This window comes from Sus scrofa, chromosome 17 (genome assembly GCF_054392235.1).
Source record: "Sus scrofa isolate SSC_HxYL_T2T_F1_AM1 chromosome 17, Sscrofa_HxYL_maternal_Yorkshire_Landrace_v2.0, whole genome shotgun sequence".
Taxonomy (NCBI): Eukaryota; Metazoa; Chordata; class Mammalia; order Artiodactyla; family Suidae; genus Sus; species Sus scrofa.
Window position 1 is genome coordinate 59,685,117 of NC_139399.1, and position 286,229 is coordinate 59,971,345.

Below are 286,229 nucleotides of genomic sequence, written 5' to 3' on the forward strand. Positions count from 1 at the left end.
TCTTTCTCTTTTTCTTTTTAGGGCTGCACCCGTGGCATATGGAGGTTCCCAAGCTAGAGGCTGAATCAGAGCTGCAGCTTCCGGCCTACACCACAGCCACAGCAACACAGGATCTGAGCTGCATCTGGAACCTACACCACAGCTCGCAGCAATGCTGGATCCTTAACCCACTGAGTGAGGCCAGGGATCTAACCCACATCCTCAAGGATCCTAGTCAGGTTCATTAACCGCTGAGCCACGACGGGAACTCCTTTTCCCCTTTCTTTTGATTGTATATTCTAATTGTTTTAACAATGTCATATTTTATAATTGAGCGAACTGAAAAACACCAACAAAACCAAAATGAATAGAGGGGTTAGAGACTATGTGTCCTAAAAGGATTTAACCGCAGGAAAAGAAGGAAGGACAGACGTGTGAGAAACTGCTCACTGTGTTGGCTTCTAAGAAAGGGAGACAGAGGCTGCCATCAGAGAGAGTCTGGCAGTTCACTGGATACCCTTCAAACCATTTCAATATACATGCATTAAAAAAAAAACCCAATAATAATGAAATAAACAAAGATTTTTTTTTAATGAAACTTCAAGTCAGGTTTTATTTCATGAAAGATCAAAAAGCAGGCATCTCCGCCCAAAGAAGTTAACTGAGCCAAATTTCCACAAAAATCTTTGAGTGTTTCTCTCTGGGTGACCTTCTTGTTTTCTTCTGCACTTTTCTGTGTCTCTTGTATTTAAAATTAAAAGAATAGAAAAGGCAAGAAAAAAAGACTATTTTGCCTTGTAAGCATTGTTTTGCTTAAGTCCCACAACAACTCTCTAACACTTAAATGTTTATTATCCCCATTTGACAGATGAGGAAACTGAGGTTCAGCTGGTGAAACCACTGGCCAGGGGTCACACAGCTGGATTTAACCCAGTTTTATCCAACCCCAAAGTCTGTTTTAAACCTGGATTCTCAGGTGCCCTTCAAAATGTCCTTCAAGGAAATTGCATTGCTTTTGAAAATCAGAAGGGGAGAAAACCAAACAAACCAAACAAGAAATATTACATTTTTTTCACCACTTATTCAAGCTGTGATGGGGCCTGAGACCAACTGGGCTTGGGCAGGGTTTCTCAGCAGGGGCACTGTTTGTTCTTTGGGTGGGGTGTTCCTTCATCGTGCCTGGCCATCCCCCACATGGCACGTCCCTACCCTCTCAGCACCAGCTGTGGCCCCCAGTCATGTGTCACCCAGGCCAAGGCTTCCCCTGTTGAGGACTTCTGGATGGGACCCTATGATGACAGTGAGTTCTTGCTGTGGGCCAAGCACCTCTCCCACACTGCAAGCCCCCTATCAAGTTGAGTCTCTCCCTGCACACCTGAGAGATAGGTGCCTTAATGGCCCCATTTTTCACAGATGAGGCTCAGAGAGGCTGGGTGAACTGTCCAAGGTGACACAGTCAGGACTCGGACCCAGGTCTTGTCCCCACACCATACAGTCTCCTCTTGGGGACCAGGCAGGCAGGTCCAGGAATATGACCCTCGGGTTGGGGTGATGGGGAGGGAGGGCCGGTGATCTGCAGTTCCAGGTTTCCAGGCCAGGCGGCCACCAAGCGCCACTGTCCACTCTCCGTCCGGCCAGCTGGGGCCAGGCTGGGCAAACTGAAGCCCCAGGCTGTGGGGCTGGGCGACCGGGAAAGTGTGCACTCCCTCCGCCTGCCCGGCAGCGGCCGCGGGTGGCCGTCCGCCAGGCCCCGCCTGACGTCAGGGTCTGACCAGGGACATAATGTGCTGGCGTCGGGACAAGGGCTGGAGGGAGACAGGGCCTGGAGGCGGGGCAGTCAGAGGGAGCAGGCGAAGTGGGGGAGAAAAGGAAAGAGAGAGAGGCAGACAGACAGACAGACAGAGGGCCAAACCTAGAGATGCAGAGAGGTGAAGAAGAGAAATAGAGAACCAGAAAGAAAGAAAGTGAGGGAGAGGGTGAGAGACACAGAGCAAAAAGGGGAAATTGAGGTGGAAAATGAGAGACTTGGAGATACAGACAAACATCAATAGAAAGTTGTTCAGAGAGAGTGGGGGGGGAGGGGGGAGAGAACAGAGGAGGAGGTGAGAGGCGGTGGGCCGGTGGGGTTAAGTGCAAGCTGGGGAGCCTCCAGGCCTGGGCTGGGATGTGGCTTCGCACCTGCCCACCCGACCCCCCCGCCTCCCGTGTGACTCAGCGCCTCTGATTCCTTTCCTGAGCAATGGGGCTCATAGTCACAGGCCTCGCTCCTGTGGGGAGGGGACAGAGCAAGGCTAAGGACAGTGGGAGTCCATCCACAGGAAGTGCTCTGGCAGAGCTCTGCAGGCAGTAAGTGCTCACTAAACTGCAGTGACAGTAAGAGGGGGTGGGGAGGGGAGGAAAGAGAGAAAGGGCGAGGTGAGGGCTGACCCTTGAAAAACAGCCCTCATTCCACGGCACCCCCTTCTCGGCTGCCCCTGAGCACCCCCTCTTCCATCCCTTGTATGACTCGGACACAAGGCCACTGGCACAGACCTTGGCCTGGCCTTGCCTGTCTCGGGGCCCAACCCCCTGTTTATGGGCTCAAGAAGGCCATGATCCCAGGGCCATCACGTCACCAAAGCCAAACAAGGCCAGGCCCTGCTCACTGCTGGCCTTCCAGCCTTGCTACCCCTTATCCAGCTTAATTATTAAAGAGCCCAGTGGGGCTGAGGGTCTGAGCCAGCTGCCCTCCCAGGTGTGGGCAGTTGTGACTGCATGTCCCTCAGCAATGCGGGGCCACACACTCTGGAGACCCCAGGTTACTCCTGCAAAGTGCCCTTTCCCTTGCTCCCCCTTTTCCCGGGAGCCTCCATCATCCTCCTCTTCATCCTCAGAGTGCCCATTTATTGAGCACTTACTGTGGACGAGACATGCTCCTTAATCCCCCTGACAGTCCCAAGACGGTGAGCTCTATTATTCCATTCTACAGGTGAAGAAACAGAGGCTCAGAGAGCTAGAGTCACTTGCCCAAGGCCAACTGCTAACTCGTTAAGTGGCAGAGCCAGGATTCCAACCCAGCCACCCTCTTGACCAGATAGCAGCTCCCGTTTCCTGAGAAGCTGCTGAGTGCCAGGCTCCGTGCCAGGTGCTTTACCCACATCATCTCTTTCAACCCCCAAGGTGGTAACTCTGAGGCAGCAGTTCTCAGCCAGGGGCCATTTTTGCCCCCCCCCCCCACGGAGATTTAGGCTACATCCGGGGACATTCTGTGCTGTTACAACGGGGAAGATGTTCCTGGCATCTACTGGGTGGAGGCCAGTGATGCTGCTCAGTTCCCCTCGATGCATAGGACATCCCCGAGAATGCACAGCTGAGAATTATCCGGCACCCGATGTCAAGAGCACAGCAGCTGAGAATCCTGCTGAGGTGTGGTCTGTTGTGATCTCCGTTCTGCAGATGTAGAAACCGAGGCATAGAGTGTCACTGCAGCCCCTACCCGCTGACCCTGCTCTTCCCCATAAGACCCCACTGCCACTCCCCATGGCTCCTGCCCTTGGAGACCCCTGCCTCTGTTCCAGGCTCTCTCTGTAAGTCCTTGTTTGCCTAGTAAGAGCCATGCCTCACCCCTTTTTTACATATGAAGGCAGTGTTTTAATCACTGACTGAGGAAATAGTCATCCTGACCCCAGGATGGTCAGAACGCCTTTAAATGAACTTGTATTTTATTCACAGCGGCACTGAAGGACATTGGAAATTGGCCACACAGGGATTCAGGAGCAAAGATTGTCTGAGCACCTGCTAGACCTTGTCCTTGGTGCAGGAGATAACAGCAGAGAACCAGGGAGACCAGCCTCTACTGGGTCTTTAGGAGCTAATACTCTAGTGGAGGCAGTAGATAGTCAACAAGAAAGCAAATAAATAGTCAAGATAACTTCAGACGGTGTTCAGACTGTGAGGAGAAGGAAGGGCTGTTGTAAGGAGAGGGGTGTCCAAGAGGGCCTTTCTGAGGAGGTGAGGCCTGCAGGATGACGAGGACCTAGCCCTGGGAGGAAGCAGGGTGAAAGGTTCTGGGTGGGGGGAATCGCATGTGCAAAGGCCCGGAGGCAGGAGCATGCTTGGAGTGTTGAGGCACAGCAAGGAGGCCTGTGGCTGGAGAGGAGGTGAGAGAAGTAACAAGCACACAGATGTGCAGGACTGTGTGGCCACTGTAAAGGGCTTTGCATGGGCTCTGAGGGACCTGGGGAATATGGGACACTTTTAAGCAGAAGAGGTACAGGACCTGACTTAGGTTCTAATAAGATCCCTCTGGATTCTGTGATCTGCTGAATAATGCCCCCCTTCCAGCGATGTCCACATCTTAACCCCCTAAACCTTTGAATGTTACTTTATATATGGCAGAAGGAACTTTGCCGCTGTGATTTAGTTAACGATTTTGAGGTGGGAAGATGATCCTGGATTATCTGAGTGGGCTCAGTGTGATCCCAGGAGTCCTTCCTTAAAAGATGGAGGCAGAAGGAAGTTTGACTATGGAAGAGGAGAAGGCAGAGAGATCGATAGAAACAGACTGAAAGGATGCACCTTGGGGGAAGGGGCCACAAGCCAAGGGATGCAGGGAACCACCAGAAGTTGAAAAGGCAAGGAAACCGCTTCTCCCCAGGGGCCTCCAACAGAAACCACCCTGCCAACACCTTAACTTCAGCCCAGAGACTGGTTTTAGACTTCTGACCTCCAGAACTGTAAGTTAGTAAATTCATGTTGTTTTAAGCCACTAAGTTTGTGCTAATTTGCTACAGCAGCCATGGGAACCTGATGCAGATGCTGTGGGGAAGACAGATTGTAGGAGAGTGAGTGGGGAGCAGGGGGCCCAGGGAGGGGCTACTGCGATTGTCCAGGCAGGAAACGAGGGTGGGCAGAGAGAAGTGGGTGGATTCCAGAGCACTTTAGGAGCCCCAACAGGCAGCTTCGCTGACGGACTGGACGTCCTGGGGGGAGGGCGGAGGAGAGTCAGTGTCTCTGGCTCACTCAGTCATCCCTGGGCTGGTGCCCGGGACACAGAGCTGGCCACCACGCAGTTCCTGCTCGGAGGAAGAATTCAGTTGGGGGAGGCCTGGGAACGGTTACAGGGTAGCAGGAGGGACCAGGCTTCACTGCCTTAGAACCTCATGTCTCACACCATTCAGGTCTCTGCCCCGATGTCACCTCCTCAGGGAAGCCTCCCTGGCCATCCTATCTCAGAGACCCCCCCACCATCTCTTTGTCCCCCTACTTTAGTTTACTCCATGAGTCTTAATGTCACGCTATGTGCTACATGTTTGTTCCTCTGCTGTCTGGCTCCCTCCCCGACTCAGTCAACAGCCCCATGAGAAGGACTTTGCCTGACTTGTTTGCCACCAAATCTCCAGCATCTGGAAGTGGCCGGCCCGCGAGGTGCTCGGCACATGTGCGTTGAACGAACGAATGAATACCCACTTTCCAACGAGGACACTAAGGAAAGCCAGAATGAGGGAAGCGACTCACTCAGGGTCACATGGTTGCTAAGAATGGGACCAGAATCTGAACCCAGAACTGATTCCAAAGTTTGCACTAAGTAGCCTACCTCCTCTTCAGGATACCACCTGTGCTCCAGAAATTTCCACTTTGTGGGATGTAGTGCTCCATCTTTTTTGAGGAGTCAACATCTCAGGGAATCTTCAGGGCACCTGACCTCCCTGGGCAAGAGCCTTACTTATGAAAGTGAGGCTCAGAGAGGCTGGGGTCTTCCTCGAAGTGCACAGCTTGCCAGCAGCAGGGCTAGGATTCAACCCCACAAGCAATCTCCTCTCAGTTCCAGCATGTTCTGGGCCCCTAAGAAATAAGAAAGGATCTCTTGGAGTTCCCCTCATGGCGCAGTGGAAATGAATCCGACTAGGAGCCATGAGGTCGTGGGTTCGATCCCCAGCCTCGCTCAGTGGGTTAAGGATCTGTGAGCTGTGGTGTAGGTTGCAGATGCAGCTCGTATCTGGTGTCACTGTGGCTGTGGTGTAGGCCGGTAGCTACAGCTCCGATTCGACCCCTACCTCCATATGCTGTGGGTGCAGCCCTAAATAGACAAAAGACCAAAACAAAAAGACTTCTTGGCCTAATGGCCTAAAAGGCAGAGTGGGTGTCCATTGTCCTGGCCGAGCTCAAGCTGAGGCCATCTGAGAAAGACGGTTGGGGGTTGGTATCTGGGCCCTGGGGTCAAACTCTAGCTCTGGCCCTCCCCTGCTGGGTGACTTCAGAAAAGTGGTCTTCCCTCTCTGGCCCAGGGCTTTTCCAGTAACTCCAACTAAAATTCTGGACAAAGCAGACAAAACCCTATAGCACATGGTAAAATAAAAAAGACCCAGCATAAATTCTAGCTGACAGTTTTCATTAGACTATACTGCTTAGGATATACAAATATAGTCATAATAAAATATAATAAGCTTAATTTGAAAAAATCAACAATAAAAGGGGGAGCTTATTTTTCTCTTGTGTGACCAAGGTCCAGATGTAGGCAATTTAGGGCTGGTTTGGAGACTCCACAAAGCCCTCGGTGTCCCAGGCTCCCTAGTGTTCACTGCTCTGCCGTCCCTAGGGTGTAGTCCTTCTTCTCATGCTCCAGCATGGAGGCCACAGCATCAGCCTTTTCATCTGTCTTCCAGGTGGCAGGATGGAGATGAAAAGATAATGAGGAAAGGGCAAGCGACAGTTAAATCTCTAGGAAAGATTCCCGAAACTGGCACACACACTCCCAATTACAACTCCTGGGCCAAAACTTGGTCGCGTGGCCGCACCTAGCTGCAAGGAAAGCTGGGAACAGCTGTCTTTATTCTGCACAGCCATGAACTCTGCTAGAAGTGAATCAAATACTTGAAAATAAATGAAATAATTTCAGATGGTGACACATGCTGCGAAGGAACAAAACAGGGTGACCTGAGGGAGGATGTGTCGGGGGAAGGCCTCTGTGTGGTGACGTGGCTGAGATATAAATTAGGAGAAGGCCCGGGCCGAGCATTCTGGGGAACAGAACATGCACGCCCTGAGGCAGGAACAGGACTGGTGTGGTGAAGAAACACAAAGGAGGCTAGCATGGCGGGAGCTGGGATGGGGCTGGGGGCACAGAGAGACGGGGTGAGGTCAGAGAGGTCAGCTGGGCTAGATCCCTCGGGACACTTGGGAGGCCCTGGGTGGAGTTTGGGATTTTTTCCTAAGTGCAGTGGGGAGCTACAGGAGGGCCGAGGCTGAGGAACAGCTTGAACTGCTGTGATATCCCTTTGAGAGGACACTGAGCTCCCCGAGCCTGGGAAATTTACCTGGGACCCTTGGGAGAGCTTCATTTTGTTCTTTGATTCATTTCTTCACTCATCTACTCATTCGATGAATGGGCCCTAGTAGCAGAAATGACCCTCCTGGTTCCGCACCCTCAGGAAAAGGGCAGGTGGATTGAGCAAACACAGGGGTATATCAATACAGCTCACAGGTGGCTGTGAGGAGAAGGTGAACAGGGCCACCAGGGGGCCTGAGATGCCGGGCCGGGGTAGGTGGGGGGCAGCAGAGCTTCCCACAGGAGGTGATTTTGAGCTGACCTTTGAAGCGGGAGGAAGCGTTATCTTGGGGAGGGCTAGAGAAGAGGGAAACACATTCCAGGTAGAGGGGGAACAGTGTGTGCAAAGACCTGGAGGCTCAGGAAGAGAATTACATGTTCTAGAAATTATGCAGACTCTGACCTGGCAAGAGGGAGGAGGGTGAGAGGCGAGGTGAGCAGAGGTCAGATCTCAGAAAGCCGGGAGGAAGGGCTTGGGGTTTCTGTGTTCCGGGCAGGGTGATTTGTTAAGAGCCTTGACCCCAAATCCCTGGGATGGGCCTGTGGTCGGATCCAAGACAAGCAGGGGCCTCGCTCTCCTTGGAGGGTGTTTATAGGCTCCCTGATGACATGAGCTGCCGCCTTCCTGTGGCTTGCTAGTCACTGGGCACCATGTGCTGGTATGTTCTCCTGCTCCCAGCCCTGAGAGTGCCCTCTGACTCAGCCTCCTGCCCCAGCCACCCCCTCCCTTCACCACCAAGTCCACCATCCCCGCCCCCATCCCTCCTTTAGAAAGCCCCACAGAACAGCATGACGCTGGCCCCCCTGGAAATGCATTTACATGTCCAACCAGATCTGCCCACTTCACAGAAGGAGAAACTGAGGCCCTACGAGGAAGGGACTTTTCCCCCAAAGTCTCACCTCAAAGTTGGAATGGAGCCAGGGCTTTCAGGCTTTCAGGCCTCCAGATGCCTAGCCCTGAATCGTCACCCAGTTTAACTGAAAAAGAATTTTAAAAAAGGAGGAGGGGAGGAAGAGAAGAGGGAGAGAGAGAGAGGGAGGGAAGAGGAAGGAGGGAGAGAGGAAGGGCTTGAAAAAGTAATATTCAAATCAAACTTCTAAGTGTTGGCCCTTCTCAGGGAAGGGAAAGGAATTAGCATACACCCCTGCGTGCAGGGCGCCTTGCCTACGTCAGCTCCATCAGTGGAATCCTCTCAGCTACACAGTTAAGATGGATAGAATTACATCCTCTGAATAACCTTTTTTTTTTTAAATTTAATTTAGTTGGAGTACAGTTGATTTACAATGTTCCTCTGAATAGTTTTGAAAACAGACAGGTTATGCAGCCTACCAACCGTCACACAGCAGTTACCCGGAAGAGAGGGGATTTGAATCCACTTCTGGCTGTAGTTCCTAGCCCCGCAGACTCTTCTGTTGCCAAGGCTGCCTCTAGCCCAGCCTCTCTGCTCCCCTGCTTGCAAAAGTTGCAGCCTCATCTTCCAAAGCTAAATAGCCGAGGTTTTCCCCTGGCTGCCTGCAAGCCTGCAGATATGTTTCCCTTGGCCCATGTGGCATTTTAATAAAATTTGAGCCAATGTTCACAAGTCAAGATATTTTACACAAAAACTCAGATTTCTGCCTCCTTTAAATCATTGGGAGATGGGACTGCTCTAGGCCCACATTCTTCCTGGCACTAATCAACTGGGGATGGGAGTGTTAGAAGGGTCTCCCCAGAGCCCCACACTCCCCACCTCTCCCTACTGACTCCCCAGCCGGATATTAGTTGCCATTTATCACCATATATACAGCATTGTTTTTCTGAGGGCAGGGACATTTTCTCTGTACCCATATCACTCTTGAAAAGAAGAAAACAAATAATAACCCAAGAGGGATCAGGTTTCATGAAAAAAAGGGAGAATGCATATTTCTTTGTGGAATTTTCTTAGTGTTTGTTACGCAAACAAAGTGTGGCCAAGCTCCCACACCACTGCTTAGGATTCCTACCCCTGACCCTAAGTAGGATTAGCAAACTTAGCAAATAAAAACATAGGATGCCCAGTTAAATTTCAACTTCAGATCAACAACAACAACAACAACATTTTTTAGTGGAGATACAACTCCTGCACTATTTGGAACATATGTATATAAAATATTGTCTGTCTTTTTCTGAAATTCTAATTTAACTGGTCGTCCTTTATTTTCGCTGGCAACCCTACCTAGAAGGGTCAACAGAGGGTCTCTAAGGGGTTTGCATTTGAATCCAGCTTCCTTCTCTCCTGTCTGGGTGATTTAGGACAAGTCAGTTTAAGTTTTCTGGGCTTCAAATTGTTCATCATAAACAGGGATAATAACAGTACGACAGCTTCACGAGATAGAGTACATAAAGATCTGAAGGCAGAACCCAGCTCATTGTACACACTTTGTCAGCCGCTGGGACCCATGCCATTGGCTACCTACCCAACACCCACCTCCCCTTCTTTTCTGCTGGTTGAACCCCAATTTGTACCAGCCACACCCATGCCCAGCCCCAGAGGAGAAGTGTGATTGGTCTAGCTGATCATGGTACAGTCCATAACAATCTGCTAATGATTGGTCCAAGGTGAGCATGTGACCTAGTTTTGACCAATGACATACAACAGAAAGTTTGCTGGATCAGTGCTCCAAGGAGACTTTTGTTCTCCCTAAGGAGAGTTCCTAATGCTGCCCCTGCTTTCCCTGCTTGCCTTGGATACAGCCATGGGACATAGGGATGCTTGACTCCAGCTGCCATCCTCTGCCAATTAAATGGCAAAAGGCAATGTACTGAGTGGCAAAGGTCAAGTTCAGAGGACTCCACACTAAACTTCTTTTTAAGTAAATGACAGATGTTCTTGTGGCTAAAGTCGCTGTTAATTGGCTCTGAAGTGTGGCAGCTAGGAGCATGAACTCTGGAGTCTGCTACCTGTCAGTCAGAATGCGATCAATACAAGTAGGGAAGCTAGAGTTATGTCACATCCTAATTATGTCACTTACTAGCTCTGTGCCTCAGTTTCTCTGGAGAATGGACGGAAGATAGTATCTCTCCATGGGATTATAAAGAGTAAATGAGTTAGTGTAAGGGAAGTGCTTATTACAGTGCTGGGCAAGTTATAGTCAGCATGTAACTCTTAATCATTATGATTCTTCTGTTATCAGCATCCAAGCATTTCTAATTGATACAGACACTTTTGTGAAATCCAAAATTGCCCAAATGTTGTGCATTCCTAGAGATGATAATATATTTTTAAAAATCCAAGCCCCCAAATATAAGCAAATATTGTACCTTTTTGAATAAATGTCAAAAGTCTCCTAAGAGGAGTTCCCATTGTGGCTCAATAGGTTAAGAAGCTTGACATAGTGTCTTAAGGATACAGGTTCTATTCCTGGCCTTGCTCAGTGGATTAAAGATCCAGCATTGCCACAGGTTGCAGCATAGGCTGCAGATGTGGCTCGGATCTGGAATTGCTGTGACTGTGAGGTAGGTTCTGGCTACAACTCTAGTTCAGGCCCTAGCCAGGGAACTTCCATATGCTGCAGATGTGGCCCTAAAAAGACCACATCCATCCCACAAGGACCCAAGCAGATTGAATGGGCTGCTCCCCCTCTGCTTCCAAGATGACAAAAAGGGGTATCAGCCATTCGTAAAAATAAGCAATGGTCCTACTATCTGGGATTTTGGTAGACACTCCAGGGCCAAAATATGGTGGACTGTGTGTAATTATATTAGTTGGGAATGCCTTCAGCTGCAAATTTCAGAACTTTCCACTAACCATGGCCTAAATTGTACAAGCATTTAATTACTTCAGAGAACAAAAATCTGGAGGTAGATAGTTTCTGGGATTAAGGAAGCATCTCAACAATATCATCCAGTATGCAGTCACTTTCAATTTTTCCACTCAGTCTTCCTTATGTTGCCATTTTGTCATTAGCTTTGTTGCCTCATGGTCACAAGATAGTTGCCATAGCCCCTAGCATCACATCCTTAAGAAAGTTCAAGACAAGATAAAGTGTTGGTGGGAGTGGAGAATATCCTTTATCCTTGAGCTCTTTAAATCTGGAACAAAAATCTTTCTCACAGTCTCCTTGGATTTCCCTCACATTGAATTGTCCAGAACTCATCTTATGTCTGCTCCATACTACACAAGGGGCTGGGAAAGTGAATTGTACCCAAGAGGAATGTGATAATGTGACTGGTTTAGCCCAATCTTAGTCCCTCCCCAGGGCTAGACCTATTGTTTCCTACTTCTAAACAAAATCAGGGATCAGGGTTCTGCTTTTGGGTAGACAACAATGGTGTCACCAAAGTGTAAACTTCACCTTCAAAATCTCACTAACCCAGCAGTAGAGGGATTAAAATCAGGAAAGGCAACAAATGCACAGGACAGAGAACAGGCAATGAGATGGTGGAGGAGGATGGATACCTCCCAGGTTTCAGAAGTTGGAAGACAGAGTTTCACAATGGTCCTCTGGGGTCCTAGCCCTGGTTCTGTCAGGAGCCAACTGTCTGGCCTTGAGAAAGTCCCTTCCTCTCTCTGGGCCTCAGTTTCCTTGCAGTTTAGGTAAATCTTTTTGGCTGAGAACTTGCCTCAACAGATCTCCCACCTATACATGTAAGAAAGCAGGAGCCATGGGCCCTTTGTGCCACTAGAGAAATGATCCTAAAAACCCTTGGGTTGCACCTGACTTAAAAGGTGTGAGTTACAGGGGCTGAAGGAAACTCATCAGTCCTGGAGGTACAGGAAAACGTTCAGCATTCTCTTCTAAATGAGACCTTTGGAACTGATAAATTGCGGTGGATGATACTCGAAGGATGTATCAGAAGGAAGAAGACTGGCTTTGAGCACCTGTACTTTATATCCGTTTTCTTACCTTATTTCCTTATTCTCTGTGTGACCTTAGAGGGGTATTTAACCACTCTGTGCCTTCGTTTCCCCATCTATGAATTGGGACATAGTCAAGACTCCTAGTTGTCCCTCAGTCTCCTCTTCTACTTCCATAGCAACAAACTTGTAGCTGAGCATAGGGCTGTCCCTATAAAGACTACATTTCCCAGCCTTCCTTTCAGTTAGGTGTGGCCAGGTGACCAAGTTTTGACCAATGGGGTGTAGCCTTAAGCTATGGATAACTTCCGGGTTGTACTTTAAAGGGAAGAAATATGCCGTTTCCCTTTTCCACTTCCCACTGGCTATAATGTGGATGTGGGGGTCAAGGCATGCTGTACCATGAGAAAACACTGTAGGGCGGGGAAAACAAGTTAGCAGCCTGGGCACAATGATATGGAGCTGCCACATCAGCCCCAGCCTAAGTTTGTTGTGAAAACGCAATGCACTGAGACATGTAAAGCACTGAACACAGCTCTTAGAACAAAATAAGCCCTCATGTGTAAGTATTTGTGGGTCTAATGCAGTGTTTTTCAACCAGGGGTGATTTCATGCCCTGGAGGACACGTAGTCATGTCTGGAGACACTTTTGATTGTTGGATGGGCATGGGAAACTGCTTCTGGCACATTGAGAGTAGAGGCCAGAGATGCCTCTAAACATCTTACAATGCACAGGACATTGTACCCCCCGTGCTCCCCCAAATGTTAATAGTCATGGTTGAGGAACCCTGGTCTAATGGGATGATGCCCACCAATTACCAAGTGCCCGGCGCAGTTTCGGGTAATAGGCAGCATTCTTTGATTTCCTCGTCTGAAAGGCGTCTCCGCGCCAGCACATCTTTATGTCACTCCCTGTCTCTGTCCACACAAGCCCATTCACGAGCAGGAGGATTTGCATCAAGGGGAAACCATAACCTCGTCACGTTTCTGCAGCTCACCCCTGCCATCTCTCACCCCTTCCAAGGCTGCGAGGGACATGTTCAAACAGTTCTGCCTTCCTCCTCACCCGCCCCCTTGCCAGCCAGGCCCATTTCCGGGTGGTGGGTGGAGGGCACTGTGCCATCCCAGTGCAGTCCAGTTTTCCCAGGCGGGGGAAGGAGGGCGGGTTTTTTTTTTTTTTTTTGCTCCTGGAATGCACAGCCCACACCGTCAGGGCTGCCTGCCCGAGTAGACAGCTGAACGCTGATAAAGCCTTGTTCAGGACTGTTGAGGAAACTGCTTCCTAGAGAAAAATCCAGATTTCTCCTCTCCAGTTTCCCAGGATGTGGTGAGCCCCGGCCTCCTTGGATGGCAGGGCAGCCTTCCAGAAACTTCCATCCTGGCCACACAAAAACCAAGAGACTGGAGCAAAAGCTAACCCCTGAGGCACTCTGGGGATTCACTGAAAATTCAAGAGGAAGTGGTGCCCATGCTAATGTGTTCAGAGGCACTTCCTTCTGGGCTATTCTATTGGTCAGCTGTTATTTGTTTACTGAAATAGACACTGTGCCCTCCTGCTCACTGTCCAATGGCTCCTCTTTGCTGAGGGCTCCTTCTGGCCACCAGAGCCTATTAAGCCCATGCAGGACAGGCCTGAAGTGCCTGTGAGTTGACAGGCCTGAAGCAGCCCTCAACCAGCGACATGGGAGCTGGTGATTAAAAACCCATTTCCAGGAGTTCCCATCGTGGCGCAGCAGAAATGAATCCGACTAGGAACCATAAGGTTTCGGGTTGGATCCCTGGCCTCGCTCAGTGGGTTGAGGATCCGGCATTGCTGTGAGCTCTGGTGTAGGTCGCAGATGCAGCTTGGATCCTGCATTGCTGTGGCTCTGGCATAGGCCAGGAGCAACAGCTCCTATTAGACCCCTAGCCTGGGAACCTCCATATGCCACAGGTGCAGCCCTAAAAGGACAAAAGACAAAAAACAAACAAACAAACAAAACATTCCCACCCCTTGGGTGGGAATACTTTGCAGGCATGTCCTACACTGGTCCCAGTGCTCCCCAGTGGGAGCTCAAAAAGGTACCCTGCATCAGCTGCCTTCTCTTCTCTGTCTCATGTCCCCATTTTCTTACTTCCTGGGATCACCTCCCAAACAGTGAGAATTCTTGCTTCTGGGGTCCCTGGCCTGAGAACTACATGTACTATGAGTCATATCGACAGATACTTGGGGTTCAGAAGGGACATGGCTGCCCCCTCGGGGAACTCACAATCAAAAGCAAAACGCCACTCCAATAGTGGTGAAAAAGCAGAACTGCAAATAGCGATGAGAGCTGAGACTTAGTGTGGCCTCAAGGCCCTGCACAACCTGCCACCGCCTTAAGTTTCTGAGCTCACTTTTCCCCATGTGCTTCCAGCCGCAGTGGCCTCCTGGCTGTTTCTCAGTTATGCCGGGTATGTTCCTGCCCCAAGGCCTTTGCACTTGCTGCTCCCTCTCCCTCATCTTTTCCAGATCTTCCTATGGCTGGCTCCTTCTTGATGTGAATATTGATTCAGGAGTTTCCGTCGTGGCTCAGCAGTAATGAATCCGACTAGTATCCGTGAGGACATGGGTTTGATCCCTGGGCTTCCTCAGTGGGTTAAGGATCTGATGTTGCCATGAGCTGTGGTGTAGGTTGCAGACAAGGCTCGGATCCTGAGTTGCTGCCTCTGTGGTATAGGCCGGCAGCTGTGGCTCCTATTTGACCCCTAGCCTGGGAATTTCCATATGCCGTGAGTGTGGTACACCCGCCCCCAAAAAATATTGATTCAAACATCACCTCCTCAGAGAAGCCCCCACCAGGCACTCTCTTACCATGTCACCCTGTTTGTTTACTTCATACGTGTATCAATCTGAAGTTATGTTGTCTGTTTATTTGTTTATTGAATGATCCCCAAATGGTGAGCTCCATGAAAACAGGGGCTGTGTCCCCAGTGTCTGGAACAAATCCCAGAGCAGGGAAGGTGCTCTGTGGATGTTTGTTGGACAAGTATTTGAATGTTTAAGTGAAGGAAAAAAAACATGAATGAATGATGTAAGGACATTGACAGGGGGATTGAAGCTAGTCTGCAAAATCAGGGAAGACTTCCCTGAGGAGGTGACATTAAAGCTGAACTGTGAACGAGGAAGGGATATTAATTGGGCCAAAAGGGTAGAATGGCTACCTAGTCAGAGGACAAAGCACATGCAAGTACCCAGAGGCAAAACCCATAGGTCACTCCAGAGCTGTGCAGGGGAACAAACCAACTACAACTCTAGACTTTTCTTTTCCTGTTTGTTTTAATTGAGGTATAATTGATGTATAACATTATATTAATTTCAGGTATACAGTGTTTTTGATATTTATATATATTGTGAAATGATAACCAAAACAAGTTAACATCTGTCACTGCACAGTTAGACGCACTTTTTTTTTTTTTAAGATGAGCACTTTTAAGATCTGCTCTCAGAGTTCCCATCGTGGCTCAGTGGAAATGAATCTGACTACATCCATGAGGATGCAGGTTCAATCCCTGGCCTCACTCAGTGGGTTAAGGATCCGTTGTTGCCGTGAGCTGCGGTGTAGGTCACAGATGTGACTCAGATCTGATGTTGCTGTGGCTGTACCATAGGCCAGCGACTACAGCTCCGATTCAACCCCCGGCCTGGGAACCTCCATATGCCCTAGAAAGACAAAAAAAAAAAAAAAAAAAAATCTACTCTCTCAGCAACTTTCAAATATTCAGTACAGTGTTATTAACTATAGTCGTCATGCTATACATTGTATCCCTTATCTATTCTATAACTGAAAATTTGTGTCTTTTGACCTCTTTTACACATTTTGCCCCCACCTCTGGCATCTCTGGCAACCACCAATCTGTTCTATCTATGAGTTAAGTTGTTTATGGAGTTCCTGTCGTGGCTCAGTGGTTAACGAATCCGACTAGGAACCATGAGATTACGGGTTCGATCTCTGGCCTTGCTCAGTGAGTTAAGGATCCGACGTTGCCATGAGTTGTGGTGTAGGTCGCAGACGCAGCTCAGATCACATGTTGTGTGGCGTAGGCCGGTGGCTACAGCTCTGATTCGACCCCTAGCCTGGGAACCTCCATATGCTGTGGGAGCGGCCCAAGAAATGGCAAAAAGACCAAAAAAAAAAAAAGGTGTTTTTGGTTTTGTATTTTTTTTAGATTTCATATATAAGTGAGATCATATGCTATTTGTCTTTCTCTGTCTGACTTATTTCACTTAGCATAATGCCTTCGATTTCCATATATATAGTCACAAATGGCAAGATTTCATTCTATTTTTATGGCTGAATAATATTTGTGTGTGTGTGTGTGTGTGTGTATACACACACACAAATCCACACTTTCTTTATCCATTCATCTGTCAGTGGACACTTACCTTGTTTCCATGTCTTGGCTATTGTAAATAAGGCTTCAGTGAACATGGGGGTGCATGTATCCTTTTAATTTAGTATTTTTAGGTTTATTACTTTAAATTTTTTTATTGAGGTATTGTTTATTTACAATATTGTGTTTGTTTCAGATGTACACATAGTGATTTGATATTTTTATACATTACCAAATGCTCACCATCGGTCTAGTTACCATCTGTCACCGTACCCACATAGTATTGACTATGTGGGACATTACATCCCTGTGACTTATTTATTTCATAACTAGAAGTTTGTCCCTCAATCCCCCTCACTTATTTTATTCATTCCTCTGCCCTGATTAGATGCAGGGCTTGTGTCTGTTACATTCACCATGTGTCCTCTGTGCCTAGGATAGGGCTTGGCACATATTATTCTGTTCAACTGAATGAATATAGGGCAATAAGAGTTACATTTGCAGACATTCTCAACAGAGGCAAAAAAATCTTAGACATTACCATGGTTTGTGCCCCTCCAAAGGGCTTTAGTACATAAACAGACATATGGTTTATCTGTGTGTTGAAATTTCATGGGGGAGAGGGAACTTGGCCATTAGCTGGGGGGAAAAGTATCTTAAAAGGCTCCTAGAGTGAGTAAGGTTGAGAAACACTGTTTTAGAGGGAAGATGGGACTGCTGGAACACAGAGTAGAGGCCCTCAAGCCAGCCTGGAGATCACAGAATGCTTCCCGGAGGAGGAAGCATTTCAACTCATTCTTAAAAGATGTAGAAAAGTCCATTAGATCAGAGGCCAACAAACCTTTTCTGTAAAAAGGCAGAGAGTAAATATTTAGGCTTCACAGGTCTCTGCCCCAGCTACTCATTTCTGCTGTTGTAGATCAGAAGCAACCAAAGATAATACTTAAACCAATAGATGCAGCTGTGTTCCAATAAAACTTTATTTACAAAAACAGATGATGGGCCAGATTTGGCGCCTAGGCCATAGTGTACCAACCCCTGATCTAAATGATGGGAAAGGAAAGGCCACCAGCGGAAACAGCTCAAGCAAAGCCGTGTGCTGTGAAAAAGCATGGGGAATTAGAAAAGAGCCAACATTGTGGTTTTCCTTCTCCCTGGGGCACAGAAAGAGGTGTCTCTGTGTACACAAAGACTTGTGCTCTCACACAGGCTGAGCACAGGAGCTTCGCTTAATTCAATCCATGAGTATTTATTGAGCGCCTACCATGTGCCAAACATTGTATGAGGCACTGGGGATGCATCAGTGGGTAAGTTCATTCCTATGTCGTCAGGACCTAAAGCCCAGCCCGGCATATAGTTTTTGTTAAACACATGTGTTGAATAAATGAATGGATACGTGACTGGAGGGATCGGAGGGTGGGGGAGACAAACACAAAACACTCAGACAAATAAACAAATACGTAATTAAATACAGCTTCCTCACTAGCTGTGTGACCTTGAAGAACTTACTTAACCTCTCTGTCTGTGCCCCAGGAGGTTAACATAGCCAGCCCTCTCTGGGGGGGCTTCCACATTTGTGGATTCAACCAACTGCAGATGGAAAATATCTGGAAAAAAACAATTCTAGAAAGTTCCAAAAAGTAAAAGTTGAATTTACCATGTGTTGGCAACCATTAACATAAACATTTAGAGTGTTTTAGGTATTTTAGGTAATCTAGAGATGATTTAAAGCGGGTTATGTGCAACTACCCTGCTATTTTATATAAAGGGACTTGGGAACCTATAGATTTTGGTATCTGTGGGAGTTCTGGAAGCAATCCCATGTGGACACCAAAAGATGACTGTACAAGCAGACTGGAGGACCAGAACATAGTGGCTGCTCTAGAAATGTAGCTGCTGCTATTCAGTCAATACTCCATTAAATAAATAGACGATTTAAAATAACTCATCAGCGCTGCACAGGAACAGATCAGGTACGGGGGACAAAGAGAGAGAGGAGAGGACTACTTTGGATCAGGAAGTCTGGGTCAAGGCCATCCTGGCCCCATCCTGTGAGTATATCCTAGAATTAGTAGTGTTTGCAGCCCTGATGCCCCGAGGCCTCACAAGAGGGAGTTAATTACAAATACAGGAAGGTGTCTTCTCTAATTAGAGTGAGTGTACAGAGCTTTGAAATCTGAGGATTAAAGGGGGAGAAGGGGTGAGGTTCTGGTCACAGGGCTGGGAACCCATCCATGAACCCTGAGAACTAGACTCGGCTCTAGAAAACCTGCCTGGAGCTGAACCCTTCTTGGGTCCTAAACGGAGGTTAGGACCGGGGGAAATACACCCTCTTAGGGCAGGGCGAGGGGAGCGGGGAGCAGGGAGCAGAGCAAGGGTGTTGGAGCCGTTCTGAGATAATGTGCTTAAAGCAGAGGGCCCTGCATGTGACAAGGGATGCTGAGTCCAAAATAGGTGTTTCCAATTTTGTGGCATTCTTGCTTTTACTATTATTGTTGTTCTTACTAGTTGGGTGACCCTGAGAGAGTTACTGAGCCTCTCTGAGACTCTTCTCTTCTGAGCCTCAGTTGTTGCTTCTCTAAAATGAGGTGATTACAGTACAGTGTGGCTAGATCCAGGTAAGGCAGGTGGCACAGTGGCACATCTTTTGGTGGACACTCTGGAGCCATTCCCTTGTGACACGCACCCACCACTTCATGCACAATGTATATGCTAACTCATTTAACCATCATTTTTCAGACAGGAACGTCAGGGCCACCAGAGACAGCCATGCACTGCCCAGCTAAGGGCCAATCACATAGGCCATGACAAGAACATCACCCGTGAAGCTCTGATGCCCAGAAAGGTTAAGTTACTTGCTCAATGTCACACAGCAAGTACAAGGCAGGACCAGGGTTAGACTCCAGGGATCCTGGCTCCTAACTCTGGATCAACGTTAGCCCTCGTCAAGGTGCTTGTTGTAATGGAGCGTTTCTGGGACGCAGAGACATCGGCTTCCCCTTTTGCCCAGCCCAATAGGCAACAGTTCTCCTTCTGCTGAGCTCTCTCTTCTCTCTACCCCAGAGCCTGTATATTTATGGGAATTTTTGATATTTTTACTGTCTTCAAATTTTACAAGAGCAAGACACCTATGTTTTGGTTTGCTGTGCCTGCCGCAATCTGAGGGAGCTTGTGAAAATGCCAGGACATCCAACCTCAGAGACTGGCACTGGGTGGCAACCCCTCCCTGCATAATCACTTGCTCAAGGCCTTCACTTGACAGATAGGCTGAGAGCAAAGTGACTAGCCCAAGGTCGCAGAGCTAGGAAGTGGCAGGGCAAGCATAGGTCTTCTGGATTCCAGCTTTACCTTTCTTAATCCCTAGGTCTGAGGTCTCAAACTGGGGCCCGTGAACCCAACGCAGCCTGCAGCCTATTTGATTTGGCCTGCATAGTGTTTTCATAAATCGAATTTATCATCAGCATTTAAAGAAAGGGATATTTCCAGGAATAATATTCAAAATATTTAACCAGACTGGTCTAGGCATCAACCATTCAGAGTGGACATGGGTGGGCTAGCCGAAGCCATGGCTACTGCAAGAGAAAGCAATACAAAATCAAACGGTTTAGAAAAGGCAAAACTATGGAAACATTCAGAAGATCTGTTGTTGCTAGAGGGGAGGGAGGGACGGGTGGGCAGAGCACAGAGGGTTTTTAGAGCACTGAAACGATTCTGTCTGTGATTACACTGGTGATACATCCCATCATACACGTGTCCAAAGCCATTGAATGTACAACCCCAAGAGTGAACCCTCATGTAAACTACGGACTCTGGGTGGGTCCCTAAATGGTGTCCGTTAGGTTCACTGATTGTAACATATGTACAACACTGGTGGGGGATGTTGATATTTGGAGAGGCTGAGCATGGTATAAGGTGGGGGATGGAGGGAGCGTAGGGGAATTCTCTATACTTTCCACTCAGTTTTGCTGCGAACCTCTGAAAAAACAGTCTGCTAAAAATCCAGAAGGTCTGCCTACACTGCTCCCACGTTTTTCATGGGGCCACAATGGGCTGCAGCAGAGCCCTAGGGACCCCCTCAGGTTGAGCGTGTGTGTCCAAGTCTGCTAGGTCTGTCTTGCTCCAGGTACCACCTGCCCAGTCCCTGTGGGTGACTCAGGCACCAAGAGGATTCTTCAGAAGTTCTCCATGAGAAAGGGAACTGGGTGAAAGTGTGACCTGCTGGAGCCGGCCAATGAGGGGAGGGAAGAGGCCAGCGACGCCTCCGTTTATCAGACGCTGCTCACCGTCTCCCTGGGCTGGAGCCTCCTGTGCATTTTCCACGGGGCAGAGTGAGCCATTCTTGATTCACCTGCCATCTGCCCAGGCCTGCAGTGGGCGGAGGCCCCACTGCAGGACATGGCTGCATGAAGCAGCCTCGATCTACCTGCACTGAAGCAGGCAGAGTCTAGGTTTTGAAGTTGGAAATGATGCCAGCCTGGGAGAATAGAATGGAAATGGGCAGGACTTAGAAAATCAGAAGCTGCGTTACTCCTTCTAGGAAATTATCCCCAAGATCGCACCCTTCCTGATAAAGCAAATGGATTTTCTTCTTGTGGTTTACTTTGTACGATCACTGTTTCATTTAATGAACGTTTATCAAGTACCAAGCACATGCAAAGGAAGCCTTGGAATAGAGGTAGCAGGACAGTTGAGGGAGGTATTCAGTTGCCAACTGTTGTTTTTTCCTTCCCACTGTTCATCCCCTCATCTTCTGGGGAACCACTCCTTCCCCAGTGTCATTCCATGTGGCTCAGGAGGAAGTGGGCCGTCACCCCAACATGAGTAGTAGGTGGATCAGTGCAAAGCAATGAGTGTGTTCCATCCTCCAGCCCCAAGGATTGGTTCTGGGATGGGCATGTGACCCAAGTCAGGCCAACCTGAGTTAATCTCAGACTTATGCTGGGATTATGTAGAAAAGTCAGCTTCTATACACTTGGCATGCTGACCTGGCAGAATGCAAGCCTGAGATGCTGGGGACTCTTTGTCACCACATCCTGACACAGAAGAAAACAGAACTGAGAATTGGAAAGAGAGGGTTCTTAACAGATGCACATCTGGATACAGCCATTCCTGAAACTGAACCCATCTCAAGACATGTACAGAAACCAATACATTCTCACACACACACACACACACACACACACACACACACACACACACACACACTTTTTTTTCTTAAGCCATTATGAAGTGGGTTTATTTCTGTCATTTTCAACCTGGAGTATACAAGTGGGTAAATAGCTATTTCCAGACTGGAAGACAAATGGCTGTGGCAAAAGCAGACCATAAGAAATCCCTGCCTGGAGTTCTCAGCATGGCGCAGTGGTTAACGAATCTGAATAGGCACCAAGAAACCCCTGTCAAGTGCTCTGAAAGGTGAAAGGAGAGAAAAGCAGTACTAGTTTCAGGGAAGAGGTAACTTTTTGTTTTCACTCCCCAAATATTCATTATCCATTCAGAATTTTGATATTCCAATAACAATGACCACTTGCTGAAGGATTACCAAGTATTAGGCCCTATGCTGAGCCTTTTCCCAGCTTACTTGTCTTCACAACAGCACCATGAAGTAAGTACTATTGTCCTTACTTTACAGAGAAAGAAACTGAGGCTCAGAGACATGAAGTGACTTGCTTAAGGCCACACAGCAATTAGATGATGGAATGCTGACTCCAAACCCAAGGTCTTCACCCCTCTGCTGCACTGCTTCATTCCCACATCCACCAGCATCCTCAAGTTTTGCCCCCAAATGTGTTATCAAGAGGTGGTAAGCAGCTAGTTGAGGACAAGCATAAAGTGTGGACAGGGAGACCTACCACCAGAGCCCCTTCCAGGAAGGCCTTGCTGCTGGCCATGGAGAGAGTGGTCAGCAGACAGCTTCCAGCTCCTTTAGGGGTGGCCCCCTCTGCAGAGAGCCACTGCGCCTCATGCCCTTCCGAGGGGAGAGTGAGCTTGGGGCGCTTGAGAGGAGAAGGGCATCTTGTGGGAACCAAAGGGTAGCAGGGAGTGAGGCCAGAGTGGGTAGAGAGGTGGTTCACACAGGCCCTGAGAAACTGCACAGAACCTGCTAGGGGATTAGCAGGACAAAAACACAGCGTCCTTGTTCGAAATTATCAAGGATTTCAAAACGGCCACAGCAGAACTTGAAACTAAGCATGGGATCCTTTGGAGCGCAGGGTGCTGTGTGACAACACAGGGTGCTCACCCATTAAAGCCGGCCCTGGAGCCAGAGTTAGGAGTTGAATTGTATTTTCTGTCTTGTTGAGACATGAAGTCTCGGACACTTGAAGTGACTTTCCCACAGCCCCACAGGGAGACAGTGTTGGAGGCAGGATTCGAATTCAGGTCTTTCTCTCACAACTTGCACCGGAGCTGGGAGGGCCACAGGTGGACAAGAATAGCTCTGGACACCCAAGGTCTCAGGGGCCAGGATTAGGAGTTTGCAGCCCTGAGACCCTGGGGCTGGCAAACCCAATACCTATTCCCTTCTTCCTCTCACCTTTCCCATCGGTGAGCAGATCCTCACTTTCCCGGCATCCCTTGCACCTGGGTCAGGCATAGAATCTGTCTTGTGATCAGCTCTGCCAAAAGAGATATGAGAGGAGTTCTGGGGATTCGAATAAGGAAAGCTTTCACTTTGGGATAAAAGGGAAAGAAGTGGAGGTTGCTGCCCTTCTTCCCATCATTACAAGGACTAAGCATCCATCCTGAAACCATGACGGAGAGCCAAGAGAATTGCAGAGATGCTCGCAAGAGCCCTGATTTTCCTGAGCCACTAAATCAAGACCAGCAACTGCCTCCCTCTGAACTTTTTATTATGGGGGGTGGGAAATAAACCCTTCCTTGTTTGAGCCACACTCACTTGGATTTCCAGCTACTTGTAGCCAAATGCATTTCTATCTATCATCGTCACTTCCTCCAGATCATAGTTTGCTCTGGAGCCCCACTGGACATTCAGAGATACAGAGATCGGGAATGGAGAGGAAACTTCTCTGGATCACACAGTGGAGTCACGAGTTTACTGACTCACCATCCAGTGCTCCTTCTGCTCATGCTATACCTCCTGGTCTATTTCCTTTCATTCAGGCTGCTATAGACATAGCCAACAGCTGCTCTGTAAAGTTAAACATAAGGCAGTGATGACCTTGCCCCTGTATCGTTCCAGTCTCTTACGTAAATAGCCCCCAGGCCACTGCCTCCAAGCCTTTGGACTCAGGTCAGCTTCCCACATCCTTTAAAAAGATGAGATGACCAACTGTAGTGTCTATGCTCCTGGAAAGTGTGAGTCACGAACCATGAAGCAGAAAGTTCACAGCCAGGAGTCTGCCTATCACACTCGTAGTCTCGTCCCCCAGGCTTCCACTAAGTTTGTTCAAATGAAGCACTGACTCATCTGCAGCTTGTGGTCAGCTCTGACACTCAGATCTTCTCCTGCTCTTCTTGTGCCAGGCTGGTAGCCCTTAGTTAGGTGCTGTCAACCTCCTGTCTCTGTGCATTTGCTTCCACCACCCCCTGTTTTTTAAAGGATTACATGAACCCTAAAGAAATAATACTACTTTCATATTCTAAGTGCTTGAAATGAATTTTAATTTTTTTCTCAAAAATCATTGTCTGAGATAAGTAGTAAGGCTTAGAAAAGTTAAGTCACTTTCCCAGGATAGCAGAGCTAGGAGTATTTGGTGAAGCTGGAATATGGCCATGAGCCTCTTTGGTCCTGGAATCCAGCTCTAATGGACAAAGCCAATTGGATCCATTAGGATCGTTTCAGAGGCTCCACAATAGTAGTTTAGACTATAATAACATTTATTGTTTTTTAAAAGACTTCTGGAGATTGGAGACCCTAGGATGTATTTGGCATCTGAAGGTTGTTGTAAAGGACTGACACTCCTGGCCTTCAGCAGCAAGTCAGCACCTTGTCCTTAGGCTGATCACCTAATGTCACAAGACGGCTGCCACAGCTCACTCATCACCTCTTCTCACAGCTAAGTCCGCAGTCCAAAAGGAAGAAAAAAGGCAAATAGGCCTCTCTTCATATGCTTTTTTCTTATCAGAGAGGAAATCCTTTCCCAGAAGCCTCCAGCAGAGTTTCCCCCTTGGCCATAGACCACCCCTAGACCAATCACAGGACCAGGAGGATAGAATGGCCATAGTTGCTTTAACCAAATGTAGTTTATTTCCCAGAGCCAGGCACCTGGCTAGCAGAACAAAGTCAGGGTTCTGCCAGAAGGGGGGAATGGCAGTTGGCATGGCAACTGCCAGTGTCTGACGACCCAGCATTTTTAAATGGTTAGCACAGGCATCACTGTTGATTTACAAGGTTATTCTAAGTGGTACATGGATAAAGTTGGGCTTTTGTCTTTTTTTTTTGGTCTTTTCTAGGGCTGCACCCACAGCATATAGAGGTTCCCAGGATAGGGGTCTAATTGGAGCTGTAGCCTCTGGCCTACGCCTGAGCGCCAGCAACTCAGGATCTGAGCCATGTCTGCAACCTACACCACAGCTCATGACAACGCTGGATCCTTAACCCACTGAGCGAGGTCAGGGATTGAATCCGAAACCTCATGGTTCCTAGTCGGATTTGTTAACCACTGCGCCACGACGGGAACTCCTCCAATTTAGTATTCATTACGTATTGACACACATTTGAAAAAATGCATATATTGCTATCTCATCAGAACCATGGATATTACTTCTCCAGGTGAAACAACTGTATTTAAGGTTTTTAAAACAATTATATGAGTTAAAGAAAAATATTAAGTGAATAATAATTCGTTTACTTCAAGATTTGGCAATTGTAAGAGTAGGAAACACTGTTCTATGTTACCCTGCTTGGCATTTTTTTTCCCAGCTTCTAAAAGGCATTCTGCCTTCAACCTCTCTCTTGAGGAAAATAAACATCCACAAAGATTTTTGCATCCTCTGCAAATATGATTCGAATAAAGCCTCAAGCTCAAATATAATCCAGGCTTTCTCAGCCTGGAGGGAGGGACAGGCATCTTGACTCCAATCCTTTCCTGGTATTTCTCCTCTGTCTTAGTGGTTTTACTGGGTCTGCCCCTCCTGTTGTAAGCTGTGGAAAATCCTATTTCTCAAAGAACAAGATATAAGTAATAAACAGAGTGACCACTTGAGATTTCTTGTCCTTGTCAAGAATTTTCAAACTTTCCTGCAGCCTGAACTCTTTCCATTTAAACAGGAACTCGGGGGGTCCAGCCTAAGGACTGGATAAATTATGGCCCAGCGACACAATGAGAGATACTAACACCTTTGTTAAGAGGAATGAGGTAAATCAATACAAATCTTCCTCAACTTACGGTGAGGTTACATTCCAATGAACCCATCACAAGTGGAAAATATTAAGGTGAAAATGTATTTAATACACCTTAACCTATCAAACATCATGGTTTAGTCTCACCTACCTCAAATGTGCTAAATAATGCTTACATTAGCCTAGAATTGGGCAAAATCATCTAACACAAGGCTTATTTTATAGCAGAGTGTTGAGCAGCTCAAGTCATCTGTTGCTACTGTACCAAAGTGAAGAACTGAATGCCCATCTGGGTACAGGGTGGTTCGAGGCATATCGTTGTTCACCCTAGTGATGGTAGGGTGGACTGGGAGCTGCAGCTTGCTGCCCTGCCAGCATCACCAGAGAGGACTGGGCCTGGAAAAAGATCAAAACTCAAAATCGGAATCACAGTTTCTCCTGAATGCATATCACTTTCACAGTGTTGCAAAGTTGAAAACTCTCAAGTCGAACCATCGTAAGTCAGGGACCATCTATATGTGCTGATGTCAATATCTCTCCAGATCCACGGTTACGCGAAAAAATCAGAGCAAGGTGTAAAGGGTCGCACAGAGCCTGAAATCCTTTGGGCATCGTGGGCCGTACAGTCCCCGCTGCAAGTCCTAAAGTGGGCTGTCGGAGCACGAAAGCGGCCACAGAGGGCACACAAACACGAGGACAGTCCCATACAACTTCATCTATGGACACTCACCGTTTAATTTCATATCATTTTTATGTGCCATAACGTATTATCTTTCTTTGGATTTTTTTTTCAAACCACTTAACAATATAAGAAAATGTAAAAGCCATTCCTTACTGGCAGGCTGTACCAAAGCAGGTGGCAGGATGGATTTGTCCTGAGAACCGTAGTTTGCCAGATGCTGTGTATAAACCGCTGGTGCAAAAAGAAATGATAGAGAAACCCAACAACAGAGAGAGAGATTGCATTATATATATATATGGATGGATGGATGGGTGTGTGGTGTACGATATATTTGGAGAGAAGGAGAGATCTGTATATATAGCTAAAAGCACGCGCGAGAAGCTGGCAACAGTTGGTGTTCTGGAGACAGGAACTGGGAGAGATCAGATGAAGGCAGAAGGGAGACAGTTTTCCCCACAACCCCCTTAAACTGTTTGACTTTTTCTCCGTGTGCTTGTGTTGCTTTTACAAAGCAGAAAACATTTGCCAAAGCAAAAAAGATTTCTATGCCTTGGCCGATGAGAATGAGATGATCTGACTAAACACCTATAGGCAGCCATGGCACCACTCCAGGGCTATTTATAGCCTGGAGCCCCTGGAATTGGGCAGGTCCCACCCTGTGTGGAAGCCCTGTTGGCAACAAAATTAACACCACTGCTCTGTAAGCAGTGAAATTAATAAGTAAACATTGAGGGAGTCCAGTTGGGGTGGAAGTTTGTGGGAGGAACAATAAAATCTCGCCATTTCCGTTTTATGCTGTTTCTTATCTGGGTCACAGTAAAACCAATGTTCTGCCAGTATTTCCTTTTGATCTTTGCTCCAGGGTGGAGGAAAGATGCCCAGGCCCAGCATAAATGTGAGGGTGGAACTGAGAGTTATGAGACGAGAAAGAACTCACCCTGGAATAAAATCATCTCAAGAGCCTAAATAAGAAAATGCCATTCATTTCACAGAAACACTTCAAGGCCAAGTTTACTTATTCGACTCTGACTCGTGGAACTCCTGTCAAGTTTCCCAGAAGTTAGGAATTCTTCCCATTTGGAAATCCATTTGGAAGCATGTTCAACCAAGGGCAGAGGTTGCAAATGGCAGCCTCCTGTCTAGGTAGGCAGCGGATGTTGATTTTTGATCCACAGTGGTTTAATGGTTTCAAAATTAAGACATTTCACATAAATAGAGGCCTTTCTGGCTTCCTTGAAACACTTGGACTTGGCCATACTGGGGCCATAGTCCCACATGGAAACTTCAAGTTGTACGTAGCCAAGTGTTAGCTGTACCTTTCAGGTGGGACAAGGGTTACCAGTCTGCCACACTCCCCACCACTCCTTATTACCCTCTATCAGAACTGCTTCGCTCATTTCTTTTTTCATTTATACTTTATTCACTTAAGTAGTATTTATTGAGCACTCACTACGTGCCAGGCACTGGGGTTACAGCTATGAATAAAATGGGAAAAAATTCCTCGCTTCATGGAACTTATGTTACAGTTGGGAAGACAGATGATGAACAAAAAGAAGAAATACATAAAATGCCAGATAATGATAAGATCTACAGAGAAAAATAAGGCAGCAAAAGTGAAGAGGGACTGTTAGGCACAGTTGAGGAAGGCCTTTCTAACAAGGTGGTATTTGAGCAAATGCCTGAAGCAGATGAGGGAGCAAGCCTTGAGGATATCTGTGGGAAAATGCTCTAGCCAGAAAGAAGAGCAAGTGCCAAGGCCCTGAGGCAGGACTATCCCTTGTATGTCTGAGGTGCCGTGAAGAAGCCAGTACATCTAGAGAGGCGTGAGTAAGGGGGGGGCGTAAGAAAGATGAAGTCAGGGAGGTGCCATGGGTTCAGATATTGGAGGGCCTCATAGGATCTTTGGCTTTTACTCTGCATGAGGTAGGAGCCACGGAGGGTTCTGAGCAGAAGAGGGACATGTTCGGACTTAGGCTTTGATAGACTCCCTCTGGCTGCGTGAGGTGGAAGGACTGTGTGCGTATGTGTGTGTGGAGGGGAGGGTGGGGGACAGGAGTGGAAGCTGGGAGACCAGTGAGGACCCACTGCAGTTCTCCAGGCAGAAGATGAGGGTGGCCAGATCAGGGTGGTGGCCATGGAGATGGGAGGAAAGGTGGGATTCTGGTCATCCTGACTGTGTTTCCCAGCTGCCTCTTTTTGGCCCTTAGGAGAAACTTCCTTCCTTCACTCTGATCCAGCCACATTGTCCTTGCACAATTCAGCCTGAGGACTGAATCCTGTAATCCCCAGAAGATCCTATGCGTTCGTTCGATTGTTAAGTAGCTCCATTTTACAGATGAGGAAACTGAGGCATAGGAAGATGCATGCCTGTTCACCCAGTGTATTTTCAAAGAAGCTCACAAGAGTATCTCTCATCTCTCATGATATTTCTTTCTTAAAAAAAGCTTTTTAGAGATATAACTTGCGTACCACAAAAATTCACCTTTTTAAAGTGTACAGTAAGTTTTGGTATAGTCACAGAATTGTGCAACCGCCACAACTATCTAATTTAGAACATTGTCATCGCCCCCCAAGTAAACCCTGTACCCATTAGCAGTCACTCCCCATTGCCCCTTCCCAGTCTCTGGCAACCAGTAACCTCCTTTCTGTGTCTGAATTTACTTTTTCTAGACATTTAATATAAGTGGACTCATACGACATGTGGGTGAGTGGTTCCTGTGACTGGCTGCTTCTTCTCTCTCTCTCTCTCTTTTTTTTTTTTTCTTTTGCTTTTTAGGGCCGCACTTGTGGCATATGGAGGTTCCCAGGCTAGAAGTCGAATCTGAGCTGCAGCTGCCGGCCTACACCACAGCCACAGCAACGCTTGACCCATGAGTGAGGCCTTAACCCCCTCACTGAATGAGGCCAGGGATGGAATCCGCATCCTCAGGGTTACTAGTCAGGTTCATTACTGCTGAGCCATATTGGGAACTCCACGACTGGCTTCTTCCACTTAGCATGTCTTTGAGGTTTATCCATGCTGTAGCTTGTATCAGTACTGCATTCCTTTTTACAGCTAAATAAGATTCTCTTGAATGGATATGGCACACTTTGTTTATCCATTCACCTGTTGACAGACATTTATTTTTGTGTAACATATATGTTCATTTCTCTTGAACATATAGGCATAGGAATAGAATTGCTGGTTAAACTCCATGTTTAACCTTTTGAGAAACTGCTTTTCCAAACGGTTTTCCAAAGTATCTACCCCGTCCTAAATGCTCACCAGCAATATGTGAGGTTCTAGGTTCTGTACATTCTCCTCAGGTTCTTCTTATAAAGTGACCTTGACACTCTTCCCATTGAGTGGTGAGTTCTCTCCATCTTCTCCTGTCCCTTCCTCTTGAAACTTGGATGACCTTTATGACTGCATCGGCCCACAGAGTATCATGGAAATGACCCTATGTGACTTCTGAGCCCAGATGGCAGAAATGCCCCGACTTCTAGCTGCTCTGTTGGAACACTTGTTCTGGGAACCCAGCCACCATGTTGTTAGGAAGCCCAACTAGCCTAAGCGACGAGACCCCCACGGAGAAGTCACCTACAGGGTGTCCCACTGCCAGCCTAGCTGAGGAGCCAGCTGCCAGCCGTCCAAGTGAAGACTCTCCGCGTGATCCCGGTGCCCCCAGGCACCAAGTCACCCCCAGCCGTCAAGTCACCCTAGCCGATACTGCCGACGTCACGGGACAGAAACAGTACGTCTCACTCTGCCTTGTCTGAATTCCTGACCTTTGGGATCTGAGAGATATACCCAAACTGATAGAATGGCTGTTTTCTGCCACTAAGTTTTCAGGTGTTATGCGGCAATAGTAACCAAAATGCACAGCTAGCAAGGGGCAAGCTCAGAATTCAAACTCTAGTCTGTCTGGCCTCGGGGCCAAGCCTTTACAGTCCCGTGGATGCTGCCCTACACCTCAGGCCATGATGAGGGACCAATGCTCCCTTCCCTGTCCTGTTTGACTTGGTGCGTCACGTAATATCCCCTATCTCGGACTGACCTTCTAGCAGCAACACAAACCATTGACAGAAATGCCTTCCTTTTGTTTGGCAGATTATTGTATTGTGCTGCCATGGCTATTATTTAAAACACAAGCATTCATGTTCTTTCTACAAAAGTTAGAATAAACAAATTAGGAAAAATAAAATCCACTGTCATCCCCAGCGGGCAGGGGGAATCTCCATGATACACTTGACTCCAGCCAGGTCGAAGCACACGGCACAGGCATTTAACTGAGATGAATTCACCAAGCACGTGGGGCCAAAGGGGGCGGCGGTGGGGGGGAGTGGACGGTGGAGGGAGAAATGACCTAAATAGCTCAGGTGAGCCCCACTGCCACCTCCTATCTTTTGTTCAGCACATCCCAAACACAAGACACCCCCTCTATCCAGTGGCTATTGGTATTTACAAAGAGTTTGCAGTGCACTTTGGTTGAAAGAAAATTCAGCTTGTTTTCTAAGATCATTTTGACCCTACGAAAAAGGAGAACTCTTTTTTTCCCCAACAAAAATGTGATCACTTAACACTATTGTTTTGTACTTGCCTTTTTCATGTAATGACATACCTTGAACTGCTTCCTGTGTGTAAGCTACTTCCTCGTGGCCTTCTTTGTCAGAGGGAAGCTTTTGCGTGGTTCACGTGATAGCTTGGTCTGGGCTGTAACACAGTAAAAGTTTACTGAAATACCATGAATCTTCCAGTCGTAATGGTGAGTGAAAGAAACCAGACAGGAAAGAGCCCATACCGTGTGATTCCATTTATATAAAGTCCAAAAGCAATAAATTTAAGCTATGGGGTTAGAACTCAGGACAGTGGTTAGTTAACCTCGGAGAGGATTTACTGGAAGGAGATATGAAGGGGGCTTCTGGAATGTTCTATTTCATTCTGAAACATTCATCTGGATGCTGATTAGATGAGTCTTTCCACTTGATAAGAATCCACTATATGATGTGTGCACTTTTCTGTGCAAAAGTCAGTTTAAAAACTCCAGTGTTTTCAGAACATGGGCTCTCTGGGTGGAAACACGCATTTCATGTTTGCCACATGTAGACGTAGGTGAGTGTTTAGAGGAGTAGATGTGGGGTTGGGAAACCTGGATCTGAATCCTGGCTTGGCCACTGATAAATGCATCACCTTCGGCAAACAACTTAACTTTTCTGAGCCTCAGTTTCTTCATCTAAACTCCTTACCAAACCCACAAGGCCCCTGGGATTAGCCCTACCACCCTCTCCAGCTAGATCTGCCAACCCTCTTTGGCTCTCTGTCTAAGCTCCAGCCACACTGGCAGCCATTCCATCCCTCACACAAGCAAAACTTAGTATAGCCCCAGGGCCTTCGCACTGACTATTCCCGCTACCTGGAACTCTCTTCTCCCCAGTTCTCTTGTGACTGGTTTCTTTTACCATATTCATGTCTCAGTTCAAGAGTCACCTGCTAAAAGAGCCCCTCACTGACCAGTCATCATCAATTTTATTCCCTGATTTCATTTTCTTCCTAGTGCCTCTATCTGAAATTGTCATACTTATTTTTTGGGTTGCTGTTATTTACTTGTTATTTGTTCAGCACTCCCTGTGGACCCACAGGCTCCATGGCATCAGGGATCTTGATAGTTTTGTCCGTTACTCCATCCTCATCACCTAAAACAATATTTGTTGAATGAATTACTCCATCTATACAGTGATCTGACTCTACTTCATGGAATCCTCAAGAGGCTCGATGAGATGATGTTTTTAAAGCGCATTTTAAGCTTTCCAAAGAGACCTTTGAAAGCCTTGTTTGAATGTGGTTAACTACTGAGAGAAATTCTAAATAGGCTTAGGTTTCCCCCTTGAGCTAGACCTTCGATAATTTGATCTCTGCTAAAAGTCACTGTAACTTCTGCAGCTACTTCCCCCCTCGTCTTTTGTGCTCACTGCCATTTGCCTGGAACAAAATCACTAATATCCTTATTTAGTTTATTTTTTCCTATAATATTAACATGATAGGAAGTAATTCAAAAGGTATAAAGTGTATAATGAGAAGTCTGTCTGTCTCCAATCTTGACCCAAAGGCAGCTAACATTTCCAGATAGCCACTAAATGATTCCAGAAATTTTCTGCACATAAACAGGCATGGAGGGAGATATATCCCCACCTTTTCTGTTTACACAAAAAGGATCTGATGTTACGCAGATCTGCTTTATATCTTTGCTTTTTCTTTTCTCCACTGTACAATCTGTTTCCACGTCAGTGCATGCGAAGTGCTGCTGCTCCTTAGAGACCATAGGTGCATCGCGATTCATCCAGTCCCCCATTGACGGGCACAGGGTGAATCCAGTCTTTTGCTACTGAAAACTGCGGCTGTCCTCAAACACACACCTTGGGGCCCCCGAGAGTCACGGGAGCCCTTGTGCGTCGGTTAAAGGAACCCAAGCACTTAACTTTCCCCAACCTCCCCCCCCACCCCACCCCCACCAAACACCCTCCCTGGTGTTTGTGTTTTGGCCTTTTAAAGACTTTTTCAAAGTTGACTTTGGCTTCTTAGCCTGAACTCTGAAGTGTTTGAGCTGATAAGATAGTGGGCTTGGCTGAAGGGGGGCAGGAGTAAATAGTTACCTCGGAGGCCCTCAGTCTGAGCCAAAGAAGGGGCCTGGGCCCGCCCCCTGGCAGCGGGCAGTGTGGACTGAGGAGGGCGACTCGTGCTGGGGAAGGGGAGGCGATGGGAGGGCTGCTCCTCACCAGTTGTTCACAACCTTCAAGAACCATGCTAAGAGGGCCCAGCAAGGGGTGGCTTATTTACCAGGGCCTCTCTGAAACCAAACAAGACACCATGGGCAAGTTAGAGCAAAGTCCTGGCAAACTTCAAGACGCGGGCACATCTCAAGAGGCTTTGCACCCTGAGGGGCCCAAGGACCCACAGAAGGGCCCTGTCTCTATGGCTGTGGCACCTTCATAACACAGTATCACCACATGCTGTGAACTGTTATCTCATTTCAGGCATTTTACCTGCCCAGCACTGATCCAGGTCCTAAGCCACAGACGTGAACAAATTAATCCAGATTCCCATCTTCTAGAACTTTCTTCAGTCTAGAATAACAGAGGTGACAAACAGGCCAGGAGTTCCCAGGGTGCTAGGTGATACAATGGGGAACAGACCGGCTGCAGGGGGTGGCAGTGCAAGGCCACTGCCTGGCCTAGGGTAAGGAAAGGCCTCCCCCATCATGACGCATGGTCAGTAAACCCCCCCCATGGGCCTCCCTAGGGCTCCCCAAGATTCCCAAGGCCCAGAGCCCCACAGCCCCTGAGAGATCTAGCCCCAACCATCTTTCCAACCTGGGCCAGCTTCATTGTCAGCTTGTCACCGCATGCTGCTCCTACCTCAGGTCCTCATAGAACCACTCCCTCTGCCTGCAGCACCCTCACCTCCCACCTCCTCAGCTGCAATGTCACTTCCTCCTCCAGGAAGCCTTCCTTGATGCCCAGGACGGGTCTGGAGCCCCACTCGGGTCTGTCTTATGCTGCTGTACATTCCTTGTCTCAGGTCTGACTGCTCTGGTTTGGGGTCACCTGTTTGTGGATGGCCAAAGTAGCCCAGTGTGGCCAGAGGCCAGGCTCTGTGGCTGACTTGCTCAGATTCAAATGCCGGCTCCCTCTCTTAGCAGTACAAACATGGGCCGCAGTTTTCTCATCTTGCAAGCGGACATTATGATGACACCCACCTCACAGAACAGTGTGAGGAAGAAATGATTTAATTTAAGTGGCTAGAACAGTATCTGACACATAATTTGTGCTTGGTTTTCTCTACTGTCTCTTTCCCACAGATCATAGTAGGTGCTCACTTTATATCCTCTGGATAAATTAATGCAGCCCTTAAAATATGTTGGTGAAGATGAGCAGTGGGGGAAAATGTTTGTGATATAATGGAAAAGTTTTTAAAAACACAATAATAAATAGTTGAGCAGTATGATTTACAACTACGCAAATAACACATACAAATACTCTAGCTTAGGAGAAAGAGAAAAAAACAACGTTTAGTGTGGTTGCATTAGAAGGATGGGACAAAGAATAATTTTTCTTCTTTCTTCTTTGATGTGTTTTTTTCCTAATCTTCTTTAATAAGCATGGTTTCAATTTAGATGGGAAAAAAAATAACAGCAAATCAAGAGAAGGGGGAGCCCGCAAGCCCTTTCTGTTCCATACAGTTTTCCCACAAACTGGGGCAGGGTGGGGCAGGGCGGGGTGGTCAGAGAAAGAGCTGCCCTTTAGAAGTGAAGCAAGAGTGGGAAAACCAGCGCCTTCTGAGCTAGCGGAAGGTGTCAGGCGACCAGGGGGAAGTTGTGCGAAAAATGACAAAGCATGCCCTCTCCCAGCACAGGGTATGGTGGACACTGTGATGCTGCCACTCCCCAAAGCCTTCCCAGACCCCTGCCTGTCGCCACAGCCCCACGTGTCCCCATAGCATAACATGTATCACTGAGTCTGTGCCCCTCTTCACATGTTACCTGACTTAACCTGGTCCTGACAACATGTATGGAGGAAACCATAGGTCACTACATTAGCCTCATTTTACAGAGCAGGAAACTGAGGCTTAAAATGTTAAACAATTTGTTCAAGGTTGCCTAGCTGGTAAATGGCTGAGTCTAAATTTAACACCATTTGGTTTCATTCTGTCTGATTAGTCTCCTTCTTCTCATATCTACTAAACCAAATGGTGAGTTTCTGGAGAAAGGGATGGGTTCACAGGCTTTACCATATTCCCAGGGCTTGGCATAGGATCTAGCACATGAGGACCTAATAATAATGAATGACTAAATTAATTAACAAATTGGGGATGGATGGATGGATGGATGGATGGATGGATGGATGGATGGACAGATTCACTGAAAGTTAAGTGGGTGAAATGAATGGATGAAAGGGTAAATGGATGGATAGATGGAGAGATGGATGGATGAATGCATGGCTGGCTGGCTGGCTGGATGGACAGGTCAGTGGATGAATGGATAGGTGGATAGATAAGTGAAATGCATGAATGAAAGGATGGATGGATGGATGGACAGATAGATGTATGGACAGATAGATATATGAACGTATGGAAAGGTAAGTGGGTGAAATGCATGGATGAAAGGATAAATTGATGGATGGATGGATGGATGGAGAGATGGATGGATGGAGAGATGGATGGATGGATGGACAGATAGATGGATGAATGAATAGATATGTAGGAGGGTGAAATGTATGAATGAAAGGATGGATGGATGGATAGATGAATGGAGGATGGACAGGTAGATGGATGAATGGATGAGTGGATAGATAAGTGAAATGCATGAATGAAAGGATGGATGGATGGATAGATGGGTGGGTGGATGGATGATATTGATGGATGAGTGAGTGAGTGAGTAGAATGCATACATGGAATGAATGCATGACTATACATGTAAAAGAATTAACTAAATAAATGGTCATGGAAAGCAGAGGCATTAGGAGTTCAAGTGTTTGTTCCTGGACCTTGAATGCACCCTTCAGGAAGGTCTTAAACTGGCAGTTCTCAGGCCAAATCAGGCTTCAGACTTGTTTTATTTGGACATCAAGGGTTTTTAACTTTTTAATTAATTGCCATTGTGTAAAAATTAGGAAATTTCACATAAGTAATCTAGATTTCTGCCTTCTCTTGCAAAATTGGGCCAGCCCACAGGAAACAAAGTGCCAGGACTAACCAGGCTGAGCCGTCTGGGACACCACGGTCCCCACCACTCCCCAGTGCATCCCTCATGTTGAGGTTGAGTCTCAGCTGCCGTTTATCATGGCACTGGGGCTGGCGTTTTTCTCACAGTACAAATATAATGAAAACGAAAAATCTCTTGTACATGACTTTCCATCAAAAGTGGGAAAATGAAAATATATAAAAAGAAAACTGGGAGAAAAGGTATTTCTTTGTGGAACAAGAGAATATTTCTGTGGATTTGAAACCCAAGCAATGCATACTTTTCTGAGGGACAGTAGATTACATTGGTTAAGGGCACAGGTGCTGGAGCCTGACAACTTGGGTTCAAGCCCCAGCTCTGCCACCTACTGGCTGTGTGGCCTTGGGCAAGTCACTGAACTTCTCTGGGCCTCAGTTTTCTCATCTCTGTGGCAGGGATGGTGTCGGTCCCCACCCCCAGGGTATTAATACTTGTTAATACAAGTTCCTATATGTGAGGCTCTGTGTGTGTGAGCCATTCTTACCTTAAGCAGGACTAACTTCGGTCACTGCCTGGGCCCTGTAGGTCCACAGTAGGGGTTCTAAACCCAAGGCCATTTGGCAATGTCTAGATTTGGCAATGTCTAGAGACCTTGGACTGTCACAACGTCCCATTCCAGGCTGCAGCCAGTTAAACAAGGGATGTGTCCCCAGCGCCTCCTGGTGGCCTCATCCCTAAACTGCGTGAAATTCCCCAGCCTTGGGTAGTGGTGGAGAGATTGGGGACTTACCCCAGGGCCATAGTCTCCAGACTAGTTGTCAGGGTAGAGATTTAAAGTAATGAAAGATGGCAGCAAAGGCTTGGGCGTTTGGATCCCAGCTCTTGAACAGAGCAGCAGGAAGACTTGAGCCAAATTCTATGACCTTTCTGGACCTCAGTTTCCTCCCCTATAAAATGGGGATGATGTCACTTCAGTGTTGTTGAAGGACTAGATTAGGTAACAGACAAAAACAGACAGCGCACATGGGACTCTTCACAATCGTCTTCTCTGACACTGGTGTACATCCAAATCCATAACCATTTACATTTGATGAACTTCCAAACTACTCAGAGTGATTTTTTGGTTTTGTTTTGGTTTTGTTTTTTGTCTTTTTAGGGCTGCACCTGTGGCATGTGGAAGTTCCCAGGCTAGGGGTTGAATTGGAGCTGTAGCTGCCAGCCTATGCCACAGCCACAGCAACGCAGGATCCAAGCCACGTCTGCAGCCTACACTACAGCTCACAGCAATGCCAGATCCTTAACCCCACTGATCAAGGAGGGATCGAACCAGTGTCCTCATGGACACTAGTCAGGTTTGTTACACTGAGGCACACTGGGCACTCCATCAGAGTGATTTTTGTTTTATAAAGACATATTTACTTACATGGAATGGGATCCACATATATCATCAAGTAACCTCAGGCTTCAAAAACCTTGTGCCCAGAAGGATCCCATTTTTGTTTGGCTTACCTGGATGTTCAAATAGGTACACTTGTAGCATATATGAGAAAGAAAGACCTAAATTTCTTCTTATATAAAGAGCTCTTGCAGATGGAAAAAAAGAAACAATTATCCAATGGAAAGATAGGCAAAGGACTGAATGCTTTGCTACCAGAAAAGAAATAATAATACAAATGGCCTTTAGATATATTTTTAAATCCCCAACCTAATATAAAAGGAAGGACTGCAGAATACAACCACCGTGAACACCTTTTTCCCCAGTGAGCAGGGCAAAGATTGAGAAGTCAAATCATAGTAGGCGTCGGCTAGAGTGTGGGGAAACCAGCCCTCACGTAAGCTGATGGTCTGAATGCCAATTGGTAGGTATGACCTTAGAAAGCATTTGGACAATAAGTGTTAAAATTTAAAAACGCACCTGCCCTGTGACCAGGCAGTTCAGCTGCTAGGAATGTATCCCCACAGAAATAGATCCACATACACGGAAAGACTCCTGTGAAGGGAATACTAATTGCAGCATTGTTTGCTGCAGCAAAAGACTGGAATCACCTACATGACTATCACCAGGGGCTGGTTAGATAAATTATTATATTCAGACAATGGAATGTGTGAAGAATGCTCTCCTAGTGCCGATCTGGAAAGATCTCCAAGGTACATTGTTAAGTAAAAAACAAAACAAAACCAAACAAAACCAATGCAGAACAGGGTGTGTCGTATGCGTCTATTTAGAGAAACAGCTACAGGAATCCATGAACGCCTTTGCTTATCTACACTGTGGATCGCTCTGTAACGATCCCCGAGAAATGACCACCAGGACGGCTTCTGGAGAGAGAAGCTTGGAGATTTGGAGCAGGGGGGCAGGGGTTAAGGATTAGAGAGAGAATATCCACTGTAAATCTTGCGGCGCCTTTTCAATTATTTCTCACATGACTATGTTTCCTTAATAATTTTTCAAAAAGCGTTTAATGCCCTGACAGATGAGAGAGGGAGAGAAGTGCCCACAAGGGTGTGCTCCATAGTGTCAGCACCACTTATCTCTGGGTGGTATGAATTTGGAGTGACTTTTATTCTTTTTACTTAAGTGGATTTTCCAACTTTTGAAATCATTATCAAGAACTATTTGGTAGCTTAAAAAAAAAATTCTTTAAAAGTAGACCCTCTGGAGTTCCTGTCGTAGCTCAGTGGAAACAAATCTGACTAGTGTCCATGAGGACGCAGGTTCACTCCTTGGCCTCACTTGGTGGGTGAAAGATCCAGCACTGCCATGAGCTGTGGTGTAGGTCGCAGACGCAGCTCAGATCTGGCGTTGCTATGGCTGTGGTGGAGGCTGGCATTGTAGCTCTGATTTGACCCCTAGCCTGGGAACATCTATATGCCTCAGGTGTGGCCCTAAAAGACAATACATACATACATACCGACCCTCTGAGTTTTCTCGTTAGTCAGAGGAAAACTAATTTCTACGTCAAAAAGCAATAGAAAACGTGAACTCCCCTAAACAGATTATGTTCATTGCCAAGAACCTTATCGAGTCTGAGGTTGGGTGGTTGGAACTATATTCCATGAAAAAGTGAGTTTTAGGAGTCCCACTGTGGCCCAGTGGGTTAATGATCCAGCTTGTCTCTATGGAGGTTAAGGGTTCAATCCTCAGCCAGCGCAGTGGGTTAAGGATCCGGCATTGCTGCAGCAATGGCTTGATTGGATCCCTGTCCAGAAACTTCCATCTGTTGCAGAAAAATAAAAAAAGGAGAGCCAAAAAAGAAAAAACAAGGGATTATTAATACAGTTGTCCTACTGTGCACTTGCTGGGTATCAAAACTCTAAGCTTACAACTCAGATCTGGGATGGAATACAAGTTTGAATTGGATACTTTTAGTTGGGAACATCATTCCAACACCCTTAGCCTCAGCTTTCTCCTCCATAACATGGGAAGACCGTACGGCTGGAAGGTGTGTGTGAAATGATTGCCCATTGAACACTTAGCTCAGAGTGGACACAGTGCAGGACCCAATTCTTATTCCACATATCATGGGCACATAGGAAACAGGCATGAATTCTGCACACCCATGGGAAGGACAGGCTAGGGGCCCTTTGCCTTCTTCAGGATCAGCTTGCAGCTAGCTCTGCCCAGAGTCCCCAGTCCTCTGTCCAACTTCACTGGCCAGGCTTCTGACAGTTTGGAGAGAGTGACACCAAGTGGCCAAGCCTGAGACTACACCTTTGGGCCTCAGGTTTATCACCAGCCTGGGAACGGCTCTTTGTCCCCTCCACCTGTGAGTAAGGCGCTGAACCTCTCTCGATCTTGCTTCTCTCAGCTGTAAAGTGGGGATGATGCTGCCTACCTGGCAGGGCAGAGGTGAGGAATGAATGAAGTAACCTACGAACATCATCTCCAGGCCTCTTTGTTATACAGCAAACATGTGGAAACTAGTGGGTCTTGTTATCATTACCTCTTCAAACTTTCATCTTACCCCACAGCAATTCTAAAGCAGAGCCTCTTAAAGTACAGACCAAGTACCAGTGGAAGGTTTTGTTGGTTACATGACTGCACCATCAAGTAATATCCCATTTTCTTTCCATCATTCCTATCACATCTAGGCAACCGTTTGTTACTGATATTTCTTTAATGCCTTTCTAATGCATCCCATCTCCCTTCTGAACAAAAAGAGAGTGGGCCACAGACCTGGAGCCTTCAGAAGGCAAGGTTATTTGGCCACAAGTTAATAAAGTTAAGTGTTTTCATAATATTTATTTTTTGTGGTCATCTCTTGTTGAAGGCAAGTAATGCTGATTTCCATTTACGATAGATGCAGTAGATTGGGTTATTGTCAACGTTTATCAGTCCTTCCTACTGGCAGCTCCCTGGTAACTCTCTCTACTGATGTCAGGCTTGGCTGTGTGACCTCCTTTGGTCAACAGAATGTGAGCTAGGCTTCCAAGCAGAAGCTTCGAGAGCCAGCATGTGGTTCTGCCCTGTGCTCTCTTCTCTCTGCTGTGAGTGAGATGGGCAGGGGATGCGACAGGGATGGGCTGCTTCTTCACCCTGAATTCCACAGTAAAGAGCACACAGGGACCAGAGCCACGTTTTGTTGCAGCTAACCAGCAACCAACATGAAATATGAGTGAGAAATAAACCTTCCCTGTTGACAGCCCACTGAGATTCTAGGGTCATTTGTTATTGCAGCAAAATCTAGCCTGACTTGACTGATACAGTAGAAATAAAACCTTTCCTTTAAAAACAAATACACTTTGGTAAAATAAATGTGTTTGCTTAAAGGAAAGTATTACCTAAGATAATGATGCTGGCAGTAGGGGACGTACACAATGGGGGAAGTGGCTGGATGACTGATGTTAGGAGACACTGGTGCAGAGTTTTAAATGTGAAGACTTACTTTAGGTTGCAGGTGGCTTGTCTCAGAGCCCCCAAAACACTTCTAAATTCCCATTTCAAACTCTCCAGTCTGTGTCCCCTCATGCAGCCAGAGTGAGTTTTCTAAAGCTACACATTTGGTTGAGTTCCTCCCCTGTTCTAACCTCTTCGATGGCTCCCATGTACCCTCAGGATAAAGTCCTCATTCTTCATCATGGCCTACTGGGCCCATCATAGTCTGTCCCACCTTCTCCACCTCCTGGCCCCCTTGTGCTCTCTGCTCTAGCCACACTGACCTCTTTGTTATTCTTCAAACATGGGGAGCATGCTCTTGCCTCAGAGCCTTCCAATTTGAAATTCTCTCCGGCTGTAATGTTCTTCTCCAAGGTAGGAACATGGCAGTTCCCTTACTCCCTGAGGTTGATGCTTAAATACTACTTCCTCCAAAAGTTCTTCCCAGACTCCTACACAAAACAGGGACCTTCCGTTCTCCTGCCCCCTTATCCTGGTTTTTTGCTCCATATCATCTCTTACCCTCCTACCATATTGTATGTTTGTTTATAGTCTGTATCTCCCATTAGAGTGTTAGCTCCTCGAAAGCAAGGTTTTTGTCTCATTTTTCGCTGCTGTGGTTCTAGTACGTACAACACCATCTGGTACCTAGTAGGTGCTCAGTACGGACATGCTGAATGAAGGAATGAATAAAGGATGGCAACGGTAAAGCCCAGCAGCTTTAGACCCAGAACATCACACTTCTTTCGAGTTCAGCTCATAAAGAACTTCTCTTGCCAATGGCTCGGATCACATCCATCTCATTGGCTACCTCAGCTCACGTCTCTCCCTGAACCAACCAGGAGAATGGAACACACTGGCTGGTTAGGACTAGGTCCCGTGCCCATATTCGAGTCCAGGAATAGGCTCAGCCCCATCTAAGAAAAGTGGGCTATAAGTGAGACAGAATTCTGTAAGAAAACGGTGCCACTGTTATCAGAGAAAGAGGAAATGGCTGCTAGGTAGGCAAACTCCAAAAGGTAAATTATTCACCTGGTGAGTGCGTAGAGTTTAGCAGGGGTTCTGTAAATGAGGGGCCTTATCTGGGATCAAGTGGTATTCAGGTGGGAGCTGAGGTAGGGGGAATTCTGTGAACACTAGAGATGAAGCTAGAATAAGGAGCAGGTGATTCAGGCAGCCCTAGGCTCCAGTAGATCCAGGGCATTAAAACACTGGTGGAAGAAATTAGAAGTTTGGAGGCAAAAGAAATCTTCATTTTCTACATGCAACTTCTTTCATAATCAGCAAAATATTAATCTCTCTTCTGACACTGAGGATGACACCCCTGAGAAGAAATTTTAAAAGAAACATTGTTGGCTCTAATCTATTACTGTTGATTAGTCTGAGGACCCACATGTGCGTACTGCATGCTACAACATAAGGCATACCGCAAACCCCAACGACCAGCCAAGTGGGGCCTCCTGAAATTGGCAGTCATGGTCAACTGGAATTCTGAACCATATGGTATTAGTGCTGTTATTGGGAATGAGTAATCTATAGAATCTAAATTCTATAATCTTTAGTAATGCCTTCGGTGGTAGAGTCTGAGAGTTGTCCCCCACTGTTCGTTTTCCCCTTCCTATAATGATAGAAGCTTCATAGAAGCACATGACTGCTCAGAATAAAAACTACGTTTCCCAGCCTCCTTTGCAGCAGAGAGTGGTCACAAGCCTGAGGGATGGTCAATGGGATATGAACAGAAGACAGAAAGGCAAACATGGTGGTTAGCCATTTGGACTTTGGGATGGGGACAACATGCAGATAATGATGGGGCCTAAGCCTCTGACAATTCACGGTGCAGAGTCACCACTGCAACTCAGGCTTCCGTGCAAAAGAAACTTTTATCATGTTTCTGGCTCACGTCTCTGGACCTCATAGGTGAAATTATTCAAATTAATACACCTCTAAAGAGGTGGGACTGGCTTGGAAAATTGCATAAAGTATGTACATGGAGTAAATCCTTTGGGAAAAAAAAAAGAGAAAGAAGTACATGGTTTTGATTCACTTATATCAGTTTATTCCTGTTCAACAAATACCAAAGACTATCTAAAGGAAGACGCCTTGCCCAGCATGCCCCTCTATTTTAGCTGCCTTAGCGCTTTGGCCTCTTTAACTTAAGTCCTCCAAGATCTGGATTCCCAAACCTGGCTGACTATCCGTAGCATATGGGGAGTCTTTCTAAAATACACATTCCTGGGCCTTGGCCAGTTCATCTGAAGAAGTAGGATATCAGAAATGTATAATTTACAAACACTCCCTGCTTTACCAACTGTGCGACCTTGGGTAAGTTACTTGATTTCTCAGTGCTGCCTCTCTCTCTTGCAAAAAATGAGGACCTGCCACAATAGGGCTTTGCAAGGGTGACTTTATTCCACACAAAAAAACACCCAGGATGGTGCCCAGAACAAGAGATCTGTATGTGCTAGTTATCATCACACCTGTTGGGGGAAGTATAAATTAATGCAGACTCCCAGAAGGAGACCGTCTCCACTATCAAGATGTTAAATAAGTCCTCTTTGACCCTGCAACGTGGGGCTGAAAACTCTCATTCATCCAGCATGCGCACAAGAATGTACTTTGCAGGATACAGTTGTTCAACAAGCGTTTACTGAGCACCCACACCTTAGTCAGGATCAAACAGCCTATGCTGCATAGCAACCTCCCAAATCACAGTGCTTAATACTGCAAAGGTTTATTTCTTCCTTTCACATTATGATGCAGTGTGAGTGCCCTTCTCTGTCTTGTTGCTATACTGTCTGGAACAGGTGATCGTGGAAATGGACATGGCAGGCAAAGAAACAGTTTAAAGTCATGCGGTTTTTTTTTTTTTTTTTTTTTTTTTAAGGGATAGGCTGGAAGTGGCTTCCGTCACTTTCACACATCCCATTGCACAGAAATGAGCCGCAGAGGTCCAACCTCATGGCAAGGGAGGTTGGGAAAAGCAGAAGAGCAAGCGGCTGTTGAATGAGCATTGTCCCTGTGATAAATGCTATGTTCAAGGGACTCTTCTAGGAGCTGGGGACTCAGAGATGAGCAAGATCAACAAGGTCCTGCCCCCACAGAGCTTCCCAATACTAAACTTCATTTCAAATTATGACCCCAGGAGTATGTCATTTTATACTTAAGCAAGGATTATATGAAGAATTCATCTTCATAAGTTAGGGCCATTGCATCAGAAAGTATATAAATTTATTGCCGTGACAGATATGGTCAAATTGTCCTCCAAAGAATTGCGCCAATTTCCCCTTCCACCAGCAGGGTACAAGAGTGCTTTTTTTCCTGCAGACTTGCCAGCACAGAGTGTTATCAGATTTTGGATTATTACCAGTCTGAGAGATGAAAATGATCCCTCTGTGTACTTTAATTTGCATTTTTATTATAAAAGAGGTTGAACATCCTTTCATATACTTATGAGCTATTCATATTTCCTTTTCTGAGAACTGTGTGTTCATATCTCTTATCCATTTTTCTACTGACATGATTAAATGAAAAATGAAGGGACAGAATAGGATGCATATTATATTCACTTTTGTAAATTAAAAGCAAAACAATATTTTGATGTATACATATAACCATTCTTGTATGTGTATAAAAGTTTTGTACAAGCCACAAGAAACTGTTTATGGGGGGGTAAACTTGGTGCCTTTTTTTTTTGCCTGTGAGCTTTAAAAAAAAATGTTATTTTTTAATACCCTGAATGTAGGGGTAGTTCGTTACACCTGTGTGCTATGTTTCGAGCTTTTCTGAATGTATTACTTGTATTTTTCAAAAAATATCAATAAGGGTTTTTTGGACTATTTAAATATTTAAAACTCTAATATATGTTAATTCCGAAGAAAATTTAGAAGCATGCTATGTCCGCAAAAAATCACCATTAGGAATTGAGGCCAGTCCTGGAATTCAGATCAAGTCATATACACTTTATAAGTGCTCAAGAAATATTTTTGGATTGAAAGAAATGGAAGCGTCTCTTTAACTGAATCACCAAAGACCCCAGATGTGGAATTACAATATTCTTTTGTTTTCAAGATGAGCAAGACAGAGAGACCAGAGTTGCCCTGCCAGGATTTTTTGTGTGTGAAAAGGCTGGAGCTTTTGTCCCATAAAGTCAAGGGCCAAGGCAAACACTGCAAAAGGTTTCCTGCGGAGATGTCCCCCTCTAAATAATGCCTGTCAGCTCTGAGATTGTATCTGATTGGTTGAATTTAGGTCATGTGCCCATCTCAGCCAATCACTGTTGCCAGGGGGTGGGCTAGATTAGTCATGTCCCACCCCTGAAGCCAGTGGGTGGAATCTACACTACCCAGACCACTTGGGTCATCAGCGATGGAGGTAAAGGAAAACTGGAGTGCCAATAGCAGAAGGATCAACAGAGGCTGGAAGGCGACAGCATTATAACATGTCCCCTCCGCAGTCACCTACTGTGTACAAGACACTGTGCAAACTGCTGGGGATATGATGGTGAACAAGACAGACGTAGTCCCAGCCCTCAGGGAGCTGGCATCTTAGTGGGAGAGACCAAAAAAAAAAAAAAAAAAAAGCAACTAACAAATGTTTTTAAAACTGCAAATTACAGTAAGTTCTAGGGAAGATACAGACAATGGATTGAGGAAGGAAATGCTTTGAATAGGATGGTCAGAGAGGAGGAGACATTTAAACTGGGATAAGATGAAAGGAACAGCCAGGGGTGAAAATGAAGTTGGATCCCTCCTTCACACCTAAACCAGGACAAGTTCCAAGTAGAGCATAGGCTTAAGCATTTAAGTGCTTTACAAGAGTAGTAAAGTAAAAACAGGCATAAGTCTTTTATAACTTCAAACTATGAAAGACCTTTTTAATAAAGAAGCACAACTGAAATGTCCTAAAATGAAATACAAATAAATTTGAAAACAGAAATGTTAAAAAAAATCTTTATAGCTAAAAAGAACCTTACTGAGTTAAATGCCAAAAGATAAATCGGGCTGCTTTAGGCTAATCACAAAAGGCTGACTTACTTAGTATAAAAGTATTCCAACAAATCAGTAAGAAAACAATCAACAATTAAATGATGGGAAAATGGGCAAAACCAGATCATTCACAGAGAAGGAAAAACAAATAGCTTGTAAGCAAATAAAGAGATGGTTAATTTCATGCATAATAAGAAAAATGATATCTCTCAGATTTCATTTTTCCCTTCATGAGATTAACAAAAATCCCAGTTTGATGATGCACTATGTTGGTGTCAGAAAATGAGCACTTTCATACATTGTTAATGTGAGTATAAACTGGTGATGAGTAAAGAGACAACTTTGGCGATTTCATTAAATTTAAAATGCCCTTAGGGAGTTCTCTTGTGCCTCAGCGTTTAACAAACCCAACTAGGATCCATGAGGATATGGGTACGATCCCTGGCCTCACCCAGTGGGTTAAGGATCCAGCATTGCCGTGAGCTGTGGTGTAGGTCACAGACACTGCTTGGATCCCATGTTGCTGTGGCTGTGGAGTAGGCCAGTGGCTGTAGCTCTGATTGGACCTCTAGCCTGGGAATTTCCATAGGCTGGGGGTATGGCCCTAAAAAAACAAATAAAATAAAACGAAATAAAACACCCTTGTGAATTTCCCTTGTGGTTCAGTGTGTGTTAAGAGCCTGACATAGTGTCCATGAGGATGCGGGTTAAATCCCTGGCCTTGCTCAGTAGACTAAGGATCCAGTGTTGCCGCAAGCTGCGGTGTAGGTTGCAGATGTGGCTCAGATCTAGTGTTGCTGTGGCTGTGGCATGGACCAGCAGCTGCAGCTCCAATTTGACCCTACCCCAGGAACTTCCATGTGCCACAGGTGCACCCCTAAAAAAATAAAATGCCCATACCTGTTACCCTGGCAATTCTGATTTTAGGTATTTATCCTTCAGGTTTATTTTTACAAATACTGAATGACATATACAGAGTTACTCATTATCATATTGTTTTCAATAGCAAAAAGGATGGAAACAATGCCTATTGATAAAGGACAGTATTAGTAAATGGCAGGCCATACATACAATGGAATAATATTCAGTGGTGTAAATGAAGGAGGCAGCTGTGTGTGAACAGGTAAGTAAAGCTGATGCCAGGACTTCTTAAGCAAAATAAGACAAACAAAAAACGTACAGAATCATGTGTATAGAATGTACTCATTTGTGACATTTTAAGGTGAGGGAGAGGAAAAGAATATATATTCATATTTGTCATATATGCAAAAAAATATCATAAAGGTTATGCAAGGGACTAATAACCCAATGCTGTGGGGGGGGACAGCAATATGCAAAAGGCCCCAAGGTTAAAAAAAAAAAGTGGTAAATTCCAAGGACTAGGAGTGTGCCTGGCAAAGATGACATGTGACAGGTGGTAGCCAGATGCTACACAGCCTTGTAAACTGCCATTTAGAAGTCTGGTCTTGAGTCCAAGTTCAGTGGGAAGACATTCAAAAGAAGAATATGATCTTATTCCCATTTTAAGAGCATCTCACTGCCATTTGGAGAAACTATTAGAAGAAAGCAGGATGGAAACAGAGAGACCAATAAAGCAGCTGGACAGTTATCTAAGGGAGAGATGAGGGGGACTGGACCTGAAGGAAGCAGTGGAGATGGTGGGGAGAGGATGGATTTAAAAGAAAGTTTGAAGTTGGAATCCATGGGTTGATATGGCATCAGAAGGGGCAGTGAGACAAAGGGAAGATCACGGGGTGGGGGGAGCACTGACTTCAGGCTCAGGTACCATGTGGGTGGCGACAGTGTTGACTGAGCTGGAAGACTAGGGAGAGGGCACTGAGGTTGGCTTGTGATGGGGTACACTCCAGGGTGGGGCATATCAAAGTCGAGGGGTCAGTAAAACGTCTAAGTGGCAACATCAAGTAGGCAGTTGGGTACTTGAGCCTGCGATGGGGGAAGCCAATAGGAACTAAGTGTAAACAGAACCTGTATGGATTCCAAATTGGGGCCCCATGCCTACCCTAGAGACTTGGGGGTGTATGTCCACCAAAAGGCATGTTCAAGAATATTCATAGCAGCTTTATTCATAACAGCCAAAGCCTGGAACTCACCAAGTATTCTTCAATAGCAGATGGATAAATAGTGATGAATGCATAGATGATGGATAAAAAGAAATAGAAGGTATATGTTAAAATAATGAAAAAGAATGAAATACTGATACACACAACATGAATGAATCTCATAGACATTGTATTGAGTCAAAGGAGCCAGACACCAAGGAATACATGCTGTGCAATTCAATTTACATCAGGTTCTGGAATTGGCAAAACCAGCTTATAGTGATAAAAGTCACAGTAGAAGTTACTTCATGTTGGGTAGTAGAGGAAATAGGGTGGGAAAGAAACAGAAGAACTTGGGAGAGAGGGTTTTGAAATGTTCTATATGTGCATCTGGGGGAAGATTCCCAGGCATGAACGTACATAAAAAGTATTTTAGATATGACTAGAAATCAACAAGAAGAAAAAAACTGCAAAAAACACAAACACGTGGAGACTAAACAACATGCTACTAAACAACCAATGGATCACTGAAGAAATCAAAGAGGAAATTAAAAAATACCTGGCAGCAAATGACAACAAAGATACGACACTCCAAAACCTATGGGATGCAGCAAAAGCCGTTCTAAGAGGAAAGTTTATAGCAATACAAGCCCACCTCAGGAAACAAGAAAAAGCTCAAATAAACAAGCTAACTTTACATCTAAAGCAGCTCGAGAAAGAACAGACAAGACCTAAAGTTAGTAGAAGGAAAGAAATCATAAAGATCAGAACAGAAATCAATGAAATAGAAACAAAGAAAACCAGAGAAAAGATCAATGAAATGAAAAGCTGGTTCTTTGAAAAGATCAACAAAATTGATAAACCTTTAGCCAGATTTATCAAGCAAAAAAGAGAGAGGACTCAAATCAATAAAATTAGAAATGAACAAGGAGAAGTAACAACGGACATCACAGAAATACAAAGGATCATAAGAGACTACTATATGCAACTATGTGCCAATAAAATGGAAAACCTAGAAGAAAAGGACAAATTCTTAGAAAAATACAATCTTCCTAGACTAAACCAAAATGAAATAGAGAAGATGAACGGACACATCACAAGAATTGAAGTTGAAACAGTGATTAAAAAACTTCCAACAAACAAAAGTCCAGGACCAGAAGGCTTCACAGGTGAATTCTATCAAACATTTAGAGAAGAGCTAACACCTCTCCTTCTGAAACTGTTTCAAAAAATTGCAGAGGAAGGGATACTCCCAAACTCATTGTATGAGGCTACCATCACCCTGGTACCAAAACCAGACAAAGATTCCACAAAAAAAGAAAATTACAGGCCAATTTCACTGATAAACATCAATGCAAAAATCCTCAACAAAATACTAGCAAACCGCATCCAACAATATATTAAAAGGATTGTACATCACGATCAAGTGGGATTTATCCCAGGGATGCAAGGGTGAAATCCATCAGTGTGATACACCACATTAACAGACTGAAGAATAAAAACCATATGATCCTCTCAATAGACACAGAAAAAGCCTTTGACAAAATCCAACACCCATTTATGATAAAAACCCTTCAGAAAGTGGGCATAGATGGAACCTACCTCAACATGATAAAGGCCATATATGACAAACCCACAGCAAACATCATTCTCAATGGTGAAAAGCTGAAAGAATTCCCGCTGAGATCAGGAACAAGACAAGGATGTCCACTCTCCCCACTACTCTTCAACATAGTTCTGGAAGTCCTAGCCACAGCAATCAGAGAAGTAAAAGAAATAAAAGGAATCCAAATTAGAAAGGAAGAAGTAAAACTATCACTATTTGCAGATGACATGATACTATACCTAGAGAATCTTAAAGACTCTACCAGAAAACTGTTAGAGCTCATCCACGAATTTGGCAAAGTCGCAGGATACAAAATCAATACTCAGAAATCGACGGCATTTCTATATACTAACAGTGAAAGAGCAGAAAAGGAAATTAGGGAAGCAATCCCGTTTACCATCGCATCCAAAAGAATAAAATACCTAGGAGTAAACCTACCTAAAGAAACAAAAGACCTATACTCTGAAAACTACAAGCCACTGATGAAAGAAATCAAAGATGACACAAATAGATGGAAAGATATACCATGCTGTGGATTGGAAGAGTTAATATCATCAAAATGACTATACTACCTAAGGCAATCTACAGATTCAATGCAATCCCTATCAAATTACCAAGGACATTTTTCACAGAACTAGAACAAAATATTTTAAAGTTTGTTTGGAAGCACAAAAGACCCAGAATAGCTAAAGACATCCTGAAAAAGAAAAATGGAGCTGGAGGAATCAGGCTCCCAGACTTCAGACTATACTACAAAGCAACAGTCATCAAAACCACATGGTACTGGCACAAAGACAGAAATATAGATCAGTGGAATAGGATAGAAAGCCCAGAATTAAACCCACGTACCTACAGCCAACTAATCTATGACAAAGGAGGCAAGAATATACAATGGAGAAAGGACAGCTTGTTCGATAAGCAGTGCTGGGAAAACTGGACAGCCACATGGAAAAGAATGTAATTAGAACACTCCCTAACACCATACACAAAAATAAACTCCAAATGGATTAAAGACATAGATATAAGACAAGACACTATAAAACTCTTAGAGGAAAACATAGGCCAAACACTCTCCAACGTAAACGACAGCAGCATCTTCTCAGATCCACCTCTGAGAAGAATGAGAGTAAAAACAAAAAAAAAACCAATGGGACCTAATCAAACTTCAAAGTTTCTGCACAGCAAAGGAAACCCTAAACAACACAAAAAGACAACCCACAGAATGGGAGAAAATCTTTGCAAGTGAATCAACTGACAAGGGATTAATCTCCAAAATTTATAAACACCTTCTGCAGCTCCATACCAAAAAAAAAAAAACAACCCCATCAAAAAATGGGCAGAAGATCTAAACAGACAGTTCTCCAAAGAAGACATACAGATGGCCAAGAAACACATGAAAAGATGTTCAACATCACTCATTATTAGAGAAATGCAAATCAAAACCACTCTGAGGTACCACCTTACACCAGCCAGAATGGCCATCATCCAAAAGTCTACAAACAATAAGTGCTAGAGAGGGTGTGGAGAAAAAGGAACCCTAGTACACTGTTGGTGGGATTGTAAATTGGTGCCACCACTGTGGAAAGCAGTATGGAGATTCCTCAGAAAACTAAAAATAGAACTACCACTTGATCCAGCAATCCCACTCCTGGGCATCTACCCAGAGAAAACCATGACTCACAAAGACACATGTACTCCAATGTTCATTGCAGCACTATTTACAATAGCCAAGACATGGAAACAACCTAAATGTCCATCGACAGAGAAGTGGATCAAGAAGATGTGGTTCATATACACAATGGAATATTACTCAGCCATTAAAAAGAATGAAATACCAGCATTTTTTTGCAACATGGATGGACCTAGAAACTATCATGCTAAGTGAAGTCAGCCGTACAATGAGACACCAACATCCAATGCTTTCACTGACACGTGGAATCTGAGAAAAGGGCAGACTGAACTTCTTTGCAGAACAGATGCTGACTCACAGACATCGAAAAACTTATGGTCTCTGGAGGAGAGAGTTTGGGGGGTGGGGGGATGTGCCTGGGCTGTGGGATGGAAATCCTGTGAAATCAGATTGTGATGATCATTATACAACTACAGATGTGATAAATTCATTTGAGTAATAAAAATTTTTTTTAAAAATGCATTTTAGCTCCTCCAATGTGCATGTTATACCTCAATATTAAAATGCTGTTTGGAAGTTCCCATCGTGACGCAGTGGTTGACAAATCCGACTAGGAACCATGAGATTGCAGGTTCAATCCCCCTGTCCTTGCTCAGTGGGTTAGGGATGTGGCGTTGCCGTGAGCTGCGGTGTAAGTTGCAGATGCGGCTTGGATCCCGTGTTGCTGTGGCTGTGGTGTAGGCCAGTGGCTACAGCTCCAATTAGACCCCTAGCCTGGGAACCTCCATATGCCTCAGGAGCGGCTCTAAAAAAGGCAAAAAGACAAAACAAAACAAAAATATTGTTAAAGAGTAAATATGGGGAATTTGGGATTAGCAGATGCAAACTATTATCTATAGGATGAATAAACAACAGGATTCTACTGCAGAGCACAAGGAATTATATTTAATATCCTGTGATAAACCATAATGGAAAATAATCTGAAGAATATATATATGTATATATGTACACATATATATGTATAACTGAATCACTTTGCTATACAGCAGAAATGAACACAAAGTAAATCATCTATGCTTGAATAAAATTTTTAAGGCTGTTAAATAACCAAAAAAAAGGACTAATTTCATCTTTGTAAAAATTAGCATATTCATTTAAAAATAGAAATAACTAACCAAAAAATAATATTTAAAGCATCTTAGTATTTTCATAATTACTTTCCTTAACTTTAGGAAAAAAGACTTGAAGTAAACTAACACTTTTAGGAATGGAATATTCTTTTTTTGAAATTTGAAGATTCCTTCAGGTTTTTTTTTCATTTCTTTTCCACTTGTTAAGTGAATGTAAAATTAAACTTAAGTATTTCATTCAGTCAGTCATGTCTACCATTTTAAAAAATTTCTTGGTGGCACCAGATGCCGCTGAGGGTTGGGGAGTAGGTTGGGGCTGAGCACAGGGGCCTTGGTTGGAAGTTGGTAAGAAGGCCCACAGGCCCCTCTGCCGGCCTGAGTAGCTAGGTGACTGCCCCTCCCACCCTGGCAGGGGCTGGGGGTTACTTTCAGGAGACATTGGGATAGAGAGGAGGTGGGCATTAGGGACATCAGATATTGGAGAGGCTGGGGATGAAGCAAGGAGCTAAGAAAAAATGGTCAGACCCAGATCCTTTCCCTACCTTGGCTTCCAGAACACCGGCAGCCTGGAGCAGGCAGGACCCCTGGAGAATCCTCTATAGAGAAGTAGAAGTGGACCACCTTGGCAGAAAGATGGATTGATAATGACATGAGTCCCAAAATGAAAAAGCTGGCTCACTGCCCAGCCACATTACAGAGAAATACATGGAGCTTCCAAATAGTTGTTTAGTGCCTGCCTCTCCAATATGAATACAGGCCCAAAGAGCCCCTGACATCTGAGAAACATGTCCAACATGAAACATAGAGACGAGCGTCAACCACCGTAAAAGAGATCTGGGAACAAACTGAGATGGTGCAGGAAGCAGATGGAGAGGCATCCAAGTGGGAGACTGGAGACCACGATTTTTGCATCCCAGTTCTGTCACTAACAGGGCTGCCGCATACAGTTGTGAAGGTTGTGGACTTCCCAACTCTAAAAGGCGCCCTTCATACTGAGGTCTGTGTAGATGGTGCCTCCTGGGGTTGTACAGCGTACCATCATATATGGGACTTTGGCCCAGTGTCTGCCCCTGGAAAGTAATAATAACAGACCCTCGCACTGGAGGGCTCCTGGAGGGCAGACAACCTTCTTGGCTGTTTTCATGGCCCCCAAGTGTAACATAAGCCTATGAGTTGGCTCTTAGTAAGTATTTGTTGACTACATAAGGGAATTAACAGGTGAATGAGGAAGTGAGGAAGACAGTGACTATGCATCCAGTGATTTGCAGGGTCTGTAGCACTTCTACACACCCCACAGGACCCCAAAAAAGCCGGCAGCACAATGTAGTGACCATGAGTCCTGACGCTGGAGGCAGACTGCCTACTCCAAATCCTAGTCACTTAATCTCTTTGAGTCTCTGTCCCCTCATCTATAAAATGGAAGCGATAATGACGATGCCTGCCTAAAAGGGGTGTTGGGAGGGTTAACCAAGGTGCATAATAAACACTCAACATGGGCTGGCCAAGTCTTGTCAGTCAGAATTAGATTTGGCTATGTAAAAGAGAAAATCCAAATAAGTGACTTAGACAAGATAGAGTGCCCCTCTATCTCTCCCCCTCTTCTTTTTCTCTCTCCCTGCCCACCTCCCACCTTTCCCTGTGCGCACTTAAGAAATCAAAAGGTGTGGCATCCAGGCTTAGAATGGTGAATAGTCAAGCATCAGGGTCCTAGATGTCTATCTTTTTGTTCCACCAGCCTCAGAATTGCCTCACAGACCAAAATGCTTGCCAGAGTACCAGCCATCATGTCCACATTCTAGGCAAGAAGCAGGAGGATGTGAGGGGGGGGAAACAGGGTGTACCTGCCAACTACCAGCTCCACCCAACAACTTCTGCTTGCTTCTCCCCTCACTGCTTGGGAGGCATATTGCTGCCCAGAACAAAATCAGGGTCTGTTAATAAGGAATAGATATTGGGAGAGCAACCAGTCATCTCTGCCACATGAGAACACAGTAAATGTTAGCTGTTATTTTATTATTATTGCTAACCCAATTTTAGAGAGAGGAAGAGTGAAGCTTAGAGAAAACTGGAAAATTTGCCCAAGATCTTTATTCAATTCATTGGACAAGTCTTAACTATTTGCTTACCATGTGCCGGCCCCTTAGGACACAAATGCTGAATAGGATGTGGCCTCTGCTCTCAAGGACATGAAATCAAGTAATTTCAATGAGCACTGAATTTGATGGTCCAAAGGAGAGGGCCCTCAGCCTGGGCCGAGGGTATGGGGCCAGAATCAGGGAGGGCTTCCTAGAAGAGGTGGAAATCCTTGTCATGAGGATAATAACCATACCTACTACCTAAGGCTATGGAGAAGGCTAAGTGAGATATGCGAGTGACAAGCTTAGCATGGTGCCTGGCACACAGTCGAGGCTCAAATCAAGGTAGCTCTTACGCTGCTATGATCATTGCATCCTCATCATTATTATCTTCACCATTTTGCAGCAATAAAAATGACCACTTCTCGGAGTTCCCATTGTGACGCAGTGGTTAACAAATCCGGTTAGGAACCATGAGGTTTCGGGTTCGATCCATGCCCTTGCTCAGTGGGTTAGGGATCCAGTATTGCCGTGAGCTGTGGTGTAGGTCGCAGATGTGGCTCGGATCCTGTGTTGCTGTGGCTGTGGTTTAGGCCAGCAGCTACAGCTCAGATTAGACCCCTAGCCTGGGAACCTCCATATGTGGTGGGGGCGTTCCGAGAAAAGGCAAAAAGACCAAAAACAAAAAAACAAAAAAAAAACCCCACTACTTCTCAACTTTGTATGTTGCAAATGAAATTATTTTCAAAGGGTGCCACTCTCCAATATGTATTTGAAAAGCAGAACAACAGGAAACAAAAATTCCTCATCTTCCGTTGACTCCAGGCCAGAAACTGACCTTGAGAATGTTAAATTCGTACCCTCTCAGGAAGAACTGGATTTTAAGAGCTGGCATCTTAAATTTTTATCTCAACCACTTAACTGTCATCCTCTCTACTCAATAATATGAAAGAAACAGTAAGGGATTAAGAAAAAATTTTTTGCTTAAACATCAAGAGAGTTTGGTTCTCCTGAAAAGGCCGGAATTGAGGGTAATTCACATTTTCCTCAAGCGACCCCAGGAGAAACCAAGTTTCCTGGAAAATCAAAAGTCAAGGCAGGATCTGTTGAAAAGCAAACTCAGAGTGAAATCAAATTATGTGGGGGGTGCAAGGCAACCTTTAAGCTGAACCTCAAAAATAGCATCTGTCCCCTGGATATTTTGGGAGTGTCCTTGGCAGAGCACGGGAGGAACCCGGGCCTGTTTGGACATCTCCTCCGAGGGCACACCTAAAGAATGCATCACCCGGCCTCTCCTTGACCCCAAACCCCACCCGGGCCCCACAGAGCTGGGTCAGCCGCAGTATAAGTGGTACAGAGATAAAGGGAGATATTTAAACACCCAGAAATCATCTTCTAATTTAGGAACCAAGCTGCAAAATATCTTTCTCCCTTAATGGCTTGAGCTGAGAATTTGGATTTTGAACCTCTTCTCCTGCCAGGCCACCAAAACGTCTTCGTGTATTAACAGAAGGCAAGTGTAAGGCTTCGGGGACTGGAGGGCCACGGGTCTTAGATTGTCTGGCATCAGAAGATTACGACTATCAGAGCCCTTTCTGGGCCTCTTTGTTTACTCCCTGCTTCCGCTGGGGCTTTTAATCACCTCATCGTTGCTGCTATTGTTGCAGTAATTATTAAGCACTTTAATACTTGCACAAGGAGTGTGCAATCCTTTAATTACATTCCTCCCTGCATCATTGTTGGAGGCGAGTTGGAATTGTTCTCCCTGTTTTGCACAAAAGAAAATGAAGGCCTGGGTGAGTGAACAAGTCCAGGGTCAAAAATTAGTCAGCACGAGGGAGATGCAGGATGTGGGTGGGAATGAGGCAGGCACTGGTTCCAGCCCAGCTTAAAATGCTTTCAGGTCTAAATTCAAGATGTACGCTTTATCCTTGAAGAAGTGGTTGAGGAGTGTGTGTGTGTGTCTGTGTGCTGAATGTCTGGTGCGGTGTTTTGTGAGGAGGTCTGTATGTCTGTGTGTCTGTGTGTATTCCTGTGTTTGTGTGTTTGTCTATGATTCCATGAGTATATCCATATATCTGTCTGTCTCTGTCTATATGCGTAAAAGGAGGGACAGGGGTGGGGGAGGGAGGGTGATCAGGAGATAGGGATCAGTTAATAAAGCTTAGAATGGCAAAGCTGGGCACAACCTTAAAAATCATCTGACCAACTAATATCTCACTGTTAACTTTGGTAGGTATGATAATAGCTTGGGAAATTCATTTTTTTAAAGTGATTATCAAGTATTTACTGGGGAAATTAGAGGCTAGAACACTCTAGCAGAGTTCCCGTCGTGGCTCAGTGGTTGACAAATCTGACTAGGAACCGTGAGGTTGCGGGTTTGCTCCCTTGCCTCGCTCAGTGGGTTAAGGATCCTGCCTTGCAGTGACCTGTGGTGTAGGTTGCAGACGTGGCTCAGATCCTGTGTTGCTGTGGTTGTGGTGTAGGCCGACAGCAACGGCTCCGATTAGACCCCTAGTCTGGAAACCTCCATATGCTGTGGGTGCAGCCCTAGAAAAACCAAAACAAAAAAACCGCAAAAAACAAAACAAAACAAAACAAAAAATACTCTAGCAAAGAAAGCAATTTGAAGGAAGATAATAAAATGAGATTCACAAAACATGGGTAATTGTTGACGATGGAGTCCCAGGTACTTGTTATATGTTTCTCTCTTATTTTTGTACATGTTTAAAAATAAGTTTTTAAAAAATCCTATATACCAGTCATTGCAAACTAGCATCCTGTAGGTCAAACATTATTCATTAAAATCTTTATAAAAATTGAACTCATTGCCAATATTTAGAAATGAGAGATTGCAGAGCAACGTCTCAATTTTCAGCTTTTCTTGAGAAATCAGAAGCTCTAGTAACCCCAGTCCTACAATCCTTTTGGGTAACAAAGCTGGGAAGCAGCTGAAAAGCACCCGCTTTTGAACTCTGCCGTAGTCCCCACCATTCTCTTTTACTCCTGACACTAAGACTGTTTATCATTGCTCTTGGGTCACTGTTTCATTTTAGTAGGAATACTAGGAAACTGAATGAGTTCTCTCGGAGCAAAGACTGTTATTTGCCATCCAAACGTGTCCTCTCTACTTCTTTCTTACTAATAGAAACTCCTACACCAGTGGGGCTAGCAATATGTTTTTAAAAATCACATTTCCCAGCTCTTCTTGAATCTGAGTACCCTAATATTTCCCAGTCAGGGGCAATTTTGTCCCCCCAGAGGACGTTTGGCAGTATCTGGAGATGCTCTTGTCTGGAGATGGAGTTGTAGATCTACGACTAGAGCGGGCAAGTACTGCTGACATCTAGTGGGTAGAGGCATGGATGCTTCTAAACATCCCGCAGTGCAGAGGACAGCCTCCCACAACAAAAGATTATTCAGTCCAAAAATCTCACTAGTGCTGAGATTGAGTGGCCAAGGCATTGTAAGTGAAAGTTGATGGTGGGGCTTCCAAGAAACTTTTTATTTTTTGGCTATGCCCATGGCACACAGAAGTTCCTGGGCCAGGGATCAAACCTGACCATAGCAGTGATCCAAGCCATAGCAGTGACTGACATCACCAGATCCTTAACTGCTAGGCCACCAGGGAAACCTCTCAAGAAAGTGTTTTGGTGCCTTGCCATTCTCCTTCGTTTTCCCTGCAATGCAAACACAATGGCTGGAGCTTAAGTAGCTATTTTGTGACCTTGAGGAGAAGGGGTTCTGTACTAAAGATGGAAGGAAATAGACTCCCTGACAGCATCATGGCACTAAGGTACCTGTCCCTTGGAATGCCAACCTCCAGACTGGTTTTATGTGTAAGAAATAAATCTCTAATGTGTTTAAACTGCTGTGTTTAAAGCTCTTACTGTCAGACAAGTGAAATTTCAAATGATTTATCTCTGTGCCTAGTTCTCTATGCTAGTGAGGAAAGGAAAGATTAGACAAGGGGGCCAAATCCTTAAAGTAAAACAGGGGAAAGCATATTTCTTTGTGGCAATGACACAGTCCACATCCCCTATTTATGTCAGTTTTTGTCCGCAGCCATTTGAGCTTGTAACTCTTGGTCTGGTCCAACCCCTTCACCAGAAATATGAGGAACTGAGGCCCTCAACAAGTTAATGATGTCCTGGGCGATAATCCACAACCTCACACTTCTCTTCTCACATTTCTAAGAAGCCATGGCCTGTGCGGTAATAAAGAATGTGGTTTCTGAAGTCAGACTGCCTTGGTTCAAACACGGGGGCCACCATCTACTGGCTCTGTGACTTTGGGCAGCTCACTTAACCTCTCTGTCCCTCAGTTTCTCATCTATAAAATAGGGACAATGATGAAGGCATCTATGACCTTTGATTGTTAGGAGGATTCACATCAGGTAGGGGCCCAGCAGGAGTAGTTTTATGAATGGACTGTTTATAAAGGTGTGGGCGGAGTGTAGAACCCACAGAGGCTACAACACCACAAGGTTAGTAACAGAGGGCGTGTTACCACTAGGTAGTGGTAACAGGGGGGCATTCCAATCTCTAAATAGTAACAGTGGAAACAGTGATAAGCCTCAAAGTGCGAAGCCTCAAAGTGCAAAGACGAAAGTAGTTGTCAGATCTGGAGAGAAGAAGCCCTATGAAAAATCCATCTGAAAGAGCTATGACCTTCAGTCGAAGGACATAGTGGCCCAGGGTCCCAGCAGAAGAGCTAGGGGAATAAACAGGCAGACCCACTCCACTCCCTTCGTACTGTCTCCTGCCAATGTCTCTCATTGGTCAACCCCAGTCAGAAGCCAGAAGGCAAGAGAGCCTTTTGATGATGTCCGCATAGGTCACGGTGGCTGGAGGAAGCAAGAGAGGCCAGAGATCAGGGCTCGAATCCCCAACTCTGTGACCACAAGCTTCTGGATTGCACCAGTGGAAGGAACGGAAAGGCCCTCTCCTTTTTTCCTCTTCCCACTTGCAGGAAGGAATATGGTAGGTCCTAAAACAACACATTTTAGACTCAAAGTGGAAGCCACATGTTGAGGGTGCCAAGCAACAAGATAGTAAAAGTTTGAATCCCAAAGTGGAACCACCATGGCCAAATGGATGCTAACCCTTGGGCTGCTCCATGAATGATTAAACTTTTTTTTTCAAGCCAGTTATTTTGCTTTTATTACCGCAGTTGAACTGATATGCTGATCAATATAAGATTTAAATCAGGGATTTGCTCAGATTTTGGAACTATTTTAGGCTGAGCTTTTTAAAACGAGCAAAAGTGACGGGAAAGTTACAGACTCTGCTCAAAAAGGAATCTGCTCTCCAGGGAAATTCAACATAGTACAATGGGTAGCAGTGTTTGGGGAATTTTTTTTTTTTAACATTTAAATTCCTGTGGAATTGAGATATTCAGTTAGCCAAGTTTATTTGTCTGTGACCCAATCATTTGGAGTTCATGAAAGACAGTAAGACAGAGCTTCTTCCTAGTTGCTACCAAACAAATCCTGAGATGAACCCTGATTGGACTAATCTGTACCACATGCCCATTCCTGAACCAATCATGGTAGCCACTGTACTTTGGCTGCTCTGATTGGCTAGTGCTAAGTCACATGGTCTTTGCCAGGGAGAATATCACTGGAACCTCCTGGCAGAAGGTGTGGTCCCAATGGAAATACAGTGTGCCTGGCACAGAACAGAGTGCAATAGGTGCAGGAGGGCCCCAAATTAGCAAACATCGTTTGTACTCACCAGTATGAAGGGAAAGGAAATTTAGAGAATAACATAGAGTGTCAGGTTCCCCAGGGTGGGGCATAGCGCTATAGGATTTCTGATCAGCTACTCTGCAAAAAAATTTTGGCAAGTGAGAGACTTGAGCCAGACTGATTGTTCCCTGATGACATTCAACATGTGTGACTCTCCCCAGAAAGTAACTAAATCAATGAGAACAAGAAACACCCTCCCACACACTGGAGACCCAAGGGCTACTTCTAAAGCTGCTAACAGAGCATCCTCTGTGCTTCAGTTTGTGAAAGACAATAAATGGATTCAAGTGATTATGTACCAAAGAGTAGGGTATATTTCTTGCTAATGCCATGAGAAAGATGAGGTCCTTCCACCCACTGAATAGGAGTCATCTGCTTTGGCTTCAAATGGAGTCATTACAGGAATGCTGTTTAATTGGACAATAGCATGTTCTCTGGGGATGGGGGGGGGGGTTTAAAGCTAGACTGCAGTCGGATTTAATTGATATCTTAGTTTGGAAACCCCCTATAGCCAAATTTGTATCTTAGTTTGGGTTTCCCCAGAGGCAGAGCCTGAGACAAAGATTCAAGGACAAGTATTTTATTCAGTAGGGAAGGAGAAAGAAGGGAAGAGAGAACAACCGAAATTAAGCAAGTTATCAAGACAGTTACTGCCATGGGTAACTGGAGCTTCGCCTCACCAGTGTAGAACATGTGTTTCAGAGTTATCCTACCCGAGGGACCAGGGAGCTGGGGTATTTATATATCACCTCTTTCCAGGCACAGGTTGATGGCTGCATCTGGGTGGAAGGGAGAGAGTCCTAGTTCTCCAATACTTCCAGTCTGCGAGGGAGGTCCAACAGCCAGGAAAAAAAACAAACTCATACAAAAAGATGAAGACGCTAGCAGCTATTAGTTGGGCAAGTGAAGCTGGGAAAATGATAAAATCTGAGGCTCACAAACTCAGTAACAACTGCTACTCCCTAGGTGCAAGTAGTTTATTTGGGAGACAACCCCAAGAAGAAGAACAAAGGAGTGGGAAAATGAGGTAGGGAAGGGAGGACCAGAATAAAGGGTATGTCAGTGAGTTGGTTCCCTTTATGTGCAACTGGGGCCCAATCTCAGTGGGAACCTCTGGGACATTTATCCACAGCACCCATCTCCCAGTGGTTGAAGGTACTGCCTAGGGCTATCAATTCCCAGGCATTTCCCTTGTGACCTGCTGTGTACACACTGAGCACATGGGCCCTGGGCAGTGATGCAGATGCTGGAGGTTGGAAGCCATAACCATGTACAAAACTGTCCACCAAGCTTCAGGCAGTCCTCCAGGATGGGCTGAAAGAGACGATCATAGGCACCAATGCTGGTCAGGAAACTCAAGAAAGAGGGAACAGAGAAGAAGGTGCAAAGCCAACGTTTACAAAGTGCAGGGCACTGACATGCATTAGTACATTTAATCTTGTTTTTATAATTCCCATTTTACAGATGAGAAAACTGGGTTCAGAGAGGAATGTGACTTGCTCTTGGTAATGTGGCAGTTAACTGGCAGTGCTGAAATTCCAGCTCAGATTTAGTCTGCAAAAACAATGTCTACCAGCCCCCCACCCCCACCCCACACATCTACTTTTTCCTAAATGATGTTTAGGAGGTTATCAAGACTGAGGTTGAGAAAAGCCTTATGGTGTCCTTAAATTTTTTTTTGGTGTCCCTAAATTTTAAAGATACTTTACGAATTTCATTTGCACTTTTCATTTATTCAGTACATTTATTAAGTAGCCAATATATGGTGAGACAAGACAGACAAAATCCTTTCCCCTTAGAGTTTATGTTACAGCAGGAAAAGAGACACTAAACCACTAAACAACACATGTGGGAGGCATGGAAGTACAGATCTTTAGAGTGGGAGTGAGAGGGAGAAGAGAAGGCCACCAATGAAAGGAAATTATTTGATCACAGCTGAGATGCAGATTCTCAGTCTCAGCCTGATGGATATTTTGGGCTGGATTTTTCCATTGTTGGGGACAGTCTTGTGCAAGTAGGATGTTTCATACTGAAGAACTGGACCCTAAATATAGACATTACTATAGATGAAGTCTTCATAAAAAAGAGTTTAAAAAATTATTTCAGAAGACTCTACAATAGGACTATCAGTTGGACATTCAAGGGGAAATCAAGTTTGGTCAGAACTTAAACAGTTTAAGTTTAAGAGGGCGTGAGAATCCAGGACGGGTGGGACCACACTCGCATGTAAGCAAGTGGGAGAACTTTATGGAAATGCAGGTGTTTGGTGTTGGGGGTGAGGAATGACAGTTTTCTACACATAAGCAAAAGATGGTCCAAACAGGTCAATGCCAAAGCTGTCTGGAGACAATGCTGGACTTCACACCAGTCTGTGTGAGCTTAGTTCATGGATCAATCAACCTTCCCCTCAGAGGGGGAAATTCCACTAAATAGAAAAGAATCTTATTTGCTCATACTCTTGGCTATCTTCAGATTATAGATGCCTTTAGGGCCCATTTAAGAGGTCTTATAGCGCTTCTTTAACTGTTACTCAAACCAGGCTCAAAAGCAGGAGATTGACATAACAGTCAAGATACAAGCGTCCTTCAAAATTATATCTGGTCCACCCAAACCCCAAAGTGAATTGGGATTTCAACTTTTTAAATGAGACTCTTTAGTGCCAACAGCAATAAAGACCAATGAGTCAAAAGCTCATGCAATTTCAAAACTGTGGTTTTCTTCTGATGGCTGCTGGGGACTTCCACAGAAGTCACGATGTTAATACAGGAACAAACAATGAAAAAAAAATGGCAACATGACAGAGGCATAGACCAATGTCTGTATGTTTACCTGAGTCCAAATAAATCCTATACTAGTGGTATTTATATGTGTAACCATAAATGGCAGGGCCAGCGTGGGTCCTTGACTCTGCCTTTTAGTAGCTCTGGGACCTGAGGAAGTCCCTTCGGCTTTCTGAGCACCAGCTTCCTCATTTCTAAAATGCAGGTGGTAGTAGAACCTGCCTCAGAGAGTTGTTGTGAAAATTAAATAAGATACTGTGTGTTAAATGCTAAATAAGGTGATATGTTAGTTTCCTATGGTTGCTGTTTCAAATTATCACAAACCTAGTGGCTGAAAGTAATGCGAAGTTATTGCCTTATAATTACAAAGTCAGAAGATGGGTCTTATGGAGCTAAAAAAAAAAAAAAAATAAGGGCGTTTGCAGATCTCCATTCCTTTCAGAGTCTCCAGGCAGGAATCTGTTTCCTTGCCTTTTCCAGCTTCTTGGCTCGTGGCACATCCTCCATCTTCAAAGAAAACAGCATGGCATCTTCTGATCACTCTCTTAGACCCTGATTCCTTATTTACATCGTTTTCTCTGACTTTGACCCACCTGCCTCCCTTTTATAAGGACCCTTTTTGCTCCATTGGGCCCACGGAGATAATCCAGGATAATCTCCCCATCTCAATATCATTAACCTACTCACGAAGTCCCTTCTGCCACATAAAGTAACACATTTATAGGTTCTGAGGTTTAGAGCATAGATTTCTTTGTAGGGACCATTATTCTATCTACTGTAAGTGGCTATTTATAGCATTATTCGTATGGGTTGCTGGTTACACATACTTGAAGGCAATGTACAGTAAGGATGACATATTGTAAAGGGGGAAAAACCCAAACCCTAACCCTAAAATCCTAAGAGTGATTGTGATTGATGTTAAATCGATGTAACTAAGATGTTTCTTTTCTCCATTTTTGATAACACATATATTACTTTTATTTTATTTTATTTATTGTCTTTTTAGGGCCTCACCCATGGCATATGGAAGTTCCCAGGCTAGAAGTCAAATCGGAGCTACAGCTGCCAGCCTACACCACAGCCACAGCAATGCAGGATCCGAGCTGTACCTGCCATCTACATCACAGTTCATGGAAATGCTGGATCCTTAACCCACTGAGGGAGGCCAGGGATCGAACCTGTGTCCTCTTGGACACTAGTTCACACCGCTGAGCCATGATGGGAACCCCTTATGTTACTTTTATAATAAAAATATTTTTATTAAAATGTTAGTAAATATGAAAATAGAAATCTCAATTTTATATGATAGTATTTTCATGTATTGTTCTAGCTATCGGGTGATGCATGACAAACCAGCCCCAAATTTAGTGGCTTAAAAACAGCAGTTTATTATTCTCATTGGCAGTTTTATGGGTTGACTGGACTCGGCTGAGTGAGTCTCATGCCGTTGCAAACAGATGGCTACTGGGCTTGACGTTATCTTGATTTGAACTGGACATTGCAGATGGCATCTCAGGGCTCTCCCACTGGAGTAGCCTGAACTTCCATGGTGGCTCAGGGCTACACAAAGCACGAAGCCTAGAACTGGCCCAGCAGCACTTTCACCCTGTTCTATTGGTCAAACAGACACAAAGTCAAGGCCAGTCCAGATTCAAGGGGGCAGAACAATAGAGCCCATATCTCAAGAGAAAGAATGAATAACAGGCATCTTTGAAGTCAAGCTAACAAGTATCTTGCTCTTTCTCCACCCACTCCTCCCCAATATCATCCCGGGATGTTGCATGCTTCCCCCTGCCCTATTTCATCCTGGGATGTCTCTCTCTTCTTCTTTGAGGGGAGTATCACTGCAAAAGCACATCACAGTTTTATGGGTTTTCAGTTAGGACATGAACCTTGCCCCCCCACCCCCCGCCAGCAGCATCAAGAGCTTAAGCTCCTCAAGAAGTTGAGGTGGACTTTCTTGTTTTCTTCTGCTTGTTTAACATCCCTTCCCACTTCCTGTGCCCGAATCTTCCTGTGGGGGAACTACTGGTCAACCACAATGCCTTAAACTCTTTTAGCCTGTGAGTGGCTAAGTCACCGGGGCCAAGCCAAACAAACCCTCTCTGAAATCTAAATTTCCAACAGAGTGACAAACTAATTCTGAAAAATGTTTGCAGTAGACATTGTGACTCCCCACCAACTATTACACCCCAGGGGCAAGAAGGCCTAATTAGTCTAAGCCAGGATTTTTCAACCTCTGCTGACACTTCAGAACACAGAATTTTCCTTTATTTTTATTTTTATTTTTATTACTCAAATTAATTTATCACATCTGTAGTTGTATAATGATCATCACAATCTGATTTCACAGGATTTCCGTCCCATAGCCCAAGCACATCCCCCCACCCCCCAAACTCTCTCCTCCAGAGACCATAAGTTTTTCAATGTCTGTGAGTCAGCATCTGTTCTGCAAAGAAGTTCAGTCTGCCCTTTTTTCAGATTCCACGTGTCAGTGAAAGCATTGGATGTTGGTGTCTCGTTGTACGGCTGACTTCACTTAGCATGATAGTTTCTAGGTCCATCCATGTTGCAAAAAATGCTGGCATTTCGTTCTTTTTAATGGCTGAGTAATATTCCATTGTGTATATGAACCACATCTTCTTGATCCACTCCTCTGTCGATGGACATTTAGGTTGTTTCCATGTCTTGGCTATTGTAAATAGTGCTGCAATGAAATCAGAGTACATGTGTCTTTGTGAGTCGTGGTTTTCTCTGGGTAGATGCCCAGGAAGAATTTTCTTTCTTTTTTAAATTAAGGTATAGTTGATTTACAATATTGTGTTAGCTTCAGGTGTATGGTGAAGTGGTTTGATTACATATATATATGAATATATATAATCTTTTTTCAGATTCTTTTTCTTTATAGGTTATTACAAAATACTGAATAGAATTCCTTGTGTTATACAGTAGGTCCTTGTGGTTATCTGTTTTATCTATAGTAGTGTGTATAAGTCAATGCCAAACTCCAAATTTATTCCTCCCCCACCGTTCCCCTTTAAGAATCAGAAGTTTATTTTCTATGTCTGTGGGTTTATTTCTGTTTGGATATAAATTTATTTGTATCATTTTTTTAGATTCCACATATAAGTGATGTCCTATCATGTTTGTCTTTGTCTGGCTTACTTCATTTAGTATGATAATCTCTAGGTCCATCCATGTTACTGCAAATGGCATTATTTCATTTCTTTTTTATGACTGATCCATTACGGTTTATTCAGGATATTGAATATCGTTCCCTGTACTGTACACAGAACAGAGAGTTTTCTGTAGCACATGAAGGGGTAAGCCTAGGCATTGTAGGCTGTTTAGCTGCAGCTCTGACTTCTACCCATGAAATGCCACTGACATCCCCCTAGCTGCAATCCCCTCACATGTCTTGTGACATTGCCAAATGTCCAAAATCACCCTCCTGCGCCCCCTGCTGATGACTGGTGCAGGGCGAACAGACCCAAGCTACTTTTCCTGGGGACAGATTTCCTGGGGGACTTCTGGCAGCAGCACTTCCTTACTCTCAAGAGAGAACCAGGGAAAGCCACTTTCTCTCTTTCTTCTCCCTGAATGTTAACAATTTAATAGCCTGATTACTACTGCCACCGCTTTGTAGCCACAGAGGGAACCGGCTTTCAGTGGAGGCCAACATGCAGATGGCGGAAGGAAGAGTGAGAACCTGGGTTTTCAATTACATTCTTGAACCTCTGAGTCAGCCCACTGCAGAGCTGATCTACCTGCCAGCACCTTCCTGCCGAAGCCACCTTGAGTCACTGTTCTCTGCTACTTGCAGCCAAAGTGTCCTAAGTGACACATGGTCAGAGCTAGAGAGGACATTTGCCACCTTAATGCAAGCAAGATCCTGGGCCATCCTGTTCCCAGTCCTTTTCGAACTTGCTTCTGGGTCCTTCTCCCTCCATCTCTATGAAGTGCCTTACATTCTTTTCACAAATTCTTCTTCTGTTCTGCTTGGCCAGAACCAATTTCGTGATTTGCTGTGGGAGAATTCTATTACTTCAGTTGACTAATTTCAGCCCCATAAAAACCAACATTCCCAGCTACCATACCACGACTGCAGGGCTACCTTAGAACCTGTTTGCTGAGTATGACTGACTCATCTGGTAGTTCATAAAGTGCTGCTTATGAGACCTGCAAGAAAAATTGAGCCTCATGTCAACAGGTCGATGAGAAAATCAATACAGAAAACATTCCGGTAAGTTCTAAAGGCAGCACCACATGGGGGAGGGCTCATGCCAAGGGCAGCCCGGCAGGGTCACTCCAAAGCATCCTGAGGACAGTGAGATCTAGAAGGGATGAGAAGTAGGTAAAAGGGCAAAGAGAAGAGCGGGATGCCATGGTCAGAGAGGCCCCGCTGCACCACCACCTCCGTCTGTGACCCCAAAGGTCACAAAGGAGCTGCTTCTCCCTCCGAGACTCGGCTGCCTCATCTGTCACATAAACAGGATCATCCTAACTTCTCAGGGCCGATGTGCCCTTTACCTGAGGCACACGCCTCACTGGTTTAGGGCTACGTCTCAACTAGTCGAGGTGCAACTGTGAAATCATTTTATTGTATAACAACTACTACCAAATAGCCTCTGTTGAAACCTCCCCTTTTCCCTCTGGGTAATAATACAGAAGAGCAGAGGTAGTATTCACAGTAGAGGCAGCACACGCTCTCACAGAGCGCCCCCCGGGGGCCGGGCCCTGCGCTACACTCCCTGCAGACATTAATTTAGCGAATCCGCACAGTGACCTTGGACGTAGGAATCTCTACTCCTCAGACAGTAGACTTACCTCAGTAAGTCAAATAGGTAAGACTACTGTCGTAGGAGCCGTTCCTCCAGACGGCAACTCTGAGGCAAGGGTTTGAACGCAAGTAAGTGACTTGGGAAGAGCTCTTAGGAAGCACCAGTCCAGCAGGGGACATGAGACAGGAACAGGAGCACCTGGAGCAGCTGGCCTCCATGGGCAAGTGGCACTCAGTCCCACTGGGGACATGCAAGAGCCCGGGAAGAACAAGACCCCAGCTACCTGAGGAGCAGGAACTGAGGTTCACACCCTCAACTTCTGCTTGTCATTGGTCTAAGGCTGCTTCTGAAGGCACACGTCCCTCGGAGCGCTCCCGGAGGGACCCTGAGGGGAGCCAAGCCCACTCTGGTGGCCAGTGAAAGCTTTCAGCCAGAGAGCTGCAGGTGTCACCACCGCAGGCTGAGGGGATGCGCAGGCCGTCAGCCTGATGAGGGAACATCTGTCCCCAGACTCCCCGTCCTGTGGGGGAAAGAAACGCTGACCTGCTGAAGCGTCTTCAGCTTGAGTGTTACGCTGGGCGGAAAGCATTCCTATCGGATGTGGGAAGAGCAGGGGAGGCTGGAGCTCGGCTGGAGTAACCGTTTAGAGCAAGAAGAGACAAGTGATAACTAGAGTGTGAGGACGCGGTATTCAGATTTCTCAGAAAGTGTTGCGGGGGCCAAGGACTCAATTTCCTGCTGCATCATGAGATGGGAATTAGATCGTGCTGATTATTTATTAAAGGGGGGATGACCCCCTCTGAGGGTGAAGAAGTTGGAAGCATTTACGCTTGATAAAGGAGAGACAGAGACCTAGAGAGAGAGAGAGAGAGAATGTGAATATGAGAAGGGCTGAGGTAGAGGGGAAGATGGAGGGGGGGACGAGACAGAGACAAAGCAAAGAAACGTGGAACTACGCGCACCCAATGTCATCGTCATAAGCAGTGAGACTGAGACAGTAAGTCTTCTCTCATATGTGCTTTTGAAGAGTTCGTCATTAAACATGTTTTGCTTTGGTGATTAGAAAAAGAATTGAGAAAAAAAAAGGTCCCACCTCCCATGCTAGAATTCCTAACTCTGAGTGGAGAGAATGCCCACCTTGAGTCACTTCTCTCTTTAGTTCTTTTGCGTCTCTTGAAATGTTTTAAATACAGTTTCCTTCCTTCTCTCCCTCCTTCCTTCTTCCTTTTTTTGGAGATCTGGGTCAACTCAGGCCTGAACCAGAGTTGAGGCTGTCAGTGGGTGGATTAAAGATAGTTTGAGGAGAAAAGGATTAGAAGGTGCTTTGCAATTGAGAATTGGATATGCTTCTTTTTTCCTGGCTCTACCCCTGCAAGAACTGTCTTGTCCTAGAGTAAGGTAGGAGGGCAATAGGGAAGGAAATTGGCTCTGTTGAGGAAGGTGATAAAATTGGGTTTAGATGATTCATTCTTTCAGATATGTATTCAACAAGCGTTCTGGGAGCACCTCCTCTTGTCCAGTCCTGAGTGACTTTGGGGAGATACCAAGATGAAACCACACAGGCCATGTCTCAGAGGAGCTCCCAGTCAACTGAGAGAGACACACATCCGGACTGATAAGACCAATATAAGAGGATCAACGTGTGCCCAAAGAGAAGTTTGAACAAAGGCTGAAGTTCTGCTTTCACCCCACCCAGATAGAGATCTCAGTCCTGAAATGAAGAAGTAAGAAGTGACAAGGGAGATTCTTATTTAGAAGAAAAGTCGTGATAAGTTGACTCAGGTGGATTCCAAAATCTTGACTTCTAAAGCAACTGGGGCTCTGCGGAAGGAATGAGGCAAAGCTTGAGACCCATACGGCTGGAGGAAGGTAGAGACAGAAGACAAAGACAGGGTATCAGTTAGCATGCTTTTGGCTGCAAGTAACAAAAAAGCCTACCCAAAGAGGCTTCAACAATTAAAAAAAAAAAAAATGATCTTTACAAAGAAGTCCAGAGCTATGTGGTTTCAGGGACAGTTCAGTAACTCAGTGATCTTTCCCCAGACTCAGGTGCTATCTCTGTGCTCCCGCATCCTTAGCCTGTTGAGGTGGAGGCATAATCTCTTCCACATGTCTTTCTTACTCAAGGGAGAAACCTTTCCAAGAAGCTCCTGGGCAGATTTTGCCTCACATCCCATTGGCCGGGATTGAATTATATGTGCATGCTCTAACTGCAAAGGTGGCTTGGAAAAGGAATAGTCACTTTTCCAGCCTCCATTATAATGGGTGGGTTGAGTCAGCCAAGAAGAAGGGGGAAGAGAATAATGGGTAGATAGGCAACCAAAATATCTGCCTCAGAAGGGAATTAACATTCTCTGGGCACTGTTTCTCACCCCAGCTGTCCCCAAAATTTCCAGCTTCCCCTTTAATATCTAACTAACAGTCAGACCCCATGACTCTAACAAGACCAAACATTTATCAGGTTCTTTCTGCAGGATATTACTCAGAATCTCTGGGGGATGTTCGCATGTCCCATGGACCATCCTGTGGCTGCTTGGCAACCACAGTGAGCCACCTTTCCTGGACTTCTACTGCCCTGTCTGCCTTTTCTTAAGAGAGAAGACAGACAAGAGCAGTAGAACACCAGAATGCTGCTCCTGTCCCCAACACTGTCTTGATCTGGAGGTGGGACACAGTCCTCTTCCTTAACAGTGCCCCCCCCCCCGAAAAAACATGGCTGTGTTAATTAGACCATAGATTCAATTGCTGTAACTGAGACACCCCCCCCCACTAACAGTGGCTTAAACAAAGCAGACGTTAATTTTCTTTTAATTTAAAAAAATTTTTTTGTCTTTTTAGGGCCGTACTGGTGGTATATGGAAGTTCCCAGGCTAGGGGTCAGATCAGAGCTGTAACGGCCAGCCTATGCCACAGCCACAGTAATGTGGGATCCCCAACCCACTGAGCAAGACCAGGGATCGAACCTGCATCCTCATGGATACTAGTCAGGTTCACAACCTGCTGAGCCACAATGGGAACTCCAGAAATGTGGTCTTTAGCTGCACAGCCACAGCCCAGGTACAATCCTATTTCTATGAAGGGAGAGGAAAATTGATATCGGGGACAATTAGCATCTGACCCCAAAGCTAAGATGAGCCCATAGCAGGGAACAACATTTTATTGAAGCCTTGGGGATAACTGGTGGGGATTACGACGCAGAAAAGGAAAACTCAAAGCGAAATGGTAAGCAAATAGTTCCTAGAGCCCACGTGCCTGCATCGTGCTTTCCCTTGTGCCCTCCATTCTTCTTTCTCTCCAGCCCACCACCATGTTGTGGGAGAGAGCCTCTCTCCCATGGAGGGGGGCTTCCTGACCCCTTCTCTCTATAATTTAGAGCCCTACCCTTCCTCGCCTACCCTAGATATGGACAATGCGAATATCCAGGTCCTTCAGAGGAAAGCTCCATCCACTGTGTGGTTCCCCATTGCCAGGTGAGGGCAGCGTGAGAACTGTAAACACATTTCCCCAAGTCTGGCTGCCTCTGCTTTCAGTCACTGCAAGTGTGGGTTCTCTCCTTAGATCTCCCTCCGGCACAAGGAGAGGGAGAGTTCAGGCCAACTCCTTAGTCTCTGCATGGTCAGTTTTCAATGGAGGCCCATGTCCATCTTCAAACACAAAACTACTAGAGCAAATACTTGATCAAAAAGACAGACGTTTGGGGGTAACCATTGTGGGTCAGTGGAGACGAATCCATCTAGTATCTGTGAGGGTGTAGGTTCAATCCCTGCCCTTGCTCCCTGCGTTAAGGATCTGGTGTTGCTGTGAGCTGTGGTGTAGGTTGCCGACATGGCTTGGATCTTGTGTTGCTGTGCCTGTGGTGTAGGCTGGCAGCTGTAGCTCCAATTAGATCCCTAGCCTGGGAATTTCCATATGCTGCGGGTGCAGCCCTAGAAAAAGAAAAGAAAAGACACATGTTTCTCCCCAGGATTCCAGGAACACTTCTATTTAAATGTAAGCTTAGAAGTTAATTCCTTTTCTCTAAAATGCTGCCATCTTGCTGCAGAGCCACTCAAGTCACAGGCATTATGCCAACACTGCTGTGTGATAGTGCGTAAGTTACATAACCACTCTGTTATAAGGTTAATAATAGACCCACTCACAGGGTTGTTGGGAAGATCTAGAAGAATGATGGTGCTAAAGTGCTAGCTTAGCATGGAGTCTGGCCCATTGCTAACATCCAATACATGTAGCAATTATAATTACTATTACTAAACAATAGCATCAGCTCAACCTGGGAATCTGTATCTGAATACTGTCACTGTTTTAAGGCTTCCCCCAAGAGCAGTAGTTCCTCCCAGAATAAAGGGGAAAACCATTTCCATCTTCAAAGACAGAAATTGCTTCTAACTCACTTTAAGGTTTTGAAAATCCAGAGTCACTTTTAGAACTGGTTATATAATTTGCAAGATCCAGTGCAAAATGAATATTCAGGGCCCTTTGTTCAACAATTAATAAGAATTTCAAGATGGTGACAATAGAGCCTTAAACCAAGTGCTGGATCCTTCTGAGCCAGGGTCCCGTGTGGCTGCACATGTTACAGACATACCCACAAACCTGGCCCTGCTTACCTCCACCAGCAGGACAAAAATTAGAGATGTAAAAGAGGAGGTTGCAACATACACTGTGAAAATAGCTGGGGGCAGATGGTAGCCTGCTCTTTCCTCTTAGCAACCTACACAATTGTAGTAACAACAGCCACAGTTAGGAAGTCCTTGCCCCGAACTAGAGACGAGGCCCAGAAACCATCTCATTCAACTGTCACATCCCCATCTTAACGTAAAAGACAGTAAACTGATGATAAGGGAGGCTAAGGAACTTGTCCAAGGGCACATAAGCCCAAGCCGGCCAGATTGCAGAACCTACACCCTGAGTCATGGTGTGTGCAACCCAAGGGTCCCCCCAGCCCCTGAGCTGGAGGGTGGGGAAGCAGCAGCCTCTGGAAACCCTTCTTTGCTGAAAGCATGGGGCCAGGTCTCGTTTCCATTCTTGAGCCAAACTTCCTGCTCGAAGGTTCCCAGCTTGAACCTTCCCCCAAGCCTCTGACCTTCCTTTCTCAGAACCCACGTGATTCCCCCTAGTTCCCCCTGAGCGCCCACTCCTCCCTCCACCCGGCAGTCACCCTTGCAAGACAGGCAGCTCCAGATCAGAATTACGTATTTTTTGTTTTCACTTGTAATGGCTCGGAGTTAAGTCCAGAGTATTTGCTGGGGGTGGAGGGGCGGGAGAGTCTTCACGAGGATGGAGAGGGGCCCTGTGAGGCTGTGAGTGATGAGCTTCTGGGCTGCTGACTTTCCTGTGAGTTCTGAAACAGTGCAGAACCCACATATATTGATAGACTGTTAGAACTAGGAGCAGTTCTAAAGCTAAACTGGGTTCAGATGCTGGCTCCACCATTTCTTAGCTGTGTGACCACAAGCAAGCTACTGAATCTTTCTAAACCTTAGTTCAAATAGGGAGTAGCAATAGTAGCAGCTTCACCCTGTTGTTGTAAGTGACAATTATTATACTATTACTATGTCTTCACTGTTGTTATTATTTGTTTAGAGCCCATGGGAGTTCTTGGAGAAACTGTGTAGCATCATGGCTGAGAGCAAAGATGCTGAAACCAGACTGCTTATATCTAAATCCTACTTCATACTTACAGCTGTGTGTATGATTAAGAAAGAAATTGCCCTCTCTCAGCCTCAGCTTCTTTGTTTGCCAATATTTTCCTTGGTCAAAGAGACTGGCGTAGAGATGGCATGTGAGACTCAGTTGGACCAATGAGATTCGAGGCCTGGACTTATGTTGGGACCATGGGGAAAAGAAGCACTATTTCTATGGGAGTTGCTAAGCTGGCAAGCTGTGAGCCTGGAGCTGCTGGGGCCATTCCAGTTCCCTGGGGAGGAGAGCCTGCCTGAGAATGAAGCTAACACAGGGAGAAGCACTAAGACAGCTGGAGTGAGAGCCATGACAACACTGAGCCTTTGGACGCAGCCATGCCTGAAGCAAACCACCTTTGGTCTTTGCAGTTTCATGAGCCAGTGAATTCCCCATTTTGCGAAACCTACTTTCAGTTGGGTTTTTCTCACTGGAAAGCATCAAGGCTGACACTAGGAGGTTAGGCAACTTCTCCGAGGCCTGAAAGCTAGTAAGTAGCAGACCCAGGATTTAGAAGGTTCTAATCTGCTGGGCCTGGACCAGCGTTCTGTATTTGGGTGTTCACTGGTTTCACCTCTTTACCCATTTTCTCATCTGCAAAATGTGCTGATACCAGGCTTGTAGGAAATATAAAATGCGAGATCACGCCTAGTGCACTGTCTGGGGCTAGAGGCTGAAGCTCCATGTATCCAGGTTCCGGTGCCATGGGCCGGGGTTTTGCCCCTGGTTAGTTCTTCCCTCTCAGGAATGTCTTGGGCTGACCCCAACTGAGCCAACCAGTCACGGTGCTCAGACTTCACTAGGAGACCAGGCTGGATCTCAGAGGGAAGGGCCATTTCCTTTCCTGGCTGTGTGTCCTCCCTGGTGGACAGAGGGAGCTAGGTGACCCTGAGGACCTTCGAGGTCGAGTCTATGAGGCAGAAGGAAGCCCTGTCATCTTGATTTCTAGGAACTTCCAGGGACTTTTGGGCCCATCTGGGAATGACCTGTGGCTCAAGGAAGACAGCATTGAACCAAATCGACTCAGTCTCTTTTCTCCATGAAGTTTATATTCGGTGGTAGAGACGGATGATAACAAACAAAATAAATACATAACATAATGCCACGTGCTAGCAGCAGGGAGAAAATGTGTCCTCAGATGTCTGATGAGTGCTGAGAAGGAAAAGCACAAGAGATTTGGGAAACCGTTCATTAGGGGACATCAGAAGGGGCCTCTCCAAGGAAGTGACATCTCAGCAGAGACTAGCTTGGTCTCCCTCTGATTCCCAAGCTCTTGAGGTAGTGCTGTCTCCCAGAAAAAAGACCAGGATGGATTTTTACCAGGAAACTTGCTGACACTGCTAAGTTAGGAGTCGATGATCCATCGGAGGTTTGATAAACAGCCATCCTTCTCTACTGACAACTCTTTAGGACATTTTAAAAAGTTTAATGGGTCATTGATTTCCTCCATTAGCTAAATATGTAAAGGGAAGGCCTAAGAAACCACGTGGGACCACTCCTCAGTCAGGCCTGCCAGGAAAATGCTTTAGCTGTCATGACACATGGTCATCTGTTTATTTTCTAACCAGTCATCACTAAAAGATTCCCAGTCACCACCATCACATCTCTGAGGGATACCACGGCTTGACTGGTTCTAGGCCAGGACTTGGCAAGGAACTGGCAGAGCTTTACAGACAAGAGTTATGCCTCAGAGAGCCCTGGAAGATTCTAGCACCTCGAGTCCCTCCTCCTGACCCAATGTCCGGGGCTTGGGACACAGACAAGAAGCTGAGGCCCCTACTCTCATGGAACATTATAGTGGGGGCAGGAAAAGGAAGCAAGCCAAGAAATAAAGAGGGGGGATTTTAGCCAGAGATAAGTACTATGACGCAAAAAACAGGGGCACTGGCAGAGGGTGACTGGGGGCTATTTCTTAGAGACTGTAGAGGTGACGTCTGACCTGAGACTTTAAGGGTGAGAAGATGTACAAGAAGAGTGGTCCAAGGAGCAGGAACAGCTGGTGCAAAGGTCCTGAGTTAGAAACTAGTTCAGGAGTTCCCATCATGGCTCAGCTGTTAATGAACCCAACGAGCATCCATGAGGACGTGGATTCAATCCCTGGCCTCATTCAGTGGGTTGGGGATCCGGCTTTGCCATGAGCAGTGGTGTAGGTCACAGATGTGGTTTGGATCTGGCATTGCTATGGCTGTGGTGTAGGCGGGCAGCTACAGCCCTGATATGACCCCTAGCCTGGGAACCTCCATATGCCGCAAGTATGGCCCTAAAAAGAAAAAAAGAAAGAAACTAGTTCAATGTGGTAGAGGACTTGTTGAGCATAGAGTACAAGGAGAGAGGGGAGGGAGTTCCCGTTGTGATTCTGAGGGTTTTGAACCTGTCTAGCATCCATGAGGAGACAGGTTCAATCCCTGGCCTCGCTCAGTGGGTTAAGGATCCCACATTGCTGCAAGCTGTAGCAGAGGTCACAGATGCATTTCAGATCTGGCATTGCTGTGGCTGTGGTGTAGGCCAGCAGCTACAGCTCGGATGAGATCCCTAGCTGGGAACTTCCATATGCCACATGTGCAGCCCTAAAAGGAAAAAAAAAAAAGAAAAAAAAAAGAAGGAAAGAAAAGAAAAAGAGAAGGGGAGTTCCCTGGTGGCACAGCAGGTTAAGGATCAGGCATTGTCTCTATAGTGGCTCTGGTTGCTGCTGTGGCATAGGTTTGATCTCTGGCCTAGGAACTTCCACATTAAGTAGGTGCAGCCCACCTGCCTCCCTCCCCCCCAAAAAAAAAGAGAAGGAGAGAGGTTGGGGAGCTAGGGTTAGGACTTATTTGGGTTTCATTCTAAGAAGCATGGGAAGCTATTGGAGGGATTTTCATGATCCAAAAATTAAAATGGCACTCTGGCTGCTTCTTTGTAAAGACTGGATATGATGGTCATTAGCTGATACCTGAAATTAGGGGTTTCATTCAGGATCAATATTTGTGACAAAGTTTTACCCTCTGCTACTATAGTAGGTGGAGTGAGGGCCCTCAAAAAGGTATGTCCAAGTCCTAACCCCCAGAACCTGGAATATAACCTGACTTAGAAAAAGGGTCTTTGCAGACATAACTAAATTTTTTTTTTTTTCCTTTTTAGGGCTGCACCCGTGGCATATGGAGGCTCCCACGCTAGGGGTCCAATCGGAGCTGTAGTTGCTGGCCTACGCCACAGCCACAGCAACACGGGATCTGAGCGGCATCTGTGATCTACACCACAGCTCATGGCAACGCCAGATCCTTAACCTACTGAGTGAGGCCAGGGATGGAACCTGCGTCCTCATGGATGCTAGTCAGATTCGTTTCTGCTGAGCCACAGTGGTAACTCTGCAAACGTAGTTAATTTAAGGATCTCAAAATGAGATCATCTTGAATCACCTGGGAATACCAAATCATCCTGGATTAGAAAAGGTCCTTACTATACTTGTCAAATGACAGGTGTCCTTGAAAGAGTGAAGCAGGAGGAGATTAGACAGCAGGAAAAGGAGCCACAGAGAACTGTGTAAAGAGACAGGGACTGGTTTTATGCTACCACAAGCTGAGGAATGATTGAAGCCGCCGGTCAAAGAGGCAAAGGATTCTCCCCAAGGGACCTCAAAGAGAGTGTGGCCCTGACAACACAGTGACCTCAGACTTCTGGCCTCCAAACTGTTCAAAAATATGTTTCTGTTGGTTTAAGCCACCAATTTGTGATTGATCATTTGTTATGGCCACTCTAGGTAACTAATACATCCATTGATTACACATGGACCCTGCTCTAGCCTCCTGCACCCCCTTCCCACTCCTCCACCAAGATCGTGTGCATAGCGTTGGCCCCATTCAAAGCCTGGTCCAGTCACTGGGTGGCACTCCCTGCAGGCATGAGGGCCACTTGGGCTCCAGATTAGTGTTTGATTTATTTACTTACTTAGCTCAGCTCACAGGGAGAGGAATGGACCAGCCCTGTTCTCTGTCCCCCTCAAGGAGCTCTCAGTTCTGTGAGTTCCAGACAAACTAGCACTCGAAGAAATAAGGGCAGAAAGAGTACATGAACCTGGAGAGTCACTTAAATGGCTAAGACTTTAATTAGGCAGCTTCAAAGTGTGAGGTTTCCAAACTTTTCACCCAAATGGGCATCTTTTGTTAATTTCCCCCTCCTTGGAATACTCAGTTTCCAAAGACATTGTCTATCAAACCAATTGCATTTATCCAATAAGAATGTACCTCCTTGAGTTCCTGATACGGCTCAGTGGGTTAAGAAACTGACTAGTATCCATGAGGATGAGGGTTCGATCCTTAGCCTCGCTCAATGGGTTAAGGATCTGGCGTTTCTGTAAGCTGCAGTGTAGGCCAAAGATGGGACTCAGATCTGGCGTTCCTCTGGCTGTGGTGTAATCCGGCAGCTGCAGCTCCGATTCAACCCCTAGCCTAGGAACGTCCATGTGGCACAGGTGCGGCCCAAAAAAAAAAAAATTTTTTTTTAAGTTTTTTTTTAAGAATTTACCTCCTAGAGTTCCCTGGTGGCTCAGTGTTTTAAAGACCTGGCTTTGTCACTACTGTGGTGCAGTTTCCACCCCTGGCCTGGGAACTTCCACATGGTTATTTATTTATAAATAAATAATTTAACTTAAAAAAATGTAAAATAAACTGGCCTTAAAAAGACTTAAAAAAAGAATTTATCTCCCATTTGCTGTTAATTGAAGGTATATAATAATGAAGGGTCATATTAATTGATCAACTCATTATACTGAAAGCATTATAAATACTCTTTCAATCTTCACACCACCCTATGAAGTAGGTACTTTTTTTTTTTTTGTCTTTTTAGGGCTGCACATGTGGCATATGAAGGTTCCCAGGCTAGGGGTCATATCAGAGCTGTAGCTGCCCGCCTACACCACAACCATAGCAATGCCAGATCTGAGCTGTGTCTGCAACCTACACCACATCTTGCAGCAACGCTGAATCCTTTAATCCACTGAGCAAGGCTAGGGATCGAAGCTGCGTCCTCACGGATGCTAGTCAGATTTGTTTCTGCTGAGCCACGACAGGGACTCCTGAAGTGGGTACTTTTATTATCTTCATTTAACAAAGAAGGGAAAGAAGGCAGAGAAGGGGTAGGTAATTTGCCCAAGGTTGCACAGCTAGTGTTTGGTTGCGTTGGAATTTGGAATCAGCCTGGCTCCAAAGCAAGCACTCCCCTGGAGACTACTTAGAATCCTGGCTTCCATACCAATATGCAAAGCTACACTGGACAAGTGATTTTGCCTCTCTGCACCTCAGTTTCCTCACCTGTAAAATGGGAATGATACCAGTGTCTATATTGTAGGGTTGTTGTAGAGATTAAATGAGAAAGTGTACTTGGAATGCCAGGCACAGTGCCTGCCATAAGCATTCAAGGAATGAGCTGGAATTCAACACAGCTGCTTCTTGGGAGGCTTGAGATGGGAAGAGTGAACAGAGATAATTCTGTCCTCCTCTAGGTCTCTGACCCCATGGAATTCGCAATCTCCACATAACGTGTCAGGACCAAAACTGGATGGCTTAAAGTAGAATCTGTGGGAAGGAAACCTGACCAGCCCTTCTCATATGTGCTTCAAAGATCATAGATATAGAATTAGCTGGAGTTGCCCGTGAAAAATACAGATTCCTGTATCCGAATCCTTTGGAGGTGGACCCAGAAATCTGCCATTATTCAACACACGAATGCACCATGGAATTTGTGCTCCACTGAGTCCAGTCTGAGCAGGTTTTCCTTCCTACTTTGGGAAAAAGTGAAAATCATTACAAGACCCCAATCCATTCATTCTTGCAATGCCCAAGATAGGAGACTCCAAATGGAAATCTTGAGTTTCAGACAAGGATAGTACATTCAGGGGGCACCAGCAGCCTGGTAAATCAGGAAGCTCTAAGTTGTCATGAAAAAAACGCGCATATCTTGCTGGAGGCGGGAAGATAGAAGGGGAGCGTTCAGCGGCCCCCACCCCCGCAGCTTGGAGCACTTAGGCCTGGGCCCTGGAGCTGCAGGAAACAGGGATGATGCTTCAAAGTCACTCTCTGACTCAATGGACCACGTGGAGGCTTAAACTCTAAATCTGTGGGGGCTTTGCAAACCCACGCGCGTGGGCGGGGCTCCCGGGGGTCGCCTAAGCAACCGGCGCGTGCCACGCCCAAGCCCGGAGCCCAGGATGGGAGGAGGAAGCGCACGCTGCAAGATATCTCGCGGGGCTGAGGCGGCTCTCCTCAGCACCTCCCCCGACTCCGCCCTGCGGAAGTGCTCGATGACGTTTTGAACGCTTATTGGTCCTTCCGCTTGAGGGGCGGAGCCCGCGGCAGCGCTGTGCGTACTTCCGGCTGCCGGGTTGACATGAAGAAGCAGCGGCGGCCGGGGCGGCGGTAGCGGCCGGAGTCGAGGTTTGCTGCGGGACTCCGGGCGGAGTGTGCGAAGCGGCCGAGAGAAACAGACGGCGCAGTGGGCCCAGGAGGAGGCGCAGCAGCCGCCCTGGCCGGTCATGGAGATGGAAAAGGAGTTCGAGCAGATCGACAAGGCCGGGAACTGGGCGGCCATTTACCAGGTGCGGGAGCTCCCCGGAGCGCGGCAGGCCCTTCGCTTAGGCCTCGTGAACCTTCTCTTCAGACCCCAGACCCCTTTCTCCGCCTGGGTCCCGCCCTCCGCTCAGCCCTGCTGCTTGAGGATTCGGTCCGACGGCAGCGGAGGCCGGTCCCCTCTCTTTGTCCCCCGGGTGGGTCTGCGTCTCTCCCTGGCTTCGCAGTCCCCTTTGATTTCCCACCTACCTCATATCCTCCAGCCCGGGTGACCTCTCAGTCCTGGGAGCCGCCCGCCTCTGCTCCCCCTTGCACCCCGACCCCGCCCCCCTGCCTGTCCAGTCTTTGTCCCCAGGGGTTGATAGAACACCCCCACTACTTCCTTTTCTAAACTGGACCACCTCAAACTGTCTTCCTTTGTCTCTCTGGGGGAAAGGGTTGCTCTCCCCTCCCTCCTTTACATTTCCTTTCCCCTAGTGTGTGTCGAGTCCCATGGATGACAGTCCCTTCCCCCTTCCTGTTCATTCATTTAATGGGTCTGAATTGGCGTGCCTCTTCCGTGCTAGGCACTGCCTAGGCGTTGGAGGTAGTGTTTGCTGGACAAGACAGACAAGATCCTGTCCCCCGTGGAGCTGCGAGTCGAATAGGACGGTCAGACACAAAAGCAAATAATTTCAGATGGCGACAAGTGCTGTGAAGAAAACAAAACATAACGGGGTGAAGAGTAACTTTAGGGGAAAGTGGGCTACCTCAGAGAATGGGATCAGGGAAGATCTGTCAGAGGAAGAGACGTCTGCTCTGTGAGCTAAGCCCTGAGAGTGTCAGACTCTTGCTTTCTAGCCGGGAAGCCAGTAGTACCCACTCCACTGGGCCAAAATATTACCCTGTGTCGGACAAGCAACAGGGAAGATTAACCTTTTTTATCCCTCTCTAAAATAGTATCTTTCCTCCATGAGCATCTTATCCTTTGATCATGGTTGAGATGATCGTGTCTTCCCAGTCCTCATCTTCTTGTGGGTTATGGTGGTTCAGAAATGAAAAGCTAGGAAGGTGGGGGTTCTCACATATCGCCACATCTTCAGATTAAAAAGACCCAGAGGTCTGCTTTCCCAAACAGCTAAATCCTCTGAAGAAAATACGTGCTGCCTATTAAATGTCATTGTGGGGGTTGTGAGGATTAACCAAAACCACACTCGGTGTTTTAAATAAGCGATGTACAGAATAGAGAGATGTTGTTACTTGTGTAAAGGGAGAAGGCAGTTTATTCTGTTTGGGGCTTATAGGCTCAAAAGGCAAATTGTGAGATCCATCAGCTGGTAGTATTAAAGTCTATTTTGAGCTCCACTTAAAAAGGAAAAAAGCTTTAAGCAGTTCTTTGGTATGCTTGACTAACAAAAGCCTTTTTTTGTCAGGCTTGGTTTCATGTGGATTTGCATCAAGCTTATTTGACAGGATTCTCTTTAGTTGCACTGTAATGTATATTAGCTTCTGATAGGCTAATATTTCTAACCACTTTAATCTGTATAAGTACGATCAATCAATATATAAAATTTGTATTCCGTGTCTAGTCTCTCTGAGTTAATCGAATGAATTCCGCTAGTGACTTAGAGAATGTGTAGACAAATTTACTGCATCGCATTTAATACAGTAGACTCTAAAGTGGTTTAAATGAAACAATTCTCTGTCTGAAGTGTTGGGGTTGATTATGATATTCCGCATCACATCTGGGGGTGGCCTCCAGGAGGCACTGGGCAGTGTGGGAGACCAGTCACTCAAGCATTGTTAAAACTGTGTTCAGCAGGCCACTAGCATGGAACATGGTCTTCCCTTAATTTCTCTCATTGTTCTTATGTTTGTCTATCACCTTGGAACCCCAGGAGCTAGTTGAGGTTGCTGTACAGTTGATTTCTCTAGATTCTAGAGGTAGTTTCTTTTATCTTAAAGAATCGTACACCATGGGCTTTCTCACCTCTGCAGTACAGATATTTTTCTTTTGCAGAGTTACAATCAGAAGTTCTTTTCTTTCCGGACATAAAAAGTGGCTTCTGGACATTAAAAGTGGCCAACTGTGACATTTTAAAAAATGAGGGGTTCAAACGACCTTGAGATCTAAAGTGGCACTTTTCCAAAGTGTGTGCCAATTTACCAAAACCATTATTTTTTAGGAATTCACAGAAATGTGTTTATGGTTGGTAGAAAATGGAAGTTAAAAAAATTAATATTTTATAGCATGTCACAGTGAGGGCAGCCTTATATAAAATCATTTTGAGCTTGCTGAGTCTGATGATTTTAAAAATAATATGTAATTTTTGCTTGACATTTTGTAAACAAAGCAGTGGTTATTTCTCAGTATACTAACTTCTTACTAGAATGAAAAGATGTAAAAACTTGGAAACAGTTGGGAAAAGAACAAAGGATGAAGTAGACTTGAACTCTGAGGAATGTGGTGGCTTAGAAAACAAATGTTTCAGGCAAAGATCCTCTGTTAGCTCCGTTTAATAAAGTGAGCATAATTGTTTTTAATTGTTAATGCTTATGAATAGCATAGATACTAATACGCATTTAGGTCTATAAAAAGTCAGCTTTGATAGCATGCATAGATGGTTTTAAAAATTGTTTTCTATCATTTAAACAATTGTATGTCTGGTTTGAAAAGTGGAAGTAATACTTAACAAGCCTGAAGTGTCCAGAAGAGAAGAGAGAACACAGATAGGGAAAGGTATTGGTTTTTGGAGCTAGAAAGAGAGAAGGGCGGGCTTGAATGAATGAAAATAGAATAAATTACCCTCCATTTGTAGTTTAAGATTTGGGTCAGGTGTTTTACTGTTTCTCTCATCTCCAGTTCTTTGATTCTCTGACACTGTTCACTACTTTTCAGTATGAATGATTTGATTGTTTCAGATAAAGGAGATTGCAACAATAGCTTGTGACTTGAAGGCAAGATTTATTCTCTGTTAGAGGCAGGCTTTGTAAAATGGGCCACTCTTCCAATTGACATTTGTTTTTATAGCTGCCTTCATTATGAAATACGACCTAATGCCTGACTACGTTAAAACCATGTTGTAACAATAGTTCACTAAAATCACTAAAATTCCTTATGGCTTATGTTGTTATAGTCCAAGGTGGATATTTTAAATATCCCAATGATTTTTATTTAAATACCATTCTCATCAGAGAAAACCTGTGTTTTGTGCCGAGGAGAAAGATCTATGCCCTGTGACTCACTTCACTTAAAAAGAAAAAAAGAAAGACAAACGGAAATGACATGGAGAGGCTGGGAAGTTCTCGTCATCTTGAGTGACCCATTAGATCTAAATGTTCTTGTGTAGCCCTGGTTTAAGTAAACTAAATTTAGGTTTCTGATCCCTGCCTTGGAAATGATGCAGAGATATTTGGACTCAGATTAACTGGGGGCACAAGTAGAAATATTGAGGGAAGGACTTTTTTCTATCATTATTTGTTTGACATTACTGTCATATTTATACAAATACATAATGAAATGTATCAGATGGTTCCAAAAAGTCAGTTGGGGCGTAAGGGTAATGCAGATGATTTTTTGGTTGCCAGTTATCTATGTACCTTTGGGCTCCATGAATTTCATGATAAGAATACATTTTAAAACATTCCATAGGGTTTTTTCAGAGTATAGACTAATAAAATAACTTTTCTTTTTTCCCTTTTTTCTTTTTTTTTGAATTGTCTGTTTTCTGATCTTTTAGATTTGCAGAATCCTTTTGGCAGTTTTTGTCTCATGCTGTGGTTTAATTGCAGGTACTTTTTCGTAAGCCTGCCTGAGCCCATGTTTTTTTGTTTGTTTGTTTTGTTTTGTTTTTGCACAAGCTAGCATCCCTCCCTACGGTGTTGATGTTATTTCATTCATGGTAATCAGTTAATACAGACTACAGATAGGCTGGGCATGTTTCTTTATACTGCCCATGTTCAAGAAAATGGGAGGCCTAGCTGGGCCATTGTTTCCAAGACGCTGTAGTTTGGTACCAGTCATTCAATGTGCATGTTTTAAATATCCAGGAAGGCTGGGGACTTTGGAATGGTTCTAGATTGCCTCTACCACATCTCATTGATTGGTCACCACGGTGTCCTTTCTGCCATCCTAGTGGTCTAGGTTCTCAAATTTTGCCTTTGATATCATAGTCATTTCTAGTTTCACGCTACAGGAATGAGTGAAACCAGAAACATATTAATATGGTCCCTCAACAGTCTCTCTACATCTACCCCTCCGTGTATATTCTTCACATTATCTCTAGAGTAATTGTGTTAAAAGCAGACCTGAGCCTGGTAGTCCTGTTTAACTACTTTGTTTTCATTTATCTGTAAGGTCTAGGCTCCTTAGCAGCCAGATTCCAGCCATGTGTACCTTTTGTTCTAGCCACACTAGAAGGTGCAGTGTTCTTCAAATTCATCCCTTAGCTTTCATTCCCCTATGCCTTGTCTCAACACTTTATCTCAGCTGGCGTTCCCACATTCTTGCTTGTGGTTTCCAGCTCGAAAGCATGCCCTGTCACGCTGGATTTTGGCTCTCTTACTTGTGTGCTTCTGTACACTTTCCTGTTAGCTCTTTTAAAGCCCTGCTCTCATGGGAGCTGTTCCTTTGTTTCTGGGTCCATCTCCCAGAAAGCCCAAACTGGAAGTCAGCTGTTGCATCTTCTTATTCATCTTGGTGTCCTCTGTACCAGGCATAAAGTGCCTAAGAAATGTTGGGGTTGAGTTGATTGTCAGCACTTTACCCAAGTCCTGACAACAGAAAAACAAGCCATGGTTCCCAAGGCCCATTCTTGGGGGGCTGGTGGTATAGACACACTTAGGTTAGCCTGCGTCAGTGCTCACAGCAGAGACACCCTGCTCAGAGGAAACAGGCACTCTGAGCCATGGCTTGACCAGGCTGTTTGGTGTCACCTGCTGTTGTGGCTTGGAAGAGAAGTTTGGATTCTTACCCAGTAGGAGTTAATACCACCAGTTTATTTCACAGGAACTTTAAATTTAACACCAAATTTGTACTTGGCCTGAGGCGAACTTAATAGCAAACTTAGGCGGTGATATATCTCTAAGAATTATTGGATTACTCTGTTCTCATCACTCTTGACTTAATCTCACATGCCTTCTGAAAGAAGGGCTTTACATATAATTGGTTTGTAGGATTTTTGTTGTTGTTGTTGTTATAGGATAAAGATGTGGTTCTCCATAAAGTAATAACCCTTATAAAATCTGTGGTTTTCTTCAAAGTATAAATAGTAAAGGCAAACATTTTTGGCCTTTGATCATCAGATCACCCTTTCTGCCAGGAAGTAGTTTAATTTTTTGCTTTCTGTCTAGCCTTAGCTCTAACAGTAACTACGCTAAGTCCCTTCCTTTCTTTGGACATCAGTCCCTTCCTTCGTTAAAATGACCCTCGACTAACTGATCACTAAGTTTACACCATGTAATAGGAATATTTAATGTGCTCACAAAGAGAATGTAATGTTCCTAAAGTAATCCTTGTAAACACTGCAGCGGTTACTCAGTTTTGTAAGGTGTGTGGGTGTCAGTGGGTACAGTTAGGCTCAAAAATGTATAGAAGTTTTGTGAGTGTAGTTAAAGATTAAAAAGAATTGAGCCTTTTTTTTCCCCAAGAGGTATTGAACATTTTCAATAAGTAGGGTTCATTTGGTTTAGCATTGTGGGAAAATGAGTAGCGCTGACATATGAGTTATGCTTGCAGTTTTTCTCTAAGTAGCAATTGGGTGGTTTTTCCTGTAAAGATAGAGGAACTGATTCTTGAGAATTTACGAAAGATTCAACCCCAACTAGGTACATAAAGAGTAGCTGCCCTTTATGTTGTAATTTTAGAAAGAAACCTACATCTGGTCTAAACTTCCTTTGAAGAATATGATGGTTTACACAGCTGCCATGTTTGAGAAGAAAGTACCTAAGGCTCCAACATTTTTGAAATAATGCTTCACTTTGTAGAAGTGGGCTTCCTAGTTTTCTAGCTGCTGCTCTCTCCTTTTTCAAGGCCACTTGACCTAATCACAAGTAACTTACTGACCGTAAATTTTGAATGTCTGAAAACTAGAAACAAGGCCATTTCCCATGGAAGATTTTTTTCCCCAGAAATAAAATAGCCAAAGAAAAGTCGAGAGCCTCCCTTTCCCCCCAAATCAGTCGGATCTTGGGAATGTGCTACACAACAAGTCACAGTGCAGGCAGAAATAACTACTGATAAATGATTTTCAGGTTTTTTTTTTTTAAATGTGTGACCTGATTCATTTTGCAGTTCTGAATGCTTATGATTCTACCAAAGCTGTAAAGTTTTATAGATACCCCATGGTAATTAGATAGAGTTGGTGCTTAAGAAGTTCTACCGCATGCAGCCACAAAATAAACATGGCTTATTAGCAAAGGGACTCTTGAGGTCTGTATTTTATCTGGAAAATATACCTACTTTGTGTTACCCTTCATCTAGTACTGGGCCAGGAAACTCTGAGTCTTTATTGAGGGTTAACTGCTTGTTGAAACAAACCTTTGGGCCCAAGTGGACTTATGTCCTGTGTTCCTCTCTCTTTTACTTGCAGAGCTTTCTTCCAATGCCTGAGTAAGGCATGTTTTCTTTTACAGATGAAGAAGGAAAAGCCTCGGTTGTGTCTGTGGCTTTTGTGGGCAAGCGATACCACTTGCAAAGATAAGATGAGCATAGCAAAACTAGGTTTTTAAAACTGTTTTTAAAATGTATTAGTGATTAGAGAAGGAAAACTCTTCCTTAGTCTGTTCTGAAACATTCCCCCCCCCCTTTTTTCTCTTACCTAATGGCTCTGTTATTGGTGCATCTCTTCCTTTTTGAAGAATTTCATTTAAAAATTGCCATGCTAAGTTCCAGGGAACAGCTTAGCTAGTTTTTATTCCAATGAGTACTAATTACTCAGAGAATTTATACTATTGCGAATTGCTTACAGGAAAGTGAACATCAAGTAAGTATTCCCAATAGTTGGAGTTCTGTGAAGAACAGGGGGTTACATAAAAATGTCTGCACATGAAATCACTTCTCAATATAGCTTCACTCAAGAGAACAAATAGGCAAGCTGCATTTGGCCTAATACAGTAAATTAGCTTTAAATTCCCTTGGTGGTTAAACATTTGTCATTGTTATATTTATCTCTTAGATTTTTGTATTGCTTCACTATTCCAGTAGGGCTTACAAGGATAAAGGCGAAGTATGCCTCACTGGGTCATAAAATTTGTGGCTCCCTTTTGCACAGAGAGAAGAGGCCTCTAAGAAGATATTCAGTGGTCTTTTGCAAGGAATGATATTTTGTTCTCTGTTTTTTGCTGTTGTTATTCTTATCTTCGTTTTGCTTTATTTTTACCATGATTCGAACTGTATTTTGACAGCATCTTAGAGTGAGAGCATTGCCGTTAATGTTCTCTGCTGCCTGGATACCACCTCCCTTTTACCAGGGTCATCCTCGGAGGTGGAGTGAGGGGGTGAAGCAGAGTGGTGCAAGATCAGGAGGTTGCATTAAGCCACATCAGGTTGACAGGCACAGAACCGCATTTCTAGAGCAGTCTCCAGTACACCGAGCAGTTTGGCCATGCCTGAGGATCAGCTGGTCCACATCTCATGAGAGTCCATATCCCCATGATGTGCTGCATTTTAACAGGTCCTTTACTTACCTATCATGGTACCATTTCTAAGTGTATTTAAATATTCCTTCATGTCCTACTAACAGTTTTTCTTACTATATCCTAGGAATATTTATGTCATTAGCAGGTTTTATTTCATCTGTTCTCATCATAGTACCCAGTCTGCTACTTGCCCTTGGTTTTCTACCTACTGATAAGAATACCTTTGAGAGTTTGAATAATAGTATTGAAGTATGCACAATAGCAGTTGGTAGGTGTTATAGCTACATCTTTTCTTAACCACTTGTTTCATCCTTTTTGTGCTTGAACTTTCCTCAGAAAACTTACAAAACATAGTCATCATGCAGAAAGAATCACTGTAAAAGCAGTTGAAGTTTAACAGACTAGTACTTTTTTTTTTTTTCATGAACCCATATTTGTCAACTAAGCTTCCTTTTGCAACTTGTTCCACTCCTTGATGACAGCAGAGTTTTGTGTTTCCCAACAGACTTTGTTCATTGAGCTGTTGCTTTTGAAAATAGGAAATAAATGGCTTGAGGAGATGGAGGGAAGCTTTGGTTTGAAGTAGGAGTCTGGTCTGTCCCTAGCTCTCTGTGTGCAGTGCAGCTGGAGATGGGTGTGGTCCATCATCTGAAATTTCCTATCTTCAGTTTGAGGAGGTGGTTACCATTCTAACCACTTAAAAACTGCACAGTGCATGCTATTTTATTTTCAGGGCAAACCTTAGCTCTAATGATTTCCCTTGTACTTGCCTTCAAATTAATAAAACGTCATTCTTTGGTAATGTTTACATGCCAGGTCCATTAAGAAAGAAGAAAAGATACAACTGAAATTAAAGGATTAAATTGGCATCAAACCTTTAGTTTTGTAAATGCCTTTGACGTTTGATTTTTGTAGGTTGATCATAAGGAAGTGATAAGTATGTTAGGTTATTTGTGGTTTGAGCTAATTTTAGTCTCCTGTTCACAGCTTGCTTTATATTCTTTGACATTAAAACATACTTTCTAGAAAGACAAACTTTGAATGTAGGACTCAGTCTATATTCTACCCTTGGCTACTTTTCAAAAAAATATTTTCTTGGCGCTTTGGTAGTTGGACAGTTTGAAGCATAGTAACATTCTTTTAAAATCATTGATTCCTTTGCTTAATGATGTCTCTACTTTGCCAGCAAGTAAATTAGATTTTATCGTAGTTGAGGCTTGGAACTCTTGCTCCAGGCCGGGGGCTGAACGACACTGTTGATACTAGAGAGTTTTTAAGAGTCTGACCCTGAGATGTACTGAAGCGAGGTTTTGATTTTGACGGTATAGAAAACCTTCCCCACCCTGTCCCCTTAGTTGATAGAGCCTTTTGCTTTTCAAGACTGGGTCTTTGTCTGTTTCCATTACTGATTAGTTTCACACAGAGTAGTTTTATTTCAAAGCTTCAGTCCTGGAGCTGCCCTGCTACCTACCCTTAACCAGCCACCCTGGACATGAATCCACTCAGGGACTTGTGTGAGGTGATGGAAGAAGAGGATAGGGTTTGGGTTGTGAGTCTGCCTTTGACTTTGTGGGACCTTGAGGAAGTTAATGTGCAGGATCTGTAAAATAGCATGACTGAAATCTAACATCCTACAACTGCATGGTCACATGAGAAGCCAGGAGAGTGGGGCAACTTCTCTGGAAAAATTGGGGCTTCATGTCCCACTCATGCTAGATTTGGTAGCCTTATATATTCCTGATACGCTTTACCTAAAAGTGAGACAGAACTTTAAATTTTCATATTCAAATAGAAACTTTAAAAATCCATTATGTTTTTAAAAATAATAAAACACCCTGTGTGGACATAAGTCGATTCTTTTCTAAAATGACTGAAGGCCACATTGATGAATGCAGTTTCCTGTTAAATTCTTCTCATGTCTAAAGAGGATTATTGGATTTTGTAATTGGACTAAAATTTCCCATTCAAGGGAGAAACACAGTCTGATCCATGTTCTAACCTCATTCACAGTAAAACCCTATAATAGCTAACATTTATTGAATTCTGTTATGTGCCCCAGGCATTGTGCAAAGTGTTTTACATGCAGTGCCATTTATTACACACCATAAATTGGTCTTTAATAGCAGGAAATGTTTTAAGAGAACAATTAGGTGTCAGAGCCTTGATGTTCCTCTCTGCCGAGATCTCCCATGTCCTGAATCCAGCTTTACAACGGCATTGTGGCTGTGCTCACACTGGTACACTACTGCACGGAGAGACAAGGAATTGCGCTATGCCTCTTGATTGATTAGGACGTGGGAAGAGAGAGTTTTTGAACATTTCCCATATTTCTGACCTTTTACCTAGATGTCGAAAATTGGCCACCCAATTATATTTTGCTTGGTTCACACAGTGCTTTAAAAAAAAAAAGTATAATGCCAACTCACTGGAATATTTATATAATTCTGATAATTATTTTTTCTTAGTCATAGTATTTTAAACACAGCACATCAAAGCTATATTTCAATACTGGCTTTTATATCTCAAAAACCTAGATATAAATGATTTGGGAACTAAAATGAAATATCCAGCCAGAGGCAGGAGGAAAAAAGTTGATGCGTTTCTCAAGTCCCTCAATTTAATTTCTTTACTTAAACAAACAGCTGAGGTACCTTGCACCAATCCGTGTATTAAAAGGATATAGTGTAAACAAAACTTCCGGATATGTGACTGAATAAAATCAAAATACAAAAAAAAAAAAAAAAATGTTTAGCAGTTCTCTTGTGGTACAGTGGGTTAAGGATCCAGTGTTGTCACTGCAATGACTTGGAAGTTCCTGGCCTGGGAACTTCTGCATGCTCTGGGGGCAGCCAAAAAAAAAAAACAAAAACAAAAAACCTCTTTTGTCATTATTTATAAATCAGGAGAAGTCACACACAAATCCGGATTTCTGGCTTCACTTGAAAAATCTGCAGCTCACAGTGCAGTCTGAGCCCACAGTGTCAGCGGTCTGCCCAGCAAGTGGAGGGGCACCGCTCCTGCTGGACAGACATGTGTCTGTTCTTCATACACGCAGCTCCACAGCAGTCTCACTGTCCTCCTTATATGAACCACCCAGACTTTGGACACACTTGAGTTTGTAGCCTCCACTCCAGGCTGGGTTTTTTCTTGGATTTCATTATTATCATTAGAATTAAGATGATTTTTAAAGATGTTTAGTCTTATAAGTAGTTGCTGTACTATCATTAGATAAATTCAAAGCAAGGGAAGGCTAGCTGGAGATATGGTGGCCAGTATGAAATGAAAGTGCCTGAGGGAGTGCCCTTGACTTTTAAATCTGGGATAAAATCATTAGTCCTTCTTTCCTTCCTGCATTGTCATCCTTAGCCCCCTTCTCCTGTTTTGAGGAAGTTGGAAGCTACTGCCATTTTTTTCCACCTTGAGCAACTGAGTGTTCAGTGTCCTATGTTCAGTTATTTCCGGGAACTATTGTTGATGACCAACTTAGGAATTAAACAGCTGGTCCATATGGGCCTGGATAAGAAGAATGACTTGCTCAGATATGTTTGCACTGAGAAATCTAAGAAGTGTTTTTAATCATTTTCTTTGTGACCTGGTTGGGAATGATACCATTTGCCGTGTGTCACAATTCATGATTAGATGGTTTCTCTGCCTTATCCTCTTTATCAATGGATGAAATAAGTGATGTGGCCATGATATTAAAAAATATGTATGGTTACAAAGAGTATGTGTGAAAGGTCTCTATCCCTGTTTAGCAACAGAAGTATGTATTATATTGTAGGAGCTGCTGTTTCTTTGATCCCTCTTGCACATCCGTTATTCAGTAGAGGTATGTTGTATATGACAGAGCATAACAAGCGATTAGGAAGATTCTTTACCATTATAAAACAGTCAGGATCTTTGTCCTAAGTTTTGTACCTTTTCCTTTCCTAAAGCTGAATCCCAGGAAGACAAAACCACCTCACTGGTTTATTTAGCACTCCTGAATCATGTGACATGATGACATTTGCCATTTAATACTTTTTTATATTTTTGAAACTAAAATCAAAAGCTGAAGATCAGTTTCTCCAAGAAGCCTTTCATCTATCTTTTATTTCCTCTTCTATTCTAGATTGTAAGCTCCTTTCAGGCAGAGTCCATTCATCTGCTTGTTCAAGTAAACAGCAGCTGCTGGGTGCCAGACACTGCTAGGCATGAGGATAATTGGTGAGCGAGAAAGGCACAGTTGGTCCTTGCCCTCAAGAAGCTTAATAGTCCAGCCAACAAAGATGTTAATTAGAGACAGTACCAGCTCAGAGTGATGAGAGCTCTCATGGACCTAGGCCTGGATACCTGGGGACACTCAGGAAGGGAGAAGGAAAAGCAGGCAAAGGAGCTGTCAGGTAAAGAGAGTCTGTAAAAGTAATGTCCAAGTGGAGATTCTAAAGGCAGGTAGGAGTGAGCCCCTTATGTTCTCTAGTCTCCTGATCTGGGTTCCATCCTCCTTGCCCTTCTCTGTTCATGTTCAGTGTTAAATTACCTAAGCTTGAAAGCGTGGGAGCATATTGAGCTTTCTTCTTCTTTGGTCTTAACCCTCTTCCTCCAATTTCCCTTCCCCCCCAGTTCATATGCATTGTCTTTTATATTTTTTCCCCTCTCTCCCTTCTTTTCTCTTTCTTCTGCCACTGCTTCTCACCTTGACTGTGATAATGACCTCAGAACCCTTCTAGTAGGATGACTTAGTAATGGCTACATCATGTCATTGATCTCTTGTCACTGTGATGTCATCTGTGTAGGTGTCCTCTCTGATAAGATGATGTTTGTGTTATGCCTAGTAGGCAGGTGGTATAGTATTGATTGCAGTGAAGAATGATAGCTGTTATATAAAGATACTTTTCAACCTACACAGTCTGAATTATAGTATAATTTAATATACAAAGTAAAGAACTTTTAAAAAGAATCTTTAAGTATAAGCCCAACTTACTAGAACAAATTGAAAATATGTGGCTATCCCTCTGATTTGCAGATGACAGTATGAGAATAAAGGTCTTGTTTATTCATTGTGAATTTTTTTTTGTTGATTTTGTCTTTTTAGGGCTGTACCCATGGCATATGGAGGTCCCCAGACTAGGGGTCGAATCAGAGCTGTGGCTGCCGGTCTACACCACAGCCACAGCAACACAGGATCTGAGCCGAGCCTTTGACCTACACCACAGCTCATAGCAACACTGGATCCTTAACCCACTGAATAAGGCCAGGGATCAAACCTGCGTCCTCATCAATGCTAATCAGATTCGTTTCGGCTGAGCCATGCTGGGAACTCCCTATCCATTATGAATTTTAAAGGGTATTTTTAATGATATGGGCTGGCTTATCCCGTTATGTGATCTGTTCATTAGCAGTTCTCGATACATAGATAGCTTTGTTCGAGTAATTCTTTCAAGTCAAGTACTTTGCAAAATAGCAAGTTTACCAATAATTACCCTAATTTTGAATGACTAAGCGACAGGCTTTAATTTTTAGGCATTTTAACATGTTAAAATATGGTTACAAATTCTGAGACTTTATTTAAATTTAAACACAAAATTATCATCTCAAGTAATTCTGAATGATTTACTGATTGCTGCCTGTTTTCCATTCATATACTTACTAAACTCATTCCTTGCTGTGTAGAAACAGTAGGAATTCAGTATCTGCAAACCATTAAGTTTGTAAAATATCCTCTCTTTTTTTCCTTTTTCTAATTCTGGCTATGAAGATCATGTGTAGAAGCAGTCCCAGATTCAGTTTTTTTAATTGTTGATTACTAGTCATTAAAGATTTGATAAGAGGAGAATTTTTTTTATCAGTGGATAACAAAGTAGAGAGAGGAGAATTTTTCTTATCAGTGGATGACACAGTAAAGTAAAAGAGGCTTAGACTATTTTTCTTTTAATGGTAAGGGAGGATGTTTAAGTGTGGGTTTTTTTTTTTTTTTTTTTTACCTTCTTCTGGTTTGGTTTTAGAGTCATTTACATGTCACTGAAGGGGTACTATGTAACATTCATAGCAGAGGTAGATGTAAGGAGTTCGCAGGCCTCTCAGCAGAATCACTAAACATAGCTATTAACTGGGCAGAATATTCTAGGTGGGGAAGCATGTTTTAAGATGGAAGTGATTAAGAAAGCATTATAAAACGAGATCCTTTATAGAAGTCCAGACTCTGGATAAGACCGTGGTTCATGGATTATGCTTTGTCTTCACATTTGCTGAAGAAAGCAAATGAAAGCACTTAGAACTGGAGGGGAGATATAGGTATGTGTTGGGGGTGGGGTATGTATCTTAGAGAGGATTCCAGCAAGCATTCCTAGTCAGTAACATGCTGGGGAATTGTTTAATTACTTGCCTGTATTGTGCTGGCTGTATTTTAGGTGGGCCCCTCTACATCCGTCCCCCTCATCTTAGTTTACCTGGCTCACGACGTGTCCTCTCCTCCACAGCTGCTGTCTCCCCTGGGCCATGTTGGTGTTCATTGGGGCAGTCCACCCACCGTCCTCCCCTCGTCCCCTGGAAATTTCACATCTCTCTCCTTTTTCCGTCTACCTCCCTTAGGCTCGCCCTGGCCCTTGATCTTTTCTGTCACTGACATCTCAGTAAACTCAGACCTGCCACTCTGATCACAGCCTCCTATGCGCCCACATTCTCTCAGTACTTCAGTCCCCTGGGTTTACTCCTTCAGCCACATTTCCAGCTGCTCCTTTCTAGCCCAGGTCCTCCCTTCCCTCCTTATGCAGCTGCTTAGTCCCCTTGAACTGCTGCCTCTCCAGCATTCCCACCTAGTGCCTTTGCTCATCTCTTGCCATCAGCATGCCAGACCACCTCTACCCTGGACCAGGCCAGCGGCCTGCCTTTCCCTCCCTGGGCCCAGGTTCCTAAGTACTGCTGGAGAAAATCTCCCAGTTTTACACATTTGAGCCACTAGAAGTCTGGTCAGTAACCTCAGGTCTGTCGCCCTCAGCTTCCGGCTGTCAGATCTGAAGTTTGCCTACCATCTTTTCTATCTCATTTCTCTCACAAGGGGGCAGCGCCGGGGGTGGGGGGGAGTCTTTGTTCCTGTCTAAGGCAACTCTCATAGCTGTGCTTTGCACACCTTCCCATACACCTGTTCAAGGCGTCTGGCCCTAACAGCTTGTGACTCTTTTAGGTCTGTGTCCTTAGCCTTCTTTCTGTGTTACCATCTTTCTCAAACCATTTTAACATTCTCAGGCTTCCTCCCTCTGCCTGCAACTCCCCCTCTAATCACTGCTGTGTAATTTCCTTCTCCAGTTGAAGTGTTTGAAATAAATAGGTCACTGTGTCCATTGTTCGCCTCCCAGTCACTCCTTGACCTGGGGGAAGCTGGGCTCCACCCTACCATGCCACTTTACAAGGTCGCCGTTCGCTTCCTTGTTGCTAAATCCAATGGATTCTTTGCATCCTTATCATAACACCATTTAACATAGTTGACCTCTGTGTGCTTCTTGAATATTCTCTAATCCCACTTTCCATAACTCCCTTTTCCTTTTTCTTTCCTTCTAGGTCTCCTTTCACTGATCCTAGCTGTCACTCTTGGGCTCCTCTGCTTGGGGAGTTCCCAAGCTGCACCTGCCGTCTGATTCTTGGTTCTTTCTGGGCTGTTGCAGAGCATGCTCATACACACGCTTGCACTCTGTACAGCTTCCAGAACACTTTTGGTTCCTGAAATGTAAGGCTCTCTGTCTCCCACAGAGCCTTCGCATATGCTTTCTCCTCTGCCTACTCTTGCCAGTCCCATCTAATGCATCCTCTTGTAGGATGCTTTCGCAGATTTCCCCTTCCTCCAGGTCCAAGGTAGGTACCTCTTACAGGTCTTCCTGTGGCCCCTGTTCTGCTTTTGAAGCACCTGTATTAAACTGTAATGATATCCATTGTTCTGTAATTGCCTGTTGACTCACCCATTGCCAAGTAATCTGTCTTAAAGTCTCATAAGTCTTGAAAGGGGCAGCACTGCTTTTGTTTGAGTCCTTTCTGTCTCTTAGTACCACCCAATAGAGTGCCTGACATATAAAAGTACCCAAAAAATAGTTCCCGAATGAATAGATGAGCTATGTTGTTTAAGTTCATGAATTGGAAACTGGTTGATACGGAGGCGTTGAATTTAGTGTATTATGCAAACCATGTGTTACTGACCCCCCCCATCGATTTGGCACACACGTTTTCTCTCTTACCCTTTATATTACTCTTCTGTGTGTGGAACGGCTCCCTCCTCCAGTGAGATCAGAAGCTCCTCCTGAACAGGAACTGTGTGGAATTCTTGGTGTCCCCCTCACAGTGCCTTGCACAGAGCTGGACTTTATCTCAGTGGGCCTGATCCCAGATAGACGGACACATGTATGCACACGATGGGAGTAAGTTTCATCTGTAACCCAGCCGGCCCTACCTCTTTGCCGTGCACAGCCTGTGCCACTGTGGAGGGGCAGTTTCCCTGTGGTTTATTAGCTTTTGTGTTCCAGCGTGCCAGCCAAGTGGAGAGACAGTGGAATGAGAGTCTCTCTCGTTCAAACTTGATAGGTTTGGTAGCTAGGACTGACCAATGCTGACAGGAAATAGAGACATTTATTAAAAGCCAGAGTTGTCACCTTGCAGGAAGCAGAGCTCTTGTTAGCATATGATTTTGTGGTTGGTTTGGTGCTCCTCCACTCAAGCAAAGAATCGGACAAAAATGGGAGGAGGGTACTTAGGTCTCAGGTTCAATCCTTTTCCCTAAGTAATTTGCTTTTGGAGTTTCGTTTGTTTGGAATGTCCTAAGATTTTGATCTTGCTAGAAAGTTTGCAGCAAAACAAAATTCTGGGCAGGTAAAGCATTTGCATGTGAAACAGAATCATTGTTTTTGTTTTTAATTCTTAATGTATTATCCTTGGTCCAGTCCTGAAGGTTATTCTATTTTTTGTGGATCTCAACTTTTCCCTCATCTTCTGGCTCTTATGAAAGGAGTGGTATTTTTTTCAATGGAGAAGAGGAGGAGAAAAATAAAAATACATGTAAAAGCCATGTTCTTGCCTAGGCAGGCTTGGCTTTATAGCTTGGAGCAGAATGACATGTCTAGTCTGGTGCAGGAGGTATGTTTCAGGTTGGTTTGGTTTCTTGTTGTATTTGATTTTTTTCCCCCAAAGGTTTGTCTTTTAACCTGGAATTTTTATGTGACTGTAATTGAATTTAGATAAATGCAAGTTAATTCCACAATTTACAGAGCACAATTCTGTTACATCTATTAAACAGGAGTCCTTGTCTTGAGTGACTTGGGGCAAAGGTTGTTTTTCAAATGAACTGAGATCTAGCATGATTAAATGTTCACAGAGCAGACCTGTGCCTCGAAGAGAATTCTCTTCTTCCTGGTCTAGTGTCCATTCCATCAGACATGCTACTTTCCCAGAGCCTTGGGATGCCTTTCATCAGAGTAGCTGGGTTTAAATGGAATGGAGGTTTCCTGTTGGACTGCAGTGCTTGCCCTACTTCATTCTGTTCATCTTAGAGCAGGGGTTCTGAATCCTCAGTGTTATTTACTAAGATTTTTTAAAATATAAAAGTGCTTTTTAACAAGTTTGAAGGCCAGAAGTAGAACAGTTGAGAACAAAGTAGAAATAGTTAAAGACAGAGTTGTTGGCAGGAGTCTTAAAAAAAATGTGTTGAAGACAGTGTGGGAAGGAGTAAGCATTTGTATTCCAGTGTGTTGGGTTCAGACATACTTGCTTGGTCCCCCTGTTGTGGTCTCTGTGTACGACTGAGCTGCAGCTCCACCCACAGTCGTGCTCTTTGTCTCCTTTTCTCCCTTCCTCGCCTCCCCTCCTCACCACCCTCTTCCCCACGGCCACCTCGACCACCACTAGCAATTACTGACGTGTTGGATCTTGAGACTGCTTCCCTAGAAGGATATTGGGCAAGTGGTGTTGGCCCTCAGCGTCATAACCAAGCTCTGTGGGTGTCCCTTGTGATGTTTGACTGGCTGCAAACTAGCAATAAACTGCTTCTGCTACTTAATCTGCCTGTAGTTGCTTTCTATCTCTGTATGTAAGGTTCCATCTATTGTCTGCCAATCCCAGTTGTAGAGGATGGATGATAGAAGCAAGCATATGCTTAAGCAAGTTGGGAGAGGTGTTAAAGAGCCAGAAAACTAGCTACAGCTTCCCGTAAAATAGAACAGGCTCAGTTGTGGCAAAACTTGGTATTCGAGAGTTTTGGTTTTTGTTGGTTTTTCAGTGTTCCTGTATTGTCCTTTTTAAATTGACAGGCTTCAGATAAAAAGCTGTGGCCAATCTTGTATGTCATCTTGTCTTGTGTGAGGCTCAAAGTTTGTTACTATCCAGAGCATCCCCTTAAATCTTATTTGGGCTCATAGGAACAATGTTCAGATGGACTTTCTGGCTAGCAGAGATTCAGAGTGGTAACCAAGCATAAAGTACAGACAGTCCCTAATACATAAATATGTCTGCTTCACAAAGTTGAAAACTGTCTAGGACTCTGAACATATTTTCTATGGCATCAGTGCTGTGAGTGGTGGTCAGGTTCCAAGTGTACCCATGGTACCTCTTTGGTATACTTGAAGTATTCCTATTAATATGTAATTTTCCCATAGAATTACTATATATGGTAATGATTGCCATGTATAATATTTAATAGGAGTTCCCTTTGTGGCTTAGAGGTAACAAACCTGACTGGTATCCATGAGGACGCAGGTTCAATCCCTGGCCTTGCCCAATGGATTAAGGATCTGGCATTGCTGCAAGTTGTGGTGTAGGTTGCAGACACGGCTTGGATCCTGCATTGCTGTGTCTGTGGTGAGGGCTGGCAGCTGCAGCTCTAATTCAACCCCCAAGCCTGGGAGCTTACGTATGCCGCATGTACAGCCCTTTAAAGCAAAAAAAAAAAAATTACATATAATAGATTTTATGAATAAAAACTATTCTGAATTCATCTGGGGCAGTAGCGTGTGTGAGAGAGTGGGTATCTGTGTATATTAATACACCCCCTTCTTGGAGTTCCCACTATAGCACAGAGAGTTAAGAATACAACTGCAGTGGCCAAGGTTGCTGTGGAAGCAGAGTGAGTTAAAAGATATGGCATTGCTGCAGCTGTGGCTCAGATTCAATCCCTGCCTTGGGAACTTCCATATGCAGCGGGTATGGCCATTAAAAAAAAAAAAAAAAAAATCCCCTTCTCGTGCACCTTGGCATTGGAAGTGGTTTTTCTCCTAACTTCCAAGTAAGTATGGATTCCCATGGATTTTGGAGGAGAGTCTGGATTCAAGGGTGCCAGGAATAGGTTAGAGCCATGAGGATTGATTAGGCTGGTGTTTCTGGGGCTGGAGAGCAATGACAGCCCCCAGGATACTCCTTAGGCATAGCTGTCTCTTCAAGACCTGCTTTTGTTTTCTTCTGGGGTCCTAGGCATTGGCTTTTTTTTCCCTTGGTTGCCTTTTTGTTTGTTTGTTTGTTTGCTTTGACGAGGGTTTTTGCTTTTGGTCTACAACTGAATATCCTATCAGAGGCTCCTGTTTTTGAAATAAATATATAATCTTTTTGAGGTTTTCTAAATTAAATATTGTAGCAGAGTTATCACATGTTAATTTTGCTGTGAGAAATTGTAGACTCCCAAATGACTAATCTTTGTAAACTGTACCTATATTTCAATTTTGTTCTCCCCTGTTGCCATCACATTGCAGAAAATAATGGCTTTTTAATTAACACTGCCTCCCTTGATTATATTTCTCATTTAAGATTCATTTTCATATAAGACCTTTTCATGACAGTACACAAAACTTAAACCCTCTGAAACTGTCCATGGCTGTATTTCAGAGTCCAGGAGACTGGATAAACTTTTGGGTCCATCATCTCTGTGGTTTCTTATGGCTTGGTTTGCGCTTTACCTGGTACAAAGAAATCTTTTAGGGCAAGGACGGGCAGCATAAAGCGACCATAGCAGGCGGGACCTAGGAGAGCATCTGAATGGCACAGCAGGGCCTGGCCCTGGCAGCCTTATACAAAAGGGTTTGCTTCTAGGGCTATCATCTCCCCTAAATATCACATCCCTCTCACAGAACCCACAGGCTCTCAGCTTGTACCGCATTTTTATCCTCAGCCAAGCACTGCTGAAATGCTGGGGCATTGGGCTCTTAGCTGGTGGAGATTGTTGGTTCGGTTGTTTCCATTTAGCAGTTGGCACTTTTAAAGGGGCTTGTGGAGAGCTGTAGGGCTGCCGGTTTCCTGGCAGTTCACATGCGGCTTTTGTCCTTAACTTGATGGCTGCTGTTTCACTTGTCAGCTGAAAGGGACACTGTGCACACCCATACCCACCCAGAAAGGAGGGTTTGACGTGACACTTCTGAAAGGTTCAGTCTGGCATCATTGTAAACAAGGAGGTAGGTCGGCTGGGTTTGGGGGTGGAAACTGGCTGCTCCCCAGACCTACAGATCGTTCTGCAAATGCATTCTGGCATAGTGTGATGGAAGATTCTGGCATTTTATTCCCCTTAATAATCATGAGTACAGAAGGGGATGGGGGAGTGGGGTTGTCTGGTCATAGAAGCTGTCATATTAAATAGTGCTTTCTGCTTTTAGTGGATTTTATTCAAATGAGACTTTAGATTTTTCTCTTAAAATTAGAGAAAATTAGTTCTTCTGAAAATGTCTAATTGTTTTGCCAGATAATCATTCAAGCCCTTAAGCCCTTTTCATTAACCTGTGCAAATATGTTGCATTCTTTTAAAATATATCAGAAATGTGTTACCATAAGATTTTATATATTTTCTAATGCATTTGTTTTTATTAAAGTGTTCTGTAGACTTTCTAATGCTTTTCTTTAGATGTATTTTGTAATATAGAGCTCTGCTTTATCTTGTCTATAAACTTGATATATTTTTTCCATTTTTTCTGTGTTTTGAAATCCGTTGAGTAATTATAAAATCAGTAGACGCTGTTCACACGTTAATAGGTGTATCTGTTCTTAGTTAATATATGTATCTGGGAGTTCCCGTCGTGGCGCAGTGGTTAACGAATCCGACTAGGAACCATGAGGTTGCGGGTTCGGTCCCTGCCCTTGCTCAGTGGGTTAACAATCCGGCGTTGCCGTGAGCTGTGGTGTAGGTTGCAGACGTGGCTCGGATCCTGCGTTGCTGTGGCTCTGGCGTAGGCCGGTGGCTGCAGCTCCGATTCAACCCCTAGCCTGGGAACCTCCATATGCCGCGGGAGCGGCCCAAGAAATAGCAACAACAACAACAACAACAAAAGACAAAAAGACAAAAGACAAAAAAAAAAAAAAAAAAATTAAATAAAAAAAAATATATATGTATCTATCCTTAGTTGTGATTTCCCCTTACTTCCAATTGATTGCCAACTCCTCCAACTTTATTCTTGAGATGTGGGTCTGAACCTCTTTCCGTCTCTCCTCACCCTCTTCCTGTGCCTCTGTTCAGGCCCTCCTCAGCTCTGGCCTTTTATGGTCACCTTCAGCCAATTCAGCTTAGGTTATGTCACTGTCCTACTTGAAAACTTCCAATGGCTCCCTGTTGCTGGGCCTGTCGCCACCAGATTCCTTGGCCTCACCTCACACAGGCACACAAAGCAGGTCTGGATAAAGGTGTTGGCCCAGCTCTGCTGGCCAGCCTGCCCCCACCCCCCACCCCCTCCCTGCATGTTCCAAACTGGGTCCTTATCAGGGCTGCCACCATTCATCCCCCCTCCCTTTTCAGCTCACAGGCCCTGCCTCAGTGGAGCATGTGCTTCCTGCCTCTGACACTGAGCTGACTTTTCCATTAAATTCTCTTTTTCTTGCACTATGGGAAATATTAATCTGCTTTCTCTGTTACCTCTGTGAACATATTAATTTGCCCAAATGCACCTGAGGAATCCACCTATCTAGGGGAAAATAAGGCTGCGGATGCAAGAAGAAAGCTACTAGAAAGTGCATATTCTCTCTGACATGTCAAATAGTATTTTTTTGCAGTGTGCTGTTCCTTTTTAACACTTAATAACGTTTCAGCTTATATATTATTTTCTTCTTGGCCATAATATGAATTCTCTAAGAATATGGGATTTGGGTCTTACAGATCTTTGTATCCTCAGTACCTAATGTACTGTAGTTTCTGGCTTAGTGTCACCTTGTGTACTTGTATCATACGCACATTTAACCCTGCTTAAACTAGCCATACTGCCGTGAAAAAAAAACTTCCCTTAACTACCACATTGTCCTGTAAGACCACACCTTGATATCCTCTGTAGGGAAAGGGAGGCTACAGGTGAAAGAGAAACACAAGTTGAGATCAGGCTTTAAAATAGCTACGGCTTTGATGATGGCAGTTTAAGGTATTTTTCCTAAGGATTTAATCTTAATTGCATGCAATTTTTGCCTCATAGCTAACTGTAGAATTTAGTTGCCATATAAGATGGGATACTTCTGTAAAGTCTTCAGAAAATGTTTGTGGAATTAAATAAATCATATTAAAGACTCAGTACTTGAGAATCTACCTAACAAATACTCTTGAACATAGGAGTGCTAATTTGCCCTATAAACCATTTTGATGGTCATCTATAAATTCATATAAGTTATGTTGGCACTTAACTCATTTCAGCTTTATTGGGTGCCAGTGGATGCGAGGCAGGGTGTAGGCAGTGACAAGTGCAGGGGTGAGGGTGATCGGGAACACCCACCTGTGTCTGTTTATAGTCATAGGAGAGAGATGACACGAAGCAGTGACACAAGCATTGAATTTTACTCTCAGAGGAAAGAAAAATAAAAGGTACAAGGACAGCGTGTTGAAGAAGGGGCCTTAAGCTCATGTGAAACGGTCAGTGAATGAGCGAGGCCTGCAGGGTGGGCTGGGCTTAGCAGTTTTCAGGAGTGCAGGGAAGGCGTACTTGAAATGCCCAGACACCAAGCATTGGTGTCTGTAGAGTGTGTCACCTCCTGAGATAATAACTCTCAGAGGTTACTCACTCACAGAATATAGTACTTTCCCTTTGTTATATACATTTTAAGAACTAAGGTTTTGTCTTCTATTAGAATCCATGATTTGTTGAATGGTCCTATATTCACTTAACTCGTATTCCTTGAGATTTTATGACATTATAAAAATACCTCAGGTCTTATTTATATTCATTCAACCTTTGTTAAAAATTCTTATTTTTCTAATTTATACTTTACTTCATTATACAGTGATATGTTTACTCTATAAAACAAGAAAGAGTAAAAGTTTTCTTTATCCCTATCATTGCACAGTTTAAGTACAATAAACATTTTGTCTATGTGCTGCCAATCTTATTTTTAATTGAAATTTTGATTTACATAATTGTTGATTGATGTGTGGTTGTGAGAAATAATTTACAGAGAGATCCCTTGTACCCTTTGCCCAGTTTCCTGCACCATGATAACATTATGCAAAACTAGTATACTGTCACACCCTGGCTGTTGACGTTGATAGAGCTTGTCCATCTTACTCAGAGTTCCTCACTTTTACTGCTGCTCATTTGTGTGTGCATGATTTATTTTCCATAGGGTCTTGTGTTAGTAATGCTATTTTTTGATGTTGTTTAATTCTAGTTTTTTTCCTCTTCTTCCCTCAAAAAGCATATCCTCTCCTAATCATGTATCTCTCTCATGCCCTTGTGTGTTTTCTCTAAATTTGTTTTAAAAGCAGCTACCTGTATAAGAAATAAATAGACTGCTAATAATAGAATCACCTGAATGTACCTTACCAGCTTGCTAATTGTTCATAGACAAGTTTAGCCAGTTTACAGTTGCTGGCCTAGCTGCTGAAAGGTACTCTTGGGTGGTTTCTAACCAACAGAGAGCCATTTAATGCTGTTCAGAATGGACTGAGCATCAGCAGTGTCTGAAAAAGACGTGATGGTGATGTAAATGTCAGGTTGCCTCTGATTTAAGCAGAACAGAGTAAGTAGAAGAATCAACATGCAGGAAAAGTACAGGTAATAAGGCAGGCTTTGAGATGTTTGCTCTTACTTGTAAATGTCAGGTTGCCTCTGATTTAAGCAGGACAGAGTTAAGTAGAAGAATCAGCGTGCGGGAAAAGTACAGGTAATAAGGCAGGCTGTGACATCTTTGCTCTCACTTCTTGAGTGAATGTCCTTCTCGGGTGATAACAGATTGCCTGCCTGTCTGCTGACTGCCCTCTGTGGAACAAATAACCCAGAAGGTGTCCACTGCTTGGTTGCTGCATGTGTGGTTCATTGATTTTTCATGGGTTATATATGGTCTGGTTTTCTCAGTGAGAAAATAATACCTTTATAATCAGAAAATACCCCTAATTTTCAGTTTTGGAGTAGAAAGGAAATAAACAGTAGACATATGAAAAGTAAAAAGGAAGTTGTTTGAAAGTAATTGAGCTCCGAAAGCATGAATAGAGCAGGAGAGAAGCCAGGATGCTAGATGCTAGTCAAGTTCCACGGGGTAGGTAAAGCTCATCCACCAGGTAGTCAGCTTGAAAAAATCGAAAAGCAGGAGATAACTGCCAAGAGACTATGGAAATGGAAAGGACAGGAGAAGAAAAACTTGTTAGGCATGATTATCAGGTTAGAGTTTGGATAGTGAGAGAAGGCAGCTCTTTCTGTCCAGAATAGGCTTTCTCAGTGGAGATTAGGCTCTCACTTACGAAAAGTAACTGCCAGGTTCTGGCTGGCCTTATTCAACAGCTCTCTTAATAATTAATTTTTTTTTCTTTATGCCTTTTAGGGCTGCATTCACGGTATATGGAAGTTCCCCGGCTAGGGGTCAAATCGGAGCTGTAGCTGCTGGCCTATGCCACAGCAGTGCGGGATCCAAACTGTGTCTGCAACCTACACCACAGCTCATGGCAATGGCAGTGGCAATGCCGGATCCCCAACCCACTGAGCGAGGCAGGAATCAAACCCTCATCCTCATGTATACTATTCGGATTTGTTTCCGCTGTGCCACGAAGGGAACTCCCAATAATTAAAATTTAATAGCATAAGAATAGATGGAAGCTACTTCAACAAGAGAACCTGTTTCTCAAACCTAGCTGTTATAATGCTAAAGTCATTTTTAACTTAATCCAGCTTTTATTGAACATTATTTTGGAGTTTCTAGATAAAGTAATAAGAAAATTAAGTTATTGCTAAACACTTGGGAGAGACAGATTTGTTCTTTTTGCCAATGTGATTGATACACCTAGAAAACACAGTTAAAATAAATTATATGAGTAAATGAAGGTAGGTTAGAGGCTGATAACAAGATTATATTATAGAGTAATATAGGTGTGAGCATTTCTACATAAAAATAAGTAGTAATAATTCATAAATAATGAATTTGTTATTTAAGAATTCATTATTTCGCATGTTTGGAGGAGTAGACACTCTAGACTGTTTACATTGGTTAAATTTTCTCATTACGTCTTGGTATTGTATGCACTGGACATATATTATTTCTATAATTTTAGAGGAGGAATTTTATAATGATTAAGTTCTTTCTATGCTTAGGAATGTCTATATTTTCTAATGATTCAAAGATTTACTAATGTCTTTATTACGTAGCCTTAGTACCCTCAGTTTTTGGTTATTACTGCGATTCCTTTCTGTGAGCAGTATTGACGTCATCATCTAGCCTCCTTCCCTTCCCTCTCCCTCAGCATCTGATTTCTCAGTTGATATTTGAGGAGTCTCAGTTGAGATCCATAAAACTGATATTAGCAGGATTATTCTCCTTTTCAAAAACTTTCCCCAGAAGTTCCCTTCGTGGCTCAGCGGGTTAACAAACCCGACTAGGATCCGTGAGGAAGCAGGTTAAGGATCCGGCATTGCCGTGTGTGAGTTGTGGTGTAGGCCCACAGATGAGGCTCGGATCCCGCAGTACTGTGGCTGTGGTGTAGGCTGGCAGCTGCAGCTCAGCCCCTAGCCTGGGAGCCTCCGTATGCCATGGGTGTGGCCCTAAAAAGAAAAAAAAAAAAAAAAAAAAAAGCAACCTCTCCCACTCTGCCTTCCACTCCCTTTGGTAGTTACATTATGTAGTACGCGGTCTCCCTCACAGCCATCCTGTTATCTTACATCTACTAGGAAGCAGTAACGCTCACTATCACTCGATCGCTAAATCTCTAGTCACTTTGGTTGCCTGATGCTCATTCTCTGCTATATTCCTCGGGAATGGTTTATAGAAACAATATTCCATGAGTTAGAGTATTTTCATAACAGTTTGTCTGCAGCCTTTATATTTGAAGGCCATCGGTATATAAAAGTCTTTGGATCATGTTTTATTTACTTAAGTAATTTAAATAGATTATTCCATTGTGGTATAAAGCATTGCTGTGGATGTTTGATGGTCTAATTTTTTGCCCTTGAAAATGACTTATCTTTATACTAGATTCCCAAAGGATTTTTTTTTAATCTTTTATTTCAAAGTGTACTCACTTATTAAACCATGTCTTGGTGTTAGCCATTTTGGGTCAAGATCAGTGTGTTCTTTCAGTGTATAGTTGCAGTCTTTTTTTTTTTTTTTAACTTCAGGAGAGTCTTAAATTTGAGTTTTCAGTATTTCTTTTGTTATATGGCTTTGATTTCCTTCTCAGGGACTCAGCCTGTTGTGGGTATGTTTGATCTTTTCTGCCTATCATCTGTTTCTTTCACTTCCTCTCAAAAATGTCAAAATCTTTCTAAATTTACTTCAAAAATAAATGGAAAATTATTAAATATAATTTCAGGTTTAAAAAAATTTAATTTCAAACTTACAGAACAATTGTAATAGTACAAGGGACATGCTTCTGTTTGGTTATTTCTTTGTGAAAAAAATTTTAAGCTCCTCCTTAATCTGTTTCTTTTAAGGCATTAAATGTGTCTATTTGCTCTTGTGGTTCTCCTTCTTTTGTCTTCATTTCAGAAAATATTTTCGTCTTTTCTTTTGAATTCTTTCCTGATTTCTTTCACTTCTCTTTTCATATCATTCATTTTTCCAGTTGCCTTGTTTATTGAGTTTTCATTCTCATTTATATTGTTCTGCCATAGCTTCTACCATTTTCTTAATTTCTTTTAGCTTAGTTTCATCTTTTGTAGGCCTCTTTCTAGCTTACTTTTGTTTTCTGTAGGGATGTTGTTTGTTCCTTCTCTTTTATATATTAATGCTGTGTAGAACTCAACTGTTCCTTGTCTGCTGATCATTTTAAACTGAGTGGTTTCCCTGTAGTTTTAGGAAGGAAGGAGTGAGTCAGACATTCTAACCCAGAGCTCTCAGGCTCCCTCTTCAGTTGACTCTGTGAAGTGATTTTTAAAACCACCTTATGCTTTCCTAGATCTGCTTCCCCAGTTCCTCTCATTTTTGCCTGTTATCTCAGCCTTCTCTTTGCTTTGCCCCTTTTGTCCATATCTTGCTCAGTTTGTACTACTCCCAGAACCTTCTCAGGGCAGGCATTATCCTAGAAGGTCCTAGTTTTGAGAGTCTGTAGGGCCTAGGCTGTCCCAGCACCTTGGTGAGGGGAGCCTGGCAATGCCTGGGAACTGAAGCCTGTGGAATCTGCTCCCTGTTTGGCTGCTAACAGGTTGGCCTGTCACACTTTCCAGTGAGACCTGATGGTGATTTGGGCTTCTCCTGATCCCAGCCATCAGAATGCCCAGTTGTTTTGATTTTCCTTCCTCTCAAATGCTAATACCACATAGGTCTTAATAACTGGTGTGTCCCCTGCTTACTTGAACTTTAAGAATCACAACACAGCCTCGTGCGTGGTTTTGTTCTAATGTCTGAGGGGTTGTCTGTTGGTGTTGCTATCCTGTTGCCCTGTTTATTTTTACAGGGGATCTTAGGGAGAGGGAGAAACTGTGCTGCCACTGCCACCATCTTCCCAGGATCATAAAGCCAGTGTAATCTCTCAAAAACATATATCCATTTATATCATTTCTCCCCCTTAAAAAAATTGAGTCGCAAGACTCCTTTATGAAAACTTTCAAACATATAGAAATAGATTAGTATAATGAACCCCTCTGTATCATCACCCAGTTTCAGTAATTAGAAACTCCTGGCTCATCTTCTTTCCTCTGTACCCCCTGCCCATTAACCCCTCCTAGCTCTAATTTATTTTGAAGTAAATCCAAGCATCATAACAAATACTTTTTTAAAAAATTAATAAACGCACAGGTCCGAAGAGCCAGATCCAAGTCTACTTTGGACTTGGAAAATGAAATCTCAAAGCTGACAGCACCATCCAGGGTCTGGACTGAGGGACCAAAAGCCTGGAAGTATGTTCAGAGTGCAAGTGGGAGCTGATCATCTTGACAAGCTCTGCTGGGCACAAGGAACAAGGAAGACAGCACTTGCCATTCCTACTTGAATACTCTTTGCAGCGGCGAGGAGCCGTGGGTTTTGATTTCGGAGTGCTTCGTACTGCGTCGAGTCCATCCTCAGCCTGGCTCCAGGGCCCCATGTAAAAGCCTTCCTGATATTCCAGCCATTGACCTGCTCCTCCCCTACTTTGTAGGGAGAATGGAGGGAGCCTAGATTCCACCTCAGATGGAATGTTGCCTTCTCCAGGAGTGTATTGCATCAGAAAATCGTGCTGCCTGCAGGAGAAGTAGAGGGGAAGGGGCACCTCCTTCCAAGAAATGTTTCTCTCACACCCAGCCATTCCTTGGGTATCATAGCAGGAGATTACTCATTACAGGAAAATCACCCCTGAGCGTTCTGTTTAGGAGGTCAGAGGGAGAGAGCAGAGTTCTCAAGGCTAGTTGGGTCACTGGTGCTTTCTTCTTGTATTCATTGTTTTGTTTTCCACTGCCATCCTCATGCTGTCTCTGTTTTCTTAATTCCAAATTCATCTCTCTCCCCTGGTTCTTTCTCTTTAGCCTGCTCACTCAGCGAATCCTTATTGAGGGCCCTGTGTCTGCAGTAGTGGTACTCTGTTGGTGAGGAAGTTAGACCTGGAGTGTCTGCTCCTTCGAGCTGAGGAGACTTAAGTTTAGGAAGTGTTGGAGTTCCCGTCGTGGCACAGTGGTTAACGAATCTGACTAGGAACCATGAGGTTGCGGGTTCGATCCCTGGCCTTGCTCAGCGGGTTAAGGATCCGGCGTTGCGGTGAGCTGTGGTGTAGGTTGCAGACGCAGCTTGGATCCCATGTTGCCGTGGCTCTGGTGTAGGCTGGCGGCTACACCTCCGATTAGACCCCTAGCCTGGGAACCCCCATATGCCGTGGGGGTGGCCCTAGAAAAGGCAAAAAAAAAAAAAAAAGACAAAAAGTTTAGGAAGTGTTGTATATGCCCTGTGCACCCCCAGGAGTCTGAACACACAGACCTGGGTCGCAGGCCAGTGTTCTGCAGTGTAGGCCCCTGCTCTCCTCTGACCATGGGTGTGATGGCAGGGGCTTGAAGAGTGACATAAGCAGTGGGCTCCTGGGGTTGCTCCAGTGGAGAATTGCCATCCTTTCTCCACCCCAGCCCTCATTGCAACCGTGCTGGAACAGAGGAGGCAAAACAACTTGGACATAGCTGCGTGACTTATTTTGTCTCATTAACACCAACCAAAGTCTGCAAGGAGAGGTGATAGGTCAGCAATGCCAAGGAAGTCTCTCTTTCCTCTGCACCAGATATGTTAACTCTGGAATGTACTGTTCTCATTTTTACCAGCTCTCCTTGATGCCTTTCCCTTCTTCCTATAGAATAGATTTCCCCTGTGAGCAGCACTTTTGGCTCAGTAGCATTCGTTTGTGGCCATAGGTGGTCTTCCCCCACTGAGCGGGAACTCACTGAGGACAGGGACTCTGACTGCGACAACACTTGGCACAACTTGAAATGCAAGGGCAAAAAATGGCTGCAAGTACAATGATATATTATGGTCTTGATTCTGAAGGTGATCCTAAAAACTTGACTGTGGCGTCTGTTCTAACAAATATACTTGTGGAGTTCCCGTCATGGCGCAGCAGAAACGAATCCGACTGGGAACCACAAGGTTCCGGGTTTGATCCCTGGCCTTGCTCAGTGGGTTAAAGATCTGGTGTTGCCATGAGCTGTGGTGTAGGTCACAGACATGGCTTGGATCTGGCGTGGCTGTGGCATAGTCCAGTAGCTATAGCTCTGATCGGACCCCTAGCCTGGGAATCTCCATATGCCACGGGTGTGGGCCTAAAAAGCAAAAAATATATATATATATATAATTTATATATATTATATACTTATATATAATATATGTAATATATAGCATATGTAATATATTTATATATATTATATATTAATGTATTATATGTATTATATATATTATATACAATATATATTTATATGTATTATATATATTATATATTTATATATATTGTATATTTTTTATATATATATTTATTTGAGAGGTAAAACCAGTTGCCTTAAAAGAATTTTAAACTTGGGTTTTTTTAGCTTTTCTCTTCTCTCATGAACCTACCTCATTGAAACTTTACATTGCTCTGAGTAATCTTGTGAAGATTGCTTTTCAGCACAGTAGGAAAACCTTTTAATGGTGAGGGTTTTTTGTTTTCGTTTTTTAGTTTGTGCCTTCCTGTTACATGAAAATGTCACTAGGCTTAGTGTCTCTAAAATTCTTTATACTGATTTTTGCAAAGTGTTTGATTTATTTGGTCCTAGGGATTTATTTTCCTGCTAACCCAATGTAGATGTCATCACTTTGTGAGCCTTGGGAAGAAGAGTGTCTAGCTACTGTAATATATTTAAAGGATATTACTTCTACAGTAGTGGCTTCAGTTATTAATGTAATAATAGTGATCCTGGCTCTGTGTCTAGCAATATGTATATGGATTTTGGTTCCTATATAGTTTAGTTGTAGCGTTGAAATATTGAGCAAATCCCCTTGAGAAAGGATTTGGCATCAGTCAACCTTCAGAAGCTTCTAAAAATTGATCATATGTTATTAGCAAAGGTTTACTACCTCCTTCCACTGTATAGAAAATGTATTTTTTATGTATCCAGTTCTTAGAAGGCAGATGACCAAAAGATGGTGTAGCTCTTGCCTAAGGCTTCTGACTGGAGAGGAGGAGGGGATAGAACCCTTTTTAAACAATTGCATCTCCCTAAATATGTTGAGGAGGTGGGAAGATGTACTACCTTAATTTGTTGAGATACAGCTATTGTCTGCTAGATGTTGTTTGAAGTAGTTACTCTGAAAGTTGCTTTTTTTTTTTTTTTTTGGTCTTTTTGCCATTCTTGGGCCACTCCCACAGCATATGGAGGTTCCCTAGGGGTCAAATCAGAGCTGTGGCTGCTGGCCTAGGCCAGAGCCACAGCAACGTGGGATCCGAGCCGCGTCTGCAACCTACACCACAGCTCACGGCAACACCGGATCCTTAACCCATTGAGCAAGGCCAGGGATCGAACCCGCAACCTCATGGTTCCTAGTCGGATTCGTTAACCACTGTGCCACGACGGGAACTCCTGAAAGTTGCTTTTTAATTAAATATACATATGAAAGTAAATTTTGCTTCAAAGTTAAAAAGTTAGAAGTCAAGTAACTGCCTTGGAGAACCATACCTTTTAAAAAATGGATTGCTTTTGAACGTGGTGAACAGAAATAATTTATAATTATCTTTCTTTCCTGTAGTTCACTATAAGGCTATACACATAGTAATACATACCAGATAAATATGAGGGGAAATTTTTGTGCCAGAGCCATCCTACCCACTCTTTGCTTGTAGAAGAATACAGTAACAATATTCATTTTAACTACAGAAATAGTATTGTGGGTTTTTTTAAATTCCCTGTATTTTAATCTCCTGTGTTCCTCCTGATTTTAAAATGCTAAATAGTTGCAAAGAATGAATCTAGCCTGCGTTAATCTTCTTTAAAAAAACAACCCTACCTAGTTGTAATGGTTCTCTGAAAAATTAAATAATGATTTGTTCATTCTGCAATCTGAATTATCAGATGCAGCTGCATTTCGTTACTATTTGAATTTAGGGAGAGGCAGGAAGAGCTCTCTGTAATTTTCAAGAACAAAGATTAGCATTAGTGGAACTATTAAACTGATTGAACCAGAAGAAACACCTATTCTTAGCATAGCTGGAGATTTAAAGGCAATATGGTGGGCATAGTTGAAAATTGTAGAAGGAAAATAAACCAGCTGGATTAGGATTAACTTTGTTTTCTAAAGTGTTATTGCTGTACGAGGAAGAAGACTTTCTACCATTGGAAGCAGTAAAGGAAATTGCAGAGGAAAAGGTCAATAGGTTTGAATACTTAAAAATTTAAAACTACTTTTAAACTTTTTATTACTTAGGTAATGCATATGCACTGTAGAAAAAAATTGGAAAGCAATAGAAAATAAAAACCACTTATAATACTGCCAAGTAGCCGCTCTATTCTTAACCATATTGACAGTTTTATGATCATCCTCCCCCACTTAAAAAGTTTTTTTTTTAATGTAGAGGAAGTTAAATTTAAATGTGCAAACAAATAAGTTGGAAAAGTGGTTTCCAGCATAGACAGAGTCGAAGGCTTTAAAATATGTACAAAGCTTATATGAGTTTAAAAAAGAAAACCCCACTAAGATTCTCAAAGATTGGTAGGCCAAGGACAGAGGCAAATCACTCTGTGTGTTTCGTTCAGCAGACATGGAGTGTCTGGTGGTCAAGTTAAAGTAGTGCTTACTGTGCACAAAAACAGTGTTAGAAGGGACAGACGTCAGATTGTTGTCTGTATGTTTTATTCCAGCATTTTGAGGCATAATCAAGATACGAATGAAAATGTATGGAAAACATTTTCCTTTTTCAGTTGAACTTTTAAAAAGAATGTAGAAGCATATATTTATGAACTTGAGGTGGGCAACTGTTTCTAAAACACGATACCCCACAAAAACTAACAACAAGGGATAAGACTGATAAATTAAACTGCATTGACATTAAGAACTTCTCTTCATCAAAAGGCACCATTAACACTGGGTTGAATGCAGAATTCCTCTACCCCGTCTTCATGCCCCCCTGAGGGTGACTCTCACCAGGAGGCAGAAAATCGCTTTTGAATTTGTGCTTTACTGTGTGCCTTGCTTTAGCTGATAGAATATTGGCAATCATGACACAAGCAGAGGCCTAAAAAATATGGGCATACATACCTCATTTTGTTGCACTTTGCCTTTTGGTATATTTTACAAATTAAAGGTTTGTGGCAACCCTGCGTCAGATAAGTCTGTTGGCACCAGTTTGCCAACAACATTTCACTTTGTGTATGTATGTCACATATTGATACTTTTTGCCAAATGTTTTTATTATACCATATTTATTGTGATCTGTGATCAGAGATCTTTGATGTTACTATTGCAAAATGATTGCAGCTCACAGAAGGCTCATTTAATGGTTAGCATTTTTTAGCAATGAGGTGTACTTTTAATTAAGGTATGTACATTGTTTTTTCAAACATAATGTTATTGCACACTTAATAGACCATAATATAGTGTAAACATAACTTTTATATGCACTGGGAAATCAAAAATTCTTGTGACTCGTTTTTTTGTGATATTCGCTTTATCGTTGTGGTCTGGAACTGAACCTGCAGTACTTCTGTACTTGCATATTGGGCCTTGCCCTCTCTTGCTGCTTTTCAACTAACATGTCCTGGCATGGTAAATAGTAAGTGTTCACTAAACTGATCATTTTAGTTTATGTTAATAAGACCTCTCTCACCAAATTGGCCCAAAGAGATTTTTCTTCTGAAGCTCTAAAGTTTTTAAAACCTTCGCTGTTTACTTGGCAACATCCTAAGCTAGCTTTGTATCAGTAGAGTTGCATCTCACTCATGGATTTGGGACTAAAAAAAGGTAAGGCGCAACAGGATTGGCAGCATCACTGCAGCACCAGGACAGAGGTTTGATCCCCAGCCCAGCACAGCGGGTTAAAAGGCTCCAGTGTTGCTTCAGTTGCAGCGTAGGTCGCAACTGCAGCTCTGCGGTCCTGGAAACTCCATATGCTGTGGGGTGGCCAAAAAAAAAAAAAAAAAAAGAAAAGAAAAGGTAAGAAATCTGTGCACAGACCAGGTTATCCTTATTTTACCTGTAATATATGGTGCATGTGGTTTTATGCATTTGGCAGGGTACCATTGTTCTCAGGCACACTTCCATGCTAGAACCCTTAATCTAATCCAAAGGAGGAAACAAAAAGAAATGCAGGTGCAAAAAGAGGTTGAGTCTTCTGAACCACTCATTCTGCCTTTCCAAGAAGAGTCAGATCCTTGGTGGTGAGGTGGGGGTGTAGAGGTAGAGAGACCACTTGCTCGAGGCTTTAATTCCGTCTGTTAATTCTTGATGAATAGTCATGAATGTGTTACATGTGACAGCACCTAGCTCAGAACCTAGCATCTCTTTACCTGACTGTCTCCCCTACTGGAACACAAGGTCCATGATGGCAGGACTTTGCCTCTCTTGTTCATCTTCATACCCTTAGCACCTGCCACATAGTCAGTGCTCAAGAAATATTTGGATGGGAGTTCCCATTGTGGTGCAGCAGAAACAAATCCAACTAGTATCCGTGAGGATGTGAGTTCAATCCCTGGCCTCGCTCAGTGGGTTGGGAATCCGGTGTTGCCATGAGCTGTGGTGTGGGTCACAGACATGGCTCAGATCTGATTTGACCCCTAGCCTGGGATTTGATCCCTAGCCTGGGATTTGATCCCTAGCCTGAGAACTTCCATTTGCCATGGGTGCAGCCCCCCCAAAAAAAGGAGGAAATATTTGGATGAATTGAAGGGACTCAAACATTGATATTAAACCTTGCTTCCTTAATGCACATACACAGAGATCTTCGGAAAGCCAGGCAAAAGAGCTTAGTCACCTATTTCCTGTCTTTCCCAAATTGTCATTTTATTTTTGTAGCCTCACTAAGGAACCACCACGTCATAATGCTTTGGGGCATTGGTCATGTCTTCCTTCATCATCCCTAATCCCTGAAATGGTCTGTAGAAAACTACATTTACATCTAGAAAGTATATAGAACACTCATTTTGTTGAGAACAATAATGCAAAAGCCTTTTCTTTGGTTATGGTAACAATCTTGTACTGTTCTTGGAATATTAAAGAAATTCTTAACCAAAACTAGTTTCATTTTGACACTCTGCTTCCCTCCCATTTACACTCCCACATTATACATAGAACATCATCAGTTTCATAAGTGTGTTCTCAGTTATTTCAGAGTAGGAATGTCGTGTGGCTTCCTGCAGTCCGTCCCTGTGACCGCTGGGCTTGGGGAAATTAACCGTGGTGGGAGGGAGCTGGTGGTTGGCAGTCTGGTTCCTTGTTAAGAAAGGTGTAAACCTTCCACTTTCAGATGTCTGCCAACTACTTGTGTCCTTAGTCAGTGTACCACTGGCCCCGGCAAAGTGCCAGAACCCCAGGACCTCAACACTTAAACTATCCTTATGGAAAGCAGAAGGTAAACAAAACAGAAGTGAAAGTGGATTCAGTTTTTAAAACTGTTCTCTTACAGGAATGGTTTTGTGGTTCTCAGCATTTAAAAAAATACTTGTTCCAATATGTTTCAGTGACATCAGTTACTGTAAGTCTGATTCATTTTCTGCCTATTGATTTCTGCCCAAGGTGAAAGTCATGACATTTAACAGAAAACATAAGCGATTTGAAAAATACAAAATAAAAGCAGATACTTTAAGGGTTATAAAAAATAAGGTTTAAAGACAAGTGATATTTGAAAATGCAGTTTTTGTATTTCTTTGTTAACTATTCAGCTATATATAACCATAGAGTTGTTAAAAATTAAGTAGATGGGAGTTCCCATTGTGGCACAGTGGAAACGAATCCGACTAGGAACCATGAGGTTGCGGGTTCGATCCCTGGCCTTGCTCAGTGGCTTAAGGATCTGGCGTTGCCCTGAGCTGTGGTGTAGATCGCAGGTGTGGCTCGGATCCTGCATTGCTGTGGCTCTGGCCTAGGCCGGCAGCTGTAGCTCCGATTTGACCCCTAGCTGGGAACCTCCATGTGCTGTGGGTGAGGCCCTAAAAAGCGGGAAAAAAAAAGGGGGGGACGACAATTTTCAAGGTCTAGGAAGCTTCCAAAAGATATTAGAATTTACTTTGAATATTTTTTTATCTTTAATATTCTGCAGCTTTACTCTAACCCTGTTGTGTCTGGGTCCTGATTTATTTTTTAGGAGTGTGCTGGGCCCTCTGTGTCCTGTGTCCTCGCACTGCTCGTTCACATCTCCTCTTTCTTCACGCTGGGTCCGCTGTACTAGCTTTCAGAGTACCCACCCTTTTTTCAGTGTTGAGTTTATCTTCGTCTGTTAAGTTTAGTTGTTGTTTTTTAAATTTCACTGTCAATTTCATTTCCAAGATACAGTTCTTCACTGGCTACTGACTTTGACTTCATTCCTCCCTATATCTATAGAGTACTTTTTTATCCATGATTCCTTTATCCCTAATCTCAAATCTCTTTCTCTTTAAAGTGCCTGACAGGCTAATGATAAATTTCATGTGAAATAGATTTGTTTTTCTAGTTGATTTGTTGGATATCTTTATCAGAACGAGGCATCTTCTATTTTTTTTTTTTTTGGTATCATGCTTGCAGATCATTTTGAGTGGGAAGCCTGTTTTGCTCATTTGTTCTTGTTCTGTTTTTTGAGCCTAGCTGTGCCGTTTTGCTTTTCTCTTATGTTTAATTGACTATCACTCTGTATTCAGAGCAGAGGGTATATGTCAGAGCGTGAAATCGGTGCCACCATCTCCAGACCAGTTGTTCCCTTTGCTGACTTTGTGAAGGGTACACCACACCTTGAATTCCTGCCTTCATCCTTTCGTTTGTGGGGAATTTGTAAAGCAGTTTGATTATGCTTTTTTCCATCTTGTTTTCCAAACGTACATGATTGTTCTGTTAATGTTTTGTAACTCCATTATCTTTTAACTTTACCCCCGACCAGTGTCCAGGATGACCAGGCAGAGATGGTTATTGTAAATCCTGCTGCCTTTGCTGACTGGTTTCGTTCCGTCCTCCCTCCTGTCCTTCTCTTTCACCCACCACAGAAGACTCAGGCTCTTTGTTTACTTTTCAGCATATTTTTCTATTAAGTACATATCCATTATAAATTTTAAATCACAGTAGGCTTGGTACTAGTTAGCTAAACTTTAAGTTTTTCTTTATTATCTAGGTATTGTAGTTTTCCACATTTAACAATATTGAGTATATGACTTATTTTCCTAAGGTTTTTGTAGTAAATTATATTGGCCCATTAACTTGTGTAGGTAAAGAATACAGCATTGCTTTTCAACTTGAAAGACACTGAACTTCTGACTTTGATCATTTATATTTCTCAAAGTATACTTCGTTATAGAAAAATTTTATACTCTAGTTTAAAATGAGATTTAGAAGTAGCAGAGTTTGTTCCACACATGTTCTTTAAAGATTTGGTTTCTAACATTTTCGGCTCGGCCCCCCCCCCCCCCCATGTCTGTATACCTCTCCCTGTTCAGTGGTGATTCTGCTGCCCCAGTTCCAGGAAGTGGACGCCCTATATGTTCACTTACTGTACTTTAAGCTGTTGCCTCTACTGTACTTCTGCATTTCCCTTCAGTCTAGCTCTGCCTCTCTGTTTTTGAGAGCCAGTAGCTTCCCTAAAGTACTAGGTGAAGAAAGGCTGGAATAATCAAATTAGGCAACCATTTGTTACCCGGGATGTGGGGACAGGGGCGCATAGAAGATGTCGAAGGTGCTGCGGGACTTGTACCGCACTGCAGTTCCGGCAAATGAAAGGTACCACTAAAGTCTTTCAGACTTTTAAAACAGAGTGCCGGCTGAAGCATCTAAAAATAACTCTGCTTTGAATCCGTGTTTTAGTTAAGCATTTTTGGTACTCTCTTGTCAGAAGGTTGTGTGACTCAATTTCAAAGCAAAATAATAATGAAAATTATTGGAAAGCAGGATGGAATCAGATATTTGCTTAAACAGATTCCCTTTCAAGAGCATCTCTGTTCCTAAGACGAAACATTCTGGTATAGAGTTAAGGACTTTTTGAGCTTGGGGACTTTATTTTTAATTACTCAATGAATTTTTATTACATTTATAGTTGTGCAGTGATCATCACAACCTGATTTTATAGCATTTCCATCCCAAACCCCAGCCCATCCCTCCATAATGTCTCCTTTGGAAACCATAAGTTTTTCAAAGTCTGTGAGTCAATATCTGTTATGCAAAGAATTTCATTGTGTCCTTTTTTTATCATCCACATGTAAGTGATAGCATATGATGTTCACTTAGCATGATAATTTCTAGGTTCACCCATGTTGCTGCAAATGTTGTTATTTCTTTACTTGGGGACTTTTGGAATCATTCGGTAATTCAGTCATTAGAATTAGGTTGAGTGCCTACTCTGGGTCTGGGCCTGGGCCAGGAGGGGTGAGAGAGGTGAAAGGCCAGGCCCTTTCCAGCAGACTCCCAGTTTTAACACTCTGCTGGCTCCACCTCATCACTCACCTAGTAGTTTTAAGAGAAATAGTGTGTTTTACCATGGAGCCAATAAGAGACATTCACCCTTTTGTGAGACTGAAGAGAAAAGGGCGTTAAAACCAAAATCAGGAGGTTTAACTTAGCAAAGTGCTATAAAACGTGCAAATATTTCTGCACGGCTGGACTGGTTTTTATGCCTATGTGTTTTCAAAAATAGAAATCTCAAGTGGAAAATGATCAGCTTTGGAGTTCCCATTGTGACTCAGCAGTAGGGAACCAGACAAGGATCAATAACACGGGTTCCATCCCTGGCCTTGCTCAGTGGATTAAGGATCCAGTGTTGCTCTGAGCTGTGGTGTAGGTTGCAGATGCAGCTCGGATCTGGTGTTGCTGTGGCTGTGGCGTAGGCCGGCAGCTACAGCTATAATTCAGCCCCTAGCCTGGGAACTTCCATATGCCATGGGTGCGGCCCTTATTAAAAAAAAAAAGGAAAGAAAAATTGTCAGCTTTTCACCCAAGTTTGACTTTTTCCCTAATTGAATTTGGGAGGTATTTGAATAATGGATAATGAGCTTTCCCATAAATACAGAAATTGATTCACTCTGGGCCCTTGTTCATTCTGTTACCAGAGCTTTATAAGGATGTTACCCTCTGTACTCACTGGGAGGTCAACAGTTATCTTGTTTAGTGAGTGTGGGAAGATGGGAAATTAAGAACTGCCTTGAGAAATTATTCCGGTAATGTCATTTTCTGCCCTGCTCACCTCCTTGCCTCTTGAGATTACCAGTTCATATATTGTGTTTAAACTTTATCAGGCATTTGTAGCCCAGGTAAATCATAATTATGGAAGAACTTGCTTTTTTCCTTTCATAAAAATGAGCCATTACAGAGATGATTCAGATCATTTGAGGTGCCCAATGCCTGTATAAAATGATACAGTGTAATTTAAACCTGTAATCTTTAGTCAAACTTGAGCCCTGCTTCGGTAGCACGTTATCAGATTGATTATCTAGGAGAGCATGAACGTTTGACATCTATTACGTAGGTTGTTTAATTCTATCACATTTCTGAAATTTACACTAAGAATAGGAAGTAGACTCTTAGAAAGCCAGTAAAGAACTAGCCGAGGGAAGGAGACGGATAGGTTATCTATTTGCTGATATATTCAATTTCCCACTAGTAAAATTCTCATTGCATGTGATCCCGTCCCTGAAATTATGAGGTACCCTTTGAATGATCCTTGAAATGTTCAGTGGTTTTGTTTCTTTGTTTGCTGTTTGTTTGTTTTTTTAGAGGATACTTCTGGGAATATGTTTCATGGCAAGTTTATCATTTCCTTTTTGACTTGGCTTCTAAATTTACCCACCGTTCGTTTTTTCATCATCAGCTTTATGACCTTTATTTTATTTTCTCTATGTGGAAATTTTATGTACTTTGGATTATTTAATCTTTGAGCAGAAGTAATAAGAGATGTTGGGATACTTTATACTTGTGATAGAAATTTCCTTAAACTTGTTCATTAGTGATCTGCTTTTTTACAGCTGTTAGAAAGTTAGCTTACTTTTTTGATACAGTTTTAGAATATAGAAATCTTGTTTTGCTGTAATTTTGCAAAGTTTTATGGTACAGTAGTCTGTCTACTTTCTTCTAAACCACTGTTGATGGTTACTTTTTTTTTTTTTTTTTTTTTTGCTTTTTAGGACCACACTTGCGGCGTATGGAAGTTCCCAGGCTAGGGGTCGAATCAGAGCTATAGCTGCCAGCCTACACCACAGCCACAGCAATGCAGGATCCGAGCCGAGTCTCTGACCTACACCACAGCTCACGGCAACACCAGATTCTTAACCCACTGAGTGAGGCCAGGGATTGAACCCGAAACCTTATGGTTATTAGTCGAATTCGTTTCTACTAAGCCACTACGGGAACTCCCCGCTATTGGTACTTTTAACTTTAAAGGTACTTTATCACTCCACAATTTTAAGACTATAATCCTGGCATTTTATTTTACTGAATGAAATTTGACATTTGTCTTAAGAGCATGCATATATTTCTCTGTGCCCTTCTAAAGTAGAGAAATACTTCAACTGGGTATACCATATGATTGTGAATTACACCTCAGGGTTGGTATAAAAAAAAAAAACTAATTGAACTACACACATAAGATCTGTGCATTTTACTCTGGGTATATCTTAATTTTGCAATGTATTTTTTAAAAAGTATTGTGTGAATAACTACTATTTTCCCAATATTTTCATTAGATAGTTCCAAGTTTTGCTATGTTCTCTTTCTCACCAAAAAGGTTCAGATTAATAAATCCTTTGGCTGGATAAAATCAGTTGCACACGAATGTTGATATTTTGGCCTTTATTTCCTCAGGATGAGTATTTGTTAGTTTAGTGGTTTATCCATGTCGATTATTTCTCTTGTCTTCATCCATTTACACCAGCTGGACTGATGAATTGTTTCACCTCACAAAGCAAAATTTGTACCTGTTGCTAAATGCTTCCAAATAATAAGTAGAACAAGAAATTTAAAACAGATTTTTTTTCCTTCAGGTCATTTTTCTGTGCTGTGTATCATTTCCCTTGAAAGCTTAATCTCATCCATAAATGATGTGATGGGTATGTTACCACTGGACTAATTTGTTTAATCCCAAATGGGTTTATAATCTATCACACTGCTTATAAATGATTGGCTGGTCTCTGAGTCAAAAGTCAGAAATCCCTTCTTGCCACTTTTAAAATAAGTAGAATAGCAGAATGTGGGCATTCATTCTTTTTTATTTTTTAAATCTAAGTTGAATGTATATATGGTTTAAGAAGTTAAATAGTACAATGACAGGTTTATAAGAAAATACATCCTGCTGTACAGCCCTGAGAACTATATCTAGTTACTTATGATGGAGCATGGTAATGTGAGAAAAAGAATGTACATATGTATGTGTGAATGGGTCACTTTGCTGTACAGTAGAAAATTGAAAGAACACTGTGAACCAGCTATAATGGAGAAAATAAAAATCATTTAAAATTTAAAAGTTAAAAATAAACAATTATAAAAAATTTAAAAATAAAATAGTTATTTGCTTCCCACAGTGCCTGACTCCCCAGGCTTTCTCTTCATGGATAATTATCCTTTTTTTGGCCGTAACCATGACATGGAAGTTTCCAGCCAGGGATCAAACCCACCGCACAGCTGTAACCAGAGCCATAGCAGTGATGACTCTGGATCCTTAACCCGCCGAGCCATCAGGGAACTCCCATGGATGACTGATTTGAACTCTACTGATTCTACCTTGTATTTATTTCCATATTTCTAAGGAAAATCTTTATCTTTTGATTCATTAATCAAATGATAAATTTGGAATTAATCTTTCCTAAAGGTAGAGAATTTAGTTTTCTTAAATAGCCATTCCCTATTGTTTGCTTCCTCCCTCCCCATTCTCCCAGTATGTTATACGTTTTGATTAAAACAATATTCATTGGCTAGCAAATCCGACTAGGAACCATGAGGTTGTGGGTTCGATCCCTGGCCTTGCTCAGTGGGTTGGGGATCCAGCGATGCCGTGAGCTGTGGTGTAAGTTGCAGATGAGGCTCAGTTCCCGCATCACTATGGCTGTGGCGTAGGCCAGCTGCTACAGCTCCGATTAGACCCCTAGCCTGGGAACCTCCATATGCCGCAGGAGCAGCCCAAGAAATGGCAAAAAAGACAAAAAATAGAAATAATAAAAATAAAACTATTCATTATTTACATTATTTTCCTTGGCACATAGTCACAAATAGTGTTGTACTATTTCCTTTTAAATAAATTTTCCTGTAGTTAATTGCCTTGTTTTTTTCATTTGTATTTGCCTAGTTATCTTTCTACCTGTTGCCAATTCTACCCATACCTTCTAGTAGCCTCTAGAACAATTTTCCACAAGGTCAGGCAGTCCTATCCAATAGAAGTACAATGCAACTCACATATGTAATTTTACTTTTTTAAAAAATGATTTTTATTTTTTTCCATTATAGCTGGTTTAGTGTTCTGTCAATTTTTTACTGGACAGCCAGGTGACCCAGTCACACATACATGTAATTTTACTTTTTCTAGTAGCCACAGTAAAAAGGTAAAAGGAAGCCGATGAAAATCATAGTATGATTTGCTTAACCCAATGTGTTCAAAATGTTATTTCAACCGATAGTTAATATTTCAAATATTTGAGATATTTTACTTCCTTTTTTTTTTAGCACTAAGTCATCAAAATCTGAAGTGTTTGCACTTCTACAGCATCTCTTTTCAGAGCGGCCACATCTCAAGTGCTCTCAGTGTCACATGTGGCTCATGACTCCTGACTGCACAGAGCGATTTCAGGCGATTCCTCAGCTTCAGTTTTGGTCTTGGAGGTCTCCCTGCTGGAGACTTCCATTCTCCTGCCTGGGCCAGTTGGTCTATAAGCTGCCACACAGCTACCATCTTGAGACTTCTTTGCTTTGCTTCTCAGTTGGATTCCCTGTTTTCTGAATTTGAGATCGCCTTGTTTCTCTCTGGTGGTTTCGTTGGATCGCCGTTGGTACTGTGGACCAAGGCATGTGGTTGACACATCCATCCCTTGAGTCTTTCTGGTCCGATCTGGCCGCTGGCTTCCTAGGGTGGTACAGAGTTATCATCTGGGTGCTCCCCCGTCATAGCTTCTGTGGAAATTTCCTGTGCCTCTGCTCTTGTGTTGGATTCCCCCCCACACCGCCCACTTTTTTCTGTATATCTTACATCTTTCTTTTTCTTAGTTAATTTCTTCACTCTGGTGGAAGACATGCTCCAGTGGATTCCTGAAAAAGGGGGGCAGGGGTGGTAAAGTTTTTGAGACCTTGCATGTCTAGAAATGTTTTTCTTGTCCCTTCTCTTGATATCACTGAGCTTTATATAGAATTCTAGGTTGAACATCATTTTTCCTCAGAATTGTGAAGGCATTGCTCCATTGCCATCCAGTTTTCAGTGTTCTTACAAAATCTGAAGCCATTCTGATCACTTTATATTTTGAAAGTGAACTGTTTTTCTTCCTGGAAGCTTACAGAATATTCTCTTTGTCTGCAGGATTCTGGAATTATGATTAATGTGCCTCAGTATGGGTCTTTTTTTTTATCATTTTGATGAACACTTGATATATCTGGGAGGTTTCCTTGAACTATTTTTTTGTGTTTTCTTTCCTTTTGTTTCATTTTCTATTATTGTTATTTATTTGTTTGTTTAGACTTTACCTTCTGGAAGGATTTTTTTCTACCTTTATCTTCAGACTCTGGATAAGCTTATAATTTCTGCCATCTTGTTTTTACATTCCAAGAGACGTTTTTATTTTATGTAACGTCCTTTTCATAACCTATGGATACAGTATCTTATCTTTCTGAGTATATTAATAATTTTTAAAAGTCTTTTTAGGGCTGCACCTGCAGTATATGGGAGTTGCCAGGCTAAGAGTCGAATCGGAGCTACAGCTGCCAGCCTACACCACAGCCACAGAAACATGGGATCCGAGCCGAGTCTGAGACCTACACCACAGCTCACAGCAACCCTGGATCCTTAACCCACTGAGTGAGGCCAGGGAATGAACCTGTGCCCTATGGATACTAGTCAGATTCGTTACTGCTGAGCCACAATAGGAACTCCAATAATATGTTTTTTGAAGCTCTCATTTCTCTGTAGTTTATTTCCTCCAAGGGGCTTCCCCCCCTCCCCCCCGCAGCTTTGTTTTTCTTTTAAATCTCTTTTGTGTTAGAGACTTTCTTTCCTCTGACATCTTATAATCAGTGGTCTGTGCAGGATGAAGAGTAGGGGCTTACAGGGCCCACAGCAAGCTCTGAACAGGTGTAAGGGGCTTGTCAGCACAGACCTGACCATGGGGCCTTTAAGGTGCCAGGGGGACTGTTAGTTACATACCCTTACGATAGCATCTTTTGGTCTTTCCTCTTGTCTGCTCACATCATCTAGAGACCACTCTACCCCCTGATTTATATTTTCTAGAAGATCAGCCTCCAGATTTCTGCAGAGGTGTGAGGCAGCAGTACCCAGCAGCACAGAAGGGGGGGGGGGGGGGCAGCAGAGATCCAGCTGCCCTCAGACAGCTGCGTCCGTGCAAGCAGTGGATCTGCTCTCCCTCCAGAGAAGTGCACTTTAAGTTGTAGTAAAATACACATAACGTAAAGTTTACCGTTGTAACCATTTTTAGGTATACAACTTTAGTGGCATGAAGTCATTCACATTGTTGTGCAGACTTGTCTTTTAGTAATAGTAAAATATAAACTTAAAGATTTTGAAATGTAACTATGGTATTGATTTTGGAGAGCAGAATTAGATATGTGAGCCGTCTAGCAGGGGCACAAGGCAGGTCTCCTATGAGTCCAGGCACTTGGTCTTCCTGACACTTTGGTACAGTGGGATTTGTTTACGTCTCCTAGGAAAGCATTTGGATGGTTTGTTGGCTTAAAAGGGCGTTCTCTCTGCTCTTGATAACAGTGGCTTTACAAAAGGTTACAGGCGGAACTCCTAGGCCTGACCTTGAAGGCTCTCCAAGACCCGGCCTATCCCAACCTGTGCACTCTGGCCAGCTGTCATTCCTCCCACTTGCTCACTCGCTGTTCCTACAAAAGATGTGAACTCCCCCCCGCCTGCCCCCAAGCCCTTTTCCTCATCTTTCCAGCTCTCAGCCCCATGCCCCTTCCTTCCACCCCAGGCGTGCAGTCGTTCCTCTTCAGTTTTCCTCCCATGACCTTGTGCCTCTGAATTAGCACCTTGCATTTCCCACCCTGCCTGGCTCCCTTTGATGTCTGGTTCTGGGCTAGGTCTTCCTCAGTGCCTGGCACATGGCCCATGCTCAGTTAACCATCTAGATGAATTCCTGATGCCAGAGATTTCAAGAGAGAACTCTTTATCCTTTTTTTTGTAGGATATCCGACACGAAGCCAGTGACTTCCCCTGTAGAGTGGCCAAGCTTCCCAAGAACAAGAACCGAAACAGGTACAGAGATGTCAGTCCCTGTAAGTATCCACGTCGCTGTTCCCCTGCTTCCACTGCGGCAGCCCTTCCTCAGCTGCAGGGCCTCTCAGTCAAGGTTCCTTTAGCCCAGGGTTTGGTAATAAGTCGGCAGCAGTAAAGGTTTATGACTTGATTGTTTCCTATAATAAAGGCATTAGAGACTTATAGTAATGGTTCATTTTTCCACCCTTGTAGAAGGGGTAAGGTTTCAGTTTCTGGAAAATTCAGCTAAGTTCAAAGCACTTTTTTTTAGCTTTGACTGTTTCAGTGATGAATCATTTTCCTACCAGCTGAAGCAGAGTGTCACAGGCATAATAGAACCCCTTCTGGATGACTCAGCAACAGTATTATTAGACCCTGAGCATTGTAATGAACTATAATGGTGCCCTACAGGCATTAAGGGGGGGGAGCATTTCACCTCCTCAACTAAAGACGCAGCTCTGCTTGTTGACCCGACACCCACTGCCTGCCGCCATCGTCATTTTTCTGGCTCTTTCCTGCTATTAGCTCTCAGTGTGCCTGCTGGCCGCCTTTTCTGCCTTCTGTGTAATTGGTTTTCAGTCCAGTGATGGGAAAAGTAAATAACCAAATGTGTTAGAATTTGTATCAAGTAAGAAAAACTGGAGCTGAGTAAAGGACATGAACTTTGCCCCTTTCTCTAGGCCACAGAGGACTTTTTGACTCACCTCCATGTGGCCGTTATCAGTCAGCAAGGGATGTGGTGCCGACAGCTCCATGGCAGTGTTCTCTGCCAGGAACACGGGAGATACAGCCGGTCAGTCCTCAGCCAGGCACCTCCCTCAAGCCTGCTGAAGCTCACTGTGCCTGGCTCTGGTGGCAGCTCTTGGTGCCCGCCTGCAGGAGAGTCGGCAGTGTCCCCTGCCCTGAATTGTGCAGTGCCCAGGCCCCTGGAAGGGGAGTAAATTGGACCTGCGTGGGCACAGAGCAGGCTGCCTCCGACTGCTAGCCTGGAGGTCCCTGCCTGGCTTGGTGACTCCCTCTCCCCCTCAGAGCTGAGAGGCCTCAGGCCGGTTGACCTTTCCTCTGATCTTCAGTCAAACAGGAGTCACACAGATCTCAGGATTGTGTAAAGATGAAATAAAGTAACATCAGCCAGTTAGCCCAGTGTCTTGCTCATGAGTGTTAGCTGTGGTTGTGACGGCTGTTATCTGAAGGTACCCGCCAGGACCATCTGAAGTACAGTTCTAGGTCACGTGACGCATGATTTTGCCCCAGTGCCCAGTTCTCTTGATTTATAGGTCATTGCACCTCATAGGTTTTATTTAAAAATAATGCTAGTAACCTCTTCTCAGGTGATTCTGCTGTGAAGCTCTGGGGCAGCTACTCTGAACTGGAAAGAACAATCACTGTTGGAATCTTTGACGCACTGCCGGCGGGGCCCTTGGTCTGCAGCTTTTGCTGTACTTGCTCTGAATTAGGCATTAATGTTGTCTTTAATATTCCTTTTCAACGTTTTTGATCAGTGCTCATCTAAATGGTTTTATGAACCAGTTTTACAGAGGAAAAAAAAACAGCATTTAAAATATTCTTGGGAGTTCCCGTCGTGGCGCAGTGGTTAACGAATCTGACTAGGAACCATGAGGTTGCGGGTTCAGTCCCTGCCCTTGCTCAGTGGGTTAATGATCTGGCGTTGCCATGAGCTGTGGTGTAGGTTGCAGACGTGGCTCGGATCCCTCATTGCTGTGGCTCTGGCGTAGGCCAGTGGCTATAGCTCCGATTCAACCCCTAGCCTGGGAACCTCCATATGCCGCGGGAGCGGCCCAAAGAAATAGCAAATAAATAAATAAATAAATAAATAAAATAAAATAAAATAAAATAAAATATTCTTCCAGAGATACAATTGAAAAGCTTTTTCACCCCTGTCCAGTCTCACTCTTTATATTTTTCTTTTTCTCCCCTTTCTCCATCTTCAGTAGAAAAAGTAATTTGCTTTTAAGGTTGTGGAGGAAATGGGGGAAATGTTTCAAGGGACAAAGTGATTGTTGTTAGCTTCCATTTGGCAGGTGGAAAACCCAGCACTCAGACGATAAGTTGTTTGCCCAAAGTCCCCACCCAGTGCTGTGTGAGTCCACTCACATAACCACCAGTGCCAGTCATAATTTTTTTGAGATCTCTTATCTCCATGACCCACTTAAATATTACCCAAGTGTTTCAGTTTGTATTAACCCTCTATGATGAGAAACATTATTCCAAACAGTGACTGATTTTCAAAAACATCTCTTTGAGACCCTTTAGAACAAAGTCTCAAACCACTTATTCCCACTAATTTTTCCTTTTCCACTGGGCAGGGGGAGAAATTTATGGATGATCACCTGAGTTCATCATCCCTTGTGTTGTACCAGAAATAAAAATAACCACCTGCTCTCTTTTTGGTTTTTTTAGTTTTTATTATAGTTGATTTACAATGGTGTGCCAATTTCTGCTCTGTAGCAAAGGTGACCCAGTCATACATATGTACACTCCTTTTCTTATGTTATCTTCCATGATGGCCTACCCCAAGAGATTGGATGTAGTTCCCTGTGCCGTACAGTGGAACCTCATTGCTTATACGTTCTAAGTGTAATCCCACCTGCTCTTTTTAGCTATACTAGTGGGATGAGGAAAGTGGCCCTTAGGAAACCATAGCTTTTATAACAAAGTCATAGTAAAAGGGGAGAAAAAAAGTGCTGGGCTTCTTCGTAACTTGGGGCAAATCTTTCCAATATGAATTTATTCCTAAGAACTGTTCTCGGAGTTCCCATTGTGGCTCTGTGGAAATGATTCTATCATCTATGAGGAGGCAGGTTCGATCCCTGGCCTCGCTCAGTGGGTTAAGGATCCAGCATTGCTGTGAGCTGTGGTGTAGGTCACAGATGCGGCTTGGATCCCACATTGCTATGGCTGTGGTGTAGGCTGGCATCTACAGCTCCAATTTGACCCCTAGCCTGGGGACCTCCATATGGCACAGTTGTGGCCCTAAAAAGACAAAAGTAAAAAAATAAAAAACGGGAGTTCCCATCGTGGCTCAGTGGTTAACGAATCCAACTAGGAACCATGAGGTTGCGGGTTCGATCCTTGGCCTTGCTTAGCGGGTTAAGGATCCAGCGTTGCCGTGAGCTGTGGTGTAGGTCCAAGATGTGGCTCGGATGTGGCGTGGCTGTGGTGTAGGCCAGCGGCTACAGCTCTGATTAGACCCCTAGCCTGGGAACCCCCATATGCTATGGGTGTGGCCCGAGAAAAGACAAAAAGCCCAGTAAATAAATAAATAAATAAATAAAATTTAAAAAAATAAACTATTCTGAAAGTTACATTTAATATACTTTCAAAAAAGACTAAATAAATAAATAAATAAATAAAGGAGTTCCCATCGTGGCGCAGTGGTTGACGAATCTGACTGGGAACCATGAGGTTGCGGGTTCGGTCCCTGCCCTTGCTCAGTGGGTTGACGATCCGGCGTTGCCGTGACCTGTGGTGTAGGTCGCAGACGCGGCTCGGATCCCGCTTTGCTGTGGCTCTGGTATAGGCCAGAGGATACAGCTCCTATTTGACCCCTAGCCTGGGAACCTCCATATGCCGCAGGAGCGGCCCAAGAAATAGCAAAAAAAAGGACAAAAAAATATATATACTTTCAGTGTTTTGGATTCAGAGTTTATTTTTTCCACTTAAACTCTTTTGTCTTTGATTATTACATTTATGTTATTCTTGAACTTAAAAAAAAAACAAAAAACAAAAAATCCCGTGTCAAGGAATTCAAGGTATAACCTTTCACATTGCTGTTTACTTAGGCCATTTAGTCTTCAAACCATTAGGCATAGGTTAGGTTGAGGTGTGGTCCTAAGTCTTACCTACTCAGCTCATTTACTAACAAGAGCTCTGGGGACTGGGTGGAATTGGGGTGGATTTTGTTCCCTTTTAAAGATTGAAGCCACTGTGTTTTGTTTTTTTTTTTTTTTTTAGGGCCACATCTGCGGCACATGGAGGTTCCCAGGCTAGGGATTGAATTGCAACTATAGCTGCTGGCCTACGCTAGAACCATAGCAACGCCAGATCTGGGCCATGTTTGTGACCTACACCACAGCTCATGGCAGTTCGGGATCCTTAACCCACTGAACGAGGCCAGGCATTGAACCCGAAACCTCATGGTTATTAGTTGGGTTTGTTAACCACTGAGCCACGACAGGAAATCTGAAGCCACTGTATTTTTTAACCTTTAAACGTATGTATGTAATAGGCATCAGAATACAGATCCCTTGACGTTCCCTCTTCCCAGTTTTCTGGAGTTGTGAGGACAGTAATAAATATCATTACGTTAAGACAATATCGCCTAAAAACAGATTTCCCAAACAGTACATAATCTGTGTTTTAGTGTAGTTTGTCTCTGTTGCTATTTAGTGTTATGTTTCAAATACTTCCAAAAATCTTTGGGAAAACACCAGCCGTTCTGGCAGGTAATAGAAAAAGAATATGTATATGTGTGTGACTGGGTCACTCTGCTGTACATCACAAATTGATAGAACATTGTGAATCAGTTATACTTTAATTAAAAATTACAAAAAAAGAAAAGAGAGCTAGTCATTCTCATGATGATGACTGATCTCAGTGAGGCTTGGCCTCAGCCAACATGAACGCGCCTGGTGCCACCACCTCGCCTTCTTTGCTTACCCTGTGGCGCGTGCTGCCTGTGCAGACAGTGTGAGTCCTCCAGATTAACCTCAGTTCTGGTTTGCCTTTCAGTTGACCATAGTCGGATTAAACTCCATCAAGAAGATAATGACTATATCAATGCTAGTTTGATAAAAATGGAAGAAGCCCAAAGGAGTTACATTCTCACCCAGGTAAACAGATTGTGTGAATTTTTCTTTGATAGTTTTGTGTTTGTTGGTGTTAGAGTGCTGTTATCTAAACCTCAGTTAAAATCTGCCACTTCTTGTAGAAGATCAGGTTTTAAACAACCCAGGAAAACAACAAGGGAAGGAAAAAGCCTTCTTTCAGAGATTCAGTCTAGTTGTGACATGAATCTTTTCTGGGAAGCATGGCATTGCTGGTTTTGTAGAAAACAGCAGTAAAATGCCAGGGGTGCCTTTGGGCTGTTGACAGGGGCAGCACCTAGAGAAGAGCCTATAACCCTCCTCAGGGCATCAGGAATCTTTGTCTAGATAGCCATTCAGAATTCCTCTGCCTGGTGCTCCTTCTTTGGCAGTGGGAGCAGGCGAGGGGCGGGTGATTAGATTGTGTAAACAAGCGTGCAAAATCACTTGACCTTCCCATTGGCTTTTGGCATCTTTATGGAAAAAAATCATAGAAGTGGTTTAATAGCTGACCTTTTGCGAAACACTTACTGGTATATGACCTGAAGACTATGCGTGGGAAAGGGGATAAAGGAGTTTCTTTTTAATTAATGTTCTCAAGTCTCAATCTAATCTGCTACCTGTAAATAAATTGGTCCAGGTTTTTCTCTCTCTCTCTTTTTTTTTTTTTTTTTTTCTTTTTTCCTTAGGGCCACACCCTTAGCATGTGGAGGTTTCCAGGCTGGGAGTCCTATTCCAGCTACAGATGCCAGCCTACACTACAGCTCATGGCAACACCAGATCCTTAACCCACTGAGCAAGGCCAGGAATTGAACCCACAACTTCATGGTTACTAGTAGGATTCGTTTCCACTGCTCCAAGACGGGAACTCCTTTTTTTTTTTTTTAATCATAATTTTCATTTTCTCATTCCATATCACTTTTATCAGTCTTACATTTGCTTTGGGTTATAGGGTGATTGCAAACATCATAACTCTGCTTAATACTTGGAGACTAAGGAATTCCCGTTTTGGCACAGTGGAAGTGAATCCAATTAATCCACTAGGAACCATGAGGTTGCAGGTTCGGTCCCTGGCCTCACTCAGTGGTTTAAGGATCCAGCGTTGCCATGAGCTTTGGTGGTGTAGGTCGCAGACTTGGCTCAGAACTGGGGTTGCTGTGGCTCTGGCGTAGGCCGGCAGCAACAGCTCTTATTAGACCCTTAGTCTGGGAACCTCCATATGCCACAGATATGGCCCTAAAAAGACAAAAAAAAAATATATATATATATGTATATATATATATATATATATATTAGGAGACTAAAATGACAGTGAAGTCAGGAAGTACATTGAACAAAGTATGCTTTGGAACAGGGCATATCCCCCATGGCCCTTCTTTACTGTCCCTTTTGTCCTGCCCCAGTTCCTCTCTGCACATGACCAGAATCAGCCAGACACCTTCCAGTGGGTGTACGGGACATGAGCCATGCTGTGTGTTCAATTCTGGGGGCCGCTGAATAAATGCCCAGGGCCTCGCCTGTAGTCTTCCCGTCACCTCTGGGGCGGGGTGTAAAGGAAGGACACCCTGGTTGTGGCGAGCTGGTGGGAAGAGGTCTGAAGCAAAAGTGTCTTCTTGGGAACTTCTCTTAAAAAAGAAGTAGTCAAGTTTCTTACTTCCTCATTTCAGCCATTCAGCTTTGGTGTGGGGTCAGGAAGCCAAAGCAAAGCTAGGGTGTGTAAAGTCACATGGAGCATTAGGAAGTCACCATGGAAACTTTGACACCACGGCCCCCCCACCCCTCACCCCATGCCCTCACAGTTACTCAGACGTTCTGTCTGTGCCTGAGGTTCTGTCTGCCAGATGGTACCATGGATGTCAGAGGATATCCGGAGGGATAGGTCTCCCTCTGTCCTGAGATTTACGTAAGGGATCGAAGCAGCCAGACCCCAAAGAGGCACCCCTGGTCGGTGAAATATGTCCCAAGCCACAAAGTCAGGCAAACCCTACCCAATTTTTATTTTTAATGTTATTTAATGTTATGCACATAACACATGCCTATAGTCTCATTTTTTAAAATTCAGGTAGGTTGATTTACAGTGTTGATGTCTGCTATACAGAAAAGTGATTCAGTTATATATGTATATATACACATTCTTTTTTACATTCTTTTCCATTATGATTTATCTCAGGATACTGAATACAGTTCCCTGTGTTAGACAGTAGGACCTTGCTGGTTATCCCTTCCGTATGTAGTCTGCATCTTAGAGTCGTGGTTTTTAACAGCCAGAAGTATAGAAGTACAGGGATTAATGTCACCGATGCCAGCCTTCACTCCATCTTCAAGTGTTGGCTACGTTTGGTGTGTATGCTTTCACATCTTAGGTGATTTTTAATCCCTCAGACCCATCCTAAACTGGGGTGATACTGGGAGGCAGGGAAGTAACCGATGGGAGCCACAGCTGTAGGGCCCTGGCCACAGGCTCCTCATGACTAGGTGGGAGGGTCAAAGGCCCAGGGACCCCATAACTCCCGCCTTCCCGAAGCCGTTTCTCTGTTGGTTTGCTGGAAGGGGTTTTTCGCAGGTTATCTGCTGCTATCTGAGGCTGTGTGGAGCGTGGATTTGTAGCAAATCCCTGAAAAGTTCAGAGAAGAACGTGAGAGGGCTCACATGGTCAAGGGAAGTGTTGTGAGACCTAAAGGGAAAAGATGCAAAGAATAAGGAGATTTTGGATGAAAATGTATGGAAACGATTCTAGAAGAAGTTGTGCTGGCCAGAGATGATGGGTGATGTCCCTTCTGGGCAGTACTAAAAATTGAGACAAACTCAGTTCATAGCCTGGCATTCATACACTGTATCCAGTAAAGATCTGTGCCCATTGCCAGGTGGGCTGGAGTGAGACAGACCAACTGCTTGGCAGACACCACCACCCCTGATTCTCCAGTGACACCATACCCCTTGGGCCACCCACCTGACCATTTGTGTGTCCGCGTTTCTATGTTCCGTGGTTCTTCTTGATCCAAAATGAAGGCTGTCTTGGTCAGGTTAGCCATTACTAATAGTAATAACAATAGCTAACATTCTGTTGGGTATATACTGTGTTCCAGGTACTGTAGTAAGGCTTTTATATATATGAACATAGTTCATCTTCACAGCCCGGTGACTAGGTGCCCTGATGAGGTGAGTGAGGTTAGGTGGAGAAGCCGAGGCAAGGAGAGGTGAATTAACTTCTGTGGTCACACAGATGGTACGTGGTTGGAGCAGGGGCATCACAGTTGGCCTCTTCCCCATACCACCTCCGACCTGCAGCCAAGATTTTGTTCGTTTCCACCTGCCCTGAGGCATGGATCTCAGTGGAGCCCCTCAACCAGCCAGCCCCAACTGGAAAGCAGAATCAGTGTTTTCTCTCCTCCGTTGCTCAGCTCTGAACCAGCTCTGAGATGCGGAAATGACCTTTTACCCTGTGGTAGGAAATAGAATTGTGGTTACTGTCTGCCAGGCAGGGAGCGGAGGGTCCCTGTCCCAGCCAAGGCCACCACATTGCCTAAGGGCGCTGTCATTGACTAACTGCCAACAGTGAGCTCCCACTGGAGTGTGTCTATGTGTAAAATGCATACACTCTGTGAATTGTGTGTTTGCAGGGCCCATTGCCCAATACCTGTGGTCACTTTTGGGAGATGGTGTGGGAGCAGAAGAGCAGGGGCGTTGTTATGCTCAACAGAGTGATGGAGAAAGGATCGGTAAGTCATAGATTTCTCTACCGTTTACGCCACTGTCTTTGTGGTTGCCAGTCCATAAAGTTGATATTTCTGCCTATGTATTTCCTTGAATTGCCTTTATATTTCTTTTACTTGGTCTTTTTTATTAGAAAAATATTTTAAAACTCTCTCTCTATATATATATACATGTTTATTGTGACCAAGTCAGATGCATAGGTGAATGTAAAAGGGAAAAAAGTCAAATTGCCCTTGACCTGTTCCCACCCCACCATCAGTCTCTCCAGAGTGGGCTGTGCGTGCCCTGCTGTGCTTTCACCTAGGCCTCCTGTGCCGCTGCACCTGCCTTATGGAGCTGTGGAAGCAAGCGTTTTATTTTGAAAAGCAGCTTCCTACTGTATCGTCATCATATCTGCTTTTTCTGGCTGGTGAAAGTGTGCCTCCCTGCACCTGAGCTGAGGAAGAGCTGGACCCTGGATTCCCTCCATAAAATCCCCAGACCTTTGGCTCCTGGCCGCGCCTCTGTGACGTGGCTGTGTCTGCTTGTGCGTTTATTTCAGGATGTGTGTCATCCTTTCTTCTACATTGTTTGCAGCGTGGGCTAGAGGTGTCTTTGTTGAGGCCGCCCCCTTCCTTTTGACTCACTCTCCTCAGTCCTGCACCGTGCATCCACAATGATCTTTAGTCTAAACCAAGTCTCCCCACACCTCTGCCCAGCGAAACCCTACTGGGGCGCCCACTCCCTCCCAGGATATACATTATGTGGCTACAGGACTGGGTGTGATTGGACCCTCATTATCCTGGACCCCTCATCTCCTCCTCCATCTCTAGACTCCAGCCAGAACAAACTTTTTTTTTTCTTTTTAGGGCCACACTTGTGGCATATGGAAGTTCCCAGCTAGGGATCAAATCTGCTCTGCAGCCATAAGCAACACGGAATCCGAGGCTCATCCATGACCTACACCATAACTCACTGCAACGCCAGATCCATAACTCACTGAGCAAGGCCGGGGATCGAACCCACATCTTCATGGATACTGGTTGGGGTCGATACCACTGAGCCACAGTGGGAACTCCACTCAGTTTTATTCATTTTGTTTTATTTTTTAATTTTTCAATGTTTCTTGCCAGTTCTTTGGGTTGAAGATCTGAATCGCACTTGCCCCACCTCCAGGCATCCCATGTTGCTTCCCACAGGCCCCCCGAGGCTATGTTCTCCCGTCCCGCACATCTTGGGGTACAGTGTGGTCCTCACATGGTGGAGTAGATGCCACATCCCCACCACCCTGGCTCCCCTGTTGCCCTTACTCTCGTGCCAACACAGCTAGGGCTCTACAGCCTCAGAGGCAGAGGACCCAGGAGAAGGTGAGCTGAGGGGTATGGAGCCCAGTAGGAACGTGTCGCCTGACCAGGTGCTGGCACTTTGGCCTCTGGGCTTGGCATGGGCACGAGGAAGAACAGAGGAACGCAAAGGCTCCAGAGATGCCACCCCTCGGAAGAAAGCACCGTCGTGGCCCTAAAGGGAAAAAATACAAGTGCACAGAAGTAACACATCAAAGGAAGCTTGAGTGGTGAAAATCTAAAGCACTAGAACTCTCCCCACAAAGCCTCTTCCCTCCTCCGCACAGAAAGAAATGGGCTTGCTTACAGCAAATGGTTAAGACAGCACATGTTTAAAATCACATTTTTGCCTCTGCCTCCTTTTCTTAAAAGAAACTTTTTATTCGAAGGCTCCATAGTAACAGGTAAAGAGTTTAACCTGAGTGTTCAATTGATGAAATAATGCTTCTTAGCTTAGGAAAAAGCATTTTCAGTGAAAGTGGTTTTTAATTTTCTCTGCAGTGGCTTGATTAGTAAAATGTGAAATTGCAAATGTGAAGCAAACCCGTCACGCTTTTGTCAGCAGTTTTGAATAAAGAAACAAAATAGGAGGTTCCCACAGCACACACTCTGCAAGGGAAAGTGAAACACGGTGGCCAGTGCAGGTGCTGAGCATAGTAGCCTTCAGGTCTCGAGCCTCGGCTCTGCTGACGATTCAGCCAGGTCCCTCTCTGTCACAGGAAGCTGGCCTGTGCGTTGCAGGGTGTTTAGCAGCATCACTGGTCTGCACCGAATGGATGCCGGTAGCACTCCCTGTGCCCTTTGAAGCCATCACAACTGTCTGTAGACATTGCCCAGTGTCCTCTGGGAGGCAGAATTGCCCTCAGTTGAGAACCACTCTTCTGGTGGTATGGAGGGTTGAGAATTTTAAATCAATACTGTGTATTCAAAACTCATCAGATATGGTAGTGTTTGCCTTGTTTGTTACTAAATGTTCAGGTGAGATCTCTTCACTATTTGTGTGTGGTTTGCTTTAGCTACTGTTGTCACAGCCCAACAAGGAGGGGTGTCCAGGTACTGCAGTCACATGTTCGTCACCAGGCCCTGCTCTTGGTTGTCTGCCACCCAGGCTGAGCGTAGATGGACCACAGATCTGCTGTGGCCTTTCCCCTTGGACTGCTGTGCTGGCCATTAAGAACAAACAAACAAAAGACTGCTTGGTTCTTATTGTAGGTCACTGTGGTAATGTGACAGTAGTCCCTGTTTTCCTCTGTAGCTCTTCTTTTTATTCTGGGTCATTTGGGTATGCAGGTTGGCATGGAAAGCAACACGTGGTTTGAGATTTTTTGAAGTTTCACCGGGCCTTGGAGTTCCCATTGAGGCTCAGCAGAAACAAATATGACTAGTTGAAGGTTTGATCCCTGGCCTCACTCAGTGGGTTAAGGATCTGGTGTTGCCGTGAGCTGTGGTGTTGGTCTCAGACCCAGCTCAGATCCTGCGTTGCTGTGGCTGTGGTGTAGGCCAGCAGCTACAGCTCCAATTCGACCCCTAGCCTGGGAACCCTCATATGCTGTGGGTGTGGCCCTGAAAAGACAAAAAAAAAGTTTCACTGGGCCAAATGTTTATAATTTGGCATCAACATTATCACCCACATAAGGGCTGACTGGGGAAAATGATAAGAAATTGCAGTGTCTTGTTTGCTCAACTAATCTAATTATAAATTCTCCACATAGCCCATGGTGAAAAACCAGCTTGCAGAGTGTTTTCTCATAATGCATATTTGTTTTCTGGTTTCCTTCTTTTGCCAAATAGTATAGGATGTTCTCCCTCTTATTTTTGGCAAACCTTGCGTTACCCTTTTGGGACTCCCTGCTTCCTGGAAAGTGGTTGCGCAGAAGATGATTGTGTGTGTTAGACTGAGGTCATCCAAAGGGCCAGAGTTCTTCTTGGTTCAGTTTAAAAATTGCATTCAGACATGACCTGGAGTGCGTGCATATGTGTGGGGGGGGGGGCTGGGCTGCTTGTCTAGGCAGGGAAAATAGTAAGAAGCCCATGGTTCTCTCTCTGAAAGTCCTACTAAAGGTGCCATTTGATTTTCAGTGCTTTTGGGCCCGAGATGCTGGCTCTCGCATCATAGGTGCTTTAGGCTTTGTCCATCTCTCTCATACTCTGCTTTTAGTTCTCTGTGTTCATCCCTCCTTCAGCCAAATCACCCTTCCCAGGGTCACCCCAGATGATTTTCATGGATTTTTCTCCAGATGGCCTAGCTCTTTGTTTTAGAAAGTCCCAAGGACTCTCTCCACCTTCATGGTGGCAACAGCAGGCATGACAGATGCCAGCATGTTGGCACTGCCACGTGGGTTTTGGTGCCAACCCAAGACATGCTCAGTTTTAACCCTGGTGAAGGACTGCTTTCTAATAAAATAAATCTGCTCTTCCAGTCACTATGTATCGGTTTAACAGGATGGTGGAAGTCGTGATCTTGTGCTTATTCTTTTGTTTTGTTTTATTTTGTGTATTTACAACAAACATTTCTATAGGAAATGACAGAGAGCAGACTATTTATTGCATGTTGCTGTTGATGCCTAGAGTTCTTTTAAGAATTCCTATTTTTAAGGTAGTTCTCTTGACGTAGTCACTGCTATGTCTCGGGTTCGATCCCTGGCCCAGGGTATCTATATGCTTGAAGGCACAGCCAAAAAAATACTTTCGAATAAGTATTGGTTGATTGACACATAGTGTGTTCCAGAGTTCCTCAGTTACAGAGTTCCAAAGTCTTGGTCTTTACCCAGATTACAGAGATTTGTAAGGCTTTATATTCTCTTTTGAAGGCGAGCGCTTGCTGTGTGGAGATGAGATTTAAAAGACTTGCTTTTCCTGTCCACGAGACCTGAACACATCGGCCTCTTCTTTGGTAGTGTCTGGCCATTCTGCACTTCTGCTTCTTTGCTTCATTCTGTGCTCACTGCATTGGGGGCCACTCTAGCACACGTGTTTTTGGACCTACCAGGACAGTCTCTTGTTTCCGGGGTCTCAAACAAAGCATCACACAGATCTAATTATTTAAAGTGTGGGAATTAATACATCCTTTAAGCATCTTATAAAAGTCTTGCTCTCAGCTGTCTCACTCACTTTGGCTAAGCTGGGGATAGTGCCTTGCCGTTAATGCTTCTGTGTTCTGAGTGGCAGAATCGCTTCCATGGTGACAGATGGGCTCTGCTCCAGGGGTTCGTCTTTGGCAGCTCCTCCTTGGTGCAGGGAGGTGACCTGGGTGCAGCTGGCCAAAGCTTCCCAACAGGCCTGTGGCCAGGCTGTTTAGAAAGCCACCTTGGCCTTCTCTTTGGGAACCAGTTGTGTTGGCATCACAATCTGGTGTTTCTCTATTTGTTTCTCCCTCTTTTCTGTTGTTTTGGTTTTCATTAGCAGGACTGATGGGCCTTTGCGGTTCTACATTCACCCTCTTCAAGAGCCTCCTGGCTCCTTATCAATGTAGGTGATGCTGCAGATTCCTGGACCCACTGCCAGCATCACTGTGGCCTGGTCCTCATTCGGGCCCATCTCCCACTGCTCTTCCAGGACTGGCTTCTTTGCAGTCACTGCCTGGAACGTCTTAGTCATCCTTCGGATCATGCCCCTGTCAGGAGCCACCTCTTTATTACAGAGTTTTCTCTGCGATCTCTTTGCCTTAACCTTGGCCATCCCGTAATGCTTGCGTCTTCTGAGTTCCCATGACGCTTGCACAGTGTTTGCTCCTCAGCACTTCCCCCAGGCTTGTTGCCTTGTCCTTACTGGGCGTGAAGAGTCTCTCCCAACAGAGCGGCTGGCCCTGGAAGGGTTCCTCCACCTACCGGGTGCTTCAGACACAATCATCCTTTGCCTCAGCAGAGGTATTGAGTTGAATTACAAGTGTCTTGAACTTATACCATTTCCCAAAGAGCTGTTTACATGCACTGATGCCTCATCTGATGGAAATCATACCGCCTCTGAGGGTCCCTCTGGGCACATGTCAGCCCCTGGCTTATAGACCTGGCAGCTTAGCCCCCATCTGCCTGCTGTTCTTGTCCAGAGTAGTCATCAGCAACCAGAACTGTCTGACACAGAAACTTAGCTCAAGCAAAGCATGCCACTGAATTTGACTCAGATTTTCTTTCTTGAACTCTATAAACAACACCCAAATCTTTGGGAGTTTGCTTACTTTCAGGAAAATGTTAATGAGCTACATTTAAATCAAGACTATCAAATAGTTTCTGAAATTTTTAAACTAGAACTTCAAAAGGATTTGTGTGAATTGAATGAAACCAGGATAAAAGGTGGGATGGGCAGTGAGTCATCCCCAGCCTTGGAGGACCCCTCGCCAAGCCTGCTCTAGATTCTGGTTTGCATTTGATTACAGCTCTTCAAGCTCTTCACAGTATTTCGCGTGGTCTCTTCGAGTCTTGGTCATCATCCCCAGCGGAAGGGTCTGCACCATGCCAAGAGTACCGATCAGTTCTTGGTCACCTTTGAAAAGCCTGGCTGCAGAAAGTAGTTGGTGAGAGACTAGACCAAACCTTGATGCGATCTGGCTTCCCTCGTGGGCGATAGGGAGGAGGTCAGACCGCTGAGCACTTTGCTACATGGATAACTAGGGGCAGCTGGCTTGGGAAGGCCAAGTCTTGTCTGCCCAACTAGCCCTTCACAGGCCCCTCGCCATCCCCAACAGGAGGCAGGCAGATTACATTGATGGCAGCTTCCAAGGTCAGAAAACCCCGGGTCTTTGGCGTATCATAAAGCTCGTGAAAGGTACTCCAAACCTCTGTTTTTGTTTTATTTTCTGTCAGTTGCTCACAATAATTCAGTGTTATTTTCTCCCCCAGTTAAAATGTGCACAGTACTGGCCACAAAAAGAAGAAAAAGAAATGATCTTTGAAGACACAAATTTGAAATTGACATTGATCTCTGAAGATATTAAGTCATATTACACCGTCCGACAGCTAGAATTGGAAAACCTCACGGTGAGTGTGGTGTGCGCTTCAGTACTGCAGACGGCTGCTGGCTGGGGTGCCTTTTCACTTGGGTGACTTCCTGAACCCCGATTGTTCCAGGTTTTGTCTCCTCTGAGCAAGGTGTGGTTTTAGCATGTGGTGACTGGAGCTCACCTTGCCTAGCAGTGACCTGAGGTGCCTGGGGGTGGAGGGGACCCCGGGGAGGATCTTAGGTGCCTAGTTCTCCCCAGAGCTCTCTGAACCTTAACGCTGGCTGACACTGGTTCTTACTGGTTCTTAGGGGAAAAGGAATTCTTACTGAAAACATAGCTGTTCCTGCCTTCACAGCTGCAGAGGGACTAGAGTGACGGCCTGGAAGTTAAATAGCAGCAGACCTCGCGTCCCTCTTTGGTTGTCCACAGTCTCTGTGGCCTGCAGTGAGGCAGGGCTGATGCCCGGTTCCCCATCGGTCTAAGGTCCAGGTGAAGTCTCAGGATTGTTTGCGTGGGGAGAGTTGATAACACCAGCTGCCGGCTGTCGTTAAAAGGTGGTCCTGAAACATGTCAGGGCACCGTGCGGCACTGTGACAGCACCACGGAGACCCTGCCCTGGGGATTCTGGGCAGTAAGCCTGGAGCCCTCACTCTGGGGAACCCACATCAGTACTGGGAGCAGTGGGAAGGAGCTCGCAGCAGCTCCTGGAGACACCCTCAAACACAGTGGTCGACCACTGTCTTCTGGAACAAACTGCCTGGGCTTGATTCCTGACCCCGCCCTGCCTGACTGTCAAACCTCAGGCCAAGGGCACCATGTCTCACTGCGTCAGAGTTTCCTCTTCTGTCAGGGCTTTGTAGAGGTGCCAGAAGGTGGCGCATGTGAAGGGTTAGAGCAGCACCAGTCAGGGAGCAAGCAGGGAAAGGTTAGCAGGTCCTGTGGGGTTGAGGGAGCTCAGAGTTGTCCGGGGGCTGTGCAGATGGGGGCATCTGAGGTGAAGGCGGGGGTGGTGGGTGGGACTCCGCCGAGAGGCAAGATCTGCCACTGCCTGGTATTCATGTCTTGGTTTTTAACTTACTGCTTTACAGTCATCATGACGCCTGTGGTCAAGGGGAGACGGACGGCCCAGCTTAGGTGACTGAGGATAGAAGAGGTTAAAGCCGCATGGCTCTGAAGGGATGCAGCCCCGCAGTGCGGCCGTGCGAGGGCGCTGGAGCCCTGGGCCTGGCTGCAGCTGCACACGGGCTCTCGGGTGTGATTGATGGGGGGGTTTGATGGAGGATTTTCAGGGATAGTGTTGGCAACGTCTTGGAATGTGCCTGGAGGATTATATGTAGGCTTTCTTTTAAATGCTTTTTAGCGTTTGCAGGCCTCACCTTACAAGTGACTTCTGTAAACTCTTGAGAAAATTTCTTCTGCTTGTTGAGGGAAAAGGAATTCAGAGCAGAAGAGGCTTGTGCTGTCGGCGTGGCGGAGCACACGCAGCAGCTTGGAGCTTTGGGGAAGATGTCTTTGCTCTGACAGACGTGTTAGAAAGTCGTTTCTCAAACGTGTATATCCGTTCGAGCGCACGTCGAGAACGAACTCCTCAAGGAAGAGGAGGGCAGGCGTGAGGGAGCGAGTAAACAGGAGACAGCCCACACCTTTTTAAGAATTAGAAGGAACTTGCTTTTGGCATATTTTCTTATTCTATGTTCTAAATCTCTTTTCCAGTGCTTTTCTTTTCCCAAAAAAATGGAAGACAACGTTTCTCTTTTAAGCCATTAAAGTCTATAAGGAGATCATTTTCTAAAGGGGAAAGTATGGAATTGTTCCGTGTGGTTCTGTAAAGTATCCTAATCTCATATGCAGGTCTCTTCCAGGTCTGCAGAAAGATGGCAGCGTGTGTAATAGCTGCTGCAGGGTGACCTGTGCGTGTTCTTTGCTGAGGTTAGGTTTATCGTGGGTCCTTTGACTTGGTCTCATCACTCTGGGATCGGGAAGGTTGTTAGAACTAAGTAAGCTCTGAGCTCTGGGGGGATGAGGGTGGGGTCTTTACCTCATCTTGCCTGGCCCATGGGAGGCATATTGTGGACATTTGCCAAAGGAAGGGAGACGTGGCTCCTCAGTGGGTCTCGGACCCCAAGCGCTTCGCCATCAGCAGCTCTCCAGGTGACCCCGGCACTGCCTTGGCCTGTGGTGCCGCACAGCTGGTGTGGTTCCTGTCTGCAGGCCTCAGTCACCCTGCGACTGGCTCCCATGACTGTGGGCTCTTAGCTTAGTGCGATCTTGGGTGCTCTCCTCAGCAAGAACCACATTTTGATTGTTGCTACTGGAGACCGTCTGTCCATCCTGGAAGCAGCCTCTCATAGGCTCTGAGGAAGGAGCAGAGCTGGAAACATCAGAGGCTGCCTTCTTTCTGTTCTACAGGGAGCAGCTAGGGCCTGGGGAGAAATAGGGGCAGGGGCCAGGGTCTGCCTTTCATGTGTACCTGCATCAGTTGCTGGACGTGGGCTCTGGAGTCAAGCAAGCATAGATTTAAACTCCTGCTCCTCCACCTAGTGGAGGGTTGGCTGCCAAGCCTCAGCCTCCTAATCTCGAAAATGGGACTAATGGGACTACATGCTGCGAGGGAATGGTGCGAGTACTCGGTGAGCTCTGTGCCCAGCGCTGGAAGACAGCTTGTGGGGCCAGTGCAGCTGGTCTTGCTGCACCCTCCTCCCCATGGACCATCCGTTTAGCCAGGTATTGAGCCTCACATGGCACCCTACCAGTTACCAGTTGGTAACTTTTTTCTGTAAAATGACAGTCCTCAGAGGGGTCCAGATAGTCTTGTAAAGCCCTGAGATACCCAGAGCCGGGGCCTCACACATGCAGTTGTTTCCACGCTTTCGTGAGAAAACCTGAGGCATTGATGACCAGCTTGTTGTGGCTGGCAGTCAGCATCACTTTGACTTACGGGAAGGAGAGAAATCAGTCATAACCATGAAGACAGCAGCAGTGAGAGGAACACCGGAAACGAGAGCTCTTGTGGGCAAGACTTGGCATCTTAAAGGAGGTGACATTGAAGCAGGAGCAGCCTGGGGTCCACGTGGGGCCAGGTGTTTGCTGACTGGGCTTGTGGACTTGGGGAGAAAATCTGAGAATCAAGTTTGGTGGATGGGGAGGCACTTCGTGCTTACTTGAAATTAGTGATTTCTGAACAGGCGAATCTCTTAGAATCATCACGAGTATGTTTCTCTTTCAGTCTCAAGAAACTCGAGAGATCTTACATTTCCACTATACCACATGGCCTGACTTTGGAGTCCCCGAATCGCCAGCCTCATTCCTGAACTTTCTTTTCAAAGTCCGTGAGTCGGGGTCCCTCAGCCTGGAGCATGGCCCCATCGTGGTGCACTGCAGTGCCGGTATCGGCAGGTCGGGGACCTTCTGTCTGGCTGACACTTGCCTCTTGCTGGTAAGAAGGCCCTTGAAGACCCAGGGAAGAGAAGGGACCACACTTGAACCTCCACTCTGGCTTGGCCAGAGCCTCTCCGTTAGTGTTTCTGCAGTAAACTAGCTTTGACCTTCACTTTTTAACAGCTTCCCTCCTGTGAAAGGAGCCTTTCCCCAAATAGCTTCGTTTGAAAGGATGCTCTTAATTTTATTGTGGAAGCTGGGAAGATCCAAAGAATCCCCTTCCCTCTGATTTTTTTCCCCTTACATGGTCCCAGATTTACTGCTCTATTTTCTAGACTTCTGCCAACCTCACTGATTTTTCCTAAGGAGGAATTGGTATACTCCTTTCCTAAGGAGGAATTGGTATACTCTTCCCTTTTGAAAGTCACATGGTGCTTGAGACTTGGACCTCACTGGCCTGTGTCTCCTCTCTGGCTTTCAGATGGACAAAAGGAAAGACCCTTCTTCTGTTGATATCAAGAAAGTTCTATTAGAAATGAGGAAGTTTCGGATGGGACTGATCCAGACAGCAGACCAGCTCCGTTTCTCCTACCTGGCTGTGATCGAGGGTGCCAAATTCATCATGGGAGACTCTTCAGTACAGGTCAGCATTGCTTTTGCTTTAACCCAGGTGTGTTGGTTTTAAATTTTTGCCTCTAAATAAGGAGGCTATTCGTTGTAAAAAGTTCAAAAGTATCCTGTGTCAGAGGAAATAGTTACCCTTCATATTTAAATAGCTGGAGTTGTGGAAGTTTTCACCACGTTCCAGTTTCTGCCTTTGAAGAGCTCACATAGAGAGCATTAGTAGGCAGAATAGACTTTATTTGCAGAACACCTCATCTTCCAAGGACGTGGCTGGAGACCCAAGAAGCTGGGAGGGTCCCTCACGAGCCCTCACCTCTGCCCACTTAAAGGGGAGCATTCCTTGATAAATCAGCCAAATGTGAAATCTCATGAGACTTCTCCTTGCTGCTTTTTCAAGGAGCAATGGAAGGAACTCTCCCACGAGGACCTGGAGCCCCCACCAGAGCACGTCCCCCCGCCTCCTCGGCCTCCCAAACGAATCCTGGAGCCGCACAATGGGAAATGCAAGGAGTTCTTCCCAAACCACCAGTGGGTAAAGGATGAGACTGAGGAGGATAAAGAAGATGGCCCTATCAAGGAAGAAACCAGAACCCCCTTAAACGTCTCCTGCAGCCTAGAAAGGTAATGTGAGAGGGTCCTGGCATCCTGGGGGCTGGGGAAGTGGCCTTTTGTTCCAGAAATACATGTTGATATTGAAACCTGTGGATATAGGCTTCTTTTAGCAAGCACCACTTCTTTGTCCTTGGGGGATGGGGTCCTGGACCATCACTGCTTCCCAGGGTTGGGCCTGGTGACTGACTGACTTTAGTGTGGGCCTAGCACCACCTGCTGGTGCTTGTTGAAATCATGTCTGGTGTAGCTGAGTCAGACCTTCAGCACCAGTGCTGACAGAAGCCTCCCCCAGGCTTCAGGCCAGTCCTGAAACTGATATCCAGGCTTGAGCATGTCCTTTCAGCCCCCACTGGTTTTTGGGGAACTTAACCTTTTCGTTTAGCCTTGATTAACCTGATCACCATTTTGCTTCCTTGCAGTTCGACAAAGATTACCGAGCACCTACTGATGCGTGTCGAACACTGAGATAACTAGACCATGGCCCCTGGTCTGTGTTCTAGATGGTTTTGTCAGGAAGGGAGCAGTAGATTGTGGTGGGGCCTGTGGACAGTGTTGTAATGGAGGTGTGCGCTGAAGTGGTCAGCCTTTGAGAAGGGACACTCAGCCTTCTGTGGGTGGTCAAGGAAGGCTGCCTGCAGGAGGTGGCGTCATGCAGAAGCTTGAAGGATGAATGAAGCAGAGTTAGCCCAGGCCTGAGACTGGAGGCAGTGCCCTTGTCTGCTTTTTTGGAGGGTGGTTTACGATTGGTGCACGGTCTCGACCCCGCATTTATCTACATCTAGAAATTCAGCCTGCAGCAGTTCTCAGGCAGGTGTGCAGAGATGTATAGCTAGAGGCCTTATAGTGGTGTCATCATTTGTAATTGTGAAAGACTAGAGAAGAGCAGGTTATATATCCAGGGAGCAGATAAATTTGCCTTCCCCCTGTGTTGGCTGTTTTACAGCTGTTACCGTGTGGAGTCAAGATGTAGCGTTGTGGCCAGACGTCACAACAGGTGTGCATGATAAAAGAGGTTACCCGCGATGTGTGCCCCATTGGTTCTGTGGCTAAATTGATCATCAGAAATCTCACCTGGATACTTTACCAAATGCTGGTTTCCAAGTCCCAGTCTTTCATGCAGCTGCTCCTCATCACAGGGCCGGCACAGGAGGTGCATGATGTCCGCGTGTCCGTAGCATCAAAGGCCTCTCTGCGTGTCAGTCTGCTGGGGTCCCGGGGAGGGAGTGGAAGGCTGGGGGCCATGCCATTGCCTTCCCTGATCTGAAGGGTACATTCTTTCAGCAGCCCCAGGGCAAAGTTGGCACCTGTTTGCACCAGTGGCTGTATTTTTCCTTAGGCCCTTAGCCACCCTCCATCTCTAGGCTGGAGTCCTGGGGCCTCCAGAACCCTACCCTGGCTGTAGGGCCCTGCGGTGGAGGTAGTAACAGCGGGCCTCCGGTCAGTGTCAACATTGCCAAGCTCCGTTTGCATGTGGCTCATCTTTTCCTAGAATACCTTCCATAATAATAGTGTCCCTGCCATTGTTTTCCCCAGAGTGAGTAACCCACCTTTGCCCCCCTCATTCCTCAGCGCGAGTCAAGACACTGAAGTCAGAAGGCGGGTCGTGGGGGCAGGTTCTGCCCAGGGAGAGCCATCACCACCCAAGGAGGAGCAGGACCAGGCGTTGACTCCCTGGAAGCCCTTCCTGGTCAACATGTGCATGGCCACAGTCCTCACCGCTGGCGCGTACCTCTGCTACCGGGTATGTTTTCACTGACGGACGTGCTGGCCAGACCGCGTGTACAGAAAGCCCTGGCCACCAGCCCGGCGTTAGCACTCAGAGCAGGAGGCTCTGAGCCAGTCTCAGAAGAAGCAGATCAAAGGTTTTCAAAGTCTGGAACTGTGAAGGGCTAACAGGAGAGAATTAAGGATTGATGCACTGGGGTTTTAAGGAGCCCTGTGGTCCCAAGAATATAAGAGTCTAATCTCAGGGCCTTAACCTATTCAGGAGTAAGTAGAGAAAATGCCAAATATGTCTCGCTCTCTTTTTTCTTTCTTTCTTTTCTTTTCTTTTTTTTTTTTTTTTTTTTTTTTTTTTTTTTGGTTCATTTATTTTTGAAAAAAAATAATAGAATTACAACACATTGTTGTTTTTAACCTTTATAAAAAGCAGCTTTTTGTTATTTCTAGGGGAAAAGAAAAATGACTAGGCACTTATGAAACTCTTGTAACCTTAGGTGGTGTAACCAGATACACAATTTTTATTTGATTTCCCAGGGAAAGACTCCCACACTTTGACGAATGTAAACTCCTTTGGAAAAGAGGGTTTAAGGGTTTCGGACACTGTCTCGCTCAGGCACCTCCTCTGCTGCGCTCACACGGAGCTGGGACAGTGCCTGTGAGCTTTCCCATTTTAAGGAAAACAGCAAAAGGCCGTCTGGAGAAAACAAGTCCGCTTCTGCTTTTGCTCAGGGTGCCGCGCTGGTCTCGCAATGTCTGTTTCTCCACCCATCCATCCCTTCTCGTTATAGCCGTCCTGCACGTGGCCTGCCCCCATGGCTCCATCCGCCTGCACGGGGTTCCTCGGGGCCCCTGCCTCAGGGTCAGAGGTCACCACAGTGTGGCCACCAGCTTTTCACCCTGCCCCTGAGATCCAGAAAGAGCGGTTTCCACTTCGCTTGGAATATAAATGCGGTTTCAGTAGAAATCCACACATTAGAAGTGTGTCGCAGTTAAAGTTGAGGAGGAGAATAAGGATTAGCCTCAAAACTGGTCATGGATACCACCTCACAGACCTTTTTTTTATGATTTTCAATATTTTGCCTCTTTCTAAGCAGCCGTCTTTGAGTGCATCAGATGGTTTAGCAACACGCAAACAGATTTTTCCTTAGGGGTGATTTTTGGAAAGGGAGAGCTACTATTTAAAAAAAATCCAAACCCTCTTCGCTGGGGTGGGGCTGGGGGTGGTATGTGAGTCCACAGCTCTGCAGGAGTGGGTCCCAGCTCACCTGAAAACATTTGGTTTCAGTCCAGTTCCCGTTCAACAGCAACACATAAAATGACCCACCTAGCAGGCAGCGTGGTAGGTGAGGGCCGCCGGACCGCGTAGCCTGCCGGGCCCGACAGACCTGTGGTCTGCACTAAAGCCTCCCCGGGCTGTTGGTCTCACCTACGCGTCCTTTAACTGTTCTCCCTCCCCGTCCTTCGAGTACCAGATCCACACCCCCTTTTTGAGGAGGGCACAGGAGAGCACTGTGAAGGTGGCAAGAGGGAAGGCAGCCTGGGCGGGGGAGGGGGCTGTTTGTGTCCCCCTCGGCTTGTCCCCAGCAGGCAGCACGCAGCATCCTCCCCACAGCCCTCCACAGAGCCCGAGGGCAGTGAGTCTCTCCACTCCATATTTATTTTTTAATTTTTTCCCCCAAAGGTTTCCGTAGTGCACTAGCATTTTCTTAAACCGATAATGTATTAAAGTTTTTTGATGTCAGCCTTGCATCAAGGGCTTTATCAAAAAGTACAATAATAAACCCTCAGGTAGTGCTGGGCACGTAGGACTTTGCCATGAGCTGCTGCGTCAGACCAGCACTAGGAAGGAGGACGGTTGTAAGCAGTCGTTATTTCCTGACATTGTGGTAACGTGAGGAGAGGTTTGCGTATGTGTGTGGAACAGTGGGCTAACATATAATGAACATTGGATATTTAAGACACATGGTGTGCGATTTCTTTGTCCTGGTTACTCCCCTCCCCGGTTTCCTGCCAGAACCTTGATCTCAGTCAGCGCTCTCCCTGTGTGTTATTAGGATGCATGTACAGTCTTCTTGTGGCCCGATCAAATACCACGTGCTTGAAATACTTAGATCTCTGCTTACTAACGTGCCCCCTGTACAAGTCCCATCTGCCTTTGCATGATCTGATCATTACGTGGCTGTGGTTCCTAAGACTGTTGCTGAAATAGTCGCCATTCAGCGGTGGAGTGATGTTTTCCAATGACAGATATTTTGCCTAATTCCTGGCATGACACTCTGATGACTTCCTAGTGAGGCCCGGCCATCCTGGTCCAGCTGGGTCCCACTGTAACTCAGACATTCCAAGGGGAAGGGAAGCCATAGCCACACCTCGTGCTCTGGACATTTTGACAAGCAGGGTCCCCCCGACACAGCTTTGGGATCAGCCTCCACTCTCCCAAGTTCACACTCTTCTGGAGCAGAGACCGTGATTTGGAATCAAGATGACTGTTGGAAACCACACTTCTGGAAACAGCCTGGACAACGGTCCCTTCAAGTCTGCCTGCTGCCCTTTAGGTCTGGGGCCCTGCCGAGCGAGGCCTCTGCCCCCGCCCTTGAACCCTGGGGACTGATGGTGCTCACGACTCTTCCTCCGAGGGAAACTTAAGACCTCCACATTAAGTGGCTTTTTAAACAAGAAAAAAAAAAAAAGGCAGCTGTAGCTCACGAGCTGCTCTTTTGCCAGCATTTTCACATTTTGCCTTTCACGTGTCAGAAGCTCGTGCAGAGAAATTCCATGGTGGGAACATCTGAGGCGTCACCGCGTAGAGCCTTGGTGAGGTGTGGATAAGGCCGAGGTGCCAGGCTGGGAGCATTTTGAGTTGGGCTTGTTTGTCTGTTTTTTAAGTCCTGTATATGTATGTAGTAGTTTGGGTGTGTATATATCGTAGCATTTCAAATGGATATACTGGTTTAACCTCCTATCCTTGGAAAACAGATGGCTCTCCATCTTGTCACACGTATGTTAGAGAAGTAGCGAGCTGCTCTGCTATATGCCTTAAGCCAATATTTACTCATCAGGTCATTATTTTTTACGATGGCCATAGAATAAACCATTTGTAGAAAAATAAAAACAAACAAAAAAAGCAAGGTGTTTTGGTATAATACCTTTTCAGGTGTGTGTATATGTGGATGCATGAGGCGGGGGGTGGGGGTGGGGGCGCGTCTCAGGGTCTTCTGTGACCTCACAGAATTGTCAAACTGTACAGGTTTCCAACTTGCCATATAAATGATGGGTTTGCATTTTAGTTGCAACAATAAAACTTTTTTCTAAAGAACATGGATTTGGGGTGCTTCCCATTTCTTTGCTTAATGGGCCTAAACCAGGCTGGGCAACCCCTGTTTCTTTCTGTCCCTGCTGATGCTAAGCAGATGTTGTCCGTCAAGAGGGCTTAGAGTTTTTCCACATCTGAGGATTGCTCTGGCCTCCTACAGTCGTGGGTGCCCTCAGGCTGGGGGAGCTCTCCCTGCTGAGCGTGTTTACTCAGTGCATCAGGCCTCAACCCATTTCCTTCAACAGCAGCAACAAAACTCACCTTTTAACTGTATTAGGGACCTTGGATAACTCAACAAATTTATTCAAGTTGTTTGAAGAACTGCTCAAACCTCCAGCACATGTCCCTCCCCAGCTGTCTGTAAGACACAGTGGTGGCCATGTCTCAGCACCTCTGCCAAGTCTTCATGTAGAACTGACAGGAGTTCCCGTCGTGGTGCAGCGGAAACGAGTCCGACTAGGAACCATGAGGTTTCAGGTTCGATGCCTGGCCTCACTCAGTGGGTTAAGGATCCGGCGTTGTTGCTGTGAGCTGTGGTGTAGGTCGCAGGCGTGGCTTGGATCTGGCGTGGTTGTGGCTGTGGTGTAGGCCAGCAGCTGCAGGTCTGATTAGACCCCTAGCCTCCGATGGAACCTCCATATGCCTCGGGTGCAGCCTTAAAAAGACAAAAAGACAAAAAGACAAAAAAAAAAAAAAAAAAAAAAAAGAACTGATGGAGAAATAACAATGAATTATAAAAAATTCATGTAGTCCTCCTTTCTTGTACAAAATTAAATCTAAATCTCCCCTAAAATGATTTTTTAGCTTTTTGTTCTGAAATAATTTCAGACTTGCAACATGGCACAGAAATAGTACAAAGAATTCCGTTATGTCCTTCAAGGTGTTATGACTGTTTCAGAGCTGGGTGCTGTGTAAACTGTTTATGCTGTGGCCTCCTGGCAGGACCCATGGACCCAAAGAACAAGAGACAGACACTCTGTGGTCAGGTGACCACACAATGCCTGTCGAGGACAGGGGATCTGGGCAGTGGTGATTGCATCTCAGCTTTCATGAAGAGGTGGAATGCCAGAGTAGAAAACAATAACTAAATTTGTAACTTTGGAGCAGAAATCGGATGGGGCCCAGGGCCAGAGAAGGGCCTAGTGTCTAAGAGAGGGCAGTGCACATGCACGGGGGCTGCCCACCTTCACCCGGCTCTGGTGGGAGAGGCCGCGTCCAGAGTGTGGATTGGAAAGCGGGCACAGAGGCGGGGGTGGCTTCTTCCCTCAGGATGTTTGGGAAAACAACCGCTCCTTTCCACTCTCTTCAGGCAGAGTGAAACACCAATAAAAAGTTTTTAATTGAGATTTCAGAAAACAACATGTGGACAAGGCAAATAAATACTAAGTTAAACCAAAAAGCACAAAATACATACAAGAAACGTAAGTGGGCGTGTTTAAGTGACAGAGATTTCCAACGCCAATGCTGACAGATTCACACCCAGAGTATCTCCACATTTGTTTAATAGACTTAAATAGGAAACTAATTTTCTTTCTTTAAGCGTGATCTTCAGTGAAATCTTTCTTCAAACCAGCTTATGGCTTCTGAAGCAATTCAATAAGCCCTAAGTTGACCTACTTCAAAAATTGGATTCCACTTTGATTAGTGCTTTTACTGACATGACATTCAAGGCTTCTTGGCTGATGGCATGTTCTTGTTTCCTTGGTGCTTCTGAACCACAGTGAAAATGAGTTCCACGGTCAGCAGGCCGCCACCCAGCTCCACTGTGGCATTTGGGCTGCAGCTTGGGTCACGGGAGTGAATCGTGGAACCCCTGACTGCCCTCCGACCTTCCCCAGCTTGCCACAGTGACAGCATGCTGCTGCTGCTGCTGTGATTCGACCCACACACGCCACAGCAGAGTCAGTCGGCCTGCTTGCCTCCTCCGTCCCAGTCTAGAAGTACTGAGCCAGCCAACCTGCTTATGCCAGGCCTCAATCCACCTGGCCTAGGCCCCTTTGTGGCATGGCTGGCTGGCACTGACCCAGCTCTGCATACTGGGGAAGGTCAGATTCTCAGAGCTGAAGGCTGATTGATTGAAGTGCAGCCCTCACAGCACCATGCCTCCCTGTGTCCTGCTCCTGCACAGGAGTCTCACTTGTGCCTTGGGGCTTCTTTACGGGCCCAGAGACTGGGGGAGCAGCTCTGGCCAGCTCATGCTTCCAGGGGAGAACACCGCGGACCCCACCCACTGCTCTCCCTGGATCAAGGCTGGGCAGCAGCAAGACCAAAGATGCCAGATTTGAGCTCATCAGCTGAGGCTTTTTAAAATACTGTGATTTCAACATCTGCCTCCTGGCCAAAGCCGCCTTCTCTTTGTTCTGAGCAGAGTTTGTCCATCTTCTCAAAAGCTAAGCGTCCTTTTTCACCTGAAATATTAAGGTCGTCTGTCACTGAATTGTCCCCCCACCTTGCTCTTTTCTACTCTGGTGACCCAAGGTGGCCCTAGTACTTCTAGATGCCTAGGTGGGAAGGCAGGGTGGAGACCATTTGGGTCCAAGACAGAGTCTGCTGACCTTTAATCCTGCCTTGCATCTGGCTTTCATTCCCAAGGATTGGAAACTGAAGTTGAAGAGGTTCATAAAGCACCTCTCGGCACTTCAACCATAAAGGAGACCTCTGGGTCGCTAACAGCGCCCGTCCAGTGTGCTATTATTGCATCTTTTGAGAGCTGGCTGTGGCCTCTCTAGCACAACTTTTCCAAGGGCCCTGGGAACCCCACTACTCAGCGGAATGTTGGATGCTGTACTTTACCAAATGACAGTGTGGTTTCCCGGGCTGCCGCTCGCACAGCCTCCAGGTTGGACTGGCACAGGCTGGCGATCTGGTCAATGCTTTCGATGCCCTATATGAGAGTGAGGGAAAGAGAGTCCATTAGAGAACATTTTAAATAACAAGTCCCCACTACTATAAACCACACAGACCAGCCCTAGCATGGTCTCCGGGGCCTCAGCACCCCGACAGCTTCCAGCTTTCTCACATGGCCTCGGGTTCATCGAAGTGCCTCTGGCAGCATCTCATCTTGGCTGACACGTGCCTGCAAGCTAGGTCATTCGCAGAACTTTATGGACACCTTTGAAAGGCCCCCATCTTGAAAATGAGAAGACCTGCTTTCCTCTGGACCATTCTCCCTCCTGTGCTTCTCCCAACCCTACCCTCCAGGTCAGGCCAGCAGAGGAGTGACAAGGGTTCAGGCACAGTTGACCCCACCTGCTCTGCTCCAGGGCCAAGGACCAGAGTGCACTTTAGCTCCCTCTAGTGGCACCCTTACGCTCTCACTGGTTATTCAATTATAACCAGATGGTCCTGACAGAATTTCATGTCAGTTCATTCCAGAATGAGTAAGTGAATTTAGTTTGTATCAGACCCTTTTTCATCAAGCAAAATGGCCATGATTTTTTTATTGTTTAATGATTGTTATTTTTTTTCCATTTAGCTGGTTTACAGTGTTCTGTCATCAATTTTCTACTGTACAGCAAGGTGACCCAGTCACACATACACATGTGCATTCCTCTTTCTCACATTATCACGCTCCATCATAAGGGTCTAGATATAGTTCCCAGTGCTGTACGGCAGGACATGATTTTTTTTTTAAATGAGAGTTTCACATGCAGGTGAGGTTGCGGTAAAACGGGCATCCCTCACTTCCGCTTTGGGGAGGGTAAGTGGGTATGTTGTGTCAAGAGTCTTAAAATAGGAGTTCCCATCATGGCGCAGTGGTTAAGGAATCCGACTAGGAACCATGAGGTTGCGGGTTCGGTCCCTGCCCTTGCTCAGTGGGTTAAGGATCTGGCGTTGCCGTGAGCTGTGGTGTAGGTTGCAGACGCGGCTCGGATCCTGCGTTGCTGTGGCTCTGGCGCAGGCCGGGAGCTACAGCTCCGATTCAACCCCTAGCCTGGGAACCTCCATATGCCGCAGGAAGAGGCTCAAAGAAATAGCAAAAAAAAAAAAAAAAGAGAGAGTCTTAAAATATTATGAATATTCAGAGTTCCCATCGTGGCTCAGCGGAAGCGAATCCAACTAGTATCCATGAGGATGCCGGTTGGATCCCTGACCTCACTCAGTGGGTCCGGGATCTGGCATTGCCGTGACCTGTGGTGTAGGTGGCAGATGCTGCTCAGATCCCTCGTTGCTGTGGCTATGGCACAGGCCAACAGCTGTAGCTGATTCGACCCCTTGCCTGGGAATTTCCGTGTGCCACACGTGCGGCCCTAAAAAGCAAACAAACAAAAAAATACTCTGAATATTTAATATATTCTCTGGCCTTGAGATAACGCTAAGTCTAACCTAAGGAAGTAACTCAGAACCCCCCCCATATAATTTTTAAAAGCTTTATGCTCAAGTATTAGGATGATGGGTAACTTTTACGTTTCTATATTTTATCCTTTTTTTCCTGCAATGGACTTATTGTGCAGCATAAAAGTGAGTCCCTGGGGCCACCTGCTTGTTCACATGGAGCCAGGGCAAATGTTCACTACTGCTGAGGGGTCTCTGCCTTTGGAGCTTTTGCTGGTGGAGCTGATGGCCATTCCTCTACAGCCAGCTCTTTACAGTGCTTTTGCACTGGCAATAATTTTCTTTTTTGTTCCCAGTGGAAACATTTTGAAAAGAACTAACTTCAACCACAAGCAGGTTTCTCTCCATCTCCCCCGAGGACAAGTTAAACTCACCCTGAGATGTTTCAGCGCCATGCATGCCGCTTGCTGGAGTTTTGCGTCATTCTCGGTCAGGGCATTGGTGTAGAAGAGCAAAGCCTAGGAAATAAGGCTGCTGTGAGTTGGGGGTCGGGGGAGCTGATGAGAGCAGAGCCCACGGTGCCCACAGCACCCCCTCCGAATGCGAGTGTATACGGTGTTGAGTTGTAGGCTGCAGTGTTGTTTACCTAAAAATGCCCCCCCTGGGCTGAGGGTAATCAAATAAGAAAGTGCTTTTTCTCTCATAAGGTTTACAAAATGCATTTTGAAACTGCCATCTAGATAAAATGCAAAATCAGGGAAACCTCCTGTGCAGCGGGGACAGAAGAAGGACTGAACACAGAGGGAGCCTCGGTGAGGCTGCTGCCTTGGCCAGCAGGAAAAGCATCTCTTCCCTTCATCCTGCTTTTCCAGTCACAGCTCTGACTGGCGCCATCAGTCACACGACCCTGGCTTTGCCCACTTGTTGTAAGGGCTAATAGGAAGAATGGGAGGGTGGCTAGTGGGGTTGTGCCTGGCACTTGAGTGAGCCCTAGACTATATGGTAAGGCCCTGGGGTTGCCCTTCTCCCACTCTGGGCACTGGTACCCTAAATCTAGGATAGTCGCAGGTCCAGGAACCTGAAAGGCCAAGAAGTCCAATCTCTTGGTTTTCAAGGGAACCAGCCACACACGTTAATTGAAAGTAAACATGGATGACGGTCCGAATTCTAAGACATTCTCCATGCAGGTGACATCTCAGAGACTGAAAAGAGAAGTTGCTCTAGAAACACTGAGATGGATGAGGTGGTAAGCGTGTGCCATGTGGTTCTGTGGGTTCCTCAGGAGATGGCCTGACCAGCCCCAGCTCCCTCCATCCTCAGAGCTGGTACTGCTGGAGGGCCGCATCCCTGTCTGGAGCGTCTCTAAATCAAACTGCCTGGCAGGGAATGCAGCTGCCGGTCACTATTTTTCCAAGAGAAAGCTTCCCTCCCTCCCTCCCCCCCCCCCACCTCACACGCCATACCTTCTCCCGAAAGCTCTTGTTCCTGGCTGCGCTGGCCAGGCGAGTGCTGGCCGCCCTGGACACCCGTGGGGTGCCATCCAGCTGGAGCAGCGCCCAGGCTCTCAACGTCTGAGGCAGGGGCTGGAGCTGGCCCAGCCGCTTGCCCTGCAGCTTCCTGACCGTCTTGGCCTGGCCCACGCCCTGCAGCTCCTCAGCAAGTGTTACTGGAAGAGACAGAAGAAGGTGGCTCGGGGTCCCCTCTGATTGTGGCTGGGCTGGACAGCTCCGGGCCCTGCGTTAGCCATGGAGAAGCAAAAACCAGGACAGGCCCCAGTGGGGGCTGGTGTCAGAGTGGCTTCCTGGAATCTCCAGGAAGGCTTTCTAGCAAGGGGTCAAATACGCTCTGAAAATGAGCAAAACCCCAGTTCATAGTCAGGGACTCTGGCCAGCCCGGCAGCACCCTCGTGTCCTGTTGTGGTCTCTGCTCTGTGCTTTGTAAAGCCTCCTGCTCTTGGAGCTCATTCCTATGTGGGCTGAATGTGGAGTCTAATGAAATTGGTCATCAAAAGAACAGCTGGAGGGGAATCTCTGTGATTCGGAAAAGCTGGCTTCCCAGAGCCGAGACAGGCTCCAGGACGGACCCTTCCTTTGTTGGTACATGCTGCTTTGAGGCCACCTGCGCCCCCATGCCAGCTCCTACCTTCCTTGGTGAGCTGGGCGAAGTGCTTCTCCAGGTCAGAGACACTCTGCCTCCGCAGGTAGCTGTGAAACTGGAACCAGGTGACAGTCTGTTCTTCGGGGATCCCGGCTCCAGGCAGCAGCCCGCCGCAGCTGACCACCTGCTCCAGGAGCCTGCGGCACACTGGGAAACACGGGGAAGGCATGAGGGGAGACCGAGCCCTCACCCTGTGATGCCGCTCAGCCGGCCAGCCCAGTTGATTTAAAGGCTCTCTGATGGCACGTGGGTGGGTGACCCTCCCCATCCCCAAGGAGGAGCCCGGCCCGCGGTGGGCGTCCTCAGTGTATCCACTGCCCCACTGGCCTTGGAATCTGAATTCCGGAGCTAGGGTCTGGGAATATGCAGGTGGTTAGACCCTCCTGAGGTCCAGAGCCCCGCCTGGAGTGTGACTTATCACTTCAGTTGTCAACAGAGAAAAAGGCTCTAGGTCTGCATTGTGGGGAAGAGCCCAGCGAGATTCAGGACACCTCCGTCAGGCAGCGTCCTGCCCACCTTCTCATAAAGCTTCCTTCCCAGCCCCTCTGAGGTTCTGGGGAAGCTGTGGACTCTGTCCCCTGAAAGATGCACCAGCGCACTAATGTCTGCAGCTTCCGGGTTTCACAGAGCCTCCCTCCTCCCCCCAGGAAGGGGAGACGCCTTGCTGTCAAGCTGAGAAACTCCTCCACTTGATGCTGTGAGGGTATTCGCAGAGGTGGAGATGGGGCTAAAACGAGGCTGCTGCGACAGTGCTGAAGGGCCCAGAGGCTCCACGCAGCGTTTGCTACCTATTTCCAGTTGTCCCGGGTATTTCCCTCGGACTCTGTGCAGGAACATCTTCTTGAGCTGGTCCAGCAGCGCTGCACCAGGGCAGGACAGGACCGCACCGGGCTCCGTGCAGCCCCTCCACAGCCTCAGGCAGCCCTTCCTCCGCGTGGCCTGCGGGATGACTGAAAGCCCAGGCTCAGACACCTGTCCAGCAGTGAAGAAGAGCAGGCACCGAGGAGGCCCAGAAAGTTCCTTCCACTAGGTAGAGGCCGGGAAGGCAAGGGACGGCCTGGCCTAACGCAGAGTCCCTTTTCCACATGCCGATGTGACACGCAGAGAACAAGCAGCTTTGGCTGTGAGCACCTTGTCTGGGTTACAACCTGCAGGCCTTGAGACAACCCTGGGGCTGCTGCTGTCACCAGCCTGTCCTCATGGACAAGGGGACGTCTTACGGGGAGCAGAGGCAGAACTGAGGTCACAGCCACTGTTCGAGTGCAAGCTGTGTGCCTTAAATGTGTCCTGGGAATTCCTTCATTGATACCCAGTGGCCTCCCCGTTATACAGGTGGGGAAGCTGAGGCTCAGAGAGGCGAATCATTTGCCCAGAGTCACACAGCTGACTAAGGCTAGCTGGTCTCCCGTCCCACCCACCCCCAGAGTGTGTCCGGTCCCAGCCCAGTCATTGCCCCCACTCTCACCCCGTGGCCATTTAACCCGGCATGGCGGGAAGGCCGAGGAGGCCCCATGGGCTTTCATCCTCATCACTTCAAGCCATTCACGTGGGCAGCCCGTGGGTGGAGGGCAGGGACTTACTCTCTTCAATGGATGTCGCCTTGCTGACCTTCTCAGCATCAAGCACAGAAAGCGTCTCCAGAACCTGCTTTTGCTGTGCAGCTTCTTCCAGAAGGCACTCCTGGACCATCCTCGACAAGTTAGGAGAGTCCAGTTTCTGGGAAGCAGCCCACGATGCTCCAGGTTAGCACAGAACATGCCCTCTGAGGTCAGCCACTGTGCCCGTGGCTGACCCTGCCCCATGCCCATCTTTTCCATTCCAATGGTAGCTCCCCGATGGTCATCTGGGGATTCCTCCTTTGCCAAGGTGGCTGAGATGATAGAGTGCAGGCTAGCGCTACAGGAGTGCCTTTGCCACTGAAGGAGCCAGCCTGCCAGAAAATGAAGCTAACCAACACAGGAAAGCAGAGCTGAGAGAGGGAGAGACCCAATCATGGTGAGCTCTGAAACCCTGGATCCATCTGGGCCTGAAGCCCACTTTTGGGCCTTTCACTTCTGTGAGCCAAAAAATTTCCTTTTGGTTGAGCCAGTTTAGATTGAAGTTCTGGCACCTGCGATTGAAAGAGCTGCACCCACCACCCTCAGTTTAAGGCTTGGGCTGTATAAGGACTACATGATTATTCACCTGACCTTGAACCTTCCACCCCACCCTCCCCAATTCCTCACCCACCTGCAGCAGTGCTTTGCAGATTTGGAGGTGAACCGTGAGCAATATGTCTAGCTCTGGGGCGCCGGCTGTGAGTTCCCTGGTGGACACTTTCAGTGACGGTGGTGGAGGTGGGGTCCCGTCCTTTCTGAATTGAATTGAAAAGAACTGAGTGACCGTTCAGTTAGCGGTTCGGCTCCCTCCAAGGGTAGAGGAGTCCCTTCTCACTGGAGAGCTCTGCAGGGAGGCCAGCTCTAGGTCTCAGGGAGTTAAACGTAGGAGAAACAACTGGCAACAGGTCAAAACAGGTGCTGAGATGGCATTCTGCCCACCTCACCCTGCCCGCTTCCAGGGTGTGTGATTTGCAGAGGAAGCCTGAGGTTCACACTAATTCCTGGCTCTGTGACTCTGCCAAGTCTGCTTCCCCTGGCCTCAGTTTACCCATCTGTAAAGTGGGGACAGGAATCTCAAGCTCAGGGCAGTGAGGGGTGAGTGAGACACAGGGTACCCAGCACGGTGCCCGCCTGAGCCCTCAGTGGAAAGGCCACACCCTCCCCATGGACTTTTGAGAGGAAGAGGGAAGTGTAGCCTGTTTATGTGCTTCCGTGCAGCTGAGATCTGGATGCTGGTGGGCAGGTGGGGGCTGCTTCACCCAGAAGGAAGGTGATCATGCAGGTTGGGGGCGGGGGTTGTGCAGAGGGAACAGGCGCTCCACACGGGTCAGAGGTTCTATTGCTTGTGCCAGTGGTATTATTATTGGGAAAAAAAAAAAAAAAGCCCATTGCTCAGAGCAGAAGGCTCAGGTTCAGGTCACAGTATCCTCTTCCGCTCAGTGGTCCCTGAGGACCTGTTCTGTGCCAGGCAGGGTCTGGGCCATGGGAGACACTGGCTCTGGGGCTGGTCAGCAGATCGGTGCTAGGCAGGGTGCACTCACCGGGGGCCCTGGGAGCCCCCAAACAGGGCCAGCTCATGCGGGGCCATGTGAGCGTTGAGGAAGGAGAAGCTCTGCAGGATGCACTCCATCAGGCTCTCTGCAGAGGCATGCTCTAGGCGGGCTCCGTGGGGCTGTGGATGGAAGGACGGACAAGCAGCCAGACCTCAGGGCAGCCTGGCCACCCACCCAGCACAGCAACGCTGGCGGTGTCCCAGTCACTGTCCCTAGTGGGTCTGCCCTCCCCCAAGTCAGGAATGGGCCGGGGGGTGTGTCCCCAGGGTCCTTCCCAAATGGCCTGTGACAAGGTCTGACGCTACAGCTGGAAGGAGATGGATCTGAAAAACCTCAGGGCTCACAAATGCCCACAGGGACAGGGCAAATGACAGGAGGAGGCTCGCGCCCGGGGTTGCCAGATCATTCAGCATTATACACAAAACTGGAAATCTAGATTTTTTTTGTCGGGCGCTGCCCAGTTTTTAACTATCAACAACTAATTCCAAATTATTTTTAAAATATGTCCTCGGTTGAGCCAAGTAACTCCTCAGGAGGCTCCAAGGCTGCAGGGCGAGCCTCTGGATTCCAGGTGCTCTTCTCCCAGGGAGACGTGGAAGGAGAGGAGTCTGGAGGCAGCCCCCATGGAGGGCGCGGTGGGGGTTCAAATCATCGGAGCCTCCTGGGGGCAGGTCCCACGGTGGTGGGACCCCGAGGCTGATGCCCATCCCCAGGGGCCTTGTCTCACACAAAGTGCACCCAAGGCACAGCCTGAGCAGATGCTGCCCTCTGAGCCAGAACTGGGCTCCTGAAAGTTGACCCAAAGAGAAAACCTTGAGCAGCAAGAGAACAAGGCTAGTTGCAGAATTTCCTTGCCTGATAGGAAAAAAAAAGTGCGTGCACACACACACACACACACACACATGTATACACACAGAGTGGGTTCTTGTTATTCACAGGAGTTGTGATGTTCAAAGTCACCATGACCACTGGATTTGAGTCCCATGGGAAATGATAAGGCCGTGAGCCTCTGGTCACACATTTTCATCAACCCGTCAATATGTGGCCTTGTTTTACGTGTGTCTATTTAAAGCCATCTTATTTAATATAGACACTGCATTGTTGATGTGTCAACACCGAACTCAAGGTCAACGGCATTTTAACTCACGTCTAAACAAGGCTTATCTAACACACGTGTTTTCTCTACAAGGCTCATCAGGAACACTGGCCAGCACCTGAGCCCAGCACTTGGGGGCTGTTTCAAACAGCCTCATCATCAAAATAAGTACCAAAATGTGGAAAACATAGCACTAAATAGATGAAGAAAAGGACACCTGGTAAAATATGAGCTGAGACAAGAAAGAAGAAAGAAGAGGCCTTCATTCAGCTTCAACTGGGAACGTGCACATCAGGTGACACCAGTTTTTTGCCCCCCTACAGAAGCCCCCGAATGACCATGCAAGCATCAGCAGCAGGTTTCAGCGAGTAGGTGAATTCACAAAAGCAGGATCCGTGGCTAGTGAGAATCAACTGTGTATATATATTTATATGCACCTGTATATAATTAAATCCTCATATATACACATACATAGATATATTTATGCACATATACATGTGTATAATTTCTCTTGAAAAAGTCGAACTATTAAGACCATAGCCTATAATCATTTTTATTGTTTTAATTTGGTTTGTCCCCTAAAATTTCCTCAAAGCTGTGTTAAATTACTGTCTTATTGTGGTTATTTTATGATGTTGATGTAAAGTGTGTATAATTTTTCAAAGTACAGGTTTGTTGCAGAAGCTGCATGCGTGCCAACTCAGACAGTTCTACATAAAAAGGCTGCTAGGAATTACAGAAAAGGTGACGTTACTTCATAAATTTTTTTCCTGAAATTTTCTGGCAGGTCTTTTTTAAGACCATAGCAGCGGTAAACAGCAAACATGTTTTTAAAGTTACTGGAGGAGTTCCCGTCGCGGCGCAGTGGTTAACAAATCCAACTAGGAACCATGAGGTTGCAAGTTCGGTCCCTGGCCTTGCTCAATGGGTTAAGGATCCGGAGTTGCCGTGAGCTGTGGTGTAGGTTGCAGATGCGGCTCGGATCCCACGTTGCTGTGGCTGTAGTGTAGGCGGGCAGCTTGAGCTCAACCCCAAGCCAGAAAACTTCCATATGCCACACCTGCGGCCCTAAAAAGCCAAAAACAAAACAAAACAAAAACTCTATGCTGAACTGTAATGTTGTGGGGGGAAGGGGGAAGTTAGTGATTAAACAGCCAAATCTAATTTTTGAAGCCAACAGTTAGACTATTTCGGTGCCAGTGTGTATCCTACACAATAGATAGTGGTTTCATAAGCTTATTACTGTACAAGAGGGTGCTGGTATCTTATTTTATGTACATCTAAATTTATGTAAACCAGGCATGTCCGCTGTAGCTCAGCGGAATTGGCGGCATCTTGGAAGCTCCGGGATGCTGGTTAAATCCCTGGCCTGGCACCGTGGGGTTAAGGAGCTAACGTTGCCACAGCTGTGGCTTAGGTCGAAACTGCAGCTCGGATCTGATCCCTGGCCCGGGAACTCCATATGCTGTGGGGAGGGCAAAAAAAAAAAAAAAAAAAAAAAAAAGTAAATTTATGTAAACTAAAAAAATAGAATAATCTGCCTAGGCCAGCTCCTCTGAATATCCAAGAACAGCCCCTGGCGTGGGCCCTGTCAAAGTTTCAGTGTCAGGTGTGTGGCCGTGAGGGGCCTTCACAGTACCAGCTCTGACCCTGAGACTGCCCCAAATTGAGGATTCTAATGCTGAGCCACAGCCCCACCGGCCAGGGTCAGAAGAGGGGAGATGTGGCTGGGTTGTGGCCCAGCATGGTGCAAGTTATGCCCTCTGAGCCCGGACTTCCTCTTTATAATCCTCCTCCCAGCCTGGTGACGGGCACTGTTATACCCATTTGGCAGATAAGCAAACTGAGGCCACAGGGGTGAGGCCAGGATGCTGGCCTAGGCTGGCTGCCCCTCAGGGCCCACTCCCAGTTGTTACATTATCGCAAAGCAGGGCTTCTGCCCAGCAAAGAGTGCCCATACCTTCAGCCGGTCCCTGAAGCTGAGGACCTGGTACTCCAGCTCCCGGAGCTGGGGTGGGGCAGGGTCCGTGGACCTCAGTAAATCCAGGACCTCCTGCAGGGGCCTCTCAAGGGGCACCCTGAGCCCGTCCACTCCATCCTGGGTGTCTCCTTCAACATGGCCTTCCTGACTCCCCGGAACCCTGTGGTTGTCGAAGGGGGAGCCCCGTGGCAGGTCGGGACTTTCTACTCCCAAATTTCTCCAGCCAGGCTGCTCCACAAATGAGCCTCCCACCAGGTGGAACATCTCTGGCAGGAGACCCAAGGGTGGGGGGTCCTCCTGGGCCTCTTCCTCAATGGAGGTGTTCGGGCCGACGGCCAAGGGCAGAAAGCCCACGTCTGAGGTGGACGCCGATGTGCTGGTCTCAGTGTCTCGGGGGTCCTCGGAGCTGAAGGAGTCCATCTCAGGCAGCTCCTGACTCCGACTCCGCACGCCAGGGCCCTGAAGGTCACTGTCGGTTAGGCAGCTGAGGATGGAGGTGGCCCTCGGCCTGTCCAGCAGCAAGGCCTGCTGTGCTGGCTGCTGCAGGACAGACTGGAGAGGGGGATACAGGACTGGCCTCACCGGCTGCACCAGGAACCACAGCCAGGCCCCAGGGGCTTCCCCCCACAGACCCTGGCTCCACACACCCACGTTCTCAGATGACTGAGGTCCACCACGGTGACTGCCACCCGGAAGTGCTGATAAGCACCTGGAACCTCTCTGCCCTTCTCCCTCATCACCTCTCCTTCCCAGCCCCACCCTATTCCAGGGGCCTCCAAGTCAGACCTCATAGACCCCTCACCACACCTCCCTGAGGGTGGCACTGTTCTAACCTCAGAGAAACCGGGCACTGGCGCATCCTTAGGCCACACAGGCAGGGATCAAAGTTAGAGACTCTTAATCCAGGCTTTTAATCCACAAACCCTGGGCCCCTCTGCTCTACCCTTCCCTTCCCCCATCAACCAGGCCAGTGATAATGGGGGCTGCTCCTACGGCACCGTCTGTTTTTGCCAGGTATTCTTGTAAGCGCTCCTCATTTTCTGCCTCATTTAACCCTCACCATCAGGGCGCTACTGTTATCTTCACTTCTCTGAAATTGAAGTCAAGAGAGACTGAGTGACGTGCCCAAGGTCACACAGCAGGTGAAAGGCATAGACAGAATTTGAACCCTGGGCCGTCTGGCTCTAGAATCCATGCTCTTCACCATAGATGATTTTTTTTAACCAAAGTACACTGGGATCACCATGGCCAGACAAGTTTCCTCCGACAGCACAAGCTGCCAAGCTTATACAAAGCCGCCCACCTCTGGGCCAGCTCATTGAGCCTCATGGGGACACCTGCTTTGAGAAGATACTTGAACACGTGTAGGATGCCATGTGTACCAGGTTATTCACTGCCCGGTTGTTGGTAACAGCAAAAAAACTGAAACAACTTCAGTATCTTGTTAAATAAAGGACCATTTTTGGCCAAACGTGGAATGCTGCATGGTGCAAACGAAGAAGCGCTCTGGGAACGACAGAGAACAGACTCCAGAGCATTCGGTTAAAGGCCGGAGGAGTTGCATCTGCTCCCAGAAGCACAGAGCATCTCTGGAGGAATATGGAGGAAGGTGACAACTGTAGTTGGTGCTAAGGAGGGGCTCCAGGTCCCTGGAGGTCACAGGAAAGAGGTATTTTACTATACATGATGTCAAGGTATTACCTACTGGAAACATACTTTAAAGTGTAAGACAAATTGGAGGCCAAGGCCATGGCTGGGATGGTAGAACCATCCAGAAAACCCCATCCCAGGCATCAAGGAGAACTTGCTGAGTCCAGAACCAAGTCCAGAGGCCCTGGGATGGAGGGGCTGGTATTGAGAAAGAAAAAGTACAGAAAAACACCCAGGGTAACCCCAAAACGAGGGAGGCTGAGCCCAAAGCTTGCTACATCTGAAGGTGCCAGGCTGCTCAGCCCCCATCCCAGCGTGACACGGCATCCCTGCCCTGTGAGGCTCACTCACCAGGTAGTATCTCTCCCGGAAGCTGGGGGTGCTCGGGGGTGTCCAGCTGTACAAAGAGCCCTTCCTGCTGCCCATGGAGAACTTGCCTGTGGGGCTGGGCGACACCAGGAAGCTCTCGGTATCAAACGGGCTGGAGGAGAGCAGAGGCCAGGTGTCATCTATGGCTGGAGGACATTGGAGCACAGACAGGATCCAGGGAACTTAAGAGGAGATGGAGCTCGGGGAGAGGCAGGTGCTGCCTAGGGACTCCAGGGCCCCATCCTCAGCCCTCATGGAAACATCTCAGATGCACACCGCCCTTAGTGGACCAGTGGTGGACACCCAGTTCTGCCATCTTCTGGGTAAACCACATCACCACCCTCCTCAGAGTCGTCGTCGGTCAGGGGTGCCGGTCATATCACAGGGGAGGCTGCAGACGCATGGTGAAGTAACAGCAAGTGGGGCTTCCTCCTGGCCCTCACCAAGCCTGACCTCGGAGCAGGCAGGTCTGGGTCCACCCTCCTTGCCTCGTGGAAACCTGCTGGCTTGTTTGCACATAGGCCTGGCTGACAGCATCTGGGGCCTAGCCAGTCAGGAGGGCCTGAGGCTCAGAGGCACTGCCTGGAAACACTCCTGCCTGCCCAGGATGCCTAGGTCCTTGGACTTGCCCAGCCTAGGACTGCATGGTGCTGCGCCACCCCGCCCGCTACACTCGAGAGGTGTGCTCAGACCCAGTAGATGGAGGAGGACCCTGAAACTGGGTGTCGGAATTCACCCTGCTCACTGGGGAGAGAGCAGCACCCTAGTGACCCGGGCTCAGACTCCACCCCAGGGAGAAAGGAGACACTGGCCCCAACTGGTCAGGACAAGCACCAGAGCAGAGAAGTGCATCTCAGCCCCTTTGCTCCTGCAACACCTGCCCTGGGGAATAAGGAGAAGGGAATTCCCTCGAAACACTTGGGGAAAAGAAGAAAGTTCTGCTACCAAAAAGCAAAACCTGTGGAACCCACCAGCAATCACTGAAATGTGAAGCTCAGTGGAGAGCCCAAAGTGTCACACCCCCATCCATGGGGCTTAAGTGGCCCCAGGGGGACTTAAGGTGACCACTCAGCTCTATATCTGATGGGTGGCAGGGGTCAGCAGGGAAGGAGGTAGTGGGAGCAGTCAGACAAGTCCTCCTGGGCAGAGGCCAACCTCTCCTGGGAACCCAGCCCAGGAAGCTGCTGTCAAGGGTCCTGGCCAGCCCAGGGCTCTTATAGCCACTCCTTCAAAACTGAGAAGAGAATTAAAACTCAGCACTGCAGAGAAGGGTCTGGGCCCCAGCAGGTCTGGGGACAGGACAAGGTCAGGGCTGCCCAAGGGTGGAGGCCAGGGAGCGGCTAGGCCACCAGGGGGAGCCAGTGAGGCCCCACCGCTCATCCTTGGGTGGGAGTTTGGGGTTGGCTCCCCTGCCCCCGACAGAAAGGAAGCAGCTACCCCGGCTGACTCACTTCCACAGCACCTCCAGCTGTAACTTGATGGTGCCCAGCTCTGTGATGTCCACCACGATGACCTGCGGCCGGGTGGTGAAGAAGTCGGTGATGTCACAAGTCACTGCGCCAACCGCCAGCGAGCTCAGGCCCCGAAGCTCTGTCACCTGAGAAGGTGAGGACTTGTGGGTGGTATCAGGATGGAGCCCCTGGCGCCCAGGCCCCGCCGCCCGTAGGCACCACCCACCTTGATCTCAAAGTTCTCATGCAAGGTGGGGATGAAGGCCTTCTCCTCCTCGTCCCAGGTCTGGCTGTCGTCAGACTCGATCCGCCCCCTCAGCTTCCAGCGCTGGCGGCCCAGGCGCAGGAGCACCTGTGAGCCAGGCCCAAGAAGGGAGGAGTGAGCCGCTCCAATGGAGATCTCACCTGCCTAGGGGCCTCCCCGCCAGCCGGCTGGGGGTGGGGACAGAGACCCAGCTGGGACGCTGGTTCCCAGCAGCTCTCAGCCCCCAAAGGCCCAGGGGGAGTCGTCGGGGGAATGATCCCAGAGGGTGGCCATACCTCATACTGGTCTCCGGGACAGAGGCGAGCGTAGCCCACCAAGCCTGAAACACAGAGACAGGCTAATGTCTTCTCCACCCTCCTCTGTCTTGCCCCGTGGGTCACAGAGCCTCACATGGGAGCCCCCCACCACGTGTGGGTATCAGCTTCAGGGAGGGCTAAGGCATCGTGATGACAGTGACCAGGCCTGGGCCCTCACTTTCAACTCAGGGAACAGGACTTGCCCAAGGTCACAAGTCACAGGAGTGGAAACCAAGGCTGGACCTGGAGCCCAGGGATGCTGACCAACCCCTCACCCTCAGCACAGACCCAAGGCCCACAAGAGGACCTGATGCGCCACCCGAACTGGCCTCGGCCCGCCCACTTTCAGCCCTGTTCCGTACCTTTCATCCTGACGTGGAACTCGCCCAGGTGAACCTCCAGGGCCCCCTCAATGAGCCACATGTCCTGCAAAGCCCCACACAAGGTGGCTCACGGCCGGCCCGCGGGCTTGGCCACCAGGGCCGCACTGACTCTGCCAGAGGCCCCAGGGCAGAGAGAGACGCTCCCCTGGGGCCCAGGGAGCCCCCAAGAGAGGGCCCGACCCTCGAAGCGCCCGCCCACCGCCGCCCACCTCGGTGCACTCCTGCAGGCTGCGGCCCAGCTCTTGCAGGCTCTCTCGGGAGGCGCGGCTCGGCGGGCACCTGGAGAAGGCCCGCTGCATGTTGGACGCGCCATCGCGCAGGCGGCACTGGATGCAGTAGCCTTCGTAGAGCTCGTCCACCTGCGGGGCACAAGGCCGGGGGGCGGGGCCCCGACCTGCCTGTCACTCCGCCCTGAGCCGCTGACCCCACCCCAGCCCCTGCACTACTGTAGGGGCAGCGCCGGGCGCTTGCTGGGGAGAATGGGAGCCCGCGGGGGCAGCGGCCGCGTCGGTCTCATCCGCTCTGCCTCCTCAGCACCTGGCGGCGGCTGGCACGCAGCTTGTGCACAAGAAAAACTAACTGGACGGGTGAGTGCAACGCTTCCCCTCTCCCTGCCGTTGTGAAACTGGGGTGGTGGGTTTGTGATATTCTCTCCACCCACTGGGCTCCTGGGGTTGTAGAATGAGGTCACGGAAAAGTCTGCGGGATATTAAACGTAAGGGACTTGCTGTGTGACCTTGGACCAATCCTTGGCCCTCTCTGAGCCTCTGTTCTCCCATCTGTACAATCAGGTGATTGGACTCAGCGTTCCCAGCCTCCTTATCCCCACCTCAGGGCACAGCCCCTGCAGTCTCGGCTCTTCCTGGGCTTTCTCCAGCCACCTGGCACCCGTTAACCCAGCACAGGCTCAACAAGCTGAGCGACTGAGCCAGCCCCACCCTGGGACACCCCCGGGGGCCAGGCTGACCTTGCTGATGTGAAACTCCATCTTCCGAATATGCCTTTCCACAGAGCGTGTTTGCTTCTCCCAGAAAAAGTGAAGATGTTTTAAAAGTAGCCTGGACCACCCCCCGAGCACCCCTGCCCCTCTCATCCCCCAGCCCCTGCCATCCTCCGCCAGGTCCTGACACAGAGCTGGGCTCGAAGCCCATCACCATCCCCGAGGAAGGCTCATCACTGAGCCTCAGTTTCCCCATTTGTAAAGCAGGAAGGAAACCCAAGGAGTCCTCCCGGAGGATGGCTGGGAGGATGGAAAGCGGGCAAAGACGCGGTTCTCATCCAGCCAGGCCCAGCCACGGCCCACCTTGCTTACCACATGCAGAAGTTTCCCTCACCTTGTCCAGGTCGTAGTAGAAAGCCTGGGGGGTAGGGGGAGAGCAGGCGTCAGGGCTCCAGCTCCTCCAAGACCCAGGAGGCTACATCCCAGGGGCACCTGAGCTCAGAGGACAAAAAGCCAGTTGCCACTCCATCCTCTGAGGCCCACAGTCAGCAAGCTGTGGTCCAGGCCGAGGAGAAAAGGCGACTGGACACATGGGCTTTGGCTGAGGCAGCTCTAGGCCTGACTCTGCTTCCCAGCTGTGTGTCCCAGGCAAGTTACTCAACCTCTCTGAGCCTCCATTTCCTTACGTACCCCATAGCGTTGTTGTGAAGAGTTAAGGACAGTATAGACACTCGACAAGAGGAGGACCATGGTGGTTTGATTAAAGGGTGACTTCAGCCAAGACCAGAGGAACCGAGAGTAGGGAGAGGCGGTGGCGACACCCAGGAGTTCAGCCTAAGGAAACTGCAAAGCCAGACTGCTCCACAGTGAGGCCGATGAAAAGAATATATTGTCGGGCTGGGAGACTCTCTATAAAGGGCTAGACAGTAAGTTTTTCAGGCTTTGCAGGCCAGGTGGTTTCTGCCATTGGAGCATGAAAGCAGCCACAGACAATATGTGATTGATGGGTGTGGCTATGTTCAGAATAACTTTTATTTCCAACAGGCCCTGCTTTGCCCGTGTGGGTTAGAGTCAGTCTATCTGAGCAAGGGCAAGGGGGTGAAGGAGGGTCGGACTTTGAACCGGGGCCAAGGTTGCTCAGCTGGGAAGGGCCGGGGAGGGGTCTCACCAGCCTGGAATTCCTGCGGGTGTCCTTGTGGCGTCCTGACAGGTAGTCTAGCTCAGCCTGCTGGATGCACAGATACTCCCTGTGAGCAGGACAAGGAAAAGGGGTTTGAAAGGGAACAGAGAGGAAAAGAAATGATGAGCAGTGTTCCGGGGCAGAGGCAGCCACAGCCCTGGCAGCGGAGCGGTAGTGCTTCTCAGCAGGCTTGGGGGCCAGAGGGCAGAGCAGCCCACCACCCGGGGGCCTGGGCCCGGCTCGCTCAGCCTCCAGATCCCACACACCGAGGTCTGTGTGCCCAACGTGGGGCAAAACGGGGACTCTTAGGTAATTCCCCAAAGAGCCCTGCAAAGAGCATCTACTGTTAGTACAGCTTTTTTGGGTTGGGCAAACTGACCGTCAAGCACGGGGTCACACGGCACAGGGTCACATGGCAGGGAAGAGGCCAAACCCAGGTCTGAAACAGGCAGCGGCCTCCAGAGGCCAAGATCGTCATCCCCGGCCACAGGGAGGTCAGTACGAGCACGCCTCCCCCGCGGACAAAGACAGGCTGTCCTGCTATCTGGAGGCCTGGGACCAGATGGAGGCCCAGAGAGCACAGGAAAAGCCGTGGGCCCAAGGGGACTTTTCATGTTGTGATTTCCAACCCAAGGGACTCAGACACAAAACTCCAGGTCTAAACTTGAGAGGGAGGCTGGGGGCCACATCCTGCACCATCATAGATTTGCTGATTCACCCCAGGAAGGCGACTTGCCCTCTCTGGGCCCACTTCTACCACCTTCTGGCAGTCACAGCGCCCTCAGGGGTTGGGCTCCGCAGGACGAAGGGGATGCCATTGACTCCAGACAAGTCCCAAGCGTTCAGTCCTCACAGAATCACCAGAAGCTGTCTGGATGAGGAGCACGTGGAGACAGGCCTCCAGCCCCTGGGCACCTCCCACCCCGGCCCCTCTCAGCACCAGTGCTGGGGGCACTGTGAGAGGAGGGCAAGGGATATCCCCTGTGTGGGAGCCAGGCCCCAGCATGGTGGGGAGGTGATGTTTACCCAGAGCCTAGGGCACAGCGAGGCAGACGGCCATGGCCCTGCAGCCCCACACCCTACTCCCTGGCTGTGGGATCCTGGACAAGCCGCTTCTCATCTTTGGGACTCAGTTTCCTTGCCTGGAGAGGGTGGCTGAGAGTCTCCCATGGCCTTCCTTAGGGCCATGATGCCGGTGGAGCACCAAACAGCTTGGAACTGCTGCTCTTGTTATTATGATGATTAATTAGTGAGGCGGAGGGCAGGGCAGGGATCCCAGGAAGAGAGACAGCATTCGGTTCAGCACAGGCACACGACAGACTGGAGTTGGGCATGGGGGCCGCAGCCTCCAACTCTCCACTGCCCAGGAGCTATCTAGTAGGAGCCAGGGCACAGGCACGTGAAGAAGATGGTCTAGGGAGTGAACAGTGAAGTTCTAGAAAGATCAAAGGTCCATAGGGAGCCACAGGAGGACTTCAGCAGAGGAGGGAGTAGCAGGATGGAGAAGGGGGTGGGGGCAGTGCTGTGACAGTGGCAGGAGGCTGCCGCAAACAGACCAGGAAAGAGAGGAAGGGGCCTGAGTTAGTGGTCAGGGGAGCAGGAGAGAGGGTGGAGTGAGAAACGCTGAAGGGGAACTACTGATAGGTTTGGGGGGGTTCCACCCAAGCTCCCACCTCAGGGCCTTTGCCTGTGCTGTTCCCTCTGCCTGAGGTGCTTGTCCCCCAGCATGATGGCTCCTCCTCTGACCATTCAGGCCTCCAAAACCATCAGGACCTCCTCAGTGGGCCGCCCTGTGTGACAGGCTCTCTACATGCTGTCCCCAGGGCTTGCAGAAGCTACAGTATTGATCATGTTACTTCTTTATCTCCCCCCTGCTCCCCCTGCTGCCCCGCACAGTGAGCCCCATAAGACCAGGCTCCTCCTGCCACATTCACTGCATCCCTAGTGCCCAAGGACAGGGCTGAGCATGTGGCTGCATCCAGGACATGCTGGTTGACTAAACAAATTACCAGGAGCTCCCTCTGTGGCCTCCTATAGGCAAGAGCCACCCGCATTCCCCAGGAAGAGGCAAGAGGAACAAGCAGGCAAGGCCAAAGGATGCACTTGTTAAAGGCAACAAATAGCCGTCCTTACTTGAGGCCTCTCTTCAGTGCTTCGAAGATCTTCTTCACTTGCTGTGGCTTGGGGTCCAAGCAGACAGACCCCTTTCCCAGCGTGCCATACATCTTGGAGGATTTCGCAGGCATTCGAGGCCTCACTGAGTTCCTGTGGGTGGACTTTCTGTGAGAAAGGATGACAGGGTCAGAGTAGGGGTCTGGACAAAGCACTTCTCAGGGACAGGCACTTTGGGAACAGTGGCCACAGTTCCAAGCACTCAGGAGACCTGGCTGAGTCCCACCCCACTGCCACCAAGCTGCGTGGTCTTGGGAAAGTTGCCAAGTCTCCCTGGGCCACAGTTTCCTCATCGGTAAAATGAGGGCTTAGATTTGAGGATTAAAAGAATAATAACACTAACCTGATGTAAGACCTTAATTTACAGGGAAAAATACAATCAAGCGGCCCGAATGCCAAGGCTGTCTGTGCTCTTCAACAAGCTCTGTCTGTGCAGGCAAAGCAACATGGGATGCCAAATCATAGTCCTGTGGGTACTCGTGGGTCGGGTACCTGTTGCCTTTGCCTGTCCAGCATCCATTTCCCTCCTTCTGTTAATAGCACCTCAGTGTTCCTCTGGGTCATCTCCCCAACCCTGTTCCTTATACATTTGGTTTGGAGGAAGGTGGCCTGACAAATCACACACACACACGGAGAAACACATGCACATGCAGATGCATACACACATGCATTCATGGGCCTTCTGAGGCAAACCTATGTCCCAGACCTGGATTAGTCAACATATTCCTCTCCCTCCTCCACCTTCTCCCCCGCGCACCTCCTCTTCCCCAGACGTGCTGAGGAGCCAGCTTCAGCCATGTGCACGGGGGTTCCCCATGGGGATGGCTGAGCAGCAAGAGAGAAGGAAGAAGCCCTGCACAGTCTAAGGAGCAGAGCACCCATGAGCGCTACACTGTAATGAGAAAGAGGGAGGAATAACCGGTCTTATTTAAGCCCCTATTTTTTTCTTTTCTTTTCTTTTTTTTTTTGTCAAAGCAACTTCACTTCGGAGTTCCCATCATGGTGTAGCGGAAACGAATCTGACTAGGAACCATGGGGTTGCAGGTTCGATCCCTGGCCTCAATCAGTGGGTTAAGGATCCAGCATTGCCGTGAGCTGTGGTTTAGGTCTCAGACGCAGCTTGGATCCCGCGTTGCTATGGCTGTGGTGTAGGCTGGCAGCTGTAGCCCCGATTTGACCCCTAGCCTGGGAACTTCCATATGCTGCAAATGAGGCTCTGAAAAGCAAAAGCAAAAAAAAAAAAAAAAAAAAAGCAGCTTCAATCCTATACTCATACACTACCAAGCATCAGCTTTCTCATCTGTAAAATGGGGAAACAAAAGAACCTAAGTCAGAGGGTGGCGCTAAGAATTCTATTAGATACCAGGTCAAGCATTTGGCACAATGGGGGCACTTTGTAGGTGCTTAATAAATACCTGTTATTGTTAAAATAATCATATCCTGTTGGTATCTTTCCCTGTACCATAGCCTGGAAAAGAGTAAGTGCTGGGTAAATACCGAGCTAAACTGAAAGAAGGAAATACAGCGCGTCAAGGGAGATCATGGGATCCGAGATGCTAGACTGGACCTTGAAGGAAGAGCAGGACAAAAGGTATCTCAAAGAAGGGTTCCAGGCCAGGGGATGCAGAGTGAGCAAGGATGGGGAGGACAAGCTGGGAGAGTCCTGTGCCATGGGGGTGGGTGGATGGCATGGGCAAGGCTTGACCAAAGCAGAGTGGGAAGACAATGGAGAGGCTGTTTGGGGACCCTGGGGTGGGTAGGGGGAGGAGAGGGCAGGTCCCAGTGGAATTCCAGCTTCAAAGACCTTGACAATGACCAAGATCGCCACAGAGCAGAGAAATGAAACTGCAGCCACAGCTATTGGGCTCCTGGATTCACCAACACCATCCAGCCGGAGGGCCCTGGGGAGCTTAACGATAATAAGCAGCAGTAGAAGCCATGTGCAGCCTCTACTGCTGCCTGGCGCATGCTAAGAGCTTTATATAAACAGCGACTTTCACAGCCATCCTAAGAGGCAGTAGTATTTTTAGCCACGTTGCAAGATAGGGAAACTGAGGCTCAGATAAGTCACTTGCCCCAGATCATGTAGGCAGCAGAGCTGGGACCCCAACTCTTATCTCAGCAGGTCCTCGGCCTGGAGTCTCAACCACTGGCTGGGAGCAGGGCACAGGATCCCCTCACAGTCCCCAGAACCATCTGGAGGACTTGTTAGACTCAGACTGCTGACCCCGTCTCTGGACCTCCTCCCGACCAAAGATTCAGGTTCAACAGGTCTGTGTGGGGCCTGAGAACCTGCATTTTTTCTCTTTCTTTCTCTCTCTCTTTTTTTTTTTAGGGCCGCACCTGCGGCATATGGAAGTTTACAGGCTAGGGGTTGAATTGGAGAGGAGCTGCAGCTGCCAGCCTACACCATAGCCACAGCAACATGGGATCCTTAACCCAGTGAGTGAGGCCAGGGATCGAACCTGCATCCTCATAGATACTGGCTGAGTTTGTTACCACTGAGCCATGACAGGAACTCCCTGCATTTTTAACGTGTTCCCAGGCACTGCCGATGCTGGTCCCTCAGCCACAGGAGGGGGACCACTTTCTCAGGGGAATCACCATTTCTCCTTCCCTCCGGAGACGTCCTCCTGCTAGAAACCCAGCTCTGAGTCTCCCTGGGTGCCCTGTGGGGTTTAAAATCAAGGACACAGGCTCATTATTCAGTCAAGCACTCAGAGTGGGGCTTCCTCCGAGTGAGGTGCTGTGATGGGGGCCAAGTGGCCAGAGTTCTACCCTCAAGGGCTCACAGGCCATGGGGATGGCAGAGGGGATTGTGATCTGGGAGCCAGGCAGCAGGCAAGCGGGACACAGTTCTAGCTCCTTTGCCAGGCCTGGGAGAAGGGCCACTGGGCCACCGCCAAGCACTGGTCCCCAAGAGGCCTGGCAGGCAGCTGGGCTGTATCTCCAGCCCAGCCAGACACCGCCCATTCCACACATGGTTACAGAGACCTGCGATTGACTCAGCAGTGCTATCCTGTCCACCCCTGCTGGCGGGGACCAAGCCCCAAGCCCCATGGTTCCCCAGCATGGATACAGCTCCACACTACACACCAACATGCCAGAAATACAGATCCTGGGCCTTGCCCAGGCACAGTGAGAACTGGTGCTCAGGATGCTGCAGCAAGGAAGGATCTGGAACCCTGTCCTGGACCCTCAGGGGCCTCTCCACGCTGGAAACTCCTATCATCTCATGAGACACAAGTCCTTGTCAGTGGCCCATGTTCAAGTTCTAGCCCCAGAGGTCAAGGTGCTTAATCTACAGGAGCCTCAATGTTCTCATCTGTAAAAGGGGGATAATAAGAGTGTCTGCCCCATGGAGCTGTCGTAAGATAGTCATTCACACAGCAAATATTGACTGAGCTCTTTTTTTTTTTTTTTTTTTTTGTCTTTTTGCTATTTCTTGGGCCGATCGCGCGGCGTATGGAGATTCCAAGGCTAGGGGTCTAATCGGAGCCGAAGCCACCAGCCTACACCAGAGCCACAGCAACGCGGGATCCAAGCCGTGTCTGCAACCTGCACCACAGCTCATGGCAACGCCGGATCGTCAACCCACTGAGCAAGGGCAGGGACCGAACCTGCAACCTCATGGTTCCTAGTCAGATTCGTTAACCACTGCGCCACGACGGGAACTCCTTGACTGAGCTCTTATTATGCACCAGCCACCATTCCAGGAGCCGGGTTAGAACAGTGACTAAAACATACAAACCCCCTGGCCCCATGACCTGCCCTGCCAGCCAGCGGAGACCATGGGAAGTGGCAGCAAGTGCAGACTCTGGAGCCGGACGCTGAGGACTCTATCCAGCTCCCCTACTGACAAGCTGTGTGACCTGGGTGAGTTATTGAACCTCTCTGTGCCTCAGTTTTCTCATCTGAAAAATGGGGATCAGAAAATGTAACACAAGTTAATTAATGTAAAGAGATTTGAGCAGTGTCCAGCAAAGAGTAAGTGCTATATATGTGTTGAAGTTAGTAAGGTTATTTTATTTTATCTATTTTTTGTCTTTTTAGAGCTGCACCCACGGCATATGGAGTTTTCCAGGCTGGGGGTCAAATCGGAGCTTCGCCACAGCCACAGCAACAGCAACGCAGGATCCAAGCCACATCTGTGACCTACACCACAGCTCACAGCAATGCTGGGTCCTTAACCCACTGAGCAAGGCCAGGGATCGAACCTGCATCCTCATGGATACTATTCAGGTTGTTAACCCCTGAGCCACAACGGGAACTCCAATAGGTAATTTTTAAAAGTATGTATCACTTATAAAATATTGTATCGAAACTATACCTCAATTTTAAAAATTATATATCAGAAAGTGCCTAGTGCCAAGGAAGAAAACCAAAGCAGGATAAGGAATTTAAATAGAGTGAACAGGGAAGGCTCCCCACACAGGGGATGTTGGAGAACAGGTAACACGCAGAGCACTGGACACAAACCCGCCACCTCAGTGGTGCTCACCCCTTCACCTGCTGGCGCTGTTATTCATCTATTACATGTCAAGTGACAATTTGCAAAGCCCAAGAAGGGGCTGTGCTCCCTCCTCCCCCACCCTCCCCGAGGCCACATCACCCACCTGTTGGAACACACCCTCCACAAAGTTGCCATCTCCAGGCCAGCAGGGACAGGCAAGGCTGCAGCCTCGAGAGAAGCGGGTTTCAGACAGGCCAGGGTCCCCAGCAGGTGGGCAAGCAGCTTGGAGGTGGGGCTGCAGGGGCCCCGCTCACCTGCCAGCTCCCAGGGGCCTTTAGTCCCTGGCAGGTGCGCACCCTCGGCTGGGCCCCCCCTCCGTCTACATGGAGAGTTCCTTGCTTGCTGCTGGAGCCAGCCCTGAAAACACAGACTCCTGGGGAAGCTCTGAGCCCAGGGCTCTTGTCTGAGGTTCAACAAGGCAGGTGTGGCAGCCACTTGGAGGGCTGGCCCTGCCAGGGATGGTGTTGCCTGTGCAGCCTCCAGATGGCGAAATCAGGTTGCATGCCTGGCCCCTTGTCACCACTGCCAGGGCAGGGAGCAGCCTGCGGGGGCGGATGTTACGCCAGCCATGAGAGGACTCGGTGAATATTAAATATCCCCTGGCATGCCAGACGAGCTTCCAGATGGGCACGTGCAGCCCAGTGGCCCCAGCCCCAGAAGGCCAGGCCTTCTACCTGGTGTCATTGGGAAATGCTGTCAGAGGTGCCGGTGCGTGGCTGCTGCAGGTGCAGAATCTGGAGGCAGGCAGGGCTGGGGCTGGTGCTGGGCATGGGGCACTAAACAATAGGATGACCTGGACACGTTTCAGGTGAGGACTCAAAGCTCAGGTAAGCTCACCTTTCCTCCTGTGTCTGGTGGTACTAGATGCACAGGAATGTGGACAGACATGCACACGGCACTTGCAAAGGTCAGGCTCTGCCCAGGGTGCTTCCCACACACTAGCCTGTTTACACACACACCTCTGAGGGCCACCCCACCCCCGCCCCACACCCCTCTTTCTCTAGCTTCCTCTCCTTGAAAATCAAGGGCTGCTGCCTAGTTTTCACACCTGCCCCCTCGCAGCGGTCCCAGTGGAGGAATTCCCAAGGTAGTGAGGACATCAAAGCTCCTGGCTCAGGAGGGTCCCCGCCTGACAGCCTGGGGGAAGGGAGACCTGGCTGAGGAAGGGCCCAAAGGAGCTAAGAGCAGTCCTGGGGGAAGGGAGACCTGGCTGAGGAATGGCTCGAAGGAGCTAAGAGCAGTCGTGCCTGTCAGTCAGGGCAGAATGGGACAGTGTCAGGGCCTGGCCCTCTTCTTTCTCCTCCCATCATATTATATATGGCCTTATGTTATAACATATTATTATAAAGGGCCTTATCATAGCAGTCATTCACACCTTAGTATAAAATTTACTCACCAGGTTGCTTCCCCAAGTGAATTCTTTGATTATGCAATAAAAAAACCCTGTCCAGAGTCAAAGGGGTTTCCGGTGCCTGGGCAGACATGAGGGTTGGGGACATCTAAGCAGAGCCCCGCTCTCCCCCCAACTCTCCTATCTAAGGTTATTTTGCCTGACCTGCCCCACCCGCCAACCCCGAGTGCCTTGGCAATGTGGCCGTGTGTTGGCCTGGTTAGATTACCCAGGAAAGAAGGCCAAAAAATGAGGCCTGAAACCCAATCTAGACTGTCCAGCTCCAGATCCCAGGGTCTAGCCCTCTGGGAGTTGGACGGAGACGGAAGTTAAAAATAGATGTGCATCTCTGCTGTCATGGGCAGTTTCTTCCTCGCCGCTGGGCAGGGGGACAGCAGAGAGCAAGGCCAGGTGGTCCCACCCAGGAACCTCAGAGCCTGCTCAGGGGGTTGGGCCCAGGAGGAGGGGCTCCAGCAGGGGTTCAGGGCATTTAGGGCCCTTGGGGGCCTCTTTCTCAGACTGGGATACAGGCTCTATGGGACCTGGCTCTTACCCTTGCTGATGACCAGTGAGCCCTAGAGTCACAGGTCAGAGCCCTCTGCTTTCTCTCCAGAGTGCCCACCCCAGGCAGCCAGGAGTGGGCAGCAAGAGGTGGGCCCACCTCAGCGCACTCTTTGGACGGAACTCCTGACGGGGGCCTGAAGGTGCATTTCCTACAGAGGAGGGCAGTCCAGAGACCCCAGAAGCCTGGCAGAGGGAGAGCTGCAGGCAGGACAGTCTACAGAATTCCTGAGGCCCAGGGCAAAAGAAAACGCCAGACCCTTTGGTCACAAGGTATTAAGAATTTTGGGGGAGTTCCCAACATGACTCAGGGGTAATGAACCTGACTAGTCTCCATGAGGATGCGGGTTCCATCCCTGGCCTCACTTAGTGGGTTAAGGATCTGGCGTTGCCATGAGCTGCGGTGTAGGTCACAGACTCAGCTTGGATCTCTCATTGCTGTGGCTGTGGTGTAGGCTGGCAGCTGTAGCTCCTATTCAACACCTAGCCTGGGAACCCCCATTCGGCACAGGTGAGGCCCTAAAAAGCAAACAAAAAAAAGGATTTCTGGATGGCGTCTGCAGAGTGATGAACCTGAGAGCAGGGCCCTGTGTGAGGTGTGCTCACACAGCCAGTCATGGCTGCCAGACCACAGGCACAGAGTGCCCCCAGGGCCTTGGTGTGAGTGAGAGAAAGGTGCCCTTCCCATCCTGGAGGCCCAGCCTGGGAGGGTCACAGGGACCGGATGTCCCCTTGGCAGGGGGACCCGCACAGCCGTCCTTAGTGGCCCTGATTAGAGACCCCATGGGGTGGGGACCCCGATGAAGCCCCAGAAGAGGCAGCTCAGAGGTGGCTCAGTTGAGAAACATCGTCGTTTCCCTGGCCAGTTTATACTTAGCCCTCTCAGCAGCGCTTATGAGGCACCTCCTGTGTGCCTGCCTCACAGCGGCACCCACGCTTTCTCTTTTTGGAGGCTTCGAGTCAGGGGCGCTGGGTACCAGCTCCTTCTGGGGCTTTGGCCAGATTTCTCCCCTCCCTTCCTCAGTTTCCTCTGCTCCAGCCCCTCAGCAGCTCCTCGCACTGTGAATGTCCCCACCGTGGCCGAAGAGTCCCCATAGAGTCCCTCTTCCTCTCTCACCACTGTCCCACAAGCTGGCCGCACACCCACTTTCTGTTCCTCAAAGCTCATGCCCATCTCAGGGCCTTGGCACTGCTGTCCCCTCCACCTGAACGGCTTCTCCACCCCCCGCCCCCGGCTTCTCATGATTCGCCTTTGCTTCATTGTGCTCCTGCCTCACTGCCCTCCTCCAAGGCCCTGCTCTCCTCCCACCCCCACCCCCAGCTTTAGTTCCCTCACAGCACCTGCCACCTGTGCATCCATCTTACCAGTGGCTTATTGTTTTCCTGCCCAGGAAGGAGGAACAGGGCCTGACCAGAGTCGGTACTCCATAAATAGTCCTGGAATGAATTCAGGATTCCTCGGGGTGCTTCCGGAAACCAGGACACCACCCCTCCCAGCACACTTCGGAGCTGAGGAGCTGAGCCACCGGGAGACCAGGTGAGTGAGCTGGGAGCGCCTGACCTCAGGGGCCCAGCCTCATGGGTGAGGGTGGGAGGAGGGGAGGGCCTATCTGGGGCTCAGCTGGTGCCTGGTCCTCCCCAGGACGGAGCACTGAAGCCAAGGCCTGAAGAAGGTTAAGCAGGAACGGCCAGCGTGCAGGAGTGGGAAGAGCGCCAAGCGGAGGGCACAGCCTGTGCAAAGGCCTGGAGGGCACAGAGGCCAACACAGCCAAAACACAGGGTTGAAAGTGAGGCCGGCCGGCGGACCATGGCCGCGAGGGGCTGGGATGGGAACCTCTGCAGGGTTTCAGGCAGGGAGTGCCATGCTGTTTGGTCACTGACTGGCTCACCGATCACCCAGGTTGTGCCCTGCTCTGGCTGGGGTCCTGCTGTCCACACAGCTGCTCAGAGTGGCAGACGTTTGGGGCCCTCAGGATGCTTGGAGCCAGGGAGCCAGCAGGCCTGGGCCCACAGGGCTGTGGCCCAGGAGGAAGAAGCGCACCTTCCGCCTGGGGGCTGCCTGCCGCTGGAAGAGGCCCACGCCTGAAGGGGCGTGTTGACCAGGCCTGTCTGCAGAGGCTGCTCCTGCTCCTTTGAAAACGTCCTGCAGGCAGCTGCTGTGCCTCTGGGTGCTGGCAGCCGGCCGTGGGTCACCCCCCTGTACCCTCAGGACAAGCCCCTGAGGGACGGCCGTTTGCGATCCCCTTTTCGCAGATGAGGAAACAAGACTCCGAGGTGAACTCACTTGCCCCAGGTCACAGGTGGTGCTATTTCCCAATCTCTCAAACAGGAAGAACATTCCATCCCAACCCCGCCTCTAGGAGACTAAGTTCTAATGCCGAACCAGTCTTGCTGTGCGACCTTGGGTGAGCAGCTCTACCTCTCCGAGCCTCAGTGTTCTGATCTGCCAAGTGGGCCTAATAAGCTCAGGCAGATCAACTTCCAGGATCAGCTGCCAGGAACGTGTCAATGATACCTGTTTGGATCTCAAGCAAATGACAGGTTTCTCCCAACACCACAGTGTTACTCACACATACACAAAGGCGCACACACACACACACACACGTGCACTCTGCAGGCCTGGCATGGGAGTGAGCCTAAGGGTCCCTGGCAGTGGAAGAGGATGTCCCCATCCCCCACCCCTCATCCCTGGCCCCTGAACCTCACAGTCGGGGCAGAACTTACGTGATCCTCCGGCTCTGGGCACTGCTGAAGCCCGCGAAGGAGGCGCTCCGGCCCATGACCCCCACGGCCCCCGCATCCCCGGAGGACAGGAACCGCACCCTCACCGACATGGCTGTCACCTGCAGGGAGAGGACAGGACAGTCAGCCTCTCATTGGCACCCAGTGAGTGCTGACCTCAAGCCGGCCACCCTCCACTGTGGCCCCCAAAGTCCTGACAACCACCCCAGTGGCAGGGCGGCTGGCACTGTGTCCAGCTCACAGATGAGAAAACTGACACTCAAGGAGGTTAGAGAGCCTAACCCAGTAGTGATAACCAAGCCCAGGTGTGTATACTCTGCACCTGGGTCCTTAATGCCTGAGCACGTGCCAGGGAGGGGGGGACCAGCAACTCCTGAACTGGCTCTTCTCACCTCCCCTCAGCTACTCCTCAATAACCCTGGCCCCCCTCCACAAACCCTGACTGAGTACCTACTATGCGCCAGGGACTGAGCAAAGCAAGGCAAAGCCCCTGGCCTCCAGGGCTCCCGGCCAGCAAAGTCCATGATGAAATAATGGGAGTACCTGACACAGGCATGGGGAAAGCAACCAAGAGCTGAGAAGGAAAGTGTAAGGAAGGAAGGAAGAAGGGGAAGGGGGAAGGAGGGAAAGGTATCTGAAGCAGGGGGAACAGCATGAGCAAAGGCCTGGAGGTGCAGAGGACAGAGTATAACCCAGAAATGGAAACAAGTTCAGTAGGTTGGGGTGTGACTCTAGGTGAGGTTGGGAAAGCCAACAGAGTGCAAGCTGGGGGGGCCTGGGTCGCCCCAGGGAGGACCTTGGCTTGCACTTGGGTGAGGGGAACGGGGAGCCCTGGGAGGTTTTGAGCAGGAGGTGATGAAGTCCACTTCACAGGAGGCCAGGCTGCTGGCATCACAGGCTTCCAGAAGCTCCCGATCTATTACCCCATCTCTGACCCAGGCTGCAAGGAGGCTGGCCTAGATCCCTGGTGGTCCTTTCTTTTTTCCAAACCATCTCAAGATTGGAAAAATGCCACCACATCCCTTGGGAATATTGCCCAGTGTCTTCCAACACAATCGGAAAGTTCTCCCCCATATCTAACCTAAATCTCCACTGCTACAGTTTCCTACCTCGCTCCCCAGACATGATGGTGTCAGTGCCAGGATTCCAGGGACCCCATTGCCCTGGGAAAGCTTTGCTCCTCCAGCTCTCCCACGTTCCTGCTCGGTGAGGCCCCTGCCTCCCACATCCCCTGCACCTGGCGGCAGAGTCCAGGCTCCATCCTTTTGCCCACACTGGGGCCTCTGCCTGGAATAACATTCTCTTTGAGACCACATCTGTCCAGCGTCCAGTCCTGCATTTTGCTTGTGGCTGGCACCTGCCATGGGCTCCAGAGCCCTCGTACGGACGGACCCCCCCCCGCCCCCGCCGAGCAGGTCTGTGCAGCCCCCACAGCTTTCTTTTCTGACACATCCTGCCCCCATGGGTCCCATGGGTGCTGTGCGTAGGTGAGCATCAAAAACAGAAAAGCCAGACCTGGGCTCAAACCCCAGCTATAGCTATGCCACCCACTGGCTCTGGGCCTCCGTGAGGACATCTGTAAAATGGAAATTCACAAAAGAACCAAGGAGACAATGCGCTGCCAGCACGTCATGTCAGATGGACACTGGAAAGCACTGTTGTCCCTGTGCCATGGCCGACCAAGACCCCAGCCTGGAGACCCGGCTGCTGGGGCAGGTGAGCGGAGGAGCAGCTCCTAGCCTGCCTGGGGTGGGTGGGGGTGGCTAGCGAGAGTTTACTGAGCACCCGCTGTGTGCTGAGCCCCCGTGCCAGGGACTGTCCCATGTTAGAGTCGGTGAACAGCGGCCAGTGTGTGACTTGGCACCATTTATGAGAGCTCGTGATTAGGCCAGCCGAGAGCCCAATGCCTCATGTAAGTTCCCTTCTTAGATCTACACAACCCCTCAGGCCTAGGAGCTACTGCGAACCTAATTCCATAGATGAGGAAACTGAGGCTCAGAGAGGGAACAAGACAAGCCCAGGGACCCAGCTCGGAAGCGGCAGAGCCAGGCTGAGAGCTCCGTGCCAGCCCTTCTCAGGCGCGTGGTCAGGCAGCCGGCGCTCCAGGGGTTTGCGGCAGCCCCACGGAGAGCACCCCCTCTGCCCTCACAGTCCCTACCTGGGCTCTGCTGCTGCCAGCCTGGACCAGCTCGCCAGAGTCGATGGTTAAATTTTCAGGAATGTTGGTAGCTTGAAATCGACCACGATAGGATTATGAACGTCGTGGAAATTGGCAAGTGCTACAAATTAGATTTGTTATTTTTTTTTTTCCTGCTGGTTGTTGAACTTTTATCAGCACGCCACTGCCCCCACCACTATCAGCACATGCTCTGGGTGGCACTGGAACCTTCTCAAACTGCCTAACACGCCCCTCCCGCCACCAGGCTGGGCAAGGGGAGGAGGAGGGAGCAGGCAGGGAGATGCCCAAGGTCAGCGGTTGGGACGAGGGCTCTGGAGCCAGCCCCGGGTGTCGGGGACCGGAAGCCCTCCCTCCACCTCGCCACCGCCCTCCCTCCCACGCCTTCTGGGTCATTCCTCCGGCCTCCCCCAGGTCCTCCACTTCAGGATTAGAGAGAAAGACAATTGCTAACTAGTTCCGCCCCATGCAGTTCGCTACAACAAACCCACCGTCCTCCCGTCCAGCATTAGGCAGGAGGGCCGAGGAGAACGAAGGTTGGATACAATAAGCCAGCACCTGGCTGTGGACTGACTGCTCACAACAGGTCTGTGAGGTTCAGTGACCCCGCTTCTCATGAGGAAAGAGGCTTGAAGAGGTGAAGAGCCTGGCTCAGGGACCTGCTTCTTCAATGTAAGGTCTAGCTGCCACATGAGATTGGCCTCCTGGCTAAACCTTCCTTTTCCGGCCCAGGTGTCACCTCCCCCAGGAAGCCTTCCCGGACCTCCCCCAGTCCCAGTTCCCTCTAGTTACAGTGGACTGTGAATGGTGACTTGTCTGCCCCTGCTGCTAGACAGACAGTTCCCTGGAGGCAGGGCCAGGGCTGTCCTCTGGGGCTTGAAAGAGTCACGGCACATCGTTATGGGGCCACAGGATGAGGATTAAAAGACTGGGGCTGCTTCCCCACTTCAGCAGGCTGTATAGGGTAAGAATGAGAACTCCCACTCTGTGCTCGACTCCAAGGCAGCGGTGGACAAAAGTCTTCTGTAAAGGGCCAGATAGTAAATTTTTTTGGCTTTGCAGGCTATATAATCTTTGTCACAACTACTCAACTCTACCATTTTGACCGAAAGCAGCCACAGAAAATATGCAGATGAATGAGCCTGGTGAAGTCCCAATAGAACATTATTGTAAAAAGCAGCAGGTATTGAGGGATGACCCCTGGGGAGTCAGCACTCTGCCTGCTACCTGCTCTAAAGGCTTCAAATCTCATTTAATTCTCCCAACTCTATAAGGAGGCAAACATTATTATTATCCTTCCCATTTTGCAGATAAAGAAACTGAGGTGCAGAGAGGAGGAGAGATGACTCATCCAAGGTCACACAGGTAGGAACCGCGAGAGCTGGGATTTGAACCTGGGCATGATGGGCTCCAAAGCCTGGCTACTTCATGCTAGGCTGCACCTGCTTCCCCAGCAGCCCTCCTCTCCCAGGGGGAAGGAAGGGAGCCCCAGAATGCAAGCCGGTTCCTGAAGGGACCTGCCAAGCTAGAAATGGGGTGGCAGAGAAAAATCGAGCCCATCCCCTGCAAGCTTCAGGGTGTGGGAGCCCAGGTCTCTGTGCGCCCCTTTGGATGAGCATCAATCCCAGCAGCGCCCCCTCCTGGCTGATCCCTGGTGGGACCCATCCTTTGTAGCTGACCCCTGTGATCTCACCCAGCTGGCTGCAAAACAACCCCCCTCCAGTGGACTGGGGATGAGACGGCCAGGCTGAGACCCCTGGAACCCTGGGAGCCTTCAGAAGGCTCTCGACAAGCCCCAGTGAATGTTTGCCTCCTTCGACCAAGAGTGACAGCCTAAATGTTTAATTGTGGATACAACAGAGCACTCGGAACCACTCAGAACAGAGGCTGGGCATCTTGGAGACCCCATTCTTCCCCCAGACCGCCCCACGCCGAGGACATTACCCTTTAGCTGCTGGACTGTGGGCAGGCCGGGTGATCCTGGGCAGCCGGTACTCTGCACGGCATTAGCGACAGGCCGGGGACCTCGCTGGGCCCCTGGGCAGAGGAGAGAGGCACAGAAGTCATGCAGGTACCAAATCTTCGGTGGCAGACAGGACTGTCTCTCCCCTGTGGGTCCCTCGCTGCCTCTCTCTGGCCTGGCACCTGGGCAGCCCCTGAGGCTTGGCTCCAGCGGGTGAGCACAGGGAGGCAGGCCAGCTGAAGGGGCGCCTCACCCGTCAGCTGCTCCCCAGACACTGAAGGGACATCCTGGACCTCGTCCCTCAAGGTGCGGCCGGAGGAGCCCGAGCCGCACCACTAAATCTGTCCTGCTCACTGCTGCCCAAAGCTGCCCGCCAGCCACGGAAAACCTGCAATTTCACCTCATTTGGAGGTGATGTTTCTAAATTTAACGGCGTGCGCTCTCAGGGCTGGGCAGCTTTTATGCCTGAGTCCCTCACTTAGGGCTCTTTTATATCCACTCAAATGCCAGCCAGGGATTAGTTTGCTTATAGGAGTTTCCAAAATAGCCCTTTGGTTTAGCATGAAAGGAAATGGCCAAATAGCCCAGGATGAGGATGTGAGTTTACACGGAAGAGGGCTGGGCGTCCCGAGGAGGCTGCTGCGGGAACCAGACTGTCTGCAGCAGAGTCCAAGTCCCTCATTTTACCGAGGGCCAGACCCGCCCGGAGCGGCCTGCCCAGGTCACCCAGAGCTGAATGGAAGAGCCAGAAGGATCCAACCACCCCAGCTCCCTGCTCCTCAGGTGGAGTCCCCCTCCAGGCCTTTGCCCTGGCTGTGCCCTTGACCTGCATGCCCTACCCCTGGGTCTTCCATGGTAGTCAGGCCTGGACTCCAAGGTCACCTCCTCAGAGAGGCCCTCCCTGCCTGCCCTGGCTACGGTGGCCTCACCACTCACCCTGTTTCAAATCCTTCAGAGAACGTCTCACCGCCCCAGACTGTCTTATCAGTTTGCTTGGTGATCGTGTGTCCCTCACAAGTCTCAGCTCCATGGGGTGGGGACTTCTGTCCTGTTCACAGCTGTGTGCCCACAGCCCCACCAAGCTGGGGGCCCCAGCAAGTGTTGGTTGAAAAAATGAGTGATTGAAGAACTGTGTCTGGAGTTCCCTCACATGATTTGCTCACACAACACACATCTATTGAGTGGCTACTGAATACAAGCACGGGCCATGCAGCCGTGAACTAGTCTGGTGGGGAACAATTAGGACGCGAGGTGACGAGACTGTGCTGCTGTAGGGAACTAGCTGAGGCACAGGGAGCAGGCAAGGACCCCACACCCAGCCCAAGGGAAGAGACCTCTGGAGGAAGAGCTATCATATGTTGAAATCTGGAGGAGGAATTGGCTAGGCAGAGAGCGAGGGTGGGATGGAAGAGTGTGCCAGGTATTAGGAACAGCATATGCAATGGCTCAGAGGCAAGAGAGGATCAATTAGAGGAACAGCAAAAAGTTCAGTCGGTCTAGCTGGAGCATCAGGTTACAAAAGAGGATCCTTGAAAGGTGAGTTGGGGACCAGGCCCTACGGGGGTGTTTAAATCGCATCCAAGGAGTAGACAGGGCAGGCCTCCAGTCCTCTGGATGTTGACAATGGCACCCCTTTGAGTTCATTCTCTCTTTCAATAAACCCCACTGCCCTTTCGCCCAAGAATGCTGTGTCCCAGTAAACAATGAATGAGTGCCTACTGCATGCAGGGCCCCCACCTTTTATGGGGAAAGCCACACAGGCTGTGTGGCCTCTGCCAGCTTGAGCTGGGTTTTGCCCTCTGCACACCGTCCGTGCTCCACCCCTCCCCTGCTTCCCCCCAAAAAAGGCCCAGCTATTTGAAGGCACCCAGAGAGGGAAAATCCTGCAGCTGGTCTGCCCAGGACAAAGGCCACACGGGCTCCCATGCCTGCCAGCTTGGGCCCCTGTCTCTGTTGTCCCCTGGGCTGTGCTGGGTGACTCTCCAGAGCCAAGATGTTTGGGGCCAGGAATGAAAGATCCAGAGAATCAGGAGAAAGTGATTCCACTGCATGTGATCTTGAACAAGATCCCTCCCCTCTGAGCCGCTGTCTTCTGTCTATAAATGGGTGGATCGGGCTAGAGCTCAGGTTCCCGACGTGCAGCCCACCCTGGGCCCAGGGAGGAATGCACAGTGGACCCCATGCCTCACTCGCTTGGCGTGTCCTTCTTACTTTAGTCCCCTTTCCATCTGGCTCTCTGACACTTGTCACCCTTCCTGTTTAGCAGGGTACAGAGCTGGCCCCAGGCACAGAGCCGGAGACAGACAGAGGAGGGAGCCTGAAGGTAGTCGGGGTTTTGTTAGATTTCACTTAAGGTAACCTTCCATTTAGAGTAAACTGTCTTCTGTATAATTTAAAGTGTGTGGTTTTTTAAAAATAATAGTGTGTTTAAATGAGAGTGACGGATTTGAAGGACACTTAGATTCCATAGAGCACATAGGAACCCACCTTCCTGGCAGCCCCCATTCCTGGGTCCTGCCACCAGCTCTCATGGACCACCATTGGAAGTGGCTCTGGCTTCTGCTGTAGGAGAAGAACAAGCAACTCCTTGGGGACCCCCAGCTGTCTCTCCAGAGTTCACTGTCCCACAACTGCAGGTTAAGTGGAAACTTCCTGATGGCCAGATGGTGTAAGACCAGGCACGGGAGTCAGGATCCGGGATCCAGGAGGGTCCTCGGCCACAGTTTATCATGCAGTCCCCAGCCCCCTGTGTCCTTCCTGCCCAGGCAGGCCTGAGGGGAGCTCCTGTCCTTCTCCAACTCAGGCTCTTTAAGGACCAGTCAGAGAAAGGGACAGACAGGCCATCTCACTGGACCTCACAGCATACGTGTGCCCATCTCGCAGATGGGAACGCTGGGGTGCGGCCACAAATGGCCAGTGCAAGGGGCAGGTTAGATAACCCATACAGAGGAAATTATGTGGCCATTAGGAATGTGGTTTTGAGGAATAGCGACGCGGGAAAATGTTTAAAATAAGATGTGAGTAAACCAGAGCGAGATGTAAACTCTATACAGCCTGGTCTGCTTTATTTTTGAAACAATACCTTACAAATGTACTGCAAAGGACATGTGTTCCCTCGTAATTAGGAAAAAATGTTAACTTGAAGAAAATCAGGGATTGACCAGACTGTCCTCAGTTGCACAGTCAGCAAGCCGCCCAGCTGACCTTGTGTTCTCCAGGGGAGAGAACGCTGCTTTTCAGGATGAACCTGGGATCAAAGGAGAAAATTTCCTCTTAAAAGAATTTTTTTTTAAGGACCACAGATATCGTCTGCACTCCCAGCTCACTCCACTGGAGTTTTATGAAGTAGAGATGACTCATGATTTTCTGTGAAACATCCAGAGGGTGTTTTAATTTAAACGGCCCCTGATCACCACCCACGCACTCCCATTGCCGGGTCGGCCAAGGGTCACCTGGAAGAGGCCGCGGTTCCATTCACAGGGGAAGGAGCCTCCTGAGGCCAAGGCCATGGGGATGGGAGTTGGGGGTGTCCAGGGCAGGGGAGGAAGGTGGCTGGGCTGCCCGGAGATGGGCGGTGATGAAGCTGTGCCCCTGGGAAGCACAAGAGGACCAGCTGAATCCCCTCTTAAAAGCCATCCCGGAGTTCCTGTTGTGGCGCAGTGGAAATGAATCCGACCAGGCACCATGAGGTTGCGGGTTTGCTCCCTGGCCTCGCTCAGTGGTACAGGTCTAAATGTGGCTCAGATCCCATGTGGTTGTGGCTGTGGTGTAGGCCTGCAGCTGTAGCTCCTAACCTAGGAATCTCCATGTGCCACGAGTGCGGCCCTGGAAAAAAAAAAAGAAAAAAAAAAAAAAAAGCCATCCCCATCCTGGTCTGCCTAGGACCAGGGATAACAGTGGGGCTGAGCACAGGGACTGGACACCACCCCTCTGAGCCGGTGCTGTTACCACCCCCATTTCACAGACTGGGAAACTGAGGCTGGTAGCACTGAAGAGGCCTGAACTAGCAAGTGGCAGCAAGAGGTCTTCAGTCATTCACCTTGGCATGCCTGCAGATGGGCAGCATGGCACAGGTGTGTGAACTCCTAACCCACATCGGAGGCGTGAGGAGGGTCGTGGGGAGGGTGTTATTTGGAGTCCTCACTCCGGAAGCTGTTAGGGAAGGGTCTCTACCTCAGCACATTCTTTGTGGGGTCGGGGTGGGGGGTCCTATGTATTTAGCAGTACCCCTCCCCGCCATGCCAGGAGCTCTCTGCCCTCCAGTTGTCACAACCAAGACTGTCTGCAGACACTGAACTGTCCCTGGGGCGGGGGAGGGGCCGGGGTGGGGAGAAGAATCGAAACCGCGGGAACCTCTGGGTTAAAGGCAGCCTGGCGGATGGCATTAGAGGGCTACATCAGGCGTGCCAAGGAATGGCTAGGGCCACCTTCTCCCTCAGGATCGGGGGCCCAGTGCACAGGCCCCACGAAAATGTGGGGATTACTTTTAAAATCAGAAGACTAAAAAATGAACTTTTACATCAAAGAATATTTTATTATATAATATAAAATTATATTATCTCTATATTAACAGAATGTCTTTTATTATATATGTCCATCTTTATGCCAACACAGTCGCAATATACTGTACTATCTAATTTTTTTTTTTTTTGAGGGATTGTCCCAGAAGGCCCAGGTGCTTGTGGGGACGGGACCCTGCCCTTGGCCCTTTCCTAAGGCTGCCTCCAGTCTGTCTGCCTCCAGAACCATCCTCCCACTTCCAGCTCCCTCCCAACCCCAAACCTTTATTATGCAAATCAGAATCCTCCTTCCCACCTATCTCAGTTTCATCTCCCCTCTCCACTCTGAATTCCACCAGGCCTGGCCCAGTAAGGTGGAAGAGCTAAGAAAGCCAGGCCAGACTTTGCACTTGGTCCAAATTAATCCATCTGACCCTCAGCGAAATATGGTTCTGTAAGTTCCCCTTCTGACTTTGGGGGGCCTGGGATCTAGGCACAAGTAAGGTCGTTTCCAGTTTGGGCTTTTGACCTATAGGCTTTAATTCCCAGACTTTTAAGGCTCTCTTAAGTGGAGTCTTGTAGGTTGTGCTTCTCTACATAGGTTTATTATCCTAAAAGTCTTCTCTTTGGGGGTTTGCAGGTCTGTATTTCTTTGTTTGGTTATCTGGCTTGGCTGCATCGACTTCAAGGTATGATTTGTAATTCCTGGACAGTGGTCTTTCCTTGGTTTCCTCCCAGTCCCTCACTTACCTTTTACCTTGTATAACTTAATGGGCTGTGTGCGGCGTGCATGTGTAAAAAGCATCTAACAGAACCTTCAAATATTTATGCGGCCGGATCTGTCAACATTCCTTCTATGTTTTCGAGTTTAGAACCTGCTTTCCCCACCTCTGCAATGCAGTTTCCAATCTGTTGACCACTGAAGTCTCGTTCCCTGGGTAGGAGTCTTGTCCTCCCGCCAGGCTGAGGCTGAAGCGCCCTCAATAACATCTCTAGCCTCCATCTCTCTCCTCTGCGGCCTTGGTCAGCAGATCTCACTGTGCGCCCTGCTTCTCAGACACACCCTGAATCTGTTGCCTGTTTCCATCCCCACCCCAGTGCCAGGACCAAGCCCTGATCACCTCTCTTTACTGCCTCCCGGCCCCTGCTCGCCCTCTGCCCCCACCTGAAAACCAGAGTGAGATTTGTGTGTGTGTGTCTTTTTAGGGTCGCCCTTGTGGCATATGGAAGTTCGCAGGCTAGGGGTTGAATCGGAGCTGTAGCCTCCAGGCTACACCACAGACCACAGCCACTGCAACGCGGGATCCGAGCCGCGTCTGCAACCTACACCACAGCTCATGACAACGCCGGATCCTTAACCCAATGAGCGAGGCCAGGGATCCAGCCTGCAATCCTCATGGATCCTAGTCAGATTGGTTTCTGCTGAGCCACGATGGGAACTCCCCAGAGTGAGATTTTTAAAAAGTCCATCTGTTTCCTACAGCCCACCCCAGGCTCAGGGATTCTGGGAAGATTTGGGACTAAAATCTCTCTCTCTCTCTCTCTCTCTCTCTCTCACACACACACACACACACACACACACACACACCACACACCACACACCCGCCCCAGCACACACAGAAGGCCCTGAAGGAGGGGGTGCCTAGGGATGGCCGTGAGCTCCCTGCTCACTGCAGGAAGGCCGGAGCCCCTTCCCACCTCTCTGACGTTAATTACGACCGGGTCTGGTCCTGGTAAAGGCAGGATGGCCAGAGGGATTACAAACCCTTTACACAGTCCACCCTGTTGCAGCCTGAGAGGCAGTCCCTCACCCCACTGGCAGCGCAAGCACCTAGACCCTCAGTGAGGATCCTCAGCCCAGCGGTGCCGAGTCAACCTCTCGGAATGCCAGCCGCCCACCCCCATCAGGCCCTGGGGCTCCCGCACAGGCACATGGGCTGGTGGAGCAGGGCTGTTTGCTAATAGAGGCTGTTAACAGCACGAGAGATGGTCAAGGGTTCAACAAGAGATGAGCCATCTGGTTGGCCCGAGGTAAACAATTTACGAGAGAAAAGTCAAGCCAGCTTGCTGTTCTGGTTTTTCTTTCAACAGTGCAGATGTGCAGCTTCCTTTGCCCCTTGGTGCTGACAATGATCCCAGGCATCCTGGCCTCTGCTACTCCGGTGCCTCCCTGGGGAAGGAAATCAGGTTTTTTTTCACAGTTTTTCTTGCTCCATTTTCAGGACTGAGTGCCTTTATACCAGCTGGTTAACCCACGTTGTAAGCAGAGTATGTTTCCTCCCAAAGGAGCAGACTTTCCAGCACCCAAGGCCTTCAACGCTGAGAATCTTCATCCTTAAGTTTGTTTGCTGTGGAAGAAGACCCCTACTGGTCTCCCCAGGTATTGCAGCCCTCCTCTACCAGCCACTGCAAATGCCCACCAGAAAGTGAGAGAGGGTCTCCATTCGTGTTCATGACGTTCAGGGTGAAGCCAGTGGATTCCCAAGTATGCGGAATATGCATGTGGCTTAACAGCCTGAAATAAACAGATTGTGCTGAAATTCTAATCCTGGAGTTTCCAAAAGTGTTGCAAAACATTCCAGGCAGACACTGGAGTTAGTGTACTACAAGCTGTTTATCAATTAATTCCTTCTTTGCCAAACATCCTTACCCGGGTCTACTGGGAGATGATTTCGGGGGAAATGCATCTCCAGTTGTGTAATGAAATCACCAGGGAAAGAGGGCTCACTTTGCAGAGGCTCATGTTACAGAAAATGTGGCCGGAACAGGTAGTTCCCATACAGACAAGGCTAGTACGAAGTCTTGAGCTCATGTAATAAAGAAAAGTGACATCTGGGGAGTAGGCTTTAGGGACTCTGCAGTAACCACACATTCTCAGGGAGGGTGATGCGTCTAAGGCTTGGGGTCAAAAAACTCAAGTCCAGCCTTTGCCTCCTGCTAACTATGTGACTTGGACAAATCATAAACTCTTGGAGTTCCCGTCGTGGCGCAGTGGTTAACGAATCTGACTAGGAACCATGAGGTTGCGGGTTCGGTCCCTGCCCTTGCTCAGTGGGTTAACGATCCGGCGTTGCCGTGAGCTGTGGTGTAGGTTGCAGACGCGGCTCGGATCCTGCGTTGCTGTGGCTCTGGCGTAGGCCGGTGGCTACAGCTCCGATTCAACCCCTAGCCTGGGAACCTCCATATGCCGCGGGAGCGGCCCAAGAAATAGCAACAACAACAACAACAACAACAAAAGACAAAAAGACAAAAGACAAAAAAATAAATAAATAAATAAACTCTAAGCCTCACTTTCCTTGTCTATAAAATAGGAACCATTGCAATTACCTTCTAGTCGCCTTACATTACAGTTTCAAGGATATCATTAAAAGGAAAAATCCAGTCATCATTTATGGCTTTGCCTACTGCTTTGTGCTGCTAATATTAGAGGCCAAAGGGGGTATCTTCATTTTCTGTGGCCTCTGTCACAAAGTACGGTAAACTGGGTGTTTTAACACAACAGAAGTGTATTGTCCCTCAGTTCTGGAGGCGAGAAGTCCAAAGTCAAGGTCTCAGTAAGGCCATGTTCCCTCTAATGCCTTCAGAGAGAGTCCTTCCTCACCTCTTCCGGCTCCTGGTGGTGGCCTTTAATCCCTGGCGTTCCTTGACTTTTAGCCACACCACTCGGTCTCTGCCTCAAGGATGCCACGGCCGTCGCCCGTGTGTCTCTGTCTTCACAAGGCATTCCCCACTGGTCATGAGGACCCCATCATAGGACCAAGGCCCACCCCAGTGCATTCATCTGAACTTGATTACACCTGCAAAAACTTTATTTCCAAATAAGGTCACGTTCACAAGTTCAAGGGGGCAAGACTCTTGACGTATCTTTTGTTGGGGGGCGGACACCATTCAACCCCTAACAGGTCAAAAACGCTTCGTTTAGCCAGGTAGTTTCATGAGGTTTGGGATGCGCTAAGGTGGGCTCCAAGCATTGGTGGGGCAGGGGAAGAGATCCGGACTGTCTCGGGGAAGAAAGCCCAGAACTGGGCATGTTGATGATTGACAGCCGGAGGGGGAGGGCAGCGCAGAACGCACGGCATTTTTCAGGCAGTGGAATCGTAGGATGGGGATTCCAGACCTGACTTCCCGGAGTGCTACCCCTGGGTTCGCGTTACCCCCACTTCTGTGGACTGTCTCTCTTCCCCTTCTTCTAGCTCACTGCTGTTGGTCTGCGGGCACTGGCCCGGAGCCCACCATCCCCTCACTGGGAGCCACGCCGGGCTAAGCAGACACAGCCTCCCTGGGACAGGAAACCGGAGCAGGAGGACAGGAGGCAGAAGATGCTGGATGGCGTTCATTCTGACTTCAGCGAGGCCCTGACGGCAATGTCTGCCGTGAGTACGTCTCGGGGTCCCGAGCCCCTGGTCCAGGCCACTTCCAGTCCTGCTTTTCTGGATCCATTCAGTGAGCCTCCCCACCTCCAGTGCACATGCACGCACACACACACACACACACAGCCTTCCAGGAGACCCCTCGGCTTAAATCAGCCAGATTCTTTCACACTGGCTCACAACAGATGTCTCCAAAGTCCGCTCTTCTAGCAGCCTTGTGTCAGCAAAACTTTAGGAAAAATGAGAGAATTGGAGCAGCATCCAGCATGGGATAAAAGGAAAAAAGACAACAATTTTAGGAGAAGAATGGAAAATTTTTAAAAAGTTAACATGTCAGCACAAAGGTATTTGAAGAAATGTCAAGACCCTTGAGAATCCCTGGGGACGTGCAGGGGCCAGGACTTCTCACTGGGGTCTCGAGCCCTGTGTAAATATTAGGGGAGGGGTACCCTACAGGAAGCCTGGCAGATGTCGGCACCCAGGGCCTAGGTCCTCCCCGGGTGTCCACGTGAGTCCCATGCCTGACACATGGATACGAGGGGCGGCGGTGGCCACTCCCTGACACATTGCCCTCTGGACAGCGTGGTACCCTCGCTTTCGGCCAGAGCATCACGGCCTTGGCCAGGCGCCCTCCCCTGCTGCGGGCTTCTTCCTGCACACATGCTGTTTTGATTCCACGCCCCCTCAGTCTCCACTCATTTTCCTGCCTAATGAGGTGAGCTTCACCCAGCCCAGTGGCAGTTCCTGTAAATGCTGGCGTTTCGATGACCCAACGTGGTGAGCTTACAGGGAAGTGCTCCCTGAGGGCTGGGCTGGCTGGAAACAGAGGCTTGGCCCCTTGCAAGGACGGTAATGAGGTCTGAAGGTTCTGATGGCACGCAGGGGTGCTGTGGGCGCCAAAAGCCCTGGGCTGGCAGGGGTCAGAAGATCTGGGCTCCAGCCCCAGACATGCTAACTAGGCGTTCGTCTCTCCTGGGTAAAATGGGGATAATGCCTCTACCGCTGTTAGGCTCCAACTGGATGACAGATGTAGAATCAGTCTGAAAACCACAGAGCTCTAAGCAAGTACAAGGACATACCAATAGTACCGTCACTGCAGCAGTCATTATCATTGTTATTTGCACCTAGAATCTTCTGTGGTTGGCAGAATATTAGGAGGCCCCCAGGGACTTTCGATCTTGACAATAATCCTCTGCCCTTTGTGGTGGGTGGGCAGGACCTGTGACTATTCGGAGCTGCAATTCCTGTGATTATGTCGCCTTCCAAGGCAGAAGGGAGATTATGCTGGGCAGGCCTGAGCCAATCAGGTGAGCCCTTAAACAGGACCCGCTCTTCCAGGCCAAATCGGTGTGAAGCATGAGAGGGATGCGGTGCGAGAGAGCCTCCATCGCTGGCTTTGAAGATGGGCGGCCACGTCACAGGGAATATGCCAGGCCTCTGGAAGCGGAGAGTGGCCTTGGCGGACAGCTGCGAAGGAAGTGGGGACTTCAGTCCTGTAATCACATGGAACTGCATGACGCCACCCACAACGGTCTTGGAAGTGGGTTTGTCCCCAGATCCTCCAAACATGAACTCAGTCCAACCAATATCTTGGAAACCAGCCTCTGTCCTCCAGAGCCGGGCGCTGCTAAACGGGACTGTCTTGAGCTGCTGGGTTTCTGGTGGTTTGTTCTGTAGCAATAGGAAACCAATCCAGGGGTTCCCATTGTGGCTCAGTGGGTTAAGAACCCGACATAGTGTCTGTGAGGATGTGGGTTCCATCCTGCCCTTGCACAGAAGGTTAAGGATCTGGCGTGGCTGTGGCTGTGGTCTAGGCCGGCAGCTGCAGCTCCGATTTGAACCCTAGCCCCGGAACCTCCATGTGCCACAGGTGGAGCAGAAAAAAGGAAAAGAAAACGGATCTTCCCCGAGAAGGAAGATTTAAAGCGGAAGAGGCTCCTTCCCCAGCTCCACTCCCAGGGCAGCCCGGCTGGAAGCGAGTCCTGACTCTCCCGCTGGCTGGCGGGGGGAGGGCGGGGATGCTGCGAGGCCTCCTTCGCCACGCAGAAGCCCAGCTGCCTCATCTGTGAGATGGGGATGGAGATGAAACGTGCATAAAGCATCAGAGCATGCTCAACATCGCTGATTATAAGAGAAATGCAAATCAAAACTACCATGAGATACCACCTCACACCAGTCAGAATGGCCATCATTAATAAATCCACAAATAACAAGTGCTGGAGGGGCTGTGGAGAAAAGGGAACCCTCCTGCACTGTTGGTGGGAATGTAAACTGGTACAGCCACTATGGAGAACAGTTTGGAGATACCTTAGAAATCTATACATAGAACTTCCATATGACCCTGCAATCCCACTCTTGGGCAGCTATCCGGACAAAACTCTACTTAAAAGAGACACGTGCACCCGCATGTTCATTGCAGCACTATTCACAATAGCCAGGACATGGAAACAATCCAAATGTCCATCGACAGAGGATTGGATTCGGAAGATGTGGTATATATACACAATGGAATACTACTCAGCCATAAAAAAGGATGACATCATGCCATTTGCAGCAACATGGATGGAACTAGAGAATCTCATACTGAGTGAAATGAGCCAGAAAGACAAAGACAAATACCATATGATATCACTTATAACTGGAATCTAATATCCAGCACAAATGAACATCTCCTCAGAAAAGAAATCATGGACTTGGAGAAGAGACTTGTGGTTGCCTGATGGGAGGGGGAGGGAGTGGGAGGGATCGGGAGCTTGGGATTATCAGACACAACCTAGAATAGATTTACAAGGAGATCCCGCTGAATAGCATTGAGAACTATGTCTAGATACTCATGGTGCAACAGAAGAAATGGTGGGGGAAAAACTGTAATTGTAATGTATACATGTAAGGATAACCTGACCCCCTTGCTGTACAGTGGGAAAATAAAAAAATAAAAAAAAAAAAAAACAGCACAGTTTGCAAACCAAAAAAAATTAAAAAATAAAAAAAAATAAAGCATCAGAGCAGAGGACGTCACACAACACGTAGTAAATGCTCAGGAAACATGAACGTCGCGCGTGTTAACAATTAGAAATCAGCTGACGACTAACACTGGTCAGCCTGGGGTCAGCACAGCCCTGCCCCCACACCAAGGGCATAGGAGCACAGGAATGAGCCCCAACCGTGCCCTGGAGTCAGCACCTGAAAGCCACAATTTTAGAAATAGTGGGTGGTACATGACTAACCCTTTCAGTGGAGCAAAGGCCAGGCCTCGTGCCCTGAGCCCCTCGGAGTCTGGGGCAGGCCTGGGGGTGTTTCCCTTTTCAAGACCCTTTTGCTCTGGCTTCTCTAAAGAGGAATTCTGCTGCCTTACCCTGTCCCCTCGGCGGGGAAGGTGAGGGTTGGTTTTGTTTTTTGTTGATTTGGTTTTGTTTTTTTGGCCATGCCCATGGCATGTGGAAGTTCCTAGGCCCGGGATCAAACCCTTGCCATAGCAGCAACCTGAGCCACTGCAGGGACAACATTGGATCCTTAACCCCCATGCCACAAGGGAACTCCTACCCTGTCCCCTCTGCTCAATGAAGCATGAGGCCAAGGCCTGTCCTTGCAAGGAAGAGGCTGACCTAGGATCCAGGAAGAGAGGTGGGTCCAGTCTCCCAGCTCTGTTTCTGGCGTGTGCCCTTGCCAGCCCCACCACGCCCCCATTAAATTCCTCCAGGCTCCAGACCCCTGGGGCTCCTCTGACTGCTCTTCTCATTCTCTCCCATCCTCGGAGCAGCCAAGGAGCCCTGACCACCCCGGCATCCCCAGCCTTCGTGGGTCCTCCTGCCTCTGTTCCCGCTGACCCCACTTTCAGCCACAGTTGACCCCAGTGGAGGCTGGAGCTTGGGCTGTAGAGACCGTGAGTTTCCAATTAAGCACAACTCAAGGAGTTCCCTGATGGCCTAGTGGTTAAGGCTTTGGCATTGTCACTGCATGGCACAGGTTTGATCCCTGCCCCGGGAACTTCCACATGCCACAAGCATGGCCAAAAAAAAACCCAAAACTGGGGGTTGACTGCTGGGGATGCCAGTCAAATCCATAGTAAGATGCCACCTGACACCCACTAGGATGGTCATAATCAGAGACGAACAGTAACAGGCCTTGGCGAGGATGTGGAGAAACTGGACCCCACAGACCGTGTTAGTGGGCATGCGAGGCAGTGCAGCCGCTTAGGAAGAAAGCTTGGCAGTTCCCCTAAAAGGTTAAACACAGAGTTACCATATGGCTCGGCAGTTCCACTCCCTATTTCACTCCCAAGGGGATGAAAACACATGTCCGCATAAAGCCTGTTCACACATGTTCATGGCAGCATTTTTCATGAGAGCCAAGAAGTGAAAACCACCCAAATGTTCATGAGCTGGTGAAGGATAAATAGAACGTGGTGCATTCACACAGTGGGTGCTTTTCAGCCTCACAAAGGAATGAAGTACTGATACGGTTCAACGTAGATGAGTCTAGAAAACGTTATGCTGAGTGAAAGAGGCGACACACAAAAGGCCACATGTTCTGTGATTCTGTTGATATGAAATGTCCAGAACAGGCAAATCCATAGAGACAGAAACTAGACTGGTGGTTACCAGGGCAGAGGAGACTGGCCATGACTACTCATGGGCACGGGGTTTCTTTGGAGGGCAATGAAAATGTGCCAGAATTAGATGGTGGCAATGTTTGCACAACTTGGTGAAAAGTCTAAAAACCACTGAATGGTATGTGAATTATATCTGAAGTTTTAAAAGTCCTGACGGGGAGTTCCCGTCGTGGCGCAGTGGTTAACGAATCCAACTAGGAACCATGAGGTTGCGGGTTCGGTCCCTGGCCTTGCTCAGTGGGTTAACGATCTGGCGTTGCCGTGAGCTGTGGTGCAGGTTGCAGACGTGGCTCGGATCCCATGTTGCTGTGGCCCTGGCGTAGGCCAGCAGCTACAGCTCCGATTCGCCCCCTAGCCTGGGAACCTCCATGTGCCGAGGGAGTGGCCCAAAGAAATAGCAAAAGACCAAAAAAAAAAGTCCTGACGGCTGCTTACTAGCTGCAGGACCTTGCATAGGTGACCTGGCCTGAGCCTTCCATTCGCCATCTGTAGACCAGGACTAACCACAGTGCTGCTACCTCCTGAGTCTGCTGGGATCACAGTTTAAAGGCAGGAAAGCTCTGCTCAGTGGACGGAGCTCATGTTAGGATGAATCCCGGGACTAGTGTCAAGCTGGGGTGGTCTCCCAAGGGGCTGCCTCTCCAAGCACTTCTGATCCCTCGTACCCATGCTGCCTGGCTCACTTTCCCCGGCTTTCCACCCCCGCTCCCCGGGCCTCTGTGTTCCCTCTGCCTGGAGTGCCCTGCACGTCCTCCCTCGGCAGGTCCAGACCTGCCCCTGCCTTCAAGGGTGCCCCCAGCAGCTCCCCCTCCGACCCGCTTCCCCTGACCCCTCAGGGCCTCAGGGAACACTGTTCCCTTCCAGAGGCCCTTAAAGGGAGGCGCCCATTGCAGGCTGAGTCACACCAAGAGCTTTCACCTCCTGAGCCAGGTTCTGGGCCGTGCGAGGAGAGGGGTCGAGTCTGATTTTAGTGTGTCCCCAATTTCATTCATTTAGTGCCGTTACCATTTTCCCCGTATTTGAGCACCACCTCTAGTATAAATTCTTTAATAGCATTTTAAATTGGCTCAAAAAAATGCATATTTTATTGACCCTTTTTTTTTTTTTTTTTTTTGGCTGTGCCACAGCATGTGGAGTTCCTGGGCCAGGGATCAGATCTGAGTCACAGCTGCGATCTACGCCACAGCCTCGGCAACACTGGATCCTTTAATCCACTGTGCTAGACCAGGGATCGAACCTGCATCCTAGTGCTGAAGAGAAACCACCGATCCCATTATACCACAGCTGAAACTCCAACACATGTATGTTTTAGAAGGGTGTTTCTCATAACTGTAATTGAAGGGCCTAGTGCCATTTGCCACGGATACTAATATAAACAGTAACTATAAAATATTCACATTAAACACAAAGCCAAGTTGAAGGGCCAGTAGGCATACTTGCCTGCTAAGCCTCTGACCTGTCAAGGAGGTGATCCGTGGGTCTTAGTGAGGCATCAAAGACATATTAACAACAAATAGGGAGCTCCTGCTGTGGCACAATGGGCTAAGAATCCAAATGCAGTGGCTCAGGCCCCTCTCTGAGGCCAGGGTTCGACCCGCAGCCTGGTGCAGTGGGTTAAATATCCGGCATTGGTGCAGCTGCAGCATAGGTCCAGCTGTGGCTGGGATTCAGTCCCTGGCCTGGGAACTTCCATATGCCTTGGAAAAAAAAATACATGTTGACGACAAATAGAGTCAATTGGCATAATCAGGACGGAAAGACACTTGAAAGAGACTTCACAGGAGACCTGTGAGTGAGTCACTGTTATTTAAGGTCTGTGCCTCCTGTGTCATCTCCCCCCAGGTCCCACAAGTTGTGACTTCACACCTCCTTTCCTGGCCCCTCATCTAGTGGGACCAGCCTGCCTCCCTCCTCCCAATCCCCTGTCCTATTTTATTTTCTCCCTGGCACTTAATAGCATCTGATCCTATGTGCTACATTTTCCTTGTCCAGCTGTCACCCGGCTAGAATGGCAGCTCTGAGAAGCAGCTTCCCACTGACAGCCCGCACGCCCCAGAAGGACCCCGCGCCTGGAGGCGATCAGCAGAGAGCTGCTGAATGAATGGGTGGACGGAGGGAGGGATGAATCTTGGATCCCCAGCAGCCCTTCGCACTCTTACCCTCGCTTGGTCTCAACTCTCACACTTAGGAAGGAGAGGTCCCAGTAAATAATTGCTGAGTGAGCAAGTATGTGAAAATGAATCACCTGACACATTTTTGCCTGGAGAGTGACGTGCTCGGTTTTTTGAGAGAACTCGGATTTCTTCATGCGTGTGTGCTTTCAAAGTCCTTGATTCTAAATTCTTCCTGCAGATTGTCTCCAGGACGAAAGGAACCGAGCCTCTGCCAAGAAAAGAGGTTGAATGCTCGGGCCTCCAGTTTAGATTAAAAAGTGACGGCTTACCAGGAAAAGAGAGTTGGGGATCCCAAGGAAGTTGTGGGTAGCTGGAGGAGTGGGGAGAGCTTCCCCCAGGGCCAAACTCCTCCCTGCCCTCCTGCCCAGCGCCCCTGGCGCACCGCCAAGGGGAGAAGCCCGCCAGACACACAGGCCCGCTGCAGTTACTAAATGATCTTAAGTACATCAAGATGGGTGCGCTGACGCCAGCCACTCCAAGAGGATCTGGAATGAATTGGGGGATTGTTAAGATCGCCGACTTAAGCCTCTTCTCACAGGAAAAATATTTATTTCACTGAGCTCTGCTTGTTGGAAAGCTGCGCCTATAACAGTCTGCATCGATCTAGCAGAGTTTTGGCTACTGCTGGGTTTTGCCTCCTCTTCTGTAGTGTGTGTGTGTGTGTGTGTGTGTCCACGATTATTAAGCAATCAGCCAGAAGACACAGAGACACAGCCAGGACACTCTGCTCTACTTTAACCAGAAAAAAAAAATGGACACAAACTGAGTTTGTGCCATGAGATACAAGACATGGAGTTTTATCGTCAGAGATGCCTGCTTGCAAAACGCAATTGCCTCCTTGCCTTCCCTCCCCTTTTCAGTATGCTCTCCCCGCTGGTTTGGAGGGGACTTACAGGCGAGCCTGAGCAGAAAAGTAACACTCACTCCTGTCCTTCCAAGGAGCGTGATTATCCTTTAGTGCAGCGTGTTCTTTCTATCCCATTTCTCTCTTTGGAGCCCAGGGGCCTGGGTTGGAATCCCAGCTCTGCCACTTGCTGGCTGTGTGACCTGACAGTCAGGTCACCACTTGGAACCTCTGTTTCCTCATCTGGAAGATAGAATAATGATAGGACCCACCTCTGGGTTGTTGGGAAGAGTAAACAAGAAAGTACATAACGAACTGAGCAGATTTTCCGACACATAGTAAATGCTCAATAAAGGGTACCTGGTTTTAGAGGATACATGCGATACCTATACCTTCTTTTTCGTGACCGAGTATAGCATATACATTTGCTCATTGCACTATTCTCATAAGCACTTGTAATGACCACAAAACTGTCCATTGCCAGGCTACACCAGCTTTATTTTCTTCTGTTCCCTATGGGTAGGAATAGAGGCTGCTTCCATCATGTTACGAAGATTGCAGTGACAAACTTCTCTAGAGTCCGGTCTTGATCTGCATTCAGCGTTCTTTAGGATGAAACCTCAGAAGTGGAATTATTGGGCCAAAAGGTATGAACCCTTTCAAGAACCTCAATCTGTCATATTTAGCCCTGTGAGTTGTTTCCAGAATGATGACCCATGGACGCGTGTGAGAAAATCCATTTCCCCCTGTCCCAGCTGCATTGAGGATTATTCCCTTTTCATAGGGTTAGGGTTAGGGTTAGGGTTAGGGTTGTTGCTAATTTGACAGGCAAAAATATCATTTCGTTCTTTAATTTGCATTTGAAAAGTCTCGCTCACTGTTTTTCTAATACTGATGTATCAGCTATGATATGTTGAATGCTTACTGTATGCCAAGCATTGTTGACCTCCCCCTTTTTAAAAAAGGGATGAAGAGCTCCCCTCGTGGCTGTCCCTAACACAGCTTTATCACCACAAAGAGGCGGAGGTAGGGGCTCGAATGGATATCTGTAGACCAGCGCTCATAGCAGCATTGCTTACAACCGCCCAAATGAGGGAGCAGCCCAGGTATCCGCTGACAGAGGAATGAATGGCGAAACGAAAGGGGGTCTATTTATACAATAGAAAATACTTCGGCTTTAGAAAGGAAAGAAGTTCTGATGCATGCTACTAAATGGCTAAACCGTTTTTTGTTTTTTTTCTTTTAGGGCTGCACCCACCGCACAGGGAAGTTCCCAGGCTAGGGGTCAAACAGCCACAGCAACGCCAGATCCAAGCCACATCTGTGACCTACAACAGAGCTCGCAGCAACGCTGGATGTTTGACGTAGGTGGCCAGGGATCGAACCAGCTTCCTCATGGATACTAGTCAGGTTTGTTTCCACTGAGCCACGATGGGAACTCCAAAATGGGTGAATCTTAAAGACATTATGCCGAGTGGAATAATCTAGTCACAAAAGGACAAGCATTGTATGATTCTACTTATGGGAGGTTCCTAGAGCAATCAGATTCATAGGGACAGATATCAGAATGGGGGTTACCCTGGGCTGGGGGAAAGGGAGGATGAGGAGTTATTATTAAACGGGTGCAGAGTTTCACTTGGGGGAGATGAAACAATTCGGAAGATGAATGAGGGCGAGGCTCTCACACAATAGTATGAGTGTGTGTGATCCCATGGAACCGTACACTTAAAAATGGTCAAAATGGCGTTCCTGTCATGGCGCAGTGGAAACAAATCCGACTAGGAACCATGAGGTTGCAGGTTCGATCCCCGGCCTCATTCAGTGGATTAAGGATCTGATGTTGCCATGAGCTGTGGTGTAGGTCTCAGACACGGCTCAGATCTGGCGTGGCTGTGGCTGTGGCAGAGGCCGGCAACTGTAGCTCCAATTCGACCCCTAGCTCGGGAACCTCCATATGCCTAAAAAGCAGAAAAAAAAAAAAAGTCTAAATGGTAAATTTTGTGTTACGTATATTTTACCACACCAAAAAAACCTCCTTGATCTTCATAATATCTTATGAGGTAGATGCTATTATTGAGCTCCCCCTTTTTAAAAAGATGATGAAGAGTTCCCCTCGTGGCTCAGTGGTTAACAAACCCGGCTAGTATCCATGAGGACCAGGGTTCGATCCCCGGCCTCGCTCAGTGGGCTAAGGATCTGGAGTTGCCGTGAGCTGTGGTGTAGGTCACATTCCAGGCTTGGATCCCGAGTTGCTGTGGTTGTGGCATAGGCCAGCAGCTGTAGCTCCGATTTGACGCCTAGCCTGGGAACCTCCATATGCCATGGGTGCAGCCGTAAAATACGACAAAAGACAAAAGACAAAAAAAAAAAAAAAAAAAAAATAGATGAAACCAAGTCTCAGGGAGGGTAAACACATTCCCAGAGTCACACAACTTACGCAGAGACGGGCTTTAGATTTCAGATCGTGCCCTTAAAGACTATGTCATCCTGCAAGAATTCCGTGGACACATAGTTACAGGAAAAGATTCAACAAAAGTCAAGGTGGCAGGTGGAATTAGCAAGCACCCAGTGCCAGACAGAGCTGCTGGCCCTCAGGGTTCAGAGTTTAGTTCTAAATTTAGCCTCTGACCTTCTTGTGGGTTCTAAATTTGGCCAAACAAGTTCTTCCAGCCTGATCGATGACGTGGGTGCATTGTTTTGAAGATCAAACCTTTTTCCTGGTTATGAAAGTAATAAAGTAATGCAGAATTTGTTTGGAGAAGCAGCCCAGCTGCCTGTCAACAGCCATCTGAGAATAATCCTGGGCTTACTGACGGTGGACACACGTAGTTACTGACTGATTTCTTAGGAACAGGGATTAAAACCATTTCCTGAACCAAGTCTGAGTTTCTCCTCCTGAGTGAACCAGAAACAGAGCCTCAAGAAATAGCTAGGACTAACCAGACTCAACCTTAAAATTGTCCTAAAATTACTAATTAGAGCAAAAAAGGACTCTTAAGATAGTCTTCAGTCCAGGGGGGAATTGCAGAGTTCTGGGGACTCCTGAGACTCAGTCTCTGGGAAGGCATCCGGGTGGCTTGACTGGTCCATGACCACTTATCAGATGTCCTGCCTCCACTGGGTTGGAGCAAGCATGTGACCTTTGTGGTCTGGCCACTAATGACTGAACAAACATTGGACCCTGGACCCAGGGGAGACCATCAACTCTGCTGGCCAGAAACATACAACTGCTGGTGCTTGGCCTGAAAGGATGAGCTTGGACATCCGATTCCCTCTCTCAGGAATACACATGAAGAAACACAGAACATCTCAGCTGGTGCAAATACTTGAGCTGAAGGGTCATGGATATTTGGAGCTTGAATGACCATGCACACAGATGTATATGGAAGAGGGATAGGTGGCAATCTGGATCCCCAGGATAGTGTTGAGCAGCTGGATCAAACTTGACCTGAAATCCACCCTACCACTGGACTTTTCCATTACATGGATCAACAACTCTTCAAATTCGTTTTATTAGGTTTTCTGGGGTTTGGTGTTTGTCTGTTTTGTTTAACCAAAAGGAATGTCTCTAGAACCTTCTAAGACATCCACTTTTTACTTGGAATTGTTAGAGTAGATTTATGATCCATAGAACCCAAGCACACCACACCACAGCAGGCAGAAGCCCTTTGGGATAGTTAGGATTCAAAGCCATGTCCCTGTATGTCCCAAGTGACAAGTTCTTTTCTGGTCTGAAGCACTCGGAAGGAGGGGTGAGGAGGTCAGGTCTTGGCTGCAGAACGCGCTGTCCTCATAACAACCCCCTCTCAGCCTCAGAACTGCTCTTATCAGGATCTCTCTGGAGATCCTGGACAAAGGGTGAAGCCAGGAACTCCTGAGGCTGAAGGGCAGGTCGGGGCCTGGGAGAGAAGGGGTAGAAATATGTCTTCCGTTTCCCTTGGGCCCCGCAGCACAGCTGTTGTCCACAGTGAGTTTAGCCAACACTAGGGACAAATAGCATTCACTCAGCAGGCTCGGGGCACTCCTGGGGGAAAACCAGTTCTCACCCAGGCAGAGAGGCTTAGCAGTGAGTGACAGTTCTGGGATGGGAACCTGCATCTAATGGGCTCCAGGTGCGGTGCCTCTTCCAAAACACCGAGCGAAGCTCCGCCAACTGCAGGCCTTTTGCTCTGGCCACATCTGCCCTCACACTTCCCTTCCAGATGGTTCTGCAGAGGCTCCAAGGAGCTGATGGCTGATGAGGAAAAGGATTAGCCGCAAACTTGACTCTCCCTCCAGCCTCTGCCAGACCCACCAGAGGCGTGGGTGTGTCCAGCCTACCTGGGAACATCTGCTGTTGTCATCGGTCGGGGCCGACTTGATTAGGGCCAGACCCCCTGAGGATGCCGAAAGCCAAAACATATTAAAAGTAAATTTCCAAAGGAAATAAAGAAGCAATAACAATTGGCCACATCTGTGAAACTGGGTGCTCGTTAAGTGCCAGGTCCCAGGACCAGGGTGAGCCCAGGTGGTAGACGTCATAGGTGCTGCCGTCATCACTGCAATCCCACCCCCCTCCCAGGAGGTGGGGAGGGAATCTGTTGTAGGCAGCGAAGCACAGCACCCTTAGGTGTTTCTCTGTCCATGGGTGGGAGGACAGCACCCTCCTGTCAGATGCTCCATCACTGCCCTGCCACCCTTTGGTTCCTACCAGTTCTCGTGGGCCCCCCGGGGAGTCAGTGTACTGGGACCCGGATTACGGATTCAAGTCCTGGGCCCACTGCTCATGGCCGTGGGACTTGGGGTGAGTCAGTTCTCCTTCCTGAGCCTCAGTTGTCTCACCTGCACAATATGGGGGGGAGCTGCACCTCTCTGTGGGCCGTAAGTTTAACTAAGGGGGTCACCAGGGGTATTCTCTTGTTATTGGTGATGTTTTCCCAAGTGCATGCTCTGTGCTTTCTGGGAACAACCGCAGGCTCCTCTGAGCCCACCAGCACCTTGCACACCGCCGCCGGGGGCAACAGACTTAATGGCCTCCCCAGGGCACACGTACTCTGTCCTGTTCCTCTTCACAGCGTCAGCCAGCCCACAGGGCGCAGCCAGGTCAGAACCTGGGCCAGGCAGGCCTGACTTGGAGCCAAGATCGGCCCTCACTGGAGGTGACTGTGGGCAGCCTGGCTCCCTCCCGCCAAGCCCCTGGTTCAGCGTCTATTCGGAAGGAAAAATTCCTCGTGAATGTGAGTTAAAGTAGCGCATGCAAAGCTCTTGGCTTTGTGAGAGGCAGGTGGCGTGCTCGATGTCAACCCCCTGAAATTGCTCAGTTCCGACCCCGCACATCACAGTCGGGCCCCCCACCCCCAGTACCTACAGCCAAAGAAGTGGCTGGTTGTTTGGCACGCTTTCTTCCTCCATTTGGACAAGGCTGAGCTGGGAGAATAAGAGCTGTGTCAGGACTTACTCTGCATTTTTCTCCTTCCCTCTGGGACAGCCCTGACCCCCGGCCCCAGGAGGAAACCACTTCAGCATCACCGCCCATTGAGAATGTGTGTCTAGTGGGACATATCACCGGGCTTTATCGTATTTAAGGTAGGGCACCAAAAAGCCCATGTGGGTGGGCAAATGCTTTCACTGGTGGGCACCCCGGCCATCGTCCTGTCCACCAGCCCCCCAAGTGCACTGAGCTCCAGGCGCTCTTCTCAGCAAGAGCGGGTGAGTGGCCGAGCTTTCTGGCTTTCCTCTGACCTCAAGTCTATTTCTTTTCCATGGGCAGCAGCTGTCTGGAGTGGAAATCTCCATGGAGGGAGAGACTCTCTCCTGTCAATGCTGAAATCAGGCAGAATCCCACAGGAAAAGAGGCTGGTCGGGAGTCGGGGGGGGCGGGGAGTCAAGTCCCCGGGTTTCTGCATGACGCTGAGCACATCCCTCTGATCTCAGGGTTTCCATTTCCTTAGCTTAGAACAGAAATTGCAAATGGTTTAGGCTCTTGTTCTGGCACCAACTGCTGAGTGTGTGTTGCTTCTGATGCAGTATTCAAGTGGAGTCTGCCCCTCACTAGGAAAGGGTGCTGTGATCCATTAGCAATGCCTGCCGTGCATTGAAGGATGGGCATGAATGGTATTTTGGTGTTACACGTATTTACCACCGAAACTCAAATACTCTGTAACGTTCCTCAGAACTTGGAATGGATCAGATTCTTAAGATCTAACTGAATCACGCAGAACTTAAGATCTCTCTGTTGATGACTTTCCTTCACTCAAAGTTTCTCAAAGTGGTGAATGATTCTTTACCCTTTCTCAGTGCACACCCCTGAGGCCCATTCCTACCACCATATCCTTACAGCCACCATGTCGGGTTCAGCCAAGGAAATCTCTTCCAGGCCAGGTCACTGCAAATCAGCCATAAGATCCCCCACCCCTACCCACCCTGCTGGATCCAGCCATACCTGAAGCTACCCCTCATCCTAGACTTTTCATTTTCATTGATGTGCGCCAATATATTCTCTTTCTTGCTTGAGACGGTATGAATTGGGGTTTTGTTGCATGTAACTCCAAGTGTCTTAATATATAGATTCTTTTTCCCAGGCAGGCCCCAGAATGGGGACCAAAAAAGTGTTTGGCAAATGTAATAGGGGGAACATCTGATAATGACAGCTGGGGGTCTATTTTGTTTTTTCTCTTTGATCCAGTCAAGACAAGAGGCCTTGAGTGCAGATAGGACACACCAATTTCTTAAGATGTAGGTGCCTGGAAGCCCCCTCCTGTGAGGTCTATGTGATAAGAGGGCCTCTACTTTGCATGAGGAGAGTCAAAAAGGAGGCACATTATCTGGAATATCCTTATTCCCTCCAAAGTTTTCATGAATGCTGTCTCCTTAGCTTTCTGGGGCGCTGAGTCTAGCTTGGTTGAATTTTGTTTAAAAACATCAGCATCAATCATACATACCCTTGGGAAGGAACGTTAACCATCAACCAAGAAAGTTAACATCCCTCCACCCCCGTCTCCTCCAGTTAAATGGACTGGAACCCACCCTGTCCCCAGAGGAAACTGCCTGCCTTGACCTAGAACATTTAAAAACTGGGTTTCTACTTTAAGTTCTTAACATGTTGTAACCTCAGTTCAGCCCCCTGGCCCAGCTCCTTCACAGCAAAGGGAAGGCATGGACCATGCACAGAATTAATAGCTCTCAGGGTTTCTGGAGTCTGGTTCTTGAAGTTTTTTCTGGGGCAAATCCTCTCCCTGCCTCATCCAGGAACCCAAATGGCACAGCAGTGGTGGGAGGATGGCTAAGGCTTTGGAGTCACCAGACCTGGGGGCCTGCCACGTTCTTGCTGTGTCACTGTGGATGAGTTGCTTAACCTCTCTGAGTCTCAGTCGTCCTTTCTATAAAATGGGGGTATTAATACTACTCACTGCCTAGGGCTATCTCTGAGTAACGCTTGCACAATGGTGGGCGCAGTAAGTGGTAGTCTTAGATCGGCTTAGATGGGGGCAAGGAGGAAGGAGGGTGCAGGAGAGGAAGAGGGAGAGGGGAGGCGTTGGGGATGGAGGGCCTCAGAACCATTTCCCCGCGTGCAGTCCTGCCCTGCTCTCCCCGGCCGCCCTAGTTTGAGACATGCCTTGTTCAGCATCCCGGGTCACCCCCTGGAAAAGTGTCTGCTCCATCCTTTCAGAGATGACAGAATGATCTCTTCCCAGATGGGGAAACGAGGCCAGGCCTCTGCCAGGGTTGCAGAGTGTGTTGACGGAGCTGTGCTCTGACGGTGGCCTGACCTCCTGGATTCTGACTTTGTCGCAGCAGCCTGAATGGGCTCAGACAGTCGTTACACACCCTGTTGCTCCATTTCCCCTTCAGCACGTTGACCACAACCCTGACTAACTGTGTGATCATTTCTGTAACAAGTCGGAGGTGGAAAAATATTACTGCATCTTTCGGCCTTTGTGGGAAAACAGCCGGTCCCCTCCTGGTTCTCAGTCTTCCATCTGCCCTGGGAAGATCTGGATTTGTACAAAGTAACAAAGAGCTGGGCAGTAGCAGCATTCAGTTTCTCATCATCAAAATAGATTGTGCCAGAAGACAGTAGACCTAAAAGCCTCCACTGGCAGAAAACTTTTTTTTTCCTGTTGTCCCTTAGCTCCCAGTGAGCATAGCAAAGGCATGGAAATTTTCCACACTGCTAAGAAAGTAGAGACGCTCCCCTTCACCGTGACCCTGGGCTTGCCAGCTCTGGCTGAAGGAACAAACATGGGGAAGCAAGACCCACCCACCCCCCACCCCCCGCACCCCCCTTCCACTTCAGCCCAGAGGAGGCAGGAGACGGAGGAGGTGGTGGCGAAGAGCACGGATTCAGGGGCACCTGGGTTCACACCCCAGCTCTGCCACTTACTAGCTCTGTGGCCATGAGCAAGTCACGTCACTTCTCTGGGCCTCAGTCTCCTTGTCTGTGAAATAGGACTAGTTCTTCCCCACGGAGTTGCTGTAAGCGTCAAGGGAGCTCACGTGTGAGGTGCCTACAGCAGGCTCCGGTGTGTGACGGGCAGCCTGCGTGTCTGCTGCTTCTACTTACTGATGTTTTCATACAAGTAAGGTGGGCTCCAGAAGCTGGGGCTTGCGCTGATCCTCTGGAGGCTCAAGGAGTCAGCTGCATTGAGATCAGCGCCCATCGGTTAGGGGCAGGAACCCGACGGTGCAACAGCTTGAAGGGAGGGAAGCCCCTCGTTCCACTTTTCCCAGCCTCGGGGGCAGGGGAGTGGCCTGGCCGGAGCTCAACATGTCCCCGCTCAGGTGAGGGCACACCTTGGGCAAGGGACAGAGTGACTGCAGGACAGCCTGGGCAGGGGGCCAGATGCAGTGGTAATGGGAGGGCTGAGCCAAGGTAAAGACCAGCCAGGCAGCCAGGGCTCCGGGCCCAAAGCGTGAGTTCTCCCAGCTGCCAGCTTCAGCCACAGATGCCAGAAAGGCAAGCAGTGATCCAGGCCACAGACGTGGCTGGAGATGCCACCTCCTCCCTGACACATGGACTCGGATGCTTCTTGGAGCGGGAGGGGCTGGGGGCGAGCAGGAGGGAATCTGAGACTGAGCATCCCCTAAAGGCCTGGAGTACTGGGTCAGATGAAAGTGACCGGATTAGACGAAATCCAGCGTTTTTCCTTATTGCCCTAGGACTGGGGTTTGCGAGAAATCTCAGATTGTTTACAGGAGACAAAGGACATTTTTCTCCACACGTGCATGGGATGCTGTAAGGAAACATTCGCACGCTCAACGTGGGTCCCCACTAGACAGGGCGCCCTGTCTAGTGGGTGCTCAGGAAATGTCCAGTGAACACGTGAATGGGGGAGCCCGTCCCAACTTGTAGTGTTGGCCGGGCACCAGGTCTGGGAAGAAAACTCTTCTCAGCCTCCTTGGGGCAGGTGGCACATGGGGAGGGGAAGGCTTTGGAGCCCTATCTAATGGGGTTCAAACCCAGCTGGGCCCTGGTGGTGGGCAGCTTCTGAAGTGGCCCCCAGCGACCCACCCCTCCTGGCATTCACCCTCTCAAGTATACGTTGGCCCAGGGACTCGCTTCTAATGAATGGAAGGTGGCAAAAGTGATGGGTGGGTGTCATCTCCCAGATGAGGTTGTAAAAGGCAGTGACCTAACTCACACACACACACACACACACACACACACACACACACACACACGCACCCCTTCTTGGCTTCTCACTTTTGACAAAGCAAGCCGCGGTGCTGGAGAGGCCCCCGTGGCCAGGAACCAAGGGCCGAAAGCCAACAGCCACAGAGCAACCGCACCCTCTCCCACCACCGAGAGGATCTGGGGACGACTCTGCCCCAGTTGGTCCTTGAGGTGCCTGAGCCCCCGACCCCTTGACTGTAGCCTGTGAGAGACCCAGAAGCAGAGGACACAGTCAAGCCAGACCTGGACCCCCAACCCACGGAAACTGGGAGATCATAAACACGTGTTGTTTTAAGCCGCTGAGTTTTGGAGTCCTGTGTTGTGCAGCAGTCAGTAGACAGCTAATACAGCCCCTTGTGAGCTCTGTGCCTGGGAACCAGTTACTGAAACTATGTCTCCCCTCATCTAAAAATGGGTGTAATAGTAATAATAGCACCTCCCCACCTTACAGGTTCACTGCGAAGACTGAATAAATGAAGGAAGGAAGGAAGGAAGGAAGGAAGGAATGGGACCCCAGCTAGGGCAGTGGAAAGACCACAGCATCGGGGGATGAAGCCATCAAGAGCACTCGCTGAGCAGCTGTTGACAAGGTCTGTGTCGGCTGCCCCCGGGAAGGTCCCTCACCATGGAGAGGCCTCCCCTCCATCCTCACTTGGCCGCCCCAGTGCCTCCCGAGGCTCCAAAGGACCAGTGCTCAGAGCTGCCTGCATGGGGCACATGGCATCCTTGCCTCTCGCGCCGCCACCCCCATGCTGGGTCCTGCTGTCCCTTCTGCGTGGATTATGTTCCTCGCAGGGCTGCTGCTGCCCCAAAGCTGGCTGGCCTTGGAGCCATGAAGATAAGCAAGCCCACAGCCACGGCCACAGCCTCTGATAGCTCCGGAGACTGGCCTCTGCAGGAAAGATGCGGCCAGCTGGCATGAGTGCCACGGCCCTGAGCAGTCAGACCTGGGGGTGACGGGGACAAAGGGGAAGGGCCAGGCCTTCACATGCTAACAGATGCCTGACTCCAGCCAGGAGAGCAGACTTTCAGCCTGGATGCCCCTCACAGGGCCTGGGAGCCTGGAGGACTATGAAGTCCAGTTCGCAGCCATCAAGAGTCCTCCCACCCCTGAACCGGAGCTGGCTCAGACTTGACCTCCTTCCCACCCACCCCAGGCCCACCATCCCCCCACCTCATCCAGGGTCGGAGCCACCTGGGCAGAAGGGCCACAGGGCCATTGTCTGTTGTCCTGTGGCCCCTGAGTTGGGAATGCAAATCAGACCCTTGATGTCCACAGGCAGCTGGCTGTCAGCCCGCAGGCAACTCTCCTGTGCAGGCAGTGGTTTGGGGGCTTCCCCACCCCTCCTCCTGGGGCCTCCCCCTCCAGCTGATCCCACCGCTTCCTGGATGCTGGACACAGGGTGGCCCATGCTGGGTGACAACCACCATCAGCACTGATCACCCAGTTACTCTGAGGGGCAGGTCCTAGCGGGGGGCTCCTGCTCAGGGCACAGGGGGCAAGTTAGGGGCCTGGCCCTAGAACCACGGCCAGAAGGTGGGGGCTGCTTCTCTCCAGTCCTGTCCTTGGCTCTTCTCTGTTTGCGGCCAGCCCCCCACCGTTATTGCAGTCTGACAACAACGGTTAGCATTAATGGGAACTCACGCTGTGCCCTTAGTTCAGGGACACCTCTGGAAGCCCACAAGGTGGGTTCTGGTATAATCCCCGCTTCACAGCAGGGCCGTCTAAGGGGCTGGTGGGTGGGGAGGCAGGATGGGAACCAGGCGGTCTGGCTGTGGGCCAGAGCTCTCTGCCATGTGTCTGGCCCCTACACACTCGCCAGCCTTACCGGTTGTCCCCACAAAGTGCTGCAGGCTGGCTTTGTTTTTCAGGGACCCCTGATCTCCCCATAGGTGTCCAACTCACTGACTCTCCCCTGCTGACAGAGCAGCTATTTCCTGGGCCCAGGGCCCCAGTTGCTAGAAATTACAAATTTTCTTTCCTGACTCCTCACTGCACGCGCCTTCCATTAGCCAGAGCAAGTCCTCGCCATGGCCATGGCCCAGGTTTGACAAAAACAGGAACCGCCAAACATCGTCGGACTGCACGCACATGTGTCCCCATCGGGCCCCATCCTGGCCCTGCCAGGCCCCGCTCTCCCTCGCCATCGAGGAAACAGCCTTACACTGCTGCGGGGCCCGTGCTGGCGCCCACCGCTCCCCAGAAGTCAGGGCTTGTCGACCCGGAAGAGTGAATCCCCTTGCGAGCATCTATTAGCCTTGTCTTGATGACGAATAGATCCCACCTTAATGGACCATTTTTCAATTTGTAGCCCCCCGTGAAGACTCCTAAAGTGTTCCCAGATGTCGCGGATGATGTGTGTCTCTGACACGCACGACAGAGGGCCGGGGGCACACCGGCTTCCTCCCCACAGGAGCCCTGGGCCAGAGTCCCGGGCAGAGCAGCTTCACATTTGCCTCAATAAAGACAAGGTAGCTTTCCGCCCCCACTTTTCTGGCCTCTCTCGGGGAGATGTGTCTGCAGGGAGGTGTGCCCGGGGGTGAGCCGCTTAGATGGCCGGGACTCTGGGACACAAAATTCGGAGACCCCAAGCTCTTGGGTGGGATTGGAGGGTCTTGAAACCTTGCCAGCTTTAGAGTCAGAAAGAAAAGCGTCTGAAGCCCACCTTTGCTGTTTACCAGCTGTGTGACCTGGGTCCAGTTGGCTCACCTCTCTGGGTCTCAGAAATAATCAGAGAAACTCTTCACAAGGCTGCGGAGAGGGCCAGATGGGGGAGGGAATAAACGAAGCTCAGAGAAGCGCCTGGCATGTGGCATGCGCTGCTTCGGTAGGTGATGAAAGGAGAATTAATAATGGCACATATTTATTAGGGCTTGTCGTGAATCGAACAGTGTCCCCACCCCAAATTCATGTCTACCTGGAGACTTAGAATGTGACCTTATCTGGATAAAGTCTTTGGAGATGTGATTAGTTAAGAGGAGGCTGTACTGGATGAGGGTGGCATCCAGGGACTGCCAGGCGAGGGCGATGAATATCTGCCCCTTTATTTTTTTCTCTCCTGCAGGGCAGGTCCCACAGCAGACTGGGCAGGGACCAGGGGGCCCTGTGGCCCATCAGACCCCTTCGGACAATTCCGAAGATCATTCCTGGACTCAGCCGACCTGGATTTCCTACAATCGCTGCTGCCGAGCACTTGGGTGCAGAGGCAAGGAGCAAAACCACACTTAGAACACAGCCCAGCAGCAAAGCTCCCTCCCCGGGTCAGGAGTGTTTGACCACCAGGAAATAAGAACAGTTCATCTAAGTTTCTTCACCCTTTGTCCCAAGATGCAAAAATGTCAGAAATGTGCACGGCTCTGGCCGCGGAGGGACACTGTCTTGACCCCTCATCCATTTCCTGCCTGGGGGCTGAGGGTCGGTGAAGACCACTGCCCTGAGGGTCAGGAGCAGTGGGTGGGCCCCTGCTGGGCTGGGCGCTGGCTGCACAGCTCAGGGTGAGGCCCTCCCCTCTCTGGGCCCAGTTTTCTTGTCTATAAAATGGGGGCAGTGGAGTTCCCATTGAGGCTCAGTGGGAATGAGCCCGATTAGTATCCAGGAGGATGTGGGTTCGATCCCTGGCCTCCCTCAGTGGGTTAAGGATCGAGCAGTGCCATGAGCTGTGGTGTAGGTCGCAGACATGGCTTGGATCTGGTGTGGCTGTGGTGGAGGCTGGTAGCTGTAGCTCTAATTCGACCCCTGGCCTAGGAACCTCCACATGCCTCAGGTGTGGCCCTAAAAAGCAAAAATATTAATAATAATAATAAGGGTGGGGGGTGGTAATGCCTCTTCCAGCATCTGGCGGAGTTAAATGCTGGCAGATGGCACAACCGCAACTGAAGTCATCCTGGGTTGTTTTCCTCTATCCTAAGGGGTCAACAACATGAGAATGGGCCCCCCCAGCAATGCCTCCCTCAGCCTGCTTTATAACAAGCCGGCTTGGCCCTGCTTGTCAATCCATTTGACTCTCTAAATACCAACATGACCCTGATTCTTGGAGGATATTTACACGTTTTGGGGTTTGTTTGTTGTTGTTGTTGTTGTTGTTTTGTTTTGTTTTTTTTTGTTTTTTTTTACTGCAGCGCCCATGGCATATAGAAGTTCCCAGGCTAGGGGTCAAATCAGAGCTGAAGCTGCTGGCCTACACCACAGCCACAGCGACGTCAGATCCAAGCTCCATCTGCAACCTACGCCAGAGCTTGCAGCAAAGCCAGATCCTTCACCCACTGAGCGAGGCCAGGGATGGAACCCACATCCTCATGGACACTATGTTGGGTTTTCTTTTGTTTTATTTTCTTTTTGGCTTTTTTGGGCTTCACTTCAGCATAAGGAGGTTCCCAGGCTAGGGGCTGAATCAGAGCTGGAACTGCCAGCCTACACCACAGCCACAGCAACAAGGGATCAGAGCCGTGTCTGCAACCTACACCACAGCTCACAGCAACACCAGATCCTTAACCCACTGAGCAAGGCCAGGGGTTAAACCCACATCCTCATGGATACTAGTCAGGTTTGTAACCCCTGAGTCACAACAGGAATTCCGAGGATATTTATGGTGTTAACACTGAAGATAACCCATATCAGCAATAGCCAGCATTTGCTGAGCATTGGCAAGTCCAAAGCATTGTGTGCTCTGCCTCATTTAATTTCCAAAACAAACCTGCCAGATAGTGTCACCAGAACCCCCACTTTTTAGGAGGTCTTCTGTGGCTCAATGGGTTAAGGTCCTGGCATTGTCAGTATAGTGGCTCGGGTTGCTGCTGAGGCACAGGTTCAATCCCTGGCTCAGGGAACTTCCACATGCCATGGCACAGTCAAAAAAAAAAAAAAAAAAAAAAAGGAAACCTCATTTTTTCAAAAGAAAACTCATCCCAGGATGACTTGCCCAGGTCCACACAGTAGGTTGACCCTTTTTATACCTGATTCCAGATCAGACGCTGCTGCCTGCAAGTACCCACGGCCCAGTGGGAGAGGTGAGCCTGGACCCTCCCACAGATGTGACATTCCTAACCCGAGCTTGTTTCTCGTGCCTGACACAGGGTCAAACATGCCATAAACGTTATGTCACTGAGACCTCCCGGGACCTTCCTGAGTTGTCACCACTATCATCACTGTCCTGCTCACACAGATGAGGACAGAGAGGCCCAGGGGCTTCCATCGTGGGAGGGCCAACAGGACCTTAATCCAGCCTTCCCGACTCATATTAAGGTTTGGACCCCCCAAAAGGGAGCCAGATACCATGGTGCTGAATCCATGCAGAGAGAGTCCAGAGAGTTGGAACAGAGATCCCAGGGGGCTTCCTGGAGGAAGAGGATTGCAGAAGGTGGGCAGAACCTGTGTGGCACAGATTTCTTTTCTCCAGACCACCTCGGGCATTTGCCAGGCCCCGGGGCCAGGTGCCGCCACTCCCCAGAGGGACAAGAAGAAATCTGTCCACCAGCCTCAGGAGGCCCTGCCCTGCAGGCCGGCCCGAGTGCCAGGCCCTGGCTGGCCCTTCGCCCACACACCCCTCCTCATTCTGCGGGGCTGGGGAGGAAAGTCCAGAGCCAAAGTTCACAGACCGTAGGGAGGGGTGGACACACAGAGCTCAGGTTATTCAGTGCAACAGGTTGTGCAGCCACAAAAGACTGGAACTGCTCTCACATCCATCAACAGGGGACTGAGTTAAGATACTTTTCTTCTTTTCTTGTTAGGGCCACACCTGCAGCATCATGGAGGTTCCCAGGCTACGGGTCGAATCAGAGCTACAGCTGCCAGCTTATGCCACAGTCACAGCAACGCAGGATCCAAGCCACGTCTGTGACCTACACCACAACTCACAGCAACACCAGATCCTTAACCCACTGAGCAGGGCCAGGGATTGAGACTATGTCCCCATGGATGATAGTGGGTTCATTACTGAGAGGCCACAACGGGAGCTCCAAGACACTTTTCACAACCAGCTGCGACTCAAGTGTCAGTGGAGGAAGCGTGAGGGGGTCCTGAGTAAATAATAAAAGCTGACGTTTAGGAAGAACTTTGCATGTGGTCAGAGCCTCTTCCCAGTGTGTGTACCCATTTGGTCCTTAGAGCAATCTCGGGAGGAGGGACCATGGCCGTCGCTTTGAAACGAGGAGACTGAGGCACCAGGCTCAAGTCCCTTGTCCACGGCTCGTGGCTACGAACAGCAGAGCTGGGATGTGGCGTGGAACCAGCCTGCCACACGGTCTCCCGGCCTCTCTGCCTTGCCAATAGCCCCACCTCCAGGAGCACCCTGGACCCCAGGAGGGAAGAGCCATGCAGACACCCCTCAGCACTTCCTGCCCTGCACCCCCCAGGCCAGGGGGAGCAGGTGCAATGAGAAGAGGCCTGACTGAGCCCCCTTGTCTGAAGCGGATTGTGATAACTCAGATGCTGTGGGAGCCAGCTTCCCCTAGAGTCAATTACAGCCAGTGGGGCCCGCCGATGTTTTGATAGTCTTTTCTGGAGTCATGACAAGGAAAATGAAAGGACCCACGGGACCTCTTTCGTCACTAACAGCCGGGTATCACGGTTGGGGGTGGAGGAAGGAAAGAAAAATCACCTTTTCCCCCTCTCTGAGCTCTTCAGCAGAACTCAAGCCTGGGCGGCCAACATGTTGGTGTTGAGAAAACATCTGTTCTCAAGCAGAACTAATTGGCAACAGAAATGGAACTCCCCCCCCCCGACCCCCCCAAAAAAGCATAGACCTGCTTTATCCCTGGGTATTCTGGACGCGTTGTGTGCCACAGCCCAAGCACAGCCATCAGCCTCACACAGCCAAGGTTATCACCCGTTACCACCCATCCCGGCTGACCTTTCTTGCAGTAAGCTAGTTGTCAAGGTCAGTGGCCAAAGCAGCCCAGCCTGGAGGGACACTTGCATGGCTGTTGCCCGGCACCCCCTCCCTGCTCCCAGGAACAGCAGTTGGCTTGGGGCACCTCACTCCGTGATTTGCCGTCGCTGGTTTGGATGGAACTGACGCCTCCTCAGCTCCAAAGAGGAGCCCTGGCAGTTGCTTAAGCCAATGAGCATATCGCAGGGAGGTCTCGGGAATGGGCCTCCAACTCAACTAGAAACAATAAGGCATGAGAAGGAACATTCCACGAGACTTCTGGAAAAGAGGGCTCTTGCCATTTTAGAGGTGCAGAGAGGTAAAGTAATTTGCTCAGTCACACAGCATACTCGTTGGGGGTCCAGGATTTGAACCCAAGTCTGTAGGAATGAAGAGTTTGTGACACCTAACTGCTAGGCTCTGCCAAGAGACGGCATAAACTCTAGAAGAAGCCAGACAAGCTGGATCCTAACCCAGTTCTGGCATTTACTGCATGATTTCAGGCAAATTACTTAACCTCTCTGTTCTTTAGTTTTCAGATCTTCAAAGTAGGGCTTAAAGAGCACCTCTACTTGCAGGCTCTGAAGGGCGAATGAGTTAGTAACAACACATGTAAAGCGTGTGGAATAGTGCCTGTCACGGGGTGCGGCTTTGCCCCATCCCGTCACGCTATTTCTCACACGCGGGGAGAATCAGACTAAATAAAGGCAGGTGGGGGCGGGGAGGAAGGAGAGGTCGATGCTGTCGGGGCAAGGTCTCTATCCCCTACCCCGATTTTCCTTCCTGAGGCGCAGTGGTCAGGCTCGGTTCCCCTCCAGGAGCAGCTGTACCACAAAGAACTCACAGCCAGCTCACGGCTTTGTGTATTCTCAGACCTGGCGAGACAGAGCCAGTGGCAGCCAGGCCTGTCCGTGTCGGGGTGGTCAAGATACGGGGAAGTGCCACTCATTCAAGTGACAAAAGGTAAGACCTCTAACTAATGCCACATGGTGGAGGGCGGATGTGAATTGGTACAGAGGCATCAGAAAATAATCTATGACTTCATATTCCCTACAACCTAGCAATTCCTGTTGCACACCTGAGATGCACACCAGCACGAATGTAGTAGGACAGGTGTAAGAACACTCAGAGGAGAACTGTTTGTAACAGCCAACAGACATGTGGGTAAAAGCCCAAATGCCCGTGGACGCGGCAAACCATGGACTAGTATAGAGCCGGGAAATGCTGCATCTACAGCAAGCTCTCTGCTGCCATATGGATGGGTTATAGTGCTAAAATGCTTTAAGAAAGTTTAAGTCCACAAGACACGTATAGTCAACTTAAAGTCACATTTGGAGCTTAAAGTTCAAAAATAAGCGACAGTAAATAATATATATTAATATATTTGTTGGCATCAATATGTGAGTGGCAGTACTTTTTTTAAAACGAGGGAAATCAGAATGATGAAAAAGTTTTGGAGATGGAGGGTGGTGATGGTTGCAGAACACTGTGAATGTACGAAATGCCACTGAATTGTATACCTAAAAATGGAAAAGATGGGAAATTTTATTTTACGTACCAAGGGAAAGATTAACAAAATTCATGATAGACAGTGGGAAGGAGGATGGTCGCATGGTTATAAACAGCTGTCTAAGTTCTGGGTTATGGATTGGGTGGTGGGTACACAGGTGTTTTTATATTTTATAAAGAGCTACAGTGAGCTGCTTAGATGAAAGGGTAAACCGGGCCATCCAGGTGCCTCTTTCACCTGGGTTGTGATTAATTCACTTCTGCCAGAGGTCCATTTTTGAAGACTTGAGGAAAGCTCTTTGGACCTGGATTTGGGGACCAGGGATCTAATGCCCCCAACCCTCCGGCAAGTGAGAAAAGACCTTGAACCTTCCCGCTGCTGTCACCCAGGCAGTAGCCTCTTTGGCGTCTGGTGGCTGGAGGCCTCCCGTGGTCTGGAGGGACCACTTAAGCCCACCTACTCCCGCCTCCACCTGCAGGGTCCTCCCCTCCCCCACCACTCACTGCCCCGCGCAGAGCGTAGAGAGCCACACTGCGCATGCTCCTCAGGGGAGGGCTGCCTGCAGCGCGACGCGACGCGGGCGGGCGGGTGGTGGGGATTCCATTCAAGGGACACCTCGGTAGCAGCCACCTGGCCACGACAGCGTCCGCGTCCCAGACTCTGCCCGACTCCGGGCTCGTCCGAACTCGGGTAAGGAAGAGCGGGTTGTTTACGGGGTCCTCCAAGCCCACCTGCGACGAACAAGAGGGGTGAGCACGGGGACCACGGCAAGGACCTGGGACCCGGCCTGGGAGGGTGCGACAGGCCCCTCTGAGGGTGAGGACTCCTCAGACTTGCATTGTTAGGCAGAGGCGTGGCTGCTTGGTGAGTTAGCACAGGCTATTAAAATGTGGTATTTGTACATGAAATGTGGCTCAGCTAGAGGTTCCTGGCGACCCTCTCTCAGCCTGACTCCTTCGTCACCCTTGGCAACATAGCCAAGCAAACATTTCCACACGTCTTGAGTGCCTACTGTGAGATACAGCGCGGAACAAAACAGGCCAAAAAAAAAGTCTCGCCCTGAGGAAACTCACCTTTTAGCAGAGGATATTTAAAAAATAATTATAAGAGCTCCCATCGTGGCTCAGCCGTAATGAACCCAACTAGTATCCATGAGGACGTGGGTTCAATCCCTGGCCTCCCTCAGTGTTGCCATGAGCTGCGGGGTAGGTCGCATACGTGGCTGGGATCCTGAGTGGCTGTGGCTGTGGCTGTGATGTAGGCCAGCAGCTACAGCTCCAGTTCAACCTCTAGCCTGGGAACTTCCACATGCCACGGGTGGGGCCCTAAAAAGACAAAATAATAATAATAATGTATTGTATGGTAGGTGATGATGAGTGGTATGGCGTGAGCCACCTGGAGATCTGCAGCATGGTGTCCCGGACAGAGGGGACAGCAAGGGCACAGGTCCTGAGGCGGTACGGCGCCTGGCACACCTGGGAACAGCTCGTGCAGTGATGGGGAGGGCAGGGGAGAGGAGGTCCAGATGCCGCGAGGCTTTCCACCTGCGATGAGGAATCTGCCTTTTAACTGGGGGGAGGGGAGCCAGACTGCAGGGCGGAGGCTGTTCTGAGCAGAGGAGAATCCGATTACCTTTCACAGGACCCCGCCGGCTGCAGGTATAGAACAGACCATCAGAGAGCCAAGAGCCGACGCAGAGATATTAGTGAGGAGGCAACCACGGACATCCAGAGAGACCTGATGGCCATTGGGCCTGGGTGGGGGCCGTGGAGGGGACAGCTTCCAGAAAGTGGTTGAGGGGAGAGCCAACAGAATGTCTTTCTTACTGAGAAGTGGAAGCAGCTGGGCTCTATGCATGTGTTTTTCGGTCAGGAAAGCTGGAGACCTGGTTAGAAAGTAGAGATGTGGTTGTCAAACCCACATCTCCTGGGACTTCTGCTATGCAGCCTTGGAAAGACTGGTTTCGGCCTTCATGTGCTAAGATGGAAAGACACCCCGGGGGTGTTATCAAGTGAAAAAAGATACAGAATAAAATGTAAGAATGACCTCATTGGGAGTTCCTGTCATGGCTCAGTGGTTAACGAACCTGACTAGGATCCATGAGGATGTGGGTTCCATCCCTGGCCTCACTCAGTGGGTTAAGGATCTGGCGTTGCCATGAGCTGTGGTGTAGGTTGCAGATGCTGCTCGGATCTGGCCTTGTTGTAGCTCTAGTGCAGGCTGGCAGCTGTAGCTCTGATTCTACGCCTAGCCTAGGAACTTCCATATGCTGCGGGTGTGGCCCTAAAAAGCAAAAAAAAAAAAAAAAAAAAAGAAGAATGACCTCACTTTTGAAAATTAAAATTAGGTTTATGACTGAATGAATGCTGTGGAAGAATAGAGAGTGGTTACCTGAAATGGGACTCACTGAGATTTAAACTCAGGTTTGCCCTTCCTACCACACAAAATAAAAAAGAATAATAATAATAATAATAATAATAACCCACCATGTTTTAGTTCTTTTTCAAATTGCTGTGGGCAGCGCTCACTTCCTGCCATCCCAGCCTCCCTTCTCTTAGGCGGCCAGTGTCCCCACCTGGGCCTCCTCCTTGGCCGGGCCTGGAAGAAGGAGCAACTGGGGAATGAGAAATATTTTCCTCTCGTGCTTGCCGGCCTGGGAGACTGGAAAGGGCCCACCTGGCTCCTAGGCTTTCTAAAAATAGAAAGCTGTCTGAACTATCCTATAGGTTTGGCTTAGCTCTTCCTCCCCCATGTTCCAAGACACTGTTTCAATTAGAGAGTCATGAATTGTGCAGGAAAATCAAGCATGGCAGGAACGAGCCCTGAAACAGGGTGTAATTTACAGGGAGCTGCCTGTGAGGGAACCCGGAAAAGGCCTGAGAAGGCGAAGATGGCAAATGCAGGGCCCAGGGCCTCTGTGCTGCCCGAGCTGGGGCCCTGGATGCAGCCGGCCAGATAACGAGTACCTTCTGCCCCACCCAATCTCTGCATCCATTCTGGTGCTAAGGGCCTGAGGGAGGAGCTGAGCTGTTGGTTGGTTTGAGGCCACAGGAGGAAACAGGGATTGTGCCCAAGGGCCCATGCCTGGAGTTTGAGTCCCCTTGGGGGAGAGCTGAGGATGGTCCAGGACGAGATTTCTGAGATGCTGGGTAGAGGCGTATCTGCTGTGTGGCCAGAGGTGTGTTGGGAAAGGGTTTAACAACCAGCTCTCCTGGAGAATGTATGTGTGCGTGCGCACGCATGCACATGTGTGTATATACATATATGTGCACTTACACACATGAGCATATACACATATACACTCAGGTGTGCTATAGATGGTATTGAAGTAAAGGATTGCAGCACACCACTTACAAATAAACATAAAATGCACCATACCTCCCCCTTTTGTAAATTTCTTCTGCTTAATTGATTCACATGGAATGTTTTTGTTGATTTGTGTCCCCGACTCTTGTATCTGTATTCAACCTATGGTGATAATGCTGGGTGACTGTAGCTCTTTCTGGAACATTGGCTTGGCCGATATCTGCCTTTCCCTTAAGGAGGAAGACAGAAGTGATACAACAAAAAGTAGGTCGGACCCTTCCTGGTTTGTCAACGAAGCGAGCAACTTCCTTGACTTTTGGTGCTATTCCCACTGTGACAAGTAGAGAGATAACACTCTTTTATGTTTCATCTGCGTCAACTTTTTCTCCCTCCCTTTCTCTCTCTAGATCACTTTGTTACTCTAGACAATCAACAAAACTATAAATCAAGCCCTGAGTTGTACTTCTGCCAGTTCCCATAGTGTAATTACTCCCACCGTGGCCAACCTCAGGCTACCAACTTGAAGTCGCTAAAAATGGAATTGGGAAGAGTTATGTCGAAGCACACAGTCAGGGGCTGTGTCCACCGGACAGATACAGCAGCAATGAAAAGTCCGAGAGCCCAGATCAGAGTCACACATAGTTTTAAAAAATGGAAAGTGATGACTTCTGAGTACTTACAGCTTTGCTTTAATATAATTTATGTAATTATAAGTTTATGAAGTTTAATTTTTTAGGCTTTATTGAAGTATAGTTATATATAATGTTGTGACAATTTCTGCTGTATGACAAAGTGACTCAGTTATATATATATACACACATCCATTCTCTTTTAGATTATGAAGTTTACTTTTTAATAATGGGTCTGTTGAGCAATGAATTCACCAAATTCCTGAAAAATCTGGCCATCTGCTTTCATGAGCCGGTCCAAAGCTGGCTCTAGCACACGTGGTGTAGGGACTACATGGCAGAGTGTCACGGGCTAGGCAGGAAGCCCTTCCCTCCACCTCTGCCCAGAACCCAGAGCAGCTCAGGCACTACAGGGTGGGGGTTTGGCCCCACCAGGTGGGTGTCAGTGACAGTGAAGCTTCTCCAGGTGGCCTTGGGGGCAGAGGTGAGAGACCAGTTTTCCAGCCCCTGTGACACATCTCCCAGAGAGAACTGGGGGTGCCGAATGTCCAGCAATGAGTAGGTGAGGGCTCTGTAACCAGCAGACATCTGGGTTAAATCACTGTGCAAAAAAATAAGCTGCAGGACCGAGCTGGGCTTGCAGCAATTCATTAGGTTTTTCCAAAGCTCGTGGGGCCAAAGGACTTTCTCACTGACAGTAGTCACTTCTTCAAGCCTCTCTTAATCCCAGGCTCCTCTGCGCCTTCCCTGATGCATCGAGAATTCACGAGATCTTCCTTCTCTTCCTTAAGCTTTCATCTCACCCACACTTAGAACTTAAGTGCTCTCCAACCAGAGTCACAGTGTTTAGAGTTGTTGCAAAGAGATTTTAGAGATTTCCTGAAACAATCCCCTCGTTTTATAGATGAAAGAAGTGGAGTGACTTGCTCAAGGTTACAAAGAGGAAAAAAGCAAGGGCAGAACAGGGTAGGTGCCCACCTGTCCCGGCATGCCCGGGACTGAGGGGTCTCCTGGGACAGGCTGGTCACCCTAGAGTGAGGACCACCACTCAGATCTCGACTCGAGCCCAAGGCAGAGGACCTGGTCCAGCCCCAGAAAGTGAAGGAGGCCTGAGTGAGTACAGAGCTGCTGCCGGACGGAATTTTCCAAGGGAAGAGAAAAGAGGAGGCACATCTGGGTGCTGGGATTTCCCGCGCTCCCCAGATGCCGGGCACCCGAGGGATTTCCCACCTGCCACACCCTGCGTGGACTTCCCAGCCCTTGAAGTTATGTGCATCTTCTTTGTCGGTGCCAGGGAGACACTAGGGGACTTTATCTGCATCTTATCTCTTGGCTGCTGTCACCACAGCTTGCAGGGATGTATATGCAGATAGCCTACGATCTTATTAATATGTGATTCTCCCCAGGGGAGGCATGTGCAAAGCACTGTATGTATTTCACAATTCTGTTTGGTCCAGAGGAGTAGTGGGGGCCCAGAATGATTCGAAACAGATTTTTTGAAAAGGCAAAATAAATTGGAACGAAACCTAGTAGAGGCATGTGCCACTCTCCCCACCCCCAGCTCTCTCCACCCCTGCCGGATATTAACCCTCTTCTCTCACAACCGGGAGCCCGAACAGCAGGGCGGCAAACACAGCAAGTGGCACCAGGCCCTCCAGATTCAAGCCAGGGCCCTGCGCGCCCCCGGGGCTGACACATGCTCCAAACAGCTGAAGGCGGCGCAGGCTGTTGCTTCATCGTCTGACCCCTCTACCCACCTCCTGCTCATAACACTCCCTGCACCCTCTCCTCCTTCACTTCTGCTGCCTGGGACAATCACAGATTCAGGGCACACAGAATAGGAGCCCCGTGTACTCCTGGAGGCGGAGAGTTTAGTGAAAGGAAAATCAGACTGGGATCTGATTCTCATCTCTGCCCCCAACCAGCTGCGTGACCTTGGGAAAGTCTCTGTTTCTCTGAGTCTCCAATTGCTCAGCGTATGAGGAGCATAAATACAATCCGCACCCCTCATGGGGATTCACCCAGCTCAAGCTTCAGCAATGCCTGAGCACACGGCAGACCCACAAAACAGCTGTCCTAGTAAGAGCCTCTTAAAAATCACCTCCCTCAACCACCTATTTTCTGGATGGATGGGAGGCCCAGAGAAGGAAAGAACTTGCCCAAGGCCACACAGCGAGATACTGCGATTTCATGATTTCTCCTCAGCCTCGGCGCCACCAGCTCCAGGCGGATGTGCAGACGTGCTGCCCTCCGCACACCTCCCCTCCCTCTAGAGTCGGGTCCACACGCAGCCGCACACGGGGCAGTGGCTCCGCACTCACCCTCCAGCGAGTCTGGACATTCAGGACCGTGTCACGCCGTCCTCCTTTCTCCGTGGCTGAAGCAAGCGTCGGCCCCCATCCGCTGCAGGGCTCAGGAGCCGAGCCTGTCCGGGCTGTCCGCTCGGAAGGTGGCCTCCGAGGACCCCCTGCCCCCGAGTCTTCCTTGCGGTGCCGAGGGGACGGGGCCGCTGGGCTCCGATAGCGCCGCGGGGCTCTTATCGGCCGGTGTCAGGGTTCCGGGAAGCCCGCCTGGGTACTCTCCCCAAGCCGGCCCGTTCCCCCCGGATGCTGCCTGCTGCTCTGGCCGCGGCCGATTGCCCGTCAGTGTCACTCTGCGCTCTGCCAGGGAGAATTCCATGCCGGCCCCCCGCAGGCGGGGCCCCCACCCCTCCACGTCCCACCCCCCACTCCCATCTTGGCAAGGGGACCGAGGAAAGGCAGCTAATTTCAAGTCCGCACAGCGTTTGTGGTCGTGTCCTGAACTCTCCACGATTAATCACGGAGCATCTGATTTCTGCTTTGCCTCAGAGGGGGGTGTGGGGACGCCTGGAAGTTTCTGTTTACTCCGTTCTGCACCGGGCTTCGTGCTAATCACAAACAGACAGGACGCAGCCTCTCTCTCCCCGCGAGGCCCTCTCCTCGCTCCTCTTACCGTGCCACTTGCGGTCCCCTCCTCACGCTGCCTCCTTTCCCTCCCGCTTCCCTCCGTCCCATCTGACCCCCACCCCCGCCTCTGTCAGGACCTGATCCTCCATACACCCCTTCCTCTGGTCCTGTTCCCCGCAAGCCCCAGCATCCCCTCTGGACCTCCGGCTTCTGCGAGGATGCAAATTAGCTTGGCTTTCTTCCTTTACGTTTTTACAGTTAATGTCAGCCTCTTTTACTGCCCTTTTTTTTTTTTAAACAACCTAATGATTGCAGGGTTTGCCCCCCACCCCATTACCCATGTGTGTAGAAATCCTGTAACTTCATGGTGTCTCTGAGTCAGTCAGGGGCAGGGTCTAGATGCATGGCTCTGTTTGTCACCTCCGCACGTCTGGACTTCTGGATTCTGCTCAGGGATGGACCCAGGAACAAAGCTCCCATTCACACCCACCCTGGAGAGGTCCCCGCGGCGGTGCCTCCCAGCCTGTAACACCTAGAGATGAATTTCTTCCTGCCGCCCCTTGGCTCCCTGCCACCCTGCAGCCACTGCACACAAAAAACCAGGAGTAAACAGCCCCAAAGAAGAGAAACTGACACCCCTGCCCGCAACCCCCCCACACACACTTACACTTAGAAGGGTAATTTGGCAAGATCTTTGAAAACCAGAAATGAGCATAGGCTGCCACCCATAACATCACTGATGCACATCCTAAGGAGGCAGACACCTTTGGAAAAAAATATGATTTGTCATGGGAAATATTGGAAATAGATATTCATCAAATAATGGTTGGTTAAATAGACTGTGAAAGAATCACACTGTCCCAGGCAGGGATTGAAAGGGTGAGCTGCCTCTGTATGTAACAAGGAAGATGGTTTCTGAGTGCAAAAGGGGGGAGAATGATACATTCCGCATAATCCTGATTGTGACACACACACAAAATGAAATGCTATGGAAACACATATCAAGCCAGGAAAATAGTCTGGAAGGATATAAACCACACTGAGTCATTACCTCTGGGAAAGGGGGGGAGGCAAAGTTTTAGGGTGATGCTCTTACCTGTCACAGCTTCATGTTGAAAAGTGAAAATGAATTCATCTCTTACCTATGTCCCAACCAGCATCCCTCCCTAGGGACGCTGCACCACGTACTCAGAGAAAATTTCATCCACACATTTGCCCCCTTGGACTAACTCGAAGAGTTCTACAACCTGTCAGCTGAGAACTGAAGAGCAGCCCTGAGGCGTGAACCCAGAAATTCCACAGACACTCCAGGTTGATCACGTCGAGTCAGGTGTTGGGACCCAGATCCGACAGTGACTTTTCACTAAGAGAAATTTCCTAAGAGCCGGGGAGCTGGCCGAGATCCTCTGTCGTGGGTTTAGATCTCGTGGAACTGAGGCCAGCAGATCTCTATTGGAAAGCAAAGTATTGGACAACGATGACTTGGCTTCAGGAAACAGTGTCACTGACTCTGACTTGTCAAAGGTGGAACCCGTTTTGAAGCATTTAAAGGAATGAACGTCAGACAGTATGTCACCGAGACGGCTGCTGCCAAAGCAGTTTCTGTTTAGCCACCTCCCCCCTCCCCCTCACTGACCATGGCATGACCATGTCTCAGAGACAAGGCAGGCAAGCGGGCCTGGGGCTCCAGACAAGGTGCTTCTCACGTACCATGATGTGATGGAATTCTCCAGAAGAGAACTCTCTGTTCTTCATTGTCAAATGCCTGCGGGCTCTGGCAATTCAGCTGGGAAGTTACTGCAGGGAAGACAAATGACACTGTCCATGGCCCCAAGCCAGTGGGGGCACCAGCCCCTCAGCCCCGACCTCGAGGGCAGAGGAGGCCCCAGGTTTGCACAGTGACAACCTCATACGTGGGATTTCCAGCCATCCGAGGTGTGGCAGGGAGACCAGGCCATTCCCCAAGTGGGGCTCCCAGGGAGGAGACGGCAGCGGCCAAGACGACTTCGGAGGACACACTAAACAGGCCTGACCTTCCCGGGGGAACATCGTCTTATTCCTGTAGCAATTGTCTTGCCATCCTACTTGGCCTGGGAGAGAGTCTCAGCTTTGTGCTAATCCATCTTTAACACCTTTGCCATCTACGAAGCTCCCTTTTTGACAGAAAGCAGGCTGCAGGCTTAGATCAGCCCGCAGCCTACAGCATCCAGCTAGAATCTTGTTTGGCAAGTGAGTCATGGCTTTCCATTGTCTTCCACTTAGCTATTTTTAAATTTTTTTAAGTTTAAAAGGGAGTCCATCAGATAAGGGAAAAACTAACAAAATTCCAATAAAACACAGAATTTAGTTAATAATGATGTATCAATATTTGTTCATTAGTTATGACCAAAGTACTATGCAGTGTAAAATGTCGGCAAGGGGACAATTAGGAATTGGGTGCAGGGTATGGAGGGTTCTCTGCACTGCTTTTGCAACTTTTCTGTAAATGTCATCCTATTCTGGGGAGCTCCTGTCATGGCTTAGCAGAAACAAATCTGACTAGCATCCATGAGGACTTGGGTTCGATCCCTGGCCTTGCTCAGTGGGTTAAGGATCTGGCATTGCTGTGGCTGTGGCGTAGGCTGGCAGCTCCAGCTCTGATTTGACCCCTAGCCTGGGAACTTCCATATACCATGGGTGGGGCCCTAAAAAGACCAAAAAAAAAAAAATCATACTAGTCTAAGATTGAAAGGTGAGTGGTCATCATTTTGTAATGTGTAGGAATATTGAACCGCTGTGTTGTGCACCAGGAACTCGTATTGCAGGTCAGCGACACTTCACCCAAACAAACGCATAGAAAAGGAGGTCAAATTTGTGGTCCCCGGGCAGGCGTTTGGGGGAGAGGGGAACTGGATGAAGATGGTCAAAAGGTACAAACTTCCAGTTGGAAGATAAATAAATACTAGGGACGCCAGGTACCACACAATTCATATAATCAACGCTATGGCGCGTTATATGCACACGTTGTTAGGAGAGTGAATTCTAAGCGTTCTCATCATAAGGAAAAAAATGTTTTCATTATAAGGAAAAAAATTTTTTTCCTTTTCCTTTATTTTGTATCCCTGTGGAGTGATGGAGGCTCACTGGCGTTATTGCAGTAATTATTTCATGATATGTGTAAGTTAAGTCATCATGCTGCCCACCTCACACAGTGCTGCAGGGTCCGTTCTACCTCAGCGAAACTGAAAGAAAACTAGATAAATAAAATGGAAAGTTTATTTAAATACGTTTAATGGACCCAGAAAAAAAATAAGTCCATGAGGTTTTTTTATTCTTTTGCTTTTTAATTGACATATAGCTGTTTTACAATATTATATCAGTTCCAGGTATACAGCATAATTTTTTTTTTTTGTCTTTTTAGGGCCACATCCATGGCATATGGAAGTTCCCAGGCTGGGGGTCGAGTCAGAGGTACAGCTGCCGGCCACAGCCACAGCCACAGCCACAGCCACATTAGATCTGAACCACATCTGAACCACGTTGGAGGACCTATACCATAGCTCATGCCAACACCATATCCTTAACCCACTGAATGATTAAGCTCAAGTTGGTTTGTTACCGCTGAGCCACAATGGGAACTCCTGATTTAGTATTTTTATGGCTTATCCTCCATTTAAAGTTATTACAAGGAGTTCCCATTGTGGCACAGTGGAAATGAACCCAACTAGTATCCATGAGGATGAGGGCTCGATCCCTGGCCTCGCTCAGTGGGTTAAGGATCTGGCATTGCCTAGAGCTGTGACGTAGGTCACAGGTGTGGCTTGGATCTGGCATGGCTGTGGCTGTGGTGTAGGCCAGCAGCTGCAGCTCTGATTTGACCCGTAACCTGGGAACTTCATCTACCGCAGGTGTGGCCCTAAAAAGGAAAATAAAGATGCTGCTATGGATGCTGTATCTTTTTGAACTAGTGTTTTCGTTTTCTTCAGATACATACCCAGCAGTGGGATTGCTGGATCGTATGGTATTTCTATTTTTAAGTTTTTTTTGTTTTGTTTTGTTTTTTGTCTTTTTGCCACTTCTTAGACTGCTTCTGTGGCATATGGAGGTCCCCAGACTAGGGGTCTAATCAGAGCTGTAGCTGCCAGCCTACGCCAGAACCACAGCAACGCAGGATCCGAGCTGAGTCTGTGACCTACACCACAGCTCACGGCAACGCCGGATCCTTAACCCACTGAGCAAGGCCAGGGATCGAACCCGCAACCTCATGGTTCCTAGTCGGATTCGTTAACCACTGCGCCACGACGGGAACTCCCTATTTTTAGGTTTTTGAGGGACTTCCATTCTGTTTTCCATAGGCTTCACCAGTTTACATTCTGTCCAACAATGTACAGGGGTTCCCTTTTCTCCTCATCCTCACCAACACTTGTTATTTGTGGTTGCATTTTTTTTAATGTATGTATGGAGGGTAACAGAGAGATGGCAAATATGGAAAAATGTTGACAATCGGTGAGTCTGGGTGAGGGGATATGGGGCGCTTGGAGCTACTCTTTCAGCTTTGCTGCAGGTTTGAAATTTGTCGAAACAAAAAATTAGAGATGGAGTTCCCTGGTGGCTCCATGGTTAAAGATCTGGTGTTCTCACTGCTGTGGCACAGGTTTGATCCCCAGCCTGGGAGCTTCCACATGCTGCAGGCATGGCCAAAAAAAAAAAAAAAAAACTAGGCAAGAGAGTAAATTCATGTAAACAAAAATATTTACTGCATCAGAGCCCAGGTGGCAAATGAATGGGGCCAGAGTCATCAGGGTGGTTGAGTTGCTGGCATTTGGGGGTCACAAGGCCAAAAGGAGGCCTGGCAGAGAGAGGTGTGATGGACCCTCTCAAGTCCCTGAGTGATCACGCTTACTCCCCATTGCCCCAGCATCTTCGCTGCAGCCCCCACAGGCACGCAGCTTCCCGGAGCACAGACGTCCTAACACTTTGAAACGATGTCCACATCTCCCCGCCTCGCAGCATCCTCGAGATGTCTGCAAGGCTGATGTTATCATCCCACGTGCCAGGCTGGGGAATTCGGGGACAGAGATGACGAAGGAGGAAATGTCCTAGTGGGACACGGGCGCAGAAACAGAAACCTGCAGTGCCAAGTGCTACTTTCAGCCCAGGTAGGAAGTGCCAGAGGGCGGGGCAGTGAGGACGTGCCTTTGAGGCTGCAGGGGCTGCCCCAGGGACGTGTGTCACCAGGGAAGGATGAGCAGACAGACAGGTTACGTGATCCTCCTAGAGAAGCTCTGCCCTCCAGCCCTGGGGGAGGCCGTGCCTGCGGCCTTCGGGCCCTGCCTCACCTGGGACGCCCCTCCTGCTTTACCCCCCCACCCCATCTCAGTCCTTCTGAAGTGCCTGGCTCCCTCCCGTGGTTCCCCCAGCAGAACTCGCTCCACTTGGCTGTCTCCCACCGCCCTCCTGGATTCCCACTTTCCCCTGCTGAGTGCCTTAACCCTTAACCTGCGGGAACCCACGCAGGAGCCACATTCTCCTGTGCTTTCTCCCAACCCCCCACTCTGAGTGTGGAGCCCTTCCCCCGGGCGTCCTCACTACCCGCTCACCGCAGAACAGCATAAGCACACAGGCCGCTTCCAGTCCTGGCTCCTCTCCTTCCCAGTATGACCTGGGGCAAGTCACTTGACCGCTCTATTTCCTCATCTGTAAAATGGGGTAACTATCGAGTTTCCTGGTGGCTCAGCAGGTTAAGGATCTGGCATGGTCACTGCTGTGGCTCGGGGCACTGCAGTGGCGTGGATTCGATCCCTGGCCCAGGAACTTCCGCATGCCATGGGTGTGGCAAAAATAAATAAATAAATAAAATGGATGGGCTGAGAGTTTGGGGCTAATAGATGCAAACTGTCACATTTACAATGCGTAAGCAATGAGGTCCTGCATACAGCACAGGGAACTCTACCCAATCTCCTGTAATAGAAGATGATAGACGATAACATGGGGAAAAGAGTGTACATATATATGTGTATGTATGACTGGGTCACTTTGCTGTACAGCAGAAATGGACAGAACACTAAGTCAACTATAACAGAAGATTTTTTAACAAATAAATAAAACAGGAATGGCTGTAGTGCCGCACTGGGTTGTTGTGAGGATTAGAAGAAATACTACCTTGTTGCTCAGTCTGTGGACCAGCAGACAGGGCTTTGCCTGGGAGCTTGTTAGGACAGAATCCTGGGCCCCTCCCCCAACCTTCTGAACCAGATTCTGACTTTTGACTGGATCCTGAACTGATCCGTGTACACGTTAAAGGTGAGAAGTATTGACGCATTGTCTGTAAAGTGCACAGACCCCGCCTGGCACACAGCTGGCTCCGACGAAATAGATGTGATTTTCATCATTGTCTTCATCACCAGCCCCCGAGCTTGCCTGTTGTCTCATCCTTCTCCACGGGAGAGGAAAGCCCACAACTGCCCTGTGCACCACTGCCTACTCAGTGCCCAGGGCAGAGCAGGTGCTCGATAAATGATGCTGAATTCAGTCATTGTCTAATTTTCATGGAAAAGCCTGACTGGACCCCAGCAGCCTCACTCCTGGCTGAGCTCTTTCGAACTCGTCACTTCTCCAAACCCCCAGCCTCCTTCAGCCACAAGGGACAAAGTCTGGGATGGCGAAGGGGTCTCCGATTCCGGAGGGCATGGGGGTGAGCTTGACCAGAGACAGCTCATCCCTCTTGGTAAAATCCATCATTTTCCTGCAGAGAGTGGCGACAGGTCTCTCCTCTTTGATCGACCCTTCAGCACTGAAGAGACCCTGCAATGTCCGGGTTCTTCCTGGAGATAAAGATCCCAACCCGGCACTGCCGGGCATCTCCCCCACCCTCAGCTTGCCCCAGAGTCCAGTCCCTGGCACCTCCGCTCGGCTGTGACAGACGACTGATCCATTGGATGGAGGCTGGCTCTGCTGAGCTGGGGAAACCTTTGGAATGACAGGTTCCCCCTCTGACCTCAGCCATAAACCTTGGTTCAGCAGAGGGACAAATCTGTCCTGAAAGCTGGGAACCTAATCCGTCGGGGGGATTAGCAGAGACCGAGCCCTGACCTGAAGGAGAATCCCAGTCGCCCTCTGCACTCCCCGAGGGACCCTCCAGAGTCAACTCTTTCCAGAACCAACCCCAGTTAAGTCAATAGTGCCCCGCACCTGAGTGCCCACAGGGCCTCTCGAGGACCTGACCTTCTCCACTCGGCGACTGTCATTTCCTTACAGGCATAACCTAGAAAGCCATCTTCGCATTCCCAGAATGACTTCCCCAGCTGAGGAATTCGGCGTTCAGGGTTGCGGCTTTCTTCTGTGCTTTTATGAGAGCCCCCGCTCAAGGCATCTTCTACAATTTGGTAAGAAGGCTTCCCCCCCCCACCACCACCACCCACCCCAATGCGTGTCTTTTGTAGCCACAAATTTCTAGTAAACTCTTCAAAAATGCGCAGCCCAAATTGAACCCTGATGCTAGGGGCACTAATGGGGCGCCTTCTTCAAAGCAATTCTTTACAGCCCAGCAGTTTACATGTTGCTGGAAACAATGGACTTAGCGCACAATTTATTTGGATTGGCTGGTTTCATGCTGGTTGGAATCTGCTTTGGGGGGAAAACAAACCCTGCATGTGTTTAGATTTATAATTTATACTGAAAGCACAAATTCCTCATGATAGGGCTACGGTAAGATGCAGTTATGAGCAAAAGTAACCACACGTGGAAGCGTTGCTCTTTCATGGATGTGCTGAGAGAGCTCACAAATTGCTTTTTAGTGAAGCCACCGTCTCCTCTCCCCACCTCCACCTAACCCTCTCCCCCCAAAGAAACATCTACAACATCTACAACAGAAGCTGGCCATCTGCCTGACCTGCGTGCAAATGCCCTGATCCGACGCCTTGCCAGCTGTCGGGGGGTGGTGACGGCTGTGTGCCCCGCTCTGGGTGACTTGAACCGGCTGCCTCCCTCTGTCCTCACAACCACCATCCCCAGCATCATGACCCCTGCGTCAGGAGGAGGAGACTGAGGCGCAGGGAGGGAGGTCACACACACAAAGCCCCCCAGCAAGTAACCGACAGAGCCGGCATTCTGACCCCCGGGAGGCCTGCTCAAGAATCGATGCTCCCGGGAGTTCCCGTTGTGGTGTAGAGGAAATGAATCCGACTAGGAACCATGAGGTTTCGGGTTCAGTCCCTGGTCTCACTCAGTGGGCTTAAGGACGTGGCGTTGCCATGAGCTGTGGCGTAGGTCGCAGATGTGGCTCAGATCCTGTGTTGCTCTGGCCGTGGTGTAGGCTGGCAGCTGTAGCTCTGATTCGACCCTTAGCCTGGAAATCCCCATATGCCACGGGTGCGGCCCTGAAAAAGCATGAAACAAAAAAAAAAAGAAAGAAAGAAAGAAAGAAAAGAATCAACACTTCGAACCCTGAGGTCCTTCTGTAGTAAAAGCCGCAGAACAACTAGCCAGAATGCTCCGTTAATTCGACTTTTTTTTATTGCAGTTGAGTTGGAAGAGAAACAAGGCAAATGGCAGGAAAATCAAATGAGATCATGACTTCACCAGAGCAAAACCGAGATCCCTCGCCCCCAGTGAAAGCAAACAAAAGCTGGAAGAGAACGAGTTCGACCTGATCTCCTCCGCCTTCTCCACCCCCATCTCCAGGCCCAGACCCGGAGACGCCGGGGTTCAGAGGGGAGACTCAGAGTCCCAGAGCGCCCTCCACCCCGAGAAAGACCCAGAGCTGCCCTTGGGATTCCAGGACAAGGAACCAGAGGAGTGTCCTCTAAGGAGGCTGCTGGGCGGGATCACGATAAGCGTCCAGGGACCGTGCCCTCCAGCTCCGCTGCTCCACCCATGGCCATCTGGGACTTGCTGGGACCAACAAATTGAGGCAGACGTGGTGGCCCTCCAGCTTCGGAACCATCGTTCACCCTGCATCTGTCTTTGCTTTCACGTTCTTGGAATCTCAAGACCTCAGAGGGTGAAGAGGGGGCCAGCCTCCTAGAAGATGGACGGGAGCCATGGCACCTGAGCCGGAGCCAGACTGCTGCTGGCCACGCGAGGGCAGCCATCTGGACCCTCCAGCCCTCGTCGAGTGGTCAGGTGACCACGGTCACACGCATGAGCCCAGGAGAGGCCAGCAGAACCACCCAGTGTGCCAGTAAGACACGACCAGCTGGCCCTTTCCTGGAGCCATCAAGGCTTGGGTGGTTTGTTACACAGCAGCTAGAGCTCCAATCATTGTTAACACAGTGAAAGCGGAGGCTCGGCCTTGAAACCACAGCCGTAAAGAGGATTCCAGCATGACACAGGGATGACAGCACTTTCTGGAGGCTTTGCCCGAACACCCCTACTGCGTCCTTAGCACATTCATTAGGATTCCGGGAGCCCAACCCTGCTTTGGCTTTTCGCTTGCACGTTAAATATTTGACCACCATTTCCCACCTGAAAGAAAGAGCTACCTTTAGCACTGGGGACACAGATACATTTGGCACAATAATGTCTTCTAAGAACTCTCAGGACAACAAAGGAGGTAGACAAGAACCTTATTGTATTCGCTCAGCAAATATCTGTGTCCCAGGCACTATGCAGAGGGCTGGGAATACAATGATAGGAAAGCCACAAATCCAGACTCACAGGATCGGAGCCTGGCCCTGAAGGGGACGCTGCTGAAAAGAAAATGCATTAACGGATAATGGCAAACAGTGCTAAATGCTGTGAAGCAGCAGCTCAGATGGCTCTGGAAGAGAATTAGTCTGGTGAGAGGAGGCCAGAAAGGTTTTACTGGAGGAAGAGCATTTCGCACAAAGACTCGAAAGAGCAGATGAAGTGCCTGGCCAAAGCGGAGGGGAAGAAGGTTCCAGGCCCGAGGGAATATGGCGGTGGCCCTCACCAGGAGCAGTTAGGTTAACCTAGAACCCAACTCTATTGTACCTTTAGACACAGAGTGGCTTTTGCCTGGTTTTACCATACATTGAATTTTCCTGGAATGCAAGGACCATGCCAGTTGAGAGAAGGCTGAGGTGGATTTGCTTGGGGATTCACACTGGTCACCCTCCTGGAGGGAGAGCACTGGCAGCAACTCCACTCCACGTGCTGGCGGCACATGAGCGGTCAACACCCCACACCTAGACCTGCCCGCACGTGGAGCGGTCCCTCTCACCTGTTTCTTCCTGTTCTGCTCAAGCACCTGCCTCCTTCATTGGGACTTGCAGCATTATAATATATATGGTTTTATTATACATTCCACTTATTCTTCCTTATTTGAGAGTTTCAGAATGACATGTGTATGTTTTCAATCCAATGAGTAGGTAGGTTATATTATTTATGAGGTTCATTTTGGGGTAGACAAAGCAGCCCTGGATCTGATGAGGTTAAAACCACAGGTTAAGACCTGCCTTTCGCTGTGGGACAGGGAGTTGGGCTGGTGTAAGAACTACCAGGAGGAAGGGGGTTGGAGCCCAGAGACCTGGGAGCAGGGTGGGACCAGATGAGGCTGGCAGAGGACTGGGGACATCACAACCCTCGACTCTGCCGGAGGGGATGCGAAAAGGTACCATCTGGTGGTACCTCCGAGGTGCAACATGGAACATCACCCGAAACAGCCAGTCCGTTCCTAGGCATAGACCCAAGAGAAGTGGAAACATGTCCTGAACACAGATGTTCACAGCAGCACTATTCGTATGAGCCCAAAAGAAGAAACAACTAAAATGCCCATCAACTAGTGAATGCATGAACCAAAGAGTAGGTTCTTCATATAATGGAATATTATTCAGCCACAGAAAGGAATGAACTACTGATACATACTGTGATATGGACGAACCGTGAAAACGCTCTGCTGAGTGAAAGAAGCCAGACGCAAAAGGCCACAGAGTATGCAGTTCAGTTTACATGAAATGTCCAGAAGAGGCAAATCCACAGAAGCAGAAAGAAGATTTGGGGTTGCCAGAGGCTGGGGCTGAGGAGGTGATGGAAAGTGACTGACAGCGGGTCTGGAGTTTCCTTGGCGGGCGATGGAAATATTTTGGACTTAAAGAGTGGTGAGAATGGTGCGACTTTGTTAATATTGTAAGTAAAACAACATCAACAGTGATAAAGACTGGATGGTATGCCTTAAAGGGGTGACTTTTAATGGCATTTGAGTTAGATCTCAAATAAAACCAACAGAGGACGCTGAAGAGATAGACAGGGTCACCGCATTGGAGGCATCACGGCCCTAGTCGAAGAGTTTGATTCTCAACCTCGGACTGGTGGGAGCCACTGACGGTTTTAGGCATCACGGTGACAATATAGTTTTGCAGTTGAGAAAGATCTCTGTGTAGAGTGGACTAGAGATGGGCCGCTTCGAAGGCCACAAAAAGCCAGGTATCTGGAGCCACACCTGGCTTCAGGCTTGAGCAGGTGAGGAGGCGGGCCCACCCTCGGGGACGCTGCGAGACCACCATGTGGACAGCCGTCTTCTAGAACAGCTGTCACGGGGGGACAACCATGCTTGAGGAGACAAGAGCTGGGAGAAATTGCTTTAGACGGGGCGGGGGGGAGCCTGTGGGAAGACATTGTAGGAGAGGCGGCCTTGGAGCAGAACTTTTGGTGCAGGGCAGGCAAAGATTCTAAGGGCCTGCTGGGAAGAAGGGATCACAGAAGCAGAAGCGCGGAGGCCAGGAGGGCCCAGGTTAAATGGGCTTCTGTTTAGCCGGGTCAGAAGGGAAGCAAAGGCGTTCTCTCGTGGCCCAGCAGGGTTAAGGACCCAGCGTTGTGACTGCAGCAGCCTGGGTGGCTGCTGTGGCAGTGGGTTTCATCCCTTTGATCCCTGGCCCGGGAACTTCCATATGCCATGGGTGGGGCCAAGAAGGAGGGGGGCAAACGTTATGGTAATGTATTAGGGTTCTCCAGAGAAACAAAACCAATAGGAACTATATAGATACATGTATATACAAGAGAAGATTTATTATAGGAATTGGTTTATGTGACTCTGGAGACCAGGAGGTCCCAGATCTGTCCTCTGTAAGCCAGAGAACCAGGGAAGCTGGTGGCGTAATGCAGCCTGAGGACAGGGGACCTGATGGCGTGTGTCCCGATCCAAGTCTGAAGGCCAGAGACCTGAGAGCACCAGTCACCAAGGACAAGACGAGGGGGCTGTTCCAGCTCAGACCAGGACAGACGTGCTCCTCCTTGGCCTTATCGCTCTGTTCAGGCCTCTCCGATCAGAGCCGCCCATGAGCATCAGCGAGGGTCTCCTCTGTCCTTCCTCAGACTCCCGATTCACACGCTCATCTCTCCCAGAAACAGCCCTCAGAGACGCACCCTGCAATGCGGTTTCACCAGCCATCCGGGCAACCCGTCGTGCATTAAGCTTACCACCACCCTGACGCCCGCACGCAGCTCCTTCAACCGCATTTCCTCGCCTCGTGGAGACATCAGCCGGGTCTTAACGCCCCCTGACACGGAACCACCGTCCCGCCTCCACCAGAAAACGCCCTGATCTGACCCCTCCCGTTTCTCACAGCCTCCCCGCGAGGCTTTAGCGCTTCTCCACGGGAGACCGAGGTTCACAGGGATCTCACGGACTTGACCCAGAAGTCCCACAGCCACACAAGGGCTGGCTGGCTTCTCATCTCAGGTCTATTTGAACACAACCACTGCACAAGGTGGGTTCAGGCCAACTCGTAGCGTGAGGACTTTATTTCACAGTCAGTAAAGTCGTTCCTTCTCTTCCTGCACCATAAAACTCCTAAAACTCATTCTTGCCTGCATGTCTGTTTTGTATTACACATTCCAATCCCTCGAATCTTTCAATAACAAGTTTCCTTAAGGGAGAGATTGTGCTCATTGTTTGGAAAATGGAAGCCCCTGTAGCGTAGGCCCAAGGACACCTAACACCTGGGCAGAGGGTGGGCGGGCACAGGTATTTCAGTGCCAGAGAAGCCATAATCCGTGAACGCCACATCAGTGGGGCGATGACAGCTGCCTGATACTAAATAGGAGACGTGTGTTCTTTCTGCCACTTAAACTCCCCGGTTTCTCTCTGAGCAACAAGGTACAAAGGCAAATACAGATTTGCTGAATTTTTGTTTCGCTCTGTTTGGATTCCCGTTGTTGAGATAGAATCATTTCTTTTACGTAATACATGTTTTAAGAGTACACTTGAATCTTTACCTCACGGTCTTAACAGCCATGGAAAAAGTCTTGAGATATTTTTAAAGGGGAAAGAGGTGGGGGCAGGAGGGAGGTACAGGGAAATAAGACACACTTACTGGAACTTAAGAACAAATGCAGGAGGTCCTGCTGTGGCTCAGCGTTAATGAACCCAACAAGTATCCGTGAGGACTTGGGTTCAATCCCTGGCTCCACTCAGTGGGCTGAGGATCTGGCGTTGCATGAGCTGTGGTGTAGGTGACAGATGAGGCTCAGATCCTAAGTTGCTCTGGTCGTGGCATAGGTCCGCAGCTTACAGCTCTGACTGGACCCATAACCTGAAAATTTCCATTAGCTGCGGTTGTGGCTTCCACCCCCCACAAAAAACAAACAAACCTAGTTGGAGACAGAAAGGGGAAAAGGAACTGGGGCAAATGCCCAGCACAGCCACCAGCTTGCTTTTCACCTGAGTGTTTACATAACCTCGGACAACCAGAGGGAGTGTGTCTGAGGGGCAGGAGTGGCCCTAGGACTTCTGGAATGTTTCTGGTTTGGCACAGAAAATAGACTGTAGAGGGGCGAGGGCTGAAGCAGAGAAACCAGACCGGGGGCTACTGCAATAGTCCACGTTCCCGTTGTGGCTCAGCAGTGGCCAACCCAGCTACTGTCCGTGAGGACGCAGGTTCAATCCCTGACCTCGCTCAGTGGATTAAGGATCTGGCATCACCATGAACTGTGGTGTAGGTCACAGACGAGCCGAGGATCCCATGTTGCTGTGGCTGTGGTGTAGCCGGCAGCTGTAGCTCTGATTCAACCCCTAGCCGGGGAGCTTCCATATGCTGCAGGCACGGCCCTAAAAAGCAAATAATAATAATAATAATCCAGGCAAGAGATGATAGTGACTTGGGCCAGGATAGACAGTATGGAGGTGGTGAGAAGCAGATGGATTCTGGATGTATTCTGGAGATGGGGCCAGTAGGACTGGACATGGAGTGTGAGAGAAGCAGAGGCGCCGAGGACAGTGGCGGTGGTAACCCTCTAGAAGACTCAAGGTCAAGGATGGAGTCGCCATCTGCTGAGCTGGAAGAAGCTTCTTGATGGAAAGGGGGTGGTGGGGGTGGGGGGGATCAAGAGTTCCGTTCGGCCCGTGTTGGTTTGAGATGCTCAGTAGGTAGAAGGAACAGAGGAGCCAGGTAAGCAGATATCCACAGAGGGCGTCCAGGGGCGAGTTAGGGCAGGAGACACCAGCGAAGGCCGTGAGCACACAGGCGGTGTTTAAAGCGATGGCAGTGAGCGGGACCACCTAGGGGAGGAGGCAAAGAAGAAAGAGGTCCAGGGACAGCAGAGATGAATGCAAATCAAAACGTCCACTCTACAGACGTGGAACCTGACCCTTGCTTGGTTTAGTCTCCAGTCTCTGGACCCCCTTCGGCGATGGAGAGCGGAAGACAGTGGGACGAGAACAGGATTTGGATTTGAAAGCCCTGGCCTCTGTCCCTCACTGTGGGACCTGCGCTCAGCATTTCACCTCGCCCAACCACCTCTGAAACGGGGTGGGGACACGACTTGTCCCAGCCACAGCAGAGGTAATTGTAGGGATCAAAGGAGACCATGAGGAGAATGTCACAAACTATAAAGGGCAGGAAATCTGGGTCATCGTTCAGTTCTTCCTAAAGGGACCAAGTCCAAAAATTCACATTTCATCCTGGGTGCAACCAATCATTCACTCAACAACCATTTCCTGACAGCCTCCTATGTGCCAGGAACTGGCCGTCCAGCAGTAAAAGACATGGTCCCTGACTTCATGAAGATTCGTCTAGTAAAAGGACCATAGTCCCACCAGCCACCTGTTGTGGAATCCTTGCATTTTGTGTTTTTAAAAGTTTATTTTTTTATTTTTGTATTTGTTTCTAAGAGGTAAGGAGAGCTTATTTTAAGATTTTTATTTGTAAGCATGGCCTCACTAACCAAGAAAGTACAGATGTGTCTAGAATCATTGCTATTTTTTTTTTTTTTTTGGTCTTTTTGCCATTTCTTGGGCCACTCCCGTGGCATATGGAGGTTCCCAGGCTAGGGGTTGAATCGGAGCTGTAGCCGCCAGCCTACGCCAGAGCCACAGCAACGCAGGATCCGAGCCGCGTTTGCAACCTACACCACAGCTCACGGCAACGCCAGATTGTTAACCCAATGAGTGAGGCCAGGGATCGAACCCGCAACCTCATGGTTCCTAGTCGGATTCGTTAACCACTGCGCCACGACGGGAACTCCTATATTTTTCTTTTTAATGTTGATTTTTCAGTAACATGGGCTCTCCATAAATTTGTCAGATTACAACCCAGTGTTCTGCGAGGGTATGAGTGAAGCAGTAGAGTAAGAATTAAAGCAATTTAATGTCATGTGACTGCATGGCGCTCAAGAAGTGCCGCTGAAACCAAGCAAGTGGCCAAGCCACACTCATGCTCATTTTTTCTGGACTCACTGGGCAAGCAGAAGTCCTACACTGCCAGGTGTTTTCAGGGGGAATTTTAAAATAATTCCTCATCTTTCTAAAGTAGAAATTAGAAACCTTTGCCATTTTTGACACTTCAAGGACCCTCTTAACACACCCCAGTGGGGTTAGAACCACTGTATGGAAACAGTTAAGACACCTAGGAGGAGTTCCTATTGTGGCTCAGCAGGTGATCAACCCAACTAGTAACCAAGAGGATGTGGGTTCGATCCCTGGCCCCACTCAGTGGGTTAAGGAGCTTGCGTTGCCGTGAGCTGTGGCATAGGTTACAAATGCGGCTCAGATCCTGCATTGCTCTGGCTGTGGTGTAGGCTGGTAGCTGCAGCTCCAATTCAACCCCTAGCCTGGGAACTTCCTTATGCTGCAGGTGCAGCCCTAAAAAGAAAAAGGGAGAGAAAAAAAAAAGAAGACGACAGCTAGGGCTTTTGATCCCAACATCACCCCGTCCAGGCTGTGTGACCTTAAGCGAGTCTCTACACTCTGCTGGCTCCCGGCTTCCAGGTCCGTAATCAGGGGACAATAACAGTTCCTGTCTCCTGAGAATTCAATGACACCGTGCCTCATAAAGGCCTTACCTTCGCAGTCAGCCCTCGGTAGATGGCAGCCGTTATCACGGGAACCAAAGGGGAGGGGGGGGGGGCTAAGCTGACAGAGGGGAGGGCTGGTCACCCAGCCGCCGGGCGCTGGGGAGCCGGATCACATGGCTCTGGCTGTAGCACTCAAGCTGGGGCTCCCTAGTCCTGCCTGGACGTGGAGTCCAGTTCCGGCAGGAGGTGACCAAGGTCTGCCCCCGGGGTGCTGCTGGGGGCAATGCGGAAGGACCAGCGTGTTTGGCACGCTGAATCAGGCAGCCACGGGGATACACGGAGTGAGGGAGAGAGAGCGTCCAAAATAAAGTTACGGCCCTAGATGGCCCAAGAGATAGTGATGCCGTAAAGGGAGACAGATGATGCGGAAGACAGAGAAGCGAAGACAGATGATGATATTTAGGAAAGTTCAGAGAGGGATGCGATTGAAGGGAGTGTCTGTGGAATTTGGGGATGTGGCCACTTCTTGTCCTTAAAAAACCTCTGCAGGGCAGCTCACCAGCGATAAGTAAAAATGATTCTGACCTTAATTAAATTTAAACGCTGGGAATTTATTAGCACGCGGGAGCGGCTAACGCTCCGCTCGAGTCGAGAAGACTCCGGCTTCCAACTCAGACAGCGCCCTCTGTCGGATGCCTCGACCTATTATCCTGATCTTTTCCAACGCGCAGCAGGACAAGGATGGGAGGAGGAAACCAGAGTTTTCTGGGAGCCTCCCAAGCCTTTCCCGCACGTTATTCTCATTTTGCCTTGACGATGACTCTGGGAGGGTTACTCCTCCCGATGGGGGAAACTGAGTCACAGTTGAGCGGCTCAACACCACGCCCCAAATCACAAAGTCAGAGCAGAGCTAAGCTTGGAGGCCAAGTTCTATACCTTGCTCACTATATTTATTTGATTCAAACAGGAATCAGATGTTCTTCCCAGAGGGGGAGGAAGGCACCCACATCACAGTTCCTTTCTTTTTCTTTTTCTTTTCTTTTTCTTGTGTGTGTGTGTGTGTGTGTGTGTGTGTGTGTGTGTGGCCACACCCGAGGCATGCGGAAGTTCCTGGGCCAGGGATCAAAACCCGAGCCACGAAGTAACAATGCTGAATCCTTAACCACTGGGCCACCAGGGAACTCCCATAGTCCCTTTCTTAAGGGACTTAGGACAATCTGAAGGACCAAGGTTTAAATTTGACAAGAATATAATTATTCAAAACATCAATTTCTGGTGCTACACAGGGGGGCCCCCTCCCAATCAAGGTAAATGGCTCAGGCTGTTAGAGGTTGATTTAAAAAAAGGAAAAAATCCTGGAACCTCACTGAAAAGAGAGTCAGGAGGCTGCGTTCTTGGCGCTGTCTTGAAGTCACCGGTGACCTTGATCAGACTCTTCCCACTTTCAGCCTCTCATGGGCCAAAGGAGGGGTGTGGTCGACACATCTTCCAACTCTCAAATCTGACGACCACGAGTGCCATCTTTCAGGAGGACAATCTTGGCAGCACCTTCATAATTTGAAATGTGCACGCCCACTGCTAGTTTGGCTGGAATCGCTCCTAGAGAAATAACACACATGAGTGCATAGGACATATGCACAGGATGTTCACGGCAGCACTCTGAGTAAGGATGACCGAAACGTCCACAAGATGACCTAAGCGATCACAAGACTGCCTCAGTAAGTCATGGCACGCCTATGGCTTGGAAAGCGACACAGCCAGGAAAAAAAGAATGAGGAGGGTAGAGAAGCAGTAAGTGGGCGTATCACCATGATACGTTGTGGAGTGAAACAAGCAGGATTTGTTAAGAAAAAAAAAAATTTAGAGATCGGAGCTCTCCTGTGGCACATCAGATTAAGGATCCAGTGTTGTCACGGCAGCAGCCTTGGTCACTGCTGTGATAGGGGTTCAATCCCTGAGGCAGGGAACTTCCACATGCTTCAGGCATGACCAACAAAATTGTAGACAGGTAGGTAGAGAGATAAATAGATGAATCTCTGTATGGTCTGGCCCATTGCTATATTTGTGCATGTATAATAAAAGACTTATATATCAACTATAACAAAAAAATCTTAAAATTAAAAAAAGGAAAAAAAGACTTAGAAGGAAGAGTGAAAGGGAGACTTTTTTCCCCTAAAAAAAATGCTTGATTTTTATCATAAAAATTATTTTAAACTATTTTAATTTGTAGAATACTACATAGGTAAGTCTCCATGGATTTCATCTAAGCAGTGGAGTTCTTGAACCTGGTGATGAAAGATTTGCACAGGCGTTCCCGTCATGGCTCAGTGGTTAATGAATCCAACTAGGAACCATGAGGTTGCGGGTTCAATCCCTGACCTTGCTCAGTGGGTTAAGGATCTGGTGTTGCCGTGAGTTGTGGTGTAGTTTGCAGACGTGGCTCAGATCCCGAGTTGCTGTGGCTCTGGTGTAGGCCAGCAGCTACAGCTCCAATTCGACCCCTAGCCTGGGAACCTCCATATGCCTTGGGTGCGGCCCTAGAAAAGACAGAAAGACAAAAAAAAAAAAAAAAAAAAAGAAAAGAAAGAAAGATTTGCACCATATTGCTAATATTTGGGCACATCTATTGCTTTATGCTTCAGGTTCGCCCAAAAATCTGGAGGCATAGACTATTTGACAGGTGGGGACGTTGAGCTGGAGACCCTGATTTTCAAGGTTCTTTCTAGTATATATATGATCAAATCCTTTGGGTTCCTACAGAACGGCTTATCTTCCTATCTTTGGGGATTTTGGACCCATGAAGACATTTGTCACACTGTGTCGTGATTATATCCTCAAGCACAGTTCTCCTGAATATGTGGTCTGTTGAATCTTACGCTAAAAAACTGGGGTTTGCATTTCGGTGTTTTCAAATCTCATTTTTTCTGGTAGTTCCTTTTTAGTATGTTTTACAAAAGTGTCCATTGTGACAACTGGGACATTTTTTAAAAACAGGTCCTTCAGGAGTTCCTGCTATGGCACAATGGGTTAAGAATCTGACTGCGGCAACTTGGGTCACTGCAGAGGTGCAGGTTCAATCCCTAGCCTGGTACAGGGGGTTAAAGGATCCAGCATTAGCTGCAGTGTAGGTCAAAGCTACAGCTTGGATTCAGTCCTTGGCCTGGGAACTTTCATATGCCGTTGGTGCGGACATTAAAAAATTTAAAAACCCAATTGAACAAAAAAACAGGTCCTTCAGCACCCCTGTTTGCAAAGTCCTGGGTCCCTGGAGAGAGGACAGTTGTCTAAACTGTTGCGGGGGAGTTCCCATTGTGGTGCAGTGGAAACGAATCCGACTAGGAACCATGAGGTTGCGGGTTTGATCCCTGGCCTCATTCATTGGGTTAAGGATCCAGTGTTGCCATGATCTGTGGTGTATGAAGTTCGAAGACGTGGCTTGGATCTGGCGTTGCTATGGCTCTGGCATAGGCTGGCAGCTGTAGCTCCCATTAGGCCCCTAGCCTGGGAACCTCCATATGCCACGGGGGTGGCCCTCAAAAGGCAAAAAAAAAACCAAAAAAAAAAAAACCAAATAAACAACTGTGGCAGGTTTGCTGAATGAATGAGCAAATCAGCAAATGGTGGACTGCAGGAAGAAGCCATAGGAAGCAAAATGACTGGGGATGGATGTTTCCCATTCAGGACCATGCAAAGGGTGAGAGCTTAGGACTTTGAGCTCATGGCCAGACACCACTGAGCACTCATCTCCCGATCTTAAAAATGGAGCTGGGAGACCTTCTGCCCAGGTCAGGGAACCGACCCACCCCCAAGGTCCATATACAAATCAAAACCTAACAACTGTGTGCAGAACACCTAAGGCCTGAAACTTTTGTCTCTGAACATAAGCAAAAATGCCCCAATCCAGAAAGCTGCCTTTTAAATGGATTTTTAAATCCATTTAAAAATTGCCCACTGGCACTTTCCTGCAACAAATAGATCTTCTTTATACTTCAAGAGACTTGGAACTAGAAAAATGACAAATGCTCAATCTTTCTCTTTCTTTTTTTGTAAGTTTCCCTGTACAGGTGTATAGCGGAAAGCAGTCAGAATAGACCTGGGGGCGGGGGGTGGCTGGTTAAAGAAAAAGAAAGAAGAGACCTGGTCCTAACCCCTTCTCTCCGTATGGATCTTCCAGGCAAACCACTCACCCTCCCCTCTCCATCTCAGTCTCCACATCTGCAAATGGAATAATAGTAGCAGCACCTGGAGTTCCCGTTGTGGCTCAGCAGGTAAAGAACTTGACATACCATGAGGATGCAGGTTTGACCCCTGGCCTCTACATAGGCCTCAGCTGCAGCTCCAATCCAGCCCCCAGCCCTGGAACTTCCTCATGCCACAGGTACAGCCCTAAAAAGGAAACGGGGAAAGAAATAGTCACAGTACCTGAGTTAATGTGAGGATTAAATATCAGAACATGTGTAGCACACTTCGCTCAGGCCTGACACGGTGTGAGCCTTCAGACATTAGCATGGGGCTCTTTGTAATCACAGACCAACGTGCGAACCCAAAAGGGTCCTGAGCAATAACAGGTATTATGGATTCGACACCTGCCATGTGCTGGAAACAGTGTTACGTGACATATTTGTAATCAGGTGGAATTCTAATTTTTTTTTTTTTTTTTTTTTTTTGGTCTTTTTGCCATTTCTAGGGCCGCTCCCGCTGCTAGGGGTCTAATCAGAGCTGCAGCCACCAGCCTACGCCAGAGCCACAGCAACGCGGGATCCGAGCCGCATCTGCAACCTACACCACAGCTCACGGCAATGCCGGATCCTTAACCCACTGAACGAGGCCAGGGATCGAACCCGCGACCTCATGGTTCCTAGTTGGATTTGTTAACCACTGATCCACGATGGGAACTCCTCAGGTGGAAGTCTTACTACAACCCTCTGAGGTAGCTACTCAGGATCTCCATTTAGAACCACAGCTCAGTGGGCGAGGACCCCGTCCCAGCTCACCCAGCTCAGACACTGAACCAGCTGTGCTCCCCAGCTGTGTTCACAAGCAGCCTATTCTCACATTCTTGGCTTCCTTGTTCCTGTTTGCCCCTGTGTTTCCCAAGAGCCCAGGATTGTGGGCATCCACTTTGGCTGGCCTTGTTGTTGCTCTCCAGCCTCTTTCATCATTGGTATAATTTTACGTAAACTTGGCATTCCTGTAAAAATTTTTTAAATGTGTTTTCAGTTCTTAAATGTCTCCTAAGGGAGAAAAAGTTTCTACAAATTATTCTGTTCTCTTCTCCTTAACACTGAACTTCGTAAGGCTAAGTCACTAGATCTCCATTAACAAGCTGGACTGTTGGGTGGTTTATTTTCATTCTGGAAACTCCTCTCCATAGTGAGCCACTCTCCCTCCCCCTGAAAAAAGTCCCATGAGGAATTCTGATCAGATGCTAGGCTGTGGGGCAGAGCCCCTGGAGGCTATCATGTTTCTAGAAGGCTCCTAGAAGGTAGCAAGTCTTGCAACCTGACTCTTAACTGACTTTTCACCTGCAGGATTGTCTCGGGGAAGGGGAAAAGGGCAGGGGCGGGCTTTCTACCTCCAAACAAAATGATGTATTTCATCAAGGAAAAAGATTTTTAAACCCATCACTGAAATTCTCTTGACCTGGGAGTTCCCTTCCTGGCTCAGCAGTTAATGAACCCTACTAGGATCCATGAGAATGTGGGTTCAATCCCTGGCCTCGCTCGGTGGGTTAAGGATCTGGCGTTGCCCTGAGCTGTGGTGCAGGTCGAAGACGTGGCTCAGATCCCCTGTTGCTGTGACTGTGGCGTAGCCCAGAGATTACAGCTCCGATTTAGACCCCTGGCCCGGGAACCGCCATATGCTGCAGGTGCGGCCCTAAAAATACAAAAAAAGAAAAAGAAAAAAAAAGAAAAGAAATTCTCTTGACCTTATAAAAGACAACCTGGAAGGCTCTGGAATCCAAAAATTTGGATTTAAGTATCAGCTCTGCCACGTATCTGTGTGACCCCGGGCGAGTAATTTAACTTTTCTGTTCCTCAGTTTCCTCATCTACAAAATAAAGGTGCTAACCAGAGTTCCCAGTGGTCGGTGTCATCGTGGAGGCTCAGTGGAACCAATCTGGCTAGGCCACCCCTCGGAGCCCCCGGGGGGTGGGGGGTGGGGGGCCCGACCGTGTCGACACCTTGATTTTGGGCTTCTAGTCTCCCAGACTGGAAGAAAACAAATTTCCAGGTTTTGCTTTTGTTTTGGGGTTTTTTGGTCTTTCTGGGGCCACACCTACAGCATATGGAAGTTCCCAGGCTAGGGGTTGAATCAGAGCTGCAGCTGCTGGTCTACACCACAGCCACAGCAACTCGGGATGAGAGCCATGTCTGCAACCTACACCACAGCTCATGGCAATGCCGGATCCTTAACCCACTGAATGAGGGCAGGGGTCGAACCCGCATCCTCATAGGTCCTAGTCAGATTCATTTCAACTCCAAATTTCCATTGTTCTTAAGCCACCCAGTTTGTGGTTCTTTGTTACAACAGCCCTAGAACACTAGGAACAAGCCTCTTGCACAACCTTGGGGTCCAGACCATCAGGTCTTGTTTGTTTGTTTTGGGTTTTCTGGCCACACCCACCACATGTGAAAGTTCCTGGGCCAGGGATGGAACCCAAGCCACGGCAGCAACCTGAGCGGCTGCAGTGATCACACCAGATCCTTCACCCGCTGTGCCACAAGGGAACTCAGACCTTCAAGTCTTGTGTCCTGACAAATGCAAGGGCCTCTTCATCCATCTTCCTGCCCGGAAACTCGCCTCCCTCAAATCCATCTTAAAACGCCAGTTCCTGGCTCCCAGATCAGAAAGCTGTCACGACCCCCGAGGGCCTGCATCAGCACTTCCCAAACTTACTTGAGGGGAAGAATCTCTATGGCTAAAATTACAGGTTTCCTGGGCCCTGATTCCAGGCCTCCAGAAATGAGATCACAGAAGGGATCTTGGAATCTGCATTTTTAATAACCACCCAAGACAATGTGTATCCTCAGGCATGTTTGGGACACTCTGGCCTGCAAGATAAAATGCAGGAGAGACCAAAGATCTCTGAACAAAGATGTTCAAAGACACCATAGAATGGGGGCAACCTCCCTGTTCAAAGACCTCTCCCAAGGTCTTCCGGGCTCTTGGAAGTCACCCCAGAGCTCTGCCTGCCTCCCTCCTTCAGCTGGACCAGCCTCTACTCGGGATGATTCAGGACCGCGGGCACCACATGCTGTGTGCTTGCCTTTTTCCTCCTTTGCATTCCCCCTCCCCCCACCAGATCTAGATACAGATGTCACAGAACTTAAAATTACCTTTTTTTTTTTCCTGTCTTTTTAGGGCCACACCTGTGGCATGTGGAAGTCCCCAGGCCCGAGGTCGAATCGGAGCTGTAGCCACCGGCCTACACCACAGCCACAGCCACAGGGGATCTGAGCCACCTCTGCGACCTATACCACAGCTCACGACAATGCTAGACCCTTAACCCACTGAGCGAGGCCAGGGATTGAACCTGCATCCTCATGGATCCTAGTCGGGCTTGTTAACCAATGAGCCACGACAAGAACTCCTAAAATTACTTCTACTGATTCAGAGATGGCTTTTCAGTGAACCTGGAATAAAGTCCAAGGTCATCATGGCCTGTGAGACTCTGCACAGCTGCCTTGCCCCCTTTCACTCTTGGTCTTGTTCAGAGCCATTCTTTTCCTTCACTCCCCAAGCTCCAGGCAGAGCGTTCAATTTTTTTTTTTTTTTTTTCTTTTTAGGGCCATACCTGCAGCTTATGGAGGTTCCCAGGCTAGGGGTCGATTTGAAGCTACAGCTGCTGGCCTCCATCATAGCCACAGCCATGCAGGATCCGAGCCATGTCTGCAACCCACACCACAGCTCACGGCAACGCCAGATCCTTAACCCACTGAGCGAGGCCAGGGATCAGACCCGCAACTTCATGGCTACTAGTTGGATTCGTCGTTTCTGCTGAGCCAGGACAGGAACTCCCCATGGCTTCCTCTTTTTCTTTTTCTTTTCTTTTTTTTTTTTTTTTTTTTTTTTCTTTTTAGGGCCAAACCCACTGCATATGGAGGTTCCCAGGTTAGGGGTCGAATCGGAGCTGTAGCCGCCAGCCTACACCACAGCCACAGCAATGCAGGATCCAAGCCATGTCTGTGACCTACACCACAGCTCACAGCAACGCCGGATCCTTAACCCACTGAGCGAGGCCAGGGATCGAACCCGCAACCTCATGGTTCCTAGTCAGATTCGTTTCTGCTGCGCCAGGACAGGAACTCCCCATGGCTTCCTCTTAATTCCTTAAACACACCACGCTTTTCCCTGCCTGGATCTTTGACACATACTCTTTCCTCTTGCGATAGCCAGCAGCTTATCATTCTAAATGTCACCTTCTCAGAGCTCCCCCCACAACCCAGCTAAGAGCAGAAAACACACACATACACACACACACACTCACTCCACTTATCCTCAGTCACTGCACTCTTTTTGATCAAGTGCCAATATTTAAAAATCAGAAAGTTTCACATAAAAATGCCCAGCCTCTCTTAAAGAAGCAGAAGATCCAAGTTCCTGCTGTGGCTCAGAGGCTTAAGAACCCAACTAGTATCCATGAGGAAGCAGGTTCAATCCCTGGCCTTGCTCAGTGGAGTAAAAGGATCTGGCATTGCTAAGAGCTGTGGCATAGGTTGCAGATGCAGCTTGGATCCTGAGTTGCTGTGGCTGCTGTGGCTGTGGCAAGGTGGGCAGCTGCAGCTCTGATTCAACCCCTAGCCTGGGAACTTTCTATATTCCATATGCTGCAGGTGCAGCCACTTAAAAAAAAAAAAAAAAGAATTAGAAAACCTGCCACTAGGAAGCCCACCTTCCTACATGGGCCACACGGGCAGGGCAGGCGGTAAGCCCTTGGCTGGGCAGGCGGTGAGGCTTGACTTGGCGGGAGCTCGCCCCACTGCGGGCGCTGCCCAGCCTTTGCACTCCTCAAAGTCACCAGCCCGCACCACAAAGCAACCCTGTTTGTGCCCCCCACCCCAAACTGGAGTCACTGGCTTATCATCTGTCTCCCTTGTGTAAAAGAGACGGTCTTATTCGCTGGTGCAGCCCCAGCATCTAGCCCATGCCTGGCACATAGTTGGGCCTCAAAACACATGTGCTGAAGGAATAAATGAAGGATGGACGGCCTGCCTCCTCTTTAAATCCCACAGGCCGCCCCACTCGTTTGGCCATTTAATCAGACCGGTCCCTGCAAGACTCATTAATTCACTGCCCCCAGTGCCTGCCTCCTCCGGAGATCTTATTAACACACAGATCTGTTTCTCTCATTGCCCAGTGGCCCGGCACCAGCTGGAGAAAGCATAAACCCCCCACTGCGGCCTCTGCGGCCCATCTCATCTGCTTCCCAGCTACTGCTCCAGCCCGGGCGGCCGCAGAGGGCCCCCACCCAGCACACACCCACGCCCCACGCAATGGCTCGGGGAACACGCGGTGTTCTTTCCCCGCCCCCACACCTCTGCTGCGAGAAGCTCCCTCTCCCTGGAATGCCTCCTCCCCCGCTCCCCCCGCCCCCATGACCAGCAAACTCCCACTCCTTCTTCTGCCCGGGTCTAACCCAAGTCACTTCACCCGTGAAACACTCCAGACCCCCTCCGCCACCCCCACCCCGGGGGCCGATTTAGTCATTCTCTCGGCTCCCACCCCCCTCCTTCCCTTGCACTGAGTAATGGCTCGAAATAGCAGCTGGTGTCTTCGGAGTCCTTGCTGTGTGCCAGGCACCGAGCGAGCTTTATCTCCTTTCATTATCACACCCAGGCTGAGCCCCTGCCTGGAACGCTTCCCTCGGCCGCGCCGCCCCCCAACCCCCCCCCCCCCACACCAGCCAGAGAAGCGGAGGGTCACCGTCTCACCTCCAGCATCCCTAAGAGGCCGCCCTGCCACCCAGTCTGACATTTTTTGTTTCCTTCCACCCCTCCCCCGACCCCCAAGCTCCCCAGGCCTCCCCATCCCCCTTCTCTGTTTTATTTTTCTCCGTAGCTCTCATCACTAACACGCTGAACACTGTCCTTAACTCACTTGGGTATTGTTTCTCTCCCCCCCCAGAAGGGCAGGGATTGTGACATACCTAACCTCTACCGCATCCTTAAACATCTAGAATAGTTCTTGGCACACAGGGGACACTCAGTAAATATTTACTAATTCAGAGTAGGTAGATGTTGTCACTATCTCCATTATACTCCTGAGGAAAAGGGAGATGAAGATGTTTGGCCAGAGTGCCACGGCGGGTGGGCGCTGGAGGCAGATGTGCGCTCTAGGCTGGTCACCTCCGGCGCCCCACCCCCACCCCCACACCTCCGTGCCGTCTCTCCGTGGGTCTGACTCCTCCGCCAGACGCGAGCTCCTTGGAGGCGAGAACTCAATCGCGTCCACGGTATAGTCGTCTTGCCCATCCTCTGTCGGTGGTCAGGGATCATTGCTGACCCAGTGTGTATGTGAACTGTGAAGTTCTAAATGGTAGGAATCATATCTTTATTCTTTTTTATTTTTATTTTTTTTTTATTTTTGTCTTTTTGCCTTTTCTGGGGCCGCACCCGCGGCATACGGAGGTTCCCAGGCTAGGGGGTCTCATCGGAGCTGTAGCCACCAGCCTACACTAGTGCCACAGCAACACCAGATCCAAGCCGTGTCTGTGACCTACACCACAGCTCAGGGCAACGCCGGATCCTTAACCCACTGAGCAAGGCCAGGGATTGAACCTGCAACCTCAAGGGTCCTAGTCAGATTCGTTAACCACTGTGCCACCATGGGAATTCCTATTCTTTTTTAAATTGTTCTTTATCGCCATGTCAAGAACCATACTGTATACACAGCTGAGCCTTAATAAATGCTTATTACATTAATGAATTCTATTATGGCGGTAAGTAATAAAACTAATTAGGCAGCAATAATGACAATAAAAGGTAACGTTTAAGGAGTCCTTAATCTGTGCTGGGTCCTTAAGCACTTTGTTCAGGAAAGAAGACAATTCATGCTCTTATTATTCTCATTTTACGAATGAGGGAAACAAGACTCAGACAGCGTAAGAATGTACCCAAGGTCACACAGCTAGGAAATGGTAGAGACAGGATTGGAATGTGGGCTTCTGGGAGTCAGGTTCTTTTTTTTTTTTTTTGGCTTTTGTCCTTTTTAGGGCCACACCCAGGGCATATGGAGGTTCCCAGATTAGGGGTCAAATCAGAGCTGTAGCCGCTGGTCTACACCAGAACTGCAGCAACGCCAGATCCAAGCCACATCAGCAACCTACACCACAGCCCACAGCAACGCCAGATCCTTAATCCACTGAGAGAGGCCAGGGATTGAACCTGCAACCTCATGGTTCCTAGTCAGATTTGTTAACCACTGCGCCACGACGGGAACTCCAAGGAGTCAGGTTCTTAACGACAACTCCAGGCTGCCTCTCGGCCTTTCTAAGAGATGGCCACTAAAAGGTCACCCTGCATGAAAACAAGAGAAATGGTTTATTACCCATTGCTGGCTCATTTCAAAGATTTTCTTGGAATTCCCGTTGTGGCGCAGCAGAAACAAATCCGACTAGAAACCATGAGGTTGCGGGTTCCATCCCTGGCCTCCCTCAATGGGTTAACGATCTGGCGTTGCCACAATCTGTGGTGTAGTTTGCGGATGCAGCTCAGATCCAGAGTTGCTGTGGCTGTGGTGTAGGCCGGCAGTGGTAGCTCTGATTGGACCCCTAGCCTGGGAACCTCCATGTGCCACTGGTGCGGCCCTAAAAGAAAAAAAAAAAGAATTTCTTGAAATTCTACCAAAAGCTTTGGTTGGCAATATTATATGCTAAATAGTAACCCCTCATGTTCTCACTGAACCTGATGATTTTCAGAGCAGTTTCGAGTGTAGTTTCTTCTCGGAGGAGGGAATCTGAGTCTCTGGGTAGTTGGACAAACAGGGTCAAGGTCACCTTGTCTGCAAGGAGCCAAGCAAGGGCTCACATGAACACCTATCGCTAAGAAAAATTAAGATCTTAGTGACTCCAAATATCAAACTCTTTCATGCTGCTTAAAAGTAAATAAGACGATTTACAGGAAAGCACTTAGGAGAGTTCGCAGCACCAGCTAGGACCCTCCTGGATGCTAGTTGTCGTGTTCATCACCACCTCCCAAGAAGTGGAATGTTTTAGCTGTTGACTCCTGCCTGCCTGTTGACCCCGATGCAAAGATCCCCCCTTTTCATTCTAGTTCATCCCTGGTAATGTTGAAACCACGATCAATCTCCCATCCCTGGGGGACCATAAAATGTTAAGAGCTGGAAGGGATTGTGAAGATGATCTCATCCAGGCGCCTGCATTTACAGATGAAGAAATCGAGTCCCAGGGGGAAAAGGTCAGAAGGCAAAGTCCTCAAGGGCAGGGCTCTTGCACAGCGCCAGGCATATGCTGCCTCCCATGAAGATGGGTTTTGACCCAAACTGGCATTGAGTCTCTTACAGGCTAAGGGAGATAATTCATTAGCTTCCCGAGCTGCGAGTGTTATAAGCCATTAACCAGAAAACAGATCACGTGACTTGATTCCCCCTCTGCCTTAGCAGGGCTTAAAATGCTTTGGTGAGTAGCCTGAGATTCATAAACGTGCACTCCACCTCCCTCTCCAGGAATGATTAACCAACTCCATCAAAAATGGCACCTGAGCAACCAAGGGGAAAAAGAGCTGGCGAGAGAAATTTCTTGAAAAAAAAAACCTCACCACCGTTATAGGTGACCTCTTGCCACCTCTCTCTCTTTTTTTTTTTTTTTTTTTTTCCCTAAGAGGAGGAAGGAAAAGAAAAAAAGCATTGTTATGCAAGATGGAAATCAATACAACGAGGTGTGGAAAATTACCACCTCTTTCCACTTCACAGGGTAAATTCCGAACAAACAACAGTTGTCTATGAAGACAAAGTATTGGAAAGAGGGATAAAGCAGAACTGGAACCCTCACTAGCTTCTTTAAGAGGGCGGAGATGGGCTGGAGAGATCTGACAGTCCGTGGGTGTGGTCATCGTTCCCATCTAATGATTTTGTGAACCTGTAATTTACAGAGTCCCTGTCATCCACCCACCGCGCTTATCTCCCCCACTCCCTGAGTATTAATTCTCTCGGGCCTGGGACCAGCTTGTCATTCCCCGAGTAGGTCTTGATCAGCTTTAGCTTGAGGATTTGGGGGTGGGGAGGGAGGATGGAGAGAAATGAGATTAAGGTTCCACCTTCAAAGAAACCGAAACATAAACCCTGCACCGTTTCCACTGTTTCTCTGGGCTTCTTGCGTCTCAAGAAAGGCTGAATTTCAGGCCCGGCGAACAAACTGGTGCCGGGAACCTCGCTCTCGGAATGAAAGGGCCCCCCTCCTCCCCATCGCCTTTATCGAGTTCAAACTATTTCCCACATTCCTGCCTTACACAGCCCAGGCGCACTTGTGATGCAGGCCTCAGAGCAAATTCCGCTTAGGAGATCCAGAAAGCTCTGGCCTGAACCTCCCTTCCAGAAAGGAAAGTCCAAGAGCGATGCCACACCCGGGGGAGGGCACAGAGGATGTGACGACACCTCCAGGAATGCAGGGCCCACGCAGGTGTGTTGGCACCCACGAACTTCCTCTGTAAAAGGGCTTGATAAATCAGTGCTGATAACACACCCAACCAGCGCTCACTCAGGACTGGGGCCCAGGCTGGGGCCCTGGCGAGTGGGGACAGGAGAGTAATAGCCAACAATAGAGATCCCTAAAGGTAGGGACCTGTGTGCTCCCAGGGGTCCCTGAGAACTCTTCAGGGGGTTCTCAAAGCCAGAACTGTTTTCACAATACTAAGAAGTCACTTGCTCTTCTCACCCTCCTGTTGCATAGGTAAACAGTGGAATTTTCCAGAAGGGATAGGACATGGATGATATCTGGATGAGTACTAGAGTGTGTGCTTGTTGTAGTCTCGTGTTTTAAATATTTCTCAGTTTTAATTTTAATGCAAGGAATTCTGAAAGATATATCACACAAAACCAAATACCTAGAGGTCCTCCATAATTTATAAGAGTTTCAAGGGGTCTGGGGGAGTTCCCAATGTGGCTTTGCGAAAATGAATCTGACTAGTATCCATGAAGACCCAGGTTTGAGCCCTGGCCTTACTCAGTGGGTTAAGGATCCAGCATTGCCATGAGCTGTGGTGTAGATCGCAGACAAGGCTCGGATCCCGCGTTACTGTGGCTACGGTGTAGGCCGGCAGCTCTGATTCAACCCCTAGCCTAGAACTTCCATATGCTGTGGGCAGCCCTAAAATACAAAAAAAAAGAAAGAGTATGAAGGCGCCTGGAGACCAAAGCCATCTTGATGCCCCATCACAGCACCACGCTTCATCTCCAGTTTAGCTTGTCACATAGTAGGTGCTTTTGAACAAGGGGCACAGAGGCAGCTTTATTATTGTTCCGGTTGGGGTGGTGTCCTTTCCCACCCAAAATAGCCAGAAAAACCTTAACTTCCTCCTGGAACATTTGGTGAACTGAACCCCTGGGGGAACGGTGGGCTTCTTCCCTCTGAACCAAGGCGGGGCAAAGTTCATAGAGAGAAACCACCCTCCTTGGAGGCAGCCTCCTGCAGAGACGTATCCGAGGACCTGCCAAGTCAGGCAGGCGCTACTGCTCCAGAGGGAGCAAAGCAGATGTGATCCCTGCCTTCTCCGAGCGCTCATTCTGGGGCAGAGGCAGGTTACTCGCAAAACACTCAGGAAACTGGAACCTGACACAAGTGCTGGGAAGGAGGGGTGCAAAGTGTTAAGAGGGATTTGAGGCAGTAGATAGAGGAGGAAGGCCCTGGGGACTCGGGTGGAATCAAGCACCCTAACCAGCTCTTCCTGGCCGGCTCAGGTTAGAAATCCCAACCGCAAGCCCAGGTCCAGCTGATGGAGGGTTCCAATGATTTTGATGAGCAGCAGTGCTGCTGGGAGCCCCTCTGCAGGTGGGTGGGGGCCTTGGGGGTCTCCTCACCGCCCTAGCAGGGCCAGTGCTGAACAGGGTTCCTGTGAGGAGAAAGCCAGTTCTGGGGCATTTAGAGAGACGGATTCAGTCATTTATTATCTGCCGGGTGGGGAGACAACGAACACAATCCAGTCATTGGTGCACAAAGCGAATAGCCCAGAAACGGCCAGAGGGAGAGGGAAACTTCAGAGATTAAAAAAAAAAATAAAAAGGAAAGCCCTGGAAGGCTGATCTAGAAGTACTCTCTGCCGGACCTTCGAGAAGCCATCCATGGCCTCAGCCCTCCGTTCTAGTGCCCACTCAACCCCTTGGGATCTGACGGACTGAAGAGTCTTTACTAACAAAACTAAGTCAGGAGAGCCCCTGAGATTCTTGCCCAGTAACTGCTGCAGAGGCGAGAAACTTGAATTTTGCAATCAGAGTTGCAGCCAGAAGCCTAAACGACGTATATGGGTGCTGGAGGGGCATTGTTGCAGGCTGCAGCATCCCAAAGTGGAAGGGAAGGGACAGCACAAACCTATCAGCCCCACCGCGCCTCCGCAATCACCCGGGCGCGAGCTCCGGCCGGGTGCAAGGCAACGCGGCGCGCGCCTGCGCGTGCGCAAACGGCCAACCCGCCCTAGCTCGTCTCCAGGTGCGCTCACGCTTCCGGCCAGCGGTCCCGGGGCGGAAACTCCAGAGCGCGCGCATGCGCTTTCCAGCTCTCCTGCTTGGTCGAGAGAGGAGGCCCAAGGCTTCAGGTGATCCCGCCCCTCCCTCGCAACGCGGGACCAATTGTACGGCGGTAGGCGGGATTTTCGAGAAGGCGGCCCGCCCATGCGCTTCGCGAGGCGTGTATCAATTGGTTGGCGCTGAGGGCGCAGGTGCGCGCTTCCCATTGGGTGTGGGCGGAGCGCGAGCGGCCAAGGCGTCTACGGAGGCTGCAGGTGAGCGCGCGCACGAGCCGCGGCTTTTGCCCGGCTCGAGTGCGCGCGCGCGCGGGCTCGCGGGGGAGGTGGCCGGGAGCGAGGCTGCGGCGCCTGTCTCCTCTGCTCCGCCTCCTCCTCCTTCTCAGCGTCTCCGCCGCCGCGGAGGCCGGGAGGGAGGGAGTCGCGTCCCCGCCTGCAGCGCCGCCAGTCCGACCCTTGGTTCCGCCGCGTGAGGATCCAGTCGAGCGGAGCTCTGCGCAGAAACCCGAGCTGCGGCCGCCCCTCTGCAGGTGCCTGTGAGGAGGCGCCCGGGCCGCAGCCGCGTCGCGATTCCACCCGCCGCGCACTAGCTCCCTGCGCTTCCAGGGGCGGCCCCGCTGGAGGAGGCCGCTGAGGGGCCCGGCCTCAGGATGAACCGCAGCCACCGGCACGGAGCGGGCAGCGGCTGCCTAGGGACCATGGAGGTGAAGAGCAAGGTGCGCGGGGCCCGGGCTGGGCGGAGCGGCCAGCTAGATGGGGACTGGGGCCGGGGCCTTGTGGGGATGAAGGGGACCGACTGGGGCCTGGGGGAGGCCAGGGGCTGGCCAGGGCCGGCCTTAGGAGCTGCCCGGGGGCTTGAGAGCGTAGGGGACGCAGTGGTGGGTTTTGTAGGTAGAAGAAAGTGGGTAATGAACTTGCTGAGAAGGGGGCGAGGGTGGGGGCATCGTGTCTGCCCCTGCTCCAGGTAGGAAAAAGACCAGTCTCCTTCCATAAAAATCGTTCCTGTTCTAGGATGGGAGCAAGGGCCGAGGTCTACCCGAGGGTGGGAGACGTTTGAGCGGAGCGTGGTACGAAACATTTGGAGGAATTCTATCTCCTGGCCTATGAGTAAAGGGTATTTAGAACACCCATGGTCACAAAATGTTACCTCTTCCTGTGGTTCAAGGGTGCATCGAGTAGTGGTGAGAGAGCCCAGGGAACTTAAGAGCCCTTCTAAAGTTAGCTTTGCCTCCTGCTAGGGATTTTTCTAGCTCTAACTTTGGCATGCATTTAATCTATAAAATTAACACAATCTCTACTTTCGTTAGCCCTTTACAGTTTGAATCTGGGTGCTCTTTTCATTCCATCATGCTACCTTTTCACGTCAAGTGTTTTCACTCTCGACCAACGGTATGTCAGTCTGCTGATAATTACCTCGGTAGCCACGGAATTCCTAAACTGCAAGGCTCCCTGAGCAGGATAGCGTATGAGATTAGTAAGGGAATGCTTTCCAAGGGGAGTTTTGAGCTGGAATTTGAAGATGATCCCCCGCCCCACCCCCAAACATGAATCGAAGAGCCAAAAGGGACTTAGATAATCTAGTCTGATTCTCCAGGAACATGAGGAGCTCAGAAAGGTTATGACTTCGACAAGCTCTGCTTTTTATGACAAAATCTTAAAGCCTTTTTAAGGATAAGGTGTAGGCTTCAGAGACTGCAAAAGAGAACAGGGGCCGGGCAACATGTGGCGTTGGGAAGATCAAAACACATGAAGGAAGAGGAGAAAAGTAAAACCGTATCAACTTAAAAAATAATGAAATATCATTGAATGTAAGATTACAGGAGGAGAATGCAAAATCAAGGGGTGATTTTCAGTGCAGTAGAGTAAGGAGGGCTCCCTGGAGCCTGTGGATAGAATGGTTTCTATTATCCAGAGTTGATAAGTAAAGTTCTGTAAATTGCTGTAACTGAGATCATTGCGCTAAGAATATCTACACTTTTTTTTTTTTTTTTTTTTTGGTCTTTTTGCTATTTCTTTGGGCCGCTCCCGCGGCATATGGAGGTTCCCAGGCTAGGGGGTCTAATCGGAGCTGTAGCCACTGGCCTACGCCAGAGCCGTAGCAACGTCGTGTCGGATCCCAGCCGCGTCTGCAACCTACACCACAGCTCATGGCAACGCCAGATCCTTAACCCACTGAGCAAGGCCAGGGACCGAACCCGCAACCTCATGGTTCCTAGTCGGATTCGTTAACCACTGCTCCGGGACGGGAACTCCTACACTTATTATTAACATTATTTTAAAATGTAATTTTCAACCTAACTCGTGTATCAGAATAGGCACTAGTTTCAGAAACTGTTCTGCTTAATAAGAGTATAAATGTAATTATGGCAGTTTAAGGAATACACTTTCCAGTGTCCCCCATGGAACTGCCATAGCAAATTGAAGTAACATGCTTGAACTAAGTTAAGAATAACTCAAAATATATAGAACTTTCCCTCTAGTGTAGTGGTGGTAGTGGTTCCGTGCCCAGAGCTTGAACCTTTTCATGGCATTTCTGTTTTAAATCTAGTTTGGGTTTGTAGGAGTTGAGGTTAAGAAAAGAAAAACACTTATGATATTGCATAATCTTGAAATTCAGTTTGCGGTCCTAATCGTGGTAGCAAGTCTTTAATTTTTTATCATTGGAAAAAAATGAGTAAGGCTTCTAGGTGCACTGATAAATACAGTCAAGTAGTAATTTATCTCTGGGACTCGGAAACCTTGAGGTCTTGGGGACTGGAATTTCAGGCTTACTGCCCTTCTCTTCTGTCAACTGATCTGTGATTTTTTTCCCATACTATGTATTTTACTTGTCATTCTAGTGAATCATGTCTCTTAAATAGAATTAAGGCATTCTGAGAACCTGCATCTCATGAAGTGAGGTCCCACTCGAGTTCCAGCTCTTGATAAATAGGCACAGTGCTGTTTCTAGTGTGTCCTGACACCTTGTGTTTTAAATATGCATTTATTTTTAATGGATTAAATAAAACACCTGGCATCTTTGCCCTTTAAAAAATATTTGGACAGATGTGTGAAACAATACTTCCTTTTTCACTACCTTAGTGATATCACAACTTTTTACAAAGTTGTTCTCCAGGAGCTTGTAACCACAACTAGGTGATGTCCAGATCACCTTTCAGGATCTTTTTCTTCTGCACAGAAAACAGTATCAACTTTATTATCTTTGCTCATGGAAAGGGAAAATAGCACAAGTAATGGATAATACAAATATAACTATAGTTAAGTTGCGATGCCAGTTACCATGTGACTTTGGTAACTGATGTATCATCCTGTTTCTCCAGAGTTGGAAAAGCTCTTAATCAATAAGCAAGGTGGTGTCCTTTAATAACCTTGGGTTATTAAAGACTTGGAATAGTCTTTGGTCTGTACATTTCCTAGTTATTATTTGTGGGCAAACAGAATCTTAAAATTGTTTGCATTTCTAGAACATACCAAAAGATGCCGGGAGACGGATGTCCACACACATTCTAGGTGGCTAGGACAAGCTACACAGGGCTAAAAAATGTAAATGGTTCACATAGTGAATTATTGTTGATTGGGTCTTTATTTTAGTATTTTCTAAATGTAGTAAAAACTTCTCTTAGTCCTTTTGTTTTGCTGCAAGAAGCATAACAATTTCTCTCGTTTTTTTTTTTCTGCTAACATTGCAGAAGGGCACATTTATTGTGAAGCCATACAATTTTCCATTGTTTTTATCATAATGTTTAAGCGAGAGAAAAAAATGTTGAGCAAAGAATTTTTATCCAAAAGCTTCAGCAAAAACACTGAAGCCCTAAAATGTTCAGTTAATAGAACTTACTCCCATTCACCAGAGGAAGTAATAAACCCTGGGGTGAATCAGAAAGCACTAGGATATTGTGATACCAGAATGAAGAAAATGGAGGAGAAACTATGACTTTGGATAACATCATAAGACAAACTGATAACAAGGGTGTTCCCAAGTTGTTACTTACTTTGAAACGTGAAGGTGTGACTAAACTTTTTGAGAGCTTTAAGTATGAGTCACCTTATTTTCTTGACAAATGTTAGTGTTTATGTTTCAGGAATGTGTTTTGGAAACTTTTAATTTATTAGAAGTAAGAGGCGGTTTTAGTAAGTTTTATTTTAATTTAAAACTAGTGGGTAGTGTTGGGGTAAGCAAAGCAGATGAACTTCATAGATGTAGCAACAGCACTGAATCCAGAGATCCCATGGGGTCCTTGGGAGATGAATTGACACATTGTAACCTGAGCAAATTATTCTGCTAGAGACTGCTCCATGCAGAAGGCTGTCTTAGTGTACATTAGTGTTTCTTGCCAATAATAGATATTAAGAGGAAAAACAAGTTCAGTGGTCAAACACATTTGGCAAACATTTGTTTAAAATTTTTTTTGTTTTGGGAGTTCCCGCTGTGACATTGTGGCTTAAGGATCCAGCATTATATGCAGCAGTGCTGATTCAATCCCCAGCCTGGTGTTGCCACAGCTGTGGCATATGTGGCAGTTGTGGTTGAGATGTCATCTCTGGCTGGGAAACTTCTGTGTGCCTCAAGTGTGGCTGAAAAGGGGGGAAAAGTTTTTGTTGTTTTTTGTTTTAATCAACCACAGGACTTCACAGAGTTTTTGATAGCTGATCTCCACAGTGATTCCTGAGAGCATGATTTTAGTTATGTAGCATTTCCCAAACGTGTGTGACCGCGACACTTTTTGAGGAAGGCTGATTAACCTTTCTTTGGTTTTCATGTTCAAGGCAATGCCAGGCTACTCCCCTAGGAAGTCACAGATCCTGTGTATTATGGACTGGAGGAAGCCAGTCCTTCATGCTGAATAAGGACCACTTAGTTTGGCATTTGGAGAGCAGAGGTGTCATTGTAGAGTAGGGAAGCAGACCTGAGAATGGGAATTGCGAAGGTAAGCATTGGGCCTGAAGGAAGTGTCATCCTCCCTGTTTGTGTGATCCCTTCAAACCGCTCGTCTAATTATTCTCTTGATGCACTAATTGGTGAGCTCCGGTGCAGGCCCGAGCCTTGCTTTCTCTAGGGCCCAGGACTGTGCCAAGCACATAAACACCTCTTGCGTTAATTGGATACTTGTAGGACATATATTTAATATACAAATAAAGCTGCTTTTTTTGAACATTAGCATGGGGAATATCCTTTTTATCTCTAGGCCTATTTCTGATATAATAGTCCTCCATTTGTGTCATACCTTAATGCCAAGACGCTCAAAGTCCTTTTTGTACATGTGGCTGTTAATTCTTGCCACTTCCTGTGACATTGTTATTCCTTTTATAGGGAGGAAACTTAGGTGCTTTTTGCCAACAGTCAAAATAAAGACTTGGGCACATCTTTGTTACCCCACGATCTGAGTGACGAGGAACTGCTGTCAGGATCTGGGCTGCAGACAGGGAGGGTTTGTTTGAGCTGAGTCACTCTGCAGGACAGTCCCCAGTGAGACCCGGGTACCCTGGGGATTCAGATGAGCCTGCGTCTCTTGAAGGGAATGCCCTTCGGAGATGCAGCCATGAGAAGGCACATTCCTGTGCCTGCCTTATGTTGGTTTCCCTCCAGATAACGAGGTTTCCGACAGATGTGTCATTGGAACTGTCTTCTTTATTAAGGGAGATATTTGCCTGTGGATTTTTCTATGATGCATTTTAAGGTTGGTCCTGTTAACTTTTTTTAATTAATATGTTTATTGTATTTATAGTTTGGAGCTGAATTTCGTCGGTTTTCCCTGGAAAGATCAAAACCTGGCAAGTTTGAGGAGTTTTATGGATTACTGCAGCACGTTCATAAGATTCCCAACGTTGATGTTTTAGTAGGCTATGCAGACATCCATGGAGATTTGCTGCCCATAAATAATGATGATAATTACCACAAAGCTGTTTCAACGGCCAACCCACTGCTTAGGATTTTTATACAAAAAAAGGGTAAGTACCACTGTTTAGAAAAATTGTTTTAGAAATAGAAGTTGTTGGTTTTCCTCATTGATAAGGGTACTCAGAGTTTACGACAAACTTAAATGAGTAGACCTTCTGTATGACTCTTCTCTTACCGCGTTAGCTAACAAGTGGGCTGAGACAGCTGAGCTGTTACTGGTGTGATTAACATCTTTAGACGTCACTAAGTGTACTTTTAAAAGTTTGTGGTTTTAAGTACTTTATAACCTCTTCGATTTTTTTAAAAAATGGAAATTAGGAGTTTATTGAATCTTCACTTTATTGAATGGAATTTTATCCATTCAGAAAGACCTGATTGAGGACTTCCCGTTGTGGCACAGCGGAAACGAATCCAACTAGGAACCATGAGCTTGCGGGTTCGATCCCTGGCCTCGCTCAGTGGGTTAAGGATCTGGTGTTGCTGTGAGCTGTGGTGTAGGTCAAAGATGCAGCTCGGATCCTTCCTTGTTGTGGCGTAGGCTGCCAGCTGTAGCTCTGATTCGGTCCCTGGCCTGGGAAACTCCATATGCCGGGGGTGTGGCCCTAAAATGCAAAAAAAAAAAAAAAAAAAAAGAAAGAAAGAAAGATGTGGTTGAGCGTATGATTTTGAGTCAGAGAAATTTTCTTTTTTGATGGCAACTAATTTTGAAATACTGTATTTACTGTTTAATAGGTACCGGAGGGAAAGTCGTGTATCCCTCTGGGCCTTAATGTCTTTATAGAATGAACATACTATCTCATAGGATTACTGGAAGTTTAAATGAGCTGTAGACAGTGTCCTGGCATGGCATAGGCCTTGGTAAATGTTCTCTTTCTTTTTACAATATTTTTCACAGAAGTAACAGTTAATTATCTGGAAAATTAGAGAGCAAGTCATTATTTTGGAGGAATGTAAAGATTGGTGTTAGTGTGCAAAAGAACATGTGAAACAATGTATTTTGAGTCCTAAAACTTCCTTTTTTTGAACTTTATGAACTCCTCTGTGTTTGTGTGTCTGTCTGCACACGTGTGTAAATAAATGGTGTGTGCTGTTTACTTCTTTGTCTTTGGTAAATGAAGGTTGGGAAGACGGTTGGAGAGCGGCAAGCCCAGTATTGGTGGGATAATTAAAGTCTCACTGTGTTTGTAAACCAACCCTAAAAGCAGTGTGGGAGAATGGGTAGGGATTACCCTTGAAGGTGAAGAAGATAAGCATTGGACCACTCCCAGGGCTTAGAAATTCCACTGATTGTCATCTTTGCTTTTCTGGATTTGGAGGAACTGAATTCCACCAACAAAATATACCTTCAAGGGGTAGGGTGACTTTTATCAGTATCACTGCACTGTTTACAAAATACCTGCAAACACACAAATTCATTTTCCCAAAGACCCCTGAGATGGATTTCCTAGAAGTGTAATGGGCGTAGTTCAGTTAGGGTGTTACTTCAGGAAGGTTCATTTGGCCATTCGGGATGAGCAGCAGTCTTAGAGGAGAGAGCAAAGAGCAGGCCGCTGAGAGACCCGGGAAGCTGCCCCGGCAGGAGGCCAGGTGAGGAAGATAAAGGGAAGGTTTTGAGTCACTGTGCTTTGCGGGCGATGGAGAGTTGAGACCAACAGGAAAGAGCTTTCTGGTTTGAGCCCGACCGATTGCAGGGACGGTGCCATAAAACAGGCACAATTTGGAAGAGAGACTGAGTTGGAAAGAAAGTTTGTTTGGTTTTCGGACAAAAAAAGCGTATCTGGCTGGTAGGAAATCAGAGATGGTGGACTGCAGCTTAGGGTGGAAATCCAAAGGCTAATCAGAGAGTAGAAAGTCTGCACAGCAGTGATAGTTGAAATTTTTGATGGAGACCAGGGACAGTTCTTAGAAAGCTCTGTGTAGAATGTTGGAGAAGGAAGAGCAGCAGTAGAGAAGGACGGAACATTTGAGTAGAACTTGTCCTTTTAAGCAGAATAATTTAAATCATTATTATTGAAGCGTAGGCCTTTCTTTTTAGCAGTTGTAATTTTCATTACAAAGTCAGTTGCTGTTTGAAATGGATATTACATGTAGAATGGCTGTTTTTAAACTATTGCCGTCTGACAAATTTGTTGGATTATCCCCTTTGTTAGAAAGATTGCAGGTGCTGGATTATACCAGCACATGTTTTCCTTACAGGAACTGTAACACTTCCGTGATCATAGGATTAATCCTAACATCTCTTAAGGCCGCGCATCTCCTGTTCTTTACACTGTAGACATAAATGTCCAATACAATTAATAACCCTCAGAATTTGATTTAGAAATAGATGGTCCATTCAACAGAAAATTTTTGTTTTTAGAAATACAAATTTAAGGAGATCCTGCTGTGGTGCCACAGAATTGGCGGCATCTCAGCAGCATGAGGACACAGGTTCAATCCTCGGCCTGGCACAGTGGGTTACAGGATCTGGTGTTGCCACAGCCGCAGCCAGATCTGGTTCTTGACCCAGGAACTCCATATGCCCTCGGGCTGCCAAAAAAGAAATATATATTGAATACAAATATGGCTTAAGCACAAAATGGAAGTCAGTTGATTCATTCCTGCTTAAAACCCTCCATTGGCTTCCACTGCATTAAGAATGAAATCCTTGGAGTTCCCATCGTGGCACAGTGGTTAACGAATCCGACTAGGAACCATGAGGTTGCGGGTTCAATCCCTGCCCTTGATCAGTGGGTCGGGGATCTGGGGTTGCTGTGAGCTGTGTGGGTCGCAGACGTGGCTCGGATCCCGCGTCTTGGCTCTGGTGTAGGCTGGCAGCTACAGCTCCGATTCGACCCCTAGCCTGGGAGCCTCCATGTACCGCAGGAGCGGCCCTAGAAAAAGCAAAAAGACCAAAAAAGAAGAATGAAATCCTTCCTCCGCTGCCTCCCCTCCTTCATTCTCCCACTCTCATATTTCAGCAACTGCATTGGTTTCCTTTCTGTCCCTCAGATTCAGTGGGCCTGTTACTGTCTCTGTGCTTCTGCACTTACTGTTCCTCCGTAAAGAAGGCTTTTCCTGCAGCTCATTCCATGCCTACCTCCTCATCCCTCGATCTCAGCTCAGATAACTTTCTCAGTGGGGCCTCTTCTGACCCCCCGCTCCCGCTCGGACCCCTCACCCTCCCAGCTCTACCAGATTATCATCTGAGACCTGGAATGACCTTATGGAAGTAGAGTCAGCGTGTTTCTTGTCTGTCCCACAGAGTTACATAATGCCCTGAGTTCTTGGTGTTACTTCTTCTCATTTAAACAAAGCTCAACAGATGCTTAAATAGAAAGCTGATTTTATGTAAACTTTAATGAACATTAAATTCAGGAAATGAATATAAAACATGACATTATGTATAGTTACATCTTACTGCTTAATTATAACACATTTTCTGTTTTCTCGGCCTGTTGCCTCCAATTTAGGATTCAGCAGAGCAGCAATTGAAGTTAATATAGCACGAGGTGATTTTTTTAAAAGACAAATTTGGAAAACATTAACAATTTTAAAACCCTGTTGACCCTTTAAAATCTGGTACACTCTACCAAATAAAGTTCTTTTCAAGTGACAGCTCACGATTGAAGGCATGAACGTGGCAGTAGTGTTGTTGCGTATCTTGAAAAGTTTTGTTTTACAATAATTGACTGTTAGAGGAAAAACCTCAGACTCTTATTTCCAGGGTTGTTATCGTGGAAACAAAAACAAAACATAAAACCTGCTATCTTAAAAGTTATTTTCAGAGAGGATTCCCAGTTCCTCTGCCAGCTCCTGTCCCCTGTTGGTGTTTAGTCTCCTCATTTATTTGAAGGAAGAGGAGAAGGTACAAACTGGAATTTTCCTTCTTTTGTTGTTCAGGTTATTATTTTGTGACAATTTTAGAAGATATTTAAAGGCTGCATCTTTAAAGAAAAAGAAAAAAAAAAAAAAAACAAACAAACCTCAAGTCATTTGTGCAGGGTGGAATATAGTCAGGGAAATGTGTATTTTTTAAAAGCTTCCCAGCCCGACAGGATTATCAGCCAAGTCTGAGCCCCATCGATATGCATGGACTCTTGGCAGATCTGATCAGAATGTCTATGCCACGACTTCTCGCTATGTCACTGTCCATTTTTGTATGCTATCAGACAAATATATGTGTCTTGGGTTTATTCAAAGGAGTATATTGGAAACACCAGAAAGGCCTTGCTTTAAATCTTATCTCCCTTAGGATAGGGCCTTGTGGCCCAGACACCTATAACTGGGCAGCTACTTAAATCATCTCTTAGAACTCTACTGTGCAGTGGATGTTATTTGGGAGATGTATTTTGAGGCTGTATTTTAGTGAGTCAGGGTTCAGGGTTTAATTTAGTAAGGGACATACACATTTAAATAGTTTGTTTTTTTTTAAGTTTAACAAAAGGTATGGCCCCAGAAAATTTTTAAAAATTAAATAAAAAGAAATTGTGGAGTTCCCATGGTGGCGCAGTGGTTAATGAATCCAGCTGGGAACCATGAAGTTCAATCCCTGGCCTTTCTCAGTGGGTTAAGGATCCGGTGTTGCTGTGAGCTGTGGTGTAGGTTGCAGACACGGCTCAGATCCTGAGTTGCTGTGGCTCTAGCGTAGGCCAGTGGCTACAGCTCTGATTAGACCACTAGCCTGGGAACCTCCATGTGCCGAGGGAGCAGCCCTAGCAAAGACAAAAAAAAAAAAGAAGAAGAAATTGTGAGAGTTCCCTATTGGCTCAGTGGGTTAAGGACCCAGGCGCTGTCACTGCTATGGTTTGGGTTGTTGCTCTGGTGTGGATTTGATCCTTGGCACAGGAACCTCTGCATGCTGCAGGCGTGGCCAAAAGAAGAAAAAAACAGGAAATTTTGGAGTAACATCTCAAAATATGGTGTCAGTTGCTTGTGACAGAAACCTTTGTGTCACCTTTGACACATACCTTTGACACAAGCGTATTACACCTGTGTTCCAGTTATCTTTGAAACCTAATTCCTTCTCTGCTGCCTCTGCTCCAGGCCAGGTACCATCCTAAATTACTGCAGCAGCTTCCCCTTCCCCCTCGGGTCCCTTTAGTTTACAGCCAGAGTGAGCTTTATAGAAAAACCAAATCTTTGGTTTTCTTCCCTTTGCCCTGAGGCTGAAGTCCACAACCCTCCCCACTTCCCTGGAGGCCCTGTTCGTCTCAGGGCCCTGGCTGTCCTGGCATGGCTCACACGCCTCCTCTCTCCACTCCCACCCTGTGGTCGCTTCCCCTTCCCTCCAGGGTCTGTATCTGCAGCTCCTGGAAGTTCTCCCTTCTGCCTGATTGGCTACTGGTTTCTTTTCCAGTTTCAGCATAAGCCTCACTTCCCTGAGGAAGCCTTGCCTTAGCCTGCAGACCCAGCTGGGTTCCACTGACATACTCCCTCAGCCCAGGATACTTCACAGCTCTTGGCACCTGTGTAATAACTTAATTGTTTCAAATTCATTGTTAATTGACACCTCTTTTAGTCTGTAAGCAGCATGAAAGCAAGAACCTTAGCTGTTTTAGATCTCAGCGCCTGGCCGCATAGTATGGGTGCTTCTTAAATATCTGGCAATTGGTTTTTCTTACATTAGGAAGTGAAGGGATCTGCAGAACTTGAATATTGTTTTAAGTGATGTTGAATCCTTTTAAAATTGCCATTTCTAGGAGTTCCCATCGTGGCGCAGCAGAAACGAATCCGACTAGGAACCATGAGGTTTGCAGGTTCCATCCCTGGCCTTGCTTCAGTGGGTTAAGGATCTGGCGTTGCCATGAGCTGTGGTATAGGTCGAGATGCGGCTCGGATCCCGAGTTGCTGTGGCTGTGGTGTAGGCCGGCAGCTGTGACTCCAATTCAACTCCTAGCCTGGGAACCTCCATATGCCATGGGGGAAGCCCTAGAAAGGACAGAAAGACAAAAAATAAATAAAATTGCCATTTCTATCTCATTTAACCATTTTGGATGAGAACAAGGGTTGGCAAACTCAGGCTTGCTGCCTGTTTGTTGTTGTTTTGCTTTTTAGGGCTGCACCCACGGCACATGGAGGTTCCCAGGCTAGGGATCGAATCGGAGCCGTAGCCACCAGCCTACGGCACAGCCACTGCCAAAGCCAGACCCGACCATCGTCTGTGACTACACCACAGCTCACAGCAATGCCGGATCCTTAACCCACTGAGTGAGGTCAGGGATTGAACCCACAACCTCGTGGTTACTAGTTGGATTCGTTTCCACTGCTGCACCATGACAGGAACTCCGTTTTGTAAATAAAGTTTTCGTGGAACACAGCATGCTCGCTCCTTTCTGTACTGCCTATGGCTGCTTTGGCAACAGAGACCGTATGACCTGCAATACCTAAATTACTTGCTTTACAGATTGTTACAGGAGAGGGTTGTCTACCCCTCAGTTAGAACAATTTCAAAAACTATTTCATTCCTCCCTGCCTTCCTGTTGAACTTGAAATGGGTCATAGTCTTGAACTTTCTTGATGCCTCTCCCGTGAACTGGTACTGTTTTGTTACTGTGCAGGGATGCTGATGGGACTTATATAAAGCTTTGTTTTATTTGTTTTCAGGTTTGCTTTTTACTCACTGTAGGCTTTTCTCTTCTGTATCTGAGCTGAGGAATGAGATAACCAGAGGTTTTGGAATTAAGGTTTAAAGAGTAGGAGGCTCAGAAGGAGGGCCTGCAGGGCTCCCTCCTCGGTGAGTAAATAGGAAGTGAGACATCCACTCTGGCCGTCAGGAGCATTCCAGGTAGAGATCCTCGCCTGCGTCGGCTGGCTCAGATGGTCAGGCGTGGACACGGGAAGTCTCGCTCTACAAGCCCGTGTCACATGCTGGTGCATAAGCCTGGGTTTACACCGCGGAAGGCTGCCGTGAGCCGGGCTACCAGCTTCGCGTCTCATTCTGCGCCTCGTACTTGGACAGACACGCTCGGGTGAGATGTCAGCCCCATCCCCTGTAGATACTCACCTTTACACTTTAAGCCGACACCCTGCACCCTGGCTTTCTGCCAAAATATTTCTTTTCCCAGTGGCTGGAAACTGATTAGCTAGATGGGGGAACAAAGGTGCCTTTGTACTGGGGCATATTGCTTTTGAGAACTTAGTAGAGAGCATTCAAACAGGGTTTGGATGCGATGCCAAATTATGCAGATTTGGGGGGCTTTTTGGTCAGGTTTCCCAGGAATAGGTATGTAGGCAACTTAGTTTTGTTCTCCGTTTGTATGAGATGGTCTGGAATGTCCCTTAGAAAAAGTGTGTGGGCTTTCTTCATTAATTGTAAAACGAAAATATATAATTTTGAATAAACACATTCAGTAGAAGGCTGTTGTTGATAGATCTTTGGCAACATTTTGCCCAAAAGGTTCCTTTGTCAGTGGATTTCTTTCCCAAGCCAAATTAGAAAGTTCCTGTCTTTGTAAGAATACAGTAAACATGTTTTCTTCATAAATGAATAAAAATTATCCACGAGTGGGGGGGTATCCCAAAAAATAAATAAATTATTACTGGTCTTGTACATTTATCTGAAACCAGCTTTTGAAGAGTGTTCCAGCAGCATGAGAAAGGAATCCTCAAGTTCTCTGTCCTCTGACACGCAGCGGACACCCCCTAACATTCGCCACGGGCGTTGACGGCCCAAGGTCTTGGCCTAGTAAGAACACCTGGGTCCAGACTTTCGTCTCTAACTTATTTCGTACCCTTAGTTTCCTGATCTATAAAGTAAAGGTAGTAATACTTATCCCCAGAGGGGGCCCTGAGCATCCGGGGACAAGAGGATGTCGCGGGAAGCCCTGCAGCCTCGGTCCAGCGATGTTACCGCTGTCTGTCCGCCCGCAGCGGTGGCCGAGACTCGAATTTAAACAAGTTCTTGAGGGGCGGGGGGCATTTCGTCTCTTTTATTCTTATTAAATATTTTTTATCCTGGGAGGTTCTGACTTCTTAGTTTATCACCACTTCAGTTATTTTTGAACCGTGATTTCACATTTTGTGCCTCCTGTTGATTCTGTCTCCTCTCATTCTCTGATGAGAGATGCTGTTTTAGACTGGCTGCCTCCAGCAGAGCGATTTAAGAAGACCTGGTTTTAGGTGCCCTGCTTTTGCCTTGTTTACATCAAGATTATAAATTGCTGGCTTGGAGAATGAATTCAACCCCCAGGCATTATTTTGCTCAAACAGGTTTTTGTTGTTACTTAATTAGGTGTCAGCATTTAAAAGTGGGAAGAATTTTTTACCGGAAAAAAAAAAAAAGCCTGAGACTCTCTGACCAATTGAAATGGCCACACAGATTCCTATAGTCCACGAAGCAAAGCTGCCTGGAGCAAGGAGCGGCTGTGCCTTTAGCTAAAACAGGGGCTCTGCTCTGCTGGGAGTCCTCAGCCCTCACTGTTGTCTTTGACCCGCCACTGAAACAAAATATCATTGCATTTTAATGTTTTTCACATAGTGAAGAAAAAAGTTAAAAATCGTAACACCTCAGCCTCTTTCAAGATTGGAAAAACGAAAGATTAAGAACTCCTCCAGAGGAGTTCCCGTCGTGGCGCAGTGGTTAACGAATCCGACTAGGAACCATGAGGTCGCGGGTTCGATCCCTGCCCTTGCTCAGTGGGTTAACGATCCGGCGTTGCCGTGAGCTGTGGTGTAGGTTGCAGACGCGGCTCGGATCCTGCGTTGCTGTGGCTCTGGCGTAGGCCGGTGGCTACAGCTCCAATTCAACCCCTAGCCTGGGAACCTCCATATGCCGCGGGAGCGGCCCAAGAAATAGCAACAACAACAAAAGACAAAAAGACAAAAGACAAAAAAAAAAAAAAAAAGAACTCCTCCAGAAAACTGAGGGAAAGTGTATCTGCAGAAGACCAAAATCTCTGTGTTTGATATGCATTCATTTCATGGCATTATCATTTCATGAGTATTATCTGCTTTGTTTAATTATAAGCAGACTTCAGATATATTGTGGGTTCGGCTCCAGATCACCTCAATAAAGCGAATATCATGATAAAGCAAGTTACATGAATTTTTGCACAGATTATAATGCAAATGTGTGCATTTTGTCTTAAAAATGCATTATTATTTAAAAAAATCTTTTTTTGCTAAAAATGTTATCCATCACCTGAGCCTTCAGCAAGTTCTAATCTTTTTGCAATAGTGAGATCAAAGGTCACTGATCAAAGAGCATCATAACAGGTATAATAATTTTAAAAGTTTGAAATTTTGCTAGAATTAACAAAATGTAACCCAGAGACATGAAGTTGAGCAAATGCTATTGGAAAAATGGTGCCAGTAGACTTGTTCAGTGCAGGGTTGACACAAACCTTCAATTTGTAAAAGCCACAATTATCGGAGAAGCACAATAAAAAGAGGTCTGCCTGTACGCTGTCTGCCCAGCCTCTATTATAGGTATTTAAGCTTCAGAAGTGCCCAGTTTCATGTCCTTGAGTTGAATGTGATAAACGTGCAAATCATAGGTTTTTAAACAAACATAGGGAAAATACTGTATAAATGATTTGTTTTAGGTGGTGTTTCAAAATGTGAGGCTCCTCAGCATGTCATTTGCCATATTCCATGGTGCTGAAACTGTTGAGCTTTATCAAACTTCAACTTTTGGTAAAGATTTTTATAATGATACTTGAGAGGGCCACCTAGTGTTTTTTTTCTGGTATAGCATATCTTACTACTGCACTCCTTTTTTTTTTTTTTTTTTTTTTTTTTTTAATGGCTGCACCTACAGCTACAGCACATAGACGGTCCCAGGCCAGGGATTGAATCCCAGCCGTAGCTGCAGCAATGCCAGGTCCTTTAACCCACTGTACTGGGCCAGGGATTGAACCCATGCCTCTGCAGTGACTAGAGCCTCTGCAGTCTGATTCTTAACCCACTGTGCCACAGCAGGAACTCCTACTGCACTGCATTTTGATCTGATTAGAATAAGCTAATATTTAAGTTTGTTTATGTACCAAATATGTTTTTGAGTTAGCCTTTCTGTACAGATTCCACTGAAGATAAATGAGTGTTTTAACAGCATTTTTGTAATTATTCTATTTTATTTTTAAACAGAAGAAGCGGACTACAGTGCCTTTGGTACAGACACACTAATAAAGAAGAAGAATGTTTTAACCAATGTGTTGCGTCCTGACAACCATAGAAAAAAGCCACATATAGTCATTAGTATGCCCCAGGACTTCCGACCTGTGTCTTCTATTATCGATGTGGATATTCTTCCAGAAACGCATCGTAGGGTCCGCCTTTACAAATACGGCACTGAGAAACCTCTAGGATTCTACATCCGGGATGGCTCCAGTGTCAGGGTGACACCGCATGGCTTAGAGAAGGTCCCAGGGATCTTTATATCCAGACTTGTCCCAGGAGGTCTGGCTCAAAGCACAGGACTATTAGCTGTTAACGATGAGGTTTTAGAAGTTAATGGCATCGAAGTTTCAGGGAAGAGTCTTGATCAAGTCACAGACATGATGATCGCAAACAGCCGCAACCTCATCATCACAGTGAGACCCGCGAACCAGAGGAATAACGTCATTAGGAACAGTCGAACTTCTGGCAGCTCCGGCCAGTCTACGGATAACAGCCTCCTTGGCTATCCTCAGCAGGTCGAGCCGAGCTTTGAGCCCGAGGATGAAGACAGCGATGACGATGACATCATCATTGAAGACAGCGGAGTGCCGCAGCAGATCCCGAAGGCTGTTCGTAACACCGAGAGCCTGGAGTCCTTAACGCAAATAGAACTCAGTTTTGAATCTGGACAGAACGGTTTTATTCCTTCTAACGAAGTCAGCTTAGCACCCGTAGCAAGTGGCACAAATACAGAATTTGAAACGCGTGCTCCAGATCAAAAACTGTTAGAAGAAGATGGAACAATCATAACACTATGAAACCATTGTTTGAGTGTTTTCTGAATGAAGATGCCGTGGAGACTTGTAAATTTGGCTAGTCTAACATATATACCTCTGAACCAGTGATCTGGGATAGGCATGAAAAAAAATAATAGTGCAAGCTTCACATGTTATTAAAATAGTAGTTTGATAATTAATATAAACCAGTGGGTCAGAGGTGAATTTAAGTCTAAAGGGGGCCTTTGCTAATGAAATGACGTGCTTTTGCTGTCTTGTCTACAGAGCACTGGATGTTAGAGCACATTCCCAGAACCGAGCGCGGGGACGAGGCCATTTCTGTTGGAAGTGGTTACATATTTAACTTGCTGTGCAGAGCCTGGATAATTTTCCCCTTAACTGTATGTTTTAAAATTCTAATGTGAAGAAGTCTATCTTTGGTACTTTGGGGACCTCAGCTCCTATGTTCCCCGTGTTTTATCTTGATTTTTTTTTTTTAGTGTTGTTCCTCTGTTGCTAATTTTAGCAAGTAATATTTTCCACTGCTTTTTTCCCTAATTTCTAAGAAATCAAACCAATGGACTGATTTTAGGAGTCGCTTCCCTCATGGAAGCTATGTTCCTGAAGTAAGAAACGCCAACAGATGTTCAGACCCGCCTTTGTCCCTCCCGTAGCTCTTGTCTGTATCATCTCATTCCATTCGGGTGTAGGTGTAGGTTACAGCGTCAGAGGCAGTTCCATCCACTCTGGTGATACGGGAGGCTCTCTCCCTGCACTTCTTGTTCTCATTCCGAATCTCGTTGGAAACCATTCCTTTTGTTGTTTGTGTGTTTCGTTGGTCTGCTTGTATACTCTTAATGTACTCGAATAGTGTCAATATTTTCGTTTAAAAAATGCACCCAAATTAAGAGATTTTACACACAGGACAACCTTGTGCACTTTTTATATGAAAAATTTGGGTTTTCCTTAATGGGATTTCTAGGAACACTGCCTACACTTTATGAAAAGTATGTAGTATTCACCTTTGACAGGTAGAGTATATCTCCATTAATTTTGTGAGGCTATTTATTCCTTTCCAGTGCATCCACTTAGAACAAGGTAAGAGTAAGGCTGCTAACTTTCATTCCTTGCCTGGTTTCATTGTCTGAGGGCCACAGGCACTACAGTTTGCTTGTATATAGAGACGAAGAATAGTGTGAACCACGTGAGTTCCTGTGGCTTATGGATATTTCTTGCAGAGTTATTTATTGATTAATTTTATGGTAGGGCTAGAATGGATACCTTATAACAATTGTGTGCTATTAAAACAATGAAGAATCAAATGACTCCGTTTTGAAGGATATTTTCTCAACATAGTAAAAATATATGAAGAAGTAAGATCTTGATTAAATGAAGATCACTTGACTCAGAATACTTCAATGTATTTTGTTCACATTACCACTAAATATATTATCACTAAACTATTAACTGCACGACATTATGTAATACAGTGTACTTTTTGTTGAATTCATTGAAATTCTTCCACTTATATAACCACTTTTTTTTTTTTTTTTAATGGCATTCCAGGTTTAACATTCTGTGAGTTTTACGAATTTGACTCTCGTATGACATGTTATTATGTAGAAGGTTAAATCTCATTTATAAGCGGTGCAGGGGTTCAACATTTTAAGTAAAAAATACTTTTCACATACTACCTCTATCTCTTTCTCGCTCTTTTTTTTTTTTTTCTTTTTTTTTTTTTTAAGAATTTTAACATCAGTACTTTTCTCTTAGGGGAAGAAATATTTCAGGGCTTGACTTTTTGTACAACTTTTAACTGTAAAATACAGATTGTCTTCTATGTATTCATGAAAATGGAAATCAAAGCTGCTAGTGCTTTTTATTTTAATTATCTCGCTAAGAGTATACGTCAACAGTCTTTTCAACTGGATCGCTCATTTAAATTATTGGTGAAATAATTGATTACTTAGCCATATTGTAAAACCAATCAGTCTTGGTTATACAATAAAATGTCGGTTCGTTGGTAGTCTGAATTAATTTCAAGTGTACCTTATTAACAAAATATCAGTGGATTCAGCATAAAATTTTATTACTAAATGTCAGGCTAACTGTGAATTTTGTTCTGTCTCTTAAGTAAATTTATGATAATGTCCTCATGAGCTATCAACAAAATATATGTACTTTTGTGAACTATGGATTTTCTAATTAAATTTTACATGCGACATGATTTTTACATGAATGATACTTTGTTTAAACTATCAAATGTCAGTATTTTACTACAATTTTATTATAAAATGTACATTATCACTAAATGAACTTTGATTTTAAAAATCAAATTAGCTTTAGTTGTATATTATTTTTTACAAATAAAGATAGACTTGTATAAAGGCTACTTTCTTGCTTGCAAATGTATGAAAAGTCACCTGACAAATATTTACCAAGCGCCCATTCTAGGAAATGGGTAGGGAGAAACTGCTAAGTTATAACAAGGTCCTGACTTTCTGAACTTAATTTTTAAAAGACGAGCACCAAATTGTATGCACATTTACTGCAACTACCTATGAGCATATGGTTATGGACTGGAAGATAGTATTTAAAATAAAGTGAAATTCTGGGCGTTCCCTTTGTGGCACAGCGGAAAATAATCCAACTAGGAACCATGAGGTTGTGGGTTCGATCCCTGGCCTCGCTTGGTTAAGGATCTGGTGTTGCTGTGAGCTGTGGCATAGGTCGGCAGCTATAGCTCCAATTGGACCCCCTAGCCTGGGAACCTCCATATGCCATGGGTGCGGTGCTAAAAATAAATAAAATAGAGTGAAATTCTGATAACGCATGATACCCACCCAGAATTATCACTTACATTAAGTTTATTTGAAACAAGACAAAAGTTGTTTGTAAAGTGACAGTTAATCTTCCAAAACTCAGATTCACTTAATTGTCCTTTTATTACCATCCTATGTATAGGTACTGCCTGTATGGATTGGGTTCAACTTAGATGGAACAATGTAAAAACAGGCCTGAGGTGAAACATGCCCTCTTCCTGAGCCATGTCTAATCCCAAATTAGTCACCTTGTCACTGACTCTGTGGAGCTCTGCATTAATTCCTCTGCCAGCCCATGTGCCGGATGACAACTCAGCCCAGTGTAAAAACAGACTGAGAGGCCACCGAGTTAAAGCTGAGCATCGTGTACACAGAGCCCTCGCGTCCCCACTGGTGCAGGTTGTGTTGCATTCAGTGCCTGACGCCCATCTTGGCTTCGGGATCCATGAAATAATGGTGTGGAACTAAAATAGCCCTTTCATCCCCAAACGTGACCCCCGTGTTGTGTGCATCCTGAATCCCTGCTGCTTCCAAGTGTCCAGTCTGTGTAAAGAACGACATTTCATTCTGAGGAAAGAGACGTCATAGAAAGTAGAAAGGAAAGCCAGCCCCCTGTTCTGGGGGCCTGTGTGTGCCTTAAGGTGCTCGAATTCATGGTTAGCTGTAACGAGTTATTGTTTACTCTGATTTTCCCGTCTTTTAGAGTGATGAAAGGTTTAATTGTGGGTGGCGAAGCTTTAAGAGTTGTGTCAGTGACTTTGGCAGCTAAGCTTCCAACAGACTAGAGAGCACCTTAGAAGATGTGGCAAGTCTGGACGTTATTTATGACAGCGCGTCACTTGGTGGTGGCTGATTACCCGTAAAGCCAGCACAAATCAGTTGTGCCTCTCGCTATGTTACACGCTACTGAAGTGCCGCATCTGAGTGGGTGTCTGGTGAGCTATTACAAAGTAAACAGAAAGGCAATTAAAGCTAGATTTGATAATACTTTAACAGCCCTTAGTGTGTAGTAGTCTATCAAGTTCTTCCCTAAAAATAAGATTTAGATGGATAATATTTTAAAAGCCAATGTGTTTATCCAGTTACTTTGTAACATTGACTGTGTATCAATTAATATGAAATGAAGGTTTGTATTTTATTTACAAGCTCTATTTGGTGTTTCCCTATGTTAAAAGCTCTCTCTTGGATAGTTCTCCGTGCAGTAGAAAATATTTTTTTTCTAGTTCACTTGAGTTCCCATCATTGTTCAGCCGAAATGAATCCGACTAGTATCCATGAGGATGCGGGCTCAATCCCTGACCTTGCTCAGTGAGTTAAGGATCCGGTGTTACTGTGAGCTGTGGTGTAGGTCGCAGATGTGTCTTGGATCCTGCGTTGCTGTGGCTGTGGTGTAGGCCAGCAGCTGCAGTTCCAATTTGACCCTGAGCCTGGAAACTTCCATATGCTGTGGGTATGGCCCTAAAAAGCAGAAAATGAGTGTGTGTGTGTGTGTGTGTGTGTGTAATTAAAATCCCCAGAGAGAGAAAGCAAAGTCATTTACAGCATTAGATAAAGATAAAAAATCTTTTTGGAGTTCTCTTGTGGCACAGCAGGTTAAGGATCCAGTGTTGTCGCTGCTATGGCCCAGGTTTATTCCTTGACCCAGGAACATTCATATCCTGTGGGCACAGCTCCCCCACCCCCCAAAAAAACCAAAATTTTTTTTCAAACATATAAAAAATACAAATTCATTCTTATTTTTTAAAAAATGCTAAAAGTCCTTTTTTGGCTACTAAGCATACTTACGCATATTGTACTTTGTTGTAAAAAGAAAGTGACTGAGACTAAGACTGAATATAATTCAAATCTGGACACATGTGAGAGTCAATGGCTTTGTTATTAAGTTAATTATGCCAGGGCAGCAGGCACAAACTAGGCATTTCAGGTAAATTGTAACATGAGTCACTATATTAAAGACACTATAGTATAATGGATTTCAAACACTTTAAAAACTGCAACTCAGAGTTCCTGCTGTGGCTCAGCGGTCATGAACCCCACGAGTATCCATGAGCATGTGGGTTCGATCCCTTTCCTTGCTCAGTGGGTTAAGGATCCAGCATTGCAGTGAGCTGTGGTGTAGGTTGCAGACATGGCTCCGATGGTTGTGGTGTAGGCCAGCAGCTGCAGTTCCGATTTGACCCCTAGCCTGGGAACTTCCATGTGCCCAAAGTGCAGCCCTGAAAAGAAAAGCAAAAAACCAAGAAACCCTGCAACCCACAGGAAGAAATGCATTGAACCTTGTGCTCCAGCATACAGATGTGTGTGTGTGTATAATACACACCTATGTATAATTGAAAGTTTCACAAGGTGAAACTATTACATGAGAAATGCTCTGTTTTCTACTCAGTTTTTAAAATATTTATTGAGCCATCCCCAAACAATTTCAGGATGCCCTACTTGAAAGACATTTGTGGAGTTCCCATCGTGGCGTAGCGGAAACAAATCCCACCAGGAACCGTGAGGTTTCAGATGTGATCCCTGAGTCAATGAGTTAAGGATCTGGTGTTGCCGTGGCATAGGTCGCAGACACGGCTCGGATCCGGCGTTGCTGTGGCTGTGCTGTAGGCCGGCAGCTGTAGCTCTGATTAGACCTCTAGCCTGGGAACCTCCATATGCTGCAGGTGTGGCCCTAAAAAGCAAAAAAAAAAAAAAGACATTTGTGAAGCACTTTGCTTTCCATTTGAGAAATTTGCCATGGAGAATAGTAGTATTTTTTTTCTTCCTAAGGAGGAAAAAAAGCATTGCCTTGCGTACTTGCTTTCCTATTTTGAAATGATGACAAACCTGGAAAAGAGCTGCGTGGAAAATACAGTTTATATCCTTCACCCAGATTATACCCACATTTGCTTTATTCTATTTTTTCCTGAAACGAGAATTGGTTGCAGAGATCACAGTCCTTTAAGCCCCTGATGATAAGCACATATTTTCCTAAGAACAAGGACATTCTTTCATACATTCCTTTATTACAACCACGGTTCAGTTATCAAATTCAAAAAACTTAACATCGGCTCAATAGTATTTATTACGCAAAAGCCATACCAGAAACTGACCAGGGCGCCCACGGTGTCTGTGACAGGAAAATCCTCCCTCCACCCAGAACCGTGCATCGCATTCAGGGGTCACATCTCTTACGTCCTTTCATCTGGAACAGTTCCTCAGCTTTTCTTTGTCCTGCGTGATAATGACATTTTTAAAAAGTAAAGACAAATTGTTTTGCAGACCAGCCCTCAACTTGGGTTTGTCTGTCTCCTCAATTTCCTCATAATTAGATTCAAGTTACACATTTTTGGCAAGAATACTACGGATATGATGTGATAGCCTCATTGTACCATGTCCGGAGGCGCATCATCTCGTTTCAATATTGTTGATGTTAGAAGCCTTCTCAGTGCAGGCGGGGGAGACTCTTCTTGGATTCTTACATATGTTGTCTATTCTTCTAATTATCCGTATGCTGATAAACATGAAAGGGAACTCTTTTCAACTTCCATTTATTCCGCCTTGTTTTCTAATTGAAGAAACAATACAAAGTGGTGGAATGGCATGAATATTCCCGACTGCCATTTGCCTCAGTACATTTGTGGACCTACTGATTATCTTTTTGGCACCTACCCGAGGGAATGGAAACCACCCCAGGGGAACTTAAATCCTGTGTGTCGACATGTTCTTGAGAGCGCTAACTGGAGGCTTCTAGCTCTGGATTCTTTGCATGATGAATAAACCCAGTTCCAATTGGTTAACTTAAAAGAGATTCACGGGCTCACGTAGCAGTCAGGGCTAGTGCTTCAGCACAGATGTTATCGAACATTTGCTGCTGGTGGAACTTGCTGCAGTGAGGGGAATGCTCAGTGTTTGCCCAGTCCAGTGGGAGTCACTAGGCCACACGTGGGTACTGCTCATTTGAGATGGGACTAGTGCCACTGAGCAACTGAATGTTTATCTTTAGGTAGTTTTAATTAATTAATTTAAATAGCCTCACAGAGCTCATGGCTGCTTTACTTTACAGCACAGCCTAGAATCTCCATTTCTTTTCTATCTTTCTTTCTTTCTTTTCTTTTTTTTCTTTTTTTTTTTTTTTTTTTTTTTTTTTTTTTTTTTTTTTTTGTCTTTTGTCTATTTAGGGCCACACCTGCAGCATATGGAGATTCCCAGGCTAGGGGTCCAATCGAAGCTGCAGCTGCTGCCCTACACCACTGCCACAGCAACGCCAGATTGTTAACCCACTGAACGAGGCCGGGGATCAAACCCAAAACCTCATGGTTCCTAGTCGGATTTGTTTCTGCTGCACCATGATGGGAACTCCAGAATCTCCATTTCTTAATTTGCTTTCCTGTTTGCTTTTTTCTCAGGCAAATTACCCCTTTATCCATAACCCTTTGTGGTGACAAAAAATGGTCTCCAGCAATTCTGGTGTACCTTCTGTCATATTAAAAACACACCTGGGAGTTCCCATCATGGCACGGCAGAAACGATCCCACTAGGAACCATGAGGTTGCGGTTCGATCCCTGGCCTCACTCAGTGGGTTAAGGATCCGGCGGTGCCATGAGCTGTGGTGTAGGTCGCAGAGGCAGCTCGGCTACTATGTTGATGTGGCTGTGGCGCAGGCTGGCAGCTACAGTTCTGCTTCGACTCCTAACCTGGGAACCTCCATATGCTGCAGGTGCAGCCCTAAAAAAAGCAAAGCAAAACAAAACAAACAAAAAAAAAACCCTCCTGGAAGGGAGCCTCCTCTCCCCACCAGTCAAAACCAAAGCCTCAGAGCCGACTCTTGGCCCTGTCCGAGTCCTGGCCCATGTCTAGGCTGGGTTGGTGAGGAATGGTTCCTCCCAGAAGAATCAGGGAATCAGGGTGCCATCACCTTGTGAAAGAGGGACCCCACAAAGGGAAGTAAACACAGCGGCATTACATGCAGCTTTGTTCCTGAGTATTTGGGTTTACATCTTTCATAAAGGAGAGTTCAAAGCATAAATATTGTGAAGAAGTTGTAAATGGGAGCAGGAGTCCTTGTCAAAGGAAAATAGTAAAGGCAGAAATGAAATTTGAGGCCTCGTGGCAGTGTCCTAAGTTTGCAGGAAAAGCGTCCATCTATAATAATGACAGCATTTGGATTTGTGTTTTCAGGTATTTTGTTTATTTTGATTATATTTAACATAACTAAATCTAATACAAATCTAATACATAAAGAGTACACAAACCCAACAGAAACTTAAAATTGAAATTGTAGAGGGTTCAAGTGTTATTACTTTTGAAATTCAGAAATGAGAGAATCACGGTCTTAGAGCAATGGGTACATGTAATGTGGGGGGGCTGGCGTGGGCAGAGCGGGGGCAGGGAGGCCAGAGTCTCCCTTTGCACACAAACACGTGCGCGCACTCGCACACACACACACACACACACTCCACTGTGTTGTTGCCACTTGGATATGTGTGGGTCCAGTGTTGCCAATCCTCTGAGCTTTTAAGAAGCTATCAGAAATCCAGAATTTCACATAAAACATCCTGATTTTATTTTATTTTTTTGTCTTTTGTCTTTTTAGGGCCGCACCCGCGGCTTATGGAGGTTCCCAGGCTAGGGGTCTAGTCGGAGCTAGGCATCAGAGCAGCATCTGTGACCTACACCACAGCTCACAGCAACAATGCTGGATCCTTAACCCACTGATTGAGGCCAGGGATCAAACCTGCAACCTCATGGTTACTAGTCTGGTTCGTTAACCACTGAGCCACTACAGGAACTCCAAAACATCCTGATTTTTAAAACAACTTGAGACAGACGGGAGAGATCCGCCAGCCCCAGCAAGCCTGCAGGCCTTCACCTCTGTCTCAGGAGCTCAGATCCATAGACTGCACCGATGACTCTCATTCCTTTGAAGGTCACCGAGGTCATTGTGAGGACTGAACAAAGTCATGTGTACAAAGAGTTGAGGACAGTGCCAAAGGATTAATAAGCGTCATTGAGTGTCACCTGTTCTATTCATTGCTGAGGGAGATGGCTGAGGCCCAGAGGGATTCAGTGACTGGCCCAAGACAGTCTTCCAGCTGTGTGACTCCATGGTTTGGTCCCCAGACAGCAGATTCAGCATCACTTGGATGCAAGTTAGAGATGCTCAGGCCCATCTCACTTTGCTGAAGAGTCTCTCTGCTGGTGGGGCCAGCATTTTACACTCTTCCAGGTGATTCCTAAACACACTACAGTTTGAAAAGTTCTGAAATCTATCTGTATCTGGTCCTTCATTCTTAGCAGAATTGCTTTGATGAGCATGGCTTGTAAGTTCTAAAATTCTTAAAGGGGTATGGAGGAGTTCCCTGGTGGCTCGGTGGGTTAAGGACCTGGTGTTGTCACTGCTGTGGCTTGGGTCACAGAACAATAAAGTCATCTTGTGTATATTGAACTGTTGACTCACTTGGCAAAACTAAGCTTCAGTCTCCAGCCCCCTGTGCAAGGGATCCCACTTCCTTAAACTAGTAAACCTGACTTCCCAGAATTATAGAAGTTTTTTGGTTTTGTTTTGTTTTGGTTTTTGGTTTTTAGGGCCACACCCTTGGCATATGGAGGTTCCCAGGCTAGGGGTCAAATCAGAGCTACAGCTGCCGGTCTACACCACAGCCACAGCGACACCAGATCCTTAACCCACTGATCAAGGCCAGGGATTGAACCTGCCACCTCATGGTTCCTAGTTGGATTCAATTCCACTGCGTCACAATGGGAACTCCCAGAATTACGGTTTTGACCGAATACAGTAACTCCCCACACTGATCATTAGACGTGGGCAGAAAATAAGCCTCTGAAAACTCCAGGCCGGATTTTTGTGCTGGGTTGTCTGCCAAAAGAAAAGATGAAAAAGGCTAGAATTTGACTAAGAGCACAACCCACGGATTGTAGCCATACAGCATTCCTTTCCTTCCAGTCTCCCAGCAATGCCTGAAACAATGAGGAAATAGCATTCGCAACGTTGTTCCACTGAGACCTGGAGCAGGTTCCCCACGAATGAAACAGGGCCCTGTTCTTATAGAACATAAGCGTTCTGTTCCCGGGCTTTCGGTCCAGCCGGCACGTGCTAGCATTAGCCGTAATCTATGGTCAGGCAGTCGGGAGTCAGCTGCAAATCAGGTTTTCCCCCAACATCCCCAGAGGCCTTCAGCTGCTGTCTCAGGTATGTACCCAGGGTGACTCAGGCAAAAATCTGTATGCTTAGTGACTCAGAGACTAAATCATTAACTTGGTAAATACCTGCCGAGCATGGGTAAAGGGAGCTTGAAGGAGAGAGCTCTAGAATATGGGCCTTCCCACAATGCTGTGATGATGACGGCATGGGAACAGCCATCCTGGTCAGTGTTGTTTCTCGTGGATCGATGACTAACCCCAGAATCATCTGGAATTCGAAAGACTCTCCAATCAGTCACTCTCAGGAGCAACAATCCACAGCCCGGAACTTACCAAGAATGTAGATTTCATTTGTTTGAAAATCTGGCTGGTAAAGCAGAAAAATGTGGAAAAGGATTCTTGGCTTGAAAACATGCATACAGCTTTTTAAAATTGGGTATGTGCATTCACACACACACACACACACACACACACACGTGGTCTGCCAGAGTGGGAAGCTAACATAATGCATGCTTCTGGCACACACATACACAAAATGCCAAGCAGCACTTGAAAAATGGTTCCAAACAAATCTCGCCCCAAAACGGCCATTGTAAAAAAACGTTCAATCCCCTGGAAGGCAATCTATGCAATAAAACCTTTGCAATTCAATTGCAACCCATGAGGATTTTTCTAGTGAGCTGGCCTGAGTTTCCTCCCTCCACCCTGGGGGGCCCTGGCTGGTGTTCACAGGGCCCATGCCCAGTGGGGCTGGCATGTGCCTCCAACAGCCAAGCGGACAGGGGAGAGAGAGGAAACGGACAGTTAAGGGAGAGAGGGCCAGGAGAGGAGGCAGAGTGGCTGGGAAACTGGCCAAACGGCAAGGGACTGAATGGGCTACATCAGCTCCCGACAACGCCTCCAATGTCCTCGCTGTCTTTGCCCGCTCGCTGCATGGATACCAGGGGAACACAAAACCCCTAGGCCTGGACGTCGCCAAGAACTCATAAACATTCATTTTTAAAGCAGCTTGTTAAGCAGAGCGAAAGGTACATGATCCTGAGAGGTGGCAAACCAGATCAAGACGGTGAAGTCACCTTGACATCCTTCAACCAAGTCACGAAGTTCAAGTTCCGCTCTCAATTCAATCGCTTATTTTAATCACGGTTAGCGTTTTTTCCTCTTGAGCAAGGTTTGTGCTTCCATGTCCATGGCTTCTAGGATGGAGGAAAAATGACAAGACTAATCACACTTACGATCCAGGTATTTTCTTTGTCTTTCCTGTTTTAGCCGCGCAAAGACAAATAATAGTTAAGGATGGATAAAATATTTAACAGCGGCCATGCATAATTTATTCCTGAGTTGATGCTCATTTCCAGCCCACGAGTTTGCTCTCAATTACGACTTCTGAGAACCGCCATGTCTCCTTGGCAGACTGACTCTGCATATTTTCTCTTTTCTTCCTAAGGCTAGTTGTTTTTACATTTTGTTGTTGAAGTACCCACTCCTAGATGTTTTTTTCCTCCAAAGCAAAAGTCAAAATTGGAGGCAAGTTGTTTTTTTGTTTTTTTTTAAATATACATTTCTAGGCCTTACAGTTTACTCAGAGCTTCAGAGACATACCTGGGAGAGAGAACTTCTATTTGTATATATAACTGTTGTTTTAGGAAAACTAGACTGGCTAAGGAAGCTGTGTGTCCACCGAAGCAATATATGATCTCAGGAGAAATTTTTAAGAAAAAATAGTATATAGAAGCAAAAAGACCCCTCTTTCTCAGTCACGATCCGGAGTTAACCACTCAAGTTTTCCAGTACATATGCACTTCAGTATATATTACCTAGTACGTATTTAAACAGAAGCAGGGTCATACATACCTATAAATTATTCCGCAGTTTGCTTTCTTCAGAGGACAGCGTATTGTGACTGTCTTTGCTCTGTCCATACAGCTCCGCATCACTTACAATGGCTTGGGTGTATTTCATTATACAGATGAACCATCATTTTGTCAAACCAGTTCCCTATCTTTAGCTGTTTCCCCTTTTTTCCACAATTATGAACAGTGCTGGGGTGAAGGGCTTTGTAAATACATCCTTTTGTTCTTTGT

General features: G+C 47.5%; 3 protein-coding genes and 3 long non-coding RNA genes across 37 annotated transcripts; 5 read left to right on the top strand and 1 right to left on the bottom strand.

Annotated features, from left to right (window-relative positions):
• The first annotated feature begins 79,824 nt into the window (after nt 1-79,824).
• PTPN1 (protein tyrosine phosphatase non-receptor type 1) lies at nt 79,825-161,675 on the top strand. 3 transcript variants are annotated; one of them, NM_001113435.1, is made up of 10 exons: nt 79,825-80,058; nt 124,951-125,041; nt 129,774-129,874; nt 133,468-133,566; nt 139,719-139,856; nt 143,046-143,255; nt 143,679-143,840; nt 144,219-144,442; nt 146,003-146,174; nt 147,446-149,468. In NM_001113435.1, exons 1-10 carry the CDS (start codon nt 79,996-79,998, stop codon nt 147,467-147,469), a joined length of 1,284 nt encoding a protein of 427 aa, NP_001106906.1. In that variant the 5' UTR covers nt 79,825-79,995; the 3' UTR covers nt 147,470-149,468. The 3 variants fall into 3 exon arrangements, with proteins under 3 accessions (NP_001106906.1, XP_084858961.1, XP_020932935.1); XM_085002835.1 differs by lacking the exon at nt 147,446-149,468 and adding an exon at nt 160,241-161,675 and having other exon boundaries at nt 79,828-80,058; XM_021077276.2 differs by having other exon boundaries at nt 79,828-80,058; nt 146,003-149,471.
• On the bottom strand, nt 150,784-225,303 carry RIPOR3 (RIPOR family member 3). Of its 23 annotated transcripts, XM_085004173.1 has the most exons (27): nt 224,963-225,303; nt 200,759-200,921; nt 199,906-200,042; nt 187,384-187,426; nt 186,667-186,738; nt 184,161-184,253; nt 180,023-180,141; nt 170,796-170,942; nt 168,651-168,729; nt 167,877-167,974; nt 167,510-167,563; nt 166,752-166,901; nt 166,522-166,585; nt 166,139-166,182; nt 165,825-165,950; nt 165,599-165,744; nt 164,130-164,259; nt 162,108-162,680; nt 159,040-159,170; nt 158,130-158,253; nt 157,481-157,616; nt 156,689-156,850; nt 155,886-156,047; nt 155,207-155,409; nt 154,178-154,261; nt 152,262-152,352; nt 150,784-151,876 (listed from the first exon to the last, which is right to left on the bottom strand). In XM_085004173.1, the coding sequence occupies exons 11-27, from the start codon at nt 167,528-167,530 to the stop codon at nt 151,773-151,775; spliced, it is 2,451 nt and encodes an 816-aa protein (XP_084860299.1). In that variant the 5' UTR covers nt 167,531-167,563; nt 167,877-167,974; nt 168,651-168,729; nt 170,796-170,942; nt 180,023-180,141; nt 184,161-184,253; nt 186,667-186,738; nt 187,384-187,426; nt 199,906-200,042; nt 200,759-200,921; nt 224,963-225,303; the 3' UTR covers nt 150,784-151,772. The 23 variants fall into 23 exon arrangements, 17 of the variants coding, with proteins under 17 accessions (XP_084860299.1, XP_084860292.1, XP_084860289.1 ...); XR_014832512.1 differs by lacking the exons at nt 186,667-186,738; nt 187,384-187,426 and having other exon boundaries at nt 156,689-156,872; nt 167,877-167,900; XM_085004166.1 differs by lacking the exons at nt 186,667-186,738; nt 187,384-187,426 and having other exon boundaries at nt 162,108-162,587; nt 167,877-167,900.
• LOC102165584 (uncharacterized) lies at nt 175,434-191,224 on the top strand. 7 transcript variants are annotated; one of them, XR_014832570.1, is made up of 8 exons: nt 175,434-177,571; nt 178,690-178,835; nt 178,941-181,756; nt 183,527-183,581; nt 188,144-188,252; nt 189,319-189,367; nt 190,770-190,865; nt 190,965-191,224. It is a non-coding gene; the product is annotated as an uncharacterized LOC102165584 (long non-coding RNA). The 7 variants fall into 7 exon arrangements; XR_002340012.2 differs by lacking the exons at nt 175,434-177,571; nt 178,941-181,756 and having other exon boundaries at nt 178,624-178,835; XR_002340008.2 differs by lacking the exons at nt 175,434-177,571; nt 178,941-181,756; nt 190,770-190,865 and having other exon boundaries at nt 178,624-178,835; nt 190,901-191,224.
• LOC106506715 (uncharacterized) lies at nt 219,309-238,308 on the top strand. Of its 2 annotated transcripts, none has more exons than XR_014832545.1 (4): nt 219,309-219,396; nt 232,805-232,932; nt 234,069-237,426; nt 237,950-238,308. It is a non-coding gene; the product is annotated as an uncharacterized LOC106506715 (long non-coding RNA). The 2 variants fall into 2 exon arrangements; XR_014832544.1 differs by having other exon boundaries at nt 234,069-236,968; nt 237,851-238,308.
• Nucleotides 238,309-240,080: 1,772 nt separating this feature from the next.
• LOC146395369 (uncharacterized) lies at nt 240,081-246,938 on the top strand. The gene is made up of 3 exons (XR_014832578.1): nt 240,081-240,288; nt 245,913-246,006; nt 246,426-246,938. It is a non-coding gene; the product is annotated as an uncharacterized LOC146395369 (long non-coding RNA).
• Nucleotides 246,939-258,083: 11,145 nt separating this feature from the next.
• PARD6B (par-6 family cell polarity regulator beta) lies at nt 258,084-274,227 on the top strand. Its single transcript, NM_001130532.1, has 3 exons — nt 258,084-258,149; nt 263,160-263,382; nt 273,398-274,227. Exons 1-3 carry the CDS (start codon nt 258,084-258,086, stop codon nt 274,225-274,227), a joined length of 1,119 nt encoding a protein of 372 aa, NP_001124004.1.
• The last annotated feature ends 12,002 nt before the right edge of the window (nt 274,228-286,229 follow it).

Excerpts from the sequence above, each read along its gene's own strand:
- RIPOR3 (XM_005673005.4), bottom strand. The coding sequence starts at position 180,132 with ATGTCGGTGAGGGTGCGGTTCCTGTCCTCCGGGGATGCGGGGGCCGTG. Across the intron at positions 167,564-167,876 it reads TCTACTACGACCTGGACAAG|CAAACACGCTCTGTGGAAAG; the intron begins GTGAGGGAAACT and ends TTCTGGGAGAAG. Across the intron at positions 156,851-157,480 it reads GGCGACATCCATTGAAGAGA|TCATCCCGCAGGCCACGCGG; the intron begins GTAAGTCCCTGC and ends CTGGGCTTTCAG.
- PTPN1 (XM_085002835.1), top strand. The coding sequence starts at position 79,996 with ATGGAGATGGAAAAGGAGTTCGAGCAGATCGACAAGGCCGGGAACTGG. Across the intron at positions 143,256-143,678 it reads CTGACACTTGCCTCTTGCTG|ATGGACAAAAGGAAAGACCC; the intron begins GTAAGAAGGCCC and ends TCTGGCTTTCAG. Across the intron at positions 143,841-144,218 it reads TGGGAGACTCTTCAGTACAG|GAGCAATGGAAGGAACTCTC; the intron begins GTCAGCATTGCT and ends TGCTTTTTCAAG.
- PARD6B (NM_001130532.1), top strand. The coding sequence starts at position 258,084 with ATGAACCGCAGCCACCGGCACGGAGCGGGCAGCGGCTGCCTAGGGACC. Across the intron at positions 258,150-263,159 it reads CCATGGAGGTGAAGAGCAAG|TTTGGAGCTGAATTTCGTCG; the intron begins GTGCGCGGGGCC and ends TTGTATTTATAG. Across the intron at positions 263,383-273,397 it reads GATTTTTATACAAAAAAAGG|AAGAAGCGGACTACAGTGCC; the intron begins GTAAGTACCACT and ends ATTTTTAAACAG.